The sequence below is a fragment of the Sciurus carolinensis genome, chromosome 5 (assembly GCF_902686445.1).
Source record: "Sciurus carolinensis chromosome 5, mSciCar1.2, whole genome shotgun sequence".
In the NCBI taxonomy this organism is placed as follows: domain Eukaryota; kingdom Metazoa; phylum Chordata; class Mammalia; order Rodentia; family Sciuridae; genus Sciurus; species Sciurus carolinensis.
In genome coordinates this window covers 148330223-148618360 of record NC_062217.1, presented here as the reverse complement: position 1 = coordinate 148618360, position 288138 = coordinate 148330223, and the positions used below count along the sequence as shown (strand labels likewise).

The 288138-nt window shown below is 40.1% G+C and overlaps 3 protein-coding genes, 1 non-coding gene and 5 pseudogenes across 7 annotated transcripts; 5 read left to right on the top strand and 4 right to left on the bottom strand.

Moving 5' to 3' along the window:
- Positions 1 to 1849: 1849 nt before the first annotated feature.
- LOC124986046 (small Cajal body-specific RNA 20) lies at positions 1850 to 1974 on the bottom strand. The gene has a single exon (XR_007108956.1). It is a non-coding gene; the product is annotated as a small Cajal body-specific RNA 20 (non-coding RNA).
- A 16858-nt stretch (positions 1975 to 18832) lies between these two features.
- LOC124984395 (ubiquitin-conjugating enzyme E2 G2-like) lies at positions 18833 to 19245 on the top strand (annotated as a pseudogene).
- An 8630-nt stretch (positions 19246 to 27875) lies between these two features.
- On the top strand, positions 27876 to 57049 carry Cpn1 (carboxypeptidase N subunit 1). Of its 3 annotated transcripts, XM_047553491.1 has the most exons (9): positions 27879 to 28359; positions 33279 to 33475; positions 39291 to 39446; positions 42247 to 42429; positions 43443 to 43554; positions 47746 to 47885; positions 50398 to 50497; positions 52886 to 53004; positions 56449 to 57049. In XM_047553491.1, the coding sequence occupies exons 1-9, from the start codon at positions 28137 to 28139 to the stop codon at positions 56596 to 56598; spliced, it is 1380 nt and encodes a 459-aa protein (XP_047409447.1). In that variant the 5' UTR covers positions 27879 to 28136; the 3' UTR covers positions 56599 to 57049. The 3 variants fall into 3 exon arrangements, with proteins under 3 accessions (XP_047409448.1, XP_047409449.1, XP_047409447.1); XM_047553492.1 differs by lacking the exon at positions 42247 to 42429 and having other exon boundaries at positions 27876 to 28359; XM_047553493.1 differs by lacking the exon at positions 56449 to 57049 and having other exon boundaries at positions 27876 to 28359; positions 52859 to 52955.
- Positions 57050 to 68902: 11853 nt separating this feature from the next.
- Positions 68903 to 163855, top strand: Dnmbp (dynamin binding protein). Its single transcript, XM_047553218.1, is given in 18 exon segments — positions 68903 to 68996; positions 96761 to 96914; positions 98655 to 98777; positions 106587 to 108062; positions 108065 to 108583; positions 141539 to 141732; positions 142494 to 142593; positions 148052 to 148199; positions 148995 to 149012; positions 150054 to 150253; positions 151694 to 151824; positions 152759 to 152863; positions 155309 to 155437; positions 156658 to 156990; positions 157387 to 157566; positions 159096 to 159294; positions 160998 to 161542; positions 162254 to 163855. Coding segments are annotated over 17 exon segments (4731 nt in total). The 5' UTR covers positions 68903 to 68996; positions 96761 to 96769; the 3' UTR covers positions 162440 to 163855.
- Positions 163856 to 176953: 13098 nt separating this feature from the next.
- Positions 176954 to 177992, bottom strand: LOC124985833 (glyceraldehyde-3-phosphate dehydrogenase-like; annotated as a pseudogene).
- Positions 177993 to 179220: 1228 nt separating this feature from the next.
- On the top strand, positions 179221 to 179539 carry LOC124984470 (protein FAM104A-like; annotated as a pseudogene).
- A 10519-nt stretch (positions 179540 to 190058) lies between these two features.
- Positions 190059 to 250794, bottom strand: Abcc2 (ATP binding cassette subfamily C member 2). Of its 2 annotated transcripts, XM_047554143.1 has the most exons (33): positions 250657 to 250794; positions 248509 to 248682; positions 240385 to 240510; positions 238969 to 239103; positions 238133 to 238240; positions 237490 to 237545; positions 235999 to 236233; positions 233650 to 233816; positions 232494 to 232671; positions 230819 to 231073; positions 229680 to 229745; positions 227760 to 227897; positions 227077 to 227223; positions 225442 to 225526; positions 224695 to 224761; positions 222404 to 222530; positions 220456 to 220632; positions 219389 to 219556; positions 216446 to 216626; positions 212800 to 212926; positions 212411 to 212546; positions 211597 to 211816; positions 211314 to 211468; positions 208900 to 209055; positions 207200 to 207399; positions 198961 to 199087; positions 197282 to 197383; positions 196735 to 196878; positions 195741 to 195899; positions 194064 to 194230; positions 191301 to 191495; positions 190481 to 190638; positions 190059 to 190365 (listed from the first exon to the last, which is right to left on the bottom strand). In XM_047554143.1, exons 1-32 carry the CDS (start codon positions 250687 to 250689, stop codon positions 190509 to 190511), a joined length of 4641 nt encoding a protein of 1546 aa, XP_047410099.1. In that variant the 5' UTR covers positions 250690 to 250794; the 3' UTR covers positions 190059 to 190365; positions 190481 to 190508. The 2 variants fall into 2 exon arrangements, with proteins under 2 accessions (XP_047410099.1, XP_047410098.1); XM_047554142.1 differs by having other exon boundaries at positions 190059 to 190638.
- A 1315-nt stretch (positions 250795 to 252109) lies between these two features.
- LOC124985788 (60S ribosomal protein L7-like 1) lies at positions 252110 to 252848 on the top strand (annotated as a pseudogene).
- A 30310-nt stretch (positions 252849 to 283158) lies between these two features.
- On the bottom strand, positions 283159 to 284309 carry LOC124985787 (etoposide-induced protein 2.4 homolog; annotated as a pseudogene).
- Positions 284310 to 288138: the final 3829 nt, after the last annotated feature.

Genomic DNA, 288138 nt, shown 5'->3' with positions numbered 1-288138 from the left:
AGTGGAAATGGAAGTGCCAGAAGAAGAGACTACGGAACAGGTATTAAGAGAGAGAAAAAGTAAGGTTGGTCATAGTCGGCCTCCTAAATTTTGTCACTCATCACTGATTTTCCAAAGATTGGAAAGAAACCTTTCAAGCAAAACCTTCCCAGATTTTAAACAGCCCACCGATTTAGTTAAGTAGTTTTAAAATTCCCCTTTCTCAACATGTTTACCAGTCTACTGTATTTATCCACCTACCCTCAACATCCAAATCAACATTAAAGCTCTAGCTTTTCACAGTATTTCAAAATCAATAATTTAGTAAACCTCAATGAAATGCCTGTAAATATATACTTACAGAAACTCAGCAAAAACCAATGGTTGCTGGTTCTGTACGAAGTACCGGAAGATATACAAGAATATATGAGATCCCTAAAGTACTTTGGTTCTTCTCCATGCACATCATTAGCTGTGTCCCCATCCCAGCTTACTGGTCCTATAGCCCTAAAACTCATTAGAACTGAGAAGAAAAAGTACATGCAGTGGAGATGTTTAGAAAATCAAAGGGATAAAGGGGGAAATAGGAACTCTTTGATCTCAAGCTTCAGCGAAGTAAACAAACCTCAAACCTATCCCAACTTTTATCTCCAAGTTCAAAACTCTCAGCAGCCTTTGCTCAGCATAGCACACCCACTTTACAAGCTTTGGTTTTAAAAAATAACCCGAGGAGCTGGGTTGTGGCTCCATGGTAGAGCACTTGCCTAGCACATGTGAGGCACTGGGTTTTGATCCTCACATAAAAACAAATTGTGGGGCTGGGGAGATAGCTCAGTTGGTAGAGTGCTTGTCTTATATGCCCAAGGCCCTGGGTTTGATCCCCAGCACCGCAAAAAAAAGAAACTTTTTTTTAAACCCACAGGTAGACCAGTTTTTTGTTTTGTTTTGTTTTTTTGTTTTTTAAAGTAACCTCAGTGGTTACTAACATCCAGGAGTTCAAATGGAACTGCTGGGAATCATTCCTCTTGTTCTTATGATTTCGGTCACTTGTCTGATTTTCCTTTTTCTGTGGATGAAAAGTTCCACAGGGAAGTCTCTCCCAACCCTGTCCAACTCCACTTCCCTGCATCTCTCTCCAAGGTGAGACGCTTTGACTTTGAATCTGGTAAGGGGATCATTTCTAGGCTCCACATCTCAGATCACTGGGGAGTTGGCTGTCTTACTGCAATCTTTTTTAGTCCTGTCACCACATAGGCACTTTGTGGTGTTTATTTCTGTATTATGAAGGTACAGATAATCCTCTCCCTTTCAGGACTGACTCACTTTAGAGCAGGTAGTTAGAGGTGTTGGCTTGACTTGAGATATTAATTAAATATGAAAATTCTGAGATCAGAACATGTTTTAATTTAAGGCTTTCAATCCCCTAAGAATATAACACCAAAAGTCAAGTTCATCAAATGTAAAAATGTAATAAATGTACTCTTATATTATTTTATACTAATTATATATGAGAGGCTTCATGATCCTCCTTTCAAATAATGACACACCCCACTCTGCCCTCCCCAATACCCTGTTCTAATGCGCCCAGCTCTGCTACCTTGGCTACAGTTACACCTTTGGAAATAATTCTTTGGGGAGAAGACTACCTCCATAAGTTCATTGTGTAAAAACATATTCTTCAGGATAAAGAAACACTACAGTAGAGTTCTCTGTCTTAGCAATAAATAATTTATTAGATTAACATTTAATGAGTCCATGCTTTATGACAAGATGTATTTTAGACTCTAGTTTTTCCTTTTGCCTATTTGTCTATTATTTTGCTAATACCACATTCTTTTCTTTCATGTTATTGTTATTTTCTTTTTACCGCAAATATCTGAGGTAGGAAAATAAGGCTGACAATCTTATGGCAGTCCCAACAATGATTCATCCTCAAGAGTTGATCTTAGCCCTGACTAAGGAGGAAAGGATGTCTCTTCCATAGCCCCATAGTAAAGAGAGCTCATACTCTCTTGTACCTTCGTAGTAATTGAAGTTGGATAGTATCAGTCCTCCAACTTTTTTTCTTTTTTTATGTTTTTTATTGGTGTATTATAAGTTATACATAATTGTTGTTACATGTTCACACATGCACACAATATATAATTTGACCAATATCACGCCCCAGCACTTCCCTAACCCCCAACTTTTTTTTTTTGCCTTCAACGTTGTATTGACTATTCTGTATTTTTTACCTGTTCATATAAACTTTAAGATTGGTTTGCCAATATTTACAAAATAACTTGCCAGCATCTTTATTAGGATTGCATTGAATCTACAGATAAATTGAGAAGAACTGACATCTTGACAATATTGAGTCTTCCTATCTCATGAACATGGAGTATCTTTCAATTTATTTATTTTTCTTTTATTTCTTTCATCAGAATTTTGTAGTTTTATTCAATATGAACCTTGTGCATATTTTGTTATATTTATACATAAGTACAACATTTTGGGTGGTGCTAATATAAATGCCATTCCTTTTAATTTCAAATTTACTTGTTCATTGTTGGTATATAGGAAAGTGTTTGACTTTTATGTATTAACCTTTAAACTCTCTATAATCACTTATTTCTAGAGGTATTTTTGTTGTTTTTTTTTCAAATTTTCTATATATACAAGAATATCTACAAGTAAAATGGTTTTATTTCTTCCGACCCAGTACATGTATTTTTTCCCTTTTCTTGTCTTATTACATTGACTAGGAATGCCAATATGACATTGGAAATGAGTAGTGAAAGGGCACATCCTTGTCTTTTTCCTGATCTTAGTGTGAAGTCTTCTAGTTTCTCAACATTGAGTAATGTTTAACTGGGGTATGATGGTACATGCCTATAATTCCAGTGACTCAGGAATTCGAAGCAGGAGGATCACAAGTTTGAGGTCAGCCTCAGCAATTTAGTGAGAACTTGTCTCAAAATAAAATAAAAATGGCTGTAGATGTAGCTCAGTGGTAAAGTGCCCCTAGATCAGTCCCCAGAGTAGGGAAAAAAGTGATGTTAGTTCTAGAATTTTTTTGTAGATGTTGTTGGAGAAGTTCTCTATTTCTATTTTGCTTGTTATTATGAATGGATGTTGTTTTTTCTCTGCATCTATTGTTATAATATTGTGATTTTTCTTTTTTAGCTTGTTGATGTTTCTTTTATTCAGTGTTTTATTTTTATCTTTGCTTTTCAGTTTTAGAGGTCTCCATTGATATCCCCTAACTCCGAGATTCTTTCCTTAACCATGTCTAGTAAACTAATGAGCCTATCAAAAGCATTCTTTATTTCTATGACAGTGTTTTTTGATCCCTAGGATTTTTTTTCACTCTTTCTTATAATTTCTCTCTACTTTCATTACTTGTATGTTCTTCCATGTTGTCTACTTTTTTCCAGTAGAGCCTTTAGAATAGTAATCATAGTTGTTTTAAATTCATGGTTTGATAATTTCATCATTCCTGCTATATCTGAATGTGGTTGTGGTGCTTCCTCTGTATCTTCAAACTATGTTTTTTATCCATTAGTATGCCTTGTAAATTTTTGTTAGAACCCACATATACTGGGTTAAAAGAACTCTGGTAAATAGGTATTAGTGGTATTGTAACAGGTTTCTACTTCATGCTTTGAATATAACCCTTGCTGCTCTGCTATGAGGCTTATTTTGTTTTTTATTTTTGTGGTGCTAGGATTCAACCCAGGGTCATTTAATCACTGAGCTATATCCCCAGCCCTTTTGTTTTGTTTTATATTTAGAGACAGGGTCTCACTGAATTTCTTAAGGTGTTGCTAAATTGCTGCGGCTGGCTTTGAACTCGTGATCATCCTGTCTCAGCCTCCCAAACTGCTGAGATTACAGGTATGCACCACTGTGCCTGGCTGTCTGAGGCTTATTTTTAAACTGCTGTCTTTTTCTTTCTCTTCTCCCTTTCCTTGTCCTTAACCACAGAGGAAGCAAGGTTAACCTTCCTCCAGATTAACTTTCCTTCAGGTTATCTGTCCTTTGACTCAGGGACCATGGCAGTAAAGGAATCCAGACTTCCAGGCTGGCACTAGCAGGTCAGAGAAATGGCTCTTTCTCTCAAGGCCACAAATTAATTATAACCCCTGGCAGGGCACAACTGGAAAGTAACCTTTGTAGCCCCTCTTTAAAAGCCTACTGTTGCCCCTGACAGAATCACAACCTCTGAGACAGGAGTCCGTGTGTTTTCCTTTGCTAGCAAAACAATAAAACTTCATTTTCTTTTTTCTCAAAATTAGGTGTGAGGGTGGAGGAGACAGGGGTTTTTCTGCAGTTCTGTGATTATACTTGTCTTTTAATGGTCTGTGCCCCTGGACTGTGAATTTCACAAGTGTTTCTCATTCAACCCCTTCCTCCTCAGATAGGACAGGAAGACTAGGTGGGGGTGAAATTGGTTATTTCCCCTCCCCCATGTGGAAGGCTAAAGCCAGCTGAAGTTGAGTATTTCCTTCCCCTGGTTGGTTAGGCTCTGATAAAACCCAGTAGATTAGGCTCTGCGCTTGAGGGCAGACCTTGTTCAGAAAAACAGAATGCTTTGTCGAATGCATCCAAAGTACAAGTCCTCCCCCTACCGGAAACCCAAAGGGATTTTTCTTCAGTATTCGCTGTGAGAAACCAGTAGAGCTCCTAGTGGTAAAACTCACCGAATTATGCCCCTCCAAGACCAGGCCCTTCCTGGAGTTTTTCACTTTTGGACTTATCCACACTGAGCCTCCAGCAATTTGGTAATTAGAATTTTAGGTTTTCCTAGCCTGCTGCTGGTTCCCCATAGAAGGCTTCTGCATTAGTTAGTTTTGTTGTTTGCAGCACCAGGAAGCAAGTCCAGAGTCTTGCACATGTTAGGTAAGTGCTTTACCACTGAACCACACCCCAAGCCCTTTATGTTTTTTGAGACAGGATCTCCCTAAATTGCTCAGGCTGGTCTCAGAATTGAGATTCTTCTGCCTCCTGAGTTGCTGGAATTACAAGCATGGGTCCTCATGCATGGCTCCTCTCCTCCAGTTGGTTGTGATTTTCTGTATTTGCCTGTCTGTATCTCTGTTTTTCTTGGGAAGCAGCACTTTGCCTTGGGGCCTCACTTCTCTGACAGATTTAAGAAAGTTGTTGCTTTTTCAGTTTTTTCAGTGTTTTGGTTTTTTTTTTTTTTTAAAGCATGCTAGTAGGACAGAGAGACAACTTCCAAGTTCCTCACATGACAGACCAAAAATTAGAAGTTTTAAATAGGATATCCAGGAAAAACTTCACCATAATGGCAATATTTGAGTAAAGATTTCAAGAAGATGACAGAGAAAGCCATAAAGTTAACCTGAGAGAAATGCATTCCATTCAGAGAGAGCAAGGTCCAAAACTGTGACAAAAGATGCCTGGTATACACAAAGAATAGCAAGGAGGTCAATGCAGATAAACTAAAGGGGAGAAAAGGGGCAGAAATAAGGCATAATATTAAGTACAGAGAAAGTATCTGATGTGAGTACTTTCTGGGATGTTGTAAGATTTCAGTTTCTTCTCTGAGATAGGAAATCAATGGAGAGTTTTTAATTAGAGTGACATAATAATGATTTATTTATGTTTTAACAACATGACTCTGGAGAATTTGTTAAAGGTAGCTTACATAGGTGCTCAGGATTATGGTTAGGGTTAGGGCACCAAGCAAATGGCATTTCTCTGATTTACAAGGTCTGAGGCCTTGGTAGACATTCAGTTTTTTTTGTTTTGTTTTGTTTTGTTTTGTTTTGTTTGTTTTTCCTAATTGAACAGCTGCTGGTGATTCAAATGGCTGAAGTTAGACCCCTGTGGTGTCTTCTTCACTTAAAAGTCTGGTTCCTGGGACTGGGATTGTGACTCAGTGGTACAGCACTTGCCTACTATGTGTGAGGCACTGGGTTGGATTCTCAGCACCATATATAAATAAGTGAATAAAAATAAAGATCTATCAACATCTAAAAAGTATTTTTTAAAAAAGTCTGGTTCCAGGTGGAGATGACCCAAAAGCAGAGCACGGACTAGAACCATCTCCCTCTTCAGGGCTACTCTGCCTGGCTCCCTCCAGAGTTACAGGACTGGAGCCACAGGAAGCCTGTATCACATGAACAGACTTGGAATACAGAAGGGAGCCATCAGGGAAACATTGAGAATGAGGCGGAAGCTGCAAAGCATTTTTAAACCAAACCTAAGAATGTGTAGCCAATATTCCACTTATTATTTGTCAGCAATTCTCAATAGCTAAAATAAATTAAAAGGGAGGTCTTCTCCCCTTGGTGACACTTCCCCCCTTGATGGGGAAGTGGTGATCACACTGCATAAGAGCAAGAGGATGGAACATATTATTGTCAGGTGGGAACGGAACCATCTGAGCTGTCTGGGAAAGACCAGCCAGTTCATTAGAAGGTGAGTCTCAGAAGCCAAGGAGCAAAAGTGTTATAAAGAGAGATTCCAGCTGGATCATGGACCATATCAAAGGTTGTGGATTGAGAGGCAAGCAGGTGATGTTGGGATCTTCAGCAAGAGCAATTCCATGGAGAAAGAAGGTGGAAGCTAGACTTAAGAGGGACAAAGAAAAAATGGGGATGGGGAGATATAGCTTAGTGGTAGAGTGCTTGTCTAGCATGCACAAGGTCCTGGGTTCAGTCCCCAGCATCACAAAAGAGGTGGGGGGGTGGTCCTGGGGTCATGTCTCAGTGGTAGAATGCTTGCCTAGCATGTGTGAGGCACTGGGTTTGATTTTCAGCACTGCATATAAGTTAATAAAAATAAAGTCTATTGACAACTAAAAAAATATTTTTATAAAAAGATCCTCAGGCTTTAAAAGAGGGGGGGACAGAGAATAAATGGGACAACTTATGTTCCTACACAAAATGAAGGGACAAATGACCTTTTCATGGAAACTGCTATTGTTTACATAAAATATTCTTGCCATTGTCAGAAAACACTGAATATTTGTGAAAAGTTTAGTATATACAATTTGAGGACTTCCAGTTTTAGTTTGAAGAAGTAAGACACTGGAAGAATAATGCTTTACTGGGCTAGGAATATAGCTCAGTTGGTAGAATGCTTGCCTTGCAAGCACAAGGTCCTCGGTTCAATCCCCAGCACTTCAAAAAAAGAATAATGCTTTACCACCCATACAAGAAAGGGGGAAAAAAAAAAAAAAAACTAAAACCATCCAATGATAAATTACCCCATAAGATAACTGGGGTTTCATGGCAAGCATGTAACTTTGAATCTAGAGAAAAAGACAACAGCCTACAGGGCAATAAAGTTTGGAACGTTTGCTCTCGTAGGACAAATATCACTCCAGCACCTTTAAAGGGTTAAACTTTAAATATAGACTTTAGATATGTAAAGATAAACTTTAGATATACCACAGTAAATGCCACCTTTATGTATATCTAAAAAGCATCAATTAAAAATAAATAAATGAGTGGAAGGAAGACCAGTGGAGGAGGGAAGAGGGAAGGGAAGGAGAAGGGGATCTGGGACTGAAATGTTGTAAATTAGACTCTATGCATGGGTGGTTATGTAAAAATGAACCCAACTGTTATGCATAATTATGATGCACCAATAAAAGCAGAGGTGGTGGGGAGGATGAGGGATGGGGTGCAGGGAGATTAGGACATTACCCCAACTCAGAAATAGAAGTACAGGGAGGTGGAGATAGCATTTGGAACAGGTTTCTTGCAAAGAGAAAGTGAAGCTATGCCTCTGGAGAGCAGAGCAGGCAGCAGTAGCTAGGGATCTACTGACCCAAAACAGTTGGGCTTCAGGGCTTTTGTTAGAACAACTAGTGGAAACTTGGACTGACGGGAATTGGTGCATCAGGTAGACACTACTTTTCAGGCTGGTGCATGAGCAACTGCTGCCCCCCTGTGGGAACACACCTGCCTGCATCGTGAGATCTTAGGGCATGTGCCTGCATAATGGATCATTTTGCTTTTTCCAGTCTATAGCCTACAGCAGAAGGTTATTGTATGGTGATCAACTGACCTTTGGAGTGGACTGTGGACAAATGTGCACCTGGAGAACAGTGTTCCTGTAACTACACAGGAGGGTGATGGACCATTTTGTGGAATGTGGAGGAGGAAGGTCAGTTGCCCATTCAGAATCATTTGATAGCTCCTCCCCTGCCCTTGTTCTCCTTTCTCCAATCCCTCCTAGCAGACCACCTACACTATCAGTGGGGTTTGGGGGAAGCAATCAGATCATGGGGGCTCTTGACCTCATCAGTGGGTTAATCCACTGATGGGTTCATAGATGATGGCATTGTTTGGGAAGTGGGTGGTGGAAATTTCAGCAAGTGGGGCCCAGTTGGAGGAAGTAGAGGGGTGCACTGGAAGGGTCATCTACAGGATTTGATGTTAGAATCACATTTGGGTCTGCCAATACTTGACTGTGTGACTTCAAACAACTTTTTTTTTTATTGATATCCATTTATTGGCATTTACTAAACTTATAAATGAAAACTTATTAAATATGAGCTAGAATTGGTTTTCTATACCTTTTATAAAGGACAGTATGGATGTTAGTTAACTTGAAGATCAGTTGAGCACACCTTATATTTTGACTTTGATCTTTCAAGATATTCATTCAGATATTCATTAAGTACTTACTGTATGCCAAGAATTAATCTAGATGATCAAACAAGTTATTTTATCTTGCAGACTTCATTCAATTTTCCCACCTTGAAAATTGACCAAACTCTCCAAGGGTCGGAAATGTTTAGCACTGATATTATTTTGAAGTGAAATTCAGAAATGAATGTGTAGTAGCCAGATAATTTCAAGCCTATTCTCAGAGCACAGACTTAAAAAGTCACTGCATTGCTTTTAAAAAAATGCTGTTTGTCATTCCTGCAAAACACAAGAAAGTGAATGAATCTGACAAAGAAGAAACTCCCACTAGAGTGAGAATTAAATATTTTCCCTCTATAGCTGCTTTGCTAGAAATCATGAGATAAGCCATTATCCTTGTCATGTAGTTCCTTTCTTCACCTATTGAGTTAGGAGGCTGAGGACATGCCTGTTGCATCCTTTGTTTCCTTTAACAAAACCTTTGTTATTTGCTGCAAAATAGTGAGTAGAAATTCAAGCAGGATCAGAGCAATGGGTTGCCCAGAACTACATCTTTGACCCTGAGAGCCTTTTCTGGGCAACTTTTGGTCACCCTTGCAAACATTTCCAGGGCATTTCCAGGTCTTCGAGAAATGTAACCCACTCATGATTTGTATCTCTGCAACCAAAGTTTATGAAGAGATTGGTCACATGATTGAATGCAAAGCCCCATATGAAGAACAAGATAAAGCTGCTTATACAGAGACTGTGTTGCATGAGATACAAAGATCATAACCCTCCTTCCTTCTGATTTGCCCCATGCTATGATCTGGGACATGAAATTCAGACCCTGGATCACCCCCAAGGTGAGCTGTATTTGAGAAGGCTGACAGGGATAGAAGGTTTGGTTGGTCCTGGGAGAGGTTTCTCAGTTCTGTTGCTGGAAGCAAGGCAGGCTGGAATCAGAGGAAAAAACAAGTTCAGAGTTATGAAAGTCTGAGTTTGAAATCTATCACTGGCATGCCATGCATCCTTAGGCTATTCTTTCACCTCTGTTGCCTTCCTAAAATGGGGGAGGCTGACGTAGAGCTTCCAAGACCCCTTCCTACTCTCCTAGCAAAGGTATTAAATGAATAGTGATTTCCATTAATAAGAACCTCATGGGAACAGATAATCTGATTTTTTATGCTGAATTAATAAAAGAATGGAGGAACTGGAAAAGTGATTGCAGTTCTAGGGTCATCATGCCGCATCTCATTGCCTTTAGTTCTTATTCTCTCCTCCTAGGACCCCACTGCTTAGCTTTGATCAAAGGGTTTACATGCACCCTAGGGATGTAGTCAGTCTTCTGTGGTGACTAAGGGTGTGGGCTTGACATTTAAATAGTTCCACAGCACAGAAGAGAAAGAAGAGGTGCCAAACCTGACCAGAACACTGCAAAAACAGTTACCAATCTTAATTACAAATATCAATGTAAAAATCTATTAACACATAAGTGTAGCATGATATTAAAAAATGCTATACCACTAATATGAGTATATAATCAGGAACATGGCACTAGTCAACACCAAAAAATATACCTTGAGAAAATTCACCTTTTAGATAGAATGGGGAGAGGGAACATTATAATCTCATTTCTACAGAAAATGCTTTCAATAACATTCAACAGTCTTGATTTTTTTAACCCTTAGCAAAATAGAAATAGATGAATACCTCCTTAGCCAGAGAAAAGATATTTCCCAAATCATGCTTATTGATGGAATAAATCATGCAAGAATTTCCATTAATATTAGGAATAAGATGAGCCTATCTTTTATTACCAGTGTTATTCAACTAGAATTAGAAAAAAGTAGCAAGGGATAGAAATCTTAAAAGATGAAGGTAAAATATGTATTTTGATACATGGAAAACACAAAAATTAACTGTAGTACCATTGCAAAGTAGAAGAAATATACACTAATTGGGTATAACTTATTATTTTTTAAAAAGCAATAACTATCCTATATGAAATGAAAACTAACTGTATATAGTGGTGCATGCTTGCAATCCCAGCTACTTGAAGGATGAAGTAGGAAGATCACAAGTTTGAGGCCAGTCTCAACTACTTATTAAGACCCTGTCTCAAAATAAAAAATAAAAAGGACTGGAGATGTAGCTCAGTGTAGTGTGCCCCTGGTTTTAATTCCTAATACCCCCTTTAAAAGATTTCTGCAATAAATATTCTTATTTTAGGGAAAATATGCAGAAAGGATAAATTTCTAGTTGTGAAATGCTCTTTAAGTTGTGTGTTTTGAATTTTAATAGATACTGCCACATTGCTATCTCTTTAGGTTATAGCAATTGATACTACTAGTAAGAATATAGTAGTTGCTTCCCTTCCCCTCTAGAAATAGTCTAACTCTTCATTTTAAATTCTGTGTAGGACAGAAACACTACTCATTAAAACTAAGTGGACATTTGCATCAATCTAATTCTCTGATATAAAGGGGCTGGGTCCTAAAAACTCCAAGGGTACAACTGATACTTTTATAGCCTTATGTACTTTATAAGCCATGGTTCAGCAGGACCAAGTCCAGGCCCACAGAGTCTTTATCAACTCTTTACCATCAGCAAAGAGCAGACACATTACTCTTTCTGTGGCTTTGGAAATCAGCTAAGGTTCCTGTCCTTTTTAAAAATAGAGTGTTATGGTTTGGTTGTGAGGTGTCCCCCCAAAACTTACATATGAGACAATGAAGGAAGGTTCAGAGGAGAAATGATTGGGTTGTAAGAGTCTTAACCCAATCAGTGAATTAATCCCTGATGGGATTAATTGAAGTGGTAGGGTGTGACTGGAGAAGATTGGAATTGGGGTGTGACTTTGGGGTATATATTTTGTGTCTGAAGAGTGGAGTCTCTTTCTCTCTCTTTCTCTCTCTCTCTCTCTCTCTCTCTCTCTCTCTCTCTCTCTCTCTCTCATGTTCTGCCTCACCTGGAGCCCCAAAGAATGGAGCCGGCCCTCTATGGACTAAGACCTCTGAAACTAATAGCCCGCAAATAACCTTTCCTGGCCTATGTGTGTTTTTCTGTTTCCATTTGGAGGCACTTACATTATTTCTGCTGCATTCACAAAATAAATCTTTGTCCACAATAGATTTTTTTTTGTATGTTTGACTTTATTTCAAAAAATATTTGACTTTGTCTCAAAACTCTCTCTCCTTGAGCTATCAGCAATCTACTACTGGTGCTATTTACAGGGGCAGGACCCTAGGTGGTAGAATGCCCCTGGGATTTATTCCCTGTACTGCGAAAATAAAAAATTTCCTTTGAACATTCCTCTTGATCCAAAACCCCTTCCTCCAGCATCAGTCTGGATCTCCCTCTTTTCTTTCTCTGATTCAAAATCCCTCTCCACCCAGTTTCCTATTGCCAAGTTGACTTCCCTCTCCTCCTTCCTTTCCCTTCCCTTTCCCCATCACCTTTTTCAGCCAGTTTCATTTCCTGCATTGGTATCTATCCTAGTTACCCATGAATAACATCACAATACAATAAAAGCCTAATGACAATGAAGTGTAAACAATAATCATCCAAATATGAGATGGGCAATGATTATAAAGTTATATTTATTTGTTTTGTATTACATATGATGTCAATATTCCTTGGTTCCAAGGAATATCCCAGGAGAAACTATATGAAATGCTCAAGAGTTTCTGAAGGCATTCTACCTCAAAGAAGCTCAGGGGTCTACAAAAATAGTATCTTCCACTCGTTAAGCCAGGCACTGTGCATTATCCTATTTGTATCTCCCCAACAGTGCTGTGAAATATGCAGAGGTGACAGAGGGAAGAGATTTGACCAAGTGTACCTAGACAGAAATAGCAAAACTCAGATTTAAATCCTAGTCTCTGACAGCAAAACCCAAGTTTTTAACCACCCTGTTCTCTAGCCCCTTGAGAGCATACTAGTACTTCTATATATAATCAAGAGGAATTTGGTCCTAAGTCACTGAATTATCTTCCCTATGCCAGTTCTAAGAATGTTCTCACTTAAAGGAGGGGACACTGGTCCTTTAAATCTTGAAGAGTTGAATGGCATTTAGAGACCTAAGTCAATCTTCATTGTGTTAGGTCTTTGTGGAAGCAATATATAACCTCCAACTCTTGCTTGGGTCCTGGTCTCCACTTCCTGTCAGAGACTGTCCCTGCTCCTGAACCCTTGGTTTTCTTGGATGTTCAGTCAAGTCTGTCTTACTTGGAAACTCAGGCCTGTGTGCCAATAGGGAGTGCCCCTGCTGCAACGGGTAACAACTCTTTAGGAAATTTCCAAAATGCACCTAGTACCTAACCTATAAACGCCCTACATCACACCCTAACCTGTCCCTCAACCACATATAGGCTTCTCAATAATTTTGGACCTCAGTCTTATACATTCTTATTATACTATATTTCTCTGAATTTAAGATGCAAACTGTTTTAAGACATTCTAGTTTCAGAGACATTAAGATATGAAATGGAGAGCACCTTACAATCAATGAAATATAGTTGCCCCCCTGTGTTTTGACCCATTTTGACCAGTTCAGTTAATAGGGCTAATCAAAGTCTGATGGGTGGTAGCCCCTTCATCCTAAATGACCAGACCATTTAGGGTCTTGCTCCTCTTTTCCAGTTAACCTCCTGCCTGATACCCTCATATCCTCATTGAAGTCATATCAGTAAACACATATCACATTAGTTTTTTAAACTCCAATTTCCTCCTGACAAGGGAACACTATTTACAAATTAGGCAACACTGGTACACAGAATGGATTCAGAGTCCATGCCATGCATGCTTCCCATTGGCTAGAGGGCAATCTGAGTCAACATGTCACTGAACCAATGATTGCCCTGTTGGAAGGAGGGTTAGTAGGGGCACATGGAAGAGTCTAATTTTCTGGAATTCCTCGTAGTCATTTCCTGCCCTGTTCTAAAATCAATGAAATGTAAATGCAAGGATAGTTTATTGTTTGTTATTGCTTTTCAACATGAATATCTGTTATATGCCAGGTATGAGTATCAGGCATATACCAGGGTAGGAACTGGGAATCCAGAAACAAAGAAAATATCACCCCTGTCTTTAAGGACTGACAAGGTATCAGGGGTGACTAAAGATGGGGTGGAGATGGTCAATGTTCTACCACATCTGTCTTCTCTGTCATAATAGAACCTGATTTTTAGCTGGACATATCGTTGTCTGGGACAAAGACTATATTGATCTGCTTTCCTTGACTGTAGTCATGGCCATATCAGTTCTAGCCTATTGCATGTAAGTGAAAGTGGTGAGTTAAACTATGGGAAGTTTGCTCTTTTTTAACAGTTTTGTTGAGATATAATTCACAAATCACAGAATTCACCCATTGAAAGTATGCAGTTCAATGGCTTTTAGTATATTCATGGAGTCATGCAACTATCACCACTATAGATTTTAGATAAATTTTATCATCCCCAAAAGAAAGTCTTTCCCCTTATCCATGACCTCCCCCCAATACCCCAGCCCAAGAGCCTTTACAGATTTGCTTGTGCTGAACATTTTATGCAAATAGAATTATAACTTAAGTGGTCTTTTGTGTCTGGCTTCCTTCACCTAGCATGTTTTCAAGAGTCATGTATCAATAGTTCATTTCTTTTTATTGTGGAATTATATTCTATTATATGGATATATTTTTTGTATTTATTCATTCTTTGGTTGATGGATATTTGGCTTCTTTTCCCTTTGTGGCTATTGTGAATAATGCTCCAAAAGAACACTAGTGTACAAGTTTTTGTGTGGACATGTTTCCATTTCTCTTGGGTATATAACTAGGGGTAAAATTGCTGGGTGGCATGATTATGATATGATTCTGCATTTAACAGTCTGTGAAATTTCCAGAAATGTTTTCCAAAACAGACATACCTACCAAAGGTGTGTGAGAGTAGGAATTTGCTTTTTAACAGTGTGCTTCTTCCTACTGGTGGAACATGAGCATGTGACAAGTCTGGAACTATCTTGGATAGTAAGGTAAAGTATGTTGGCAATAGCAAAGCAACAAGCTAGAATGAGCTGGGACACAGTAGACTGAATCTGCTTGCTTCCAAGCTTCACTTATGTGAAAAGGAAATAAAACTACAATTATTTGGAATTTTCAATTGCAGCTAAATATAATCCCAATGGATATTGGTTATTGGGGGCTATGTATCACCCCTGAAGAATCAGAGAACATAGAGAAAGCCATTTGGGAAGTAATAGAACAAGGAAAGATGACTAAAGGAAAAACCAGACTGAAAACCCATTTTATATATTTCCAAAATGTCTTTGTGATGTGGGATTAAGGAGGAGGGCTATAGCATCACCAGATTACAACCCAAAACACCTGAGTGAAGTGAATCATTTTGAGACACACTGTTGTCCTGAACTCTAATCTTTGGGGAAAGATGTAACAGCAGAGAGTCTAAAACATTTGATGGCTGGTGTTTGAGCTAATGATCCTGACCTTTTGGGGGATAACCCTTTCTCATGTTCCCTATCCCTCTTTACCATAGTTTTCAACATCATGATCTGGATAGAAATTCCCTATTGAAAAATGAGTAATAACTTAAAAGAGATGTATGTGGAGATTATTGACAGGGGGGGTTATATCAGAAGAGAAATTATTGCAGACAACAGAAGGATTCAGACAAATAATCCTCCTAAGTCTTGTCACAGACATGATTAACTTGGGGAAATATTATAAAGAAGAGATTGAGCAATGAGAGAGGAGATGGCAAGGCATCGAAGAGAAATGAGGTTGAGTTGGAAGAGCTCAGAAAGAAAAGAAAAAGAGAAAAATGAAACTATTGCAGAGAGCTTAGTCCAGGCTTAAAGCATTAGTGGGACACGGGTTTTATGCATACATACACATATATATGTGACTGTGACCAAAATACTTGACAAGAACAACTTAGAAGAGAGAAAGTTTATTTTGGATCACTGTAACAGAGGATCAGTCCATGGTGGTCTGATTTCATTGCTTTGGGCCCAAGTGAGGCAGAACATCGTGGCCTTAGTGGAGGAATACTGCTTCCTTCATGGCAGCCAGGATACAAAAAGAGGAAGAAGGGATCTTAAGGCAGATGTACCTTTCCAGGGCATGCCTCCAGTGACCCACCTCCTTCAGCCACACCCCACCTGCCTACAGTTACCACCCAGTCCATTCAGACTACAATGGACTGATGAGGTTACAGCTCTCACAATCCAATCAATTCACCTCTGAACATCTGTGCATTAACATAGAAGCTTTTGGGGGATACTTCATATCCAAGCCATAATGAGATATAAAATCTTTGATAATAATTGTATATATTTGTGGGTACATTGTAACATTTTGAAATATATACATTAAGTCAAGATAATATTCATCACCTCACCAACTCTCATTTTTTGTGATAAGAACATTTAACATATAGTGTTAGAAATTTTGAAGCATACAATATGTTATTATTAACTACAGGCACCATGCTTTGCAACAGATCATTACTATTCCTTGGGTCCAACTGAAACTTTGTGTCCTTTGATGTCACTTCTTTGTCCATTTGTCTACTCCAGCCCCCAATAACCACTATTCTACGCAACTCTTCTATGAGTTTGACTTAAATTTTTAGGTTCCACATGTGAGTAAAATCATATGCTAATTGTCTGTTCCTGGCTTAGCATAATGCTTTCCAGATTCATTCATGTAGTCACAAACATCAGGATTTCCTTCTTTTTAAAGGATGTATAGTATTCCACCATGTATACATACCACATTTTCTTTATCTGTTTGTCCACTGACAGACATTTAGGTTGTTTCCATATCTTCACTTTTGTAAATAATGCTGCAATGAACATGGATGTTCTTAGGCATACTGATTCCAACGACTTTTCTTAAGGACCTCCAAAGTTCTCTGAAAACCAGTAGAACAGAGAGAGATCCTGATAGACTTGATTTTTATGACAGACTGGGCCAATGGACATATTTGACTTACATTCTGTGAGGCTCTGTTCCTTCTCTACAAATTTTCTGTTTAGCATGTGATGGGAAATATGTGATGATGGGAATAACATGTGATGATGAGAAACAAATTAGTTTCTCTTCTGAAAGAACACAGAAGGAAAGGAAGGAATGAAGGAAAGTCAGTTTCTAAAAAATGATTATAAACCTTATATTATTTTAAAAGTAAAAGCTAAATAACTCTGAGAATCATGGAGAGAACTGAATGTAAATATTACAATACTGAAAATGTAAACATAAAGTGAACTGGACATGGTGGCACACACGTGTAATCCCAGCAACTCAGGAGGCTGAAGCAAGAGGATCGCAATATTGAGACCAGCCTCAGCAATTTAGCAGGACTGTGTCTGAAAATAAAATAATAAAAAGGGCTGGAAATGTAGCTCAGTGATAGAGTGACCCTGGGTTCAATCCTTAGAACTACAAAATAACAATGATAATGATGATAATAGTAACTAAAGACTAACAAATCCAGAGTCATTAGTTTGCAAATGTTTTAATTTCACTCCATTCCCAAGTGACCTCCTGTGACTCTTGGAATTAAATCTGAATTCCTTGCCAAGTGCACCTCTTTACTCTCTTCTCACATGGCTTCCTTCATCTCCAAACTCGTGCACTCGCCAGACTTCTAATCCCAAGGCAAATAAATTATTCATTCATCAAACATTTACTGAGCACCTATGCACTGGAGGCAGAGCAATGGGAAACACAGTCAGTAATCCTGGCCTTCATGCAATTGACCTTTTAGTAGGGGATGTAGGCACAAAATTAAAAATAAATACGTAGTACGATTTCAGATAATAAGTATGATAAAGAATCAAGTCAAAGGGTAGAGAATGATAAGGAGTAGCAACTGGGGTCAAGTTTTGATAAAGAGATCAAGACTAGCCTTTCTAAGGTGGTGACATTTGAACAGTGGGAAGGGAAAAGCTACAAAAAAAATTTAGAAGAGCATTACTAGCTGACAAAGTAGCGAATGTAAATGCCCTGTGGTGGAAATAAACTTGATACGTTCAAGCAATAGAAAGTCAATTGTGATTGTTTACTGGATCTTTATAGAGTCACTATGGGAATTTTTTATTTATGTTTTTAAAAACACTCTGGCTAGTGTCCAGAGAATAAATCAAAATAGAAGCAGGGAGGCTATGGTCATTATCTAAGCAAGAAATATATGGTGACCTGGCCTATGATGTCAGTGGTTGACCACCTTTAGATGAGAGAAGTTGTCAGGTATGAATATTTCTTCTTCTTTTTTTTTTTTTTTTTTTTTTTTTTGTGGTACTGGAAATTGGACACAGAGGTACTCTACCATGGAACTACATTCCCAGTCCTTTTTTATTTTTATTTTAAGACAGGCTCTCTCTAAGTTGCCAAGGCTGGCCTCAAATATGCGATGCTCCTACCTTAGTCTTCCAAGTTACTGGGATTACAGGTGAGCACACTGAGCCCCACAGATTCCGCATTTTGGTTTTTTGTTTTTTAATATTTTTAGTTGTAGATGGACACAATACCTTTATTTTATTTATTTGTATGTGGTGCTGAGGATCAAACCCAGTGCCTCCTGTGTGCTAGGCAAGTGTTCTACCACTGAGCACAACCACAGCCCATGTGATGTATTTTTAAGCACAGTTGGTATAACTTGCTGATGTAGGGAGTGAGATAGCAGGATTATGGTAGAATCCTAAATTTTGGCCTAAGCAAGTCAACCCATTGTGGTATATTTACCAATATTGGAAAGTAGAGGAAATGAAAATTTTCAGAGTAATCCCTATATGATTAACAATCATTGATTATCCCTGATGACAGTGTGAAGGTAATATTTTAATTTCTCTTTATACTTTTGTCTTAATTTTTACAACAAAGATATTTTATTTTTACGTAAGCAGGTAAAGTCATTTTTAAAATTATTTTTCAGATAGTTTGAAAAATAGTAGCCAGATGGGAGATAGTTTGCACAAGGCATTTGGGCTGTAGAAAGCGCTTGGACTTGGGAGTCAGGAAGCCAGTTTAATCTCCAGATTTTTCAAATAAAAATTATATGATCTGAGCAAATCGTTTGAATTTTAGAGTTCTTGCATATATAAATAGGATAAAATCTCTCAAGAAAGATTGGCATGCCCCGGCGTAGGGGCATGGGTGAGGCAGCTAGCGCAACTGCCGGGGACATGGCAGGGATGGCACTCAAGAGGCTGATGACCGAGTACAAGCAACTAACCCGGAATCCTCCAGAAGGAATTGTGGCAGGCCCATGAATGAAGAGAATTTTTTTCGAATGGGAGGCGTTGATCATGAGCCTGGAAGACACCGGTTTTGCGTTTGGTGGTTTTCCTGCCAACCTGTTTCCCACTTGACTACCCACTGAGTCCTCCCAAGATGAGGTTCACTTGCGAGATGTTCCATCCAACATCGACCGGACGGCAGAGTCTGCAGCTCCATCCTCCACGCGCCGGGTGAGGACCGATGGGCTGCGCGAGCAGGCAGCGCGGAGGGTGGAGCCCCGTGCAGAGGGTGGCGAAGATCCTGCTGCCGTCGTGGTGAGCTTGCTGCAGAGCCCAGCGATGAAACCGGAGCTAACGTGGATGCTTCCAGATGTGGCGGGACGAGTGGGAGCAGTTTTACAAGACTGCCAGGCATATCGTGCAGAAGTCTCTGAGGCTCTGAGGCTGTGCACTCGCGGACCGCAGGACAGCACGGCGCAGGTCCAGCGCTGCCCTCGGGACACTCAGTGACAGTGCTGCCACTGAACAGGCAAGCTTGCAGAACCACGGCACTTCTTGTTTCTTTACCTTTCCACCCCAAACAGGCTTCTCTTCTGGAGTCATGACCTGCGTGCATAAGGACAGCTTTGCGGTTTCCCAGTGTGCCTCTTCATGGGGTGTTCAGGAAGGGCGCCAGGTTGTCTCTACCTCCCAGCCACTGCGCAGTCCACGCTCCCTCCCGCAGCTGCCCGCACTGAGGCATGGGACACACTTTGAACCCCGCCTCCGGTTCCATGTGCCTTGTGAGGCGTTCATGACGTCTCATCCTGTGTTTTACAAGCAGAGGTTGTTCGTACAGCCTCTTCATTTGTTGTGCATTACAATCACACAAATACTTTGTAAACAGCCAGTGAGAAATGGGGACACAGAGCAGAAGATTATCGCTGGCTGTGAAGACCAGTGGCTTCCCTGGTTGCATTTTTAGGGGATTAGCGTTCTGCGGCCATTGCTTGTGCACTGCTAGAACAGACACAGGAAGGTCTTTGAAGTTTTAGTAACGTTTTCTCCTGAGTCCTGAAGTTTTTCTTTTCCAGGCTAAAAGCTGGGTTGCTCCAGGGCTTTGCATTTTACGCTGTGGTTGTGCCAGAACCATTCTTTGCCCTTGAGGTCAGCAGGGACTCTACCATTAGCTGGCCCAGAGTGCAGAGGTGTGCCTTTCCCAGGTGGAAGGAGCACTTTTTTGCAGATTGTGACTTTGATGCCGCCTCCGTGTCTCTGACAGCAGACAGAACTGAGCAGCGCAGTACCAGGAGGAGACGCCACAGCAATAACACATCTGTTGCATGGGGAAGTAGATGCCCAGCCTGTGACAAACAGGTTGCATTTCAACAGGAGTTTGTTTTTAAATGTAAGAGATGGCCTGTGTGACATGCAATAGATTTCACTTCACATTAGTCTCTTTCCTTTCCTTTGCAAATGTGTCCAGCGCACATTCATCTCTTACCAAAACCTCACATATCACGGTGTTTACGATTTCAGGTTCAGGGCTCTGTGTTAGGCTTCTGTGGAGGCCAGGTTTGTTCCTTCTCAGAAATATTTAATTGAATGATTAATTAATGATTAATCATCCCATGTTTGAAATTCTATAGGAAAACTTGTGTTTGGAAGGGTGGGGAGGTGTGTACTACATAGTGTTTGCAGGCATGAGGGAGACACAGCCTCAGAGTGGGAGGCGGTGGCCTCTGTGGAGACTGCTGGCCTGCTTCAAGACCACAGGGACACAGTCACCTGTGGGCATCCATGGGAAGTGGGAAGGAGCAGCAGTCTCCTTACAAAACATAGTATTTTTTTATTAATTTGTATTTCTCGAATGAAAAACAATCCCATGGTGTCCCTCTTCCGTGGTGGAATTTGACTACCCTGTTAAAAAATAAAGTTCTGTATTTCCTCCTCTTAAAAAAAAAAAAAAAAAAAAAAAAAAAAAAAAAAAAAGATTAGCACACTTTGTATCTGCAAGACTCTGCACTGACTCCAGGGACAGGAGCAGGGTAGGTGGCATTAGGCATGGGTGCAGTGGAAATGCAATTCTGGAGTTCAGAGAAATGAAAATAAACCAATTGGGAAGTGCCCAAGTTAATGGGATTTGTAGATGAGACCATCTAGTAGATAAAGGAAAAGAGAAAAATGTTAGGACAGATCCCTGGCTGACTCTAAACAGGGCAGGGTGATAAAGAGGAACCAACAAGCTCTTCCCTCTAAATATGCACTTCCTCCTACCCAAACTTCTCCACCTCTTTTATCCAATTACCATTCAGACGTCAGATCTCAGTACAAACATAACTTCATTTGTTTTTAAATTTATTGTTCATTGTTTTAGGATGAAGAGGTGAACAGTGGGATAAATTAATCCTGGCTTCATTAAGCTTATCTTCTACTGGAGAAGATAGTCAACCAACAAGTAAATAGGCAAGCAAAAAAGGTAATTACAGACCAGAAGTCAAACACTGATTAAAATAACCAGGATGATAAGACAGTAACCAGGGGAGGCCCTTATAGATGACTATGGAAGTTCTTCCTATATAGTTGACCATTATGCTAAGATCAGAAGTATGAGATGGGGTGGGAGAAGAAACTTCCAGGCAAGGAGAACTGGAAAGGACTCGAACTGCCTTAATGACAGGCTTTCTTTATTCTCCAGGCTCAGTCAGGTTCTCTTTGCTCTGCTCTCTCATAACACTTGACACCCAAAAACCCCTCAAAGAGTGATTGTTGATTTAAATAACCCCAGACTCTTGCTTCATTTACAGGTCCAGTCCACTAACACTTTTAAGCAGGGTTAAATCATATTGAGACTGTTCTGTACATAACTGCTGGATGATACAAAGAAATGTTAAAACTAAACTACCTGGATCTGGGGTTGGAGAGGTTGGCTGTCACTCTCTCCCTCTGCCTCCCTACCTGAGGACAAATATTCTTCTACCTTCTCCCAGCTCTTTCCACTTTCTGATGGGTTCCTACCCTCAGTCCTTACCTGTATCAATAAGATATTGGGCTAACTGTGCTAGCCTGGAATCCAGGCCTTCCTCTATTACTAACTAGTTACATGATTGAAAAATTCTTCCTCTAAATTGGAAATTACAGGACTCTCCCTCCTCAGGCTGTTTGAGGAATACATAAGGAAGTAGTTGGTAGAGGATCCAAGATGGTGGATTAGAGGGAGGCTGTGTTCCTTGTCACTCTGTAACTCAGGTTTCAAGCAAAGGGTGTCTGTTTCTTGGTGAAGCAGTTTTTGCTGCTTATTGATCCCCTGCTGTTTACCCCATTTGTCTACTGTGATCACCTGCAGTCAGCCAGCATATCAACACTTTTTTGAGTGCAGATTGCTCACTGTCAGGTGCCTACTGTCCGCCATTTGCCTGCCTTTTGCCTGTCCATTGCCTGCCTTTCACCTATCCATCACCCACTGCCCAAGGTTCACCTCCGGATTATCCAACAGCAGTCAACAAACTGACTGCAGACAACCAGTGGAGTGCCAGCTGCCTGCTGTTGCCTGGAAGTTCACTGTGACAGTACCTGCAGATTTGATTACATGTGGCTGCCACCATTTTGAGACAACAGCCAGGCTCCCATAGGACCCCTGGCCAGACTGACTGAGCCCGGTCTCCAGGATCCCTCAGCCAGACGTATCACTCCCTGCCTCTGGGGCCCTCACATCGAATGACTGCTCCCCGCCACCAGGAACCCCAGACCAACTGACTGCACCCTAACACCAGGACCCCCAGACTGAGTGATTGCACCCCACCTCCAGGATCCCGCAACCAGACTGACCACACCCCACCTCCAGGACCCCTGCCCAGCCAACTGCACCCCGCCTCCAGGACCTCCAGTTGATCACGCCCACACCCCGAGCTGCAGCTTCCCATTTGCCAACACATTTGGAAGCCAGAGCGGCCATCTTGGATAATCCTGGAAGCTGTATCTTCCATCTTTAGGTGGAGCAAATCCCATCCTGAGACGCCTGCTGGAGACTGGAAGCTCATTGTCAGGTACCTCTCATGCATCAGGCTACTGAAGACTTGGAGGTTTCATCACTATATGACTATTATACTGTAGATTTTCTTTTATTTCTCCTTATTGAAAAATTTTAAACTTTTATTTCCTTACCTTTCTCGCTCTCTTTTCCTTTTGTTTACCTGTTCCCTTGTTCTCCCTTTTTGCATGCTAACAACCAACTTCTTTTGATTACACTCTCACTCTTTCTATTATCTAGAACTTTTATATATTCTTTTCTTATCCCATTAACAGCTACATCCTACACCCCTCCACATTCTCTTTGTCCTCCATTAGAAACTGCAGATCTTATTGCAGATCTGTTATACTGAAGACAATAATTGAACTCATTCTGTTTATTATGACAATATTGTTCATGTCTTCATAAGGGCTATTTGGCCTAGGGTTGCATACTGTCTGAACTAGGCACTGCTAATATTGATCTCCCCCTTAAAGAAAGGATTTTGGAAACCTACAGGGTCACTATAAACCTACAGGGGGGGAAAACTGCAATACCCCAGATCTGCACTGCTAGAGGGGAGGATACATGAACAACATGAAAAAACAAGGGAAGAAAATGATCCAAATAAATCTAGATTCTATATTAATAGAATCCAGTGACAGTATGGTAGAAGAAATGTCAGAAAAGGACTTCAGATTTTACATGATTAAGATAATTCATGAAGCAAAGGATGAGTTAAGAGAGCACATGCAGGCAACGAATGATCATACCAATAAGCAGTTGAAAGAGCAACTGCAAAAGATCATTTCAACAAAGAGATAGAGATTCTCAAAAAAACCCCAAATGGAAATCCTTGAAATGAAGGAAACAATAAACCAAATTTAAAAACTCAATGGAAAGCATCACCAACAGATTAGACCACTTGGAAGACAGAACCTCAGACGATGAAGACAAAATATTTAATCTTGAAAATAAAGCTGCCCAAACAGAGAAGATGGTAAGAAATCATGATCAGAATCTCCAAGAATTATGGGACCTCATGAAAAAACCAAATTTAAGAATTATCAGGATTGAGGAAGGCACAGAGATACAAACCAAAGGAATGAACAACCTATTCAATGAAATAATATCAGAAAATTCCCCACACTTGAAGAATGAAATGGAAAATCAAATACAAGAGGCTTACAGAAGACCAAATGCACAAAATCACAACAGATCCACACCAAGGCACATTATAATGAAAATGCCTAACATTCAAAATAAAGATAGGAAGTAGTTGGTGCCCCGTAAGGCAGTATAGAATTGTGAAGCATTATTAATATTTGCCTAAGGAAGACTGGAGGCTTTATGGTCCAAACAGAGACAGCTTTGAGGACCCTGTGAACCCAGAAAGAAGGAAATGTCTAAAATTTGGGTGAGGAGAAGAAACGGAGAACTCTGAAGATGCCATTTGTTCTAGGCCCACACAACCATCTGCAGGACTGGTTTCCCAAGATTCGAGTCAAAATTTTGTGAAGATGTTAATTAAACTTTCTGCTCAGCCTCCCCGCAGGTTTCCAAGGTCTGTTCTAGGCTTAAGATATTTGGGAACGTATTAATTTCCTATTGCTATGGTAAAAAAAAAATGACAATAAATGTAGTGACTTAAAGCAACACCGATTTATTATCTTAGAGTTCTAGACATCAGAAACCTGAAATACGTCTCACTGAGTTACAACCAAGGCATGGGCCTTTCTGGAAGCCCTAGGGAAGCCTTGCCTTTCATAGTTTTTAGATGTTATTCACATTCCCTGGCCCCTTCCTCCATCTTCAAAACCACCAAATGGCTGGTTGCATTTTTCTCACATCTGATCACTCTGACACTGACTTCCTACTTCCTTCTTCCATTTGCAGAGAAAATCCAGGATAATCTCCTCATCTCAAAATCATATCCTTTGACACTCAAGCCCATGTTCCTTTTACTTCTAGTTGCTTTGAGAGGCTTCAGAGCACTCACTCTGGAACTCTCTGTGGAATCCAGGGAAGCCATCCCATCCTTGGCTTGATCTTCCCTGTTTACAACTGGTAGCACAAACAGGCAGGGAGGGTACCTCCTTCTCTTTGGAAATGGGAGTCATTGACTTAGCATGGGCAAGGTCTCTGTAAAGATCTGTAGGCACGGGTGCCAGAGAAGGGGGAGTTTTGCTTTCAGAGGAACCATTTGGGGTTATCTGGGGACCACCAAGCCAAGCCCTCAGTTGTGACAATAGATATTGTCCTAGATCAAGGACTTAAGTGAGAGACAGCATTAGTGATGCTCTTTCAACCTTCTGTCTTGATCCCTGCCTTTACCACATGGGGTGACAAGATCTTATCAGAAAATTATGGGATTTGTGGTTTTGTCAATTTCATACTTATCTTGGACCAACCCTTGTGGACTATCTGTGGCCACACTGGCCAGGTGATATAGTGTTCACCCAAAACACCGAGAGGGAATAGCTGCCTTTACTGACAGGTTATAAATGCATAGGATTTCCTTGGAAAAGTGGGATAAAGGCAGTAGCAAGACACAAGGGGAAAAGTCAATAATGGGTTCAGTCATCCATTCATTCATTCATTTGTTCAACAAAGGTTGAGACCTGTCCTAGGCTCCTACCTAGAAGCCAAAGATCAGTCTGCCGGGAAGGTACAGTGCCTCAATGGGGCTGTATTCTGTTCCAATACCCAACAATAAGCACAGTGACTACCCAACAGGCAAAGCCAAAGGCTTTTTGACTTCTTGTAACAGTAACTGCAGTGGGAGGAGAGGGAGACTCAAGAATTGGAGATGAGTTAAGATCCCTCGGGAAATTGCATGAAAGCAGGAGAGCAGGCAATGAGGGCGTGGTCAGAAGACAGCAGGTAGAGCAACAGGTCTGTACGTACAGATGACAAGGCACAATTGGACCTGGTGTGAAGGCCAGGCTGATGCATTTAGATTTTGTACTACAGTGCATGAAGATCAGAGGAAACTGAGGTGTAATTTACATACCACAAAATTCGCCTTTTTAAATTTTATGATTAAATGATTTTTAGTAACTTTACTAAGTTATGCAACCATCGCCATCACTCCAGTAAGACCCTTCCTGCTCATTTCCGGTTAATCCTCATTCCCATCCCCTACCTCAGGCAAACATTATTTTACTTTCACTTCCATAGGTTTACCTTTGCAGGATATTTAGACAGAATCATATGACAAGTGGCTTTTTGTGTTTTCTTTTACTTAGCGTAGTGTTTTTGGAGACCCTTCACATTGTAGAATGTTAGTATTGTATTCCTTTTTATTGATGAATAGTGTTCATGTGTACAATATAACAAATTTTCTTTTCTATTCACTAGTTTGTAGAGATGTGGGTAATTCCCACTTTGGGGCTATTGTGAAGAATGCTTCATTCAATGAATGCTGTTTGGAAGTCCTTACTCTCTTGAGCAGGCACCCAGGTATTGTTGGGCTGTATGGTAAATTTATATTTAATTCATTAGGGGATATACTTAATTATTTTATTTCCTTTTTAAAAATGGTTTTATTGAGACATGATTTGCATGCCATAAGTTCACTCATTGTAAGTGTAAAATTCATAGAATTTGAGTGTATTTTTAGAGTTGTACGGCCATCACCAACAATATAATCTGATTGCTCGAAAAAGAAATCTTGTGTCCACTTATAGTTTCTCCATATTCCCACTCCTGACCCTGGGCAACTTCTAATCTATGTTTATATATTTGCCTTTTCTCTCTGTGTTGACCTTTTGTAAACATTTCATATGAATTGGATCACGCAAAATGTGGTCATTTGTATGTGGCTTCTTTCACTGGGCATATGTTTGGGACTAATCCATTCTCCACTTCTTTATATATGTATATGTGTGTGTGTGTGTGCATGCGCACGTGTGTGTGTATTAGTTGCAGATAGACACAATACCTTTATTTTATTTATTTATTTTTATGCAGTGCTGAGTATCATACCTTGTTCCTCACCCATGCTAGACAAGTACTCTACCACTGAGCTACAACTCCAGCCCCTTCACTTTTTTTATTGCTAAATAATATTTCTTTGTATGAATATATTGTATTTTGTTTCTCCATTCAGCAATAAATTGATATTTGGGTTGTTTCCACTTTTAGTCTATTATTAATAATAATATGAATATTTGTGTACAAGTCTTCTGTTGATATATGTTGGCATTTTTCTTGGGTAGATAACTAAGTGTAAAATTGCTGGGCTATATAGTAAGTACATATTAACTCTTTTAAGAAACTCCCAGACTTTTCCCCAAAATGCCTGCACTATTTTACATTCCCAACAGCAATCCTTGAGGGTTCTACTGTCTCTCTGTTCTCACCAACTGCTATTATTGCTGTCACTTTGATTACAGCCATTCTAATAAAGGTGACATGATATCTCAAATGGTTTTAATTTGATTTGACTCAAATCAACTTTAATTAAAGTTGGGACTAATCCCAACTTTAAAGTTGGGACTAATTAAAGTTGATTCAATAAATATGTTGAACATATTTAAATATGCTTACTAGACATCTGTATATCTACTTTGGTTAAATATCTATTCAAATCTTTTGCCCAGTTTTTAATTGAGTTGTTTATAGTCCTTTCTTTGTGTTTTAAGTATTCTTTATGTATTATGGATATATTATCAGACATGTGATTGTTTGCTCCCAACTTGTGGCTTATATTTTCATCTTCTTAATAGTATCTGTTGAAAGACCTTTAAGAGAAAAAGGGACAAGAAAACTAATGAGAACAAATATTAAAAATAAAAAAAGGACAAGACAACTAATGAGAACAAAATTAAAAAATCAAAAAAAGATAAAGGACAAGATAGAACTGTGTTTCAGAAAGATAGTCTGGCAACTGTACGTGGGATGGAACAAAGAGGACAGAGAGCTCTTTTTATAAGTTATAACAAAGGGAACAGACCCAAGTCAAGTTTTTAAAATCCTCTGGGAGTCAAAGGGTTATAAGCAGATATTTATCAAAGCATGTTTACAGTCCAGTTAATCAGTAAACCAAAATCCGTGAGACTACCAATCTAGGGATGTGCAAAAACCTTTCAAGAGGTTTTCCAGGATTGAGAAAGGAAGAGAAATGAGCATGGAGAGCTGAGGGGCTATGCCAGAGCTACATAAATAATTTCCAGCACCGAATGGGACAATCCTGAACCTCCTTTCAAGTGCTGTCACACTGGTGTTTTGTGGTGGGAAGCCAGGTGGGGCTGGTTCTTGTTCCTTGGATTTTGACTGTTGAGGAGGCTGTTTGGAGAGGTGGGGGCACATTTCAGTGTCTCTCTTTGAAGAAACCCAGCAAGATGTCAGACCTGCTTTCAGCCTTCCTGCACCTCCTCCTTCTCTTCAAGTTGGTTGCCCCAGTGACTTTTCGTCACCACCGTTATGATGACCTTGTGCGGACACTGTACAAGGTTCATAACCAGTGCCCCTACATCACACGGATCTACAGCATCGGGCGCAGTGTGAAGGGGAGACACCTCTATGTGCTGGAATTCAGTGACTACCCTGGAATCCACGAGGCCCGTAAGTCTTGAGCAGTTCTGGGAGTGTGTTTGATGCGACTCTTCCCTTACAAATGCAGTCATTGGTATTGTTTCTAGGGTGGTCCGAGGAACCTCCACCTATGGAGTAACCTCTTTCTCAACCTGTGACAAGTCTGCCTACTTGACTCTTAAACTTCCCCTGCCTCTGGGAGTTGCAACCCCAATTCAGGCTCCAGCTGCTCTCTCATTCTTATGTTCTGTTTGCCAAAGACCTTAATGGTAAAAGGTGAATCTTCTTCCCTGCTGCCTTCCCATCCCCCTACCTTCCCTCCCATTCCCTCTCTTTTTCTCTTGTTATTATAGAATAATCTTTCATGATCCAGTGACTCAGGAGCACAGCAGAAATAATTAGCTCTTCTAGTCCTATCAGAGAATTTAGAAGGATTTAGGAGTCTCTTCCTGGAGTGGAAGTAGGATAGAATGTGGTATCCTAGAGATTAAGGGCTGGGGTATTAGATTTATTTATTTGATTCTTTTTTGCTAATCTGCTTCTATTGTCAAAGTAATCCACGTTTAGATTACAAATTAGAAATTATAAGTAATAATAATAAAGTTCATCCATAATCTCAACATACGCAGAAAACCACAGTTAACAAATTGATGCATATCCTTCCAGACTTTTTTCTATGCGTATTTAAATATATTTTTCATACACAAATAGTTTTTCATAAAAATGGAATCAGAATATAGCTGCTTTCCTCATGTTACAATCTGTTATAAATAGCACTTGTGCCTGTAAATATAGATGTTTGTCACCATTTTTGGCTGTGTAATATCCTATTACATGGTTGTCTTTAGCTGCTCAAGTGTTGATGGACATTTAAGTTATTCCTAATTTCTCACTGTTTTACTTCACTTTTCCTCTCCACTTCCACATCCTCAGCCAGTCTCTACCACAACTTGCCTAAATTATTGCATAAACTCCTCATGGGTCTCCAAACTCCTAACTGCTGCCACTCTCTGAACCTTCCTGAACCTTTTCTGAACCTTGTGTCATTTGGTACACAAATGAAAGAATAGTTTTCCTAGAAACTGATATAATTTTACTATTCTCCTGCAAAAACTCCATGGATTCTGACCATGAGAACATCAGAATATTACATAGGAGAGGCTCAAGGACCATCACATAGTTATGTGAGCTCAAGGGCCTTGCTTTGAAGTTGCACTTGCGTAGAGAGAACATGCTTTTACTCAGATCCCATGTTCACTGTGGAAGCTTCAGACTCTTAGTGGATGTGATGGGGTTAGCTCCCCAATACATGTCCCCTTCTTGGTGTCTCTGTACTTCCCAGCATTCAAGGCCTTCCTTGGAACTTGCTTATACAACCCTGCCCCTCACTGATCCTTCTTTTCTCTGAAGCCCTGTAACTTTAGTTATTGATCCATTTGTTCCTTTTACTCACTTATTTTACAAATATTTACCAATCACCTTCTATATGTAAGAACTTTTATGCGTTCTAGAAGTACAGCACAGAATAATACAAAGACTTTTCCCTCACAGGCCTAAAGTCTAGTGGAGTCTACTGTTATAAATGGGTAATACATATTATATCAGAAGGAAACTAATGCTATAGCAAAAAGCAAATCAAGAAGGAGAGATAGAATTGCATGAGGTAATATTGGGAGGAGCAGAGGAGGTTGTTGGTGATCAGGAAAGGCTTCCCCACTGAGGTGGTTTTGAACAGAGACCCAAAGGGTATGAGGGAACATGTCATGTTGATATTGGGTGGGAGTTGGGGAGGTGGAAAGATAACAGGCAGAGGGAAGGGCAGATGCAATGTCCCAGGAGCTAGGGCACGCTTGGCATGTGTGAGAGACAGTGAGCGGGCTTCCAATGGCTCCAGGGTGAACAATGATAGAACAGGAGGTGAAGTCAGAGACAGACAGTGGGGAGACCTCAGCAACAGAGGATCACATAGGGCTCTAGAGACCTTTGTAAATATTTTGCCTTTTACTTGGAGTAAAATGAGAAGACACTGGAGAGTTTTAAGCAGAAGAGTTGCAAGATCTAACTTAGATTGTTAAAAGTTCACTCAGAAGAGAAGTCAGCAAGTTGCAGTTCAAGAGCCAGCACCGGTTTTGGTGAATGAAGTTTTATTGGAATGGCCATGCCCATTTGTTTTTGTATTGTCTGTGGTTACTTCTGCTGGAAGAGTTGAATAGCTGTGACAGAGACAATATTGCCCACAAAGCCTAAAGGATTATATTATATTACAAAAATTACAGATTTTTTTTTTTTTTTTTTTTTTTTTTTTTTTTGCAAATCCCTGATTCAGGAGAAGAAACTTAAATAGGGTTGGGCAGATATAAGGAAACCGGATGGGAAACTCATAACAGTAATCAAGGCATGAGGGGGTGGGTGCTTGAACCAAAATGGTATCAGTGGTTGTTATGAGAAGTAGTTGTGTTTTGGTTATATTGAGGGCTGGGGCATGGCTCCGTGGTGAAGTGCTTGCCTGGCACGAATGAAGCCTTGGGTTTGATTCCCAGCACCACATAGGGAAAAAAAGAAGAAAAGAAAAAAATGATCATGTTCTCAGCCCTAGCCCAGTATGGAAGTGCATCCCTGTAGACTCAAGTGTCTAAGCAGGAGGATCACAAATTCAAGGCCAGCCTGGGCTATCTATCTAGTGAGACCCTGTCTCAAAATAAAAAATAAAAAGGACTAGGGTTGTAGCTCTGTGATAGGAAGTACTTGGTACCCTAGTACCATGAAGAAAAGAAATACGGACATAAAAAGAAAGAGAAAATAGAGAAAAAAGAATCTAATCTCAAACACCTACTAAGTGCATGCCACTGTACTGAGTTCCACAGGGAAGTGGTTCCCTGACTTTTGGATTTCATAGAAAAGTTAAAACATATTTTTCATGACTAAGAGAAATTAGAGGAGACTGAAATAGATTTTCCGAGTTTCATTTTATTGAACAAGATATGAAGAAAACTGTCCTCTACTATTACCAACCTTTCCTGAAAGAACACCAAAAAAGGTAAGAAAGACATAATCTAAGATTTAAAAAATACCCTAAGATTAAAGAATACTCATTATGGAAAATTCACTACATGATCCTATAGGTTACAAATGTCCCTTTGGAAAAGACTGCTCTAGGAATACTTAAACAACTAATAATGGATTGTGTTCTAAATAAAATTAAAAATTATATACATTACTAAGGCCAGGTCCAGTAAATGAATTAGAACATGTGCCAAAATAAGAAGTATGGCAAAAGGGAAGTCAGCAGACAGCTCACTCCCAGCAAGGAGAACCCAAGACGGCCTCGCAGAGTAAGAAATAGTTGAGCTCAGCCTGCAAAGATGATAAGGAGAATTTGGAAACAAGGAGATGAAGAGGTGCAGAATCAAAAAAGAAACAGAGGCATAAAAGTGTTGGGTGGAAAAGAAGACACTTGACTAGGAACTTTTCTCCTTCCTTTTAAAAGGGCACAAGAGCCAGTGCAGTGGCACAGGCTTGTAATCTTAGATTCAGGAGGCTGAGGCAGGAGTATTGCAAGTTCAAGGCCAGCCTCAGCAATTTAACCAGACCCTATCTCAGAGGAAGGAGGAAGAGGAGGAGAAAAGAAAGAAGGAATGATCTTAAAAACATTTTTAGGTTGGGTTTGTAACTCAGTGGCAGAGTGCTTGCCTAGCATGCACAAGATTTCCTCTTTCTCCTCCTCCTCCTCCTCTTCCTCCTCCTCCTCCTCCTCCTCCTCCTCCTCTTTGTCCTCCTCTTTTGGTACCAGGGATTGAACCCGTGGGCCCTTAACCACTGAACCACTTTCCCAGGCCTATTTATTGAGACAAGGTCTCACTAAATTGCTTAGGGCCTTGCTAGGTTGCTGAAGCTGGCTTTGAACTTGTCATCTTCCAGTCTCAGACTTCTGAGTTGCTGGGATTATAGGCCTGCACCACCACACCTGGCAAGAATATTTTTTAAATGTTTATATTAGTGCATTATAATTTTATATAATTTGGGGGTTCATTTTGACATATTCATAAATGCATATAACATAACTCGCTTCATTTCACTTCTCAGTATTATATCCTCCCTTCCCTGATCCCTTAACTCTACTCTATTGGTCTTCTTTCTGTTAATTTATTTTTCTAAATTTGTGTTTGCTTTTTTATGTATAACTACAATGCTCTAATTGGTGCATTTTAGTTATACATGAAAGTGGAATTCATTGTCACATATTCATATGTGCATATGGCATGATTTTGTTAATTTCACTCCACAAAATGATCTTCTTTAAGTGATTCTAGAGGTTCTCTCCAGAATCTCAATTCTTAGCCAAGCTGAATAGTTAGTTTGGCCAAACACTAAGGACTGAAATATAAACAGACTCCTTCCTACTCTATGTCTGAAGACATGCCTTCTCAGATATGAAAGAGAGATGTTAGTTTTCCCTAAGTGCAAGAAAAATCAAGTTTGGGGATGATTGGCAAATATTATACCATAACCTGGAGTACTTTCCCATATTTTGGGAAAACACCAACCTCAGCCTGAAAGATTAGTCTCTGCTTGAGAAGCAGCTTGCTACTGCAAATGGTACTGCAAATGCTTGCTGGGCTTTGACCTCTATTATCTCCATTAGTTGGGTGGCCTCAGACAAGATCCTCCACTTTGAGGCTAATCATGCCTCCTTCACGGATTTTCTGTGGAGATGAGCTACAACAAACATAACTGCATAGTGTACCATGGGAGTTCAAAAAACAGTAAGCATCATTATCCCGGCGTGAAGTTTTGGATCTTTTGCTATTACATTGGTTAGGAAGGGTCTCAGGGATTATTGGCAAAGACCCAATGAAAGCTTAAGGTTGCCTTTTAAGTATTAATGAAAAGGAAGCACTTCTAAACTTCCCCATCTCTTGTCCTCCCGCATGTGCATTTTCCACTTGTAGTGGAACCGGAAGTCAAGTATGTGGGGAACATGCACGGTGACGAGGTGCTCGGCCGGGAGCTGCTACTCCAGCTGTCTGAGTTCTTGTGCGAGGAATTCCGGAACCAGAACCAGCGCATCACGCGGCTCATCCAGGAAACGCGCATTCACATCCTGCCCTCCATGAACCCAGATGGCTACGAGGCGGCGGCCAACAGGGTAGGAAGCCCCAAGGAAATGCAGGGAGAGACTAAAGCCATCTTAGGAGAGAAAGTATAACCCAGAGCGTGGATGAGTGGGTTCTTTGTCTCCAAATTCAAAGATTGAAATCCATGAACACAAGGATGAGAGCAAAGTAACAGGATTTATTAGAGTAATGGAAATAGAAAGAAAGCGGAGCTCCCAAACAGGGAAGGGGCCCAAGAGAGGGATGCCAAGGGGCTATCTGCTGTCTAAGGGCTTTTTTTTTTTTTTAATTTAAATTTTTATTTTTACAGACTGCATTTGGATTCATTGTATACAAATGGGGTGCAACTTTTCATTTCTATGGTTGTACACAATGTAGATTCACACCATTCATGCAATCATACATATACATATGATAATACTGTCTGTCTCATTCTACTATCTTTCCTTCCCCCACACTCTCCCCCCCATTTTCCTCTACATTATCCAAAGTGCCTCCATTCTTCTCTTGCCCCCACCACCATGCCATCCACTTATCAGAGAAAATGCTTGGTGTTTGGTTTTTTGGGCTTGACCTATTTCACTTAGCATGACATTCTCCACCTCCATTCATTTACCAGCAAATGCCATAATTTTATTCTTCTTTATGGCTGAGTAATATTCCATTGTTGTCTGAGGGTTTTTAAAGGTTTATCTGATGACCCAGGTGATTGTTGGGGTGAGGGATGGACCAATCAAGCTCTTCAAGCTCCCAGCTTAATAAGCCAATCATAAGTATGTAAATTTAATTCCTTATTTACAAAATTCAGAGGTCAGATCCAGCCTTGTGGTTTGACATGTCTATTGGGGAGGGGAAGTTCTTCAAGCAAGGGTAGATCTGGTAGTGGGCAGTGACTAAGGGTAGGGGTAGCCAAGCAGGAGCCATTACAGTCAAAGCTGTCAGCAGCAGGGACAGGAAGTGTTAGCTAAGGGGGAGGTGTTGTGGTTGAAGCTGTCAGGGACAATGATGGGATGTTCTCCAGGCCCCATGTCTCCTTCTGGTATGGCAGGTCTCATTCCCTCTTTTCCCTTCTCTGAGGCCCTTCTCCTGTCTGCCCGTGGGAGGTCTACCTTCCTGCCTCATTCCCTCAAAAGGAAATGCCAACAGACAATTTGTCCCACTATAAATGCCATTCATAAAGGGTAACCGTGAGTGTTATGGCGCTCTCCTGAAATCGCAGCTTCTTGAGAGGCTGGGGCTGGAGGATCACAAATTCAAGGTTAGCCCCAACAACTTAGTGAAACCCTGTTTCAAAATTTTAAAAAATTAGAAGGCTGGAGATGTAGCTCAGTTGTAAAGCATTCCTGAGTTCAATCCCCAGACCAAAATAAATGACTGAGGGAAAAAAAATCAACAGAAAAATAAACAGAAATATAATTAAGACTTTGGTCCTGTCCAAATATAGCACATTAGGCAATAACTGTGGGCTCTCTGAGCTTCAGTTCCTTCTACACCTGTCCAACTGACCTCAAGGTTCATTGTGAGGATCAATGAGGCAATGTCCATGACAACACTTTGTAAACTGGAAAATACTATACAGCAGTAAAGAGATGTTGCAAAATACACCCCTTTCCCTGAACTTTTGGCTTCTAACTGTAAAAACCATTCACCCTCCCACCCCTCATGTCTATTTGAGGGGTTTTGTAGAACTGGGGGTTGAACCTAGGGGTGCCCTCCATCCCTTTTTAAAAATTTGACACAGGGTCTGCTGAGTTTCTGGGTCTAACCTTGAACTTTCAATCCTCCTGCCTCAGCCTCCTGAGTCACTGGAATTACAGGCTTGTGCCCCTGTGCTCTGCACATTTGTTTTGTGTGGAAGATCAAGGGAAGCAAGCTTTCCCCTAATTTGGGAGTTTGAGTAGTTAATTGTAGATTCTTCTTTTTTTATATTTCTATGGGTTTTGTTCCTTTACTAGTATAGTACTCAGCCTAGAAGATTTTTTTTAAATGTCTATAGGTTTTTTATATTTTTTTTTTCCTGACATAAAGTCAAAATGTCAGTGTGTCTTAATTTAAATCAATGGTTCTCCTTTGTGACTGTGTATCAGACTCACAATGAAGATTTGGGGGGAATGAGATTCCCAGGTCCCAACCCAGACCCACTGAATTAGAATTTTCAAGGGTGATACCAGGCATCTATCTGCCTTGCACAATGAATGTGTTTCTTTAAGAACTGTGTTTAGACATGATTTTCTTCTGGGAGTTGAAGAGCTTTAAATTAGCATATTTTAATTCTACCTGGGAATATGGTTAGGGATTGAGTGGAGGCAAACAGGGGAATGGAACCAAGCACAAAGTTGACTCTTGCAATCTCACAACTTCCTATGAAATGAAAATGAAAAAAAAAAAAACTTTATCCTACCTCTGGAAATCAGAGAGATGCCCACCAACATGCCTCAAGACTTAAGTTCCCAAAGAGCAGGAAAATTGGAAAGGGATGTGGAGGAGAACCCCAGTTTGGACACTTTTGATCATTAGCTTTCCTTGTATTGCGGTGGGGAAACTGGAGAACCAAATTGGTCTTTTGCAGCAGACAGGGTAGAAGGAAGTGGGAAAAACTCCAACCCCACCAAGTCCCAGAGCCCTCAGACCTGGGAAGCGAGATAGCTCTCTCTGGTCACCTCGTGTGTTCTTGTTCAGGGTGAGCAGATCTTAAACCTGAGCCCAAGAGAGGACCTAGTGGGTTCTCAGACTCTATTGCTACCTTCCATACCCAGAGGAAATCTGTTCTCATTGCTGTGCAGGGGAAACTTACCTGCACTAGACTACCAGACTGTAAAGTCACCTGTAGGAAGGAAAAGTGGTGGCCCCCAAAGGTAACCACCTGATCTAATCCCCAGACCTTATGAATATGTTATGCTGCTTGGCAAGGGAGAATTAAAGTTGCAGATGAAACTAAAGTTGTCAAGTCATTTGGCCTAAAATAGCCTGGATTTCTTGAGTGAGTCCTGAATAATCAATCACAAAGATTCTGTAAATGTGGAAGAGGGAGGCCAAAGGCCAGAATCAGAGATTTCAAGAAGTTATGCTGCTGGCTTTGAATATGGAAGAAGGAACCATAAACCCAAGAATGTGGACGGAAAATTCAGGAAACAAATTCCCCTAGAGCCCTCTGAAGGAACTCAACCCTGCTGACACCTTGCTTTTATTTCAGTTTTCTGACTTTCAAAACTGTTAGGGGAAGTCCTCCACCATGCCTGCCTGCCTGCCTGCTTGCTTGCTTGCTTGCTTGCTTTTTTTTCTTTTTCTTTTTCTTTATCTTATACATGAGGACCTGGTGATGGAGCCCAGGTCCTCATGTATACTAGGTAAGTGCTGTACCACCAAGGTCTCTTCTTGTCATCCTAACTAATGACCAGTCTGGGTGACAAATCAACTGATAAAGGCTTAATACTGACAATGAAGAACTACACTGATAAGAATGAGAAAGCAGTGAAAAAACCCTGTAGGCAAAAGTAAAATCATCATATCATAGAAGCGTGTAAAAAGCTGAAAAATCAGACAGATGTTTCCATTGGAACAGAATTGATACAGGAAACAAAAAATTTCCAAAACAAAGTTATGTGTTGAGTGGAGATCTAAGAATAAAATATAAACAGGATATCATACAAATATAAAAATAAAGATTTCTTAGAGAAAATTCAAGAGGTAGTACATCTGTGACTTACTTTTCAGCTGTTCATTATCTCTTCACCCCACTTCAGGAAAGAACCAATGGTGTGGGCTCTATCCTCTCAGTCCACACGGCTGCCATAGTACCTTTCACCAGTGCCACATAAACACTGGATAGAATTTCAGTTTCAACAGGCATCTTAACATATCTCTGTATTACCACTTTTATATTTAATTATTTGTATATATATCTGCTTCATGAATACTATGAATTCCTAGAAGATTAGTAAAATAATAGCTCATTTACTTCTATCCCCAAGGTCTGTCAGACCTTTGAATAAAGACTTAAGTAAATTTGGGTTGACTAAAGGGGTGACTGAATAAGTGAATGAATATAAGAGCATATAAAGATAAAATTGGAAGTATGAGCATAGAAAGAAAGTTGATAATGCTCAAAAGGAAAATAAGTAAGGATCCTACATTTTTTAAAAAGCAAGAGAGTGGATTTCCATGGTAAAACCACTTTGATAGACAGCTCATCAGTTTCTCAAAAAGTTAAATATCAACTGACCTTACATCAGCAGATACCAACAGGTCTACTCATAGGGACTCCTGCTCCGACCTAAGGGACAGAAAATACACATCCATACATAGACTTGTACATGAATATTCATAGCAGCATTATTCATGCCACCCAGAAAGTAGAAACAACCCAAATGTCCATGTACTGTATTGAATAGCATCACTGTTCTTAACTTTTCATTCACCTAATACCTGTAAAAGTGATCTTATTTGGAAATAGTCTTTGAAGATATAATCAAGTTCAGATGAGATCATATTGGATTAGGGTGAATTCTAAATCCAAAATGATTAATGTCCTTATAAGAAGGAATAAATGTCTAAGTAGAGACACAGACACACTGGGGAGAAGACCAGGTAAAGATAGAAGCAGAAATTAGAGCAGACTGTGGTGGTGCGTGCCTGTAATCCCAGTGGCAGGGGAGGCTGAAGCAGGAGGATCAGAAGTTCAAGGCCAACTTTAGCAACTTATTGAAGCCCAAAGCAACTTAGTGAGACCCTGTCTCTAAATAAAATATGAAAAGGGCTGAGGATGTGGCTTAGTGGTTAAGCACCCCTGGGTTCAGTCCCTGGTACCAAAAAAAAAAAAAAAAAAAAAAAAAAAAAAAAAAGAAGGAAAGAAAAGAAATTAGAGGGATGCATTCACAAACCAAGGATTATCTCCAACCTCAGGAAGCTACAAGAGACAAAGAAAATTCAGAAAGCTGAGCCTGCTGGCACCTGGATTTCAAACTTTGAGCCTCCAAAGTTGTGAGACAACAAATTTCTGTTATTATTATTATTATTTTCTGTTTTGTGGTAATTTGTTACAGAAGCCCTAGGAAACTAATACAGTCCCTCAGCTGGTGAATGGGTGAACAAAATGTGATAAAGCCATGTAACAGAGTTATTCAGCAGCAGCAACAACAAAAAGATGAATGTGTGCTCCAATATGAGTGAGCCTCTAAAAATATTGTGTGGAGTCGGGGGAAAAAAAATCACAGAACACACAATATATGATCCCATTTTTGTGACATGTCCAGAGAAAGTGAATCTGTGGAGATAGAAAGTGATGACCTTGGGTTAGTGGAAAAGTGAGGATTGACCATAATAAATAGGAATGATCAAAACTTTCTATGGCAGATTGAATTTTTAAAAGGAGATGAAACTGTTTAATAGTTGTGTCCAATTTGCTGTTTAATATACAAGAAATAAAGTAGCTGCATTTAATGAAAATAAATAAATAAATAAATAGGAATGATAGAAATGTTCTGAAATTAGTTTATGATGATGATTGTACAACTCTGTAAGCATATCAAATTTATTGACTTGTACACTAAAAACAAGTGAATTTTATGGTATGTAAATTATATCTCAATACAGTTATTTTTGAATAAACTAAAGCTCCCATGATTCTGAAATGCTTTCCTATCGTTAGAGCATCTCCTGGGACCTCTACCTCTAGCACATGTTCTACAGGGAAACTTGAACCACACCATTGGGACTTGGAGAGATTAAAGAAGAAAATGTTACATTATTTGTAGGTGAAGCTAATATCATGAAAGAGCTATACGGTGTTCTTAGAATATAGGATTCAGTCTGAAACCTTCATTTTTCATCTCTTCATTTTCTGTCTAGGGTCCAAAGATACCTGGGCATCTTGTTGGCAGGAATAATGCCAATGAAGTGGACCTGAACCGCAACTTCCCTGATCTCAATACCTATTTCTATTACAATGAGAAGCATGGAGGCCCCAACCATCACTTGCCCCTTCCAGATAACTGGGAAAGTCAGGTAAGAGATAAAATTTGCAGACAGAAGCAAGTAAGTCAGCATCTGGAGTTTCTTACAGAAGGATTGTTAAGCAATCTTTATACTAACAAGCAAGTATTAAGCATCACTTCAATGCCGTGTAAATTTGTCTAGAGGAATAATAACTGTGTCTAGTGCTTCTTTGTATTTGTTCTCTCCCCCAGTAGAGCCCTCCAGGGAGCATGAATATTTGATGTTAGTCGTGATGGGGGTAGAGGAGGGGAAAACAGTATCCAATAGTTTCAGGGTACTAACCATTTCACAAAGTCCTTTCATAGCCAGTGTTTCAGTTGGTCATCAGTGTGGTGAATTCATCAAGCAGCGTCATTCATCTCTGTTTTACAGATATTATACTTACAGATAAAATAATTCAGCTGGGCATGGTGGCAACTTGGCAGCCTGAGACAGGAGGATCACAAGTTTGAAGCCAGCCTGGCCAACTTAGTGAGACCTTGGCTCAAAATAAAATTAGAAAGAGCTGAGGGTGTAACTCAGTGATAGAGTGCTGCCGGGTTCAATCCTTGATACTGCTAATACTAAGAATAATGATTTAAATCCACACAGCTAGTAAATGATGGAATCAGGATGAAAACCCAGTCCTTCTGACTCTTAGCCCAACTTTCTTTCTACTGCACTAAACTGTTGACAGAGAACTCTAGTATTCTCTTAAGAAGCTTCTCCTACCTATGGTAAACTGTGTATTTGTCAGCAATTAGTTCTAGAAAGAGATTCAGGAAGTCTGGCCTTGTGGGTTTTCCTCTTCCCTTGCTGTGTGACCTTAACACTTTACCTTACTCTCCCTCATTTGCCTTCTCTCTCAATGGGAAATCCCAGTCCACACTCCCAGGCCTCACCCTGCAGGAGGCCTGTAATGTGACCTCCTGGTGATGTGAAGTTTCATCCTGCTAGTGGGCATGCTCCTACAAACAGTACTGTCGTCTTTGGAACATCATTGTCGTCCCTGGTTTGTACATTGTAGGGAATAGCTCTAAATGTTTTATTGGTGAATATCTAAACTTAGAAACTGGGCAGAGAAAAATAAAGCAGACACAGGCCTTTATTCTGGGAATTTCCTGGATGGAATATTCCTAGATATTTTTTCTCCTTGAATAGTAAGTAAAAGTCATGGTTGTTAGGTGTCTGATAGCGACTATCCATTTGGCACAAGTAAAAAGTCAAAGATAACTTTGTACTAGTCACAATATCTAGCCAAAAGAATGTTTTTATTTGTTAAACTTGTTTCTCTTAGTAAATAAAGATGATTGAGTCAGTAATAATTAGGGTCCCACTCAGTCCTCTCCCTAAATCTTAGAAGAAAAAAAGATAATGAGAAGTCTCTCTTGCTTCTGATGGCATAGCCTTGAGGAAGAGGGGCAGTGAGGAGCTGGCCTTGTTCTGATAGAGGCTTTGGACATGAAGAAAGGACTGCTTCAAAGGGTCTGAGCCTGGTCACAGACCAGAATTGGAACCCCTGGTACTGTAGCCATGCTTCCCTTAATGACATTTTGGTAAATGATGGGTGGCATGTACAGCAGCATCCCATAAGATTATACCCCCTGTGATGTTGTAGCCACTGTAGTTTGTGTAAGTACACTCCAGATGTTTGTACAATGACAAAGATATCCAACAACACATTTCTCAGAATGCATTCTGATTGTGTGAACTTAACACTATTCATTCAGTTCCCCTTGGGATGGAAAAAATGGGTCCTTCAGAGCTGACCCCTGGTCCAGGAGGAGTAATTAACACATTAGCATCCCATAATCTCTAAGCACCTCTATCCTGAGAGGAGGAAAATCATTGAGGACTGTAAGTCATTTATTTATACCACAAGTCTAAGTGGACTCAAGGCTTTTCTTAGAATACTGTCACTCACTAGCAATATAACACACCATGTAAAGGATGCAGTCACGCTACTTAGCCAAGACTTGTCCATAGGATAGTGTGTTTCATCCATGACATTTGGATACGACTATAGGAGAGTCTTCCATATGTCAACATTAAGCACATGTGTTGGGAGAAGGAGGAGCTTGAAAACCTATTACTGTGAACCAGTGTTTTCCAGATTTATTTTCTAGAACCCAAAATTCCTGTCTTGGAAACCACAGGACAATGAATAAATGGGAAACCCTTTTCTAGGGGTCAGACAGAGGCTGAGCCGGAGCTCTGAATTCTCCGATTATGCCATCCCTCTTCAAACAGACCTCTCTCTCTCTTTCTCTCTTTCTCCTTTCCTCCCTCCTTCCTTCTCTTTCTAGTTTATTTTCTCAGAGTAGTTTTAAGTTCATAGCAAATAGTACAGAGTCCCCACATACATCCTGTCCCCCTTTCCCTACCCCACCATCACCCACCAGAGTTTACATTGGTTAGTCACTGAACCTGCATGGACTCATCCCTCACACTCAAAGTCCATAGTGTACATTAGTGCTTACTTACTCTGGGTGTTATCAGTTCTGTGGTTTGGTTAATGTATGATGTTATGAATCTACCATTATAGCATCATGCAGCATTTTTCCACTGCCCCAAATGCTTTCTTTGTATCTGTTTAGTGTATTACAATTCCACATGAAACTTCCTTATGAAAAAGCCTTGCATATACTTAATTTTGAGAACTATCATTCCAGAGGTCAAAATTTCCCCAGCTACCTTCTCATATCAGGTGGGAATCACTTCTTTGTGTTATTCAGGCACACTCTCTCCCCAGGCCACTTCCTCACAACTACTTGCCTGGCCATATGGCGCCTCCAGTGGCACCTTCACTTAGCCTCTCATCTGCTTACAGGTGGAGCCTGAGACGGAGGCTGTGATCCGCTGGATGCGCTCCTTCAACTTTGTTCTTTCAGCCAATCTCCATGGAGGGGCAGTGGTGGCCAATTACCCATATGATAAGTCCCCTGGGCATCGGTTCCGAAATGCCCACAGCACTACCAATTCCCCTACACCTGATGACAAACTGTTCCGGAAGGTATGCAGAAGGGCATTGACCTGCCAGGGGAATCTGGGGCTCGATAGACCAGTATCAAGTCAGGAACCAGTCCATAAAAAATAACAGAAAATGCTGCCTGCTTGTGAGTCACTTACAGTCTGGCAAATTACATTTAGGTTTGAGTGATGAGCCATAAATTCATGAAAAAGTAATTTAAAAGAAGAGCTTTATAATATAATCACCAGATGTAAAAAATGCAGGTATAATGACAAACAAGAAATATGCCAAAAGATTGGTGGTAAGTTAGTGACATTAAACATGAATTTTAGGGGTTCTAATTCATAATTTTATGATAATATATCTATGTTAATGAAGACTGCACATGAAACAGGCTTAAGTAACAATTCAAGCATTAATATTTTCTAATTTACACATTAAAATTTACAAATATGTATCTTTTAATATTTTATAATCAAATGTATTGACTAAACGATAATATATTAACACATAATTATATATTGATGTATAATATAAATAATAATCAATAACAGTATAATCCCTCAATTAGTGAATTATAATAGCAAAAACACCAATTATTGCTTTTCTTCAATAATCTCTTTTTGTCCACTGTTATAATAAAAAAGATTATAAAGTCTGAATATATTTCTTTCCTTTCAAAATGTATCTCTCATCTGCCAATACATAGTACTTTTCCTGCTTTATTTGCTCCTTGATTTTGGCTAGAGAATGGGGTATAATTTGAAGGGACCTGCACCATCTAGTGCTACTCCTCCTTTTGCACATGAAGAAACTTGACCCCCAGATAGTGGAAAATCAGAATACGGATACCCCCTAGTCTGCTTCACACTCACACACACATACACACGCACTCACTCACACGCCCACCCTTATACACACTCGCATATACACCATCTCTGTATTCCTGATCATGTTTCCTTTCACTCAAGCATATAATCAGTTGTCCATACCTAATGGGACTTCATGACATCACATTGCCATATGAGGTCACTTCCTGCCTGCTTTTCCTCTAGCTGGCCAAGGTCTATTCCTACGCACACGGGTGGATGCACCAAGGTTGGAACTGTGGGGACTACTTCCCAGATGGCATCACCAATGGGGCTTCCTGGTATTCTCTCAGCAAAGGTAAGGAGAGTCCCGGACACTGCTTAAGCGGAAGTAGACTATTGCCCACTTCTGAAGGACTCGTTTTTTTAAGTAAACAATGGAGACACGGTGGATTTTTGCACTCCAGTAAACATCTGAAAAACGGAGAAATCTAAGTTTGGCATTCAGAGTCATCTTGTGAATCTTTAAAACTAAGGTAGGAACACCTGTGGCCCTGTAAAACTGGTGCTTTACACAATAGACTAGAGCACAGAAGGAAAATAATGGGGCCAAGTGACGAGGCGTGGCTCTGAGAGTAAACTGGGCTGAAATCCAGCTTGCCCACTTACCAGTCATGTTGCTTCAGACTAGGTGCTTAACCTCTCTGTGCTTTGGTTTACTGATCTGTAATTAAGAATAATAGGGTTGGGTATGTAGCTTAGTGGTAGAGTGCTTGTCTGGCACTGTGATGTCCTCGGTTCAATCCCTAGCACCACCTCCCCCAAAAAGAAGAATAATTGCCTCATAATTTTGATGCTTTAAATAAAATAACAGACATGAAATATTTGGAACTACCTGGCTTCTGAATGTTGCGTTTTTAAAAGTAGTACAGAGGAATACCTCACATGGCAACGGATGAGCAGAGAAGCTGATCTGGGAAGCACCAGTGGCCCTGGTCTCTGCTCTCCACCCTGAATGCCTGCCTCCCAAGAGCAGGAATTTGCCGTAGGCATTGACCATTGATTATGTAGCCTCAAAGAGAAGAAAGCTCTAGCAAGAGGCTTCTGTATTCTCTATTCCCTGGACCTTGCCCATGATTGAGGATCAACATGAACCTCTGCTTATGAATCTTCTGCAGATAGGCAGCCTATGCATAGGGAGCAGGCCAAAAGAGGAAGCTGGGTTCTTTCAGGAATCATCTTTTAGCATTTGTTTTTCCCCATCCTCTCTAGTCCAAGCTGGCCGCAGCACTGGTGAGGGTTGAGTTGGTGGTTGGGCCTGTGGGGATGGGGCAGAGAGAGGTTAAGGAGTGGGCATGTCCTGAGAAGTAGACTTGTGGTCACAAACTCACCTGAACACGAGGCAAGTAGATTGTGTTATATTAGAGAAGCAATAGATGTCACCCCCACAATTAAAAATATCAAAAAGTATACTTGTTCTTTGTTTTCTCTCTCCCCCTCTCCCTCCTCATGCTTTAAGAAAGCATGGCCCATGTCTCCTCTGAGAATCTTTGTCCTAAATTAAGCTGGTACATTACAAGATGACTAAACTAATCAAAATGGCTGTTTCAACAATGTGGTCTCTGGCCCTGCATCACTGGCATCGCTGGGGACTTGTGAGAAATATAAATTTTGGGGCCCCAACCCAGACCCACTGAATTCAGAAACCCTGGATGGAAGGCCTGGTAACCGGTATTTAGCTGGAAGGCCCAGCCTGCCAGGGGTTCTAATGCACAGAGCAAACCACAGGTTATAGATACTGTTCTCCAATTTCCCCCATTCTTTCTGTAATGACTGTTGCATTCATTAGTTTAAAGAGTGTGTGAAAGTTGATTAAATGGATAATTATTTCTCAATTTCTATTGTGGTAAAATACACATTATATGAAATCTACTATCTTTTCTGTTTTTAAGTGTACAGTCATGTTATTAAATACATTCATAAAGTTGTGCAACCAGCGACATCACTCACCTCCCGAATTCTTTATACGTGTCCTCCAGCCCCTGGTAGCCACCGTTTACTTTTCGTCTCTATGATTTTGAAAATTCTAAACACCAGATATAAGTGGAATCATACAGTATTTGTCTTTTTGCAGCTGGCTTATTTCATTTAGCATATTGAGCCTAAGGTTTATCTGTGTAGCAACATGTGTCAGAATGTCCTTCCTCTATAAGGTTGAATAATATCTCACTATATGTATACACCACATTTTGTTTGTACATTCATCCATCAGTGGACACTTGGGTTGCTTCTACTTTCTGGCTATTGTAATTAATGTTGCTATGAACATGAGTGTACAAATATCTCTTTGAGACCCTGCTTTCTTTGCTCTGGGGTATGTATCCAGAAGTGGAATTGCTGAGTCCTATAGTAATTCTGTTTTGTACTTTTTGAGGAACTACCATACTGTTTTCCATAGTAGTTCTACTATTTTAGGTTTTTACCAACAGTGCACACAAGTTCTAATTTCCTCACATCCTCGCCAAAACTTATTTTCTGTTTTTCTCTTTTTACAGTAGCCATCCTAAGGTACATGGTGGGATCTCATGGTAGTTTGAGTTGCATTTTCCTGCTGATTAGTGATAGTGATATTAAGCACCTTTTCATGTGCTTATTGGTCATTTGTTTATCTTTGAAGAAATGTCTATTCAAGTTTTTGCCCACTGTTTAATCATATTGCTTGTTTTTGTTGTTGTTGAGTTTTAGGAATTCTGTATACTTTCTGGACATTGAGTTCTTATCCAGATATATGACTTAGAAATATTTTCATCTCTCCCACAGGTTGCCATTTACTCTGTTGACATTATCTTTTGATGCACAAGTCCTCCATTTTCATGAATTCAAATTTGCTTATTGTTTCTTTTGTTACCTGTGCCTTCAGTGTCAGATCCTACAAGTCATCACCTATCCAGTGTCAAGAACCTTTTGAACTATGTTTTCTCCTAAGAGTTTTGTAGTTTGGGGATCGTACATTTACATTTTGGATCCATTTCAAATTAATTTTTAGATGGCATTAGATAAGGATTCAACTTCATGTATTTGTATGTGGATATCCAGTTCTCTCACACTTCCTAAAAACTGTCCTTTCCTCTGGAATGGTCTGGGCACCCTTGTCAAAAATCATCTGACCAGCCTGGCACAGTGGTGCATGCCTGTAACCCCAGCAGCTCAGGAGGCTAAGGCAGGAGGATTGAGAGTTCAAAAACTGCCTCAGCAAAAGTGAGGCACTAAGCAACTCAGTGAGACCCTGGCTCTACGTAAAATACAAAGTAGGGCTGGGGATGTGGCTCAGGAGTGGAGTGTCCCTGAATTCAATCCCAATACCCCCCCACAAAATCATTTGATCAATAAACAAACAAACAAAAAATAATTTGACCATATGCACAAGAATTTCTGGCCCTCTCTTTTATTCCATTGGTCATTTTGTCTTTATGTGAGTACCACATTATAGTGCTATAGATTTGTACTAAGTTTAAAATCAGGCAATGAGTCCTCTAGTTTTGTTCTTTTTCAAGGTGGTTGTAGTTGTTTGGGTTGTAGTTGTTGAGATTCCATATGAATTTTAGGATAGGCTTTTCTATTTCTGAAAAAAAAATAGGAATTGTATTGAATTTGTAGATCACTTTTTAGAGTATTTAGACATCTTTAAATGCATAATTTTTAACCCAAGTGAATTTGCTATAAGTGCCATCCTAATAATCAAAAACATACTAAAAATAATTTATTCCATTGAATAATTGAATGAAACAGATCAGAGAAGGCATTTGGTGAAGGAAAAAAATACAGCTACCTTCTGCTTTTTCATGAGTCAGTTTGTCTGGGAGAACTATTTTCAGATCACCATGTTCTCAGTTAGGGTGAGGGATGTGAAAACAAAATATTCTTCTCATTTTTAACCTCCCAGATCTGAAAAACATTGTAATTTAAAAAGAAAAATCTTCTCCCCAAAGCAGTACATGCACATGTTCTAATAATAAGGCACAGCTAATCATCAGGCTTTGGAAATGATAAGATAGACAAGAAGTGAAATTTAACCATAAAATGGAAAAAGTAGAGAGGAAGCAAATGGCAAAATGAGCATTAATGAAGAGAGGAAATGGAAAAGAGAGAAAGGTGTATAAATGGAAACATGGAGAGAGCTTTTTTTTTTTTTTTTGTACCAGGGATTGAACCTAAGGGACCTAAACCACTGAGCCGTATCCCCAGCCCTTTTTATTTTTTATTTTTAGACAGGGTCTCACTAATTTGCTTAGGGTCTCACTCAGTTGTTGAGGCTGGCCTTAAACTTCAGTCCTCCTGCCTCAGCCTCCTGCAATGCTGGGATTACAGTCTTGTACCACTGTGCCACCCAGGAGAAAGGTTTTATGGAGGAGAAAAATAAACAGAGATCGAGAGGTAGAAAAGAAGGTGGTGAGGATGGTGGTGGAGAAATTGTGATTAAAAAGAGATGAGGCGGGGCCTTGGGTGGGAACCTAGTTGTACAAATGTGCCACTGCCCTCTTTCCCCTAGGAATGCAAGACTTTAATTATCTCCATACCAACTGCTTTGAGATCACGCTGGAACTCAGTTGCAACAAGTTCCCTCGCCAAGAGGAATTACAGCGGGAGTGGCTGGGCAATCGGGAAGCCCTAATCCAGTTCTTGGAACAGGTGAGATTCATTGTTCACCTTTCATGGTTACCAAAAAAGAGAGAGAAAAGTGTTCCTCAGTTACAGGCTCTGTTTTTTGTGTCAGGCCAGGTCTGACTTTTGCTCTCACTCGGTGCAGATTTTGGTTGCTCCTCCCAGTGAGATTCATTCATTGAACATGGCAGAGCACAATGATCTGCCAGTCACTTAACTATGAGCTTGGAATTATGAATAAACGAATACACAAACAAATATCCCTGCCAATATAGAACCTCATTCTAATGAGGACAGACAGTAAGCAAAATAAGAAAGTAAATTTAGAACATGTTAAAGGAGAGATGCTATAAAGAGAGCCTTACAGGGAAGGTGACTTTTAAACAAAGATTTCAAGGAGTTGAGGGAGAGAATCATGCAGATATTCAGGGCAAAAAAAGAAAAGAAAGAAAGTTCCCTAAAATGGACACAAAAACAACCATAAAACCAAAAACAAGCATTTCAAAAAATGTTCAATGTCACTTATCATCGGGGAAATGCAGATCAATACCAAATGAGGTACCACCTCACACCCATGAGAACTTTATTTTTCTTTTGCAGTACTAGGGATTGAACCAGGTGCACTCTACCACAGGGCTACATCCCCAGTCCTTTTTATTTTTTATTTTGAGAAAGGGTCTTGTAAAATTGGCCAGGCTGGCCTCAAACTTGGGATCCTCCTGCCTCAGCCTCTTGAGTCACTGGGATTATAGGTCTGCACCATTGCACCTGGCTCTGCACACCAATTGGGATAGCACCTACCAGAAAAGAAAAATAAAAATGGCACATCTCTAATCCCAATGATGCTGGAGGCTGGGGTAAAAGGATTGCAAATTCAAGGACAGTTTTGGCAATTTAGAACTATCTTCTTTTTTCTTTTTAGATATACATGACAATAAAATGTATTTCAGTATATTATACATAGATGGTGAGAGACCCTGTTTTGATAAAAAATAAAAGGGGCTCAGGGTATAGGTGAGTGGTAGAGTTCTCCTGGGTTCAATCCCTAGTACCAGACATACACTTACAAAGTGTTAGGGGGGATGTGAAGAAAATGGAATCCCTGCATACTGTTGGTGGGAATGTAAAACGGTTACAGCTACTATGGAAGTTCATCACAAAATTATATATAGAGTTACCATAGGAGCCAGCAATACTGCTTTTGGGTGTATACACCAAAGCCTGGAAAGCAGGATCTCAAAGAGGAATTTGCATGCTGTTGATCATAGTAGCATTTTTCATAATAGTCAAAAAGTGGAAGCAACCCAAGAGTCCCTTGATGGATAAATGTACAAAGTGTGGTATATACATATAATGGAATATTATTCAGCCTTCAAAAGGAAGGAAGTTCTGATACATGCCTCATTGTGGATGAACCTTGAGGACATTATGCTAAGTTAAATAAGCTGTCACAAAAAGGCAAATATGCCAGGTGTGGTAGTGCACACCTGTAATCCCAGCAGCTCTGGAGGCTGAGGAAGGATCACAAATTCTTAGTAAGGCTCTGAGCAACTCAGCAAGACCCTGCTTCAAAATAAAAATTAAAAAGAACTGGGGATATAGCTCACTGGTACAGCACTGCTGGGTTCAGTCCCCAGTACCGTACCACCCCCTTCCAAAAAAGGGCAAATACTGTACGATTCCACTTACATCAGATATTTAGAGTAGTCAAAATCTGGAGATGGAAAATAGAATGGTGGTTGCCAGGGCTGGAGAAAGAGGAGAGAATGGCGAATTTTTATTTAATGAGGACAGTGTTTCAGTTTTACAAGATGAAAAGAGTTCTAAGGATGAGTGCTGGTTCTGACTATGTTTATTAACACTGAAATGCACACTTAAAATGGTTAAGATGGTACATTTTATGTTATGTATGTTTTATCACAATTTTTAAAAATTTTAGTTAAAAAAAAAATGCAAGTTCTGGCCAGGTGCAGTGGCGCACACCTATAATCCCAGCTGCTTGGGAGGCCGACGCAGGAGTATCCTAAGTTCAAAGCCAGCTTCAGCAACTCATCGGGGCCCTAAGCAATTCAGCGAGACCCTTGTCTCTAAGTAAAAATATTAAAAAGGGCTGGGGATGTGGCTCAGTGGTTACGTGCCCCTGGGTTCAATCCCTGGTACAAAAAAAAAAGAAAATGCAAGTTGAGGACAGCAGCGTGGCTGGACTCTCAGCGGGTTTCAGGTGTAAAGCGAGGGTGATCAGCAAGGAAAGCAGTTTGCCAACAGGGACTGCAGCTTTTCAGACCCTCCTAAACCATGACCTCTGCTCTGAGTGAGTTGGGTTTTGAGTAGAGCGTGACATGATTTGACTTAGGTTTTAACAGGGTTGCTGTGTTCTGTTGAGATAATTGGGGCGGAGGAGCAGCGAAGAGACCAAGTAAGCGGCTGTTACCCCCTTGGGCAGATGGAGTGTGAAGCAAACGAGAAAGGGCTTCCATGCTCTAAAAACCCTACCAGGGCTCCATGAGCTTAACTCCGTGCTCCCAACGTCTTCCTGCAGGTTCACCACGGCATCAAGGGCATGGTGCTTGATGAGAATCATCATAATCTCACAGGGGCTGTCATTTCTGTCAGTGGGATTAATCATGATGTCACTGCAGGTAGGCGGCCCCTACTTGGGGGTGGGAGGAGCTTCCACACATCATCAGGAGAACTGGGGTCCAATAATAAGCCAGGAACACTGGAGGTGAAGGGCCAAGAAGAAAGGGTATTGGAAATTGGGAAAGTAAATTAAGAGGCTGAACCAAGCAACCAAGATATTTAAATGGATTTTTGTTGTTGTTGTTTTTTTGCTTGTGAAACAAGTGATCCCTGAGAGGCAAGGACCAGGGGGAAAAATGAAAAGTAACTTCTGTCAGAGTTCAGGAGTCACTGCCGCATACAACTTGGTTAGGATATTTCTGGCCTGGAGGGTAGAATAGCTCACAAACTGGAGTGAAAATAGTATAGAAAAGAAAAGGACTATGAGTCTGTTTAGCTTTGTTCCTGACTCAGGCATTTCCATACATGTCCACTCAGACAAAAATTAGCAAGATTGGTTCTATGGGCTTGCTGCAGAGCAAGATTGGTGGTAGAGAGAGATCTTGGAGCTACCTGAGACCTCCTTAAAGGGTATAGAATGATCTCATGGAAGAACGGTATTGCAAACAGACCTAGCTCAGATTGGTTATGCACAATGGCAGGGTTTTCTTGTTTGTTTTTAATGAATAGCAGTAGTTACCAATGGTTAAGGGTAGGTAAGATTTGCCTACCTCCCCACAGCCTCAATACAGCAAGGCTCAGCCACATTTTACCACACAAACATTTATTTCCACGCAGGCATTTTTACAGTGCAAGCCATCTGTTTAAGCTGGATGAAATCTCAATATTCTTTAAGGTGATCCCAACACAGCTTCAATCAAACGTCTATTCAAGACAAAGGCAGTATTCTAAAAGCAGAATTCTATAGCCTCATGATCAGGCATCAGACTACTGGAATCCTTCAGCCCAGTGTCCAGGCCCAGGACCAGTTATGGATCCAACTTCAGGCATCCCGGAGCTTGAGATTGCTCCCAAGAGCACAGGCTTCAGGACTTTTTAGATTTTTATCCCATAATAATAAGCAAGGGAGAGGAATGTCCCTGAAACATTCCAGCCACTGATAGTGAACATCACTCATTTCACCAATAAGTGCTCACTTCCCAACACTCACTGTGCTAATAAATAACATTTCACTAGTGAAAGAGATCTGTTGCTAAAATTCATTTTGCTACTTAGCAAAGCACGTAGAGTCAATTACGGAAAAAGATAGTTGAATCCTTCTTCCTACCTGCATCTGGAATGAGGCCTTTCTGGTAAAACATTTGCTCTCCACTTCTAAGTGTAAGCCCCCAATTAAGAAAATGGCAGCCCTGGGGTATAACTTAAACTATCCAACATATGCATCAAAACACTCTGCCTTTGCTAAAGTATTTTAAAGTAAATTGCAGACATTTAATAGGTAATAGAAAAAAGACTTCTTTATTGCCTGTACCATTCTTTTATATATATATATTTTTTTCATTTTCAATGGATCTTTATTTATTATTTATTTATTTATATGTGGTTCTGAGAATTGAACCCAGTGCCTCACACATGCTAGGCAAGTGATCTACCACTGAGCTACAACCCCAGCCCGCCTGTACCATTCTTTATTGCATTTATTATTTCAATTAATCATTGCTGCACACTAAAATTTTTGCAAGCACCATCACAGTTGGCTATAATGCTGCATTCCTGCCACAGAGAAGCAGACTTATTTTGAAGGTGATGGAAGAAATATGATTCTCAAAATCAGAGCATTAGCAATCATTTATTAAGCCTTCCTACTTATACATAAAATTACATGCTCACAGTATCTCTTACCACTGATTGTCCAAGCCAGTGCTGCAGTGGCTATTAAGGCAGGTTTTACACAGCTCAACCATGTAGCTTTTCTAGGGCCTCTGATTCAGCATCTGCCTGAGTGTTCCCAATTTCACAAATCAGACATTTTTTTGGATAGCTCTGTTTATTACAATAGTTTCTGCTTTTATCTAGCAACTTAACTCTATAGTTCTCATTCCTATTTCTTTAGGTAGAGATCATTTTTTCACAGTGACTTTATAAGTTTTCAAATATTAAAACAGGTCTCAGTTTACTTAATCAGGCAAAATATTAAACATTTTAACCTATTCTTTCTTCTAGTGACCCTATAGTAGACATGAATTTGTATTAAAATACAAGGTCTAGAATGGAACACAATACTTTCAGTGTGAAGCACAATGGACTGAATTACAATTTTCCTAGGGGCTCCGTCTATTGAGGAGTATCCTTACAGTCAATTTAGTGCTTCACCAATTTCATCCTGCTGTTAAGAAAAACCAAGCTGTCTGTAGTCATCTGAAACCTCCAGATCACTCTTCATAACAAGGTTCCATTTGGGGCATGTTTTTAATCAGCAGACTGAGTCACATCCTTGTCACTGTTAGGTGAACAAGGTGATTACTTCCGACTGCTGCTCCCAGGTACCTATACTGTCACTGCCACAGCACCTGGATTTGACCCACTGACAGAAAATGTGATTGTGCATCCCGGGAAACCAACACTGGTGAGTTCTGCTGAGCTTTACAGAACACTATATATATCATTTATTCCATGTTTTAAACAACTGATTGCTTAGTTCTAATCTTGTCTGAGCATCCCTCTTTCACCATTAAAAAAGAAATTCACTGCTTTTGTATCCTAATTTTTCTTGTTCTCCTTTTGTTTCCTTCTCCACTTCCTTTTGGCTTTTTCTCACTCTTCTGTTGAACACAGCATCATCGTGAGAAGGACTGTATGATTTTAAATCCAGCGTATTTGCCCACCGACCTTGAATAAATTGCCTGATCTCTCTCATCCTCGGTTTCTTCCTAAGGCTAATGGTGCCACCTTCACAAGAGGTTCAAAAGAGAAAGTGCACAACCAGTGTTTAGTACAGTGGCTGACACATAAGAAGTGCTCAACATGTCAATCCTGGAGCTCTTCCACAGATTCCCTGGGCTTCCCAGTTGCATTCCTTGATCCCTAAGCAAGGAATACCACCGGGTGGTGCTCTGCCAGCGCTTGGGTGCCCGGTCAGCTCACACAGTCTTGGTTTCTGCTTGCCTCTGCCCAAAGCCTGCTGCTCTCTAAGTAGTCGACTCTAACATTCATCTCTCCACTGCTTTCCTTTATGAATAGGATGAAAGGCAAAGAACCTTTTTGATTTACAGTCTGGAAATTTTCACTTTAGGTCATATTAGATAAGGTTCCAGAGCTTAAAGGGAAGCAGAGGACATGGACATTAATCCTCAGATTTTTTCAAATGAGGAAAAAGGAGTCAATTCTATTTAATGAACATCTACAACCCTGTTTCCTACAGTTGGCATATCCCAGGGCCTCCTCACTCTGTCCTTTTCCTTCTCTACACAACTCTAGAACTTAGTAGTCCCTCCCTCTTCCTTTCCTTAACACACTGCAGTCAAGCATCTCAGCATTTTAAATGTAGTAATGTCCCCAAAGTCTCAGGTGTTGAAGGCTTGGTCCCCAATGCAACAATGTTCAGTGTTGGGTCTCTTGAGAATCGGTTGGATAATGAAGGCTCTGACCTCATCAATGGATTGATCCATAGATGGATTCATAGCTGATGGCATTGTTGGGAGGTGGCAGATGCTTCAGGAAGTGGGGAACCTGGTTGGAGGAAGTAGGTCATTGGGGACATGGCCTGGAAGGGTATGCCTTGTCCCCAACCTTCCTCCTCCTTCCCTGCTTATGAGTGGTGAGTAGCTTTCTCTGCCACATTCTTCCACCATGATCTTCGACCTCACTACAGGCCTAAAAGTAACATAGCCAGCCCACCACTGATTGAAATCTGAAACTGTGAGCCAAAATAAATCTTCCCTCCTTTAAGAAAAGTAGCACAAAGAGTTTTCTAGAATTATCTCACTGAACCTTCTCAATAACTCTATGAGGTAGACATAAGTGTCCCCATGTGTGGCTGAGGACACTGAAACTTAGACAAGAAACTTGAATAACATCACGCAGTGAGGAAGTGATGGGAGCCAGGACTGGAACCTATGGCAGGCTCTCCAGGCTGCCTCCTCATCCATTGTGTCAGAGCCTTTCAATCTGTGTTCATAACCTCTTGTTTTGACATATGGATTTTTACCAGCAGCCAAGATAGTAAGCCTGCCTAGATCCCGGTTGGTCAGAGTTGGCTGCCTGCATGCATAAGAAATAAGCAAATGACATAAAAAAGGAAAAATGAATTTTATGCAGTTTGATCAAACTGGGGACAGACAACTAGATTGTTCTCTGCTGGTCCTACAGAAACAGTTACATCTTATACCAACAAAAGCCAGGTGATAGACATATGCAGGTTTAGCTAGACAGTGCTAGTCACAGAAGATGTCAGCTTCAACTTCCTTGGTGCCTGGCCCAGTGCCTGGGTAGTTTTTATTCTCAGCATGAAGAAGCTGTTTCAGAATAACAATAAGGAATTACTTTTTAAGTCCTTTGAGAATTACTCTGAAATTTCTAGATAATCCTCCCTTTAGTCCCTCTACTCGCATCTCCTGCATGGTATTCATTACTTCTACTCACAGATGCAGGAAGAAAAGAGCAACTCTTACATTTCAACCTGTTAGCTGATCCCAATTTCCCAGCCAATGAATCCTCTTTCCCTGTATCCTTGTTATACACTAAAACCAAATGACCAGCAGGCAGCTGTATACATAGGTCTTGTGCTACAAGCAAGTTTATTCAATGCCGAATGCAAACAACCAAAAGACCTCTCAAGTAACATACTCTGTTTCAAAGTATTTCACCTCCTTTTTCACATATTATTTAAATAAATTAGCATTACTGGTTCTTAATTATGTCAAATATCAGAGGGGAAAAAAATCTGTCTTTTAGGTACAATTTTCAGATACAGTAACAACTAAGAATCAGATCTATTGATCACAGAAGAATCCATTTCCCTTTCCATCCTAAAGCAGACAGCCATCTGGCCGAAGAAAGAAAAAAAGAAAAAAGATTGTTTACAGAAGGGTTTCCATGTTACAATCAAGAAGCTTTAAAATACCTCCCAGGCTCCAGTACCCTCTTACTTTCCCCCACAACCTTCCACATGTGGCTCCTTTCGTTTTCCTCTGTCCTTTCCTCCTTTTGTTGTCTCTCTCCTCTTTCCCCTCTCCCAGATTTCTGTATTACTAAAGAGGAAATAGTAAATGACACATTGCAGTTGGCTCTGCCTCCCCTGCCCCCACCTCTTTGGAGAACTAGTAAAGAACTGGCTGTGGATTTCTGTGCAGGAAATAACCCCATGGAGAGGCCTCTCCATCGGTGGCCTGTTTTCCACTCCCAGCTGGCTCCAGCGGCTCAGCCTGTTCCAAGGGTGGGGCAGCCAGGATCGCCCCAGGGGAGCTGTCAAGACACTGTGCTGCTCCCTCTTCTTTCCCTGCCTGCAAGGGCTGTACAGCTCCTCCACACCCAGAGTATCCCACACTCCAAGGCATCTTTCCATCTGCATGCTGTGGCCAGAAGGGAAGTGTCACATAGCCCTCAAAAGGATGCATTCATGCCCATGGAAGTTTAGGGTCCAAAAACCCATGGGCAGTCTCCGTCACCTCTGCTGTCTCTGTTGCCAAACAGCAGGGCAGGGAATTTAGTTCCGAAGGTCTGAAACACACAGTGGCATGCCTGAGCAGGGCACCTGTGACTCATACAGTCAGCGTGAAGGAAACAGATATCAGGGACCAACAATTCTAGTTCTTGTCCTAAGCAACAATATTGGTGAAATGATGGTTTGGGGTGTAGATAAAATTTTTCTAATTCATATAAAATAAAAGTATGTTTAGTTCATCTAGACACACCTATGTGTCACCAGTGATTGGACACCAATTTGGGGGGACTATTAGCCAAGTCTGTAGGACACCACTACAGCGTAATTCTCCCAACTCTCCTTGGAACCTGGAACTGTGGTAAAGAAGAATCCAAACTGGCCTCCTAAGTTCTGCTTTTCCCCTTCCAGGTTAACTTCTACCTCAAGAGAAGCATCACTCAAGTAAACCCTGCAAAGAAGGCTCCGGGTGGAGGGCAAGGAAGCAGAGTGAAGGCCCAGCCTCGAATAACCAAAAAGAAAGATGGGGCCAGGAAGCAGCCGCACAGGGGCCCTGCCTGAAGCCCACTGAGCTTCCTTCCTGCTCTCAAATCCCATGAGGCATGCTTTCTATTTTTTTTTTTTATCTGAGACATATTTAAATATAAAGCATATCAGGAACAGTCCCGATGGTTTTCACGTGTTCTGGGAGAAAGCCTTCTCTAGGCCAACGTCAAAGGAATCCACACACAGTTGCAGTCCTACACACGCAGCCTGCGGTTTCAAGTTTCCCGTTCTGGGATTTGGCTTAGGCCCTGTCCCCCTGCATCCAAGGCTTCTGCCTGGTTGGCCCCTCAAGAGGGGGTTGTGATAAAGTGGGGCCTCCCCACATGCCTGGCCCTTTCTGCACGAGGCCAATTCCTTCTCCATTTCTCCACATGTTGTGACTCAGCCAGGGCACCACTGCCATGCTGTTTTGACCCTTCGACCATCAGAACCATGAGCCAAATAAACCTCTTTACTTTATGAGTTATCCAGCCTCACTGTTTTGTTCTAGCAACACAAAAATGGATAAGGTATAAAATCAGAATTAGTGGGGCCAAGAGAGGGCAGAGTTAAGGACACGAAAGAAGTTCCTCTAACTTTGAGTCTAGCATTTTCCTGACTCACACCCTTTTTATTTGATACCTAGAGTTTATTTTATTTTATATTTATTTATTTTGGGTACTATGTATTAGACCCAGGGACACTTTACCACTGAGCTACATCTCCAGTCCTTTGTATTTTTTTATTTTGAGATAGGATTGCACTAAGTAGCTGAAGGTCTCACTAAGATCCTAAGGCTGGCCTTGAACTTACAATCCTCCTGCTTCAGCCTTCCAAGTCTCTGGATTACAAGTATGTGTCACCATGCCTAGCTACAGCTTTATGATGATGATGATGATGATGATGATGATGATTGAACCCAGGGGTGCTTAACCATGGAGCTGCATCCCCAGCTCCTTTTTATTTTTTATTTTGAGAGAGGGTCTCGATGAGTTACTTAGGGTTTTGCTAAGTTGCTGAGGCTGGTTTTTGAACTTGAAATCCTCTTGCCTCAGTCTCCTGAGCTACAGCTTTATTTTAAAGAGAAAATCTTCCACACAGTACGCCAGCCTGGATAGGCGGTATGTACTATAGGGGTAGTTAAGGCCTTGGGTTTTGAACTCTGACAGACTTGGGTTTTAATCCTTACTCTGCTCCTTATTTGCTGTGTGACCTTGAGCAAATTAAATCTTCTCTGAGTCATAGTTATTTATCTGAGGGGAAAAAAAGAAATAATATCTACCTCACTTGGGGTTTGTGGGGATTAAAATTGATGATCTCATAAACCAGGAGGGAGAGGCAAGTCCTGCCCCACACCATCCTCAGAGGCTTGTCACGCGTCAGGCTGGACAACTGTAAGATGAATCCAATGACATCAAGGATCTAGGGGTACGAAGATGCATTTGGAAGTGGAACAGTTTCCTGAGAGATTGAATGAAGCCCTCTTATCTTTTTAAAATTTCATTAACCTCAAGTACTAGAAGACATTTATTTGTTCCTTACTCTTCTTGGCACTTTTCCTTCCAAATTAAAGATTTTATGATACAGTGATTCCCATCCCTCTTGAGAAGACAAAGGAACTCCCAGTTTTTAGACTGAATGACACTTCGTGCCATTTGGACCTTTGCTGGACCCCATGGAGGTTTCTGGTAGTAGGCCTCTGCTGGCGTAAGCTGTGGCCAACCTGTCTGTATCTCCATTTGCCCGGCACTGGGAATAATGCCTGGCATAAATAAACACATCAGACACATGTGCTGAATGGATGATCTTCAAGATCACTTTCATGTTTTTCTCCTTCTCTTTTGTTATTTTTCATCTTTTATCTAGTATAAATAGGTTCATTCTCATCTTTTTAAACTAGAAACCTTGGTAGACATAATTCTCACATGGCTCCTGAGGACCCTTGTCCTTGTATGATCCCTTTCCTTTGCATGTGGGTGAAATCCATAAATATGACAATACTCTCACAAGTATTATACATTATATGACCAAAGAACATTGCAGATGTAATCAAGGTTCCAAGTCAGTCAATTTTGAGTTAATCAAAAAGGGAGATCATCTTGGGTGGGCCTAATCTAATCAGATGAACCCTTTAAAAGCAGAACATTTTCTTTGGCTTTGGAAGGAGAAGGCAGACAGCTGGATTGTGAACTGTCATTGAAGAGGAACAGCCTAGGAGGAAGTCCTAGGAGAACTTCTAGGAGTTGAGTGAGGTCCCAACCAACAGCTAGTAAGAAAACTGGGACAAGGTCATACAGCCAAAGGAAGTGAATTCCACCAACAATCGAATAAACTTTAGCCAACTCCTTAACGGCAGCTTTGTGAGACCTGAGCAGAGGATCTAATGAACTGCCCTGATTCCAGACCAATAGCAATGGTGAGATAATAATACACTGGTGTGGTTCTGAACCTCTAAACAGGCTAATTTATTATGCTGTCATTGAAAACTATAAGCCCTCCCTATTTCCTATTTTTTCACAAATAAGGTAGAATATAAATGAATAAGACAAAAATGAGGAACCATTATCACACTGAGTGTATAGCGGCCAGACTCCTATCTTCAGTGAATATATATAAAACAAAACAGAAATAAACAAAACATACCCCATTTTAAAAATAAGAAGACAGGTGTGGTCAACTTAACCCAGTAGGCAACTTGGACGTTTTCTGTCCCTAAAAAGCACAGATGTCTGTCAGTCTTGGCATAGCAGCTGTATTTGCTGGTTCCCATTATTTGCACCAATTGCTTGTTAATGGGTGATAGAAATGCACCTTTGGCACCAACACAGATGCTAAAGTAAGAGAAAGTTATCAGTGTCCAGAGACTCTCCAGACAGGATCACAGACCTTCCAAAGCTCTCCTCCCTTCTCCAAAGGATCAAACTCAGGGAACAGTGTGCAATACCCCGGCCTCTTCTCTTCACTTCCAGGACACATGGAAAAGCAAGTGGAGAGGGAGCCCTCTGGAAGAACCACACAGTTTCACAATTTGAAATGGTTCTCTAAAACAGTAAGATCCCAATACTGTGGCGTCACGTTTATTTCTGTTAAATATCCAGGGTATGGATTCAGAGCATGATCTTATGTGACCCAATAAGTACACACTTGGATTTTGTCCCCCAGCATAGAGCTTCTAAAACCCTTGTAACTTCTTAAGTGACAGGGGTGCTAGGTGATCTAGGGGTGCTATACATTCATAACAAGTCCAGAGTTTCATCCACACCTGAGTTAGTATTCACAAATTGGTGGCTGGATCACCAAATATCCTCCCTATGGGGCTGGCTACCAAAGGAACCAATTGTGTGATCAGAGGGGCAGAGCTTACACACAGCCCTCCAGGAGGAGAGTGGGGCAGGGGCTTGAGTTCATCACCAATGGCCAGTGATTTAATCAATCCTATGTGAAGGATTTTTTCAACCCAAAAATTAAGGGTTGAAAGAGTTTCTGGGCTGATGAGCATGCCACCTGCTCTGGGTGGTGTGCACCCCACCTCCACAGGTTCCCTGTGCTGGGAACCCTAAGTACTTCCTCAACTGGCTGTTCCTTTGTATCCTTTATAACAAACTGATAATAGTAAGTAAAGCGCTTTCCTGAGTTCTGTGAGCTGTTCTAGCACATGATCAAACCAAGGAGGTAGATGAACCCTAACTTAGAGTTACTCTGAAGTGTGGAGGCCTGGACCTTTGACTGTCATCTAAGGCAAGGGCAATTTGTGGGACAGAGCCTTTTAACCTGTGGGGTTGACAATAACTCTGGGTAGTTAATGTCAGAATGAAATTAAATTATTGAATACCCATTTAGTCCAAAGGTTTGGAAAATTAATGGTGGGTGTGGGAAAATGCCACACATTTGGTATCAGAAATGTTCCTTGGGTAGAAAGGGATCAAGGTATAATACAGAGCAATTTATTTATTCTTCCAATAAAAAGTTGAGTCCCACTTATGGATCTGACCCTGTGTTAAGAGTGGGGAGATAGTGGGCCAGCCAGGGAGACATGATTTCTACTTTCTTGGAGTTGGAGAGATTCGGAGGGAGAGACCAAGAATTAGACAAGTTAATACACAAATTAGTATCTGAGAAGAGAAAGTGAGAAAGGAAATAAGAGGATTTTTTTTTTTTTTTTGGTACCAGGGATTGAATTCAGGGGTATTTAACCACTGAGTCACATCCCAGCCCATTTTATATTTTATTTTGAAACAGAGTCTTGCTAAGTTGCTTAGGGCCTCCCTAAATTGCTGAGTCTGGCTTTGAACTCATGATCCTCCTGTCTCAGCCTCCGAGTCGCTGGGATTACAGGCCTGCGCCACGGTGGAGGATTTTGATGTAGGATATTCAGGGAAGGCCTATCTGAAGAGGTGATACTGGACTGATATGAAAAGGACAAGAAGGAAGACTCAAAAAGGACAGGATGAAAGCTCCAGGCAGAAGTAGCAAGCCCAAGAACCCCGAGGCAGGGAAGAGTCTGGCTGGTTCCAATAGCTACATCTCTTGGCTCTAATTGTGCCTATGTGCATGTGTGTGTGCACGCATACACACACTTCGTTTCCTGATTTACCATCTCAACATGCTAAAAGTCTCACTCAGCATAGGTCCAACGGTGTAGCATCCAAACCACACTAAGTCTAGTCTTAAGTGAACCAGTAAGACTCACTTTTTCCATGGCAACAGAATACACCCCTAACCTGGACCAGTCATCTCAAAAACAAGGATCTAGAAAGTGGGCCTGCAAATCTGCCATCAGAACTGGAGAAGTCAAAGTTTTTGTGTCCAGAGAGACATCTTCTCCATGGTTTGTCTAGCGCACACATTCCTGTCACACACCCTGCTCCCGCCCCTTCATGCCCACCTCCTGCCTGGGCCATGGCTTCATTTCTACTTCAACACTAGCTTCATTCTGGCTATTAAACCATGAGTAAATGTTCCCCCTGGGCAGATGCCTAAGTAAACATCAGTTCCCTCCCTTCTCCTAAAACTAAAATTTCACCATTTAGAAAGGCCCCCCCCATCAGCTCTCCTCTCATTACTCCCCAGGGGCCCTCCACTCAGGGGTCTTCCGTTCTCCTATCTACATTGTCTTCATGTCATGACTCCCTGCACCCTTTCACCCTTGCCCCTGATTGGGCCTCAGGTGGGGTCACCTGAGGGGGCCTGCAGTCCTCAGGTGAAGTCTGCAGGGGTGTTGCTTGTCTCTGCTGCCTCCTATTGCACAGTCCTGGGGGAGGTGACAAGTAAAATCATTCCTTGGATCAATATTCACCCCACAGGCAGAGGGACAAAAGACCTCTTTGACTTCCTTTTAGGTTGTGCCCAGCAAGGTCTTTGGAATGGAGCCTTCATGCCGACCATCAGATCAAAGGAGTTAATTAGTTTCCATAAATCCTTTCTGGAATGAGATGAAGTATGAATAAGCCAAAGAAATGACTACAATTTTATTTTTTTTTTAATGTTTACACACATGTAGTTTATAGAAGACTTTTATTTCACAAACCAATACACTTTTTTTTTTTTTAATGGAGGGATAACGGATCTACTAACTGTCTATTTTGGGCCAGCTTTCAAATTTTCTGTTAAGGACAATTAGAAAAAAATTCAGTTGCTATCTACTATCACCATTGATTCATAAATAACTTGAATGCCAAAACTTAGGAAAGTTGCATCTTAACATTAAAAAAAAATCTCATAAATCAAAAATGTTTCTCATTTTTGCTAGGAACAGCAAAATGTTTCATTTTAGATTAACATTTGTGAGCCAGTAATTGTAAAATGAAACTTTTAGTGTCTTACATAACTAAAAATTTGTAAGTAGGGACTTCAGACACACAGTTTCCTTTATGTGGTCTAGCATATGTGTTCATTTCTGGATTTCATTATTTTTGACAGTAACTTCTTTCTCACACAATCTCTGCTCACGAGGGGACAAGATGACCAACAACATCTTCAAGTTTATATTCTACCAACCTAGTCACAAGCTATTGATCCTTGGGCTTGACTCTCAATGACATGAACTGGATTATGTGCCTGTCCCTAAAACTATCATAATGACTCTGATTGGTCAGCCTTGAGCCATATGCTACTCCTGGAAGGTGTAGAGGGATAGGGAAGAAAGTCAAAACACTGTTACCAAATAAAGAGGAATGGAAGGTAGGAGGGGGGAAATGACTATTTTGTTGAATTTAAGCACCATTTACATTTTATTGTGATTTGCCAGGTGTGGTGGCACACACCTGTAATCCCAGTGACTTGAGAGGCTCTGGCAGAATTGCAAGTTTGAGACCAGCCTCAGCAACTTACTGAGACCCTGTCTCAAAATAAAAAATAAAAAGAGGTTAGGGATACCCCTCAGTGATTACGTGCCCCTGGGTTCAATTCCCAGGACCAAAAAAAAAAAATTACTGTGATTTTTAATTCAAGCAAATTCCATCGTTCAACAAATAATGTAGTAGGGACACCTATGTGCCAGGCACTTGCTAGACAATAGATATAAAGATAATTCAGTAGACTTGCCTTCAACAAACTCATCATCCATGAGGAGAAAAGAAGCCAACCACTCTACCATAGAGATCAGCCTTGTCAGAGGCCAAAAAATCATAATCCACTTCATCACTCAGTTCCCTCCTTTGTTTGGTTTAGTACACAGTCTGAAGTCAGATGACTCATTTCTTTGAAATGTTGCACACTAATCTCAAACAGATTATTATCATATTGGGGTGGAGGACATGAAATAGGCCATAAGTTTGCAAGAGTCAGCAAGAGGGCCAGCTGCTTAAATAGGTAATGATTTCTGAGTCTGTGCCTGAGAAGAACAGAGTCACATCACCAGAAACGCAGTCCCTCATGCCCTCCCAAGAGTCTGCTTCCTCTCAATTGTAAGATACAATTGCTGGCACACTTTCAGGAAGGACAGTGATAGTCATAACATCATTAAGCCCCATGGATGCGCCAGAATAAAACATTGCTGAGGGAAGGCAATCACCGCCAATCCAGAATAAAGTTCCCAAACTAGCCGAGTGGAAGCCCACATTGCACAATGGAGACTTCGAGACTTAGCAGATGATGGTTTGAACCCTGGCTTTGCCTTTTACACATTCTGATATCTTGGGCAAACCAAGTACAGTGGTATATTACTGTATTCCCAGCTACTCCAGAGGCTGGTGCAGGAGGATCACAAGTTTAAGGCCAGCCTGGGCAACTTAGCAAGACCATTTCAAAATAAAATAAAATATGTTAAAAGACTGGAAATATAGCTCAGTGTTAGAGCACTTTCCTCACATGCATGAGGCCCTGAGTTCAATTCCTAGTACTGGAAAATGTAATAATAATCTGATATCTACCTGACAAATCAGGTAGTTTTCCAAATATGGGTACAGAATCAGGACAAATCTGTGTGATGCAGGGGATAATTTTAGGCGATGTACTATCCAAGCAATAACTCACTTAGTGCAAAAGTTATTCTCTTACTCATTTCTTTAGAATATTCAGAATACATCGAGGACAACGTTCTTATTTGGTCCTAATGTTCTAACATTGGCTAGTTTCATTTTTTTAACAAATGAAAGCCTGGGTTTCAGACTCAGAACTAGAGTCTAAAAACAACCTTGCTTCCATTGTATTTATTTTGATGTTTACCTACTATGAACTGTAACCTCTACTGGTTTTTTACTTGTGGGCGTGGTATGAAACTTTTCTTTAAAAACTAAAATAAAGTGATCAAATTTAAATAAACCTATTAAACAAAACAATAGAAAGGTGTTACACAACGTAGTCAAGAATTATTATGATGATTTTTTGAGAGTAAAAGATTGTAGAGAAGAGTAATAGAGAATTGATGAGTGTGTGAGAATAGGAAGGACTAGGTAAGCTATTTAACCTCATGGAGACTCAGATTTCTCATAAGCTAAGGATCAAAGTGACTACTTTGTTAGGTTGTTGTCATGATATATGCTAAGAAAAAACAACCAATGTTATTTAGAGAAGAAAAAGACAATTTTATTACTTTGTTTCATTAATGTGGACAACCAGGAAAAGAAATCGGATGGCTTATAAAAATGTTTCTTTTTAAAGTATTATTCTAACTGGGCAAGGAGGTGCATGCCTGTAATCCCAGTGATTGAGAGGCAGGAGGATTGAAAAATTCCAGGCCAACCTGGCTAGGCAACTGAGCCAGACCGGTCCAAAAATATAAGAATTTGTTATTGGTGAAAAGTATTTCAGCTTTCTCTATTCCTTCCATCCTTTCAGATCCTTAAATACCTTTATGTATCTTGACAGATATATAAAATGCATTAGTATTTTTCCAAAATATGACTCCAACCAGGAAATGTTTTTTGGACACAATACTCTTATTTTTACATGGTGCTGAGGATTGAACCTCCTACGTGTTAAGCAGGACATCCTGACAGATTGGATTTCGGTTCAGACATAAGATCTAAGGATGGCACACTCAAGTAGCTTTAATCAATGAGATTAATCAAAGTGCATAGAAATTAAGCCATTCTGTGATTTGGTTTATTAAGGCTTATGGGGGTGGGAGGATAAGTATATACATTTCAGTTTTAATATTATATATGCAGATATTGTCCTTTTTGATAACAAAGCAGGTCCACACACATTCATCTCTCTTGATCCTTTTCATTTCTGGTCCCTTCAATTGGAGCTATTTATCAAGCATCAATATGTTGACCTATAACATTCAGTCTCCTTACCATGTCCTGGAATCACCACCACCAGGCCTGGAATGATCCTCACTCGTTTGCTTTCTAATCTCATGTAATACCTGCCCACTTGCCACACTGACTTCTTTTCTGTTTCTGAAACTTATCAAGTTGCTTTCCATTTCAAGGTTTTGCACCTGCGGTTCCTCCTACCTATAAAGAGCCTCCTCAGCTTTTTACATGGCTGATTCTTTGACATCACTTATATCTCAAGAAAATGTTACATCCCCAGGAGGGACTTTCCCACCCGCTTTATAGTCGAAGAAGCTTCCCACATATTCTTTGCCCTGTATCAGCCTAGACCCTCCCTGATCCACAGAACACAGAAGGTGTATCCAGTGATTCTTTTCTCAGTCCTCTCAAGGACAGTTTGTAATTTGTACCATGCCTGTTGCAAAGGAGAGAAGTTAGTTCCTTACATGCAGTGGATGCCTAAGGCATTAGGGTTTAATTCTCTGCAATCTAATCTATCATATCATCTGATTTATTTCCTTCACAACACTCCCCACACCCATGATTATCTGTCGATTATTTGTTTATTTATCATCTGTCACATCTCTCTAGTATGTTCTCCATCAGAACAGGGAGCTTGTTGTGTGTGTAGGTGTTCAACCTCAGGGCTGCAAAAACCCCAGTGTATTGTTTACCATTCCCAAAGAAAGAACTTGGAAGATTCCACTGAGAGGGTTTGGACATTTTATTACTCACTCGTTCCTCCATGGTGGCAGGCTGGGACAATTAGGAGGGCTGCATCGCACCTACAGGCAAGAGAAATATATGGGATGGGTCACATGCCCACTACACAGGTGGATTTCTTCAGATGTTTTATAAGTATGTTATTTTATTTTACATCCAAGGTTGCTCTGCTTTGATCTTCACCTAAAGATTGGAGGCAAGTCAGGCATGGTGGTGCATGCCTGTAATCCCAGCAACTCAGTAGGCTGAGGCAGGAGGATTGCAAGTTTGAGACCAGCCTCAGTAATTTAGTCCTACCTCAAAAAAATTAGAAAAGGGTTGGGGATGGCTCAGTGGTTAAGTGCTGCTCCAGGGTTCAATCCCTGGTACTAAAAAAAAAAAAAAAAAAAAAAAATTGGAGACAAGGGAAATGACCCAGTTTCCTTTCTCTGTTTCCTTTGTTATCACATTCTTGAGAGTCCTTCTTATCTCACCACCAGGCACAAGACTTCCGAGGCACTGATTTGTGTTTAACCCAACTGTTGATGATTAGGCTGAATCCCAAACACATAGAACAACTCCTGTTACATCATTAAAATATAGTAAATCTTTGTTGATAAGTGGGAGAATATTATTTTACCTTTGATGTTTTAGAATCTTTGCAATGTCTAAAGTCAGCCATTCTTTTCTTTCTTTCTTTCTTTTTTTTTTTTCTTCTTTCTTTTTTTGGACTGAGAATTTAACCCAGGAGTGCTTTACCGCTGTTACTACTGAGCCACATCCCCAGCCCTTTTATTTTGAGACAATCTCTCACTAAGTTGCTTAGGGCCTTGATAAATTGCTGAGGCTGGCCTTCAACTTGTGATTCCCCCTGTCTCAGCCTCCTGAGCTGCTAGGAGTAGGTCAGTCATTCTTAAACTTCAATGGACACATTAAAGAACCCACTTTTGAGATTCAGTAACCAAATTATTTTGAAATTGATTCTTGTAGGTGAAAGAAAAAGTTTAGATTGGGTAAAGTATATGCGAAGACGTTCTGATGTTGTTTTATTTTCAAAATGAAATGCTTGATTTTTACTTCATCTTGATTTCATATGGCATATTTGGTTCAAAAAATCACTAGAAAGTACATCTTCAGAAAACAAAACTGTAGTTAACTGAATGTTTTTATTTTGGATAATGATATTTTAATAATGTTTTTTTTAAAAATAAAGGCAATAGATTTGCAGTTTTCTATTTCTTTCTTTCTTTCAGTAGTGGGGATTGGATGAAGGGGTGCTGTATCACCAAGTTACATCCCCAGTCCTTTTTATTTTTATTTTGAGTTGTTCAGTATGGCCTGGAACTTGTGATCCTCCTGACTTAGCTTCCTGAGTAGCTAGGATTACAGGCATGTACAACCCTGCCTGGTATTAATTACCTTCATGAAGGAGGGAAAGTCACAGTTTTACAGACAAATAAAGTATTTTTTTAAAATTTTAACAAAAATCACATTTTTTTACTACAAAATTTTCTCCCCACAGTACTCAAAAAGCAAAAGAGAAAAACACCATAGCAATTTCATGAATAATTAAACATAGAATTACCACATGAAACAGCAGTTCCACGCCTGGATGTATATACCCAAAAGCATTCAAAGTAGGGACTTCAATAGATAATGTACACGAGTTTTCATGATAGCATTATTCACAACAATCAAAAGGTAAAAACAACCCAAATGTCCATCAAAGGATGAATGTGTAAGTAAAATGTGGTATGTAGAACAATGGATATCATTCAGCCTTAAAAAGGAAGGAGATTCTGACACATGTCACAACATGGATGAACCTTGAGGACATTAAGCTAGGTGAAATAAGTCCGACAGGAAAGAACAAGTATTGTGTGATTCCATTTATATGAGGTACCCAGAATAGGGAAATTCATAGAGACAGAAAGTAGTAGCAGGGTGATTGTCAAGAGCTAGAGGATGGGGACATTTTCCTTTTGGGAAAATGGAAACTCTCCTCTTGGGAGAGGGATGGTGGTGATGGTTGCATAACGGTGTGAATGCATTGAACGCCACTGAACTACACACTTAAAAATGATTAAGATGATAAATTTTATCATGCATATTTCATCTTGATTTTTTTAAAAAGCAGAGGAAAGGGAAAAAACGTATCCAATGAAAAATTTGAAATAAAGGCTTATCTCTGCTCTGTGTGCGTGGTGATAGACCCGCTACATTCTTTAGAATCTCTTAGATCCCAGAAACTTACAACACATCAATCCAAAAATAGGACCAAGCAAAGTGACTTTGTGATCTTTTATGCACAAAGAAGGAATCTTTTAGGGGATTCCAGAGATATTTGGGGGGGTTCTCTCATTCCTGCATAGTTCTTGTATGTGGTTGATCCTTCCTCTTAAATTCTTAAAGCTGTGCTGAGAGACTTTCCTTGGTGGTGGTGGTGGGGGGGCGACAAAGAGGGAATGGAATGGACAGAAGTGAACACCAGCTAGTACTGTGTGACAAGGTAAAGAAAACTGCCTGAGGGGAGCAGAGGACAGCAAACAAACAGGAATGGAATTGGGCTTCTCTGAAGGGACTCTGTCTTTTCTCTAGTTGACCGGTTGGGTGAGGGGCGAGGGAACACCGAGGACTGAATGCCCAGCATGTAGCGGAGGACCAGCGTCCCCGTGTCTCAGTTTCCCAGGTAGAGGCGCTCGGAGCGCCGCCTCTCTAATGTCGCGGGGCAGCTGGGTCGGGCCAGCCGCCAGGGGGCGCGAGCGCGGGGCGGGTGCCGGGGAGGTGGGCGCGCGCGGAGCGGAGCGTGGCGACCCCGGGCCGAGCGGGCGCCGGCCGAGGCGGAAGCCCGGGCAGGAGGCGGGAGGCGGGAGGCGGGAGGCGGGGCGGCGCGCTGAGTCACACGGGATCGGTCCGCCCACCGCTGCCAGGGCCGGAGGTGACAGCGGGCCCGGGACGGGCGGCCGCAACTGCCACCGCGCCGAGGGACCTCCAGGCGGCGGACAGCAGGTCAGGGCTGGGCCGGGCCGGGGCCTGGCAGGGCCGGGCGAGGGGCCGGGGCCGCTGTCCGGGGCCGCGGGCAGAGGGGACCCCAGCTCTGCGGGACGCGCTGCGCGGCCGGGCCTGCGCCGCCCCTTCCCCGGGAGACGCTGCGCTCGGCGTCCGGAGCCCGCCAGGGCGGTGGGCGCAACGGGCCAGCTCGCGCTCCTGTAGCGCACCGCCAGGCCGCCGCGGGTCCCCGGGGCTGGAGAGGCAGTCAGAGGGCGCGGACGTGGACTTTTCAAGTGTTGTCAAGCCCGGGGCTCTTTGCATTGCACCGCCCTGCCACTCGGCACTGGGGCGGAATCGGAGAGCTGGAAAAAGAGTTCAGCGTTAGCCCAGCCCCTTGCTTTTACAAATGCGCAAAGCCACACTGCCAGTGGGTATAGGAGTCCGTGATTCTGTGTCAGGGAGAAAGGATAGATGGTTTCCCAAGCAAGATTAAGGCCTGTTTAACTGGAGATGCAGCTTTGGTTATAACATGGTGGAGTTTTGCAAGTACCCACGGACACTTGTAGGTACTGATGTCCGCCGAGCATCCATGTGTCGGAGGTGCTGTCACTTGAATAAAGGAAAATTGGAGTTACCAAACAGCCAGAGTCTGGTGCAAATTAGGAGCTGTGAAGAATGCTTGATGTACACAGTTAAATTTTAAATACAAAACCAAAGCCAAAACCAACTTTAACTACAATATCATTATCCTTTACTGTCTCAATTATACTGTAATGAAAGGCAAATATTTTTGGCACTCATGTTATTCTGTAATACTTCTAATTTGCCTTTCGGTCTGTTTTATAGTAATTCTTTTACAGTAATCTGAACATGTGTTGAAACACTTTCTTTTCATAATTAGCGATTCTGTGATGATGTGTGGCATGTTAATGGGGACTCTTAATATTTAGGGTTTGAGCATAGTTCAGTTCCATCATTGACATAACTGAGTTACAGTGGGTGAGTAGAACTGATTAATCTGTAGTATATTTTGCAAGCCTGCAGTACTGACAGCATACAGGTGTGATTCCTCAGTCAGTGCTGTATTGCTTTACTCTTACAGTCTGAGTAGATTCAATGTAATGAGGAACTTGGTTTATACATCAGCACCCATTGTTTCTCTAAAATGTTGAATTAAGGCATCTCTAAGCCTTCTCTCTGTCTTTAAAGTTCTCTGATTTTACATGCTAATTTGTAACACATGTCACTCATTGCAACAAAAAAAAGTTTTAAGAAAAAGAGTTTAAAAACTCTGCATGATGCATAGTGGATCTTCAAATTCATTATTATTCTATCAGTGTTGGGCTAAAGTAAGGGAAAAGTGATTTTCAGATTACCAATACTTCGGTGTTAAATTCACTTAATTTGGAGACTGATGGAGTGCTTGGCATATTGTGCAGAAGTGCTAAATCAGACCTGAGAATGAGTTCTATGCAGTGTAACAGATAACTTTTGCAATAAACTGAGAACATTCTGACTCAGAAAATGTGATAAGATGGCTCTTCTATAACATTCATATTGTGTTTTTTGACTGAGATGTAATAATCTCTGTAGACTCTGTTCAAATATGTGTGAGTTATTTGTCTTGCAGCCACAAAGCAGGGCCCATCTCCATCTTTTTTCTGTCTCCATTCTTCTCCAAGTGCCCCTCTTACCTGGAGAGACCCTCTTCACATTCCTAGTCCATCCACATGGCAATGCAGAGCCTCCTTAAAAAGCACTAATTGAACTTACATTATTTTTCTAAGAGAGCAAGATGAAACGTGGTTCTTGAATCACAAGACCTAAGGGTACGTGTTCATTCTTACAACATAGTGACACTCCATGAGGCTCTGCTTCTGAAAAAGGGTTAAGTGGACCAGGTTGATATATATATATATATATATTTTTTTTTTTTTTTCTAATCTACTCTATGCTTGAAGACTACCTTATAGGAAGCTTCCAGAGTCAGGCAACTTGTTGCTTCTGTCTCAGAAGGAAACACCTCCTGCACGGTACATAGTGAAGCTTCAGGTTCTTTTTTTTTTTTTTTTTTTAATACTGAAGATTTAACTCAGGGGCACTTTACCACTGAGCTACATCCTCAGCCTTCTTATTTTTTATTTTGAGACAGAGCCTTATTAAGTTACTTCGGGCCTCTCACTAAATTGCTGAGGCTTGCCTTGAACTTGTGATCTTCCTGCCTCAGCCTCTGAAATCACTGAGACTATGGGCGTGCACCACTGTACCCAGCCTCAAGTTCATCATTATTCTCAACCTTCCAAGTCAGTTTTATCTGTGTTGGGCTAAAATAAATGAAAAGCAGTACTTCAAACTACAGATAAACTTTAGTGTAAATTTGGGGGATTTTTTTCAATGATTCAATAATTAGAATGCAAATAGAGGTTTGTGTACACATTACTAGGTATAAGACTTGACTTCTTTTCTTTTTGTTGTTGGGGAGGGTTCTGGGGATTGAACTCAGGGGCACTCCACCACTGAGCCACACCCCCAGCCCTATTTTGTATTTTATTCAGAGTCAGGGTCTGGCAACTCGCTTTTTGCTGAGGCTGACTTTGAACTCAAAATCCTCCTGCCTCAGCCTCCCAATCCACTGGGATTACAGGTGTGTGCCACTGCACCTGTCTAGACTTGACTTATTTTCTAGATGTATTATTCTACCATTTTTGAAGTCAGTTAATGTACTACCTATAACATGCATTATAATAAGATATTGCCAATGAAATTCTCATGTGTGCTAGGTTTTCTGCTAAAACATCTTTAAAATTCATTCAGAATACTGAAAAATTTCACAACATTAATTCAATTAATATGAGATAGTTTATTACATTCTGCCTGGCAAAATGTCTGAATAAACTAATTTTCAAGGTTGGATAAAATAGTCTTGTTGGTCAGGAGTTAATTATGAGATAGTCTCTTGCCTGGAAAGGCAGAGAGGTCTGAAGTACCGGCCCTAAATCCAGATCACAGAGCAGCTCTATAATGAAAGAGCTGCTAAACACACCAAGGCATTAACTTTTGGTTAGGTACTTTATCCTTGATGCTAAAAAGAGTAGCAGTGGGAGGTAAAATAGACATAAAGTGTGTTGCTTCGCTTTCGGATTTGTTGGTTTTCTGACTGAAAGATGTGATAGCACAGTAAGGCAAATGGGGCGTGCAGGACTCTGAAGTCTGAGGGGTGCACGGGTTCTGACTCATTCGTTTATTCAACAACTATTCTTTGAGTACCTGTACGAGCTGGGCACTGTCATAAGTGCTGGGGATGCAACTATGAGCAAAACAGACACACCTCTGGTGGAATAGACATTTTAGTATGATGGAGACCAACAGTTAATAAATATGTGAATGGATAGGTCATTTGATCAGAGTGCTATGGAAAATTTCAAAGCATAAGTAAAGGAAGGGTGTGGGGGGTTATTTTATATAGAGTGGTCAGAGAAGCCCTATACTGAGATGACTTTTCCTTTATTTTTTTTAAATTTAATTTTTTTAAAAATTTTGGGGTCCTGGGGATTGAAAGGGAGGGTGGGGGGCAAGGCGGGGGTGGGTGGAGCTCTACCACTGAGCTACATCCCCAGCCCTTTTTATTTTTATTTTGAGGTGGCGACTTGCTAAGCTGCCGAAGCTGGCCTCAAACTTGCGATCCTTCTGCCTCTGCCTGCTGAGTAGCTGGAATTATAGGCCTGCACAACTGTGTCCTCCTCTGAGATGACTTTTGATCTGAGACCTAAAGGAACTGAGAATGTGAGCAGGAGGCAGAGGACAAGCAAGTTCCCGGGTCCGATGCAGTAGCATGTTTGGCACACTGGAGGGACAGCAAGGCAAGATCATTCGTGGTGGCCAGGCAGGGTGAATGTGGATGAGGAGAGAGTGACATCAGATGAGAGAGTGTGAGAGTGGGGAGGGGCATCGGTGTAGGCCATTTACAAGTTTTGACCTTGGGTCTGAGTGAAGGAGAAGCCTTTACAGGTGTTTGAACAGAGAATCTGATGGTGAAGTATGTTTGAAAGGGTTGAGGGCTGGAGGTGTAGCTCAGTGGTGGGAGCTATGTGACCATAAACCAGAATTATTCTCTGGGCCTTTGTTTCCTCATCCGTAGCATAATTGGGTCCCTCTAGCTAAAGATTTTTTTGTTTTTGTTTTGTTTTGTTTTGTTTTGTTTATAGTGTTGGGTTGAACCCAGGGCCTCCTGTGTGTCAGGAAAGTGCTCTACCACTGAGCCATGTCCCCAGCTCCCCCTAGTTCAAGATTTTGAGATTCCAACTTCTGTGGAATATTTCTACAGGGAGGCAAGAGGATTGTGTAGGGAGAGGTTCTAAAAGCAGATAGCTTCAAATGACCCCAAAACTTGACACCAGCCCATCTTGAACTGAATCACCACAAATCAAGTGGTATCAGATCTTTTTCAGTCCAGTTGTCAGGGCGTGAGACAAAAACACTGGTCTGTCAATATTCTCTGCTCATCCCTTTCATACTCTGCTGATCCCTGAATTTCCCTTCCTGCCTGAAAAAGGATGAAAAGCTGTTACTCATCAACAGAGTTGGCAACCAGAGTAGCTTTTGTTGTTAGGAAAATTGGGAGCTTTTGGGAAGGAAACAATTCTAATTTTGTGTTTATCATAGGTCATTTGAAATCTTCTTTTATAACACACAGAGTCTAAAAGATTTCTTGTTTTTAAATTCCTCTGCCCCATTCCCACTCATCTCATGCCTCCTAGGTGCTCATCCTAATGCATTTTCATAGGTATCTTTTTGTCTATAGGATCTTGCAAAGTGGAAGTGTTTGCTTTATATGTGTGTATTTTAATTTATAATGCTTTAGTGCATTTTGTTTCTTTTTCCCTAAGTACTATATTTAGGATTCATGCCCGTTGCTATGAATGCATCTGATTCTTTGCCTCTGAATGCTGCATCACACTCCCTGCTGTTGTGTACCTACCACAGTTGTTCTTACCTGTCCTCGGAGCAGTGGGTGGATACTTGGGTTGACCCTGCTCCCTAGCACCATGTATATTGCTGCAAAGAACATCTTCACACATGTCCTCTTATACAGCTGCATAATATTTCTGTGGGGCATATGTTCAGAAGATTACTGCTGAATTTTAGGTTTGCATAGACTGAATTTGACTAAATGGTGCCAGATTCATCTCTAAAATGGCTGCACCAGTCTTGGTCCCTTCCTCTAGAAGCATGCGAGGTTCTTATGTCCTCATGTCCCACCAACACTTGACTTTGTCTGACTCTCCATTTTTTCTAATCTCATAAGTACAAAGTGATATCTTGTCATTTTAGTTTTTCTTTGATTACTGACAATTTTGAACATCTCTTAACATCACAGCTGCTTCTGCATATTTCTTGTTCATATCTTTGCCATTTTGTATCCAAGCTGATACCTGTTTTGTTGTTGCCATTTATTTGCAAAAGTGATTTTATAATGTAGATGTTTACTCCTTGGCATGTTTAGACTTGGAGATATCTTCTCATTTGGGTGTTTGCCATCCCTTAATCAAGAAAATGTCCTTCTTTTTTCTTTTTCTTTTGTGTGGAGCTGGCAGTTGAACCCAGGGACTCACACATGCTAGACAAGTGCTCTGCCACTGAGCTATTTCTTTCCTTCCTTCCTTCCTCTCTCCCTCCCTTTCTTTCTTTTCCTTCTTTTTTAAAAACAAGGTCTGCTAATCTGTCCAGGCTGGTCTTGAATTTTCAATCCTTCCTGCCTCAGCCTCCAGAGTGGCTGGGATTACAGGCATATGCCACCACACCCAGTTTAAGGGGGAAAAATGTTAATTTTGGTGTAATCAACTGAATTCTTTGACTTATGATTTATGCTTTTGAAGTTTTAAGAAACCCTTCTCAATCTTATGCCTGTGATTTTACTGCGTCTAGAGCCCACATTGGCATAAAGTGTTAGATACTGATCCAGTTTTTCCCCCCTCCCATTGATTGAGCCAGTTGTTCCAACAGTATCTCAAAAAAAAAAAAAAAAAAAAAAAAAAAAAATCCATGCTTTCATTCACTGAATGTGGTACCCCTTTTCTCTCAAGTGATTTTCATGGATCCACTGCTCTGTTTTAGCCTCTGTTTGGTTCCATTAGTCTGTAGCTCTTGCTCCATTTTTTACTGCTCTAATTTTATTACAGTGACTTCATAGTTATGTTGTAATAACTGGCACTACAAGTCATTCATTTTAAAGTTTACTTAGCTCTTCCTGGACCAAATTTTATTTTTTCATATAAATTTATAGTGAGTTTATCAAGTTATTCAAAATTTATATTTTTAGGTAATTTTATTGGGATTCTATTAAATTTGTAAATTATTTGGGGGAAGCTTGACATTGTTTTTATGGTAACATATTCCATCCAAGAGCATGTAACATGCCTTTCCGTTTATTTGGCTTATTTTTTTTTTTTTTTTTTTTTTTTTTAGCATTTCTTAAAACTTGGAAATAATTTAAAACTAACAGAGAAGTTCTAAGAGTAGTACAAAGAAGTCCTGTGTATTCCTTACCCAGAATCACCAAATGTTAGGCTTTTGCCACATTTGCTTCATTACTTCCTCTCTACATTTCTATGCACATTTTTCCCATTGACCCCTTTGAGTTAGTTGTAGACATCACCAAATTTTCTCTTAATACTTTATCAGCTCATTTTTAAACCTGTTACTAACTTTAAAGTTTTCCCCCAGGAAAGTCTAACAGGGCATTCTTGGTTAAATTAATCTGAATACTTCATAGTTTTGTTACTGTTGTGAATCATGTTTCTTTTTAATTTTATTTTCAAGATGGTTGTTAGTAGTTTAAGAGATACAGTATTGATTCTTCTCAGCTGATCTTGTATCCTGCAGCTTGGCTTCACTGTCTTATTCAAATTGTCTGTTGATTGTTTCCCCCCTCCACCCCCAGGTGGTTAATTATAGCCTTTGGAAACTGGTAGTTTATTGCTTCTTCCCCATGCTTAAGCCTCTTAATTCTTTTTCTTTCCTTATAGCATTAACCAGGACTTGTAGGACAAAACAATTGCTAGGGGGCATCTTTATCATACTCTCAAATTTAAGAGAAGTCTAAACATTTTTGTTTGTTTGTTGGGGTTTTGTGTGTAACCTTTTTACCAAGTTAAGGTATTTCCCTCTATTCCTAGTTTACTTAGAGCTTACATCATAAATGATTATTAAGCCTTATTGAAAACTTTTTTGGAATTTGCTCTCCAGGAAACAAGATGGTACTAGTCAGGTTCTAAGCCAAAGTCCCAAGCCTACACTGAGGTGGTTTCAAACAGAAGATAAATAAGAGTCCTCAATATTTCTGCACCCTACATATATCAATTTATGATAAACATTCCAAGATTTCTAATATAAGCTTATTTCACGATCAGGTCAGCTTTTCCTCCTGCTGCAAAGAGTCAGAATTTAAATAGCTGGTGTGAAGAGCAGGGGGGTGATCCATGTGCAGCATCTTAACTGTAGTTGTCAGCACGAATATAAATATAAGATATGTGAAATTACAGTTTTGTTACTCTGGATCAGTCTCTGTTCAGGTGTAAATCTTACCTAAATATATCTCAAGAAATAGTGAGGTAGTTCAGCAGCAAGAGCCATAGCAAGGTCTTCAACGACGGTCACTGTGAGGGTGTTGGGCAACTGACTCCCATGGCGCATGCGTGCTCCCCCACCCTCTTTTTACCAGTTGTTTTTTCCTAATTATAAAAATTCTACATCTTCATTGTAGAAAGTTCACAAAACATAGAAAACAATTCTGTAATCCTGCCTTTTGGGACCAAACCCTGTAACAATCTTATTTCTCTCTGGTCTTTTTTTGGATGTGGGGGGAAGGGTACATTCATGGAGAAGGGGAGTGCGTTTAAAATCTCGCACTCTGCAATTTTGTATCACCCTTTTTTGGGAGTTAGGCTGTCAACTTTTGTTCATCTTGCTTTGATTGGTCTTTGGGGTGGGGGATGGTTAGAAAGACACGATTAGCTTATAACTAATCAGCTAGCTTGCAGATAACTTGCAACAGGCCTCGCCTGAGGAAGCGACTGTGCACAGACAGCCCAGCACCATTATCACAATATGGAGCAGGATAGTCCGAGTCCCTGCAAACCAAAGGCCAGCCTGGTGGGGCAGGCAGAGCGGGAGAGATTTGTTTGATGTCCCTTGTTTGATGATTTGTTTGCTTCCGCTCAGTCCCTTGGTTTCACCTTCTCTCTTTAGATCACACTTACTTCCATCTTTTGGAAAATAGTAATTGATCTTTCTTTTAAATATGAAATAAACCCCAACACAATCATTTTGTTTCCCTAATCATCTTTGCTGCTGTGATGTGTGGTGAGGACAAGTGGCCATAAGTTGACATTCCTGTCAGCAGGCAGGTTCAACCTCCATCCAGCTGCCCTCCCTCCTCCCGCGACCCTTTACCCTGCACTGTTTTATTTGGGTTTGTTTTGCCCTAACACTTGCCACTCTCTAAAATGCCTTCCCTGTCCCTCAAGGAGAAAGTTCCTCAAGGGCAAGAATCTGTTGTATTTGTGGTCATATCCCAGGCACCTCCAACAGTGGCTGGCTTGTAGCCCTCACCCATGAATCCATAAAATGCATTAGTCAGTCAGAAGGCAGCTTGGGATCCAGAACCCAGAAACTCAAGAGGGGCAAGGAAAGAAAGTTCTCTTGGCCTCCCTTCCATGGAGTCCCCATTTCCTCCTTGACCTCTTAAGCACACCAAGCACAGACTCCGCTACATGGGCAGCAGCCCTTGCTTGGGAGCCTGCACTTTCCGGACAGCAGAGAGTGAGGGTCTGTGTTGCTGAGTAGGGAGGGTCTGTGTTGCTGAGTTGTGGAGTAGGGCCCTCCAGAGAATAGTCAATGCTGACTGCTGACCTCCAGCCACGGGTTCTGGACCGAGCACACACTCGGCATTGTTTCCACATGGTGATTCTCTTAGGATAAATGAGCCTGCCCCATCAGCAGAAAAAGTTGCAATGGATGTGCCGAGTTGTGCTTCACTCCCCAACCTCACAGCCCACATCCTCCCCTTTCTAGCATTTTCTTTCCTCTCATTCCGAGCAATGTGGACACTTTTTTGCCTTTTCTCTCATTTCTGAACAATAAGTATTCTGGATCTGGTTTGGAGTTGTCAGGATGAATGGTATGGTTTATATACCTAGTCACTTGATCCTGAAGCAAGATCTCAAATTGTATTAGCACCATATATATGCCTTTTTTTTTTTTTTTTTTTTTTTTTTTGTACCAGGGATTAAACCCAGGGGTGCTTAACCACTGAGCCACATCCCCAGCTCCTTTTTTTTTATTATTATTTTTTATTTTGAGATAGGGTCTTGCTAAGATGCTTAGGGCCTAAGTTGCTGAGGCTGGCTCTGAGCTTGCAGTCCTCCTGCCTCAGCCTCTCTAGCTGCTGGGATTACAGGCATGTGCCACAATACCCTGCTAGAATGCTACGACTAATAATAATACACCCTAGTGCTGTCCTTGAGGACAGTGCCACAGACCCAATCTGTCCTGTGGAGGACATTGCTGGACTCAGGACTGGAATATGACTTTCGTTTCTTGCTCTCCTGCTTGAAAGTTATTGTTGTTATCCACCATCTCCCCCATTTCCCGGACCTCATATCTGCTCCAGATCTACTCATATGTACTGATTTACTTCTGTGTCCCCACTTTCCACTCTAATCAAATGGGTCTCTTTTTCTTTCTTTTAACAGTCATGATAAGAATAAACATACTATTATTTTCTCCATTTAAAAAAATTCTTTTTAGCTTTACATGACAGTAAAGTTTATTTTGACATATTGTACATACATGGAGTATAACTTATTCTAATTAGGATGCCATTCTTGTGGTTATACATGATGTGGAGTTTCAGTGGTGGTATATTCATAGATGAACATAGAAAAGTTATGGCCAACTTATTCTATTGTCTTTCCTAGAGAAAAATGTATTATTTATTCTGGTTATAAATGTCTCTTCTTTCCATTTTACTGGGTTTCATTAACAGTCTGAATTCAAGTGAAAGGAAAGAAGTATATAACAATAACGGCAGCTAGTATTTCAAGCCAGTTACCATACTAAATGCATTAATCCACTTAATCTGCAGGATGATTTTATGTGCAAGGTGCTGTTTGTAACCCTCATTTTACACATGGGGATGCTCAGGTACAGTTCAGTAAGAACCATGCCCTGAAGTTATACTGCTGTTCAGTGATAAGACTGCTGTTCAGACTCATGTCTGTTTACCTCCAGGGTCCCTGCTTTTACCCCACGGTGGGCCCAATGTGGACCAGTGCCTGAGGACTGTGAGTGACAGATGTGTGCAGCCTTGTAGTTACTGAGATTAGTCCTTTCTCACATGTGCTAGATTGGCTCACCAGCATATCAGTTGTGAATGGATGGGAGGATTTCATAATGAAGTATTTCAGATTCATAAAACTGAACATAGAATAATCCAACCAACATCCACACATCTACCACTCAAGATCTATAAAGCGTGTGGCCCATACTTGTAATCCCAGCAACTTGGGAAGCCAAGACAGGAGGATTGAAAGTTCAAGGTCAGCCTCAGCAACTTAGTGAGACTGTCTCAAAATAAAAAGTAAAAAGGGCTGGGGATGTAATTCAGAGGTAGAGCACCCCTGGGTTCAATCCCCAGTATTAGAAAAAAAATACTGTATAGTGAGTTGGTTTTCCTATTCCATCTCCTTTTACCATTTTATAGAGCTGTTTTGGTTCTGACATTAAAAAAAAAAAATGGACTGGACATGGTGGCACTCAACTGTAATCCCAACGACTCTGGAGACTAAGGCAGGAGGATCACAAGTTCAGAGCTAGCCTCAGCAACTTAGCGAGGTACTGAGCAACTCAGCAAGACCCTTTCTCTAAATGAAATATGATAAAGGGCTGGGGATGTGGCTCAGTGGTTAAGTACCCCTGGGTTCAATTATTGGTACCAAAAGATAAAAATAAAAAAGGGGATTATTTTTTATTTACATATGACAACACCATAATTGTTACCTAAAAATAGTAGTAGTTCTTTAATATAATCAATATTCTAATTAATGTTCAAAATTTCCTATTTGTCTCATTTTTTGAACAACTCATTTTTTAAAAATAAGATTCCAAGAAAGGTACATGTGTTGCATTTAGTTAACGTGTTTCTTAAGTAACTTTTAATTTATAAGTTCCCCTTCCTAAATTTAAATTTTTTGTGTACAATTTATTTGTCGAATGAACTGGTCATTTGTTCTACAGGTCTCCACGTTCTGGATTTTTTTAAAGGGCTTTTGTCATATCTTCATGTTATCTCTATAGTGAGTTAACTTTGTTCTTTACTTGATGGTCTCTACAGGAGGTTCCTAGTTATTGAGGTTTCCATAAATAGAAAGAACTCACTGGCCCATATAGTTTGATCTGGCCCCAAAGTCATTTCTGAGGAATCTTCCAAAACGTCCCAGGTGTCAGGGAATGACATTATCCACAGTAGACCTTCTCTATCTAAACATACTGTACCTTGGAAGGAATTTTATAACTCCCTCCTGGCTAGCTGTTTTGAGAGTTAGGGGAAAGAATTGCAGACAAGTGCTCTGGTTTTCTTCTTTTTAGACATTGCTTGTTGCTTTAAGGATTTCTGGGGCTCAGTGCCAGAACCTCCCTGGGATATTATTGTCTTACATTTAGATCTGCTTATCAGGAGCCTCTGAGAATCCCCAGAGGGTCAGGTAAGAGGAGAGGGAGTTTACACTGGAGCCAGACTCTGTGAGTGCCTGTTGTAGTCCTGGATTCCTGAGCAGCTGGTGGGACTGTGGATAACATTCGTACATGTATTTAAAAAAAAAAAAATTGTTTTCAGCCTCTGTTGTTTTTACTGTAGTATCTAGAAATTCAGTAATCACAATAACAAGGCCATTGTAGAGGTGAAGAAACCCAATTTTGTTTTTATTTATTTATTTATTTTGCGAATTTTTACCCTTGCCTACTGATCAGTTGTGGTTTTACAGGGGCAACGAATCAGTATTAAAGTAACAAGAAGGAAAATTGTTGAAGTTTGAAGCTGTGTTTGGATGTAGTTAGTAATTAAAAATTGTAAAAATAGAGTATCTTAATGTCAGAATTTTCATCTAGTTTTAAAGCCAAATAGTTAATAAAACAAGGCTAAAAATTTGATAGAAAGGAAAGACATTCAATGGATTTAGTATAACATTACTTTTACTTTTATTTTAAAGGCTAGTCTTTTAACCAAGAGGTTTGCTTTGATTAAAAATATTGATTAGCAGTTATATTCAGGTTGGGGACTGGGGTTATAACTCAGTGGCAGAGCACTTGCCTAGCATATGTGAGGCACTAGGTTCAATTCTCAGCCCCACATATAAATAAATGAATAAAATAAAGGCCAATCAACATCTAAACATATTTTAAAAATTCAGGAAGATAAAAAACAAAAAATAAAGCAAAATAAAATATATTTAATATTTTACTAGTTGATATTTAATATTTTACTAGTTAATATTTTACTAGGTTGAATTTTACTAGTTTGTTCATACTTTGTTCTTTTATTCCAGAGGTAAGATTCAAGCTTGGTCAATATTTTCTTCTAATGTGACTCAAAATGCATAAAAATTAAAATACAACTATTATTTTAAAAAATTGTTAATCAGAGGCAATTTGCTGGTTTACTGATAATTCTTCCTTGCAATGACCAGTGAATGATAAAAATGAGCGCTTCGTATTCACACCTGATCACGGGTAGCAACGATATATCCAAGAAATAGTGTATTAAAAAGCAGTCTGTGGTCATAACTATTGTAATAATGTTTATTATAATGCTGTATTGTGCTTTATGTTTAATGAGAATAGTTACTCTGCTGTGTTTCAGTTCTCTTTTTGAATGTGGTGTTTTTCCCACGGGCAAAGGAACAAGCAGGTGACACCGCCTTGAAGAGAACTTCAAGGTTTGGGGTGAGGCTAGAGTGTAGGGGGTATGCTAGGAGAAAGGTGCAGGAAATGAGGCCAAATCTGGGCCTCAGGACCAGATTATGATGAGTTTTGATCTGTAGAAGAGTTTTAGAACTTCCTGAAGGTGATGGGAGAGGAGCCTTGAAGAACTTCAGGCAGTAGAGAAATATGAAGTTTTGTTTTTTCAAAGATAATCCTCATTGCAGTGTGGAAGATAGGACTGAGGAAGGTAAGACGGGTAGGTAGCAAGTAGGAAGCTATTGCAGTCCCCCCCCAAGAAGAGATGGTGGGAGTCCCAGGTTGATGTGTTTAAAGGATTTAACAATAGTGCCAATGCTTTTCCTAGAAGCAGAGGATATGTTTTGGAAGAGTAAATGAATTAATTTCATATCCCTTCTCTATCCCTGGAAGGCATTTGGCAAAGGTTTTCTTGGACCCATATCCAGGGATCTCGCTTGTAAATTGCTGCCAAATCCTTGTGGGTCTGTTGTGAATACACAGCTCCTATTTAGAGCTTAGGGTAGAGGGGGAATGTCAATTGCTTGTCCTGGTGTCTAGTAACCACAAGGAGTCACATTACACCCCCTTCCTCTCAGGGAGACAGTAAAACTTTTGAGAAGTTAGCTCCACCCAGAACTTCCTGCCTCATCTGTATTATTTATGTTGCAGTCAGTCCGGATGATGATAACAGCCCTCCTCCTCCTCCTCCTCCTCTTCCTCTTTTTCTTCCTCCTCTTCCTCCTCCTCCTCCTCCCCTCCTCCTCCCCTCCTTCTCTTCCTCCTCCTCTTCCTCCTCTTCCATTATCATTACTGTTCTCACAGTATTTACTATTTGTCAGGAATTGTATGAAATGTTTTACCAACATTATCAAACTTAATCCTCATCACACCCTGTAATGTAGATTACTATTATTATCTTCAGTTTACAGAGGAGAAGACCAAGCTTTATAGAGGTTTCCAAGTAATTTGCCTAAGGTCACAGCTTGACAAATTGCAGAACTAGAAATTGAAACGCATTCTGACCTTAGAGTTTAAGCTCTTAACTGTTATGTATATAGTTATTACTTAATACAATTTGGTGGTGAATATGATTTGTTTTTAAATTTGCTCTTTTATGTAACCCCATTCGGTGAAAGTTCACTTGCTCAAACGCTGTATTACCTATCCTCCATTTCCATTTAACAGGTGAAAAGTACAAATATAGAATATTTACTAAAACATGAAGTACAGGAAAAACTTCAGGGGGTGGGGGGAAGATTAGGGAATCTATTCACATTTCTACTATAAAATATATAAATTTCTAATAATAATGTTCTATTATTAAACCCATTTTATAGATGAGGAAATTAAGACAGAGGGAAGTTAAATAACTCGCTCCAAATTTTGTAGCCCTAATAAGGGATGGAGCTAGGGTAAATCCAGGCAGTCTGGCTCTGAACTATTACATGTGTCTTGAACTGATCATATTTCTGCTTGAAAATGATCTGAAGACCTTGAAAACCTTGTGCTAAGAGAACAAAGCCAGTTCTACCATTATACTTGCCTAATCAGAAATCTTTAGGTGCTTCCAATTGCCTTTAAAAAAAAAAAACAGCCTTCCCAACCTGGAAGTGAGGCTTGTGAGGCCCCATATGACACTGTGGGAAGGAGTGTGGGGAAGACACTCATGGGGAATGTGAATATATTTAATGTGTGAGTTGATGTAGTTCAGTGTGTTCGGTGATGCATCCTTCAAGTATCCTGGAAGACTTGCTGTGTATCAGGCAGTGCTCAGGTCCTTGATGGACACCAGTGAATACAACAGACAAGAAGAACCCCCACCCTGTAGAGTACACAGGAGATGGGACTCGTTCTAGAGGCTGCATAGAGGAGGTCGCATTTGAGTTGAATCTAAAAATAATAGTTCACCCCCATGATAAGAGTTATACGTGTGTGTCCAACAAAATAGACAAGGAAGTGTGCTCTGCTCCTCGTCAGAGGCATTGCACAATCACACAGTAAAAGGTATGGATGTGTACTTCTGTTAAGACAGAGTGAAGATTTTTTTTTTTATTTTATTGTAAACAAATGGGGTACATGTTGTTTCTCTGTTTGTACATGGCGTAAAGGCATACCATTTGTGTAATCATAAATTTACATAGGGTAATGCTGTTTGATTCATTCTGTTATTTTTCCCCTTCCCCCCCACCCCTCCCACCCCTCTTTTCCCTCTATACAGTCCTTCCTTCCTCCATTCTTGCCCCCCTCCCTAACCCTAACTCTAACCCTAACACTAACCCCTCCCACCCCCCAAGAGTGAAGATTTTGAAATAGCAATTCAGTCTACCAGAGTATATATTATAAACACAAATAGCTGAGCAGAGTGTGAATGCAGAGGTGACTGGACATGGGCACAGGAATGGCTAAAATTTGTCAGGGCATGTCAGGGTACTGTTAGAGGAGTGGGGTTAAATTGTGAATTCCAGCACTGCAGTTATTCCTTGATCTTTATGATTTAGCTTTGTGTTGCTAGTATAAATTTTACTTCCCAACACTATCAAGTAAAGACATTTTAAAAATCGATTTAAATCATATTTTACCTACTCTATACTCCCCTTCACCTGACTATTGGCAAAATTAGTTTAGACATCTTTAGAGCCCTCTTCCTTCTCTGGACCCAGTGGTATCATAGACTCTCTTGATTCTATAGGGTGCTAGAAAGCTGGAGAAGGAACTCTGTCTTTATGCTGCCTCTAATCTTAGGGGAAAGCCTACCATTCAACATTTACAAACTTAAATTGCATAGTTAAAAAACAAACAAAAGGATGTTCCAATCTCTGAACCAGAAAAATTTAATATGAAACATTTGCAAATCAAAAATGCTATTGCATGCTGTGTTTAGAACAGAGTAACTGATCTGAGACCTAAATTCTCACTGTGAAGAGCTATAGCCTGGGGGGAAAAATGAGGTGACTGTATTCAGGTATTGAACCCTGCAGCACAGGTCTGTGATCCTAGAGAGAAAGGAAACACCAGGTGAGCCCCAAATTCACCTTGGTTCTCTGCCTGGAGACATTTTCTCATCTACAGCACTAGAAGGTGAAGCTCAAATGAGAGCAATGGTCTCTCAGAGCCAAGGAGACAGAGATCAGAGTTTGGGGCTGCAGATGTCTGGGATTTGTAGGACAGGGAATTGGTGATCAGGGAACAGCAAATGGGTCTAGGGGCAGAGACTTAACACCAGATTTTTCTTTCCTCAGGGACTGGACCAGGCATGCACAGGGCAGGACTCTGGAACCCAACAGAGAGTGACTGTGGGGTGGTACAAGTTGAACAGGGTATCTGAGGGTGCTCAAAAATGTTGGAATTCTAGTCTAGCCAGAGTAGAGAGACCTTGAGGAACGCTTTAGATATTCATTTGAGACCTCAGAAAGGGCAACTTCAGCAGTTCAAACAATACCCTCAAAGGCCATACCATTGAGACTAAGGACAAAATCAAAATAGACCAACCATTCATGACATAAAACCCAGCTTAAGAGGATCAAGGGGATCTCTCAGTAATTTAACTGCCTGTCAAACCAAAGTTCAACACTCATTAAAGGAAGACAAAATAATCCAGAATGCCTATAACATATTATCCACAATATTTAGCACACAATAAATATTACCAGAATACCAGGAAGTAAAAATATGGCAAATAAGCAAAAAATGTGATCTATCTGGGTGCAGGGGTGCATGACTATAATCCCAGTGACTAAGGAGTTTGAGGCAGGAGGATCACAGATCTGGGGCTAGCGTGGGCAATTTAGCAAATAAAAAGGAAAAAGGGCTAGGAATATAGCTCAGTGGTAGAGCACTTGCCTGGCATGATGGGGCCATGGGTTTGATTCCTAGCACCAGAAGAAGAAAAAGTAAATGTGATCCAGACTGTAGAGAAAAAGATACAGTGGACCATGTTATGAATCAAATGATGGTTTTAGCACACAAAGAATTTAAAGCAATTGTACATCTATCCTAGGTAACAAATGACTCCTAAACTCCTTAAACGTTTATTTAAAATAAATGTCTGTTATCTCAAAGTTTCTGTGGATTGGAAATTCAGGAGTAGCTCAGCTGGGTGATTCTGGCTCAGAGTGTCATGAGGTTGCAATGAAGTCGTCGGTCAGGGCTGCCTTCACCTGAAGACTTGAATGGCACTATTGCATATCCTTGATGTGGCTGTTGCCGGGAGGTCTTAGTTCCTTGCCACATGAGCCTCTCCTGAGGCTGAGCGCCCTTACAATCTAGTCCTGGAAATCACACACTGTCCTTACCACCACATTCCTAAAGATAGCTCGCTCAAGAGGAGGGGAATTAGACTCCTCCCTTTGATGGGAGGAGTTTTGAAAAATTATGGAGATACTTTAAAACCTCTGCAAGATATTTAAAAGCAACTTACCGCAATAGCAGAATGGGATGGGTATAGATGGAATCGTATTGCTGTGTGGTTCATATATTGTATTTGTTTGCTGTACTGGGGATTGAACCTGAAGGCTTCTACTGCTCAGCTGCATCTCCAGCCCTCCCCCCATGTTACTGCTCATAAGGTTACCTCCAGATTCACCGATTCCCATGTGGATATACTATTTTCTTTGGATCACATATTATCGCCTTCCCCTCCTGTCAGAGATTTCATTTATATGTTGACTTTTAGGTCTGAGTTCCCACATACCACAGGAGTGATAGACTGTTTTCTTTCTTGTATTGCAGTTGCAGATTCACTCTGTTGCTTGTACTCTGGGATTTCATAGAACTAGCCTAACCTCTGAGTGTTGTTCCAAACCCACACACAGTTTATTTTTCTTCTTCTCCATCAAATGTTACCCTCATACTACCAAACTTGTAGTTTTCTTATTGGGACTTTCTATTTTTCCTTTTCTCCTTCCCTAAATTTGGTTTGAAGCCTTTGTTCCTTGTTTTGTGGAGAGTGGCTTTTACCATACTATACCATCATGATATTGTTCATCCCGGGTGTGTTGTGTTCAGTTATTACTAATAACAGCTAAAGAACCAAAATTTAAAATCATAATTTTAATAAATAAAGGTGGATCAAGATTTTTTTCTAGAATAGTATTAACTTTATTCACTGTTGTTCCTGTGTGCCTTCTTGAATGGATTAGAAAGTGTGCCTCCTTTATGTCTGAGACAGGGGAGAAGGACTGAGTGTCCTGTTGGGACATTACATCTTCCACACTGTCGACATCTGAGGAATCTGCCGTTCACTGGGTGTGTTGTATCTTGGCATATTCTCTGGCTCACCTTGAATAGGAGCTACCAGAGATTCCATATACATACATCCCTTTCTAGTAGTGACTCTGGTTTCGGTAAAAGGCAAGTGATAGTTTTGTTGTTTGTAGAAAGCTGCAAGTTCCCATTTACCATGGTGCTTAGATGTTGGGACTCCTTAAGATGACCCAGAATCATCTCCCCCGCGAGTGGTCTTTTATATTTTTAACTCCAAGTGGATGGTTGGTTTTCTGTTTTTTGGGTTTTTTTTTTTTTTCCCTCCCTTAGAATCTTTAGTGTTCTTAATTCTTTTCTTAACTCCTGATTCTTTTTTTCAAAATATCAAGAATATTTTATACTTTGAAATAGACTGAAGGGTAGAGAAATTCCTTGTGTTTTTTTAAATCTTCTGTAGCAGAAAAGCTATCTTATACTTGAACAGATAAGGAAAAGAAGCACCGTGGGCCTGGCACGTCTCTGTAACATTTGTCCCCTCGACTTGGAATGCTGGGTTAATACATTTTCATAGCATCTCCTGGAAACTGTCTCAAAAACTGCCTGTTTTTACACGTTCCTGGTGCTCCTTGTTATCTGCAGTCACACCCTGAAATTTCACTTTATAGTTTCCCCTTAATCTGCACTTATGCAGTTGCTATCGTATGGATTATCTGCACAATTGTTACATATGCAATATAGTGGAGCAGTTAATTTTAATGTGTCACTAAGGTATTTAGCTCAGACATGTCCAACTTATTTAGTTATGAGTCAGTGGTTTTTAAATTTCCACCTATAGAAATACACATATGATTTAAAAAATGTCAGTCTGAGAGAATATGTAAGGAACTCCTAGGTTAACCCATTTGAAATGTTTTTAAATATGAATTCCCACCACTGTTGTAGGTCCTGGAATATTAATCATGAGACCTCCCTCTACCAGCACAATTTTGTCAGAAAGACAAAATTGATATAGGTGTATGTAAACAGTTTCTTTAAAAAAAGAAATGTAGGAAAATATACGTCAGCTTCTAGGGTGGAGTGGAGGCTTTAAGTTAGTTAAAACTACTGTGTTGGGGGTCAGTCTTGAAGCATCATAATTTAGATTCTGTCTTTGTCAAAACAAGCTTTATGCAAGTACTTGGGTGTTTTTAGATGAGGGCTGTTCTGTTCAAACCCTGAGAAGAACTAAAGGGTCCTTGACGATTGGCAGAAGCTCTAACTTTTCCCCAGTGTTGTGGTTGTTGCCTTCCGAGGTAGGACAATTTTAAGATAAGCCCAATGTTGGAATAGAAATTCTAAGTTGGTGTGTGATAGCAGATTCCTTTACTTTTCTATCTTATTTTCTTTAATTATCCCATCTGAGTCAGACCAGAGTTCTCTTTTCTCCAACATTCCACAATTAGTTGAACCAGAGCACTCTGGGGAGGGAGGGAGGACATGCTATTGAGGGACCCCACAGATGGCCCTGGCTGTCCAACTCAGCCCCAGAGGCCGCCATGGTCAGGATGGCTGTACTCCTCCTGTTCATGTGTTGCTAGTTCTCTGAGGAATCACCTGGTAGTGACTGCTGACCTTCTGTCCGAAGTGAACTCCGGTGACATAAACCAGCAGAGGAAGTGCTGTTTTCCTAGCTTCTTTCATTTCCTTCCTTCCTGAAGCAGTTTTAGACTTCATTTTCTAACACCTCTTACCTTTTCCAACAAAGAAAAGAAACTATACTTTTAGCCCTGTGTTGTTAAATATAAGAGAAACATGCAATTGCTTTTGAGATTCAATATTCCTTCTCACTGCTGAGACTCAAAATCTTTAAAATGGATTCTCAATTCCCCAAAGTTCATGTTTTCTAGAAAGTTCTGTTCCAAGAAAATTTTGAGATACTCATGAAAGCATATTCTTTTGAAGGACCCTATCTTGCAGAGCCCCTGCAAAGAGGAGCCTCCTTCCCAGCTCCTCCCAGGGAGTAGAGTCCAGCTGTACTGTGCTATCACCATCCCAGGGCAGGAGCAGACAAGGAGGAGATTCAGCAGTCTGCCTTTCAGTTAAGGAGACCCCTGCAGAAACTTTGTTCTGGAAGAATTTAGAAGGTGTTACTTTTTGAAAGAATATACCTGCTTAATATACTGCTAAATTTGGTTTTGTAGGGTTTTTTTTGTTTTTGTTTTTGTTTTTGATTGGTTGATTGGTTGGTGATGGTGGGACCCAGGCATTAATATTCTAAATGTTTTCAAAGCCTTCAAAATATGTATATCTAGCACCTCATTCTCTCTCTTTCCTGGATTTATAGTGGTAGTTTTAGGAAACTTATAGTTTTCTATACTCTCTCTCCATTCTTTTCATGCATGGTGCTCATAAAACCTAAGAATCCTTTTGGGTGTGTTTTACTCCAGGGTCCCACAAAAAGCAGAAACATATTCCAATTGGGTAATTTGAGGAGGTCCATCTTAAAACAGAATGGACAGGTTTAGGGAAAATACTAAAGGATTTTACTATGTACCAAGGTTAGCAGGAGAGTCACCCTACTCCTGCAGGGCCAGGGGACAGGATAGGTACCTGACTGGAGAGAGCTGTTTTAGATGGGACTTTCTGATGGTAGCCCAGGCCTTTGAAAGGGGACACAGCCAACTCACAGGACAGCAGGGAGGGAGCCAGGGAAACAAAATGCCCCAACCTCAGGGTGCCTCTGTCTTCAGTCCCTGGTACCACACATGGACCAAACCCAGCTGGAAGCCAGAAGCCGGGGAGGACTGGACACAGTGCTTGTGATCAGCCTCTCATACACAGAGCAGGGTAGAGGATGGAACTAGAAGGGCAAATTTCAGTACCCACAGTCTGGTCCAAGTTCAGACCTTTAGCCCAAAGTCCCCATAAGAAATTACTTATTAAGCCAATGGATATCGGTATCTATCAGGGTAAAAGTTCGTGATCTCAGGTGATTCTTAACAAACTGTCCAGACTTGTCGATAGATTGCTTATTTAAAATTGCTGAAGTCTCCCAGGCCTTCTTTCACTTTCTGTCATATTTTATGACCTACATTTAAAAACATTTTATTGTGGTAAATGTATAGAACATAAAATTTACCATTTTAAGTGTATAATTCTGTACTATTAAGTGCATTTACATTGATGTGTGACCATTATCACCATCCAACTCCAAAATATTTTCTTTTTCTTAATTGGAAAGTTATACCCAATTAACACCGATTCCCCCTCCCCCATCCCTCCTCCATTCCTCCCCCTCCTAAGTCCCTGACAACTGTCCTTGTACTTTCCTTCCTTCTGTCACTTCCTTCCTGTACAGGGGATTGCACCCAGGACTTTGCACATGCTAGGCAAATGCTCTACCACTGAGCTACATCCCCAGACCTTTTTATTTTTTATTTTGAGACAGGGTTGCCCAGGTTGGCCTTGAACTTGTGATCCTCCTGCCTCAGCCTTCTGAGTAACTGGACTTATAGGTGTGAACCATCCTACTTTCCATCTCTGAATTTGACAATTCAGGATACTTCATAGAAGTGGAATTATATACTATTTGCCCTTTTGTGTCTGCTTTATTTCACTTAGCATAACATCTTCAAGTTTTATCCATGTTGTAGCATGTGTCAGCCCTTTTCTCCTTTTTAAGACAGAATAATGTTCCATTGTGTGTGTATATACCATGTTTTGTTTATTCAATCATTTGCTGATGGATGATTGGGTTATATGATGTACGTTGTAAAACTTTATTTTATTTCTTACCATGTCTTCATTAATGCATTTATTCTCATGGGTTTACTTTTACAAGTCCAATGATGTCTCATAAATCTATAAGATGATATATGAGCAAGGGCTATAGGAGTTAAAATGTGAAAGATGGAGGGGGACATGAGCAGGAGAGGTGGCATCACAGTGAGGAATGAAGGTGTGGGAAGTATTTAAGTATGTGCAAAGAGAGGGACCTACCTACCATGGATAAAAGAAATAGTGTGTAAGCAAACAATGGAGTTCTGGGTATTGAATGGGAGCAGAGACCATTTAAATTAGATAGGATTGTACTGAGCATGGTGAATGGATGGAATGAGGTTGAAAAAAATTTAAAGCATGCATGACCTGAAAAAAAGTGTGGTATGTCCAGATAAGTCTAGAGAATGGGATTAAAAAAGATTTTTAGCTAGATTGTCTCTGTTTTTAATATTCTAGTATTTTTAATGCCCCTCCAAGAAGGAAATATGGTCCATAGCTTTCACTTAAGCTTATAATGACTACAGTGCTCTTGTATTTTGGAGTACAGAGGTTAGGATCCTCAGAACACATTTTGGGAAATGGTAGGGACTATGCTAATCTTCTTTGGGGCAGGGGCTACACCATGTCACACATAACATCTTAAATGTTCCTGGACACATCATGGGAGCAAAGCTGGAGTAAGAGGTAATGGGCAAAGGCATTAGTCCATAGAAAATGTTAAAACCTCCTTGGGGCACTAAAAAAAATCACAGCAGATCCAAGAGTCCTCGACCCCACCCCCTTGGATGAGTAGGACTGTCCTAAGCACAGTAGAGGAGAGTTAAATGCTATTGTCAGCCACCAAGATCAGAGAATATACATCTAAAGAATGTTGAGTTAAAGGCCCATCAAATGATTAGCCTGCCTAGTAGTGCCAAAGTAATATCCTTTGTGGGGATCTGATGGACTCCATTTGGCTTGACAAATATTTGTTGAATATGTCAATGAATTATAAAAAAAAAAAGGAAGACCTTGTAAACTTGTAAGCAACTGAGCAATATGTAAAAATCAACAATATAGGAGAGATAAATCAGGTTCATTGACATCCTAGTAGGGAGAAAAGAATTGTAACTTTGAGGAAAGAGGAAAGAGGTACTTAATAATTTTTTAAAAAACTAAACAATTATTGTGCTCTTAAGAAACATATGCCAGCTGGAGCTGTGGCTCAGTGGTAGAGCACTTGCCAAGCAGGTGTGAGGCACTGGGTTCAACTCCCAGGACCACATAAATAAATGAATTAAATAAAGGTCTATCAACACCTAAAACATTATTTTAAAAAAATATGTGTATGCCAAAGTTTAGTGGGACATGCCTATGGTTGATTTTGAAATTCATCAAAAATTGAATACTTTAAAAACATCAAAAAATAATGAGTCAATAAATGTATAAAGGGGTGGATGATATACGATAAGATTATGGCAATCAGATGTTACTGGTAGAATCTAGGTGGTGGGTATAAAGTTCTTTCAACCTTGCTGATTGAAAATTTTCATGATAAAATATTGGGGAAACAGAGGAAAATGGAGGAAAGACCAATGACATTTAAGAGGCAATCTTTGTAGTAGAAAGAACATGGGCCGAGCATTCAACAGACCTGAATTCTGTGAGCTTAAGAGGTTGTGAGTAAATTGTTCAATGGTGGTGGTGGAATCTGAGCCCAGGCACCCTGGCCCTGGAGCCTAGTTCTCTGTGTGGCTGTGTCTCCTGGCTTAGCGTCTGTGCATGGGAAATGCTCAAGTGGTAGCTGTCATTAGTGTACTGTCAGCTACTGAGACTAAAGGACAAGTTCAAGATCTTAATGGTTTAGCTGGCAGATTTAGATGACACCTCTGCCAGGGTCATACATAGGCAAGCTGGAAAGTGAAACTACTTGTGAGAAAGAAATGGTTTGTTTAATTTTAGATAAGTGGAACTAGAGAGTTTGATATGAATTCATATAGTTCATGTATTTTCCTAAGTTTCAGTGAAGCATTTGAGAATATTTTGTTTTTCTTCCCTCACAGAGTTTACATTCTAGAAGGGCTTGGAGAATTATCTTTCCAAGGATATTCATATTTCAAACAAAGCATCCCTCCAAAGGTAGAAATGTAGGCATTCATCAGCCAGGGATGAAGAAGGGGTTGTTTCCACAGCAGAATTTTCTGATGTCCCTGAAATCGTGCCATTTGGGCAGTAATTTCCTGTTTTCTCTTGAGTCCATCTATGTACTGTTTTCCTCTGCAGTTCTTTTTACTTCCATCTGGAGTTGGTGAAATAGCTTATAGAAGCCATTAATGACTGAGCTTCGAAATAGATGCTCCGACTTCTCAAAGAGCCCTGCATGAATAATAATGGTGTGTGCAGGACAGGGGAGAGCGAAATGAAATCCACCAAATTATACATAAAATAGGGGATGTCAAGCCCTGCATTTCTGGTATCACACGTGACTCACGTAACTCAGCAAGGCTGTAACTTCAGTGCCCTTCTAGGGTGTGTATTTCTCAGTGATTACGCACTCATTCCAACAGAGTAGGAGGTCAGTCAGTAAAAGTATTTGTGAACCAGATTCTTCTCTGCTTCTGAGTCATTTTCTGGTAGAGTGAAAAGGTTCTAGGGAGAGGCATTAACTCTTTCAGATCATAAGGACAAAAGTGTAAGAGGGTAGCTCTCTAATCTCTGGAATTTGTGCTAATTCTTTACTTGATGTTTTAGATAATAAGGTACATATTTGGTTAGACAGTAAGATGGAATTTGAGAAGAATGTACTATAAGAAGGAAAATAATATCCATTTGGTTCAACACTGAGGAGTTGTTTTATTAACATATAGATGGCTAAGAGATTTGCAAATATTATGATTGATTTTCTTAAAAAAATTTTTTAGACACCACCCTTCTGCAGAAATCTGACATCTAGCCACTTTAGTCCTCTGGAATATGGTCAGAAAATAAGAAAGGGCCTCATATCACATAAAAAATAACTATTGAAAATCTCTAGTACTGACTTTTACCATCACAGAAGAATGTCAGCTTGTCATTTAGACATTATGTGTGTGGGAACCTTGAGTAATTTTGATGGTATATGTGTGGTCCTCCCTTCCCAGCAGATTGTAAACAGCAATCTAGAAAGTGGGTGGAAGGGTTGATGGAGGGTATAAACTGAGAGCAGGGCTTAAATTGAGGTGGAGAGAGGGAGTTATACTGTACTGGGATTATTATCATGATACAATACAGTAATGTATGGCCTTAAAATGAACTTGCATCCATCATCAAAGAGTAAGTCATGTTCAGTTTCTTCCATGGAAAAGATCAGAGGGTATATAATATTTCTATTTTTATTTATTTTTATTTATTTATTTATTTATTTATTTTTGGTACCAGGGATTGAACTTAGGGGCACTCAACCACTGAACCACATCCCCAGACCTATTTTCTATTTTATTTAGAGACAAGGTCTTATTGAGTTGCTTAGGGTCTTCCGGGTGCCAAGCCTGGCTTTGAACTCATGATCCTTATGCCTCAGTCCCCAAGCCCAGCTATATTCGTCTTGATGATTATTTTGAAAGAGTTATTATCTCCATTTCTCAGGACAAGAAAATTGAAGCCCAGAGAGTTTTAGTGACATGTCCAGGGTGAAATGCCTAACAAATAATGGAACCGGAATTGGAATCTTGGTCTCTTTGACAGTAGAAGCCTATGCTTTGCACTCACATTGTGCTGTCTTCTCAGCATGTAATTATAATTTGATTTTTTTAACACTTAAAGTAAATCTGAGGATTGGGAGCATAGCTCAGCGGTAGAGAACTTGCCTAGCTGTACAAGACCCTGGGTTCTATTCCCAGCACCACACGCGCGCACGCACACACACACACACAAAATGGAAAGAAAATCAGTGGTAACAATGGAATATTACTCAGCCATAAAGAGAAATGAAATTATAACATTTGCCAGTAAATGGATGGAACTGGGAGACTATCATGCTAAGTGAAATAAGCTAATCCCCCAAACACAAAGACCAAATGTTCTCTCTGATATGCAGATGATAACTCATAACAGGAAGCGGGATGGGGGGAAGAACAGAAGTATTTTGGATTAGACAAAGAGGAATGAAGGGAAGGGAGAGGGAATGGGAACAGGGAAGACAGTAGAATCAATCAGACATTACTTTTTTACATTCATATATGCATACATGACCAATGTAATTCCATATCATGTACAACCAGAAGAATGGAAGATGTACTCCATTTATGTATAATATGTCAAAATACATTCTACTGTCATGTATAACTAAAAAGAACAAATAAAAAAAGAGAAAAAAATGTGTGGTAGGAAAGGACAGAGGATGTGGAAAATGTTACTAGCCACTTCTCCTTTTCACTATGAACCCAAATCATCTCATAGAAAAGAATAATCCCAGTAACACAAAAATAAACTACTTTTACTCAACAGTGCAAATTAAATATGTGATATTTTATCATGTTGCTTGGCTCATTAAAATCTTATAGATATCTCTGCATTTGGTATACTCAGTTCTTTTTTAATGCCTATTACTTTTTTCCATGTGAATGTTATATTATAGACTTAACAGGACTACAACCATCTTTTCTTTTTTTCTTTTGTCTCTAGGTACTTAGTGTTTTTTGATGTGATTGTAGTCGTATATGAGATGAAAGTTAGAATCCTCGTCTCCACCAACACCAGATGAGTACTTGAGGTGAATAAAGAGAAATAGGCCTGGGAACTGGGCGACAGGGATAGAGCTGCTCCTGTAGAAGACCTAGGGAGGATGTGGCTCCAGTCACAGCTGGTTACTCACAGGTGGACACAGTACGTGGGTTGTGTCCTGTCTTCCCAGTGCTTAGGCACACCCTGGACACCCCCAGCCACATGCATCTTGGGAACAGACTCGTCATCTGCTCTTGGCAAGAAAGCAGTGCAAGGACTGTCCCCTGTTGGCCCATAGGCTCCTCTGACCCTGAAACACATGTAAAGTGTACTTGATGTTGTCCCATCTGCACAGCCCTTTCTCTTTCTTTCTGTGGATTTTTTTGCTTTTCGGTGTCTCTTAGATCTCAGCCTACGGAGGCGTGGCCCTGCTGCTCTCGGTCGGGTCGCACTGTGTATTTTTGCAGACGCAGTCTCAGTCGGTAGGAGCAGATGCCCTCAGTGTGAGCCCTGGCCCTGCTGCAGTGAGCTCTGTGATCTTGGACAAATTAGGCTTTCTAACCTTGCTGACCTCAGAATCCTGACTTTAAGATGATTATGGGGAATAAATGAAATGCCCTATCTAAAATTCCTAATTTTAAAATATTATATTTTAAAAGCACCGCACTGTGTTAATTTCCTTGCTGACTTCTTCAGGCACTCTGAAAAGCCCACATTTGCCAACTTGGATCTTTTCTGTCACTGAGACGTATAGGTTGCCCTTTTTAAATGTTTTCCCATTCCAGATTTACTTTGAGAATCAAGTGAAAATATGTGAGGAAATTATTTTCAAAGAATTGAATGAAGCCAGCCACAGTGGCACACACCTGTAATCCCAGCTGCTTGGGAGGCTGAGAGGAGAGAGTCGCAAATTCATGACCAGCCTGGGCAACTTAGACCCTGTCTCAAAATAAAAATTAAAAAACAAAAAACAAAAGGAAAGAATAAAAAAGTACTTTCGACTTTTTAAAAATATAAACTACAAACTTGTTTGCATAACTTTGACTTCATTTTAAGTATGTTTATATGTTAAGCTTTATCTTTCTAAAGAAATACATTTATATTATGTCTTAAATATTGATGCCCCGTTTGTTTTGACTTCCCAGTTGTGAGCCATGGAGACAGGCTCGGTGGTCCGAGCCATCTTTGACTTCTGCCCCAGTGTATCAGAAGAACTGCCGCTCTTTGTGGGAGATGTCATTGAGGTGCTGGCAGTGGTGGATGAATTTTGGCTTCTAGGAAAGAAGGAGGATGTTACAGGTAAGAGGCTCATAATTCCTCCTGGGCACAGTGGACCATAGCCACTTCCTTCTTTCCACATTAAAGATAGAGGTTAAATGGGAAGCCCAAGCCACTAACTTCAGGATCCTGTCTCTTTTCCTCTTTACTCCTAACCAGGTCTGACCTCTGAGAAGCGAGCTTATGATCTTTCCATCTCTTCTTATTGATTCCTTCAGGAGTTGAAGGCTTAGATGCCAGCAGCCCCAGCCTGGTTTTTCACCCCTGTTTTTACCCTTCCTACCCAGCTCTTTATCCTTTTATTCAGCACTATTATTTCTCTCCTCAAAATACCCATTATTGCTTTCTTCAGAACCTTTACTATTTTTCATTGCTTTTCACAACCAGATTGCCTCTGATCAGTGGAACATAAGGTGCTCTCTGCCTTGTTTTTTCTGACTGTCTTCTCTTAACAATTCTTACTCTATTTTTCATTCTTTTCTAGGGAACCTGATTCATCCTGTTTACTCCTTCCTAGATTTGCAGTTGGACTCAATTGATTAAAGCCCCCATCTGCCCTGGCTGCTACCTTCCTTCCACATTCCATGCTTCTGGTTACCTTTTGTGATATAAAAAACAACCTCAACATGGATTTCTTTCATTAACTGTCTTAGGAAAAGGTGGATATTTTCCCCACACAGCATGTACCTGTATTAATCCAATCCTTGACTTGCATGTATTTATGTTAGGTTGAAGTATGTAATACAGTCCTGAAAGCAGATACTGTGGAGATAAATAGATTACCTCCTAGTAAAAGTTGACATCTCTTCAGAGACAAAACTGCTGGTTTGGAGTTAGCAAGGCAAAGAAAATTGCTTGTTCAGAGGACTTGGGGTGAGAGTGAATATGAAGGTACCAAGGGAAATTTAGCAAGGCATGAAGCATGAGTGGTCAAGGGGATTGGGAGACTGGAGAGAGGAGCAGGAGCTGATCATGAGACCAGAGTATGCCAGGTAAGGAGTTAAGTGGGAAACTGGAAAAGCGCTTTAAGCATGGTCAGATTTGTCTTTTTGGAAGCTCCCTACTGCAGTTTGGAGAATAATAAAAAGGGGCAAAACTAAAGTCTGGGAGGCAAGTTGAGGTTATTGCAGTCACCGGAGTAGGAGGCAATGATGACTTGGGCTAAGGTAGTGGGTCTGAAGATAAGTGAACAGATTCTACAGACTTTAGAAAGTAAAACCAAACAGATTTTCTTTTCTTTTCCAACTAGCAGATCCTGTCCTTCTACAACTACCTGTTAAAACCCTACCCATCTTCTGACCAATGTTATCTTTTTCCTTAGAATTTTCATGTTCTTCCTGACCCATTATCTGCCTTCTCAAGCTTCCTTAGCAATTTGCATACCTAGATTGTGACATGGGATTTTAGGATTGAGTTACTATTTGTGTCTAAACCAGATTTTTTCCAGATCTTTGAAGACCAAGACTGCCTGGCTCACGTTTTCTTCTGCAATGTACTTTGCTGGAATGGCACCAGTAAATGCTTATTGAATTGTATTCTCTGTCTTCTGCACGCCTCAGATTTTGTGGACTGTATTTTTCTACAAAAGATTCTTCAATTATTAGTACTCTGAGCTTTCATTTAAGGGTCTATTAAGGGACTCAAAAAAACAAAAAGGTTTTTGTCCTTGTACACAAATAGAAAAAGAAATTCTAATACTAAAAGAAAAAACAATATTTAATATTGAGTTTCACTAGTCAGTATGTTTGCTTTTATTTTCAGGACAATTCCCCAGCAGTTTTGTGGAAATTGTGACCATCCCCAGTCTGAAGGAGGGAGAGAGGCTGTTTGTCTGCATCTGTGAATTTACATCCCAAGAATTCAACAGCCTTCCCCTCCATCGAGGTAAGCTGGTCATCAGAGGGCAGACTGTCTGAACATGAGGGTGGTGGAGTCTGCCCATTCTGATAACTGGGTCTTTGGATTTTTATAAGTGGCCAACATCTGGGGAGTCCTCAGAAACACCAAGGTAGCATGGGCAGTAATAATAATATGTAATATCTTTGTAGCATTTTATAATTTTTGCACAAATGCACTCTCATCTGATCCTCAGCACAGAGTGAAGTGAAGTGGATATTATTGTAACTGTACTTTATAAAGTGAAGTTCTAAGGCTTTAACTTCAGGTGAAAAGTTGGCCTCAAGAAGTAGACTCATATCACCTTATTCTCAGTATTATCTTTTCACCACCACCCCTCCCCCATGCTGTAGCGACACTTTATCTTTTTTCTGTAAAAACTGATATGGCTTTGCTAACAACATCACTATTTGTTAATGCATAATAGTAATACTTAAGAGACAAATGCAAACAGCCCCATTTTACTACTCTACCAGTAGATAATGTTACAAAAATTCTCACCAGAACCGGTTTACAGGGAAACAATTTAAAATGGATAGTCTTAGCCATGTCTCAAAGATATTGCATGTATTTTTTACTTCTTGTGCTCTGATAGACATGAACTTTAAAGGTTGACTGTAAACCATTTCAACAGGGATACTTAGTCAGATCTGCACTTATCTACATAAACACAGAAACCAGAATGTTCCACAGATTGAGATTTACGATCCGTCTGATTTTGTGATGACTCAGTCATCAAAATGGCAGAACTTCACCAGGCACAGTGGAGCACACCTGCAATTCCAGCCACTTGGGAGGTTGAGGTAGGAGGATTGTCAATTCAAGGACAGCCTCAGCAATTTAGCAAGGCCCTGTATTAAGATAAAAATGAAAAAGGGTTGGGGACCTAACTCAGTGGTAGAGTGCTCTTGGGTTCAATCTCCAGTACTGAAAAACAAACAAAAACACAAGATAGAACTTCATAGGTATATTACTAATATTGTTACTTGTTCTTTTGAGTATCGCTCTAAAGGGATAAGCTTAATTTCTTAAACTGCATGCCCCCCACACCTCCCATCCACACCCTACAGTGGAAAACCTAACAAACTTCTCTAAACCCCAGTCAGTGAGAAGGAAGGAAACTTGGAATTTTGATACTCAGGATTGGTTGAACCAAGGACCTTGAATAAGCTAGACAAGTGTTCTACCACTAAAGCTACGTTCCTAATCTTTTTTAATTGAGTTTTTGTTTTATTTTGAGACAGGGTCTTGCTAAATTGCTCAATCTGGCCTAGAACTTGTGATCCTTCTGCCTCAGCATCCTGAGTTTCTGGGATTAGAGGCACGTATCACCAAGGAGTTTCTTGCACTTCACTCTGCTTCTGTTCTGTATACTTCCTTACTAAACAATGTTGGGAACGTAGACAGAAATGATCCAGAGATTATAGCAGGGACTTTGTCCTTACTGACAGCTCTCCCAGTGACAGTCTGGAGTCCACATCAGACCAGCCATAGGTCTAGAGAGGAGAAAGGGTGAGAGCGCCCTGGCTTCTATCACAGCTGCACCCAGGATGTAGATAGCAGGAATATTTCCTTTCTTACCCTGGTTCCTGGTGTACACAGTGGGTGGAAGAATGTTGGGTGGGAGAATGTACTGGGTGAAAATATGCAATATGTCTACAACATTATGAGGAATTTGAGGGATATCATTTCTGGAATTAGCTTATTTGCTTTATAATAACATTTTATTATGTCAAGTCTTAGGTACTAAAACAAGAGAGGGATTTTCTGCTGAAACTATTATGGAAAGATGAGCTGGCTTTGAAGTTAAAGTCCACCTCAGGAAGGCTGGGGTCGTGGCTCCGTGGTAGAGTGCTTACTTAGCATGTGTGAGGCATTGGGTTTGATTCTCAGCACCACATATAAATAAATGAATAAAATAAAGGTCTACCGACATCTAAAAAAATATTAAAAAAAAAATCTGCCTCAGGAATCCTAGGGCCATCTGAGAGGTTCTTAGAAGACCCTTGTGCTGACTTTCAACCTGAGTCACCTGTACCAAGATTGACTCAAGGTCAGGCAGGGTTCTAGAATTTATAGATCTTATTTTAACTACCTGTTGACTAGTTAAGCCTAATAAGCTTAAAGATGTAAAGGGAGTCCAAAGGAAGGGGATCAGGGCAGGGAACAGAGAGAGAGGAATATGAATGAACTAATCATCAGTGGTTTTATCTCCTTTTTTCTGTGATATCTGCTGCCACAGCTCCTCCCTCCATGCCCTTCGCCTCTCTTTTAGCTGCATGTGTTCTCCAGCCTGAAAATACATACGTTCATGGGTAGGGAAGTTAGGTATACCTACTTCATTTCTTTTTTTTTTCTGGGACATTTAACTTGAAACACTGAAATAATTTTAGTTCTTCTCGTTTTCTAATATATGACAGGTCACATCAACAGCTGTTAATTTTGCTATTTGGATGTAAAATCACTACAAAATGAAAGCATTGTTTTTTAACCACAAATAGTTTATCAGATTCAGGTCTAGGTCTCCTGATTTTGAAATCTAGTGTTTAGAATGACTGTACTATTCTGTAGACTGAATTTTTCCCCCATTAGATCAGTGTTTCAGCTTATGAGTAGTAGACACTGCCTTATCCCTACCCTCTGGTATTGTTAATGCCCACTCCTCTGGTTCTGTCTCTGTCCTTGTTCACAAAGCTTTGGTGATAAATTTATCAGAAGGAGATTGGAAACCTTAAGAGTATGTGGAATAATATTTGAGATCTGTTGTGTTTCATGGAATCTGTGGATCTTACTTTAACTTCCTGTTCACCATGCTGCCTTTTTAGTTAATTGTTATTTACCTTTAAGGAGTATCACCAGTAGTGCTGGGGATGTAGCCCAGTTGGTAGAGTGCTTGCCTCACATGCACAAAACCCTGGGTTCAATCCCCAGCACCACAAAAAGAAGAAGAAGAAGAAGAAGAAGAAGGAGGAGGAGGGGAGAAGAAAGGAAGAGGAGGAGGAAGAGGGGGAGGGGGGAGGGGGGAGGGGGGAGGGGGGAGGGGGAGGAGGAAGAGGAGGAGGATTAATAAGAAAAAAATTATACACACATATGTAATTTATATATGTATGTGTATATCAGTATATCAGTAGCAGATAATATAGCTTAGGGAATAAGAATTCTGACTGCCTTACTTTGAACCCAAGTCTTCCATTTAATAGCTATAACTTTGGGCTAGTTACTTAAGTCTCTGAGCCTCAGTTTCCTTTTCTAAAAGATGGGGATAATAATATCCACCCAGGGATAATCGTGAGGATTAAATGAGGTTATACATGTGAAGCATGTGGCAAAACGTAAGCACTCAATAAATGTTGGCTATTTTTATGAATCTTAACCTGTTTTTTTGAGGTTACCTGACATGCTCTGGGGCCGAGTTTCCTTAATCATTCTGTGAAGTTTTGTGTGCATGTAGGTTTTCCCAGGGAGAGTCTACCTGGAATTGGAATCACCAGTGGTTCTTCCAGCAGGTGTCACTCTTCCTCCTTTTCCTGAAGCTACCTAATTGTTTCCACTGTTCTTGCATTTTGAGTTATATTTAAACTCAGGGACAAGACTATCTTTTAGAAGAAGGGTCAATACAGAAGGCCAGGGTCACTGACTGTGCTAAAAAATAAATAGAGGGGGAAACAAAAAACCAACAAGGAAGTGTGACAAGGAAAGGACAGAGACCAAGGAGAGAAAAAAAAAGTTAATGTGTGTCATGGGGAGTGACAGATATAACTAATGTTTGCCTCACATGACAGAATACTTATGCGTCACCTATAGTCTCATGTTTCTAGACCCCCTCTCCACCACACAAAAAAAAAGCCCATTAAAAAAAAAATTGACCAGGAGGTCAATTCTCAAGTTCAAGGTCAGCCTGGACAACTTAGTGAGACCTGTCTCAAAATAAGAAATAAAAAGGGCTGGGGGTCACTTACCTAGCATGCCTGAGACCTGGGGTTCAATCCCTAATACTGCAAAATAAAGAGTATTTATCTGTCAAAACACATGTGTCATAAATTGTTATTATTAAAGTTCTGATATGACTCACATGGAAACCAAATAAAATATGTGGTCCGTCTACATGAAGCACACAGTTCTCTGGGCATCTACAGTCACAGAGTCAGTGAGTCACCTAGTTCTTCACAGCACGACTGCTTATATCAGATTCTGAGACTTGTACTTGTTCTGTCATTTTACTCCTTATTCATTTCCTGTTTAAAAAACAAAACAAAACAAAACAGAAAATAACCAATTTTCCTGGGTTTGGTTGTGCTTGTACAAAGACTCAGGCTGACCCCAAGGGTCTGCACATTTCCTATTTTTCTCTTCTCAAATCCATCACACCATTCTAAGAGTTTCTCATTTTGGTGTTTTGAGAAATCTTTTTTTTTTTTTTTTTTTTTGCGGTACTGGGGCTCGAACTCAGGGCCTTGTTCTCCCCAGCCCGAGAAATCCTGAAATGACCACTAGGAAGCCTTCATTTCTAAGAAATCACCTCGGGTCTCAGGGGAAGAGCTTGCATGACTCATGAAAATGAGAGACTCATGCAGAACACTTAGGGAAAGGCAGGACTGGAAAGAAGGGCATTAAACTAAATGAAAGTGTCTTCCAGGGTCTTAATTATAATTTTTTTTTTTGAAAATTCACCTTTATTAAGTAGAAATAACCGATAGAATAATAGTCTGCCAGGTGATAAAGCCTACCAAAACAATCATTCCACTGAAAATAGGAAAACCAACTCTCTCATACAAGTTCATAGAGGTTTGGCCTAACAAAGAAAATACTGTAATTCTACAGCTTTAAGAAAGCCAGTTCAGTTCAAAGCCAGCAGAATGGGACTTAGGGCAGCTTTTATTTTCCTATTCACCAAGAGGCCCATTGTGTCTGAGAGGCACATCACCAGTGAGTTCCCTTTGTGACCCTGATGGCAGGCCTTAGGGCCAATAGGGGAAAAAAAAACATTGTTAATTCTCAGGCTCCAAACCTCTCACCATGGATGCAGAATCATAAATGTAAGAAGTATAGAAATACAGGACCAAGATATTCCTATTTTTCAGGAACACCTAGTCAAAATAATATAATATCAGGAAAATATATTGGGTACCTTGCACTAAGTCTAAAACTTACTTTAGGTGCTGTATAGTATGTGAAAGTACAAGTGCCAGAATTAGTGATAAGAGCAATAATTTCTTTCGTAGGCTACAGGTGGCCAAAATGAATACAGGCTTCTAAGGTTTTTTAGAGAAGCATGTTAGGGTTTGAGATGGAGAGAATATAGCATGCATAAAGGTTTGGTGTTCATAATGGCATGGTTTTATATAGGGAGCAATGAATGTCCACTTGTGGAATAGGATTTCATCTCATAGGTGAGATCCCAGAGGATGGTTGGGGAAGGGAAGAGGTTAGGACTGGATAATCATGAACACAAGGTTGCTTTGGGGTGAAAAGAGAAGAGATTTTTGGTTGCTTAGCAGGTAAACCTCTTCAGAGTATATCCAGTGAAAACTTATTTTTTTATTTATTTGGGGTATAACAATAGGATTTTTGCTAGGTGCTATAGTGCACACCTAGAATCCTGGCCACTCAGGGGGCTGAGGCAAGAGGATCAAAAATTCAAGGCCAATCTCAGCAACTTAGTGAGAACCAGTCTCAAAATAAAATAAAAAAGGTTGGGGATGTAATTCCAGAGTTAGACGGGTGAGACCCTAGATTTATTTCCCAGTACTGGGGGAAAAATAAAGTTTATTAGAGCGGAAGTTGTTGGGCAGTATGTTCTTCATGTCGTATAGTAAAAGTTTGGGTAAAGGAGGGATATGATAAAATTGGTACCCTGGACCTCTAATGAAGAACTCATTCCTGAAGACATCTTTCTTAACTGTTTCATTTATGATAATGAATAACTCTTAGTATGAGAAGTTAGATCCATGGTGAACCCTATCCAAAAAGCTATATTGGACCCAGAGACTTAGACTATAATATTATTTATAGCAGCATTTATCACGCTTTTGGGTCATACAATTTCAACACACTCATAAAAGATTTTGAACTGGGCACAGTGGAGCATGCTTGTAATCCCAGTGGCTCAGAAGGCTGAGGCAGGAGGATCAAGAGTTCAAAGACAACCTCAGCAACTTAGTGAGACCCTAAGCAACTGGGCAAGACCCTGTCTCTAAATACAATATAAAAAAAGACTGGGAATGAGGCTCAGTGGTTAAGTGCCCCTGGGTTCAATCCCTGGTACCAAAAAAAATAAATAAATAAAAAAGATACTGAGACCTCAAAGAACTCTTACTAATGAAGGTTATATGTATTGAAATTTATATTAGATATTAAAACTGGGAATTCAAGTATTTATCAATTCACTAAAATCCCATTATATATTAGCATAAATAGCATTTAAAAAAAATAACAAACTTTCCAATCAAATTTAGCGAGGAATGACATTGGTTTACATTTTTGTAAATCTTTTTAATGTTTGACTTAATAGAATAAAGCTGGATTTTCATACTTGCATCTGTATTCAAACTATTGCAATATGTTGTTTAATAGTGTACCAAAATGCAACAAATGGTAGTTTTTAAGAGTTAATTGCAGTGTGGAATCTGTAATAATATCAGTGAACTTTTCATACAACAACACTAAGATCCGTTAGTCTGTCTTGGTTTTAATGAATCTTTTAGACATGAATGATTTTATAATATCATGCATTGGTCATGTGGAAAATATTGATTCAATGAGTTATTCAGTTTTTCCAAATGTGGACCATTTTATTATATAATATCAACAATTACATGTGTTAATATTTCTAGTGATCCCATCAGAAAAACCTTTAACTATGGGAAAGCTGTCAAGTTCATGGTCATAGATACAAGTTTTCCAAAATTCTTATTTTAGCTTGGAAGTTGGAATTTTACCATGGGCAACAAATATTGTTGCTTATTTTCCTTGAGGTTACAGACTTATTTCTTTCCTTTTAGAGAAAATGTCTGCCAGCTATCCAGGCCTGAGTAAACTGTCTGCTAGTCATTCTTTCGCGTAAAACAGCATTGGGTGAAAAACAGCAGTTGGTTCAAGCGTGTAACTCGGCCACTTGACTGCTTTTCCTCAAGAGAGACAGCAAAAGCACTGTGTGTGTAATTCCCATGTTGTCACATATAATGTCACAAAGAAAGCGTTCTCAAGGGTTGAAATTTAATGCAACAAATATTTGTATTACATCATCAAGGATTTTCTAGATTGCAACTGGATTTGCTTTTGTGCTATTGAGCACTTGGTGGTGAAGAATATGGTGACTCCACAGTGACCCTTCTGTGTGCTTTGTTGCCACTGCCTTTGTTTATACGTTGCCAGCAGTTTTACCCCCAGTCATTGCAAATGTCACCACAGTAGAAAATATGGATTAAATGTTATGAAATAATATGTATGATTACATGAATGGTGGGAATCTACATTGTGTACAACCATAGAAATGAAAAGTCGTACCCCATTTGTGTGCAATGAATCAAAATGCAGTCTGTAAAAATAAAAATTCTTTAAAAATGTTATGAAATAGTTTTGACCTCACAGATCCTCTGAAAGGATCTTAGGGATCACATTGAAAACCCTAAGTTTATAAAAATGTTTCAATTCATTAAATCATCACAAGTGTTGATGTTCTTAAAACTCTAGGTATGTATTTCCTTGATTCGGTCGACGTTTAAAGTGATACCCTGTATATTAGTTACAGTAATGTTTGGCTGGGATGCTGTCTGAGGTCATTCTTTCTCTCTTCAGGTGACCTGGTAATTCTCGATGGCACTCCCATTGGAGGCTGGTTGCAGGGCCGAAGCTGCTGGGGTGCCCGGGGCTTCTTCCCATCTTCATGTGTCCGTGAGCTCTGCCTCTCCTCTCAAAGTCGGCAGTGGCACTCACAGAGTGCACAGCTTCAGATTCCTGAATATTCCATGGGACAAGCACGTGCCCTGATGGGGCTTTCTGCCCAGCTGGATGAGGAGCTGGACTTCAGGGAAGGAGATGTGATTACCATTATTGGAGTTCCTGAACCAGGCTGGTTCGAAGGGGAGTTAGAGGGTCGAAGAGGCATTTTTCCAGAAGGTTTCGTAGAGCTTTTGGGACCCCTGAGGACTGTGGATGAGTTGGTAAGTTCTGGAAATGGAGAAGACTGCATTGCTAATGGTGAAGTAGATATCCCTCTTGGAGAAGAAGAAAGAGAACCAGATGAGGAGGACGAACCATCAGGGACCTATGGAATTGCCCTTTACAGATTCCAAGCCCTGGAGCCGAATGAGTTGGATTTTGAGGTAGGGGATAAAATTCGAATCCTGGCAACCTTGGAAGATGGCTGGCTAGAAGGATGGCTGAAGGGCAGGACAGGCATCTTTCCTCACAGATTTGTAAAGTTATGTCCTAACACCAGGGTGGAAGAAACCATGGCCCCACCCCAGGAAGACAGCCTCACCAAGACCCCAGAAATCTCTTTGGATGGTTTGGAGAACTCCTTAGTAATGGAGGAACCAAGACATGAATCTCATGAGTATGAAGCAGAGAAGCCCAACTATGTGCTTTCTGAACCCTCCACTTCTCCCCTAGAACATCTGACTCCTGAGTATGATGTAAATAAGAACTCTGATCCAGGTAAAGCCTTCTCAGGAGGGCCCCCCAGAAGCCCAGGTGCAGAGCCTGTAGAGCCTGTTGCAAAAGACTCCTCTGTGACTGATTCTTTAGAAGTGGTCAATGGCATTTCCTCCCAACCTCAGGTACCTTTTCATCCCCAATTGCAGAAAAACCAGTATTATAATATAGCAGGAGGGAGCCACCAAAGTGCAGAACAGTTCTCTGGCCACTTTCCTCTTGAAGCCAGGACTAGAGACTACTCTAGCCTACCTCCCAAAGGAACGTATGCCCAGCGGAGGTTCCTTCAGAAGCCAGAGCCCCCACTTCACAGGGGCTCTTCCCTTGCAGCGTCAAGGGTAGCCAAACCCAGCCAATTGAGCCTTCAGCTCCAGGGTATGGCACGGTGTGCTAAAAAGCACCTCGCCTCCAAAGAAAGCTCTTCCAGCTTCTGCTCTTCATCAGAGAGATCACAGAGGAAGCCTGGTCCAAAAGGTCAGGGACCTGCTGTGGAAGTAACAGAACTTCCACAGGGAGATGGCAGCATTGACCTGGATTCTAAGTTGACACAACAACTGTTAGAGTTTGAGAGGAGCCTGTCAGGGCCTGGCACAGAGCCGGACAAAATTTCACGCCATTTTCAATCATGGACTTTAATTCCGAAAAGGATATTGTCCGAGGTTCCTCAAAGTTAATTCCCCCGCAGATGCTACCTGAGAGAAGAAAAGCTCTAAGGCCACCACCACCCCGACCCTGCACTCCAGCATCCACTTCTCCGGTTGACCATAGCCCAAAATCTGCACCGCCCTTGGCCGTGCGGCCCTCTCGCCCAGCTCCCTTGCCTCCCTATGCACAGCATAGGATGAATGCAGCCTCGCCCAAGCCCCTCTCCTGTCACCATCCTAGCTGGGAGACCCCAGAGAAGGAGGACCCTGAGCATATGGAAAAGAGTCTGGACCAGACATCCCTGTGCCCCTTAGTACTAGTGAGGATTCAGGAAATGGAACAGGACTTGGACATGTACACCAGGGCTCAGGAAGAGCTAAACTTAATGCTGGACGAGAAGCAGGATGACTCCCTAAGAGCGGAGACCCTTGAGAATCTCGAGTTCTATGAGAATAACATTGAAAGTTTGAATCTGGAACTCCAGCAACTGAAAGGTGAGTGATGAGGAAAATAATGTGTACTTGTTTTTTGGCACCTGCCAGTCCCAGTAACAGCCTGCCTGCATGTCTCAGGGGTTGTTGCCATCTTTGATGGCAGGATGATTTGCATTTTCATTACCCAGTTTCTTATTCCATCACTACAATTAGATTACTCTCTCTTGCTATATTCTATGACCAGTGTCCTCTGACTTCATTTGTTACTTAAGGAAGTGCAAGACTTAGAGACATTTGTGTACCCCATTGACATGTGTACCTCCTCTGCTGCTAAGATGTCCCTGGGGTAGTGCAGATGAGAAGTCCCTAAATAAAACGTTCTTGATCAGGCTCTCCAAGGACTGAAGGCTTCCAGACCGACTCTTGAGAAAATTGCAGTTTGTATCTCTGTGGTCCAAGGACTTGTTTTCAGTAATAATAATTGCTAACATTCCTTAACTTACTAGTAAGGATTTAGTACAATTTGCTTATATAAAGAGTCTTCATGGATTCTTTAGAGGTGTGAGGAGAATTCATAAGGCTATTTTATAGAGGAAGAAACTAGGCCTCACAGAGATTAATTTGGCTAGGGAGCTAGGATGTAAGGTCATATTTTTTACTACTACAGTTTACTGTTTCCACCTTGCATATTCAAAAATTCATATTCTGAAACCTCCAGTCTCTGGAGACTTCACATTCACTGGATTCATAGAAAAAATAATTTATGGAATAGGAAGAGTAAGAGAGGGAGCCACCAGCAACTGGCCTCTGTCCCTAGGAGATTGTGACTGCCAGTCACTCTTAACCTGTGTACAAGACCTCTGAACCTACATGTCATCAGGAAAAAAAATGATAAAAAGTAATCTGGGGATCTAGGAATTGCAAGATACTAATAAGAAGTAAAAATGGAAGAATGGAGGTACAGCAAGCCCACTTTAAATTGGCAGATTGAGGACACAGACCTATCTCTTCTTCTACCTTAGATCTCTAAAAGAGAATGAGAAATGTATAATTAAAAATTTTCAACAATAAAGAGTATTATTGGAACCAGGTCTGGTGCTTCATGCCTGTAATCCCAGCTATAAATAGGAAGCTGAAGCAGGAGGATCTAAACTTAAGGCCATCCTGAGCAACTTAGTGAGACCCTATCTCCAAAAAAGATTGAGAGGTTTGGGGATGCATCTCCATGGTAGAGGGCCCCTGGTTCAATCCCCAGCACTGTGGAGGAAAGGGATTGGGGGAGGTATTATTGGAAGGCCAGAAATCAAGTAGTTTTCTAAAATATGGAAAGCAGATGGTATTGAAGAAAAGAAGAAAACCTCTATCCAATATGCTCAGGAGAGAGCACAGTTATAAGGCAACCCCACACTCAGAGATGTGGCAGTAGGAGTCTTGGGACAATAAGGGAACAGCTGAGCCTCAGCATCACCTGTGGCAACATTTGTCCTTGAGCAGTAGGTAGGTGTGCAGACATGTCCTCAAGGTGTTCATAGGGCTGGGACTGTAGCTCAGTGGTAGAGGGCTTGCTTAGCATGCGTGAGGCACTGGGTTTGATCCTCAGCACCACATAAAAATAAATGAATAAAGGTATCTTGTCCATTTACAACTGAAAAAAAATTTTTTTAAAAAGAAGGTGTTCATGTAACATGCATACCTGAGCTCTTGGAGGAATGCCAGGTACCTTGATGACTTCAGATTACCCAAAAAGTGGTTCTAAGGGAATCTGGGTCAGGGATTGCATCCCCAAAGTCATAGCAAGTTCTAGGGTCTTCTCTTGTTGACCATACTTACAAGAGTCAAGATACATTTGTAAACTATTATGTTGCTTATGCAGGTGAGAGAACAAAAGGCCCTCAAATTCCAGGTAGCAGGGACTTCACACAAACCACGCTCTTTAGAATGAATAACATTCCACTGAACTATTTTGTCTCCTGTGCTTAAGAACACAGTGCCATGTGTTTAAAGGGATTCGTGGATTAAGGGACTGTTGTACTAAGTGATGACATTGCTGTTCTTGCTTATTCACCTGACCTTATTTTTCAGGACTAGTTTAGTAATACAACCAGTATTGTGACTATGTATTTTTTAAATTACTGAAAGCTTAACACTGGGAAAGCCAGTAGGTAGTTGGAGTCTCAGCCGTGAAGAATTTAAAAAATTCAGATCCACCAAATATTGCACTGGGGATGTTAACATACTGAAATTACTTATTCCTTGCAATCATAGGCAATGCCTCTTAAGGTCCCCTTTTTTCGTGTGTTCATAAATGTTTTATCCAACAAGATAAATAGTCCCGCAAAAGGAGGAAATTCATCAGTTGGAGTACCAGGCCTTACTTCTGTAATCCAGTCCTGCATAACCTCTGACCTTGAAATTTAAAGAATTTTCAATAGTCTGATTCTGGTCAATATTATATTTAGTTGTTGGATGCCTACTGAGAAAACAGGTAAAACCTATTGGTGTATCACTTCTCACACACCTGGTGTGGTATTCCACACATAGTAGGGGCTCACTAAATGCTTGATGTTATGGTTTGGATCTGAAATGTTCCCCAGAAGCTCATAGATCATGGACCTGGTACCTGATGCAGCAAAGTCTGGAGGTGGGGCTTTTGGAAAGTGATTGGCTTCCTAGAGCTCTGACCTCATCAGTGGATTAACCCATTGATGGCTGAATGGACTACTGGGAGGTGGTGGAAACTGTAGACAGGCTGGTCATGGTTGGAGGAAGTAGGTCCCTGAGGGTGTACAATTGGGGACTGTATCTTATCCATGGCCCTTTCCCAACCTCCCCTGCTTCCTGGCTGCCATGAGCTGAACAGTTTTCCTCCATCACACACTTCACCATGATGTTCTGCCTCACTCAGGTCCAAAGCAGCAATGGAGTTGGCTAACTCTGGCCCAAAACCTCTGAAACCATGAGTCAAAATAAACCTTTTATCCTCCAGGTTGTTTTGCGTCAGGTGTTTTGGTCATAGAGATGAAAAGCTGACGAACACACTTGATGAACTAAATGAGATTGAACTGTCATGGCCTTTTCTACTTCCACTTCTTTCAGAGATCTCCTGCCTCTGTTGTTGTTTTGACTCCTGAGGAGCTGAGGAGGGTCAGTGCAGAGATGCCAGTTCCCTGACCAGACACAGTTAATGTAGCAAAATAGTCCTGGGCTGTACAGAACCACAGTGAGGCTCTCTATTGTGACCAGTTGTTCCTTCTTGAGGCCCAGGAATTATGAAGCCAGAAAGGTTCATTTTCTAGAAGCTCTATTTGTTTTTCATATCTGATATGTTACAGGTCATAGTCTCCTATTTCTTTTTTCTTTTTTTGCAGTGCTGGGGATTGAACCCAGGGCCTTGTACTTGGGAGGCAAGCACTCTACCAACTGAGCTATCTCCCCAGCCCTCCTATTTCTTTAAGTGTCTTTCAACTCTTTTTTTTTTTTCTTTCCATAGTTGTTTGGTAGTTGGTGTATGATCCCAAAATACTATATCTTAGTGGACTCTTTCGGGTGGCACATAGTTCTCATTCATGTGGTCTTATCTATCTGGCTATCTTTCATTGTGTGTTGGACATTGAACTTGGGAAATTTTAAGACCTGAGATGAAGGCACTTGATTTCAGAGATGATTTTCACTTGCTTCTGTCAGTTGTTTTTGGTTAACTACTGTTTTCAAATTCCTGAAAGTAGTAATCTTTGGGATTCAGAAACAAGAAATTAAAATTCTTGGTAATTCCTAAATTACAACTTATTTTGTATTTAAAAAAAATCTTTATTTATATTTTCTTAAATAAGAATGGTAGTGACCATAACAATCAACAGTGAATAATTTTACTGTGCTAGGATTGCACTAAAATTTTTAGAGGTTTTTATACATACATGAAATAAATGCATGACTTATTGTTATTGTGAACCAAACTATTGTGACAGGATTATGTTATATCGGCATGTTAAAATACTCCACACCTGATAATAGGCTTTTTAAAAAGACTTGATATTTTAATAGCAGTTTTAGGTTCATAGCAAATTTGAGAGGAAGTTATAGATATACTTCACATTTCATTTCCCCCATACACATGTATAACTTCCCCCATTATCAACATTTGTGAAACGTGCTACTTTTTATCTTAAAATAATTTTAGACTTACAGGAAAGTTTCAAAAATAATAGAGTTCCTATGTACCTTTCACTAACTTCCCCTAACTTTACCATCTTCCTATAGATAACTATAGAATATTTACCCAAATCAGAAAATTAATATGATAGTAGACATTTGATAGTATAAAATGTTAAAGGAACATTAATACAAAATGTCCAAAATCATTTAAAAGATTACACAGTATATATATGTATTGAATCACCACATCATACCCTTTTTTAAATTTTGAGACAGGGTCTTGTTAGGTTGCTGAGACGACCTTGAACTTGTGATCCTCCTGCCTCAGCCTCCCAAATTCTTGGGATTACAGGTGTGCACTACTGAACCTGGCTAATACCTCATTAATATGTATAATTCTTATGTTCTTATGTGTCAGTTAAAAATCAAATTTTAAGTCAAAGAATTTAAGTTCAACATTTAAAAAACTTCCTGATTTAGAAACTCAGCAAAGAACCATGCATTATAAACATGAGATTATTACAAGGGTAATTTTCTATCATTTTAAAATTAAAATCTCCTTTTTCACACTTTATTTTAGGAGAATTAATTTATTATTATACATCCTACTACTCAAGCTATTACAACCTATAACCAAAAACAATGAATGGTGAATTTTAAAAAATGGCATATACTTGGAAGATTTTGTCCATAAAACATTCTATTGTGATTATCAAACAAATATGCAGTTATGGAGCAAGTGTGACGTTCAGGACTGCAGCCCAGTGCATGGGATTGCAAGCTGCCTACTGAGAAAATGGGACAGGTTTTAATAATGTGTAGTACATTTTATCATGAAATTTTTCAACCTAAGTTAGGTCATTTATTTAATAGTAGCTTAAATTTACTCATTTGCAAGTGTGGACAATAGTCCCTCCTTTCTCATAATCATTTTGTAATCTTCGTTAGCATGTGTGACCAATACTGGGTGAATGATTTTCAAGGATGGATCAGGAGTTGGGTGTGGTCATATACGTCTATAAACCCAGTGACTCAGGAGGCTGAAGCAAGAGGATCCCAAGTTCAAGGTCAGCCTCAGCAACTTAGTGAGACCCTGTTGCAAAATTTTTAAGAATTTTAAAAAGGACTGGGATGTAGCTCAGTGGTAAAGCACCCTTGGTTTAATTCCCAGCATCATTTAAAAAGGAAAAAAAAATCAAGAAATGATAGAATTATTTTTTGAAAACACATTTCCCAGGTTTGCAATAATACCTATTATTTTGTACTAAGGGATTCTCTAACTGCCTACTGATTAAAAAACTTGCTTTTTGTTCAAAGTGGCTATAAATTCTATGTTGAAAATTGTAAGAATAAAAGTGACTGAACTCAGAAAATATTTAAAATTTAAAAATATTATCACAAATATTTAGTATTTTTAAATGACTGTTAAAATAGAATTTTAAATACACAAAATATTAGTTTCCCTGTCTGATAGTATTGATCTTTGTTTTGTGACTTATTTCAGACAGAAAAAGGTTTTCATTTTACACTGATGTTCCTTGGGTTGCTGAGTGGTAGGAAGGCTTCTCCAGGTAGGGCCATTATGGTACATTTTGCTTCATTTAAGATTACTTTCTGTTTGAGCAATGAAAATATTTTGTCTGCCTGTCTGCCTTTTCCTTTGTCCTTGAAATTTGTAACTTTTCCTAATTCACATTTAGTTTCTGTTTTTGTATAGGACTATTTCACAACAATATTCAGATCTTTGCTTCTTCTGTTAAAACATTTACGGAGAGCACTGAGGGATGAAGCTCAGTGGTAAGCACTTGCTTTGTATGTCCACTGCTTGAATTCCATTCCCAACATCACACACACACACAAAAAAAAAATTTACAGAGAAGATTGGGAGTATATCTCAGTGGTAGAATGTGTGCTTAGCATGTGCAGGTACCCATAGTCAGTCTCCAGCACCCCCAAAGAAATTTGCAGAGAGATAACCCATAACAAATATTAAACTCTAGAAAACACTGGGCAAGCATTTTTGGTTAGTATTCTGGTGATAGAACATTCATCTAGAACTGCCAGTTTAAGGACTTTGTTTCCAAAACTTGATTTCTTGTACCATCACTTACAAGATTTTTAAAGGTCATACTATGCAAATAAGCTTCTTGACACTTTATTTGCAGGAATGACTCACTGTGAGCAGCACACAGGGCCATGAGTACACATGCTCATAAATACACATGTAACATGGCAACAGTTGCAAGCAAAACTACCTGATTAGATCCTGCCTACCTCTCACCATCCTACACACTTTCCTCCTGGTGCAGGAAGTGTCAACACCAATCCTTTATTCTCTGTGTTAGTATTTTCTGCTCTTGCCTTCAACTTGACATTGATGCATTCCTTCAAACCCACAGTGTCTCTGCATTTATTCTTAGACTTTATTCCCACAGAAAATTTTTAGGACTTAGAAAAGACAGAACTTTCCTGAGAAATGCAGAGAAAGAATTTCCACATGGAACTATTAATTATTCTCAGCCCAGATCCAACTTAAACCAATTCCAAGACTCAACGTGTCTTGTACCTTTGATGACTAAGGGATCGGGACCTCAGCTGTAATTTCACAAAAGGGTTAGTGCAATTTCAATTCATCCTCCGGAGTCCTCTATAATCTGAGCTTATCGTGGAGAAGGTCTCCCTTTGAACTCCTCACTTTGCAAAGGCTCTGGGCTTTGAGTTCTGACTCCTTTCCCTCAAAGGGCCATTGACATGAAAGTTCAGGTTTTTAGGTACCCTCGCATGACAGTTTTTGTGGTTATTTACCTCTCTGCATTCTAGTTTTCCCTTTAGTTTTAGCCTGCACTTCTTTACTTTTAGCCTCCACTTCTTTACTTTCTTGTCAGCATGATAGTTTTAAGGGTTTTTAAAAATATTTCCTCTAATTTTTTTAGCTTTTTTCTATGAGAGGGTTGGTCCAAATATTTAGACTTCAGTTATTGAAAATTAAAAAGCCAGCGTTTGAATCTGATTGAGAATTAGGAGTTTTACATTTGGAATTATAATGCAGACTGGGGGTAGAAATGAGATGGTATTTATAGTTGTCATGTGTTGGGGAATGAAAATGCCATTCAGTGTGGGCTGCAGTGTGGGTTCCAGCTCAATAGTTCGTCTATCCAAGAAATACTCATTTGGTTTTACTGTCCTGCTGAGGGCAGGGTATAGAGCAGTGAGCATGATGGATATACACTCTGCCCTCAGGGAGCTTCCAGTCAAGTGAGCTGCTAATCAACAAGTCCATTGACTTTCCTGGCAGTTCCAACATTACAGGTTAATCCCTCAGACATTTAGGTTTCCCATGGGTTGGGGATATGGCTCAATTGGTAGAGTTCCTGCCTTGCAAGCACAAGGCCCTGGGTTCAATCCCCAGCACTGCAAAAAAAAAAAAAAGATTTAACATTTAGGTTTTCCAGCAAATGTTACTTTTAGAAGCAGTGGTCAGAACCACCTAGTGTCTCCCTGAGAAATCTCATTTAACATATCATAGTCCTTTTCTATCTCTGGGTGAGGTTCACATAAATTTGACAAACCATCATGACGTGCATTCACTTCTTTATTTAGCAAACATTTCTTGAGCACATACTATGAGCCAAATGCTGGCTACACATTGATTAGTAAAAACAACATAGTCATAGTATCGTTCATATTTGTGTCTTTGAAACTCTAGTAATCATACTGATGTGAACCTCTGTAGTTAATTGTGCCATCTGTCTTACTACTTTTGAATCATGGCTATAGAGTTACTTTCAGTGTGACTCAGTGCCAGGACCTCATTGTTTCTCGATCAGTACAGTGTTTAGTAAACTGTAGAGTGAATCACTTTCTCCCACACTGGGAACTTGGCTCCTGAACTTCTCTCTTCCAAGCCTTTAAGGTAATGCCAAGAGGTAGGTTGAACAGAGATTCCCAGTTATTTTTAATGATATCTTGCAAATCAAATCAGAATATGTTTTTAAGGAAGAATATTTTCAGCAAGATATTGGATGGGATCGATGGCTCACTAAAAAGAGTCAATAGATTACCAAGTTGGAGAATTATTGATAGGGAATAACAATATCTTTACAGAAACCTGATATATATATAACATTCTAGGTAGATTTTTTAAAAATTGAAATTGTAATTTTTTAATATATAGAAGCAATTTGTCATTTTGAAGACTCCTTGGAATGCCTCAGAATTCTTTCCCAAACTAGTAAAAGATAATAGAATTAAGCAGCCAAATCAATTTGGGGTCTTTCAAGATAATAACGATTTACATAAAGGAAGCAATAATATTTTTTCTAGTTTTCAAGTACCCTTGACTTGTGCATCTGGTTCAGGGCGTTGGCTTAGTGCAAATGAGCTCAGTTACTTCTAATGGATTTTATTCCTCATATAAAACAACCACAATTGTCAAAATCCATTAATAGTCCTTGTTAATTCAGGACAATAGCCCGTTTTTCCTTTTAGATTTAATGTATGTCAAGAAATGTAGCTTAGAATGGTTAACCGACTTGTAATTGACCCTTGAGTCACTATTTTTAGCAGTTCATAATATGGCTTTGTGAGCAGTTCCTCACCCTGAGTTTCAGGCATGGGGCAGAGAGCTGGAATCATCCAGGCACTCTACATGTCAGCTCAGATTTCACTGAGGCTTTGAAGTACACAGTAAAAGAACTTCAGCAAACTTGAGACCGTCAGTCACAAACATTTATTATTATGAAGAAAACAAATCTATTATGGAGAAAAGAAATCAGAGAAGACCTCCTGAAAAGTGACATTGAAGTGAGAAGGCAGGTGAGAGGGTCAGGAGCCAGCCAAGCTGTTTTGGGCAATGAAGGAGAATTTTTCCAGGAAGATAGGACAGTGAGTATGAGAGTGTGCTTAGTGTTTGAGGAATAGCACAGGGGCCATTTTGGCTAGAACAGTAGCACAGGCATAATCATTCACCACTCTTAGTAAGAGAAGCCATCAGAATGTTTTGAGCAGCGGTAGTATGATCTCACAACTGAACAGAGGCATACTGGCTGCAGTATTGAGAGAAGACACCCAGGGCAGAGGCAGAGAGACCAATCAGGAAGCCAGTGCAGGAGCTTGGACTAAAATGGTAGCAACACGGATGGGAGATGCCCAGTGTGAGGTGCACTTTGAGCTAGAGCTGATGGGACTTTCTAGTGGATTAGACGTGAGGTATAAAAGAAAGAGAAAAGCCAAGCATAACCCTGAGGTCGAGCACCTGGAGGGATAGTCATTGCCATCAATCAACATGATGAAGGCTGCAGAGGAGCTGGTTGAGGGGGAGGGTCCTAGGAGAGAGTCAGGAGCTCAGTTTTGGTTGAGTTGAGTTGCCCATAAGACATCCAGGTTGAAGTATTATCAGGCAGTGTGATATAGCAACCAGAGTTCAGATGACAGGAATGGAGATAGGACTTTGGTAATTGAGAACATGGAGACATTATTTAAAGTGATGTCACTGAATGAGATTACTACAAAAAGAGTATAGATGGATAAAAAGAGAAGAAGTCTAGGAAATGAGCCTAGGAACTGAAAGAGGGAGTGGTAACAGTGATTATGATTATCTGAGCTCTTAATACTTGTAAAGCAGTGTGCAATAGTGCTTTTATACACTTTAGTCCCAAACTATCCATATTTGACAGAGGAGAAAACTGAGGTTTGCCTGTAGTCTCAGTGATAAGTGGTAGGACTCAGATTCCAATCTGGGTCTGTTTCTGTGTAAGTACAGTTTTTACTATATCACACTGCAGGTGCTCAAGGGATCCCAACAAACTCTTGCCAACTTTCAAAATAACTTATGCTATCATAACATATTTTCATACTCCCTTCTGTTGAAAACTGCTTGCTGGATTCAATATACCCATGGATATAAAAGCATTTATTTTTGTGTTGATTTTCATTTATAGTATTTAATCCCACCTTGCAGATATACTCCTTTTTTGACACTTAACCACTGGGCCACCCACAGCCCTTTTTCATATTTTATTTAGAGACAGGGTCTTGCTGAATTGCTTAGGGCCTCGCTAAGTGGCTAAGTCTGGCTTTGAACTCATGACCTTCCTGCCTCAGCCTCCCAAGCCACTGGGGCTATAGGGATGCTCAGCCTGCTAGCTTATCCTGAAGTTACTCAGTTTTTCCAAAATGTCCCCCCATTCAGGCCAGTGATACCCACGAGCTGCTCAGGTTCTGTAGTTGAACCTTCCCTTCACTTGTAGCCCCTAAGTTCATCTTAAGCTTAATACTTCCTAAACTCTTCTTACAGTCCTGTTCCGTGTAGAGCATTCACCCTTCAGAGTACATCAGATTTCCCCCAAACACCTCCTGTTTTTCTATATTTCAGCCCTTTTTTGTCCTTGTGCAGTGCTCCCAGATTCTTTTTCTCTGTTTCCATCCTCTCTTCTTCAGGCAGTTGTCCCTTTTCACTATCACTTAGACTGAAACTTCCTCTATTGGGGCACTTGCCTTTTGATGTCAGGTACCTTTCTTTCTCCTCCCTCCTTTCCAGATCCTGTCTCCAGCAGCCAGGGGCTGTGGTAATGTTGTCATTCTAGGAGCAACATTAGCCATGAGGTAGGATCAACCCCCCGCTACTGCCCCCATTACCCCAAAAGGCTGAGCAGCTGCTACACTGAACATGAGTAGAAGCCGCATTCCTAGCCACGTCCACATGTCCATATTTCTTGAATTCCTATTGTGTGCTAGGTAATGTGGGCTATAGGAGAATGTGATCCAGAACTCAGTCCTGGAGCATTCCAATGTTTAGGAGTGTGGAAGATCAGGGAGATGAGCCAGCAAGGAGAAGGAGCAGCCAGTCAAGTAGAAGGAAAGCAAGTGAAGAGAGCAAGTGACCCCATCACAGCTGCTGAGAGGCCAAGTAAGGCATAGCCTAGGAATGATCATTGAGTTTGGAGACCTTGTCAGTTTCACTAAATGGGACAAGAGCCCTATTGGAATGGATTCAAAAGAGAATGAGTGGTAAGGAAGTAAAGGCATTGAGTATTCTACTTGCTCAAAATTCTTTCAGAGTTTTGCTTAAAAAGAAAGCAAAGAAATGGGGTGGCAACCAGAGGGGACGTTAGATTAAGGGACTAGTGGAAGTTGCTTATAAGATGGAAACCATTGCCCGGAGGTCCTAGGTTCTAGGGACTGACCCACAAGAGTGGGCATGTTCAAGAGGCATGAGAGAGGGGCCTACCTCTTAGAGCAGGATGTGTGAGCACCAGCAGGGGTGGGGTACAGAGAGATGGCCTGGGAGCAGAACAGAGCCAGTTCCTCCAGATCAGATGGAAGGAGGAGGTGGCACCTGTGGGAACATGGCAGATTTGATGGTGAAAAGATGAAGAGATTAAGTGCTCCCCCTCAGAGTGAGTGGCCAAGTTGGGGTTCAAGCCCAGGGCTATCAGAATCTGTGCTCTTATCCTGTGTCCAGCGACACTGCCTTCTACCTAGCATCTGGCATGTACAAAACAAATGCTCCAAGCATCGATTCATTAAACATTAAGTACCTACTGTGTACCCCAGCTGCAGAGCTGTGCTGGAAGATAAATTAGACATAGTCCTTGCCCTCCAGGACTCTTCCGTCCACCAAAAGGAGATGAGCAAGTACAATGAAATAAACAGCATTGGTAAAATGAGAAGTATCTGCAGGTGCCCTGGAGAACAGCAGGAAATACAGGACTGAGAGCATCAGTGGGCAGTCTTGGGGAGTGAGGAGCCTGGACGGACAGCATTGGCTATTACAGAGCCTTTACAAAGTTCAGGAATTACCTGTCCTCAGTAGTTCTTTGATGTTATTTTCAATCTCCTCCATTTCTTTCCTTACTCTTTTTCTGCCTCTCCATCTTCTCTCTCTCTCTTTTCAAATCCTGCTACCCATCTTCACTTGTAGACCCTGTGGCAGGACCTACCCACTCTGGGAGTCACCACACAGTCACTGGCTGATAACTCGCCCTCTAGTAGCAAATAGCAAACACCCTGGGCGGAATACTGCTGTGGGACTGTTGAAAAGAGCCTTTCCCTTTGTGTAAAGGGAATGGGAAAGCAGGGAGAGGTCACTGTCCCCAGGGTTGCATTTCACCAGCAATCCTGGACCAGGAAAGGAAAAATTTATTCTCCCCTTCCTGCAGCCACATGTCTTTGTATACAGATTTATTACTCAAAAGTAGCAACCCATTCATAGGGTTGTTTGGGTTTTCTGTTTGTTGTCATTTGTTTGGTACTAGAAATTGAACCCAGGGGTGCTTTACCACTGAACTATATCCCCAGGCCTTTTTGTTTTTTTATTTTGAGACAGGATTTCACTAAGTTACTGAGGCTGGCTTTGAACTCCTTCTGCCTTAGCCTCCGGAGTCTCTGGGATTGCAAGTGTGTGCTACTGTACCCAGCTCAGGTTTTTATTAGTCCTAGGTTATAGTAATGTGAAGGTAAAGCTGAGGTAGTCTATATCTTTCTAAAAACTCTAAGGCCCTAAAGGTAATAGGACTTAGAAAAGAAGCAGTAGAGGGAGCCCCATGTATAGCCAGCTATTCACTCCGCTTACCCAACAATTTCTTTTAGCTTCACACCACCTTTTCTGGATCATTTGTCAGTAGTGTTCTTTTTGTGTATAATTTAGTTCTCTCTTTTAATCGCTTTTCTTGACCAATTTATTTAGTGTATTTTTCTTATCATGTTAGTTTTATCAAAGATACTAAGTTGTTAAAGAGAACTTTATTGTCCATAACAGTTAAGGAAAGACTAGCCTTTATTTTTAATTGGACTGGAAATAGAAATCTCATGGAACTATATCTTTAAGGTAGCAGAGATACCATTATCTTCCTCATTTCACACATAAGAAAATGGAAAACCAGAAAAAATAAGCATAGTTCAAACTGATAATTAGCAGAAATTGAACTTCTAGAAGCTGGGTGACCTCTTTCCTTATCTCATAGGGTTGTTGTGGGTTATTCTGTTGCTCTGTTGTATCTCAAGGGTAAAGGTGTCTTTCCAAATAATGTTGCCCTCCCATTGGCTTAGTAAACTAGATCACAGTCTTTATTGGGTTCAGGTGATAAGTTGTAGATTACTAAGCCAGTCAGTACTGGACAGGGTTCCTGTGTAGGTCTGTGTGCTCTTGTGTTGGGTGGTGAGGACTCCCCCTGGGTGGGGGTGGTCAGAGCAGGGCAAGACAAGAGAGAAAGGTAGTGTGGGTGGGGAAGTATCCTTGCTCCATAATGATCCTCTGCTGCATTAGACCAGGGAGGGTTTGCTTGTGGGTTCACTTGGTTTGAGGGAGAGTAAGAGGTTCCTACATCTCAAGGTAGTCCTCTTTGTCAAGTGTCATGAAGTCAAACAGATCTAGGTTCAAATCATGGCCACACCATGTACCTGTTAATGTGGTCTTGAACAGGTTATTCAAACTCCCAGATTATCTTTTTGCCTGTGGTAAAATAAGGGTAATTACATGCCCACCTTGCAGAGTAGTGAAGGTCAAAAAGAAAACATCCGCTTCCTAGCACCAGCCATAGCGCGTCGTGCAAGCTGGAACCTCAGGAGCTGCAGTACTATAGCTGCTGCTGCCACTGCTAGTTTGGGGGGCACAAGGGAACAGATGTGGACGAAAGACTCAGGAACACATTGGAAGTTCTGACATTCTAGAGATTGTCACTGTCAGTAGAGAGCAGAAGGTGCACATGAGGACATCAGGTATTGGGAGAAAAGAAAAAAAGAAGTTGCAAGGAATAGAGATCCATGGATTATTAAAGCTAGAGGGATCAGAGAAGTGACTGCGGCCACTGCCTCATCTTAGGGATAGGTCAGTTGAGTCCTAGAGAGACTTCAAAGTTTGAAAGTAGAAGAGCAGACATCTAGTTATGGATAAATAGGGATTAGATGAAGGTTCAAGGAATCATTTCTGGACATTCAGTGAACTACCACACAGATAAAAAAGCAATCTAATTCAGCCTGTCTCTTGGGGTGCGAGTCCCCTATAAAAAAACCTTCAAAGATCCTTCATTATCCCTTAAATAAAACAAATGGCATTCAGGTCCCTTTGGATCTGGCCCTTCAGCTTATTTCTGTATTTTTTCCACATGTTCTGTCCTTTAAACCGTATTCCCCATTTCTTCTTCTTGTGTAGAAAGTCGATGGGAATCCTGCTTATCCCCGAGGGAACTGTTCAGATGCCACCACCTCCAGGAGAGCTCCCCTTGCCACACTAGGGACTGTGCTTTGTTGCCATTGCAGCTCGTGCTTGTCACATACCACATACCCCATGTGATCTCACTGAACAGTGTGTGGCCTCTGCTGTTGTACGGGGCAGGAGCTAACTTCATCTTTTCTCTTCCACAACCCCTCATGTATAATAGGTATCTGTTTAATGTTTGTTGAACTTAAACAGGCATTTTTAATACCAGCATTTGCGATTTCTAGCCTTGTTCTCCAGTTCCTAAATGTTCAGTATAAATTGGACAGTATAAATGAGAATTAGGAACTCAAGTTTTGATGCTTCTCTGATGTGACAAGGATCTAGAAAAATGTGAAAGCATTTATCTCTCTTCTGGACAAGGATATTTTATAACATAGAATTACCCACACACCAGAGAAGAGTGAAAAAAAAAAAAAAAAAGAAGTAACTTTTTCTCCTTCAGTGGAATGACTCAGGCAGTAGGAGCCTGAAAAGGCTTGTGATTTGAGTGATGGTATCTCATAATTGGAATCCTATTGATACAGAACTCTCAAAGAAGGGAGTGTTCTTCCTCTAAGTAAAGGGAAGAGAAAGGAAGGGAGTCCCCAAAAGATTCAGAGGTCACAGTTTGGAAAGCTGGACTCAGAGGGCAGAGAATAGGGGTGCAGTTTGGGCTGTACATGCAAGCATTTGTTTGTACCCCTGGTGGCTTACTAAAGGATTAAAGAGGCAGATAGACTGATAAATGACCCTAGCTGGGGCTTTGATAGACTGATAAATGACCCTAGCTGGGGCTTTCAAAAAGGGTTCTTTCTCTTTCACGCTGCTTTTTCTGCAAAACCTTTAGGGCAGCAGAATGCTCCTACCTTCAGCACCCGAAGCAGGCGAGCCAGTCTGACCGGCTTGAGGGAAACACCAACAGATCTGCCAACTCCAATCACACGAACTCTAGTTACTAATTATCTCCTGGCCTCTAAGGGGAAAAATATAGTAGCTCACTGATTGGATCCTGAAGTTGAAATGACTCCACATCTCTCTGAGCTCCAACCAGAGCAACAGGAAGAGTGTCTCAGGTGCTTTGGGAGACATTTTAAGCAGGACAGATCCAGCCTGAGGCTAGGCTGCACCTGTCGGTGTTTCAGCCCAGCCAGGGCCCATGGCGAAGAGAAGTAAAACCCATGCTTGTGTTGAACATGAGTGAGACTCATGCGATTAAAAAAGAAAGAGAAGTGGAGAAGAAAGGGCCCCGGGGCTCCAGCTGGGAGTATGAAGACTGCAGGAGTCTCCGGAAGAGGAACCTGGCCGTGCTGGATGAACTCTACGCAGAAAATGGCTTGGACTCCACATACCTGTCCAAGGGGAGGAATCGACCCTACAGAAAAAGGGATTGTGGATACTGGGATTTTGAGCAGAGTGAACCAAACTATATGGATTATGGGGAAGCAAGTGAAATTGCAGAGGACTGTGTGCTCCAAGGAGGCTGTGATGATGGTTATAGGAATCCAGAAAATGTGAATTATGAGAATGTAAGGTCTGGCATGAAGGATAATTGGCTTTCAGGAAGCCCACATGTGACCCGGAAAGCTGGAGGATATGAGAAGACAAATGGCTACATTAATTGTAAGGATCTGAATTATAATCCTGAGAACTTGAAAAGAACTGAACAGTGGACCAATTACAGGAATTTGGATGATTCTTTGGGGAATTTATATCAACCTCAAAACTGGTATATGGGCCTCAGAAATTTTAACTATAGTCTTGAGAATTGTAAAGATACTAACCTGTACCATGGAAATTTCAACAATTTGTATCATGTTCCTATTAATGGTCAATTTATGAAGTTACCAGATTCAAATGGTATCAATGGAGATAAAAAATTTGTTAAATACCATGAAGAAGACAGGAATGTTTATCAAAATGATAAAATCTATCCCAACGCAAAGGCTCATACCATGGATCAGGGTAATTCTGATACAGAAAATAAAAGCTATGATACTGTTTTTGCAAACTGTGAGCCTAAATTTTTTAATTACAGAGGAACAGATTCTCTCCATCAAGTAGAAAATTTTAAGTGTGATGGCATCGACAGACCAGGAAACATGGCACTTAGGGACAGAGGGATCATTCCAAATGGTCTGCAGAATCAGTATCTTAGGGGAGAACAAGGAGAAAATCATTTGGGGAGTCCTCAGAGCCCTTCATTAGAGAAGGACACCTGGTACTCAGAGGAAGAGAGAACATTAACTGGCCCAGAGACTTGGAGGAGGAATAGTTGCTTCCGCCGTACTGTACCCAGCACCCTGAGGCACTCGGAGTTTGTGCAGAACAGGAAGAAATCCCAAGGTAGGAACCCAGCTGTCCTTCTGATAGGATAAAGGATAAGGCATGAAAATAGATGACAAGGGTTCTTGTATCAGGTTCAAGGAGCTCTGGTGCACTTAAGGAACCTGCCCCCAAAGTTCTTAGCTAGTGTATCTTGCATAAAACAACCTTTGAGATGTGATTCCTTTGGAAGGTATTTTATAGAGTAAAGGTATGGGTAGTGCCATAAACGTGTGACATGGCTTTGAAAACCAGACACCCATCTCATGGGAACTTTCTTGTACTTTTATTGGTTTTGTCAGCTGTCTCTAATCTCCAACCTCTTTCCATTCATACCCTAATATTTTTGTTTGTCTTGTGGCGAGAGAGGACAGCAAGTTCATTGACAGGGCACCAAGCTGAAATTTATTGTCCTTTCATGCTGCTTTCTCTCAATCCCTACACTTCTTTAGACATTAGTGGAAAATAAAGACTTGAATTCTGTATAGACTGCTCATTCCTTGGCAGTCTAAAATGTTGATGAACACTAAAACTCTGGTGGAATTCCGATCATTTCCATTTTTCATGGTGCTTTGTACCTATTAGGTATTCAAATAATTTCATCTCTCTGAGTCTTTGCTAAGTTATGTGTAAAATGGGAATATTAGGAGTCTTTGATCATGTACAGATTTCTTTTTGTCATTGTGTTTTCTCCAGTTTTTGAAAAGAACTTCTATTTTCACTCTGCTGTTTTGTAACTTTTGGACTCCCTCCTGAACTTTTTTTTCATATTGTATATTCTGCTCATGCCAAGCAGCCTATCTAGCTCTGACCAGTTTAGGAGAATCCCAGTCATGACTAGAGGATAGGGGTTAGTTAGAGCAGGAGAAGGTGAATGATCTGGAAGGTCCATCTCACACCCTCCTCCCAAGTAGAAACTTTCTCATCTAAGTCTCCTTCAGAAGAGGTTGACTGGTTAGATTTGTACAGGGGGCTATCAGAGACCAAAAAGATAAGCCCCAGTATGATCCTGTAACTGCCAGTGGTTTATCTGGTAATCCTCCAACATGGACTTAATTTAACTCCAGTTTCCACAGCACCATTCTGGACAAAACAGGCTATCTACCTGTACTTACAAAGATAAAAATGAAACCAAACCGACTTTATTTGAGAGGTTGAGGTATTGAGCAGACTTTTTTTTTTTTCCCTAAGTACATTTTCTCCCTGAAATGATAGGGATTAGGTGACATCTAAATTCCTTCCAACTTAAAAAAAAAAAAGTCTGATTCTGTGATTTCCTGTGTTGGTATTTGCAGGGTTCCCCTCCCCTCCCCCCACATCTGTTCCTGCAGTGGACTTTGCTTCCTCTCTTCAGTTCCTTATTGTATTTAGCCTGTAACTGTAATCAAGTGTTTCTATTCTGTTTGGCTTAACAGAGTCAAGCCCTTCTCGCTGGAGTGTTGTAATGTGCCCTCTGATCTCTGAAACCAACTCAGTTCTACCTTTCATCATTTATATCTTTATAACTCTCTTTCTTTGTATTTGAGAACTTAACTTTTGAAAGTATTGTTCATATTTAGCTCAGTTGACATCCCTTTTATGCCCCCTGATATGCTCTCTGACCAGTAAAATAAAATCTCATATTTACTAGAAATGTTTCTGCTTTCTAGGGTTCTGCTATGGCGGGTCATGGTCCTTACTAAATGTTACAGAAAGGAAACAAGCATTGGAGTGTTCTGCCTTGAGTTCACATGTGTCCCTATTTACCAACAGTGTAACTTTGAGCAAATCACTTAACTTCTCTGAACTTCAAATTCCTGCTGATAAAATGAAGATAATACCTGTCTCACAGTAAGAGAAGAGAAATATAGCACTTCCATGTCTGGAACACAGGAGGTACTCAAAACTACCGTTTCTTTGTGTTTCATCCACCTTCCTGCCTTCCCCTTTACAAGTGGCCCCACCTGACTGTCCCCTGTTCCCTGAGATTCAGATAGCTGCTGCTCCCCATTGGACATCTGCTCTTGAACCTGTAAATACCTCAACCTTAAGATTCAAATGGAACATTCCATCTCTTCCTCCCTTTCTTCTCTCCCATTTTTCCCTACTATACTCCAAATCCGTTGGAGAAACAAACTGCTTAGTGACTTCTCCTCAGCCTGTCTCCCAGGCCAGAAACCAAGTCTTTCCACTGGATTTTTTCCTTGCCTGCCTTTTCAGTTCATTCTCCAGAGGCCTCTGATTTGTTAGGGCAGGCCTGTTATGGTTCTGCCTTTAGGCCTAGGTTGTGGACCCTAGTCCTAGGAGGTGGTCCAAAGTCCTAAGGTGGGTTTTTCTAAGATGTTAGTGGAAAACTGGAAATGTTGATCAAACCTCTGAACTTGGGGGGTCTTAAATATTAGACCTGTCTTCCCAGCAGCCGTTGGTTGCTGAGTATCTGCAGGACTCCTCAGCTCTAGTGGTCAGTACGTTCTGCTGGGTTCCTTGGAGTAGTTCAATTCAAGGATTCATGGGGAATTTGTACATAGATTTTGGAGCTCTCCTCTGTGGCTTCTTCTTTTCCAGGATTCCCCCTTAATATCTCACCCCTTCAGAGCCCCAGACTTGAATCTCTGATTCCTCGACCCAGTAAGATTGCTGCTTTTGGCTCTCTTCTTTATTTTTGCTTTATTCCCCCCCATGCTAAAAGACTAGGGATTATCCTAGGGACAAAATTGAATAAATATAGATCTTGCCTAGTTTGCTCTTCTTCCGTTTGGTCACGTCCTCTCCAGTTTCTGTCTGCTTTTGGTTGCTTTCTAATGTCTGCATACAGTTATTATTATTTTGCTATCTTGTCCAGAGTTGTGAATAGTCATCAGTAGGAAGATTAGAACAGTGTAAGCTGCTCTGTTATCATCAGACCAAGAGTTGTCTGTCTTCAAGGTTTTACACTTGCTACTAACGTAAATAGTTATCATGGGAGGGGGATCTAGTGTTTCAAATTCCATGTTCTCTGTGTTGAATTTAAGTGATATTAAGATATCTGAACGAAAAAAACTCTTAGAGAAAATATGAAACTACAGTCCAGGTGAGGGTTGAGACTAAAGGTTCAACCTTTAGCATCAGAAAGGTCAGAAGTTTGCACCATAGAATCCTGTCATATTATTACTAGAAGGAATCTTATATATTGACAAGTTAAGTGTTTTGTTTTTGTTTTGTTACCAGGGATTGAACGTAACCATTGAGCTACATCCCTACCCCTTTTTATGTTTTATTTTGAGACAGGGCCTCACTAAGTTGCTGAGAACGGCTTTAAACTTGTGATCCTTTTGCCTCAGCCTCCTGAGCCACTGGGATTATAGGCATGTGCTACCACACTCAGCCAAGCTCAGTGTTTTTATAAATAATGGATAACCACCCATGTTTGGATGTTGAAGTGTTTTTAGTGGATTGCAACTATCATTTCTAAAAAATAAAATATAAGTGAATGTAAGAATATTTTATGATATATCTCATGTAGTAAAAGTAAGCAGCAAATAGTTTTGTGTATATGAATGTGTATGCATACATGTACATAGCATTTTGTAAATGTATACACACATATACTATACTAGGTCACAAAGTGAAGTGTGGATCACAGTAAAAAGTGTTCGAGAAACATTTAAATGCAACCTACTTGCTTTATAAATGACTAGAGTTCTCATGAGAAACAGAAATGTATATCCAAGGAAACTTAGCCAAGTGTTGGGTTAGGAAGAAATCTGAGTCCTTCAATGCCCAGACCGGTGCTTTTGCTGTGTCACCACAGTCAAAGCCAGAAGCATAGCAATAGATTCCTTCTGCATAAATGAACTTAGAAGAGCAGAAAGCACTGCAGAGGGTTACAAGCACATGTCACACAGCAGAGAGGCAAGACAGGATGTGACCTGAGGATAGACCTGCCTTTGGTAGTTGGAGCACAAAGCATGTCACACGGAATTTGCAGGGGAGGGAGTGGTGATAAGGAAATTACAGAAATTCCTTAAAAGTTTGGACAGTAATTACAGTGGAGTGACAGATTCCAAGAAAATCTGTTTTGTTTTTCTCCCAAGATAAGAAAAAACTGCATAATTTGAAGGTACTTTGATAACTCAGAGTTTTTAGGACTCTGATAGTCAAGATTTTTTTTTTCATTGTAAATATGTGAGCATGATATCTCTGTAGCAAGAGTTGGTATTCAAGTTTATTTACCAACATATAAATCCCACATCTCCTTTGAATGAGTTGAACTGGAGTTTATTAGCTAGCATCTGTACTTGGCACTGTACCAAGCACTGGGGGTATGGTATCCAGGGAAGGCTACCTGCACCCCCACCCCCCGCAAGAGGAGTTTGCAGATCAACTGAAGAGACAAAATATAAAACTGTGAGCAATTAAATAAAGTACAGAAGTACAGACAGTAAATACATGAACCATCAGAAGGGAGAAAGATCAGCTTTTACTTCAGCTATTGGAAAAGACTTCTGATGTTCGAACTTGACTAAAACTTGAAGGAGAAATTGGGTTGAGATAGAGAGAAGCAAGGAGGACATTCCTAGTTGAAGAAACTTTATGGACAAAGATACAGAGAGTTGCGGTGACAAAGCTGTGTTTGGAAGGTGGTGAGAAACACCCTGGGGAGAACAAGACTCCTGACATCTTAGAAGCCAAGTGGCAGTGTGGACCAGGGCCCTAGGAGGAAGTCAGAGCTGACCTGTGCAAGCCAGGTCATTCTCAATGACGTCACCCCTGAGACTGTGAGCAGATGACTTTCTGAGTAGAGCCGTGCCGGGGAAGGAGCAGTGCCTAGGAACTGAGCCCTGAGTGCCCACAGTCATGGGCCAGGAGGAGGAGGGAGGCCACCTGGGGAAAAAGCACTTGAGAGGTCAGGAGAAAATCAGAATTAAAGAGAAAATGGCCAACATTTTCAAATGCCGTGGGGACTCAAGGATAATGCCATGGGATTTGTTGAGGAGGTTTCTGGTTGACTGAGAAGATAATTTAACTAGAGGAATACGAATGCAGAGTTAATTGCCAAAAATTTAGAAGGGATCCTGGGAAGTGAGGTCATCCAGGGAGGGCACATAAGGCACTCTTGCAAGACTCTTGGCAAAAGTATGAAAGATGTGATTACAGCTGAAGGGGGCAGAGCTGAAGAGTCCCCATGTGCTTACCTTCTAAAATCAGGATGCCAATATTTGAAGATGAATGGGTGGATAGGAGTCAAAGGGGTGAGGAGTAAATGTGTGGAGGCAAGAAGAAATAAATGTAGGGTGATTTTTCTTCAAGAGATGGGAGGTAATTGACACTATAGAGACAATGATGTACTCTGGAGACAAGAAGACTCCAGTCTGGCTGTCTCCCTTCCAATGCAAAGGCCTTACTTCCTGGAATCATGAGTTATATTCTGAAGAAATTGGAGTGTTTTCTTCCCAAGCTATTGCCTAAATTATTTGTACATCATGTTCCATTAAGGGGGAATTTTGGTGTACAGAGCTCCCAGGTCTCTGAAAAGGAAGAGGCATGAAGGGAAGGCAAGGAATTGAAGATAAGGAGGTGCAGTTCTAGGTGTGGTCTCTCATCTGCACCAAGGTGTTGCGGGAGCAGGAGGAAGAGGAGGAGGGTGAGTCAAGGCATGTCCCTGATGCCAGAGTGTTCAATTTGATATTTCCTCTGAAACCAGAAAGTACCCAAGGCCATGTGTAAACATCAGGCTGTCAGACCTCTTGGGCGTGGCAGTGATGGTAGTCGTGTCTGGTAGAATGAAGATGCGTTTGTGTGCCTGGTCCTACAGCAGAGGTGGTTCCACCGAATCGGGAAACTCCTTTCCTCTGGTTGTAAACTGAGAGGAGGCAAGTTGACAAAATATATTGCATTTCACCGAATCTATAGCATCATCAATTGAAAGACTGCATAATTTTAATTCATTCTTTTACCATTAAAAAGAAGATGGATAATTAAACTATGACATGCTGTGAATTTCAGAGGTGTTAAAATGTGAGGGGAAATGTCCTTTTAGCATCTCCTGAAGTACAAAAATGCCACTGATTACTGCCAACCTATACCAATACTTGGTCCCCCCAAAATGTGGAATTCCTCTGGTTCTTTACTGAGTGCTTTGTGGATAGGGATTCATCCAGGTCCACCTTAGACAAAGGCTGACATCTGAGTTAGACCAGTACAGTCCTAAATCCTAACAAGGTGTGGCAGCATAGTAGTTAAGGCAGACAAAAGGTAAGGTATTTAATGATTTTAAAAAGTCTTTGTGTAGTGTTTTCCATCACAATCATAGCAGAGCAACGCTTGAAGCACTGTGATTGCTGCCATTTATTCAATGCAATTCCTGTGGTAAGTACTATAACTATTAGGCACACATTAGGTATGCTGAATGGTCCTGTGGGATCTAAACTCCATGAAGGCAGGAAGTGAAGGTGGTGTTTCCAGAATCCAATAGAGTATGTAGCATATAATAGGTGCCCAATAAATGTGTGTTATCAATTGAAATTTTTAATTTTAGGGCCCAAAAAATTCATATCAGAAGACAATTAGCAGGGATTATTTTGTTTTTAACTTGAGAAGTGAAGTTTAGAGTACTCCAAGGGTGAGAGAAGCCTTCATGGAGAAGCTGGAACTTGAGTTTTAAAGAGGTGAGCAGAAAGGACGGAAAAGACAGAGGCAAGCTGGGCTTTCAGGGTCAAGAGCTCATGAGGAAACACATCATGAAACCATGTTGTTATAGGTTTCATAATAGCGGCAGTGCCAGCTCTCTTGGCTCACTGACAGGAAGTGACTAACTGTCTGGGTGAGTCCTCAGAGGCCCCACAAGTGATGCTCCTGTGGAACTAATTAGAGGCCAGTGTGCTTGTACCAAATTGAGGGGCTTAAGTGAAGTGAAAGAGTTGGAAATCATGTAAATTCCAGAGCCGGAAGGGACCAAGGAGGTCCAACCCCTTTGTCACACATATGTGGAAACAGCCCAGAGAGGTGGACAGGGCTTGTCCAAGTCACACAGGTAGGAGGGGAGGCAGGGTGAGCACCCAGGTGGCTTGTCCACACTCCAGTGCTGTATTCATTACACCTTCTCATGCCCCACAAGCAGCTCCACATCCCTCCCCAGAAACCCAAGACAAGGGAAATAGGGGCCTTTCCCCACAACCCACGGTTTATCAGATTTACCATCAAAGTATTGATCTCCCTAGGAAATATCCTTATTTTGAGAGACTATCTAGTTTAACCCCAGGAATTGCTGCTCCTGAAGCCCAGACAGATGAAATGACTTGTCCAGGACTCAAAGAAGCTTTGGAAGGCTTTCTGCTTTCTCTCCCCTTGCCACATCTGCCAGCATTTTGCTGGGTAGCTCTCTGGTAAATAAGTATACACTTGTATAGTTAAAGCTTTAAGCAGGATTGTTATTCAACTCATTGCTGGAAGGTGGGCAAGTTATAAAAGAGAGTTAAACTGTTAGGAAAGCAAGAGGAAGGAATGAAAGTAAACCACCTAATATAAATTGGAGAAAGTCTGATTTTACAGAGGACAGAAAAATGACTAGAGGGTCATGTAGATGAGCACATTTGGAAACCTCACTGTAGTGTTATTGTTATGAAAGGAAATATGCAGGAAATGGCCCTGCTCCTCTGCAGAGGAGGTATAACCCAGAATAGGTGTTGACATTTAATGGAAAGCATGGGCTTGGGGTGCTGTTTTTGAATGTGTTGTCTTATATATCTCTGCAGTTGTGTGCAAGTCATTTCTTTCCTCTGTGCCCAATTTCCCCATCCGTTTATGAGTACAATAAAACTTTCCCTGGAGTGACTTGGTAAATAGAACATCAGGTTGTGAGCGTGTGCAGGTGTGTGTGTAGATTGAGGGTCGCTTTATGGAAAATTTTGTTGACTGACATATACTCAGAATTTGCTTATTGAACAGTGATAACTTCTTTATATAATCAGTTGCTTTACAGAAACAACCTTTGCCCTGTTGACAATTTTATATATGCTACCTAAAGATGAAAAACAGTAATCTCAGTTTTAAGCCTACCAATGGCATACCTCCTGAGGATTTATGTGTATTTAGCAAATGCTCAAAAATGGTGTGTCAGTTGCTTCTAGTATCATAAAGCTCACTGCCATGGCAGCCTACAAAGTTGTTGCAGATTAAACAGCAGATCTGGTTAGTTCATTGGCTTAGATAAGGGACCTGGAGAAGAAAAGGGGGAGGGGAAGCTTTGAGCTAGGTCTAGAGGAATCCCTCCCAGCAGGGATTTTCATGGCGGCTGCTTGCCAGAATAGGCAAGAGTTACTGCAGAAATGCTGCCCGCCAGGAAGGCTTTCAGTTGCTGCTGAGGTTTGGGACTGGTGTTCTAAAAGATCCACTGAGAATGCTCTAGAAGACAGTGACCATTGACCACAGCACTCAGTTTTACATAGAGCAGGACAAACTGCTTCCAAATGGAAGTGGAGTAAGTGCTAACAGAAAGGAATGGGAACGGGGGTGGGGGCTGGCCCCAGTGGTGTGGGGATGCGGAAAACCAGGATTTGTGATTCCTCAAGGGTCTGGGAGAAGATGAGCAGATTTACAGACTGCTGCCTCTAAGGGTTTGCTACAACGATTGCCTCTAGATCGATTGCTAAACATTCAATTGTATTGCTGTGGCTTTGTTTTTGCAAGTTATTTCACCAGTGTCTTATTACCGATTTTGTCAGTTTAAAGGGATTAGGTCAGGAGAGAAAACTCAGATTATTAAAAAGTGAAGAGTTTGAAATGGATGAACAGGGAAATTGAAAACTGACTGTTAATACAAGAATATTCTCATAGCAAGTATTCTTTTTCCTACTTAGTTATTCTTTGTCATATCACATGTTATCCATAGAAATACTAGAAAAGAGAATAAGTGAAAAGGGAAAAATCAGAATTTCCATACTTGCAACACTTTTCCTTTTCAAATATGTACATTTAAAATGTTACCCACCCTTTTAAAGCTGGATGCAGTGGCGCACATCTGTAATCCCAGTGGCTCAAGAGGCAGGATGGAAAGCAATTTAGTGAGAACTTGTCTCAAATAAGAAGGGCTGGGGATGTTGCTTAGTAGTAAAACGCCTCTTGATTCGATTTGCAGGACCACACACACACACACACACACACACACAAACACAATCTGCTTTTTAGCAAAACCGATTTTTTCATAAATTGTTTTATATCCTGATTTTTAGTATTTATTAGATATTCCAAATTAATATAAATCTATAACTTAATGGGTATAATTGTTTTCTACTATATGAATATGCCATTACTTATTTTACCCAGGGTCCTTTTGAGGAAATTTTGTTTTTTTCTGTTCAGGTGATTTTTAAATTTTTTAAAACATTGGTGAACAACCCTTTAGGTACATATTTTGGGCACTCGTTTAATTATTTACATAGAATAAATTCCTAAAAGTGAAGCCTTGGGTTAAAAGATTTTGGGGGCTGGAAATCTTATCAGTGGTAGAGTGCTGGTCTAGAGTGTGTGAGGCCCTGGGTTCATCTCAGTACTGATGCAGGGTGGGAGTGTGTGGCTTGTTAAGTAGAGAAAGTATTAGTTTTTAAGCTGCTGACTCATTCCTCTTTATTCTTCTTTTCATTTTGAATTAAAGGACATGATAAAATAGGCTTTTTACTTGCTTCATTTCACATCATTTTTGCTATAAATTATCTGGAACTCTATTGGATATTTACTGTGTAAATATCTACTACTACATTTGACTATCTGAAGGGTTTATAATTTACATTTTACTCAATAGGTTTAATAGATACAGATATATGAATATGCTCAAATGCACCATTGTGCAGTTTTATGGACTGTGGCTCTACAGATTAGGTTGAGTTGTGTTTTAGAATCCACCCCTACTCCAATCACTAACTACCAGATGGCTACCAAAACCCAGAAATTGGGTGCCTGGGAAAAGCACTGGGATAAGACAGCTACTGACCAAGAGCAGAGACTGGGCTGGGTGGCTCACAACTCTTCCACTTACTGGGCCAGCTTCTTGATTACTCTTCCTATCTCATCGGCAAAATGGGGACAATGGTAGGATCATTATGAAGGGTAAAAATACCTAATATTTGTAAAGTGCCTAGAATAGTTCTTGTGACACACAGTCCTATAAATATTTCTTTAAATACATTTTAAAACTAAAATGTATTAGTGGTGCAGGGAAGCAGCCTCCTGCAGCCCACCATCGAGAGAGCCAACATTACACGGTGGTGGTGTGATTTTAGCAGTAGTGAGAAGGGCGCTTTACCAAAATTGTCTTCTCTCAGGTTGCTTAAATGTTCACCAGTAGTGATGTATTATAGCAGAATGGGTTTATAAAACTATCTTGTTCTATTGTTATATTAAAAGTACCGATTGGGGGCTGCGATGTGTGGAGTACATGACAGTCATGCATGAAGTCCTGAGGTCTATCCCCAACACTGAAAATACAAACAAAATACGGACTGAGCTCAAGTCCCCTCTGAACTCAGCTTCTACCCCAAATCCCAGAGCCTTCCCTGAGGCAAACTCTGTGATGAAATTGGCGGGCTCTTCTTCCTGACCTTTCTCTATGCACTTACATATTTTACCTATATATAGAAATGTGATTGGAAGTTTGCAAATTTTCTTCTTTTCCCCTCTTTTTCATTTCCTTTCTTTCTTTCTCTTCATTTTCTTACAAAAATGGCAAGCTGTGCAGCTCTTCTACCCCTGTTCCTTTAAAGCGTAAACGTTCACTAGGTGTGAGGGGGCGCCCAGTTCCCATGAATTACTCCTGGGTTCTGGCTGCCCCGGGAGGGACCGCCTGACTGAGATCAGCTCATTCCTACGGCTTGAGGGTTAGGGACCTACTATAGAAGATCTGGGGTCTGGCAAAACCCCGGCAAAGTGAGGGCGCCGCCTGGCCAGGGAAAGGGACTGCAGAGAGGCCTGAGCAGACTAGTGCGCCGCTTCTCGGCGTTCTTTCCCGAAGGCGTGGAGTGGCCTTGTCATTCTTCCCTGAAAAGGGCATCGTCTTAGCAAGGAGTAGGAAAATTAAGAGATAATAATCTTGGCTTAAAACTCGGGAGGTGAAATTATGAGGGTTTTAGGACTGGGAAAGGAAAACCACCAGAAAGGAGGGCCTTGCGCGCGCAGGGTGAGGCCGGCTCTGTGACAGCTCAGTCCAGTAGCGCGGAGTCCAGCTCCATCCTTTAGTGCTGGCCCCGCCGAGATAGCCCGGGTGCCTCCGGCGATTCACATGGAAATGAGGGAAGCCCGGGGGACGTGCCCACCCTATTCAAATGGCCCTCGGGGCTTGAGGAGCATTCCAGAGCTCAGGGAAGGTTCTGCTCGGCCTGCAGACGCCAGGACCCATCGTTGGCGCGCAGCGGGCTCTGGGCGCCGCAGGTACCTGCAGGGGCTGTGGGAGCCGGTGCTAAGGGAGGGGGATCCGAGCCCCCTCCAGGCGTTCTGGGACCTCTTCCCTCGCCCCACGAAGACAACCAAAGTCCCCGGGCGAGGGAAGAGCTTGCAGGGCTTTGCTCTTTAACTACTTTGAAGTGTGTGTTAGAGTCGTGGGAAGCTGCGGGTTAGCGCACTCCCTTCCTGAGACCTGTGGGAATTGAACCTGGGGATGGTGTACTAACCTGAGAAGGAATGGCCCTGGGGCGGGAGCAACCACCAAGAAGTTGTTTTTTTTTTTTTTTTTTTTTTTTTTTTTTTACCCAGCGAAAATAAAACAGTGCAACATCTAGGGCCATCCCAGCAAGAAAGTGAGAGCTGGTCCGCCCATTTTATTCAAGGGCTGATACCAAGTCTCTTTCCTCCATGTGCTTGCAAATCCCCAGATATTATTCTCAGAGGAAAAAATTTTAGTCTATGCACGTGGCATTTTTCTACTCTGGATTTTATCTTAATATGGCGCACACAGCAAATTCTGGCCCATCTTGAGTAAAGGACTACCTTTTGTTGAGTTTCTACCTTTTTTAATTCCCTCAGTGACTCTGCAAAGCCGGTATTATTCTCCTCATCTTACAGATGAGGAAATTGAGACCCAGAGGTGAACATTTCCAGGGATCCCCAGCTAAGAAGTGGGAAGTCCAAGATTCAGAGCCTGTTCCCACTGCAGCAGACTGAGGGCAAAGGCCATTTCCCCCTCACTTGGTTGTCCCAGAAACTAAATATCTATTTGATTTATTAATTCATGTATGCATGCATGTGTGCTGGGGATGGAACCCAGGGCCTCACATATGCTAGGCAAGTGCCGAACTACTGAGCTACATCCTCAGCTCCCTATAATCTTAGGTCAAACTTTTTCATTAGCATATTATGTGGAATAAAGGGAAAACAGCTTACATGTGGAGTCATTTCAAGCCAGATAACTTTATTTGACTTCGTGTTTGATGATTTTCTGAGTGTTAATAGGTTTATGGAGCCTGAAGATCACTGGTCTCTTTGGAAACACCTGGGGTTTTGTTAAAGATTGCAAATTTGTGGTGGTTCCCACCCAGATTTGCTGAATGAGATTCTTAAGGGTGATACCTAGGAAACTGCAATTTAGCAAAAACATCTCAGAGGGATTTTTAATCACACTGAAGTGTTTTGGGTTTTGTTTTTTAAAGGTTGTTCAAAAGGTTTTAAATCCTATCTGGAAAAAAATTGCTGAGAGTCTAAAAGATTTGTTATTTATTTTTCTCACTTTTAGTGTAAAAAAATATTGAACCCCCTGGATATACTCTGCCTACTCCTGACTGATGATTAAGTACTCGCTTGGTACTTTGTGCTTTCAACTATAATTAATAGAACTTTGAATCCTGGGAGAGAATATTGTCCCAGGAATTACTAAGATTTGAAGTAAATTGGCCCCTGACCTTTTCTAGTGGGGATCCCAGCCTAGGGATGCAAAATGGCATGTGATTAAGTACATAGGATTTGGATTTAAATATATTTCAGACGTAATTCCAGAACTGCCATTTACTGACTGCATAACCTCAGTTGGGTTGGTCAGCTTCTCAAAGCCTAGGGTTTTAAATCTATTAAGTAGGAATAATAATAATACCTGCTTTAAAGTTTTGGTGTGCACATGAAATGAATTCAGGAGTATAGTCTATAAATTACTTTACATGTGGTAGGAGTTCAGTAAATGTTCTCCCTTTCCAAAGCCTTCTAGTCTTGTATTAAAAATGAATTGCTTTTCTAAACTTGTCATATTTGGAACCAAGAACTTCTTTGAAGTTGCAAAGAAACTGTAAAACAAGTCCACTAAGAACTAATTTTATGGGGTTGGGGTTGTAATTCACCGAAAACAGCACTTGCCTCATAAATGCAACATGAGAAAAAATATATTGTATCTATATCACAAGTAATTTAGAAGTATAATTTAGCATTGTGATGAAATGAGTTATACTTGAAATTTTGCCATTCATTCTACCAAAAACCAAAAGAAAGAGATTTCGTCAAGAAAGATATTTTCCCAGCATGTCTGTTTAAACTTTGCTTTGAATATCAAGTTTACAGAAAATGGCAATAATATAAAGAATCTCCTTTATATCTTTTACTTAAAATCACCAGTATTTGCCATGGTTTTGTTTTAATTCTTTGTCTCTCCCTAACTTTTTTCCTTCCCAGTTACTCAAGAATACATTGCATGTGGTATGCTTTTAGTATGAGGCTTCCATGCACATTTTATTCCTAGGTCCATTTGGTGTGTATTTTGTATGAACATGGATATCTCTTGTATGACCCAATAGATTTGCCACTTCAGAAAATTTTCAACTGATGTAGTCATAATTATTAGCATATGATTCATTTTTTTTGTTTCTTTGCTTTCTTCTACTGGGGATTGAATCCAGAGATGCTGTACCACTGAGCGTCATCCCCAGCCTTTTTAATTTCATTTTGATACAGGGTCTTGCTTAGTTGCCAGACTGCCCTCCCACTTTGCAATCCCCCTGTCTCAGCCTCCCATCTCACTGGGATTATAGTCGTGCAACATCATTGTTCTAATAGTGTCCTTTGTAGCAACTTTTTTCTTCAAATCAGGATACAAGATAGAATCAGGATGAATTTAACTGTCATTTCCTTAGTCTTGTTTTGTGGGAACTGTTCCTAAGGGGTATTTTCTTGTATTTGTCTTTAATGACTTTGCATTTTGGAGAACACAGATCTTCAATTTGAGTTTGTTGTTTCCTCAAGATTTGTGTCAACTCATGCATTTGTGACTGGTATAATGCACAAGGAATATTGCATTGTTCCCAGACATGACATGGAAGCACATGTGTGTTTGTCCCTTGTTGGTAATACTAATTTTGATTACTAGGTCATAGTGTTTTCCATTTCTCTATATTTTTTCCCATTTTTAGAATTAATATGTAATTTGTAGTAATTCAAAACTGTGCACATATTCTGATCATCATTCAACATCACCAGTAGCACCAGAATCATCTATTAGTAATTTTTGTACCTGAACCAAATTTTATTCTGATGGTTGCAAAATGATGATTTTTCTACCTCCATCCTTTCTTTTGCTATTTGTGAATTGATATTCTACCATAAGTAGGGGAAAAAATTTCTCCCCTATTTATTTATGTATTTAACAGTGTGAAATTATGGATTTTTATTATTATTTATTTATTTATTTTATTTTTGGTATCAGGGGAACTTGAACACTGAGCCACATCCCCAGCCCTTTTTCATATTTTATCTAGCGACAGTGTCTTACTGAGTTGCTGAGGCTGGCTTTGAACTTGTGATCCTCCTGCCTCAGCCTCCCATGCTGCTGTAATTACAGGCGTGTGCCACCACACCCTGCTATGGATTTTTATTTTATTCAGTGGATTATAATCTGTTGCTGTACTTACTTAGGTTCATATTCAGATTGTGCCAGGTGGGTCAGTGGGAGCCCCTTCCATCTCGTCTTCCTTGCTTTCTGCCACAGGATGTTTCAGGCTCCTGTAGCGTTACCTGCCCCAGCCCTGAAATTAGCCATTTCTCCAAAGAACCCTGCTTCCTTTTAGTGGAGAAGGGATTTTAGAAATCAGAATCTGGCTGCATTCTTTTTTAAACATTGGAATTCCTAAATCCTTAGAGAAGGGGCAGTAGGAAAGGTTTCTCGAGAATAAAATCTGTGAAAGACACTATAGCTTCCCACAGTGGTTGGACTTGTGTTTTTGCATCTCACAATCATACTCAGACTTAATACTCTGTTTACTTGTCAAATTTGCAATTGTTTAAGTGGGTCTTAAGGAATTTGAAGGAAACTAAGTGGAAATTGTTTCCCTGTTGAATTTTTTTCTCAGGTGCTTATTTTATTATTTGTTGTGCATTTTAAATTAACAAATGCTGTGCATAAATAACTCTCATCCTGTACATCTAAGGAACAGGTAATTGTAAGAGCTAATAACGAGGTACATATTTGTTTGCATTTTTAGAATCATGCAGTCTAGTTCTGCAAAAGTTCTTATAATTGAAAATACCATTAAAGAACTTCATGTTTATAGCATTTTGTTTCTGTCTTCCAGGACATATCAAGAAACCAAACCTGCTGTGAGTCTTGATTAATCTTTGGACCAGGAGACTCTAAGCTGGTTTTCCCCCCTTCAACTTTTTGCTAATGTTGATTCACCATCACAGTAACTGAAAAATGACAGACTCAGCAATCACCCAGATCTCAGATGGAGGAGTCCTAATTCTTATCTTCCCGTTGGCAAGTTGCCATTATATGTTCCCTATAATATTCTTTTTAATGTGCAGTATGGATGTTTTTATTTTCCAACTTGGTATTTATGCTGCTGAGGTCAGGGAACAGGTCTTATAGCTGATTAAGTGAAAAACAGTTTTCTTTCTTTCTTCCTTTTTTTTTTTTTTTTGTACTAGGGATTAAATCCAGGGATGCTTAACCATTAAGCCACATCCCCAGCCCTGTTTCATTTTGAGACAGGTTCTCACTAAGTTGCTTAAGGCCTGTCTAAAGTTGCTGAGGCTGACCTCAAACTTGCAAATCTCCTGTCTCAGCCTCCTGAACTGCTGGAATTACAGGTGTGCTCCATTGTGCCTGACTGAAAACGTCTGCATCCCTTTCCACTCTCTTTCACAAAGAACTTGTAAATACTGATTTGTCCTCCTGAGTTAGCTGGCTCCTTTTTAGGGCAGTCTTGAAACAGTATTGCACAGACAGAATTCTCTGCAGGCATGGCTTGCTAAGCTCTCCATCCATTTGTATTTAGAACTGACACATTCAATCAGATTTCCTGAGGACTGGCTAATAACAGAGACCCTTAGCTCTCAAGGAACGCTGCTTCTCAGCTCAAGCTGTTGAAGAAGAGTCTGGCTCTCATACCCAGAGTTTCTAACCAGTTCTTTTTTCCTTCTAGAAATGACGCTCCTCTCCTCTCAGTCTTCTTCCCTGGTGGCTCCTTCTGGATCTGTGTCCACTGAAAACCCAGAGCAGAGGATGCTGGAGAAGAGAGCCAAGGTGGTGGAAGAACTTCTTCAGACAGAAAGAGACTATATTCGGGACCTGGAAATGTGCATTGAGCGGATTATGATTCCCCTGCAGCAGGCACAGGTGGGAACTAAGGGAGACAGCTAACCTGGCTTTGAATGTGGTCCTCCATACCTGAAGCATTAGGATGTGGGCGTTCTCACCACAGATTTATTGGGTTTGAAATAAAATCTGTGGTGGCTGTTGCACTACAATTATAGACTAAGTTGGTTTCCATAGACATTTTACTAAGGTGATGGTAGGGTAGAAACAAAAGAGTAGTTTGTATTAGTGAACTTTCCATTGCTATGACACAATACCTGAGATAATCAACTTATAAGGAGAAAGGACTTATTCTGGGTCAATTTTAGAGGTTTTAGTCCACAATTGGCTGGCTCCATTACTTTGGGGCTTGTGGTGAGGCAGAACATCATGGTGGGGAGAGTATGGTAGAACAGAGCTTCTCACCTCAGGGCAGCCAGGAAGCAGAGAGAGGAAGAGAAGGGACCAGGGTCCCAGGGTCCCTGGGTCCCCTTCAGGGGCGTGTCCCCAGTGACCTGCCTTCCTCCCTCTTAAAGATCCCACCATATCCTGATAGTGCCTCCGGCTGGCAATCAGTCCTTTCAACACAGGTGCCTCTGGGGGACACTCCAGAGCCAAACTGTAGCATAGTGGATCAGGGATAAAGGTTGGATGTCTCTATTCTAGGAACATTTTGGTAAAAGCAAATAAAGAAAATGACCTAGGGTATTTTCTGTGTAATCCTTGAAGAGACGTTCCTGATATTGGTGATGTGCCATTAATTTCATTCTCATGCATCTTTATATTTTGTTTCCCTTTCTCAGGTACCAAACATCGATTTTGAGGGGCTTTTTGGAAATATGCCAATGGTGATTAAGGTCTCAAAGCAATTATTAGCTGCCCTGGAAATCAGCGATGCTGTAGGTATGAGCTCCTGCCATTGTTTCAGCGGTGGGTAGGGTGGGAAGGGGCTCTCCTGGTGCTGAGCCTTATGCTAGGAATATGACATGTTAATTACTTGGTTCAGAGGTTACTGGAGCCCCACCTCTCCTTTTATCTCAGCTTGCTTTGAGGTAGTGAAGTTTGTCAGTGATAGAAGTTTTAGATGTCTTAGAGTGCAGTGTCGTTCAGACTGATGGTTGTGACCCAGCCATGTGCCTGAACTGATCACTGGAATGGGGGATGGGGTCATGGTGTTGGCTTAAACCAGGCAGCATTCACCTGACTTACGTGGAAGAAAAGTGGATATGGAACAAAATGAGGGCTCTGTCCTCCCCAAGGAAGAGGAAAGGGACCGAGGGAGGTGAAGGACACTGCAACCTTGTTAATGTTTCTTGAGTGTTTATCACCACCCCACATCTGGAGGTTTATCAAGCTGGATCTCAGTTCTCTACAACTGAGGTCGAGGTAGTCTTAAATCTTATTTTACAGGTGAGGAAACTGAAGGAAATTTGCCTGTGTACACATGGCTAGTAGCTGATGGGCTGACATTCAGCTCAGGTCTTTGTCATCCAAGCTCACACCACTAACCTCTGTATCAGTCATAGAATACAACTGTACGTCTGTCACTTTAGAGAAGAGAAACTGCAGCCTGGGCCCTTGAGGAAGGAGAAGCCGACATTGAGTTCACTAGAAAGAAGCCCTGGTGACCCAACTTTAATACAATAACAAAGCATAAAGGACCAATTTATAAGATTTTATAAATCTCTATTATTCATTTATTTGAATTATAAAAGTGATGAGAGGGATTAGTGATTAATCAAGTAATTACTCATTTTTCTTCCAGTTTGTTCCGTTACTTGTTGTCATGTTCAACTTTCTCTAGTGGTTCTAGTTAACCAGATTCCCCAGCGACTTTTCCCCTCTAGCTGCCTTCACATCAAAGATGACTCACGGGACTTTACAGTTCATAGCAAACTGTTTGTTCTTGTATAAAATGGACAGGGGGAGGCTGAGGGCCTGGGCCAGACAGTCAGGGTCAGAGGACCGCCTGGCCAAGAGGCTCTCCATCCAGACCTGAGCGTGGGCATGCTTCCTGCTTCTTCTACCTGTCTGCAGGCCAGGTCAGTTGGCAGGTGTTTCTTTCACAAAGGGAGGTTGAGCTGTTGTTGTCAGGGTGAGCTGGGGTGTAGGTTTGTGAGTTGCAGCTGAGCTGAGGTGGTCTTGCCTCCTGGAAAGCCCCAGGTCTGGCTGCATCACACTGGTGGGTGACACTTAGTATTTTTCCTTCTTCATTTCTTGTCCTAAGTCAAACAAGGCTCCGGTGGCAGGCTTAGATGTGTTGAGCACAGAGGGAAAAGTGGTGGAGAGTCGTAGAAACTGAATAACTCAGAAGCCAGGCCCAGGCGGTGCTGCCTTACAGAGGGGCTGCCGGCAGGTCACAGGGGAGGCGCTTTCGGTACAGGTGAACACTGCAGTGTGGCTTCAGACTGCCACCCCAAAGACCAGCCATTTCCTTTAGTGGATAATGGTAAAGGACAGAATTTGAGCATCTGATAAGTGCAGGGTCTGAGGACAAGAAAAGCAAATTAAAGCTTTGTGAAACCATTAGCAGAGGGCAGATTAACATGGATTATATAAACAATTAAAAAAAATATGTAGTTCTAGATGAACACAATACCTTTATTTTATGTATTTATTTTTCTGTGGTGCTGGGGATCAAACCAAGTGCCTCACACATGCTAAGCAAGCACTCTGCCACTGAGCTACAACCGCAGCTTCTATATCAGCAATTTTTTAAAAACTTAAGTATATTTTACTTTATTTCTAAGTGTCATTTATGTTAACATGTATGAAACATTCCTTTTTTTATTTAGGATTTTGTTTTTATTTGTTTAAATTAAACATTCTTAATGACCCGAACAAATGTATTTCGTATGATAGGATAAAAATAGAAAACCATAGTTAATTATCTGCAGTATTTTAAAATATATAGAGAAAACACTAGAAGTAACTATTGTAAAATAACAAAAGGTGGAAGGACCCATAGAGGAGAGGGAACACTGAGCTGTAAGGAGACCTGAGTGTCAGAGCCTGAGTGGGTGAGGTGTCCGGGCAGGAGTGGAGCTCATGCAGGCTGAGGAGGACGTCTCTGCATTAAAGATGGCTCAGCACAAGGTGTCCCAGGTTAAGCAACGTAAGGAGGGCATCCATCCAACTGTGACCCAACTCAGGATTTCAGAGCCTAAGCAGGACGAGGAGAGCACTGCAGCAGAAGGCCCCTTGTGGGTGGGTTGCATCCCAAAGGAAATGAGGAGGGCATCCACTCAGAAGGCAGCCCGTGAGCGGAAGTGGAAGCCCCGTATTCCCCGTACCTAGCACCTAGCAGGCACTAAGGTATGGACGTGGCTTGTCCCCCAAGGTTCATATGTTGTGAGTTTGGTCCTCAGGGTGGTGATGTTGGGAGGTGAGATCTTTAAGAAGTGAGGCCTGAAGCTAATCTGAAAGGTTTAAAAGGTTCAGTACACAGTCAGCCAACTCCACTGCGCTGGGCCCAAGTTGAGGCAGAACATCATGGCAAAAGGACCTGACAGAAGAAAGCTGTCACCTTATAGCAGTCATGAAGCAGAGAGAGAGAATGATATAGTTTTAGTTTAATTTTATTTTAATACATTTACACAGCACAAAATTAGAAAGGTACAAAAACCATTTAATGAAAAGTCTCCTCTCTGTTCCCAGCCATTCTGCTCTTCTCAACCAGAAGCCACCAGTTGCTACTGTCCTTCAGTCTCTTCCCAGAGACAGTTTATCGGATACCAGCAATTACACATCTTCTCTACCCTGGTTCCTCAGTGCCATTTTTTCAGCTTCATGAATGGCTGCACACAATTCAAACTGTTCTCTCCACAGTGTATTTCCCAGGAGTTTATGTGACCCAGGCTGGGATTTTAAGTTATTTTAAACATGTTCCACAGGAGAAAAAAAATAAATACATGTTTTACAAAATGGCACAGGATACATGTTGTTTTACTATATCTGATGTTTTCTGATGTGTTCTTTTTTAAATTTTTAAATTTTTAGTTGTAGATGGACACAATACCTTTATTTTATTTATTTTTGTGGGGCTGAGGATCAAACCCAGTACCCTCATACGCGAGGCAAGTGCCCTACCATTGAGCCCCAGCCCCAGCCCTGCCGATGTGTTCTTTTCCATTTTATTTCCTCAAAAAAAAAAAAAAAAAAAAAAATGCTGATATTGACCCGTTAAGTAGATTTCATGACTCATATTTTGATTATGCCCCACAGTTTGAATAACACTAGAGATAGTTTCAGTGATGTACAGTGAACTGAGGCTGTGAATCATGATCAGTCTCCAGATAGTGAAAGTTCTCAGAAAGTAGTTGGAAATGGGATAGAAAGGCGGAATGAAGAGGAAAAGGCAGGGAAATACGGGATGGTAGAATGAGGACATTGGGGGCTTAGGAATTCCAGAGTAGCCCTGAAGATCAAAAAGGAGGCAGCCTCACTCCTGCTGCTGGGTCTGTTGAGTGCAGGAGATGGAAGTGAGGCGGCAGGTGGTGAGGTTTGTGGGAAGCAGAATCAGACTAGGTTGAGCCATGTAATGCAGAGGCCTGGCTTCTAGAAACTGCCAGGAACTGTGGTGCTGCTAGGAGTGGTTCCCTGTCTCCTTCTGGAATTTTCCCCCTAAGAGGATGACTCCCCTAACTCCACCCTATTCTGTCCATCACAGAAAAAGCTCCTCCCAGTCCTTGCCCCCTTTACCTGTCTGTCTATAAATAAAAGAGAGTTGGGCGACTGGTGGTTGTAAAGAGACCAGAGTTGGTATGTGGCCCAGACCCGTCACACCCCCTCTCATAAAGAATATTGGCTCTTGTGTGTTTATTGTATAGATAAGTTTTTTGGGGTAACAGATAGAAAAACAGCCAACATCCTCCTCCGGCAGTCAACCCTTTCCTCCTCCATGCAGGATGGGGCAGAGAGGACCCCCACAGAAGTTTGTGGATAACAGTCAAATTTCTCTTATAAAAAGGAACTATAAATAAGGGAATGAATTTAACTTGAGCTGATCTCCAGAAAAGGGAGTTCTGTGGGACACAACATGAGAACAGAGGTGACATTATAGAGAATGGGTTGGGGTCCCCTGAGGGACAGTTATGCCCAGAGCCGCAGAGTTAGTCATGGAAGAAGCGGGAAGTGGATCCTATTTGAAGGAGAACAAGGATGAGGTGTTTTCTTGTGGAACACTTCAAGCTGAAGATAGAAGGGCCAAGTATATTGACTGAAGGAACAAAAGGCAAGAGGAAGAATAATTTTAACAAGGCAGGGAAACAGCACACTCAGGAAACAGCTATAAAAGAAACTGTTCTGTAGAACTTTGCTTAGGAACCAGCACTATGTGCCTAACAGGCTGTGGACCTGGGGCCTGTGAGTAGGTTTCACAGAGTATATAAATTTGGTTAGAAAAAATGATTACATCTTTATCTTTACAAATTTTAAGCTGAAATTTAACATTTTTAAAGTGTGAATGTAGGAACAACCATAAAGTATTAGTAGTACTGTGACTGTTACCAAATGAGGTCACTTGTCCATATCACATTAGATTGTTGCAGTTATCTTGAAACTTTAGTCACACTTAACCAGAAGCAATGTCTCCTGGTTTCTTATGTCACTGAAAGTATGGTGATTATCATGCTCATTGCTGTATTTTGTTGATTAATGCTGTGTAAAGAAGTACATGTGTTGTATATCATAGATTAGTGCTTTTTAACATTACAATATAATAAATCACATTTATCCTCCTATGTTTTTAATTTATGCACAACTAAAAAGTTAAAAACCACGGCTGTAGAAGGATTTTGTTGTCCTTTGCAGATTTTCCTGGAGATTAGAGAGGGAGGGGTTTTTAAGGGGTTCTGATCACATGCCCACATGTAGGATGCTTGTAAATGCCTTACTATGCTTAAACGGAAAGGGCTGGAGGCTCTGTTTCAGGGAACAACTGTGTGTGTGTTCTAAAAAATAAATACCTAGATGATGTGGTTCTCTAAATTTTGCTTGGACTGAGTGCAGTAGTGCACGTCTATGCTCCTAGCTACGTGGGAGGCTGAGGCAGGAGGATCATAAGTACAAGGCCAGGCAGGGCAACTTAGTGAGACCCTGTCTCAAAATAAAATAGAAAGGACTGAGGATATAGCTCAGTGGTAAAGCACCTCTGGGTTTAATCTCTAATTCTGTAAAATATTAATTAACTCTGCTTTAAATGATTCCAACTTTAAGCTATTACATGGAAATTTATAAATTTGGTGGATAGCCTCATCATGTCTTATAACAGAATTTAGCTGATGTTAGAGTTTGGTGCTATACTTTATGATACTGAGAAGAAAATTACTGACATTGTTGTATGCTTGTGTGCTCTCCCAAGGACCTGTGTTTCTCGATCACCGTGATGAACTTGAGGGAACCTACAGGGTCTACTGTCAGAATCATGATGAGGCCATTTCACTGCTGGAAATCTATGAGAAGGATGAGAAGATCCAGAAACATCTTCAGAGCTCCTTGGCAGATCTCAAGTAGGATTTGGCCACTTTGCTTCTATCATTGTTCCTTAGTTTTGCCTTATAGCAATCAGCTTGTATTTGCTTGTATTTGTATTTGTCTGTCTTGTTTTAAACATGATTTATTAAATGACCTGCTTGTCCTTTTCCTATTATATTCATGGAAATCTTAAGAGGTTTCCTGCTTGTATTTTTGTCCATTTAAATCACTTGTATCTGTACCAAGTATTAAGTCAACATTTTTGCATAAGAAGCAGCCAAGAATTAGAGCACTTACCTAGCATACATTAAGGCCCAGGGTTCTACCCCCAGTATTGAACAAAGAAAAAGAAGAAGGAACAGCAGCACTCGAGAAGATAGTGTGGTCTAAATAAACAAGAACATATATGAACCAGGCATGGTGGCATAACCCTGTCATCCCAGCAACAAGGAGGCTAAGGCAGGAGGATTGCAAATTCAAGGCCAGCCTCAGCAACTTAGTGGTTTAGTGCACCTGGGTTCAATGCCTAGTACAAAAAAAAAAAAAAAAAAAAAAAAACATATATGAGAAGACCAAGTGTACATTCTTAGGTAAGAGTCTCCTGGTCTTAGGCAAGTTATGAAGATCTAATATACGTATAAGTAGATCAAAGTGAAGTTAGGGGCTTACTAACTTTAGTAGACTAGATATACCTCCATAGTCATTCCTCATTTTCTTTATCCCATGATTTTTGCCCAGTTAGTAGGTACATTCTGAGAAGAATGAAAAAAATCAATGTCATCTCTCTTAATATGCTCTTTCTCTCTTTCTTCATGCCCACTGCCCTGTAGGAGCCTGTACAGTGAATGGTAAGTGCCTTGCTACTTGATATATGAACTTATTCTGTCTTTTCTTAATTTTTTAAAATTTTTATTTTTTTATTCTTACATATACATGACAGTAGAGTGTATTTTGACATATATTCCTACCTCCCATTTTTGTGGTTGTACATGATGTGGAGTTACGCTGGTCCTGAATTCATATGTGAACATAGGAAAGTTCTGTCCAATTCATTCTATTGTCTTTCCTATTCTCATCCTTCTCCCTTCCCTTCATTCCCCTTTGTCTAATCCAATGAACTTCTACTTTTCCCTCCTCCCCTTGTTGTGTGTTAGCATCTGCATATCAGAGAGAACATTTGGCCTTGGTTTTTTGGGATTGACTTATTTCACTTAATATGATAGTTTCCGGTTCTACTCATTTACTGGCAAATGCCATAACTTCATTCTTTATGGCTGAGTAATATTCCATTGTATATGTATACAGTATTTTCTTTATCCATTCATTGGATGAAGAGTCACTGGTGTTGGTTCCCATAACTTAGCTGTTGTGAATTGAGCTGCTGTAAACACTGATTTGGCTATGCTGATTTTATGACTTTATTTTCTTAATAGACAGAAACATAGACGTAGACTTACCTGGCCATATTTTTTCCATAGCACTTTATGTATTTGTTGGTTTATTGCCTATCTAATCCCAACATAGCAGGGACTTTTTAGGTCTCTGTTAAATTCCCAGTACTTGGTATTTATGCCCAGTAAATAATCATAATGACCTTTTAGTTAACAATAGACCACCATGTGTACAGCAGTGGACCCATCGGATCATATTGCCTGGGCCACAGTCTGAGTCTGTGTAAGTGCTCTCTGTGATGTCTGCACAACAACGAAATCCCCGCCAGCACATTTCTCAGGTCCTGGGCCAGTCGTTGAGCAATGTATAACTATATTTGTTGAATGAAGGAAACTGGAAAGTGGAGTAAAGGAACAGAACCGTATTTAGGAATAACAGAATCCTGAGAGAGTGTACTGCGGACAACTGACTGGCGTTCTTTTTGCCTTCTCTTACAGGGGCTGCACCAATTATATTAACCTGGGCTCCTTCCTCATCAAACCAGTACAGAGAGTGATGCGCTACCCGCTGCTGCTCATGGAGCTGCTGAATTCCACCCCAGAATCCCACCCAGATAAAGTGCCTTTAACCAACGCGGTCCTTGCTGTCAAAGAAATCAACGTTAACATTAATGAATATAAACGTAGAAAGGATCTGGGTAAGCACAGCTTCAGTGCTGAAACGGAGGTGTGCCCCGTGAAAGTGCCTTCCTTCTTGAAAGAATTACTTCAGGGTCGGACAAGACAGGTGACAGGTGTAATAGGGTTGTGGTAAAGAAGTGGTAGTAGAATTTGGGACAAATGTGATATTGGGGCGGGGGGAAGGAGTAGTAGTAAATAATAAAAGCCCCACAGTGGGCCATTGGAAATAAAGCACCAGTGACAAAGCAATAGGCAGAGTCTTAACCCCAGACGAGGCAGACTGGAGCAGGCCTGCCCAGAGGCCTCTGCACACACACGCCTTCCCTCTCTGCTCATTTGGGGCAGTTCTTTTCCATCCCTGCTCAGGTGCACACCTAATCAGAGGTCTTACTGCCTCCTGTAAACTTGGGACTTTTTATCTTCTTTTAGAAAACCCCAGTCTGCCTACCTCCCTGGGTCCCCTCATTCCAGCCCCTCCCTCCCCCCCAGGTGACCAGACACCCCTCCTCCTAGATAGCATGGAATGAACTGGACCTTCTACTTCTCTTCCGTCGACTGAGGCCCTAGTGTGAACACTCATGCAGTGAGGCCACTGGGGGATTGACTTGCTTTCATAACCTTGGACAATCCATAACGTAGTGTTATACCTTTGTCTGTTCGTCCACCACTCTCCACACTTTATCTAAAGTTATCTAAAACCATCCTGTCTTCTACCTCACTCACCCACCCACACTCGTATGTGATGCTGACTGGCTTTGAGAGCTCCCTGCCATGGAGCCCTTTCTCGTGGTTCTGTCGCCTGATGTGACGTGGTCTTCATTTTCTACAACAACGTGTCCTTTCTGCTCCCATTCAGTCTTCCCCCTGAAATCCTTCTATTGCTGTCTCCGGGCATTTCTGCAGATTGTGCCTGATATATGACGACGTTAATCAAACAACTAATGTACAGCACTTAACCCTGTGAAAGCACTGGATATAAAGATCTCATTTGTATATGAGGCTTGTTTTAGGAGTCTTAAAGGGCTCAAAATTACTATCACTTTCTGCATTTTATTGAAGAGGAAAATGAGGCTTAAGAAAGTAAAACAGCCTACTCAAGGCCATCCTTGACTAAGTGGCAGAGCCAGGCGTCAGACTCAGGGCTTTTCTGACTCCAGCCTTTGGTTCTTCCCTCACGCCTTGGCCCCTTTCCTCGTCTCCAGCTCTTCTCCCAGCTGCCTACAGCCTCTCTCTGCTGTTCTTCAGCTATTGAATCTGTTCATAAATGATTATTTGGATTAATATTTTGTCTACTCAGTTATAAGCTCATTGATGACAAACACTAGCGCCAGTTTGAGTTGTTGTTTTCTTTTTTTATCAGTTTTGGGGAAAAGGTACATATGTTCAGTTTGTCAGGCTCATTTAATTCAGGCTCAGGAAAGTGCTTTTTTGACTGACCATCTTGACTTGCCCCTTAGTGCTCAAGTACCGGAAGGGTGATGAAGATAGCCTCATGGAGAAAATTTCCAAGCTGAACATCCACTCCATTATCAAGAAATCCAACCGAGTCAGCAGTCACCTGAAGCACCTCACCGGCTTTGCTCCCCAGGTGAGATCCCTGCCCCCGAAGGCACAGTGCATCTGACAACTTTTCAGGGCTCCAGGGAACAGTCGATGGGCACAGTCAATGGGCACACTTCCCTCCTTGGTGCCTCCTCTGGTTTTGCTAGAGGAAATAGCTGCTGATAAATTGAATCCAAGCCCTCAACCCTCCATTTGTTCCTTGGTGAGCTGCTTATAATATATACAAAGGCAAATTAGGAGGCCAGATCAGCTAGCATATAATAATTATTGTGATTTCAATGCCTCTAGGGAGCCTGTAATCTGTTTGGGGAGACAAAACTAAAATCATAGACATATTAAGCTACAAAGGATTTAAGAGATTACTAGTTGAGTACCTTATGTTACAAATAAGGATACAAAAGGTAGGAGATTGAGTGACTTGAACAGCAGTTCAGCAACAGTGCAGAGAGCAGATCTGACGTCTCCAGGCTGCAGTCTGCTGTATCACGTCATTCAGGATGACAGTTAGTGGAAAATACAGGCCAGGAAACATTCAGTCACTAAGTTTTACACTTTGTTCCCCAATTGCTATGATACTTAGAAAAACATTTCAACAAGAGTTGGCCCAAAAGTTCATCTGAGCTTTAGTGGGAGTGGAGCAGGTTTGACCTAGGGAGAGGACAGGGTCTACCAGGGAGAGAACCCACAGGGAAAGGCCCTGGGTCAGCAGGTGTAGTAGGGCCGGAGGATGGGGAAGAGGGCAGCCTAACCAGAGCAGAGGACTTACATCAGAGCAGAGGGAAGGCAGGCTGGAGGGAAGAGGCCCAAGTGCATTTTGGAGGTCTTTCAAGCCACACAGAGGTGTTTAAATTCAATCCAGTATGTGATTCAGGAGAACATTAAAGGCTTAAAATTTAAACGAAAGATGTTCTTAAGAGAGAGGGTCCAATTTGCTAACAGCACTTGTTTATTTTGAACAGATAAAAGATGAAGTATTTGAAGAAACAGAAAAGAATTTCCGAATGCAAGAAAGATTGATTAAATCTTTTATCCGAGACCTTTCCCTCTACCTCCAACATATCCGGGTAATGTCAGCATTGCTCTCGTTAGAAAATTCTGTCCACTTTCCTGTTCATCTAGCATATGGGTCAATAAGTAATATGGACTCAACCATTTTGACATGAAGTGCTTTTTATTGGAATGCCTGTAAGTTACTTAAAAGTTATACAGTGTTTAGAAGATTAGCACTGTTAATTTTATTAACTTCCATTGGTGCATTATAATTATAAAATAGTAGGATTTATTTTGATATACTCATATATGCACATAACATATTTGTTCAGTTTTATTGCCTGATACCTCCCCTTTCCTTCTTCTCCCTCCTCACTGGTCCCTATCCTCCTTTTTTCATGAAATTTCCCTCTTTAGCCCATTTTCCTCTCTAGCTTCCACTTATGAGAGAAAACCTACGGTTCCTGACTTTCTGAGTATGGCTTGTTTCACTTCATGTGGTATTCTCCAGTTCTATCCATTTTCCTGTAGATGACATGATTTCATTCTTTATGGCTGTATAAAAAGGCGTTGTGTATATATACCACATTTTCTTTATCTGTTCATCTGTTGATGGGCACCTAGACCAGACCCATAACTTGGCTATTGTGGATCATGCTGCTGGAAACATGTCTTCTTAGATTGGTGCCACGTAGAAAGGCCTTTCCTATACCAAGATCAAAAACCATCTCCCATGCTTTAGTGCTTCATTGTGCCATTATTTTAAGTTTAATTCATTGCTGTAGCTGGAATTTATTTTAGTTACAAAGTCTGAGGTGGGCATCCAGCTTTGTCTTCAAGATATCTTTCATCTTTTATTGAGTGCACCCACTGATTTGAAATGCCCTCTACATTCCTTTTATATAACTCCTTTCAGGTTGTTAAAAAATGTAATTTGGTCTAAAGTAAGGCTTATAAAACTTTCCAGGAACACATTAACTTAAAGTGAGATTTGAAAGAACAGTATTAGGGCAGCTAACTACCAAGTATGTTCCCTTGTCTTACAGCTTCTTAGAACTGTCCCCTAATTTTGATGAGTCTGTGGTGGTTGTTTTTTCCCCAGGTTTTCTGAATGTGTAGCAAATGCAAGCCTGAGCCCCCGGCATGGACGGCTCTTTCCATAGCAATGGCAATAGTATTTTGAGGTGGGACATATGGAACATTCAGTGGATGGCACAATTTGGTTTTGACCACTAGGGTAGAAATTGAGAGAGAACATGTGGAACAATTTTGTCACTAACATAAAATTAAAAAGCCCTGCCAAATAATAAAATTTGGTAGATTGGCTGATAGGGAGTCAGGAAGAAAATGAACTAAGATTCATTGACCATATAATTTAGTATCTATATTGGCATATGGACTGATACTTGGGGACTCTAATACTTCTCTAAAAGAAAATAAAAGGACATCATGTTTCACATTAGTTCTGTTTTGGAAAGGAATTAGGAAGATCCCCCTGCTCATCCTTTAGACAAAGCACTGGTTTTATTTATATGTAGAGATATAGGACTTAAAACAAAAGATCTAAAAAATATTATAAAATATCAAACCAACATATAAGTCCTTGATAGGCTTTGCTACTGACAGCTTTATTTTGTTTACCCCTGAAATGCCCTAATAGAGTTTTTAATATTTTTAGATTTTGAGTTAATATCAATTTAATAGGCATCCCTAAATGTAATAAAGAAGGCAAAGCTGGGCACGGTGGCACATACTTGTAATCTTATCAGCTTAGGAAGCCGAGGCAGGAGTATTTGAGGTTCAAAGCTAGCCTCAGCAACTTAGTGAGGCCCTGTCTCAAAATGAGAGGCCTGGGGAGGTGGCTTAGTGGTTAAGTATCCCTATGTTCAGTCCCCAGTACAAAAAAAAAAAAAAAAAAAGAAAAGAAAAAAAAAATCAGAAGGGAAAGCCCAACACGGTGGCAGGCAGTCAAAGAAAACCAGCCCTGGACTCAAACTATCATGACCAACCAGAAGGTGGAGGGAGATAGAGACAGTTAGCAAGCATTAATATTTTTTGCAGAGACAGGAAGAAGCAGAGCAGGGAGAAAGTCATCAGGGGAGTCAAAATCAGAGTGGGGGAAGTAGGACAGAGATTGTCAAGAGTGGAGGTCATGTCGGTCATCCCTGAGAAGGTGACAGCATGAGCCAAGACTGCAGGAGGGGAGGTGATTGATCGTCATCAGTTCCGTAGGAATCATCTTGGTTCTAATTTTGATTTACTTTTTTGGTGAATTAATAAACCCTCTCACCTCGGGGGCATAGAAAAATGCTAAAGAGAGGATTAAAAACCTTAGTCTTGGCTTCTCTCTGTGCCCCATAAATCACAGTTATAAAAGTTTGCTTGTTTCAAAGTTGAAATTTTTTACTAGAAAAGAGAGTTTGCACGATGGAACCCTTTGTTTCAGACCACTGTACGGAATGAGTGCCGAAGGCTAGAAAGTGTTGTGTGTTCTTACTTGTGTCTCTAACTGGCTCCAGGAATCAGCCTGTGTGAAAGTGGTGGCTGCTGTGAGCATGTGGGATCTGTGCATGGAGAGGGGACACCGTGACCTGGAGCAGTTTGAGAAGGTGCATCGCTACATCAGTGACCAGCTCTTTACAAATTTTGTAAGTGACTCCATTCAGTCCATTTCTCATAGCTGGGTCATCTCAGATGGCAGTTAATTCTGCCCTTTAGTTAAGTTCATATCAAGGTTTATATTCAGAATAGGACTGAGTTGTGAGGGACAGGTGGGGCCTGTATGTATTCAATGGATTTTGTGTGTGTGTGTGTGTGTGTGATGGAATTAGTCTCAGAGAGCAAACTAGGAAAGGAAAATTAGGAAATTTAATCTGGCATCACTGTAATTCTGATAATTCTGATAGAAAGATAATTATTTCTGAATATTCCTTTTCAAGTTGAGATATTACCAAATAGATCTTCATAAAGTATAAGCTACTTTCTTAAAAAAGAACCAAATTGCTTGGGAATTTCTGAACAGATGTATATAGGCTTAATTGCAAATAGAATTGGGTGGGGTGTGAGTTTCTTGGAGTTCTCTGTATGGCTGAAGGAAAATAGGGGGCACACTTAGGAATTTGCAGGTGTTCTAACAGAAAATTACTTCAATGAAACGCTACTAAGTACCTTGTTATGGTCTATCATCTGTTCAGTACCCTACCCTCAATGTCTGTCCTTTTAGAAAGAAAAAATCTTTTGAAAAGTAAAAACAGGTATTTCCAAGTAGTGTCATGACTAGAAACAGTATTATAGATATGTGAAAGTTACTCTGCCCCTTAAAAAATAAAAAATCAAGCTATATCAACAGGCTATATGGATAACACATAATAAGTATTACCTTGTAGACTATCAGGTCTCCTTTCTTTTTAAAAATTTTTTTTAGTTATAGATAGACACAATACCTTTTTTTAAAATTGTTTAGTTGTTAAGTCTTTATTTTATTGATATGTGGTGCTGAGAATTGAACCTAATGCCTCACATATGCTAGGCAAGCGGTCTACCACTGAGCCACCTCCCCAGCCTATCACATCTCATTTCTAAGGCTCACGTATGCACGTGCACTTCAGCATGCATCAACTGAGTAGCTAAAGTGGGATCAGCATCCTTTGCAAATACCTTGATGTTTGAGAATTGTTGGAGACATATATGCTGAGATTTTGTGGAATCTGTTAGTGGGGCCCAGCTGTGGGTTTGCGTGGGGTCAGCTGTGTGCACTGTGGTCAAAGCAGTAGTACAGACACTACAAAATCAGCCTCATGAGTGTTTTGGAGACTTGTAAAGACAGGATTCTGACCAACTGAGCAAGGTGCCTTTCTCATCCCTACAGAAGGAGAGGACCGAGCGACTTGTCATCTCTCCCTTGAATCAGCTACTGAGCATGTTCACAGGGCCCCACAAGTTGGTACAGAAGCGCTTTGACAAGCTTCTGGACTTCTACAACTGCACAGAACGGGCAGAGAAGTTAAAGGACAAGAAGACTCTGGAGGAGCTCCAGTCTGCCCGGAACAACTATGAGGCCCTGAATGCACAGTTGCTGGATGAGCTGCCCAAGTTCCAGCAGTACGCGCAGGGCCTCTTCACCAACTGCATCCACGGCTACGCGGAAGCCCACTGCGACTTTGTGCAGCAGGCGCTGGAACAGTTGCAGCCGCTTCTTTCGGTGAGTCCCTTACCCTCTGTGGAAAAGTCATCTCTGAAGTTCTGGGGCTTTTCTGAGAGTGCACAGTGGGGGTTTTTCAAAAGGTTATCCGAACTAGAAAGATTAAGTGTGTCGTTCAGTTGAGCCCTTCAGAATCTTGATCTCTTGATGGTGCCGTGAAACCTGGGGCTTTTTTAAACTTTCTCCATCTTGAGCAATCCCCAGAAGTGCTGCCACCCTGGCCCCTAGGCGGCGCTGCAGAGCACCTCGTCTCCCGCATTGGCTGCCGGTGGTAGCTCACACCTGGCAAACTGCAGCTGAACTCTAGCTTCTAGGTGGTTCTAGAGACTGTCGGTCCCAGGGTATTTTCACCCACATTCTCTTGTTTCCTGTCTCATCTCTTTCCATTGACTGCAGTTACTCAAAGTTGCCGGCAGAGAGGGAAACCTGATTGCTATCTTCCATGAGGAGCACAGCAGGGTTCTGCAGCAACTCCAGGTCTTCACCTTCTTCCCCGAGTCTCTCCCAGCTACCAAGAAACCGTTTGAGAGGAAAACGACAGACCGCCAGTCTGCTCGGAAGCCCCTCCTGGGCATGGTAAGTGTGAACTGAGAGGTAGCACACCCTGGGGGTTAAGAGTGTGAACTCCAAATGGGCAGGGTGGCATGCGCCTGTGATCCTAGCTACTCAGGAGACCGAGGCAGGTGGATCAATAGTTCAAGGCCAGCCTGGGGAACTTAGTGAGACCTTGTCTCAAAATAAAATTTTAAAAAGCCTGGGGTAGCTAAGTGGTAGAGACTTGTCTAGCACATGTGAGGCCCTATATTCAATCCCTGGTGTGGGGATTGGGAAGGAAGGAGTGTCAACTCCAGAGCTGGACCACCTGGGTTCACATCCCAGCATGGATGCTTGCCCGCTGTCTTTGAGCGTGTGGCTTCCCTTCTGGGCCTTAGTCCCTCATCTCTAGACATAGATGATAACTAATACCTACATCATAGGGTTCTCACAAAGCTAAAATGAGTTAATATATGGAAAACTCTTAAGAAAATGCCTAGCATGCCAGGCCAGGGGTGCACGCCTATAATCCCAGCAGCTTGGAAGACTGAGTAGGAGGATTGCAAGTTCTAAGCCAGCCTCAGCAATTTAGCAAGGCTAAGCAACTCTGTGAGACCCTGTCTCTAAATATAATATAAAAAAGTGCTGGGGATGTGGCTTAATGGTTAAGCACCCCTGGGTTTAATCCCCAGTACCAAAAAAGAAAGAAAAGAAAAGTTTACATAGTAAGCATTATGCAAGTATCATATCATCCTCATCCTCATCATTGTTGATGGACCTGGCTCTTGTCTCTGAAGATGATCAGTTTAAATGTTATTGGGTGTCATCTGTCACAGCCTAATGCATTCATTTACTATTTCCTGAGTATCAGCACTGTGCCTCCTGGTACCTGATAGCAGCCACCTGTAGTTTTCTCATACTTGATATGAAGGTCAGGCTTGGATCTTACTGAAGTATTAATACTAATACATTGATTTAAGGGTATATTCTGCCAGGCCTGCCAATTTTTGATCATGTGTTAGAAAAGGCATTATAGTCAATCACCAACTGCTTTTTTAACTCGGTTCTTTTGTATTTTAAACATTAGGGTAAGGTGCACCAGGTTATATGGGCTCATAATCTAAAAATATGCTGCTATGCCTTTGCTAATGATATTTTTGCTCATTATAATCCCATAGATGTTTACATTACCTTAAAAGGTAAAACCAAATTTATTATTACCCTTAGTTTTTCTTTTTATGACTGTTAACTTGTTTTTATAGATGGTGAAGTCAAGTTAGGGAAATTCTCAATTATTTATGTGCATCTAGCAAATTATGAGAAGACCTAGTGATGTTACTTAGGTATTTCGATATTTTCATAGCTACAAAGGTACCAAAACATTGCTAAGAGGCCGTGAGTTTTGCCTAACCACACCGGCTCGCTCAGTTATGGAAACATCCGATGGGGTGGTGAGTGGCTGATGGTCAGTGCCTCCCTTCTGGGACTCTACAAGATGAGATTAAATATGGCTGCCAGGGTAATGGCCAGGCAGGGCTTCTTGTTATGGTGTCTCGTGTGTTGCCTTTCAGCCAAGTTACATGCTACAGTCAGAAGAACTCCGAGCCTCCCTGCTGGCAAGGTATCCCCCCGAGAAACTCTTCCAGGCAGAACGGAACTTCAATGCTGCTCAGGACTTGGATGTCTCACTTTTGGAAGGTGACCTGGTGGGTGTGATCAAAAAGAAAGACCCCATGGGCAGTCAGAACCGCTGGCTGATTGACAATGGAGGTAAGAATTTTAGATATCAGATGAAAGTAACTAAAGTAGGAAAAAACTAAAACTAAAACTAAAAGCCCTCTTCATCTCTGGAGAATGTTAATGCCCAGATCATTGCCAAAACACAACCTGTTTTGGTTCTGCTTTGACAAATTCCAGAAGAGATTCCCTAACTTATCTTGCAAGATCTTGCCATGCTTTATGTTGGCCAGACAGTGGAAACTGCCCGACGGAGCCCTGTTCCAAGCCACACAAGAAGCTGCCTTCTCCACTTGTTTGCCTTGTGCGTGAATTGAAAACCTGTGACTTTTGTTTACTTTTTGAATTTTCTCCCTATGAACAGTTGTACTTCATAACTAGGGAATGACTTTAAAAGCAACTCAGTTTTTGGAAGGGGGGAACTTTCAGAATTCAAAGAAAATTTCAAAGAATAATACTAATCTATAATCCTTTTTCCTTGATTCCAAAATCCAAAAAGCTTTGAAAACCAAAGGTATTTTTAGTGCCTTTTTGCCAAATCCTGAACAAAGCGATGTGAGACTATTTTTAATCCTAACTTAACATTTTTGCTGTCAAGGGTTTGATCATGGTGTGCCCTCTTGGTCACCATCTCAGGCAGTTGTTAAAGTAAGCTTATGTGATTGATACCTGTGCTGTGTGTACTTGAACGTGCATGAACACCTTCCTACTGAACAATGCTCACAGTATTCCACAAGGTTTAGTTGTTTTTTCGTTTTTTTTTTTTTTGTTTTGTTTTGTTTTGTTTTGTTTTTGGTAGTATTGGGGATTGAACTCAGGGGTGCTCTACTATTGAGCTATATCCCCAACTTTTTTTAGTTCTTTTTCTTTTGAGGCAATATTTTGTTAAGTTGCTGAGGCTGGCCTCAAACTTGCAATGAGGTCTTGTATGAGGGGCTCCTCAACACATGGATGACTTCAGATCCCTCTTTGCCACACGTGCTGTAGTTGAACATATACTTTGCTGAGTCTTCTCCTTGGCCATGGTCTGGATGTTCTACTAAATTTTCTTCATATGCCTATTCTCAAACGTGGTAATTTTTTTTGTTTTTGTTTTTTGGTATCAGGGATTGAACCCAGGGGTGCTTAACCACTGAGCCACATCTCCAGCCTTTTTTTTTATTTTTTTTTTTATTTAGATACAGGGTCTCACTGAGTTGCTTAGGCCTCACTAAGTTGCTGAGGCAGGCTTTGAACTCACATTCCTCCTGCCTCAGCCTCCTGAGCCACTGGGATTACAGGCATGCATCACTGCTCCTAGCAGTTTTTAATTACTATCCTCTCAGTTGTCCACAGGCCTGCTATTACTCATCTGTTATGAGGTTGTAACAAGAGTGAATTGACAGGTAGCCATAACTTTTCATTCTATTCATGCCCATTGGATTCTGGGATTGAATATTCTGGTCTGTTTTGTCAGTAGGCATCTTATTTTTGTTGCTCACCATTGTCCTAGCCCTTTTTTAATTTTATAAAAAATTTTTTAGTCATCAGTGGGCCTTTATTTAATTTATTTATTTACATGTGGTGCTGAGAACTGAACCCAGTGCCTCACACAGGCTAGGCAAGCACTCTGCCACTGATTCACAACCCCAGCCAACCTAGCTAAATAAGCCATAGTTTCTTACTATTGATTCCCTGCTTCCTGCCTTCCTCTGCCTTCTGCTACAAGCTCTTGACATTGGTGTTTCCTTCTGCAGTCACCAAAGGCTTTGTGTACAGCTCCTTCTTGAGGCCATACAATGCGCGACGCTCAGATGCCTCTGTAGGCAGCCACTCCTCCACCGAGTCAGAGCACAGTGGCTCCTCCCCCAGATTCCCACGGCAGAACAGCAACAGCACCTTAACCTTCAACCCCAGCAGCATGGCTGTGTCCTTTACATCTGGGCCTTGCCTGAAGCAGCCTCAAGATGCATCTTTGTTGAAGGATTGTGACCAAGGAATTCTCAGTGCATCCTTGAACCCGAGCAGTCCAGAGAGTGGTCTTTCCAGGTGCCCTTCAGACCCAGACCCCACCTGCCAGCCTGGGCCAGGGGACTCTGCTGACGTCGCCAGAGATATAAGCCAACCCATTGCCACCATGAGGAGCTGCTACCGAAGCTCCAGGCATCCAGAAGTGGTTGGTTACTCTGTACCAGGGCGCAATGGGCAAGGTAAAGACCTTGTAAAAGGATGTACGCGGGCAGCCAAGGCTCCGGAAGATAGAAATGAAGAACCAGAGAGCAGTGAGGCAGAAGGCAACCAGGTGAGTGCCCCCTGGCCTGCCACAGTGGGAGTGGGTGCAGGAGAGGAAGAGGCAGAAGCTTGCCTGGACCTGGGGGTGATCTGATGAGCCCACAGATAAATCCTACCCAGCACGCAGGAGCCTCCCTGCCTTGCCAGTGAGCCCCTTCTATTACTCAGGCTCTCCCTGGACCCCTTTTGCTATCACTGGGCAGCTAAAAAATATTCTGTTGAAACCTTTTTTCACTTTTCCAGCTCTTCTAGTTCTTCTAGCTCACTAGCTGTTCTTAGGTTGTATAAAGTCTGCTATTTAACCCATTTAAAAAAATTTTTTTTCAAATAAGTATTTTATTTCTAGAATTTAGAAATGAAATTCTGGCAGTACTTGAGTTTTTTCCTACTTTTGTAATGGCCTGCCCCTGTGAATTTGAGTATAGCCTTTATATCTTGCACCTTTTAAACCCGCCTGGTGTGAAGCCCTTTCCAGATTCACAACTGGGAAATCTTCTGGTTAACCTCTGTGATTTTATTTCAATCTGCCCTGTTCATTATAGGATCCTCCAGCCATGTATAACTATCTAAACTTAAATTAATTAAAATTAAGATTAAAAATTCAGTTCTGTCTCACTGGTCACATTTCAAGTGCTCAGTAACCAGGTGCCATTACAGATCCCCCAATCCCCCATGTTCTGTGGACAGCATTGCCCTAACTCACTCTTTCTCCCTCACACAGGTCTATTTTGCTGTTTATACCTTCAAGGCTCGAAACCCAAATGAGTTGAGTGTCTCAGCTAATCAGAGACTCAAGATCCTTGAGTTTAAAGATGTTACAGGCAATACAGAGTGGTGGTTAGCTGAAGTCAATGGAAAGAAAGGCTACGTCCCATCCAACTATATCCGCAAAGCCGAGTACACCTGAGCCAGGTGTGCCTTCCACTCAACCCTGCTGCCTTCGCTTTCAGTCTGCTGAAAGGTTCTGGTGGGCCGCCAAGAGGAACCTGTTCCTGAGACCCAGGCCCTGCCACATTGCTTAACCATGACAAGTCTTGGGGCGCAAGACAAGTCTTGTTCTCCTGGATTGGGTTGTAAACCTTGATGCTCGCTAGAATTTCTAGAATTTGAAATGGCCCCTGGGGCTTGCCAGTGATTCAGTGACCACAAGAAGAGAGGCAAGTGTTGGGGTCGGCCTTTGGAAATGAGAAATTTCCAATCAGAAGACCAGTGTTCTATGTCTGCAGGAAGCTGTGCTGGCATTGGTTGTACCCTACTAAGTCTGGGGTGGCCCCATGCTCCACGATCAACTGACCAGAAACTGACTTGGATGAAGTAGAGAGAGCCAGGCTGGGGGAGCCCTTTCAGGTTGTGCTGCTGCTTGTGGCGAGGAGTTTGTAAGGATTGCACAGAGACTAGTGTTTCAAAGCTTCTGAGACACCTCCAGTATCTAGCACATTTTCTTTGTCTCTCGTCGTACACAAACACCCCTAATTTCCAAAGCTCCTAAAAATACTCAATCTTTTTTATTCTACTGTGTTCCCAGATTGGCTATACAAAGTTCAACTGCTCTCTTCTACCAAGAAGTGTTTAGGGTCTTTATTTTCCTCCAACCCTTCGTCTGAAAGGTCCCCCCATGCTAGATGCATCTGTGTGTGAAGTCTCATGGCCACTGCTCCCTGTGCTGAGTAACTGATAGAATTTCCTAGAATAATAGGATCAGAGCTCCAGGCATCATTGAAAGTATTGGTTCTATATTAATCTCAAACCAGTCAAGCCTGGTGGAAGACTAGGTGCCTTTCTCCTTCAAAGCACACTACCACCATTTGGTTACAGCTGCAGAAGCAGAAGACAACCCTTGGGACTTATTTGAGTTAGGATACACAGTCCCAGAAGTAGCTTATCCTCGACTTTCTGTTTCACCACTAACCTCCATGCTTCAGAGACAATATTCAAAGCCAAACAGATTCCAAAGTGCCTGTCAAGACCTCCCACCAGTCACAGGAAGACTCTTGCTAATCCCTTACCCTAAGAATCTGTCCCTAAAAATCTTGTTTTAGCAGGGCTTCTGTACTTGAGCTGTCCCCTAGATATGAAGCCTCACTTGGAATGGGAAACTGAATTTTGTCTTTTAAGAAAAGGAATTAAAAACAGCCTCTCAGCCCTGCTCCCCCAGCCACACATTGGCCTTAAAATCCCAGTGAATCAGGAGACCCCTTGGGCTCCTTGGCCACAGCATCTGCTGGTGTCAGGCAGTAATGCAAGGTCTCCTGTGAAAAGTGTTTATATTTGGAGATGTTTATATTTAAGTAGTTATTTTCTAAATAAAAGCATTTCTAATGGCCATGTTTTCTGGATGTCTCTCTGTATAAGTTGCACATTTTTCTCAAGTTTATCTGGTCAAATATTTCAACAATTTCTGTTGCTGCAGGTAATTCCCTTTAGCCATCCTGTACTGTCAGCTCCTAGCAGGACAGGAGAGCCGAAATCTCCAGCTGAAATCCTAAGGGATAAAATGTTCCTAATATTTCAGGGGTGGGTACATTAGATACACTAAAGACAAGTTAACAAGGTCACACAGTAACAGTTCCGACAAGGTTAGGGGCAGAGAAGGGTAGCAGGAATAGTGGTAGCAGAGGGATCAAGGACAGGATGAGTGACCAAGCAATTGCCTCACTTTTCTTCCCTCAACTGGGGATTGAACCCAGGACCTCTTGTGTGCTAGGCAAACACTCCACCACTGAGCTACATCCCCAGCCCTTTTTATTTTTTTGAGACACTAAGTTGCCCAGGCTGAACTTGAACTTGTGATCTTTCTGCCTCAGCCTCCTGACTGGGATTTCAGGGGTGTGCCACTGTGCTTGGCAATGACATTAAGCTATAGAAAATGTGGTTGTATAGGCAGACAAGGAAAGACAAGGAAAGAAATGTATAGGTCATCTAGACCATTCCTTCATTTTACAATCTAGGGAAAGTGGCTGAGGTCATTCTGAATTGCCCAAGTCACACATCGAGATTTTGACAGGTTATGAGTTTAAATGCAGGTCACAGGCTCTCTCAGTCTTGCCACTTAATAGCTGCATGACTTTCGCAATTGGCCTAACCCATGATTCAGTTACCTCATCTAGGGTAGAGGTAGTAATACTGTCCACCTCAAAGGACTGTGGTAAGGAATGAATGAGTCAATGCATGCAGAATGCTAGGACAGGACATCAGCAAGATGATGGATAGGATTTTCCAGCACTCATCCCCCAGGGAAATGTCAGTTTCAACAATTCTCCATCCACGAGATGATGTTTTAAGAGCTAAGGAAACCAGATTAGATGTCACAGCATCTGGGCTGAAGAGAGTAGGAAGGGCAGTTGTTATGTTACCTACACCACCCCTCAGCTTCAGGCAGCAAGGCATGAGGAGAGATGCCCTCTGGTGGGGGAAAGAGGGAAGTTAGCACCAGGCATTGCCTCCAGACTCCAACCCAGTAAAGCCCAGCTCCAGGCAGACCTAGCCATCCCAGACTGCAGGCTGATATCTGCAGGTTGATCCTCCAGGTCTATTTGAAGTGTACATGATTGATAGAAAAACATCCGGAAGACACCAAACACTCCTGTTTGCTCAAGACCTCGTGCCTGACCATCTTTGTTAGAGGAATAGTAATGGCTTCCATATTTGTTCTGATCCTGTTGGCCAGAAGCTCTGAGATATGCAGTTCCCAGGTCTCCAGCTTGGGGACAGTGTAGAAGACAGCAGGAAGGTAACAAGTACCCACATATGATCCAGCCAGAAAATGGAAAGAAGTTATGTGTGCAGAGGGCTTAAACATGGCCACATGCTTAGGATGATGCGTTCAGTTGAGTCAGTCCCTCTACTTATGTTCTACACTCAAAGCTATGAGGAAGAGAAATCCAGAAATATAGTCCTGCATGAAGAATGCTTCACCTAAGAGCTGGTTATTACTAGCTGGTTGTCACTCCCACGATATCCTCCCCACCTAAAGTATCCACCCTCACACCCTTCAGCTCTACTGATCTGGCAGAAGACCAGTAATGCAAAAGGATCATATCAGATGTAGGAAAGCAAGAGATCAAGGTCTTTAGGAGCAACTCTGTTCTTGAATTTTGTCTAATCACAACCTCTCTGGACATAAAAACAAAACAAACAAAAAAAAACCCTTTTTGCTTAAAGCACAAAACTTCCTTCAAGGTAGTGAAGAGTTGTAGAGACCATTACTAAAAATTTCTTGGGTCTGCGGAAGGAGAGGGTAACCCTACCTACATGTCTCAAAGCAAAACTTCCTATAAAAATTATTTTCCTGGGTCTGGTGGTGCACACCTGTAATCCCAGCTACTTGGGAGTCTGGGGCAGGAGGATGGCAAGTTTGAGGCCAACCTAGGCAACTTAGACCCTGTCTCAAAATACAAAAGTTTAAAAGGGGCTGGGGATGCAGCTCAGTGCTACAGCACTTGCCAAGCATGTGCAAGGAGGCCCTGGCTTCAACCCCCAGTACTACCCCAACAACAACGAAAATCTTCAAACATCTCTTGACCCAAAACTTCACCTTCTCCAGCATCAGTCTGAATTATCCTCTTCTATTCTCCAATTCAAAATCCCTCTCCATTCAGTTCTCTATTGCCAAGCTGATTCTTTCCAGTTCCTCCCCAGTCCCCCCCTCCATCTTTTCTCCCACTCACTTTTTAGGTCACTTTCTTGTGTTGACATCTGCCCCAGTTATCCACTAATACCATCACAACAAAGCAAAGGCCTAATGCTCAAACTGCGCAACGAAGACCCTCCAGGACTGGGATTGTGGCTCAGTGGTGGAGCGCTTGCCTCACATGTGTGAGGTACTGCGTTCAATCCTCAGTACCATATAAAAACAAATAAATAAAAGGTATTGTGTCCATCTACACCTAAAAGAAGACCCTCCAAATGTGAGATGGAAGTGATGGAAGTGATGGAAGTTTTTATTTTTTTTTATTCTATATGATGCCAGTATTCCTTGATCCCAGGTAATATCCCATGGCACACAATATCACAACCTGGAGGGATTCTGAAAACCTTCTACATCAGGAGCTCAGAGGTCAAAACAACATCTTCCACTCATTAAACCAGGCACTATGAATTATTATTGTATTTCATTCCTCCCAACAATGCTGTAAGATAGGTAGAAATGACAAAATTGATGTTCAGAGGATAAGAAATGTGAACATATTTACCCAGATAGAAATCCCAAACCCAACTTTAAACCCCCTACAAAAACAGTTTGAACAACTCTCCACACATGAAAATATCTTCATAAGAACTGAGGAAACCAGGTTAGAGTTAGGGTTAGGGAGCGGGGCAAGAATGGAGGAAGGAAGGACTGTATAGAGGGAAAAGAGAGGTGGGAGGGGTGGGGGGGGGAAGAGAAAAAATAACAGAATGAATCGAACAACATTACCCTATGTAAATTTATGATTACACAAATGGTATGCCTTTACGCCATGTACAAACAGAGAAACAACACGTATCCCATTTGTTTACAATAAAAAAAAAAAAAAGAACTGAGGAAACCAAGTGAGATTTTACAGCATCTGCATACAACTCAGAAATAAGAAAAAGACAATGAAGAAGATAGAAAGTTCAGTTTACATTGCCCATATCACCCCTTTCCCCAACCCCCAGCACACAGCATGGAACGAGATACCCTCATCTTGGGGAAAAGAATGGGAAGTGAGAACCAGACTTTGCTTCCAACCCTAGCATTAGCATCACTAGACCCAGTGGAGCCCAGGTCTGCTCCTGTGGACTCAGGATAGCTCCACAGACCCAGGCTCCAGACATGCCCTAGCACCAACCCCTTGGATTCAGGCACCAGACCTGCCTTAGCACCTGGTCAGCCCCCATAGACTCAAGACCGACCCTAGCACCAGGTCATTTCCTATGGATTCAGGCTTCAGGCCAGCCCCATGAATACAGGCTCCAGCCCTCTCTTGGAGACCCATGCTCCAAGCCTACTGTCATGAATACAACCAACAAATCCACCCAGTGGATCCTGGCTCCAGGCCCCAACCCTCAGATCCAGGTTCCAGGACTGGCTGACTGCTGACACAGAGATCACGCTAGACTGTGTGAGAATTCCAAGCAGCAAGCCTGCCCATATGCAATACCAGACAGCCTGCCCAGAAGCTCTGGAAGGGCTGACTAGTGAAGGGCTTTCCCAGATAAAGCCAGTCTGCAAAGACTGGGATACATTTCTACTTCAAATGTGTAGACACCAACACATGGCTACAAAGATCAAAAACAATCAGGGAAGCATGTCCTCAAAGGAAAAAAAGCACCAGTAACCAACCCTAAAGAAATTGGGATGTATGAACAGCCTGACATAATACAAAATAATTGTCTTAAAGAAGCTCAGTGAACTTCAGAAAAATTATAATTTTTTTTCAGGAAAATAATAAATGACTAAAGATTAATTTAACAGATTGAAAATTTATACACATATGTAAATATTTAAAAAACCAAATGAAAGAGGGGATTCATGATGGCTAAATTGAGACTCCCAACACTCCCTTTCCAACACCCACGTCCTTCTCCACAAAGAAGAGCCAAAAAATAGGTGTATAGCTGCATTTTAAGGCAAGTAACCATGGGAGAACACCAAAAGTCAGGAAGAAAGATATCAGAACCTTGTAAGATTCAGAGACCTGGGATAACAGCATACTAAGAAAAACAAAATACCTTGGTATTTGCCATCTTGGTTTCACAACAAAGGGAGAGGAGAGTCTCCCTTTGCAGGGTAAGTGTGAAAGAGAATCTGGCAAACTCTTATCAGTGTGGATTCTGGTAACCTTAGCTACTGGAGATTTTCAAAATCCTCACAGTCCTGCAGCCCATTTAGATAAATAACCTGAAATCTGTACAGTAACTCTGCTTTGAAAAAGAATCTCATCTCCCAGCAAGTGAGCTACCAGGGTGTTTGTACCCAGGAGATATCTTAAACAAGTGAACTATTGGGCCATTCCACTGCACTGGCTTTGGGGTAGTTGCCTCATTAGCCCAATTTGGTCCAGCAGAGTATGATCTAAGTCCAGTGGGTGGCCTCCATTATAGGGAACACGTGTTGCAACACAGAGTAATATGGAGGGTGTCCCCCTTGAGCACCAGTAGATCAGAGAGCTTGCCCTCTGAGACCTAGGGTGTGGCCAGCAGCATGTGGACTCATACTAGTGCCAAGACTCAAGGCAGACGCTCATATGGTTCCCTCCACTTCTTCCCCCTGCACTAGTGCTCAAGGACCTATTTCTGACAGGGTGAGGAGGGAATGCCATAATCACTGCTAGTTTGCCTGCCCACGGGATTGTGCTGGAGGGGGCCTTAAGCAACTCCATGGTTCTAGCTATTGCCCAACCCCAGGCACACAGAGCCAAAGGGGATCCAGAGAAGAACTTTGCCTGGCCCTGGCCAAGGTCCTGCTCCCAGGCAATCACTCATTGATATGGCAGAGAGGAACATGACACTTCCTACTGCCACCCCACTTACAGGGTTCCCACTAACAGTCACCCCAAACCTTGTCTGACCATGTACTGCTTTCAGAACTGGGTGTCAAGACCACAGAACGGGCACTGTGATTCCTACCACCACTTCCCTCTGTGCAAAGTCTGAGCCCACACCACTGACTGGTCAAAGAACAAGTGCTTCGGACCCCTTATCACTGTTGGGGCCATGAGTGCCAGAGGACCTTGCTAGTGGCACAGCTAGTATCAAAAGTACCTACAGAAACCACCTTGCCTCATAGGGACCACCACTCCCATTGGTGAAGTAGCCCACAGAACCCCATACCCACCTGAACTGTTAGATTGTCCCAACTTTTCACAGCCTACAGAGGCAGTGGGTCTCTCCAAATCTGCCAAAAGTCAGACGAACTTCAAAAGTCAATGATCACAGCCAAAGAAGCTACAGGGAGACTCCACTAAGAAGCCCAGTTGAAATGGAAATCAACATTGCATAAGAAATCAACACCCCATGATACATCTTCAAGAGAAAGTCACTAAGAAGACCTCCCATAAAAATGGCAGAGATATCTGATCCACCAGATGTATAAATCTCAATAGAAGCACAAGAAATATGAAAAAATGAGGTAGTGTGAACTTCCAAAAGAACATAATACCAAAGTTATTGAAATGAATGAGAATTTAAAAGAATGATTATAAACAAACTTAATGACATCCACAAGAATATAGATAAACAGTTAAATGAAATTATGAAGATAATGCAGGAAAAAAATGATAAACTCAGCAAAAAGAGATTTTTGAAAGAGTCCAAACAGAAATCTTAGAAGTGGAAGGCCTCAATAAGTTAAATAAAAATATTGAAAGCCTCAACAACAGACTACAACAGACTATATCAAGCAGAAGTAAAAACATCTGAACTTGAAGATAGATCTTTTGAAATATCCCAGACCAAAAAAATTTTTTAAAAAATTTTTAAAAAGAAAGAAGAATGAAGAGAGCATTCAAGATCTTTGACACCATTTGAAAAAAATTTTCATATTCCTGGAATACCTTAAGGAGAGGAGAAAAAAAGTTAAGGGCATAGAAAACCAATTTAATGAAATAATAGCAGAAAAGTTTCCTGATCTTGGGGAAAAAATGAACAACTGTGTGCAAGAAGCTTATAGGATCCAAAATAGATGTTCAGAAAATATCTTCACCACAGCATATTATAGTTAAACTGTCAAAAGTAAAAGACAAAGAAAGAATTCTAAAATTCACAAGTGAAAAGCAGCAAGTCACATTTAAAAGTATTGCCTATAGACAAAGAGCAGATTTTTCAGCAGAAACCCTACAGGCCAGGAGGGAATAGAATGACGTATTCAAAGTCCTGAAAGGAAATAACTGCCAACCAAGATTTCTATGCCCAGCAAGGTTATTATTCAGAAATGAAGAAGAAATAAAGACCCTCCAAGAAGAGCAAAAGCAGAGAATTAATTGCTACCAGACCAGCCTTACAAAAGATGCTTAAGGGAATCCTACATCCAGAAGAGAAAGATAACTACCACCATGAAAGCATGTGAAAAAATATGTTCCACTAAAAGAGTAGATAAACAAAAGAGAAAAAGAATCAAACATTATCTATACAATAAACCATCAAATCACAAAGATGAACAACAGTAGAACAAAGTATTCAAAACAACTAGAAGAAAAATCAATGAACCTTGAATGTAAATAGGCAAATTCTCCAATTAAGAGATATATGCCAACTAAATGAATTTAAAAAAAAGAACCAACAACACATTACCTACAAGTCACTCACCTCAGAAGTAAAAATGCACAAGCTGAAAGTGAAACAATAGAAATTATATTCCAAGTAAATGGAATCTAAAGCAAGTAGGAGTGGCTATTCTTATATCTAACAGAAATGGATTTCAAGACAAAAACTGTAAGAAGAAACAAAGAAAATCACTATAAAATGGTCTAGGAATTGATTCAGCAAGAAGATATAATGCCTGTAAATCTGTATGACCCTAATACTGGAGCACCCAATTTTATAAAACCAAACACTATTAGACCTAAAGGGAAGAAAGGCTTCAGAACAATAATGGAGGGGGATTTGAACACTCCACTTTCTTCAATGGACAGATCATTCAGACAAAAAAAAAAAAAAATCAAGAAGCAGAATCAAATTATTTTAAAGATCAAATGGATTTAACTGACATGTACAGAATATTCCATCCAGCAACTACAGAATACACATTCTTTTCATCAGCATGTAAAACTTTCTCTAGAATAGATGACATATTAGGTCACAGTTTAAAAAACTGAAATCATATCCTATATCTTTCCCAATCACATTGGAATAAAACCAGAAGTCAACAATAAAAGAAATATTTAAATTATCCAAGTGTTGGGAATTATTCAAATTAACCAAACAACACACTTTTGAATAAACACTGACTCAAAGAAGTCAGAGGGGAATTTAAAAATTTCTTGAAACAAATGATAATGGAAGTACATTCCAAAACTTGTGGAATGCAGCAAAATCAGAACTAAGAGGGAAGTTTGTCACAATGATTGCTTACATAAAAAATAGAAGATTTAGAAAGTTCTTTACACTGATGAAAATGATGCAGATTAGAAATATGAAAACATGCTAAATATAAAACTTACTGGTAAAAGTACCCTGTCCATTTCATGGTGCAGATCCTTTGGTGCAATCATGATCTCTATACACTTTTATTTAGTAAGAAGATGAAAGGATAAAGCCACTATAAAGAATAATAGCTACAATAATTTGTTCAGGGATATAAAATATTAAAAGACATAAATTGTGACATCAAAAACAAAATGGGGGTGCAGAGTAAAAATATCAAGGTATTTAAAATGTGATCAATGTCATTATTTTTAATTTGTTCTTTTTAGATATACATAACAATAGAGTATATTTTGACATATTATACATACATGGAGAATAATTTATTCTAATTAGGATCCCATTTTTGTGATTGTACATAATGTAGAGTTTCACTGGTGGTATATTCATATATGAACATAGGAAAGTTGTCTTTTAAGTCACTATCATCTTAAAACAGTCTGTTATATTTTACATAAGCCTCATGGTGACCACACAGCAAAAACTTATAGTAGATACACAAAGATCAAAGTAAAGAATCAAAGTACACCATTAGAAAAAAATCACAAGGATGACAGAGATAAAAACAAAGGATCCACAAAAGAACCAGAAAATAATCAACAAAATGGAAGTAGCAAGTCCTTCCCTAGCAATTATTAATTTTAATAGATTAAATTCTCTTATCAAAAGAGTGGGAGTGAGGACCCCGCCCAACCACCACACTGAGGTTGGTTGCCATCACAGAGCGGGCGGGTGAGTCAGCCCACCTGCATCATGGAGCAAGCCAGTGGACGAGCCCCAGTCTATAGTCTAGTACCCCTTTGACTGACCATCAGTCAACAAGTGGAGGCACCTCTGCCCACTGACAGGGAATATACCCCACCTAAAGGCCACCACCCCTAGAGGGGCAGCTTCCTTGTGGAGCACCGCATTATCAACTTCCTGCAAGACTTCAGGCTACTGAAGGCTAGGAGGTGAGTTATTGGAAATCTACAGGGACAATAGTAGTCAATAGAGGAAATCTGCAATATCTCAGAGTTTCACTACTAGAAGGATATATACCTGAGCAATAGGAGAAAACAAGGGAAGAAAATGTTTTAAACAAACTTAGATGCTACAGCAATAAAATCCAATGACATCATGGCAGAAGAAATGTCAGAAAGGGAGTTCAGAATGTGCATAATTAAAATGATCAGAGAAGCAAACAATGAGATGAAAGAGCAAATGCAGGCTTTGAATGATCGCACCACTCAACAGTTAAAAGAGCAAATGCGGGAAGCAAAAGATCATTTCAATAAAGAGAGATACTGAAAAAAAAAAACCAGAAATCCTTGAAATGAAGGAAACAATAAACCAAATAAAGAACTCCATAGAAAGCATAACCAATAGGATAGAACACCTGGAAGACAGAACCTCAGACATTGAAGACAAAATATTTAACCATGAAAACAAAGTTGACCAAACAGAGAAGATGGTAAGAAATCATGAACAGAATCTACAAGAATTATGTGATATCATGAAAAAGCCAAATTTAAGAATTATTGGGATTGAGGAAGGCACAGAGAAACAAACCAAAGGAATGAACAATCTATTCGATGAAATAATATCAGAAAATTTCCAACATCTGAAGAATGAAATGGAAAATCAAATACAAGAGGCTTATAGGACTTCAAACATACAAAATTACAATAGACCCACACCAAGGCTTATTATAATGAAAATACCTAACATACAAAATAAAGGCAGAATTTTAAAGGCTGCGAGAGAAAAAAATCAAATTACATTCAGGGGGAAACCAATACGGATATCAGAGATTTTTCAACCCAGACCCTAAAAGCTAGAAGGGCCTGGAACAACATTTTTCAAGCTCTGAAAGAAAACAGATGCCAACCAAGAATCTTATACCCAGCAAAACTTACCTTCAGATTTGATGATGAAATAAAATTCTTCCATGATAAACAAAAGCTAAAAGAATTTACAAAAAAAAAAAAGCCAGCACTACAGAACATTCTCAGCAAAATATTTCATGAGGAAGAGATGAAAAACAATGATGTAAATCAGCAAAGGGAGGAACTACCCTAAAGGAACAACCAAATAAAGGAGAAACCAAGTTGTGTCAAAAAACCAAAAATGAGCCAAATGACTGGGAATACAAATAATATCTCAATAATAACCCTGTTGGTAGAGTGTCTGCCTCGCATGCACAAGGCCCTGGGTTCAATCCCCAGTACCACAAAAAATAATAATAATAAAAATAACCCTGAATGTTGGTGATCTGAACTCATCAATCAAAAGACATAGACTAGCAGATTAGATTAAAAAGAAAGATCCAACAATATGCTGCCTGCAAGAGACTCACCTCATAGAAAGAGATACCCACAGACTCAAGGTGAAAGGTTGGGAAAAAACATACCATGCACATGGACACAGCAAAAAAGCCGGAGCATCCATCCTCATTAGATAATGTGGACTTCAAGCCAAAGGTAGTCAGAAGGGATAAAGAAGGACATTTCATACTGCTTAAGGGAAGCATAAATCAGCAAGACATAAATATCTATGCCCCAAACAGTGGTACATCCAACAAATCCTTCTCAATTCCAGAAATCAAATAGACCACAACACAATAATACTAGGTGATTTTAATACACCTCTCTCACCACTGGACAGATTCTCCAAACAAAAATTGAACAAAGAAACCATAGATCTCAATAACACAATCAATAATTTAGACTTAATGGACATATATAGAATATACCATCCAACCAAGAGTGAATACACTTTCTTCTCAGCAGTGCATGGATCCTTCTCTAAAATAGACCATATTTTTATGCCACAAAGCTAATGTTAGCAAATACAAGAAGATAGAGATACTACCTTGTATTCTATCAGATCATAATGGATTGATATTGAAATAAATGACAGAGTAAAAAACAAACTACTCCAACACCTGGAGATTAAACAATATGCTATTATATGATGAATGGATAACATAAGACATCAGGAGGGAAATTTAAAAATTCTTAGAGGTAAACTAGAACAAAGATACATCATATCAAAATCTCTGGGACACTATGAAAGCAGTTCTCAGAGGAAAATTTATTTCATGGAGCACATTCAATAAAAGAAGAAAAAATCAACAAATAAATGACCTAACTCTACAGCTCAAAGCCCTAGAAAAAGAACAGAACAACACCAAAAGTAGTAGAAGACAGGAAATAGTTAAAATCAGAGCTGAAATCAATGAAATTGAAATAAAAGAAACAACTGAAAAAATTGACAAAATAAATAGTTGGTTCTTTGAAAAAATAAACAAAATTGATAAACCCTTACCCACACTAAGAGAAGAAGAGAGAAGACTCAAATTACTAAAATTCTGAATGAACAAGGAAATACCATGCAGACATGATTGAAATACAAAACATAATTAGAAGCTATTTTAAAAATCTCTCCTCCAACAAAAGAGAAAATCTCAAAGACATCAACAGGTTTCTAGAGACATATGAGTTACCTAAACTGAACCAGGAGGACACACACAATTTAAATAGATCAATTTCAAGTAATGAAATAGAAGAAGTCATCAAAAGTCTACCAACAAAGAAAAGTCCAGGTCCAGATGGGTTCTCAGCCGAGTTCTACAAAACCTTTAAAGAAGAGCTCATTCCAATACTCCTCAATGTATTCCATGAAATAGAAGAGGAGGGAATCCTCCCAAACTCATTCTATGAAACCAATATCACCCTGATACCTAAACCAGACAAAGACACATTGAGGAAAGAAAATTTCAGTCCAATAGCTTTAATAAACATAGATGTAAAAATTCTCAACAAAATTTTAGCAAATCACATACAAAAATATATTAAAAAGATAGTGCACCACAATCAAGTGGGTTTTATCCCAGGGAGGCAATAAATGTATTTCACCATATCATATGTAAATCAATAAATGTAATTCACCATATCAACAGACTAAAGTCAAGAATCACATGATTATTTCGATAGATGCAGAAAAAGCATTCGATAAAATACAGCATCCCTTCATGCTCAAAACACTAGAAAAAATGGGGATAGTGGGAACATTCCTTAACATTGTAAAGGCCATCTATGCTAAGCCCATGGCTAATATCATTCTAACTGGTGAAAAACTGAAAGCATTCCCCCTAAAAACTGGAACAAGGCAGGGATACCCTCTTTCACCACTTCTATTCAATATTGTCCTTGAAACTCTAGCCAGAGCAATTAGACAGACCAAAGAAATTAAAGGGATACAAGTAGGAAAAGAAGAACTCAAAGTATCCCTATTTGCTGATGATATGATTATATACTTAGAGGAACCAGGAAATTCCACCAGAAAACTTTTAGATCTCATAAGCGAATTCAGTAAAGTAGCAGAATATAAGATCAATGCACATAAATCTAATGCATTTTTATACATAAGTGATGAATCTTCAGAAAGAGAAATTAGGAAAACTACCCCATTCACAATAGCATCGAAAAAAATAAAATACTTGGGAATCAATCTCACAAAAGAGGTGAAAGACCTCTACAATGAGAACTACAGAACACTAAAGAAAGAAATTAAAGAAAACCTTAGAAGATGGAAAGATCTCCCATGTTCTTGGATAGGAAGAATTAATATTGTCAAAATGGCTATACTACCAAAAGTGCTATACAGATTCAATGCAATTCCAATTAAAATCCCAATGATGTACCTTACAGAAATAGAGCAAGCAATTATGAAATTCATCTGGAAGAATAAAAAACCCAGAATAGCTAAAGCAATCCTTGGCAGAAAGAGTGAAGCAGGGGGTATCGCAATACCAGATCTTCAACTCTACTACAAAGCAATAGTAACAAAAACGGCATGGTACCAAAATAGAAAGGTGGATCAATGGTACAGAATAGAAGACATGGACACAAACCCAAATAAATACAATTTTCTCATACTAGACAAAGGGGCCAAAAATATGCAATGGAGAAAAGATAGCCTCTTCAACAAATGGTGCTAGGAGAATTGGAAATCCATATGCAACAGAATGAAACTAAACCCATATCTCTCACCATGCACGAAACTAAACTCAAAATGGATTAAGGACCTTGGAATCAGACCAGAGACCCTTCATCATTTTTTTTTTGGGGGGGGGTACAGTGAACTTTATTGATGGTATGTGACAGTAGGGCTCCCTAAGCCCCTCCCCTTCTTCAGGGGGTCTGGGATGGAAATTGGGAGGAGGGGAGATTCTCAGTGTGTTGAGAGACTGAGTTAGGGGCAGGGACTCCCCAGTTGAGGGCCTCTCTCTTCCTCTGTGTTCTTGCTGGGGCAGATGGTCCAGGGGCTCTTACTCCTTAGAGGCCATATGGACCATAAGGTCCACCACCCTGTTGCTATAACCAAATTCATTGTCATACCAATAAATGAGCTTGACAAAGTGATCATTGAGGACAATACCATCCCCTGCATTGAAGGTGGAGGAGTGGGTATCACTGTTAAAGTCGCAGGTGACAACCTGGTCCTCCGTGTCGCCCAGGATGCCCTTGAGGGGGCCCTCTGATGCCTGCTTCACCACCTTCTTGATGTGATCGTATTTGGCAGCTTTCTCCAGGCAACAAGTCAGATCCACAACTGACACATTGGGGGTGGGCACACGGAAAGCCATGCCAGTGAGCTTCCCATTCAGTTCAGGGATGACCTTGCCTACAGCCTTGGCAGCTCCAGTGGATGCAGGGATGATATTCTGGGCAGCCCCACGGCCATCACACCACAGTTTCCCAGAGGAGCCATCCACAGTCTTCTGAGGAGCAGTGATGGCATGACTGTGGTCATGAGTCCTTCCACAATGCCAAAGTTGTCATGGATGACCTTGGCCAGGGGAGCTGAGCAGTTGGTAGTACAGGAGGCACTGCTGACGATCTTGAGAGAATTGCCATACTTCTCATGGTTCACGCCTATCACAAACATGGGGGCATCAGCAGAAGGGACAGAGATGATGACCCTTTTGGCACTACCCTTCAAATGAGCCTCGGCTTTCTCCATGGTAGTGAAGACACCAGTGGATTCCACAACATACTCAGCACCAGCATCACCCCATTTGATGTTGGCGGGTTCTCGTTCCTGGAAGATGAAGATGGACTTTCCATTGATGACAAGCTTCCCATTCTCAGCCTTGACTGTGCCATGGAATTTACCATGGGTAGAATCATACTGGAACATGTAAACCACGTAGTTGAGGTCAATGAAGGGTCATTGATGGCAACAATATCCACTTAGCCAGAGTTGAAAGCAGCCCTGGTGCCCAGGCGCCCAATACGGCCAAATCCATTCACTACGACCTTCACCATCGTGTCTCAGGGACGCGGCTGGCACTGCATGAGTTGAGAAGAAGCGACTGTCTGTCAAATGGGAGGAGCAGAGAGCTGAGACCCTTCATCTTATAGAAGAAAAAGTAGGTCCAAATCTTCAACATGTCGGCCTAGGATCAGACTTCCTTAACAGGACTCCCATAGCACAAGAAATAAAAGCAAGAATCAATAACTGGGATAGATTCAAACTAAAAAGCTTTCTCTCAGCAAAGGAAACTATCAGCAATGTGAAGAGAGAGCCTACAGAATGGGAGAAAATCTTTGCCACTCATACTTCAGATAGAGCGCTAATTTCTAGAATATATAAAGAACTCAAAAAACTCTACACCAAGAATACAAATAACTCAATCAACAAATGGGCTAAGGATATGAACAGACACTTCACAGAAGAAGATCTACAAGCAATCACAGATATATGAAAAAATGTTCAACATCTCTAGTAATAAGAGAAATGCAAATCAAAACTACCCTAAGATTCCATCTCACCCCAATTAGAATGGTGATTATGAAGAATACAAGAAACAATAGGTGTTGGCGAGGATGTGGGAGAAAAGGTTCACTCATACATTGCTGGTGGGGCTGCAAATTAGTGCAGCCATTCTGGAAAGCAGTATGGAGATTCCTTAGAAAACTTGGAATGGAACCATATTTGACCCAGCTATCCCACTCCTCGGCCTATACCCAAAGGACTTAAAATCAGCATACTACAGAGATGCAGCCACATCAATGTTCATAGCTGTTCAATTCACAATAGCCAGATTGTGGAACCAACCTAGATGCCCTTCAATTGATGAATGGATAAAGAAACTGTGGTATATATATATATATATATATATATACAATGGAATATTACTCAGTCATAAAGAATAATATAATTATGGCATTTGCAGGCAAATGGATGAAACTGGAGAATATCATGCTAAGTGAGATAAGCCAATCTCAAAAAACCAAGGGACGAATGATCTCGCTGATAAGCGGATGATGACACATAATGGGGGGTGGGAGGGGAGGCAAGAATGGAGGAAGGAGGGACTGTATAGAGGGAAAAGAGGTGGGAGGGGTGGGGGGAGAAAGGAAAAAAATAACAATGAGTCAAAACTATTACCCTAGGTAAATGTATGATTACACAAATGGTATGCCTCTACTTCATGTACAAACAGAGAAACAAGATGTATCCTATTTGTTTATAATAAAAATTTAAAAAAATAGAATAAAGAGCGGGAGCAAGCATCTCCACCAAAGGAAAAGAAGAAGGAATGGCAATGAAGAAGATAACCATCTTCCCCCGCAGACCAAAAGGAGTAGTGGAAACCTGTCTTTCAGGATCCCTGGGACACAGTCTTCCAGCAGTGACAGCAGTGGCAACAGTAGCAGCAGCATCACAGCCCTGATGGGGCCGGTGAGCCCGAGGGTGACGTCAGCCAGGTCACACCCGCATCCAGCCCCAACCCCCTCAGCCCATGCCGAGCAGTCTGCACTGGGCCAAGGCCTTACTTCCACATCAGCCAGACCCTGAAGGAGGCCCACTTTCACAGCCTGCAGCCCCAGGACGGCCTCCGACGTGATGCGTGGGCAGTTTCTTGCCTTCTGTGAAGGGACAGGGTTGTGCAGATTTGATATTTCAACTTACAATTTGTTTTAAAAAATTGAACACAAAAAAATGCCTGTTGGCTTTTCAGTCTATATTTGAAATAGCAGGTTAACAGGCAATTGTTCACTTGTGGGTTTGATGCACTATTGCAATTTCAAAGGGACTTTGAAGCCATTTTTTTTAAAAATAGGATTCTTTTAAGGGAGGGTATCAAATCCATGTCAAGGCAGTGGTGTGGGGACATCTCATCTGTGTGTGTTGCATCCAGTGGGTCCAATTCAGACTGATTTCCAAATCTCTCAATTATAAGTTCTACTTTATGTAAAGGGTCTTTTAAAAATGTGGGATCTTCAATTTTTTAATTCAATGAACTAGTAAAAAGTTAAAAAAAAAAAAGAGTGACCGAATGTATTTTTTAAAAAGAGAAAAAAAACAAGACCCAACTCTATATCACCTGTAAAAGATTGACTTCACCTTTAAGGACAAAGATGGGCTGAAAACAAAGGGATAGAAAAAGACATTCTATACAAATGGAAAGCAAAGAGGAAGGGTAGTTGTACTTATACCAGATCTAGTGTTTAAAAAGAGACAAAGACTGTAAAAAGAGACAAAAAGTTGATTGTAATGGTTAATTTGAATTGCCGACTTGATTGGATTAAGAGATGCCGATGATTAAGAGGCTTCTGGGTGTGACCATGAGGGCCTGTCTAGGAATGACTGCAATGTGGAATAGTGAACTGAAGTGGAGCCCCTCCCTAAGCATGGGCTGCACTGTCCAATAGGATGGAATAAAAGCTGGAAGAACAAGGAAGCAGAGGCAGATGCAGATGCACGCTCAGCTCTTCCTGAAGGGGTTCTTGATCAATACTTCAATTGTCTGAGGATATTGGACTCTTGCTTCTTCACTCTTCCAAAGTGAACTCTGTCAATGATTCTCCAGGTAGTTTCCAGAAGCCTTGGTCTCATACTAGAGTAGCACTGTTGATCTTTCTAGTTCTGGGGCTTCTGTGTCTTGGACTGTGCAGCTGTTGGTTCTTCCAACTTTCCAGCTGCAGACAGCCATTGTGGACTATCCAGCTTTTGGTCATGTAAGCCAATCTAATAAATCCCCTTTTTATAATCATACTTTCTGTTGATTCTGGTCCTCTAGAGAACACTGACAAATACAGTCATTGTATAATGAAAGGGGTCAACTATCAAGAGGACATAACAATTGTTAATGTATATACACCCCACATCAGAGAACCTAAATACATAAATATTCATAGATATGAAAGGAGATACAGACTGTAATATGATACCAATAGTGAACTTCAACAACCCATTTTCAACCAAGGACTGATGATTAGAAAAAAATTTTTTTAAAAAGAAGCATCGTACTTAAACTGTGTTTTAAGACCAATGGACATATTCAACAGAAGCAGAATACACAGTTTTCTCCCTTCCTTTTAAAAATTTTATTCACTTGATGGTTCTGGGAATTGAACCCAGGGTCTTGACCATTCTAGGTAAGTGCTCTACCACTAAGCTACACCCCTAGCCAAAGAAGAACCCTCCAAAGATTTTTTAACTAAATTTTGATGTGCAGATTTATTGATTTTTATGTGCTCTATCACTGAGTTATATCCCCAGCCCTGTTCAAGTATACATGGAACTATCTCCCCCTGTTATGGCTTAGATGTGAGGTGTTCCCCCAAAACTCACATGTGAGACAATGCAAGAAAGTTTAGAGGTGAAGCAATTGGGTTACGAGAGCCTAAACCTAATCAGTGCATTAATCCAATGATAGAGATTAACTGGGTGGTAACTGTAGGCAGGTAGGATATGGCTGGAGGAGATGGGTCCCTGGAGGCGTGCCTTTGGGTTTTACATTTGCTGGGCTGAGTTAATCTCTCTCTGCTTTCTGGTGCCATGTTCTCAGCTGCTTTCCTCTCCACATACCTCTGCCTTGATGTTCTTCCACCTATGGCCTGAGATTTCTGAAACTGTGAACCCCAAACATTTCCTCCTTATAAACAAAAACAAAAACAGAAAATTGAGATCCTCAAGTGACTTATGGGTACAAGGAAGTTTGAGAAGCAACTGTCTAGGCAGTTTTTAAAATGGAACTTTATAGTGTCAGAGAAGTGGGAGTTACAAAAACTGAAGAAGGACAGGGTATCACATGTTTCAGACATAGAAGGAAATGTCATTGAAGGGCACCTCTGCTGTTAGTCAGCTTTTCCTCACTGTTACCAAAGTGCCTGACTAGAACGACTTGCAGGAGGAAAAGTTTATTTTGAACTCAGAGTGTCAGAGTTTCAGTCCTTGGCCAGCTGAGTCTATTGTGCTGGGTCCACAGTGAGGCAGAACATTATGGTGGAAGGGCATGGCAGAGGAGTGCTGCTAACCTCATGGTGGCCAGAAAGCAGGGAGTGGAGAGAAAGGGGCTGCAGGGAAGGGGAACCCTTCCAGGGTACACCACAATGACTCACCTCCTCCAGCCACACCCCACCTGCCTACAGTTGCACCAGTCTACTCAAACTAGGATGGACCAATTAGGTTACAACTCTCATAATCTAATCTGAATATTCCTCTGAATATTCCTGCACTAACACAGGAGCTTTGGGGGGACACCTCATATCCAGACCATAATAGCCTCCACATCCAGTTTGCTAGCTTGCTTCCTCCCAGGAGAGGTTTTCCTTTCTGTCTGGAAGCAGTTCTTCATTTAAACTTCCATCCTTGAGTTCTAGAACAGGAATTGGTGGTGGGACTCTATCCATCTATAAGATGTAGATTTCTGGCTTCCCTTCCTCTCAAGATTACTGTGAGAATTAAATGAGATGATGTTTGCAAATTTGTGGGCAATGTGAACTCTAGAGATACCTGGTTTCCATAAGGGTTGAATACTGTGTCGCTCTGTTTTAATTGATTTTGAAGCTTGGATTCTGTTTACATGGGTTTTACTTCAGGGCCAGGAACTCAAACAGGCCCCGGAAGAACACAGTTGTGCTCCGAATTGTTTTGCAGAACCTTATGCCTGAGGACCAAGAAACCTCAAGATTTAAAAAATCTTATTCAAAATCCTCCCTCTAGTCACCACACAACTCTCCCACATATTAACACAACATGTTGAAGTTTTTATTGTTTTTCATTTGCAGGGTATGGCTGAACACTCAGTGCCAGAGAGTAGGGATCTGCAATCTGTATTTCACTCTGCCCACTGGAAGATTTCTGCAATTGTTAGTAAAGACCACTATTAGTGTTTTGCATACATCAGCTTTTACAAACTATGTAGGGTATCCATGCATTAACCCCATCTAAGCGATGGTTCTCAAGGAAAGAAGATGTAGTGCTTTCCCAGAGATGAATTTTGGCATGGTGGTGGGAGGGTGGGAGCATTCTGTTTAGAGAAGCAGCAATGCGTTCATTCAAGAAATGGGAACAGGCAGACTCAGGGGACTCTGCAGCACAACCAGTGGAGGTGAGTCCTGCTGAGTCTGCAGGACCATGTCACAAAGCAACGGTTGTGCACTGTCATGCCCAAGTCACTCTAGGACACCCATGAGGAGTCAGACTCCAAGCATTTCCCTCAGCAGTCACCCCTCAGGACCAGGAAGGCTGTGAGTGCCTCTTAATCGGCCATTGTTAAAATTAATACAACTTGCTTTGAGAAAAGCCTTCACTACAGTCTTTCGGCTAAGAACAAGAAAAGGCTACCTCCAAATATGATCAAACTGAATTAGATCTTTACAACTTGACAGAAGTGTGTGTGTTGGGAGGTGATTTAGCTTGACCTGACTGCTGTCATGTTGACACATCACCATGGCTGCCCAGGAGTAACCCTGGTCAACATTCCCTGCACAGGTTCTCAGCATGCTATGCATAAACAAAACCATTACTGGAACTTTCAGACTGAACCCTGGCACCAGGAACGTACCGAACTCTTTCATACGTGCTTGAGATAAAACAGGTGTAATCCACTTTGGATGATGTCAATTTTTTTTTTTTTAATGCAGTGCTGAGAATTAAACCCAAGGCCCCATGTGTTCTAGGCAGGCTCTCTACCACTGAGCTACACCAGGCCCTTGAAGTCACTTTTGTCCTGAGACATAGGTATATATGTCTTATAGATATATAGAGATATGTATATCCCCCTACTTTTGACCCAAATTTTGGGAATCCACTCGGTCTTGCTGCTACCCAGGATGATGTTTCTGTCAGTAAGTCTCCTAGTAGACTGCAACCCCAAGTCTGTCTGCCTCTTTTCTTCAGTCTCACAGCTCCTAGGGTGGTTCTCATATGCTGGGACCAGTTGTTCTGCAACAGGCTGTCAGGCATGAGCACTGAACCAAATTATATTTTATTTTTATTTTTGGCAGTACTGGGGATTGAACCCAGAGCCTGTGCTAGGCCAGCGCTCTATCACTGAACTGCATTCCCAGCTCCTTTTAAATTTTGAAACAGGGTCTTGCTAATTTGCCCAGGCTGACCTGGAACTTGCAATTTTTCTACCTCAACTTCCTGAGTAACTACAATTATAGGCATGCACCCCCACACCCAGCAAAACCAAATTTTATCTGGGATTAAAAGGCAGAATGACCTTCTACAAAGTCAACTACAGTAGAATTCAATGAAGATCAACGAATTGTCATTAAACTCACTTCAGTTGAAGAATATTGGCAATTCTGTCCGAGCTATTGGGTTTACCATTATTAATTTTCTCTTGCCATTATTATCGATTGCCACAAGTTTAGTGGCTTAAAACACAAATGTATTATCTTATACTTCTGGAGATCAGAAGTTAAAAATCGATCTCAATGGGCTAATGCCAAAGTGTTGTCAGGGCTGATTCCGTGTAGAGGTTCCAGGGGGAATCTGTTTGCTTACCTCCTCTGACTTCTAGAGGCTGCCTGCATTTCTTGGCTTGTAGGCTCCATTTTCAAAGTCAGCAGCATAGTATCTTCAAATGTCTCTCTACTTTTGTTATCATATCACTTTCTCCTAACTTTGACCATCCTGACCCTCTTTTTGTTTTCTATTCTCTTTGGTATAATGCTAGAAAATCAAACCCAGGGCCTTGCATGGTAGGCAAGCACCCTATTGCTAAGCTATAACCCTGCATCCCACCCCCATCCTCTTTTATAAAGACCCAGTGATTACACTAGACCTGCCTGGATAACCCAGGATACTCACACACCTCCAGATTTTTAACCTAATCACAATCCTTTTTGTAATGGGAGGTAACATATCTGCAGGTTCTGAGGATTAGAACATGGACATCTTTGAGGACCATTAGTCCATTATAGGTATGGAGCCACATAATCTGTTAATTATGGCAATTAATCTGTTTGAAAATGGAAATGCATCCCATTCCAGACTGCACTGGTGACTCCAGAGAAGGGTCAGCAAACCTTTCCCATAAAGGCCAGATAGCACACATCTGTTGTGACTCAACTCTGCATAGTAACATAAAAGAGGGCATAAGTAATAGAGACACAAAGGAACATGGCTGTTTCCAATAAAAATTTATTTACAAAAAGAGGTGGCAGGCTAAATTTTACTCCTATCTAGGCCCAGCTGAAACAAAAGAATTCTGTTTAATCATTAACATTGGAGTCAAGTATGCAGGGAATTTAGATACTTTGAAGAAGGAAAAAGAAAATTAGCCAACATGAACATTGTTTACAGATTGCAATTAATAAATATGCCAACTAGGCAAGTATTTGGGGGACCAGGCCCTAACAAACTGGACCACAATTTCCTTGTATAAGAGCACTAAAAAAGGAGCCAGACAGGTAAGAATGTTAGTACCAGGAACCAGGAGAGACACGCATGCTAATAGTACACCCAGTGGACAACTCAGCAATCTCTTACTGGATTAGTCAACCAAGTTGTTTCCCAGAGAAGAATGAGGGACTATAGGCTTGAGCAGCAAGTAAATGTCCCAAAAATGGCTACTCCAACAGAGCCTGTCAATCACAATGGAAGCCAAGGAATGGAACAGATGACTCTGAGGTCAATGACAGTGTCTATCAGGCATAAAACCCAGATAGATATCATGGTGAAGACAAAGAGAACTGATTGAGTTTCCTCAAATTTGTGATCCTCCTGCTTCAACCTCCTGAGTAGCAGGGATTACAGGTGTGCACGACCATGTCTGGTTTAACTACTTTTTTACTGTAAGAATTAATTTCTATGACCTAACCAATTCTTTAAGTATGAAGTAAAAAGGAAGTCTGTGAAAATGGGGTGCTTTTATAGTGATTTTTTTGGGGGGTAGGGTACCAGGGATTGAATTCAGGGGCACTTGACCACTAAACCACAACCCCAGCCATGTTTTGTATTTTATTTAGAGACAGGCTCTTATTGAGTTGCTTAGCCCTTGCTTTTGCTGACACTGGCTTTGAACTCGTGATCCTCTTGCCTCAGCCTTCTAAGCCGCTGGGATTACAGGTGTGCATCATCATGTCCATCTTTTACAGTGAGTTTTTTATGCATTTTAATAATCTTTTCCTTATGGCATTTTCCAACAATGTGAAACCTTAAAAAATCCAGTTTAGTATCTCACCTATATAGAAGACTAAACTCATGCTTATAGAATATAGCTTTTGCTAACTAAATCTAAACTGTAGCCGCTTAGAGATTTAAATATCAATGTTTATAGAATATTGTTTGCTAATTTTCAAATAAATTTCATTTTTTAATTTTTTTCTTTTTTTTAGTTCTAGACGGACACAATACCTTTATTTATTTTTATGTGATGCTGAGGAGTGAACTCAGGGCCTCACACATGCCAGGCAAGTGCTCTGCCACTGAGCCACAACCCCAGCCCTCAAACAAATTTCTGATCAGGACATATGTGTGATTAAATGTATTCTCATTCTATTGCCTAAATGGAATAAATTTCTTCAAATGATGTTTCAAAATGAGCCTACAAAAAATTTAGGTCTGATTGGAACATTCTTCCTGTTTGTGTCAGTTTCTCAATGTAGAATTATTTTTCTTTGACTCCGTGGCCTCTGGGGGGGGCTGCTCAGCTGGTGTGGGTGTCTCCAAGGGACACAATGATGTGGGTTCTTCTGTGAAAGTTGGAAAAACTGAAAACCGAGCCCGACGCGGTGGCGCACACCTGTAATCCCAGCAGCTCTGGAGGCTGAGGCAGGAGGATCCTGAGTTCAAAGCCAGCCCCAGCAAACACAAGGTGCTAAGCAACTCAGTGAAACCCTGTCTCTAATTAAAATATAAACTAGGGCTGAGGATCTGGCTCAGTGGTTGAGAGCCCCTGAGTTCAATCCCCAATAACCCCCGAGAACAAAAAAAAAAAAAAAAACCAACCTCAGCAACTCAGCAAGGGCCTAAGTAACTCAGCGAGACCCTGTCTCAAAATATTAAAAAGGGCTGGGAATGAGGCTCAGTGGCTAAGTGCCCTTGGGTTTGGTCCCCAGTACCAAACCAAACAAAACTGAAAACTAAAGTCAATGTTGTTGCTTGTATGAACGGCTGTGACAGAAACATAGCTGGAAGGATGCTGATGGAAACAGAGCAGGCAAGGAAGAAACAAGCCCCTGCCTCAAGCAACCTTGCATCCAGTCTCTCTCCAGCACCTCCTGTCTTTGGAACCTAATAGGAATAGGTGACAAAGCAGAAATAGGATTTGCAAGTGTTGGCCCCAGCATCATAAAGCAGATCCTGGAAGGCTAGGTTTGAAGGTGAGAGGCAACAACGTAATAAGAAACACAGGCCTAAAAACACTACCATTCCAGGTACCCAGAAGAATCTGGAAGGATGTGGAAAGAGGTCAAAAGATCAGTGAAGATATGGCAGCATGTTGGAGGGATGTATGGTTCTAGGTAGTTATCTAAAATTGTGCCTGAAATTGATTAAGTGAGATAAAACTTGTGAGAGGAATATTAACTTAGACCACAATAGAATGGGATGTTTATTTAAATAAAAATATATTTTATTTATATTAAATGACTCTTTAAAAAGTTTTGAACAGTGCCAGAAATCTAGTAAGTGCTGAATAGTAATGGTTGTTCATCTTTGAAGTTCTCTGGTGATAAACATACAAAGATCAGCCTGGGCCTTTTGTTTGGGCACACACTGCGAAGGTCTCAGGCTGTCCTCTTCGAGTTCCTCTTTCATCCTCGGTACTTCATCACTGTTGTCTTCTGTTTCTTTTGTGGTTAGCTCTCAGCTCCCAGCTCTCAGCTCTGCCATGTTTTTCAACAGTCCTATTGTTTCTCTCCAGTTTTTCTCTATCTAGAAACATCTTTGAAGAAGCAAATTGGAAAGTCTATGTGTGTAGAAGAAGAAAGCCCTGGAGGAAACACTTTTTTTTTTTTTTTTTTTTTTTTAATTCTAATGAGCAGAGAGAATAGATGGTGAAAACAATGGTTAGTTACCTGGTAGTGAAAAAGAAATAAGAGAAAGAAAGACAAGGGAGATGATGATGATGATGATGATGATGATGATGATGATGATGATGATATTGTTGGATTAAAGGAGCAACAGACTGGAAAAAAACAGGAAAAAAGGAACCAAGCTCTCTAGCTGAGATAAAGGACACATCCCAGCTCTGACAGTTATAGAGGTACAATACTGTATTGTATTAATGCTAAAATGCCATTTCCCTCCCACAAATAGGATGCATCTTATAAACAAGGAATACCTGTGTTTAACTGACAGTATTCTTTCTTAGTGGTACACAAAATAATGGGTATTTTACAATTGATGGAGTCTTAGATTAATATATACTAATCTGAAGAGCTACCTTTCATACAGGTAAGCAGGTGTTTAAAAAACTGCCTTTGAAAAATAGTTAACAACTGTGGAATATTTATAATATACTAGATCTACTTTGCAGAATTAGGGAAGGGATTCTCCTTGAATAATCTCCTCAGTGAAGATTTTGATGTTTTTACGTTGATCACCATCCATACGGATTCAAAATCTAATTTACAGGGCTATGTGTATGAGGATAAATTTACCATCCCTTTAGAGGGGAAAAGGAGAGCTATTACTTTATATATATAATATATATATTTATATATAAAACAACAGATGCAATCTTTAACCATCTGGGTAAAGCAGATATGTGGTTACTCTAGCTATATACCCTTTTTTAAGGAAGTTTAATACTCTGAGCACATCACCAAGGAACAGTGAAATGCTAGATAAATCAAAATCTTTGTAATTACATCACTAAAATGGAAGCAAGGAATACAACAAATCTCAAAAAAAATGACACAAAACGCCCTGGAAGGAAAGGGTGGGCAAAACCTAGCTGTCTTCCCAAACCCTCATTTTGCTGGTAATACAGAATGCCAAAGTAAGGGAGAAAACCAGTGCCAAGAAGGAGACCAGAACAGGCCCCCTCTGATAAACCTGAGTCTTGAAAGGGCTACATCTGCAACGTACAGGTAAATAAGGAGCAATTCCCACCACGCAGAATGCAGAGGAGTCCACAACCACCCGCACCTATCTCCAAAGTGTCACTGTGTCCCCGGAGGACTCTTGCTTGAGATTTGCAAATCACAAGCTGGTTTTTGTACAGGGTTGTGGTTTGAAGTTACACTAACTGCAGTTTCAAACCTATTATGTGGAAAATTTAGTCCAAAGAGGTTCTGGGTGATGCTCCAGACGGTTGACAGAAGATTTTACAATTCCTCTTAGGAAGAACTCAGGTTCAACTCGGGCCTCAGAGAATGTCCCCAGATCAAGTTCTAAGTGGAGTGAGACACTTATAGTAAAAAATCAAAAGACATACAAGGGAATAAAATACCATGGTTAAAAACTAACAGTAAAAGCCAGGCACAGTGGTGCATGCCTATAATCCCAGCAGCTTGGGAGACTGCGGGAGGAAGATTGTAAATTCAAAGTCAGTTTCAGCAACTTAGTGAGATCCTCTCTCAAAATAAAAAATAAAAAGGGCTGGAGATGTGGCTCAGTGATTAAGCACCCCTTGGTTCAACAAAACAAAACAAAACTCTAATAGAAACAATAGATGACAAATAATACAGATATTGGAATTATTAGGCACAGCATTTAAAAAAAAACTATATAGGAAGAAATTCAATGTCCCAGAAACATGTGAAAAGATCTCTAACCTCAAGAGTAACAAGGAAAATGCAAATTAAATCCTCAATGAAATACTAATTCATGCTTGTCAGATTGACAAAAAAAGTTTTAAATTGACACTCCCAGCTTGGCAATACCTAGTATGTGCATGAAAACATGTGCACAGCTTCCATTTCTGGAGTTTACCCTAGAGAAACTCTGATGCATGTGTCCCAGATGTGGACCAGAATGTTCAGAGCCGTATTATTCATAAGATAAAGGAAATAAGTGGGAAATAACTCCAATGCTCCCTAATATTAAGATGATAAATTAATACTAAAATGAATAAATGCTGTGCTACAAAAGAAGTGTAAATAAATGAACCTATTTGCATTGACATGAATGAATTTCAAATACAGTATTGAAAAAAGAAGTCATATGAGAATACATGAAATATAAGTCCATTTATGTAAGATAAAAATGGTAAACATTGCTTAAAGATATATGCAAAGTTGATAAAATGAAAGGTAAGGAAATAATTATCATGAAGTTCAGGCCAGTGGTTGTGTCTGGGAGGGATGGGAGCAAGGAGTTACCACGGAAGCGGGGCAATTGAGGGGTCTCAGTTACCTGGTAATTCATTTTCTTCACCAGGGAGCAGTTACATGGGTGTTCACTTATCATTCTTTAGTATGTACATTTTTACTTGGGATTCTGAGACAGGAGGATCACTTGAGCCTGAGAGTTCAGACCAGCCTGGGCAGAATAATGAGACCCATTTAACAATAACAAAAAAGTATATTTTATACACAGTTTGCATATGACATATTTCACACACAAAAAATAAAAGTAAATAAGGAATTCTCCTTACAGTCCTTCTCTAACCCTGGAACCTGTTGCTAGAATGCTGTGCTATTCACATTCTCAATACCAGCTTCCTTAGCCATGGAATAAAAGGGGCCGTGGTTTTCCAGCAGTTCTTCGGGGCTGCCGTACTCTACAATCCTCCCATCGTCTAGGACCATTATCCTGAAACAAAGAGGGAAGAAATAAAAGCCTTAGAAAGTAGCATCTCAGAATAACCAGGACTAAGTATAGCTAGGCAAGGCTCCAAAGCAGTGGACATGAATGAACCACAGCTATGTGCATCAACATGCATGAAGTCCACGTGTGATACTGAGTCACAGAGGCATATGTGCACATGAATCCCTTTATAGCAGGTCTTTTTTTTTTTTTTTTTCCCCAAAGAAGATGTTGTTTAAGGATGATTGATTTTAAAAAGGGAGTCTTCCCCTGGGTCAAAAAAGGAAGCCTTTCCTCCCCAGCTTCTAAGACTACTGACCATCGACAGTAAGATGCCAGAGGAAGAAGAAGCAGGCACTTGCAGTGGTTTTACAGAGCAGCATCTGAGGCCCAGGAGAGTTGGGAAGGTCTATGATCAACATGTGCCATTCATAGGTTGGGTCTCCACCTCCCCATACTCAGTTAATAATTATAATTTCCTATTTTACTTTCAAGATGGTTCTCTTAACCCAGTTAGCTTTTAGAACTCGATGTGTAATTTTGGCCAAAATTTCTTGAAATCTCTGGGCCTCAGTTTCATCAGTAAAATGATGGTGGTCAACCCTTCTGCTGTAAGGTTTTCATGACTGACACGGTCACCGCTGACCAAGGGTTAACCCCTCACTCACTTGTTGCTGTCTATGATGGTGTGTAGCCGGTGGGCAATGGTGATGACCGTGCACTGGAAGAACTCATTTCGGATGGTCGTCTGAATGAGCTGATCTGTCTCTAGATCCACTGCAGCTGTAGCTTCATCTAGGATCAGAATCTTGGATTTCTGAAGCAGAGCCCTGCCCAGGCACACCAGCTGCCTCTGCCCCACGCTGCAACCAATAGAAGAAACCATGAATTAGCCCCTGAGCACCAAGGAAAAACCTGAGACAGGTTTTTCAGGTTCATATTCCAGATTAGACTTTTCAACACTCCCACCCCCAATTTCCCAATCCATCATGGTTGTCAGCAACAGTTTTCAAAAGTTCCCAATTAGAAGTACCACAGGAGCTTAATTAAAAAAAAAAAATCATGCTTCTGGGCGTCACGCCACCCAGTCAGAATGGGGAGGGGCCTAGGTACACGTGAGTTTAATAAGCACCCCAGGCAATTTTCATGTTATACAAGTTTGGGAAACACCGGCCCCAAACAGTGCCTTGCATTTGACTACAGTGATGGCAATGACCATTCCAAAACAACAGGAATGCTACCAAGTTTACTTCAGCAGTGTTTGATCTGACACCATTAATATAGGATGGTCCTGCACTGGAATGCCCCAGTGGCATTTCTTTGTGGCCTTAGCAAATCCATTCATTATTTTAATGTGTAATTCTAGTCTCAAGGCTAATTATTTGTTCAAGGCCTTCTGCCTTGATTAGAAACAAAGCAATCTAATGAACACGCTGTCTTGGTGTGAGGTGCAATGTATGTGGAATTCGAATATGCTTGTAAAATGCAAATAACTGTAATTTGCTAAAAGCCTGTAATGAAGGCCGGACCTCTTACTTACATAAAGAAGCTTTGGGAAATGATGTGAAGGAAATATTCAGGAATTTGCTAATTGTTCTTTCCTGCTGTGGCCATTAGGGAACATATTAAACAGGGGGTGGCTAGACTAAAGTTCTGTAATTTTCTGTTAGAAAATTTCTGCAGGAGATGAGAAGTCGCTCAAGATGAACTTCCAGTATTTGTCTGTAATGGAAGATCAGAGACACTACAAAACTATTTACTGAGCTTGTACCAAACTCCTGCCCGATTCAATTGGACTTTATAGTAACTGGGTTGAGGTACCACTTTGACTTTCAGTTGCTCTCTCTACACTGATATATCCAGGATTCATCAGAAATATTTGTTTTAATCCCCCAAACAGGACTGAAATCGAGACACTGGTAATACCACTTGAATGTCTCCTAGCATGAACAAGAAAAGAGTGGTGTGATTTTTATTCTTATAAGCCACAAGTGTTGCTATCACATCCTGCCTTAATGTCCTGCGTGTCCCTTCTGCAATACTGATAGCAGTGGCATTTATTCCAGAGGTCTGTCTCCTCCATCACATTGTACATGCTAGGAAGTCAGGGGTTGTGTGTGTGTCATTCGCCTCTGTATCTCCAGTGCCTGGCACATAGTAGGTGCTTATAACATATTTGCAGACTGAATGTCTGAATCGTCTTACATCAACCTAAAGATCTACTCAAAGTCCGTCCTGCTAGTCCTGAAGGAAAATAAAATTGATGAATTGATGGTGCTTACTACCAAGTCTTACAAGTGTCCTCTGTATAAAAGCACCCGTGTCCCAGGTTGCACTGATCTGGGGTTCAGCCCAAGCCCAGGGAATTGGATTTGTTAAACTTCCTGGGTGATTCTTGCAGCCCAGTTGAGAGCCAATGCTCTAGGCAGGGCTTCACAAGCTGCAACATGCACACAAAATCTTGTTAATGTGCAGATTTGGATTAGTAGGTCCAGTAGATCTACAACTGTAACAAGCTCCCAATGAATCCAGAGGGGCCAGCCCACTGAGCTGTTGAGCCCTCCCTTCCTTCCTGAGCTTCAACTACTAATGGCCTATTCCCTGCCTTCCACTACCAAGGCACCTGGGGCAAGAACTGTCCCAGAAGCATCAGGCTGGACTTCTGTGTGTGAAGGGGAAAACAGATTATTACAGAGAAAATGCCAGGTTCACTTATTAATGGACAAGTAAGCATATATTGCTTGCCAGAAGTAAAATGGCAACATGTATAAAAATACTCGGAAATGATAAAAAGAACTGGGAAGCACAGAGTCTTTGTGTTGACTGAAAGCATTTCAATAGTGCATAAAGACTTTGCAGACACTACACCCCCATCATCCCTCTAGAACATACCCTTTAGATCAGCAGTTCTCAACCTGGAATGCCCTGAGCAGCCTGTGAGGATACTTTAATTCTCCCCATGTCCAATCTATACTTCACACTAATTAAACCAGACTCTAGGGTGGGATCAGGTATTTTAATTCTGCTTGCTGTGCACAGTTAAGTTTAAAAATCTCTGCTTTCTATGCTTCTCCACAATAGTGGCCTCTGTAAGCTCACACTGTATAATGTCACGTGAGGGGCCTTTTTTTTTTTTTTTTTTAACGGTGCTAGGGATTGAACCCAGGGCATTGTGCTTGGGAGGCAAGCACTCTGCCAACTAAGCTATATCCCCAGCCCGAGGGGACATTTTAAAACCCAGGTTTTCACAGGTTTTGAAGCGCTTTCACATCTACTTTATGTGATCTTCAGAACAGGTTCATCTTATGTGTTAGAAATGAGACCTGTACAGTGAAATCTCTACAATATCAGACATCACCTAACACAGGGAACAAGAGGAGGGTTCCCTCCCATCTCACTGCCTGTGTGGGAGGTAGGTTATGAGATATTACCTCAGGTTGTCACCACCTTCTGTCACTTCATGAGACAACCCAAGTGGCAGGCCAGCCACAAAGGATTTGAGGTGAGCCAACTCCAGGGCCTTCCAAATCTCCTCATCTGAGTATTTGTTAAAAGGGTCCAGATTCATCCTCAGGCTTCCAGAGAACAGGACAGGATCCTGCAAGTCAAGGGGTGAAGGAACAGTTAAGGTTAATATCAGAAGAGGACCCACGTGTTCTTTGTGACTGGGAGAAGGCACATCCACCTGACCTGAGATGGGCTCCTTAGGCAGAAAGCTGGCTCATGGTTCAATTTGTTTGTTTGTTTTTGGTACCAGAATTGAATCAGGGGCACTTAACCACTGAGCCACATCCCCAGTCCCTCCTCCTGCTTTTTTGGTATTTTATTTAGACACAGGGTCCCCCTGAGTTGCTTGCTAAATTGCTGAGGCTGGCCTTGAACTCACAATCCTCCTGCTTGGTCTCTGGAGCTGCAGGGATTATAGGTGTGCACCATTGTGCCCAGGCATCTGAATAGCTCAGGTTACAAGAATATGCCACCACGCCTAGCATGTTCAAGCTTCTGCAAGTTCTCTGAAGGCCTGGAACAGGTTGCCAACCAGGCAACTAAGCACAGGATGAAGAAAGATCTTTGGTGTCTTGCTATTTTGTTTCTTTCTGAGATTCAATGATGGGTTTCCAAACTTGTTATAGCACCTCTTCAGACAAGAGAAATAACCCTCTCCCAAATGAAAACTTGTGATTTAGAGGTAGAGGGATTAGAGGAGGGTACAGGAATGGATAGTTAAAACCTCTGAGAATTTATTATGGGGCCAGGTACAGTGGCCAGACATCACCTAACACAGGGAACAAGAGGAGGGTCCCCTCCCCTCTCCTGTAGTCCTAACAACTCAAGAGGCCAAGGCAGGAGGATCGTGAGTTCAAAGCCAGCCTCAGCAAAAGAAAGGTGCTAAGCAACTCAGTGAGACCCTGTCTCTAAATAAAATACAAACTAGGGCTGGAGATGTGGCTCAGTGGTCGAGTTCAATCCCTGATACCCAGTTGGGGGAAAAAAATAATTTATTATGCTTTGAGAGTGCCAGAGAATAGACTCTATCAAACTAAGCAAACCCCAGACAAATCAAATTTGCCCCCCGAGAAATGTGGCTAGAGTAAGCAGAGGAGGAAGGTTCTCAGGAGGAACCACATACCACCCCAGAGAGGAGAGGCCTCCATGGAGATCCTTATTTGGTAGGTTCATAGAACAAGCCAATGGGAATCTTTCTTGCTGACACACTAAGTGTTTTGCTTGTTGGCAAAAACTGCAGCAAATTCCCTCCTCTGTTCTTTAACCATATCAAATGAGGAGTATAAAGCTTAATAGCTTCAAGCTTCAGTGGCAAAACTGCTAATGCTGATTGCCAAGGTCTTGCAAACCTTGATGGGCTATAGAAATGCTAAATAATCATCTGCTCTCTTTGACTTCTGTTGTGTTGCTGCCACCTACTGGTCAGATACTAGCAGTTACAAATGCGTATTACACAAAAATAGAAGATTTTAAGTTCTGGAAACTAGCTGGGGTATTCTGAGTAGAGTGTAGGAATGATACTGCTAACTGAACAGATATCAACATGCTTCCTGAGAACAAGCTGCCCCACTGTGTGTGCCAAAGTAAGTTCTAGAGCTCACCTGGGGGATGATGGTCAGTTTTCCTCTAAGGTCGTGGAGCCCAATGGAAGCAATATCTATTCCATCAATGGTTATCTGGCCACCTGCAGACTCTAAGATTCTGAAGAGGCAGTTTGTGAGGGATGACTTCCCAGCTCCTGTTCTGCCCACTACACCAACCTGTGAAAATAGTTCCTTTGCATGTTAGTTCAACATATAATTCATAGAGAAAAAATTAGCTTGAACTAAAAAATTATTTAGCTTCAATCACAGGTAATAAGAGGCAGTGGTTGGCTACTTTATCTCTTGATATATTAAATTATTATTTTTTTTGTTTTGCTGGGAGAAAATGTGCCCAGGTATCAGAAAAAGACAGACTTCCCATCCTACCTCATAAATTACTGCTTGCTGAGAACTACAGTGACAATTGGAAATGGACATGCCCTTTCAGCAGCTGTTGTTGTTACAATTATTATTGGAAATTAGAGCTTCTTTATAAAAAAAAAAGCTTTGCTTAGAAGCGGGGAGAAGGTAAGGATGGTCCTGCCAGTCAGCTGAGAACCAGACCCTGATTTGGAACTCAGCATTCTTAATCATATTTTTTTGCTCCTACATTAGACCCCAAGTCCTTGGAGAACAAGAGTACCAAAGGAGGGTGTCCAACTTTGCAGACCAGGAGGAGAAGTAGGCCATTCTCTAGAGACAGCCCTCCACACTAATGTTCCCAAAAATTCCTTCCTCAAACCTGATGCTCCCTTGTGTCCTTCCTGATGTCCTTGCTACCAGCTGTGACTTTACAGGAAGTGAGTCCTGGTCAGCTGGAGGGATGAGGAGGTCTCTTGCTGATAGGGATCATGCTCTCTGATGGTGATGCCATATCCAAATGTGTCTCCAGGACCGGGAACCTCTCCCTCCAACCAAATGAGGAAGGACTGGAGTCCAGCTGTTCGCCATTCTGCATCCCACTGTCCTCTGATCACAAGGCTTCACATCCAGCCTTCCTCACTCCACTTACCTTCTCGGTGCTCTTGATGTCACAGTTGATCCCTTTCAGTACCAGATCCAGCTCCGGTCGGTATCGTACTTGGTAGTTGCTAAACTGGATCTCACCTCTGCTGGGCCAATCTGCTGGAGGCCTCTTATCAGTCACCCAGGGTGCCTGGCAAGGGGACAGGATGAGAAGTGTTTTATACAGAGGCAGCTCAGCTGAACAGTCCTCGTGGTACTCAAGTCACAAAACGAGACCGGTAGCAGTGTCCCAGCTACCTGGATGAACTTGTTCTCCCAGAAGGTTTCTACCATATTCAATGAAAGAAACCCTATCACAGAGGGTTGATCTCTGGATCTCCAGAAAGCAGCCACCATTTAACTTGGTGCCTTACAAGACCCGGCTTCCCCCAAACCACTTCCTATTCTAAGTTTGAAGTAATTAGGTAGAGTTGAGTCAAGGAAACTTTTTAAAAAACATTATAAACCCATGTGAGACATGGAGAAATGATGGAGATGCACTCTCAAAGGAGTTGTGTGGGCCTGGTCTCCGGGTTCCTCTAATTCCACCTTACCTCACTTTCCACATTGATGTACTCATTTATTCGCTCTACAGCCACAATGTTGGTCTCTATTTCTGATGTCATCCTCACTAGCCAGTTCAGGGTTTGTGTGATCTACAGAAAAACCAAAAGACTAAAAATCATCCTGACTCAGAAGCCAACTCCATCAGTCAACCAAGGGCTTACTTTATGCTCAGCACTGGGGTGGGCTCTATGAGGAAGTGAGGAAAAGTCATTCCTGGTGTCCTGGAGAGTGGGGGTAAAATCAGCGGGTCGAATGGCTGGAGAACACCTAAGCTTTCCACTGTGGGGCTCCCATGAAGGGCAGTGTGAGCTCTCAATGGTTGGGGGCTAATGCTGGGATCGAAGTGGGATCAGAGCTCAGGTCTTCTGCCTGTCGGCCTCCTGCTCTTTACGGAAGGAAGGGGTTGCAGGTGGAGTTCTACAAATGGAGAAGAGCATGAGAAAAGCTGCCTGCTCCCTCTGTTCTTCTTCACCCTTGACCAAAAGGTGGGACATCCACATGGATTCTCGAGAGGCCAGGGGTTACTCAGATGTGAGCTTCTTTCAGAGAAAAAATTGGGAGTTTGCACATATGCATAGGGAGTTTTTGTGAAGTGAATGATGATTTGAGAAAGGGAGCCACAGAGGATAGGATCATGAGGACAAAGCGTGACAATTTCGTGTAGGTTGAACTACTATTGCTGCTCTTTTTTTTTTTTTTCGGTTTGGTTCAATCTAATAGTTCCCTGACTCTTTGCCTTGTTTGTCTTGGGGAACAAAGGGGTAAAGTCACAAGCAACCAACTGTCTCAGGTGGATAACAGAGTCTCTTTGGATGCCCTGGCAAGATCACTGTGGGCCTTATTAACTTCTAACGAAGATAGCACTATATAAAACACACTTATTGCTATGCCAGCCTCTAACATGTTAATTCAAAGGGATATCATGAAAGATGATCAAATGATTCATTTATTAAACAGTTACTGAGGGGCCAGCTACTGTTTTAGATGCTAGGAAACAATGTCTGGTATTTACCCCCAGTCATGTGAGATACATATATGGCTTATTAGACCCTCTTTATTGCTATTAGAAGAATATAATAGAATATGTAAGTATATTAAATTTATAGAATATGCAAGTTTATTTTTATATCACAGAATTATTTGTCCAAAGGACTTTCTGATTATTGCTATATTTGAGAGAAGAAATTTAATTATCTGTTTTGAACTGAATCAACTAAAGAGGCAAAAAGGAGAATATTAAATGAAACATATGAATTTGACTTCTTAAGCCCTAAGGGCAACAACATTTATGTCCTTTTTTTTTTTTTTTTTCCTGTGATACTGGGGTTTGAAATAAGGAATGCTCTACCACTAAGCTACAGTTCCATATTTTGAGATATGGTCTCATTAAGTTGCTGAGGATGGCCTTGACCTTGTGATCCTCCTTCCTCAGCCTCCCAAGTAACTGAGGTTACAGGTGTGTGCCACCACAGCCAGCTTTATTTTTTCCTTTTCTCCAGATGACAGTGTCTTCTTGGCTAGGGTAGGGAGCATATCAATGGGTAAGAAAGAGATGGAGTCAGGTCTTGGGCCTCAGTTTCTCCTAGTTTCAACTGTACAATATGCTCTAGATTTAGTTTAGGAATAAGTGCATGAATACGGCCAAATACCCAGCCTTCAAACTCACATTGAGGGCATTGGACAGAACAAAGCCCACAGTGTCCCCGCTCAGGGTGTCTTTATAAATAACCAGCAGCAAGGCTGAAGAGAAGATAATCAGGTTCCCAGTCAGCTCCAGGCGAATTGCAAGCCACCTGCAGGGCAACAGAACCATAGAGTCATCACTGATCTCTACTTCCTTATCTTAACCAGGAACCCTGGGATTCACAGAACATTCTCAGAGGGTGGAATTTGATAGGGCTGTGCTCTGAGAAGGTGCCACAATTTGATCTAGGAATATTTGAATATATTCCTAAAAGTCCTTAAATCATTTTTTAAAAGATAATAAATGGCATTTTAAAGGTCTGAGAAGAGTTTACCATGGGATCCTATAGTACAATGTCTCCCAATGTTGCCAAATAATAAGAAGGGCAATCGTTAAAAATATAACATTGTAGATTCATGTGAAAAATTCCTGGGCCCTTTCCTAGGAGATTTTGATTTGGGAGTCTATGATGTGGTTTAAGAATCTGCATTTTAAGTGAATGCTATAAATGATTTCTTTTGATCAGGCCAAGGAAGCAATGCCATAGTGAATCCAGATGTATGGTTTAAAAGCAAGCACCACAGAAAGGTCAATGTACCCTGTCTGACTTCAGTATTTTAAAAAGACTGAGAAGCTGGGTGTGGAGGGCAGTTAAGAGTGAATTGACAGGTTTTCAAGATGGCGGACTAGAGGGCGGCTGCATTTCATGTTGCTCCAGGACTCAGGATTCAAAAGAGGAGATAGTGAGAGACTTGGGACCAACTCAAAGCCACCGGGTGAGTCTCTCCTGTTGGGGAGGTGTCCCGGATGGGGCGGTAGCCCCGGAACGCAGGGAACTTTGTGAAGTGGAGTTGCTCGGCGAGACGGCCCTCCCCCCACTGGAGCGGTAAACACGGACCACTGGGATCATCGTAGAGGAGGCGGCTCAGCACAGCGCTTGGACTCGGAGCAACCACTGGGGCTCCGGGCGGCTGCCTGAGGAGGAGCTGCGTGGCAAGCTGTTTGGACTCAGAGCGACCACTTCTGAACACGGGGGGCTGCCCGGAGGAAGAGGAGGAACGTGGCGGGTCGCTTGGTCTAGGAGTGACTGCATCAGAGCTCTGGGTGGCTGCTCAGAGGAGGAGGTGAGTGGTGAGTTGATTGGACTCAAAGCGACCACTCCTGAACACCAGTGGCCTGGCCGGAGGAGGAGCACAGTGGGTCGCTTGGTCTCGGAGCGACCGCTCCTGAACACCCCGGGGGGCTACCCCGAGGAGGAGGAGGAGGAGGAACAGGGTGGGTCACTTGGACTCAGAGTGACTGCCTAGGGCTACGGGCGGTTGGCGGGAGGAGGAGACGCGAAGTGAGTTGCTTGGACTCCTAGTGACTGCATTGGAACACCGGGCAGTTGTCTGGAGGAAGAGGTGTGTGGCGGGTCTCTGGGACTTGGAGCTATTGTACGGGGCTCCAGGAGGCGGCTCAGAGGAGGGGCCGCATAGCCAGGCGATTAGGTGCAGAGCAGGGTCCCAGGAGCTAGGCGGCTTCTTGCTGGAAGAGCCGCACAGAGACACGCCTAGGGGCGGAGCGAAGGTTCCAGGACTGCGGGCAGATTCTCTGAGGAGAGGCAGCCTAAGGAGACTCGTCTGCGAAGGGTGAGGCTCCCAGGCCCAGGAGGTAGGTCCGGGCCACTGGGAACATTGCAGAGGAAGACAGCCCAGCCCAGGCAGTAGTTGTAGATTGAGGGGAACCTCTAGGAGGGCAACTGACCAGCGAGACCTCCCCACAGGGTGAGTCTTCCCTGCCAGGTGAGGTTTTCCCACAAGGACGGTAAAACCAGAGACATAGGCACAAACAGGCCTTGCCTCAGCCCGCAGCCTAGTTCCCCTTTGGATGACCATTGGTCAACAAGTGGAGGCGCCTCTGCCCACTATCAGGGAATATACCCCACCTGAGGGTCACCACCCCTAGAGAGGCAGCTTCCTTGTGGAGCTCTGCATTATCAACTTCCTCCAAGACTTCAGGCTACTGAAGGATAAGAGGGGATATACTAGCAATCTTCAGGGACATTATAAGTCAATAGAGGAAATCTGCAATATCTTAATGATCCACTGATTCCTGAACAATATGAGAAAACAAGGGAAGAAAATGCCCCAAACAAATCTAGATGTTACATCAATAAAATCCAACGACAGCATGGCAGAAGAAATGACAGAAAGGGAGTTCAGAATGTACATAATTAAAATGATCAGAGAAGCAAACGATGAGAGGCAAGAGCAAATGCAGGCATTGAATGATGAGATGAAAGAGCAAATGCAGGCATTGAATGATAGCACCAATCGACAGTTAAAAGAGCAAATACAGGAAGCAAAAGATCATTTCAATAAAGAGTTAGAGATATTGAAAAAAAAAAACAGAAATCCTTGAAATGAAGGAAACAATAAACCAAATAAAGAACTCCATAGAAAGCATAACCAATAGGATAGAACACCTGGAAGACAGAACCTCAGATATTGAAGACAAAATATTTAACCTTGAAAACAAAGTTGAACAAACAGAGAAGATGGTAAGAAATCATGAACAGAATCTGCAAGAACTATGGGATATCATGAAAAGGCCAAATTTGAGAATTATTGGGATTGAGGAAGGCTTAGAGAAACAAACCAAAGGAATGAACAATCTATTCAATGAAATAATATCAGAAAATTTCCCAAATCTGAAGAATGAAATGGAAAATCAAGTTCAAGAGGCTTATAGGACTCCAAATACACAAAATTACAACAGACCCACACCAAGGCACATTATAATGAAAATACCTAACATACAAAATAAAGACAGAATTTTAAAGGCTGTGAGAGAAAAGAACCAAATTACATTCAGGGGGAAACCAATATGGATATCAGCAGATTTTTCAATCCAGACCCTAAAAGCTAGAAGGGCCTGGAACAACATTTTTCAAGCTCTGAAAGAAAACAGATGCCAACCAAGAATCTTATACCCAGCAAAACTTACCTTCAAATTTGACGATGAAATAAAATCATTCCATGATAAACAAAAGCTAAAAGAATTTACAAAAAGAAAGCCAGTATTACAGAACATTCTCAGCAAAATATTCCATGAGGAAGAGATAAAAAACAAAGAAGCAAATCAGCAAAGGGAGGAATTATCCTAAAGGAACTGTCAAATAAAGGAGGAACCAAGTTGTGTCAAAAAATAAATAAATAAATAAAATTTAAAAAATGAACCAAATGACCGGGAATACAAATCATATCTCAATAATAACCCTGAATGTTAATGGCCTGAATTCATCAATCAAAAGACATAGACTGGCAGATTGGATTAAAAAGAAAGATTCAACAATATGTTGCCTGCAAGAGACTCACCTCATAGAAAGAGATACCCATAGACTAAAGGTGAAAGGATGGGGAAAAACATACCAGGCACATGGACTCAGCAAAAAAGCTGGAGTATCCATCCTCATTTCAGATAATGTGGACTTCAAGTCAAAGTTAGTCAGAAGGGATAAAGAAGGACATTTCATACTGCTTAACGGAAGCATAAATCAGCAAGATATAACAATCATAAACATCTATGCCCCAAACAGTGGCTCATCCATGTATGTCAAATAAATCCTTCTCAATTTTAGAAACCAAATAGACCATAACACAATAACACTAGGTGATTTTAACACGCCTCTCTCACCACTGGACAGATCTTCCAAACAAAAATTGAGCAAAGAAACCATAGATCTCAATAACACAATCAATAATTTACTTAACAGACATTTATAGAATATACCATCCAACCAAGAGCGAATACACTTTCTTCTCAGCAGCACATGGATCCTTCTCTAAAATAGACCATATATTATGCCACAAAACTAATGTTAGCAAATACAAGAAGATAGAGACACTACCTTGTATTCTATCAGATTATACTGGATTGAAGTTAGAAATAAATGAAAGAGTAAAAAACAGAAACTACTCCAATACCTGGAGATTAAACAATATGCTATTATATGATGAATGGATAACAGAAGATATTAGGAAGGAAATTAAAAAATTCTTAGAGGTAAATGAGAACAAAGAAACATCATATCAAAATCTCTGGGACACTATGAAAGCAGTACTTAGAGGAAAATTTATTTCATGGAGCACATTTAATAAAAGAAGTAAAACTCACCAAATAAACGACCTAACACTACAGTTCAAAGCCCTAGAAAAAGAAGAACAGACCAACACGAAAAGTAGTAGAAGACAGGAAATAGTTAAACTCAGAGCTGAAATCAACGAAATTGAAACAAAAGAAACAATACAAAAAATTGACAAAATAAATAGTTGGTTCTTCGAAAAAATAAACAAAATTGATAAACCTTTAGCTACACTAACAAGAGAAGATGAGAGAAAACCCAAATCACTAAAATTCGGAATGAACAAGGAAATATCGCAACAGACACGATTGAAATACAAAACATAATTAGAAGCTGTTTTGAAAATCTATACTCCAACAAAATAGAAAATTTCGAAGACATCAACAGGTTTCTAGAGACATATGAATTACCTAAACTGAACAAGGAAGACATGCACAATTTAAATAGACCAATTTCAAGTAATGAAATAGAAGAAGTCATCAAAAGCCTACCAACAAAGAAAAGTCCAGGACCAGATGGGTTCTCAGCCAAGTTCTACAAAACCTTTAAAGAAGAGCTCATCCCAATACTTCTCAAAGTATTCCATAAAATAGAAGAGGAGGGAACCCTCCCAAACTCATTCTATGAAGCCAATATTACCCTGATACCTAAACCAGACAGAGACACATCGAAGAAAGAAAATTTCAGACCAATATCCTTAATGAACATCGATGCAAAAATTCTAAACAAAATTTTAGCAAATCGCTAAAACATATTAAAAAGATAGTACACCATGATCAAGTGGGTTTCATCCCAGGGATGCAAGGTTGGTTCAACATCCGGAAATCAATAAATGTAATTCACCATATCAATAGACTTAAAGTCAAGAATCACATGATTATTTCAATAGATGCAGAAAAAGCATTCGATAAAATACAGCATCCCTTCATGCTCAAAACACTAGAAAAAATAGGGATAGTGGGAACGTTCCTTAACATTGTAAAGGCCATCTATGCTAAGCCCATGGCTAATATCATTCTAAATGGTGAAAAACTGAAAGCATTCCCTCTAAAAACTGGAACAAGGCAGGGATGCCCTCTTTCACCACTTCTATTCAATATCGTCCTTGAAACTCTAGCCAGAGCAATTAGACAAACCAAAGAAATTAAAGGGATACGAATAGGAAAAGAAGAACTCAAACTATCCCTATTTGCTGATGATATGATTATATACTTAGAGGAACCAGGAAATTCCACCAGAAAACTTTTAGATCTCATAAGTGAATTCAGTAAAGTAGCGGGATATAAGATCAATGCACATAAATCGAAGGCATTTCTATACATAAGTGATGAATCTTCAGAAAGAGAAATTAGGAAAACTACCCCATTCACAATAGCATCGAAAAAAATAAAATACTTGGGAATCAATCTCACAAAAGAGGTGAAAGACCTCTACAATGAGAACTACAGAACACTAAAGAAAGAAATTAAAGAAAACCTTAGAAGATGGAAAGATCTCCCATGTTCTTGGATAGGAAGAATTAATATTGTCAAAATGGCCATACTACCTAAAGTGCTATACAGATTCAATGCAATTCCAATTAAAATCCAAATGATGTACCTTACAGAAATAGAGCAAGCAATTATGAAATTCATCTGGAAGAATAAAAAACCCAGAATAGCTAAAGCAATCCTTGGCAGAAAGTGAAGCAGGGGGTATCGCAATACCAGATCTTCAACTATACTACAAAGCAATAGTAACAAAAATGGCATGGTATTGGTACCAAAATAGAAAGGTGGATCAATGGAACAGAATAGAGGACACGGACACAAACCCAAATAAATACAATTTTCTCATACTAGACAAAGGGGCCAAAAATATGCAATGGAGAAAAGATAGCCTCTTCAACAAATGGTGCTGGGAAAATTGGAAATCCATATGCAACAGAATGAAACTAAACCCATATCTCTCACCATGCACGAAACTAAACTCAAAATGGATTAAGGACCTCGGAATCAGACCAGAGACCTTGCATCTTATAGAAGAAAAAGTAGGTCCAGAGCTTCAACATGTCGGCTTGGGACCAGAGTTCCTCAACAGGACTCCCATAGCACAAGAAATAAAAGCAAGAATCAATAACTGGGATAGATTCAAACTAAAAAGCTTTCTCTCAGCAAAGGAAACTATCAGCAATGCAAAGAGAGAGCCTACAGAGTGGGAGAAAATCTTTGCCAATCATACTTCAGATAGAGCACTAATCTCCAGAATCTATAAAGAACTCAAAAAACTCTACACCAAGAATGCAAATAATCCAATCGACAAAAGGGCTAAGGAAATGAATAGACACTTCACAGAAGAAAATCTACAAGCAAACAACAAACATATGGAAAAATGTTCAACATCTCTAGTAATAAGAGAAATGCAAATCAAAACCACCCCAAGATTCCATCTCACCCCAATTAGAATGGCGATTAACAAGAATACAAGCAACAACAGGTGTTGGCGAGGATGTGGGGAGAAAGGTACACTCATACATTGCTGGTGGGACTGCAAATTAGTGCAGCCACTCTGGAAAGCAGAGTGGAGCCTCCTTAGAAAACTTGGAATGGAACCACCATTTGACCCAGCTATCCCACTCCTTGGCCTATACCCAAAGGACTTAAAATCAGCATACTACAGAGATACAGCCACATCAATGTTCATAGCTGCTCAGTTCACAATAGCCAGATTGTGGAACCAACCTAGATGTCCTTCAATTGATGAATGGATAAAGAAACTGTGGTATATATATACAATGGAATATTACTCAGCCATAAAGAATGATAAAATTATAGCATTTGCAGGCAAATGGATGGAATTGGAGAATATCATGCTAAGTGAGATAAGCCAATCTCAAAAAACCAAAGGACGAATGCTATCGCTAATAAGTGGATGATGACACATAATGGGGGGTGGGAGGGGTTAGTGTTAGGGTTAGAGTTAGGGTTGGCGAGGGGGGCAAGAATGGAGGAAGGAAGGACTGTATAGAGGGAAAAGAGGGGTGAGAGCGGTGGGGGAGAAGGGAAAAAATAACAGAATGAATCAAACAACATTATCCTATGTAAATTTATGATTACACAAATGGTATGCCTTTACGCCATGTACAAACAGAGAAACAACATGTATCCCATTTGTTTACAATAAAAAAAAGTGTGAATTGACAACAGGGAGATATAGGGGGACTTGTAGAGAACTATAGATACACATATATAGGCATGATTTATAAAACTTGACTTCCTCAAACAAAATGCAAGTTTGCACTAATAATTCTAGCATGTATACAAATAAATATGGTACATCTTTCACAATGGGGGTCCAATAAGATTTACTTATATTCCTTTTCCTTTTTGGAAAGCCTGTGAGAAATCAAATATCTTTATGATCAAATTCCTGACCTCCCAATGTTCCAAATATACTGACCATCATTTACCTGCTTTAACACCTCAAGGCACTTTAGAATCTACTCAAGAATTGTTCCTTCCTGACAAGACTGTTCTCCTTCAAGGACATACCCTTGCTTACCAGGGTCTGATGATGCTCACCACACTCAGGGATTTGCCTGACAGGATGTGTTTTCTGTTGTCAATAGATTTACCTAAAAATTCTCAACTCTCTTCTTTCCAACCCCAATTCTTTCACCACTGTAAAAAGAATATCATGCCTATGGAGAATATCTACTCTCAAGGAAGCAAATAGAGAATGTTCAGTTTATCCAGCTCTTGTATGTGGGCTACCAAAGGCTCACAAACATCATTTGACTTCCACCACAACTCTATAAGACAAGTTGTGTCCTTGCCATTGTGAAAGTAAAGGGACTTAGATTTTCCTTAGCAAGGTCAAGCAATTTACTTAGCATGGTAAATGGCAGAACTGGCCTAGGGACCCAGTCTCTGGTTCTAAAGCTCATGTTTTTTTTGTTTGTTTGTTTGTTTATTTGTTTTTAACGTAGCATGACAGGTGTGTGTGACCAAAATGAGTTTTACACACGGGTCATGCTTGTCTATCCTTGCATGGCTAATGACTAACATGCAGGGCTCCGAAGCACACATTTGGATAAATAACCCAAGGAAGCCTCACCTGTTGGATACAATCCAGGAAAAGACACATTTTTGGTTGATGTCGATCCCCACCTCATTTTGTTTTTTAAATCGCTTCTGGTGCTCAAATGCACGGATAACAGGCAAACCTAAGACGGTTTCACTGAAATGAGAATAGATGGGGGACCTGGTGACAGAGTCCAGACGTCTCAGTTGGCGGGAGGTAGCCACATAAAATACCTGAACACAAAAAGTGAAGAGTCAACCACATGATCCTGTCACACATCCCCTACATCTTCCCTTCTGGACATGACCCAACATTCTTCCCTGGGGAGACCAGTTCACATCTGAACAGGATGGGAACCTGCATCTCTGGCTAGAAGAATAAGGAAAGAGGCCCAAGGAAGACAGTAGTAGAAAGACTGCAGTTGGTGGGAAACAGAGGAAGATACCAGTGAGGAGACTACACCTTAGCCTAAGGGGGTTGACTTGCGAAACAACATGAGAAGAGATGAGCACCTTGTCCATATCCTCCCCTGACATCTGCATATGTTATCCAAATGAAAGTTTCTATACTGGTTACAGAAATGGTCTTCAAAAGGATTTTGTAAAGGAGGTTTGGACCCAAGGTGTTTAAAGTGGGAATGGACAGGAAATGGCCAGAGAAAGGAATACTAAGGTTTGGGCAAAATTGAAGAGCAGATTCAGTTGAGTAAGCAAAATCATGCCTCAATGTGTGTGAAGGTAAAATAGTTTTGGAAATATGCAGAATGTTGAGGATGTAAGAATGAACTGGTTACAATAGGATGCAGAAAGAATCTCCATGGTTTGAAGGGCAAGGAATGATGGAATGGGTTAGTAGTGCTACTGGATTTGTTGAAACCTAGGAAGAACTGGGTATTTGATAGTTAGAAGGCAAAATGTTATATCTGGAAGTTTCCTCAAATAATCCTGCCTTTTATTTGTTTATTTGTTATGGGCAGTCAGGAGACTATTATGGAGATACTGGTGTACCTGTGGAACTCTTAGACACAAAGGGGTGCCATCTTACTACAGAACACAAGGTCATATACCTCCAGACTATAGGGTCTTCAGAATGGTTTGCCCTAGGTTAAGAATCCATCACAAAGGCAGCTGGTGGGACAAAAGTTCTCCTCACAGCTTCCCTCTCCTCATTAGTTTCTATTATGGGCATAAAACCCCTTCCAGTTTTTCTGTGAAGCTTGGCTCCTAAGTTATCTGTTCCCTCAAAAAATATGTTGAAATTGAGTCTAAATCATCCAGAGATACCCCAGTGAAACTAGAAGCGTCCTGAAATGAAGAGATCTAGCTCCTACTGACAGACATCTCCAAGTAAAGATGCCTACCCAAAATCAAAAGAGGAAGCAGCCATGGCACAGTTCTTCTAGAAATTCCTAACCATCATGGAGTTCTTATGGAGCTGCAAGAATTTGTCCAGAGAGCTAATCTCAAAGTGGTCTTGAATATAAACATAAATTCATTCCACTTAAGGTACTAGGGGTGGGTAGTTAGGTTGTGAAGTGCTATGAATCATAATGTATCAGTTGATGCTGACAACTGAGCTTCAGACAGCAGCCATTGGGATCCTGAGTAGAGAGATACATGACTAAATGGCAAAGATGCTGGAGAGAAGTGACTAGCCACAAACAAAACAGGATTCTCAGAAAAGATTCTGGGCTTTTATGAGAGAAAGGCAGACCTACCCATTTCCAAATGTACCTGAATAGACACATAAATAATGCCAAGAGGAATGACGATGATGGTGAAGACAGGGGTAGCCATGCAGATCATGATGATGGTGCTGAGTATCGACAGGAAGCACAAAATCCAGCTGCGAAAGGTCTGAGGGAGAGTGTCATCCATGGTGGAAATATCCTAAGAATACATTTAGGACAGCTGGTGAACCAATGAATTTCTTGAACACTTTATATGTTCTTTGTTCCAGAGAAGAATCTGTTTCAATTCTGGGTTTCCGGAGACTCCTTCATTTAATCTTTATAAGATATTCATTTGCAATAGATTACTCATCATTCATCAAATTTATTAAGCTATTCATGATTATAATAATAATAATAATAATATTATTATTATAATATTATAATCCTTCTCTAATAACCAAACCAATTCAGCTGTTCTAACCTTATACAGGTCATGATTCTATTGAGTACCTAGAACAGAGCTGGCATTCAGTAAACATCTGTTGAGAAACTCCAGTTAACAAACCCTGTCACCCACCCTTGACTGAAGTACTATTCTACACTGGAAAGGTGTTTCCTCTGCCAAGCATAGAGCCTCAAGGGGAAAGGGATTGAATGTGATCCCTGACTAGCCAGTGTTTCAGCTAAGGAACCTAGAGGGGCCTTATGCCACACTGCTTTCAAACCTTGCAAAATAAATTTTAAAATGATAAAATTAGTGGATGGATGGATGATTTGGAACATACCTAGGAAGCCTGACTTACATCTTAGGTTGCCCTTGCCCACCTTCCTTAGAGGATTATATTGATTCTGTGAGTACTAAGGTGAGTCTAAATTATCTCTGGAGTTTCCCAAATTGGGTCAGGATAATAAGTCTTCTAGGAGAGCTTTGAATTGGGAATAACTCCTGAGTCTAATCTACCTTGCCCAAAGTCATATCAGAATGCAAATATGTAGCTATGTCTAGAGTTGGCAAAAAATAAGAAATCTTCACCAGCTATCAGTTCTATGCAGATCACTTTTGATCCTTACGTAGCCCAGATTCCCCGTCTTTCTTTTCTCCACTCTTTCTCCTCTTAAGTATTCAACCACTGATCCTAGAAAACCCTAGCTCAAAATACCCCTTTATAGGCTTGAGTTACCTCCCCTACAAAACTTACTATATGATTAAGATGGTTTCCTTTTTCATGCAAAAGCAATCCGCAAAGGATAACCTAACTCACTCACACGTTCTCTTTTCCAGAACCTTGGTATGGGGAAGACTATGCAATCTGTGCAAAATCCTATGAGAAATGTTCCCATCCAAAAGTGTTTGCTTGCTTAGGTTCCATTTAGAGAAGAGAGCCCATGTGAGTGGTCTCCAATGACATTTCTACCCCAGAGGAAGGTGACAAATGGGGACCAATTACCTGCCCACTTCTGAAGGGGTTGCTGGGTCTCCAGAACCTGGTTGTAAGGTATGATCTACCCTTCCTGTGTCTGCTCAATGCCCAGCAAAAAAAGGGGTTCATAGCTTCTCAGACATTTTATAAAATAAACTCTCAAGTAGAGAAATAAAAAATTGTGCTGATGATACTTGAATATCATTCAGAATGGCCTAGATTCTGCCTCTATTCCTGAAACTTTCACTCAGATGCATTTAAAAAGTCAGTGAATTAGGTCTGGATCATGGTTCATAGTCATCTATGATCTTAACATTTATTGAGTGCCTAGTGCAGCACTTGACTCCATAAAAGACATTCAGTAAATATTGTTGGATAAATGAAAGAATGCCAATGGTTCCAGAATCTGCAATAGATGGAAACAAAAGTTTGAGAGCCTCCTTAAGACAGAGATAGCTCTAGTCCAACATTCAGACCTCACTCCCTGGTTCTTAAATCATCAAAGATGAAAGTTTCAGGAATGGAAGCAGATATGAAGCAAAGGATGATCCTCCTGTCACTTTTATTCACTGCCACAGGCAATGACAGTGCTGTTACTTATGCTTTTCACTCTGCAGAATAATTCTTCTTACTGTGCTTCTACTCCCCTCAACAACCCTCGCCAGCTCCCTGGTTCACTTCTATGATTGAACTCAAGTCTCACCTTTTCTGACATTTCCCACTCAGTCATCCAGGTTGAGCTACTACCTCATTTCTCCATCATTCCTTTGTACTCCCAGAACACCTGTACACACGGTTGTTACTGGTTTCACCATATTCTATCACAATCCTTTATGTTATTGACTGTCTCCCTCTTTAGATGTGAGCTATGGAAGGGCCAGAGCTGTATCCCTGTATCCCTAGGTCTTTGGGACCTCAGGGATATGCTCAAGAAATATTTGCAGGCTGAGAGGACAAAATAACTGCCTAGGGGCATACAAGAATTCCTTCTTATTAGAAATAGAAAGATCCTCAGTATATAAACACATCATTGTATAGCCCTTGAGATACTTACACCAGCAAACCTGTTCACAATCCGGCCTATGGGTGTTGTGTCAAAAAAACTCATGGGTGCTCGAAGGATATTGTTCAACAATTGCTCGTGCAAGATTTTTGATGCGTGTATGCAACCATACACACTCAAGAAAGCTCCTACAAATATACATATACCTAGGAATGGAACCAAATTTTGTTAGCACCATACATGGGAATCCCTAAAGATTTATTCCCAGGACATAACGGAAAATGTTTTCCTGAATACAAGTAAAGTACAGGGCTGTGGTACCTCTCAGACATACCTTGTGCAAATCCCAGAGCTGCATAGATCCCAATTCTCATGTCCCTCTGAGAGGTTGGATAGTTAGTGCCATTGAGGGTTTGAGAGTCACTAGTCCAAGCACTGAGCCAGAGGTTGGATCCAATAGCAGCTACAGAATTCAGTACGTAGCTAAAGATGATGCAGAATATTGAACACCATCCTATTGCTTGTAAGTACTTCAAGTAATTGGAGAACTTCACCTGCAAAGCCCCCACCAATATTAGTAGATGCCCTAATGGTTTTTGGTTTGTTTATTTGTTTGTTTGTTTTTCATGAGGAATTATCTAGAACAACAGTCACAAGGAGGAGTGGATTCTCTTGGGGAAATTTGGTAGTCTGCAGTCATCGTCTCTGTACTGGGCCAGGATAATAGACCAATGTGAACTACCATGCAGGGCAAATAGCCATCTCATTATTAATGAACATCTAGAGGCAATTAAGAGGAGCAGGTATAATTTGGAATTTAAGTCTCATTAATTTGAATTGTGTGCTCTGGGTCTGATATGTTAGTTTCCTGGCTTCTAGAACTGCATCTGAAAGCAGTTTTGTTGTTCTCTACATATCAGAATGGGAATCAAACATCATGAAGGATCAGGTGAGGATATTTACAAGGAATATGTTATCTTCATAGAAAGTCTACAGCCTATGTTGTTTTAACAATGCATCTGAAGAATTACAAAAGAACAGAATATATTTTCCTGTAGATAAGTAATCGAGTTTAAACTGGTTTTTAAAATTTTCAGATTCCAAGCCCTATGTCACCTCCCATGTTACTTTTTTGGTGTGGTGTTCACCTTTCCAGTTTCCATGAATTCCTTCTTAATTAGCTTTTGCCCTTGTACTACTCCTTCCTTCCCCTTCAGGGCATTCACATTCCGAGTTTTCAAGGAGTTTTTCAGAGATTTTAGGTGCTGGCCACTGGACCTAGAGCTGAGAGACAGAGTGGGAGAGACTCCTCTGAGCATGTAGATACTTCCTCAGGGTCTTCATGCAAACTGATGTCACAGTCACTCTGCTGGCATGGAAGCAGATGGCTGTGGGAAATAAACACAAGTCTACCTCTTTATACAAGGAAACAAAGGTGTGCCCATGGCATCCCTCTTCTCAGGAAAAGTCCACAGAGAAAAAGAGATCAAGTGGAAGCATGAAATGATGAAGGCTACCAGCTGAATAAATGGTGTACCTGCGGCTCAGCGTTCGACGAAGGCTGTTCTCTCTCTTCATGGTTAAGGAGGCTGCTTCCTCAGGGAGTTCCTCCAGACCAGCCATCAGCCCAATGTCATCCTCTTCTTCTTCACTACCATCATTGACTAGAGAGACACATTAGAGGTTAGGGAAATGGCACAGTGTTCACAGTCCTATGAATAAGGAGAGAGAAGCCTTCTCTGATCTTGGAATCAACACAGGATCCCAGATGTACAAACAGGCTACAATAGGAGAAGAAAACCCCCAGAGACAAAAATTCCTTTGGATCAGGAAAGAAGTTTTAAGAATTGTTGTAGACAGACAGAAGAGTCACCATTCCCAGAATTGCCTAAAGAGATAATTATAAATTGGAAATGCTAATATTGAAGGTCAAAGAATTTTAAAAACTTTTATTAATTGAAAAGATTTTTAAAAGCATACCCTGAAAAAATAAAATGAAATGTAAAATACAACATGGAAATCAGTGGAAATAGTAGAATAAGGATCTCTGGAAATCTGTTTCTCCATAAAAGCAATGAAAATACTATTTAAAAATTGTCAAAGTCAACTTTTTCAGAACTCTGAAATTAACAAAAGAGTTGTAACAATAAAGGATCATTTTTTTTTTAAATGACTGGGTCTTGGTGAGAACTGTCCACCTTACAGTGGTTTAACTTGTCCTATTTCCATTCTTCTCTCCTTAACTGCTTTATCCTAGAAAGCCAACAGCCATAATATTATGGTAGCTGCAAAATCTAGCAGCCCAGCAAGGCACTCAACGAAATAGGGTAGGTTCAGAACTCTCCCTCCCCTCAAAAAAATTCAGAGGTGAATTACCATTACCTCACTTGTCTAGAATTCCCCAAAAACCTCCATTCACAAGACTTGTCTTTATTTGACCTTAGAGCTAATTCAAACAATCAACAGCAACTGTTTAACATCACAGCTGCCTGAGGTGACGGGAACAGTTGAGGCAAATAAGAAGCTGATCAAAAACTTAAATGGAAAATTTGGGGAATGAGATGTCCATAGAGGACTTTGATATCTCTGCTATATTCCTGGCAATCTAGGATGCCACACACCTGTAGAGCTAGGCATATGCTCAGAATAGACTGCAGAGGGCCCTAGCCTCTCACTTCAGACTGATCTTGTTGCTCGGAACAAGCAGGAAGCAAAGATTAACAGGGCATGGTGGTACATGCCTGTAATCCCAGTAACTCAGGAGGCAGAGACAGGAGGATTCCAAGTTTGAGGCCAGCCTCAGCAACTTAGCAAGCCCCTATCTTAGTGGTAGAGACCCTCTGGGTTCAATTCCTAGTACCACAAAAAATAATAATGAAATTATCAGTCCCATTAGCTGTTAGATGACCCTCACTTCACTGAGGAAGCAAAGGCTAAGGCAGAGATGTAAATGTTGCATTGCTGAAGCCATGCCCCAATATACACAGCCTCTCAGCAAAGGCCATGAGACTTACTGGTGCCAGGCATTTAAGGAAATCTTTGTCTAACCACCAGATGATCACTATGCCAAGTAGAGATTTCAGTGGCCACATATGACAAAGAACACAGATTTAACAAAATTAGTCCAGAAAACTAAACAAATAATCGGAGAAACAACAACAAACACCACTACAATGAAGATTGCCAGTCAACTACTAGAAACTAGGGGAGAGGCTTCAAACAGGTCCTCCCCTAGCATACAAAGAAGACAAATTGGGGCTGGTCTGTGGCTCAGTGGTAGAGCACTTGCCTAGCATGGGTGATGCACTGGGTTCGATTCTCAGCACCACATATAAATAAATGAATAAAATAAAGGTCAATCAACATCTAAAATATTTTTTAAAAAAGAAGATGAAATAAATTCCGCCAACACCTTGATCATGCCCATCTGCCTCTAGAAGTATGAACATAATTTCTTTCTCTCTTTTCTCTCTCTCTCTCTCTGTACTGGGGATTGAATCCAGGGGCACTTAACCACTGAACACATCCCCAGAGCAATCATCCATTTTGTTTAAGTCATCCAGTCTGTCATACTTTGTTACAGTGGCTAATTAGGTAGCTAAAACACAGAACCAAAATTAATATAACTCAACTGGCCACCAAGTCCAAGTCTCAGAATCAGAACAATAACATGTTAGGCTTGGGGCTTATATCACTGCTCAGAAACAGTCTCACAGGGTTTACTGGAATGAGGTCTTGATGGGTTGTCTTGTAAATTGTACTTTGTATATTAAAGAGGGTATTCTTCTAGAGGGGGGGCATCCTACCCATGGGGGTTTATAAAAGAATCCAGGAACTCAGATCCAGGCAAATCAGAAAAAATATTTAGAATTACCATCAGAAAAATGCCCAGGTTGTGGTGATGTGGTTGACTAAGCAATGATTCAGGGGTTTCTGGCTTAGACCCTGCCCTTGGCTTGGGAGCTTCACTCTCCACTCCAGGCAGGATCTCGTGGTTTTCTCCAAGCCAGTTCCTGGAGCGTGGAGAGACTGATGTGAAGTTTGACTCCTTCCTTTCTGTTGCTTCCTGATAACTTTGCCCCCACTCTCCTGGTCTGGCTCCTGAACCCTGTCACCCACACCATCTTGTTGTTTGTTCCCGTCTTGTCCCACCAAGTTTACAAGATTTGTGATTATGACTTTTTTTCAGATTTTTGTGCTCCCCAGGGTGATTTAAAAGCACCACACATTGGGCTGGGGTTGTGGCTCAATGGGAGATCACTCACCTAGCACAGGTGAGGCACTGGGTTTGCTCCCCAGTACCACATAAAAATAAATAAATAAAATAAAGGTATTATCTACAACTAAAAAAAATTTTTTAAATAAATAAATAAAATCACCACATATTGATCAGACCTCACAGTCAAAATACGCTCATATTTGTAGGCTATGTAGCTATTTCCTCATTCAAGTGATTTCTGGAACGCCCCTCCAGATCTTGCTTTCTCAACCCTGACGTGCTGGTAACCACTACCTGAGTCTGTAACTAGCACTATGCACAGTACTACTGCTGGCAGGTCTTCAGGAAGCATCCCAGTAAACAGGGCTCCATGACTGACAGGAGCTAATCAGTGAACCCAATGGCAGTGATATTAGGGTCTGTTCCTATGGTACGCTATGATTCTAGATAACTGACAGTATTTTTTATGGTCCATACACCCAGTGTTATTTGGTCTATTAATCAAGGTCCCTTTGTTAAAGCTTACCAAGAGTTTAACAGCAGACTATTTACCACCAACTTATGAAGTTGTCCAGGAACTGATTTTAAAGAATTTGAGGTAGTTGGAGTGGTGTTTGTCACTTGAATCAAGAGAAGCATGGCATCCCTAAAAGAGAGACCCTTGTGCCATGGGTGTTCTTTTCACAAGGGTTACTCACCCAAAACTTCAGTTGTAGGTTTTAAAGAGTGTTCTTTGATTGCATGTCAGAGATAGATTAACAGGATGAGCCACCCATTTGACGCAGGCACAGAATTTCAATGTCTGTTTCTTTACCCAAAACACTGAAGAACACAGTTTGCATCTCTGAGTAATTCACTTCCAAATGCAGTCCATTGTATACTAAACAATTTGGGAAGTGGATATTGGTTTACCATTCCCACCCGGGGCCCCAAGTTCCATCCTGTTCCAATCCTCCTTACGTACCTGTGACCTCCCCTTCAGGACCTGGACGTTTTACAAAAGTCTTCAGATTCTTAGCAAACACTCCTTTCTTGGCCAGCAAGTCATTATAGGATCCTTTCTCCAAGATGGTGCCATTTCCCACAACCACAATCTGATCCACTTGGGGAAGAAAGTGAATGCTATGTGTAACCAAGAGTCGAGTCTGTAAAAATAACATTAAGTTGTACTGACTACCCTATGTCTATCATCTTCCTGGATTACTCTTAAAAGGAAAAACAGACATGTCAATTCACACTGGGGCTTTGCATCAAAATGTGGTCCTGCCTTCTTGGTTTATTTTGCCTCTTTCCTTCCCAGCATCCCATCTTTTTTTTTGCAGGGGTTGGGGGGGTACCAGAGATTGAACTCAGGGGTGCTCGACCACTGAGCCACAACCCCAGTCCTATTTTGTATTTTATTTAGAGACAGGGTCTTACTGAGTTACTTAGTGCCTCGCCGTTGCTGAGGCTGGCTTTGAACTCCGGATCCTCCTGCCTCAGCCTCCCGAGTCACAGTGATTACAGGCATGTGCCATTGTGCCCAGCTAGCATCTCATCTTAAAACCTGAACCTATATGTGAAATGAGACTCCTATCGTTGTGGATGTACTCATACACATTTTCCTATAGTGACAATGAGGTTTTCCCTACACGCATTTTCCTCCACATCCCTAGATAGCAAAAGATTAAGCTTAGGAAAGTCACTTAAGATCAATGACTATCATAACTGATGCATATAAGACTAATTAACTGGCTAACTAATTACCCCTTTTCACCTATTATCCTTTCACTTACCAACTAACTAGCTGCACTACAAAGAACTGTCCAGATTCTTTCAGAAAGTTAGAGACATTGTGGGATAAGAAATTATTTTTGATCCAGACCTTCCCTGGTGTTAGAAACTCAGCATTCTGTGTATTCCTGTCTATTGACTACTGAGACAGGAACTTCACTCAGAGAAAGAAAGACACGAAGAGTAACAAGGCTGAATTAGTGACTCTGGAGATGCCCTGGGTTTCTGGAGAGATAACCTAACCCCACTACCTTTGTTCTCTACTTTGTAGCCCAATCAAGACCAGATTCTTCTTATCTGCAATATCCAGGAGATGCTCATCCCTTAAGTCTAAGCTCAAAGACAATTCTTGGGTGCTTTTCTGATTCCTCTGACAAGATTTGGGTATTCCTCCAATGTTCCCACTGTAGTCTGTATAGACCACGATTAAAACAACTCTTGTTTTGTAACATTAATGTTTGTTTTTCTTCATGTCTCCCCATTGGATTGTAAGTTACATGAGAACAATGACCAGATCTTTCCATCTATACATGCAAACAAATCTGGCATGAGGTGGGCATTCAGTTCATGAATGAATGAAATCAAGAAATCTTTAAGGAAAGAATCCAGGATGGAGAAAAGGAGAGACAGTGAGTTCCTGCTGACCCATACATCCTACAGAGAGGCAAAGGGCCTCAGGGGAACAGCAGTCCAGGTTCATCAACTCTGCCATCCTGTGTCGAGTAGCATTCAAGAAATTGTGAAGGGAATAGGCCAAACATAGTGATACTCTCCTTGCCCAACAACAATGGAAAAGCTCTCAACAGCAGAGGGGCTGTGTCAGCTCTCCTCCAACTCAGTTCACAGCATCAGGATACACACGCCAATTTTCCCATAGTAAGGAATGCTTGGTCTCCACCCACAACCAGTTCTAGTGACCTTCACCAGTCACTTCATCTGTACTATATGACAAGAACATTGTGAAACTCAAATGAGACCATGCAGTTAAAATGCTCAGCACAGGCCAGGGACATAGGGAATACTCAATAAGCATTAGGTCTTGTTTCTACATTCAGGTTTAGTCATCTTTTCCAGAAACAGTCTTCTCACATCCTGCAAAAGTTCCAGGGAAAATGCCTTTTTAAAACCTGCAGGATGACCTGTGCCCCACTGCTGGCAAGTAAATTGTTGAGTCATCTGGGTTTTTTCCTGTCACTGACCAGTTCTCTGACACCAGTTGGGTGTCCAACAATTCAATTAAATTTTGACACTAACTATCTGGAATTAGCACAGAATCCCAGTTTAAAGATTCAGTTCCACAAAATTGCCCCCCCACTTCAGATGTTGATACCAAGTCTCATAATTCTGACCAAATGGCTATGAATTGGAGGTTCCCATAACCCCCTCTATAATTTTCTAAAAAAGGTTCACAGATCTCAGAACACACTACTTAAACATTTGTCAGCATGTAAAGGATACACCTCAGGAACAATCAATGGAAAAGATACACAGGGAAAGCTATGGAGGAGGGATGTGGAGCTTTCCATGATCTCTCTATCCATCCCACCCTCCAATACCTTGATATGTTCACCAATTTGGAAGTTCTCCCAATCTCACTGTTCATGGATTTTTATTACCCAATCTCCATGCCCCACCCCACCTGGAGGTCAGTGGGTAGGGCTGAAAGTTCCAACCAAATCACTTGTTCACGCAGGTAACCATACTTGAGGATATGGAGGGGCTCTACCGTAAGTCATCTCATGAGTATAACCTCAGGTGTGATCAAAAGGGGCTCATTATGGATAACAAAAGACACACCTAGCACTCTTAAAATTCCAAGGGTTTTAGGAGTTTTGTGCTAGGAACTAGGAACAAAGACCAAATATATGTCTTATCATGACCACAGGTCCATAGTACTTATAGCCAATCATCCTAAGAGGCTCAGGGCCAGAGCCAGTTCCAGCATAAGCCATGATCTCACCATGGAAACCTTCTTGAGGTAGTCTATAAGGAGACTAGTCTTACACTCTTTCCTCAGGAGCCCAGGGAGCATGTAAATAAGAAAATCTGCTTCAGGACAGTAACTGTCCTGGGAGATGCGTGTGATTCCCATTCCTTTGTCCTTATGTCTTCATCATCTTGAATAATTTCTCACCTTGCCATTCAACAGGCCATTGGGGCCCAAGACCTTGTTGAAAATGTGTTTTCCTACATGCGCATCCACAGCTGACAGGGGGTCATCTAGAATATAGATGTCTGCATTTTGATAGGTAGCTCTGGCCAGGCTGACTCTCTGCTTCTGACCACCACTGAGATTTATACCCTGAAGAAAACAAAAAAGAATAAAATAATTTCTGAAGGAGAAAATAATTACTATTAAGTATTATTCCCTAGTCCCAACTTCACAGAGTTTAATAAGGAGGGGCAAAAGTAAAAAATTTGCCTCAAGAAAGTATTAAGAGCATAAAATTCTTACATTTCTTTATACAAATAAATAATTTTGATTCAAATAATTTTCAGTCCAATAGTTAAAGGCATGCACAATTTACATTTTCTATCAGATAATTTACTTATTTAACATTTTGTAGCTTTCCTACTCCATGAGAATCTAGAGGTATACCAGAGTAGAGGTTTTCTCTATTTTGTTCCTGGATGTAATCCCAGCACTTAAAATAATGCCTTTTGCATATTTGCTTAGTAAATGTATGCTGAATTAATAAGCAGAATCACACGAGAGTTGTCACTAATCTTCTAGCATTTCCAGATCCTTGCATCCCCAAAGGTTCATTTTTAGTAATGGAACAATGAATGAAAACATTCCAAATATGAAGAACCAGAAATTTTTAAATAAATTAATGCTATGTCTATAAAGTTATTTAAAAATATAACTTCATCATTTAAAATAAATTTTTATAAAAAATCATCTAATAACACGAGGTATTTAATAATATAGGTAAACCTTGGGTCAGTCTCTCAATCCTTTGCCTCATCAACTTTTATTTAGGTTGTGGAATTCCAACATTTGCTTCTAGGTATAAAGTTTAAAAATTCTGAGTTAATACACAAATCTCTGCGGCCAGGTAATACAAACACATTTTCTGATGTTTGTTCCACATGACTACCAATACTAGTCAGCTATGTTACTCATGTACTTTGCCATCACCCTTATTTTTTTTTCTTGAATATTTCTTCACCCTTCAAGGTCCCTTGTTGTCCAAGTACCTTCTCTCCAATCTCAGCCATGTCTCCTCCAGGCAATATTTCCAAGTCTGGGAGGAGAGCACAGGCCTCCAGAACTTGCTGGTACTTCTTCTCATTGAACTCTGACCCAAAAAGGATGTTGTCCTTTATGGTGCCATTCTGAATCCAGGACTGCTGAGGGACATAGGCTATGGTACCCTAGATAGGAAAGGATCAGACAGTGTGATAGTTGTACCTCCAGAAATGCAAGGTTGAAGGATGAGATGGGCAGAAGTGGGAGAGCAAATAGAACTTAGACTTCAAGAACTATGTGTCAGACTGCTTGAGCATCTGGTGTTTATGAATGTGCTTGTATTTATTACACTGACCAGGGAGAAAGACTCAATTCATCATTAAGCCTCCTTTTTCTAGACTATCATTTTCTTGTCACAATCCTGAAAATCAGAAGATGAATGCACATGCTGCTTCTAGAACAGTGTTTTAGTTCAACTCAATGAGTATACTGGACCTACTTTCAGGGAGTACCATAGATGACATTTTACGAAGCAAAAACTGAAAGGTTAGAATTAAGACACCAGGCGGTGCACTAAGCAGGTAATATCCAAAAAGAGATAAAGACCAACAGAAGCCTTGTTTTAAAAAAAAAAAACTTAGTCCCCCCAAACCAAAGGCCAAATGTTCTCTCTGTTATGTGGATGCTAACCCACAACAAGGGAGGGTTGGGAGGGAAAGAATAGAAGTTCATTGGATTAGACAAAGGGGAATGAAGGGCAGGGAGGGGGGATAGGAAAGACAGTAGAATGAATTAGACATAACTTTCCTATCCTTGTATATGAATACATGACCAGAGTAATTCCACATCATGTACAACCATAAGAATAGGATCCTAATTAGAATAAGTTATACTTCATGGATGTACCATATGCCAAAATAAACTCTATTGTCATGCATATTTAAAAAGATCAAATAGATTTTTAAAACACTGTTATGAGTTAGCAATAAAAAGCTTTCCATAGGAATTGGGGGATAAAGTTAAATCTGTACAGTCATCTCTGGTATAGTGCATTTTTAAAACTGCAACTTAGCTCACGAGAGATTGGTAAATCAAGAAACCATGTCAGCATATCGTGGAAGAAGAGATATTTCTTAAAATTTTCCAAGTGGGTCAATATAAAGCAACCAAGGGCAAGTTTTCTCATAATTGAAAAGAAAGCTTTAGGTCTGGAGATGTAGCTCAGTGGTTGAGTATTGCCCAGCACACACAAGGCCCTGAGTTCCATCCCTGGCATCACACAAAAATTAATTAATTAAAAAAGATTTAGCAATATACAAAGATCTTAAGGGGAAAAACCCCTGAAGTTCTATAGACCTGACTCTGGTACAAGTTACTGACTGGCTTAATAATTCAGAAACACCTCTAATTTCCTCTAAATTTAGCTCCCTGAGGAAGTTGAGAGTACCAATGAAAATGCCATGAAAACATTTTCCTGTGTTAAAAAAATCATGACAAGAAGGAGTCAACACCCTATGACAGGTTTGAATTAGGAACAAGTGTACTCAAAATCTAGTTCTCAAAGGAAGAGGTGAGACGCCCAAGGTGAATTGTAATGTTGGGTTGATGTTGAGTACAGATGCCAGTGCTGATTTTACAGACCCCTGCTCTTTTGCTCTTGCTATTGCTTCTGTTGATACTGTAGCAGACATGCTGACACTCTGAAGAAAGACATCTCTAATGAATAGTGTACACTCTTCCTATGCATATGAGAATCACCTGGGGAGCTCATTAAAAATGCAAACTCTGAGAACCAGAGTCTGATTATATAAGCTTGGAATGGGGAAGAGAGTCTATTGTTCACAAATCTACCAGATGGGTCCAAGGCCTCACCTACTAGTGTATTCTCCCCAGTGAGGAAACTGAAAGGCCCATATTTGAAAGTCAGAAGTCTTCTCCATTGGCATTCCCTCTCACCTTGATGGTGATGTGCCCATGGACATTCTCCATTTCTCCCAGCATGGCTGACATCAAGGAAGATTTCCCAGAGCCCACAGTGCCCACCACAGCTACCAACTGGCCTTCCATAATGTCCAGGTTCACACTGAAAGAAGCAAAATGATTTTGAAAGAGATGAGGGCTTGGTAGCCAAGAGTAGTTCAAACTCTGACTCTCCATCAAGTCTGGTATTATTGTGGGAATCACATTTGAAGTGGCAAACAGCACTCAAAGAGTGGGAGAAACCAAACTTTATGTTATGCTGGTGGGCCCAGAGGAGATTAGCACTTCAAATTCTGAGTGCCTCTTACCAGTTTTTCACAACATTTATAGGCTATCTAGTGTGATAAATTTTCTAGTCTAAAACGATACATAGTTGTGCATGTGGGAAGTATGTTCATAAAAGCAGAGCTCCTTAAGGGAGACTGGCTCCTCTTACAAGATCTTTGGTAAATCTCTAGCCTTGGGCCTTCACAGGGGCGTTTACACTTAAAAGGAAAGTAGTTAGACCCTAGGGCCTTTACAATCCAAAAGGAAGAAGTGAATGGTGCTAATTAGGTTCCCTGAAAACCAGTAGGCAGAATGGGTAGGGGAACTCTCTCCCTTTCCTAGTCACTAATTTTTACAGACAGCATCCTTAGTTTACTTTATATCCAGACCTGGGTCAGTTACCCACTACAGTATTAGATTTCCCCCTGAAGATTAGAAAATTAAGCTTGGACATACAAGACCTCACAGTGCTTCTTTAATGAGTTTTTTTTTTTTTTTTTTTTTAAGCTCTAAAAGGCTAAAGAATGAGTCCTGATTTATCCACTTCATCTATAAGTTATGCTAAATGTGCATTTCCAATGGAAATATTCTCCTAGAACCAACGCAGTACCATAGAATAAGTTCCAGATGTGAGTCTAGAGACCTGGCTTGGTTCAGGTCCTAATTCTACCACTGTGGGGTTAAATGATTTTAGAAGGTTACTTGTTCTAGACTAATGACTTCTGTTTCTAAACTAACAGGGTTAGACTAAATCAATGTTTTTCAAATTAGGTTATCAATAACAAACTAAATGTTACTTATTTTTACTCCAATCTTTTTCAAATTTGTGTATTCAATGAATAGCCCTAGCCGAAAGCAGATTCCTTGATCCTTCTGGGGAAGATCTGACTTCTCTGGCTGGGATGGAGCCTTCATTGGGCTATAATCCTGTAACCTGGTTTGCCAGCCTTATTAGTTGAGTTCCTAGAACATTTGGAACATTAGAATTTGGCTTGCAGTCTTTCTTTGAACCTGCCACTGAGTTGAACTTCTTCCAGACTTACAGCAGTAAAATGGGAACTACGTCTACTTTCCCCTCTGTAAAGGGAAGTTTTTGGGTTGGGAGGGTTCAGAGCAGGGGCTCCTGCCCTGACCCATCCTGTGGCTAGCTCCAGAGTCCATGTTCAGGACTACAGGAATAGGAGAGAAGGGCGGGAGGTCATAAGAAGAGAGATGATGAAGCATGCTTAGTTGTGAAGAAAGACATGGCCAGCTCTGTTTCCAATGTGCTCATTGGATTAGTTGGTGTGCCTAAGAGATGCTCTTTGTGTAGCACTATGGCAAGAGGCTTAGGGTAAGCACACCCACATGACAGAAGAGGTGGCCTACAGGGTAGAGTGTAGGAATGGGTTATTTTGATGTGAAACTCTAGACAAGGAATTGAATTTTATAGAGGTAGCTTCCATTGTGTGGTCTGTGGGGAAAAGTCAGATTCTAATGTTCCTATTTTTTTTTATTTAAAATAATGTTATTGTATTTTTAGACCTTTATTTATTTTTATGTGGTACTGTGGATCAAACCCAGTGCCTCATACATGTGAGGCAAGCACTCTACCACTGAGCTACAACCACTTCAAGCCCCTGATTATTATTCTTAAATGAATGAATGATCTTAAAGTTCAGGTTCTTGTGTGTAACTCTACCATTCCCAGAGACCAGGGTTACTTGCCAACCCGGCACTATCTCCATCAGTTATCTGGGAAACAAACATTGTCATGGGTTTTAAGCTGGAGAGTCAGACCATTATACAATAGGAAAGCTGGATGGCAAATAAAATCACAGGATAAAGGTTCAGAATCTTTGCTCTCAGCTTATCTCTCAGAGGCTTAGCCTACACTAGTATTTAACTGAACACATACACATGGTTTGCTTCCCCATGTATTCTATTACAGGGAATTTTCTGAAAACAGGACAGTCAAGAAGAATTCTAAGGAATAACAGCATAGTAAGAGGGCAACTCACTCTTGGATTGTGGTTTCTGCATCCGGGTCCCATGTAAAGGAGGCCTCCGAAAACTGCACAGCTTTGTCTATTGAAGAAAAGGCCCCCTCTTTTAGTTACATGTAAGTCCCCATATATCTACCTTCCCTTACCTAGCCCTCATGTGACTCTGCTTCCTTTATCAACTCCTAAGGTCACCTCTGTTAGATGCTGCTAGCAGGAGGCAAATGAAAGCTTCCAGGATGAGACTAGAAGTGGCCTGCATATTTGAAGTCCTTTTTTATTCAGAAGTCCTAAACCTGGTGGCCCAGATTCCTGAGTACATCCCCAGGCCCTCGGTTGACTAGTCCCCTTGTATGAGTTCCACCTCCTTAAACAAACCCTCCCACCCTGGATTCCAGACCCACCGCTCACCCTGGCCATGGATGCCCTCCAGTTCAGAACCTGTGTGTTCCTTCACTCCAGGCTACCTTCCCAGTTCCACACATTTGGCTCCACTCTGACCTCTGCTTCCTGGATCCTTTTCAGGATTCCTTGCTTGTTTGTTTTGTTTTCATAACAGCTGGCCTAGTTTTGCTTAGCAACATAGCTAAACAATCCACTCTGGGTGAAAACATAATTTAAGCTAACATAGTATGCTTATTATACAAGCATACGATCAGGACTAAACTCCCTTTAATTAGTTTGCTGCTAATAAGCCTTATGCATGTCAAAATTCTGGCACCAGCACTATGAATAATTTGGGGAAACAACTTCCAAATTGTTTACCAAAATTGTGGTCATGTCGAATGGCAGATGTGTCCAAGTCATCCCCTCCCAAGTACTTCTCTAACCGTTCTACAGAAACGCTGGCCTGGAAAGGACACAAAGGGTCTCAAGAATAAAAAATTTCAATAACTAACAAATAGGGAAAGGAACTTTGTCATCAGCCTGTGATTTGCCTTGTGCCACATCTAGAACCTCTGACCCTTATCACAGATCCAGTCACATTTCAGCCCTGGAAGCCATCCCACCCTGGACAGAATTAAATTCAGCCCTTCAGGAAACTCAAGGAGTTCAACTCTACTCCTATCTCTGCCCAATCTTTGGCCCTGTTTCCAGAAACTGTCTCATGCCTTCTTCTAAGATAAAGCCCTAATTTTCTACCTACATCTGGTAACAGGGTCCCTCTCTTGCTCTTATTTAATTGAGTCTATTCTTTGATGATAGCTCCAGTATCCTAACTGGGTTACCACTGGGACCCTTTAAAAAGGAATTGATCAAAGCTTAAACTGAAGTTGGCAGAACACTCAGTGGTCCCTGGAACATGAAAACTGGGGAGGTTTTCAAGGAGTTTCTACAAGGATGTTTTTCATCATCCTTCCTATCTTCCGACAAGGTTGTCATGAAATGGTTTCTCACGGCCACCTGACCTGATGAAGTATTAGGCTTTTTGCCTATACCTTCCTTAGGGACAAACTGCAGGTGATAAAAAGTGCTTAGCTATTGCATGGATCACCTCCTCAGAAACAAGAGTGCCCCACTATCTATGCTGTGTTATCATCCAAACCCTTTTTCTTCAGCGTTACACTGTGGGACAAGGAATGCAGGGAGCTGACACCTTTGCTGATCTTGCTTTTGCTATCTATGTAATAAACTTTACCTGAGCATATTATTTCTTTACTGGCCAGATGGGTCAGCCTTTCTTCATTCCCTCCAGGACAAGGAGGCCTTCTCCTAAACACCAGTCCTTCCTATAGCCAGAGCTGCCTGAAGCAGGTCACCACAATTCTCCTACTTCCCATCATTCTGGCCCATCACCTGCCCCGTCCACTGACTCTTCTGTTACTCACCAGGACTGGAGCTAATTGTAAGATGAGTATCATCAGTCTGCCACCTGCCTTGTGAACCAACCCTGAGGTCTGATCCTTGGCTCATCTCAGAGCTCAGTTTTCAGAACCCAGACACTCTGGCCCATCCAAGGCCTCCTAAACTCCAAACTCATTTTCTGACATGGCTCTAAATTTACCACTATGTGGGTTCATACAAAAGAGAGGGTCTTTTCTTTCCCTTTGCACTATTTGTCTAATGTATCAACACCTCAAAAACCTTAGAAAAATATGTAGGAAATGGGTTGTGGAAAAGGGCTTAGAAATATTCCCAACAACAAGGCTAATCATAATAGTCTTCACAAGGTTCCCTGTGAGTTTAAAAAGGTTAGCTTGGTAATCCTAATTTTAGAGTTACATATATTGAGGCTCAGAGAGTTTGCAATTTAAGACCAAACATTTGCCTCCAGAGATCAAACAGATCTAATGGAAAGTTCACCAGCAGAAGCTGGACATGGGACATAATAGGTCAGTTATTCTGGACTCTAGGGCTTTTACCCAGAGATAAGCAGTTAGCAGTGAAGTTCCTATGTACCTGGAGCACAGAGGAGATCATCATGGGAAGCATGCTCAGGGGAAAGCGCAGGATGTTGAAGAGAGTGATGGAGGTGAAGGCCTTTTCTGCATCCAAAATATTGTTGCTATCCACCAGAACATAAACAGCAAATGTGATCACAGACACCTGGGAAGAGTAAGGTCATAAGCAATCTATTCCTAAAAGGATCCAAGCAGCCTTGTGCTGTTTCAGGAACATAGTATGTAAACAGTGGAGGAACCTGAAGGATTATCTCAGCTTGCTGTTACTGATAAGAAAACAGCCAAAGAGAGAAAGAAATATTTTGCCCAAGGTTACAAAGTCAATTAACGAATTGCTAGGACCAGAGTGCAGATCTTCTTCATATCAATATTCCTCTTACCATAAACTCATATTACCTCTCCCAAGAAGACAAGGAACTGTTCTATACACATGCATTCATGCTAAACATCCTGAAAGCTTGTTCTTGGTTACCAGAACAGCAAACAGTACACAACGGTGGAACTAGAACTGGGGCCTAATGTAGGGATGATGACATGGGGGTTTCATGAGCAGTGATAAATTCCCTGAGTTTCTGGATCAGGCCTACAGACACTGGGTATCTATCAAGAATAGATGTTCCTGTTCAGGAAGCTGACCCAAATCCAAAACCTACCAAGTCCACTGACTCCTCTGCTACTCACCAGGACTGGAGCTAATTGTAAGATGAGTATAATCAGAGTCTGCAGCTGACCAAAGAGCCTCAGGTTCTTGAGCTCTTTCTTCCGGATGTTGTGGACTTGGTCTTTGAATGAAGGTTCCCAGGCAAAATATTTCAGGATCTAATAGGTTAGAAAAGAGCACAACCCACACTGTTGTCCTGAAAGGGCACCAGGTGTGTCTGATCTACCTACATTTAAGGATATGCTCCCTTGTTTCCAACTCCCTTATTTGGGAGTTAGATATCCAGATTATAAAGAATGATTACAGAGAGATAGTTTGCATTTGTTGACAACCTGCTACATACAAAGAATTTTACATATATTATCTCATTGAATCTTTATAACAACCTGTCTCAGTTTGCCTGGGACAAAGGAGTGGCCAAGACAGGGTCTATTTGTGCTAGAACCTAGAAAGTCACTCACTCAGTCCACTTTTGTAGAATCATTGTTTCCATTTAAATCATAAGGAAACAAGCTGAGAGAAGTGAAGTGACTTGCCTGAGGCCACCAAGCTAGCAATTGTAAAGATTCAAAACCAAGTCTTAATTTTGCCCCATTAGTAGAAAGACATATCAGAGTTCTGAGTAGAGAAATATCAGGGAGTTAAAAGAAGCCTCCTGTTTCATTTTTCAAAATTTTAGGGTAATATTAAAATCCATGAGTCCAAACAATTTTCTAAAAACTTACAGTCACCTTTAAAGAACAAAATGTATTATTTTGAAAGCTGAGAAACAAGCATTTATCTTGCCTATCCTGTATAAACTTTATTTTAGGGAACCAGCTAGTCAATAAAAGACAATTCTTTATAGGAATTCAGGTAATCAATTCCAAAGGAATAACAGAATTAAAATATCACTGTCTCACAAAAAATTTCACCATTTTGCAATTCTTAATGAAAAAATAGGTCTAAGCAACCATGATAAAATTTGTACATCCACATTTTTGTTAACCTTGATTGCATATTAGAATTCCTTAGGAAGCTTTTCAAAAATATAGATACTTAGGTCTCAACCCTCAAGAGAGTTCAATTTAAATGATCTGAAGTGAGTCTCAAATTTCACAGGTGATATTAATGCGCTGCCAGGGTCACAAAGCACAGTTCCCAGGGAAAGAAGAAACCACTCGGATAATACCTGAGCTCACTGAGTGGCCCTCACTCTTGCTATTTTGAAGCACACAGAACCACTTGAAAGTAATACCCTACCCCAAGAAAATCTAATTAAATCTGACTACCAATTTATAAGGAATACAGGAAACAAGGCAACCTGTTTCCTTTAATATGATAGAGGGCTGTTACAAATTAAGGTCACTATCAACAAAATGCCATATGTGGATATTTCTTTAACAAACAGCTAAAGAAGAGGAGTATGAGGCAATGGGGAAATTGGCATTGAAGGATGATCGTTATTTTTTTTTAGGTGCAATATGGTATATTATGGTTATGTTAAAAAAAGGAAATTCTTTTGGAGACACATAAAATGTACTTAAGAATGAAATGACAAGACATCTGAGATTTGCTTTAAAATAATCTCTCAGGTGTGACATGGAGATGGGCATCCAGATGAAACTAGTCAGATCAGGCTGACAATTACTGGGGCTGGGTCCACGCAGCTTCATTATATCATTCTGTATGTTTAAAATTTTTTGTAATAAAATGAAAAAACAAATCAAAATAAATGTAAATAAAAAAGGGTAAATAAAAAGATATCAAGGTTTAAAAGAGGAACTGGGAGGGATTATAGGAGATGAAACAGAACATTCAGGGGTAGACAAATCAGGAATCATGAGACATACAGTAGAGGCCAAGGAGCAGGACCACACAATCTCTACTGGAATTTACTAGGGCAAAGAAATTCAGTCTCGTCATTGCAACCAGAGGTCTACCAACATCTGGCTTCTTACCTTGATTCCACTGAGAATCTCATTCATGGTTTTCAAACGTCTGTCTTTATGTTTCATATTATTGAACTGCCAGGAAAAGGCAAAATAAACAAAACATGCTTCCATGAGAAAGGTTTGCAGCAGGTACTAATCCTCAGAGATAGTGGTGACTGTCACTTAGAGCTTGAGGTGCTCAGTGATGGCATTCATCTCTCTCCAACTCTCCCCGCTGCCCACTCTGGTTCATCTGTCCCTATCTTCCTTCTGATCCTGAAACGCGTGCATCTTGTTTCTGCCCCACAGCCTTCACCTGACTAGTGACATCTTATATCATTCTTCCCTTCCCCTTCCCAAGGCTTGCCCCTCATGGTCAGACTTGTGTCATTCAAGCTTGGTTTAAATGTCTCCTCCTCACAGAGGACTGACTCTCTCAACATCTAATTGAAAACAACTACCCACTCACTCACTATATTTCACCCTTAGTTCTCTGTATACTACTTATCAAGATCTGGCATTTTTCTTCTTTGTGTAGTTCTTGTCTCCCCACCCACAAGCAGAATATAAGATCCAAAAGAGCAGGAACCTTGTCTAATTTGCTGCTGTTTCAGAAAAGTGAGATGTGCTACAAATATTTTTAAAACAATTATTTGTAATGGAAAAAATGCAAAACATGTGAAGGAATAAGTTGTGAACACCATCAAGTCAACCCACCCAACCTGTGATTTCTGGCAGAACTAAGAGACTGTCTGCGTGAAGCCCTTCCACTTGGTTGTAGCAGGGTCATTGCCAGGACTTAAGAGTCGAGATGGTTCACATGACTACTCTGAGTGGTTGGTTTGTATCACTATAATAGAGAAACAGCATCAAAAATCACAGTTCTGAGGGCAGCCCAGCAGAGCAGGGTAGAAGAGTTATGTGCCAGGTCTCCTGGGAAGCCTTTCCCTCTTCAGTCAGGCTCTTCCCTCTAACATGAATGAAGACCACATAAGCCCTGAGTGATCAGAAGATGAAAAAGGAAAACAAAGAAACTCAGGTATATTTGGGATGATGGAAAGTTTTAAACCAACTTTGCTTTGTCCTAACTCCTTAAAGAATGAGAGCAACTAAAAATGTTTAGACTTTAAAGAAAGCATGTATCCCCAGGATGACTGTTTCTTCACCTGAATACTCCTATTCTTGGTGACCAATATTCCATTAACTGGGATGAGGAGAACCATCACCCCAACACCTGCTAAAACTGAGGGTCCCAACTCTCTCCATAGGAAGTAGATGGATAAGACAATCTGTAGAACAGTTGACCACAGCAGGTGCAGGAAGCTGGTCACATCCATGAGCTTCTGAGCATCCACAGACATCAGGTTCACTGTTTCTCCAATGGGGTACTGCTTTCTGGCCAAGTTGGATAGGGTCAGTGCCTAAAGATAAATTTAAATCAGGATTGAGATTCATGAGCAAGGCCCAGAAAACTGGGGAGGAGAAGTGGAAACACAGGAAGTGAGAACACAATGGAAGGATGTGGATGCAACTTCAAGGGACTGTGACTTCTTGCTTCCAAATATTCCTCACACTATTCTCTCATTCTTGACTACTCTTTCCTCTTTTTTCCACCTTTCTCCAACCCCACTTATCCACACACTTCTTTGCCCTGAAAACTCCCATTAATCCTTTGGTGTCAGTTTAGATGCAACTTCTGAGAAGGCTCCCCTGACTCCAAAGTTTAGGATAGATACCTCTTCTGGATACTCCTAAAACATTCTGTTTATCTTTTTTCATTACCTTCATTACAATGAACTGTAATCATTTTGGTTTTCTATTTCTGTACCAGAGGTAAACTCTGTGAGGACAAGGGCTACATCTATCCATTTCACTGCTATATTATGTGACAGATGGTAGGGAATCAAATACTAAAGAATGGGAGGAAAGAAGGGATAGAAGGATGAAGGGAAGAAATCAGCATGTATTGATTCTGGCCAGAGACTTAGTGGCAAAGTTAATTGCAACCACACTCTTATACTGGGATTTGCAAGCATTCCCAAGAAGGACAGATATTTTAGAATGGAGAGGAAAAATGCAGAGTTCACATTTCTGAAGCAAAATGTCTTGACAATTGTTAGGAATTTGTAGGTAATCTCTAGATGCCTGAATCTTATTTGTGGGCTTCTTGCTCTCATGTTAGAGAGATCAGAATGCTAATTCCCACAGGTTTGTCACAACAATGCCTTATACAAATGCACCAGAGCAATGAAACTGGCTTATACTATGCTCACAAAGGCACCATCTGGTGTGGCCTGCATCTCCCCATTAGAATGAACTGCCTTTTAATTCCCACAAAAACAGTATATGGACTATGACTGACCCTAGATGCCCACCTTTGTCCTACTCCTAGAAGCTCTACTGCCATCTAATCCAACAACACATTCTTTAAAACATGCTGGGATTCTTGATCATATAGTAGAAAGAGAGAGATTTCCTAAAATATTAGGCTACCAAGGTTCTAGAGGAATCATGACTAGCTTCTTTTCTGACTTTACATTTTCTATTAAGGCATTTTAACCTTCTCAAGAGAGGCAGGAAGAGAGAACAAGTATCTAAGCCCTGCAGGCTGAAAGGCAGATCCTGGGAAGCTTGTCAGCTCCCTAGGATGACCATGTCCATGTCTAGAAACACACTTTTCATGTTTAATTTCCAAAGAAACATTTAAAGAAGTCTGTATGGCTGATCAAAACTAAGTGCTGAGATCAGTTATCATTTCCATCAAGTTTCCTTAATCTTGGAATAAATGCTTATGCTTGTTAAGGGAATTGTCTTTTGTGATGTCTGACATAGTCTTCTTACCTTCTTATACACAGAAGCCATGATGGTTGTCCGTACACTCATTCCCATTACGAAGCACAGTTGAAAATAAGACTGAAGGCAGAGAGATTGGACTAGAGCCACAACAAATAAGAGGATCGCATAGAGATATCCAGTCCACGCATACACGTTAGGGTCACTTACAAAGGAAATCAGCAATCTGCCAGAGCAAAACCAAGTAAATGATGCCCATTAAGTCTCCAAAGGCTCCTCTCTCTCTAAATAACAAAAATGACCAGAATTGCCCAATGCCTTTGGAAGACCTAATTTCCACAGTCTTGTCAATGATCTTGCTTTTATTTGGAGATGGCTAGTAAGAGCTTATGATTGATAACCCATAGCATGAGAATGGATAATTACTGAAATGATCCATGCAGCTGCCCCTGCAGTGCTTTGGTCCCACTCCTGGGTAAAAGTTAGCTTGTCGGACAAGTTGATTCATTTCTAGAAAATGCAACCCTAAAAATTAGGACAAGTATCCAGAATGAATTAAGGGCTTCCCTTATTGTGGTTCATTCAAGATCATGGCAGACAGCAAAGTTTATCATATTATTCTGAACCTCTTAGGAAAGGCTCTGGCTATAGGGAGAGAGAAGTTAGTTGCCTCCCTGGGTATGCTGTCCACCTTTGGGTGTGGCTCAGATCATAGCAGTTCTGTTGAACAAAAAAGAGGACTAACCTGTATCTGGCCTCCTATGAGGTAGTTAGGAATGTGAAAAAGAGACACCAAGTATATATCATCTTAAATCTTGAAAAATTCTTTGTGCTCTACAAGAACACAAAGCTGTGAGGAGAAATAAAAACTATGAACATTTTTTAAAATGGGAATTTAGCCAGGTATAGTGGTGCAGGCCTGTTATCCTAGCAACTCAGGAAGCTGAGGCAGGAAGATTGCAAGTTCCAGGTGACCTTAGGCAATTAGCGAGATCCTGCCTCAAAATAAAAGATAAAAAGGGCTGGGGATGTCACTCAGGAGTAAAGCGCCCCTGAGTTCACTCCTAATTCTGCCAAAAATAAATGAATGAATGAATGAATGAAATGGGAGTACTATAAAAGCTCTTGCCTGTCTACCCAAGAGGCAAAAAAGGAGGGTGGCAGAGGTGGCCCTGAAAGGACAATACAAGACCTGGGGACTCACTTCAGCAGCTGAGGATTCATAAACACCAAGATATCATACACTATCTTCAGAATGAATGATTTCAGGAGAATGACCCAGAAAGTCTTGAAGAGGGCTTTAATCAGCCATGACTTGGGAAAGTCTTCTGTGGGCCCAGATTTCTTCTTTTTTTTCTTTTTGGCTTCTTCCTGGGTACAAAACCAAACAACAGAATCCACAGAGTTGCACAGTACAAGATTTTGTCCCTGCCCTGAACAACTCCAGAGTTCTAGCAGAGCCTTTGTGTTGTCTTCTTTGTATAGATCTTAATCTACTCTTCATCACCTGACTGGCCACCCTCCTGTTCCTCTCTCCCACTGCTAACTAATATTGTCATCTATTTTGGATTAGGAAAGCAAGCAACTGTAAAACAAAGAACAGAGGGCCTGAGGAGCAATCCTGAGAGGGAAGGACAGGGACCCAATAGTATAGTTTTTAAATTCTTAGATGTCTTTGTTTTTCTTGCTTATGGTTGTTGGGAGACGTTATGGATAGAACTGTATGCACCCCCCCCCAACAAAAGATATGTTGAAATCCTAAACTTTAGCACCTGAGAGTGTGCTCTTATTTGGAAATGGAATCCTTGCAGGTGTAATCAAGTTAAGATGAGGTCATTAGGGTAAGCTACAATCCAATATGACTGATGTCCTCATAAAAAGAGACAGACACAGGGAGAATGTGGCCATGTGATACCAGAGGTGGAAAATAGAATGGTGCATCTATAAGCCAAGGAATGACCAGGATTTCTGGCAAAAACCAGAAGGTGGGAGAGGCAAGAAGGCTCTCTACTACAAGTCTCAGAGAGAGAATGATTCTGCTGATACCCTGATTTCAGACTTCAGGCCTCCTCACCTGTGAGAGAAAAAAACCTTCTGTGTGTGTGTGTGTGGAGGGCATCCAGCACGCTGAGCAGGTGCTCTGCCACTGAGCTACGCCCTCAGCCTATGCTGTTTTAATGCCTCCAGTTTGTGGTACTTTGTTATGGCAGCCCTAGGAAACTAACACCTGGGGCATAAATAACTCATTTACCAGCCTCTTTTTCTAATGTTCTGACCCCATGTCCCAAATTCCAGCTTCTCAGCCTCTTTCCAGGATTTCTACCAGAAACACACACACACACACAGACACACACACACACACACACACACACACACACAGACACACACAGACACACACACACACACACACACAATTTTTAATTACTGAGGTCCCATCTGATCAGCGTCTCTTGCCCAGTCATCTGCCAGGCTCCTTTCAGTTTCCATTTCTATCCCACAAAAGTCCATACTCCAGGCAGCAACTCAAGGAAGCTTTTAAATATGTAAGTCTCATCACATTATTCCTCTGCTCAAAACCTTCCTCTGGCTTCTCTTAGACCTCAAATAAAATCTAGACCCTTTCTTCTGGCCTCAAAGATCTATGCAGCTTAGTCCTTGTGCATTTCCTTGAGCTTATCTCAACATGCTCAGTCTCTCAAAGCTCCAGGGATTTCCTTTCAGTTCTCTGAACAAGATGGACATGTTCTCCTCTTGGTCTTACCCTCCTGCTCCCTCTGGCTAGACTACAATGTCCTCTGATTGTCCCTCATCATTTGGGTCTATATTCAAATGTCACCTCTTCTCGGAAGTCTTTCCTATTACCCTATCTAGCATCTCTTCTTTTCTTTTTTTTCTCCTTCCTTCCTTCCTTCCTTCCTTCCTTCCTTCCTTCCTTCCTCCCTCCCTCCCTCCCTCTCTTCCTTTCTTTAAGTCTCCCAAGTAGCTGGGACTACAGGCATAAGTCACCATGCCCAGCTCATTTATTTTCTTAATAGCATTTATGACTTTCAACATATGTTATTGTTTATTTTCCAGCTCTCTAAAGATAGGTACTCTGTCAGGCTTGTTCCTTGTACCCAGTGTCCAGACAAGCAGCTGTGCTCTGTAAGTATTTTTGAGTGAATGAATTGAGAACTTTGTTATGACAGCCCTAGGAAACTAATACCTGGGGCAATAATGATCCATTCACCAACCTCTTTTTCCAATGTTTTGGCCTTATGCCCCACAATTCCATCTTCTTATTAGCTTCTAATGCTTAATCTCATCAAGATACAAATTCTAGTAAGGCTAAGATATTATTTAGGGAAAAAAATTAGTGGATATTTTCACACATACTCAAAAAGAGAGAGAATAGTACATTGCACCTCCATGTATCTGTCACTAATACTACCAATAATATAAAATACACTTTAAAGTACAAAGTACTATAAAAACATAAGAACTTAACCACCATGACACTGTTTCTTGCCTGAGACATAAAGTACACTCACACAGACACTTATGGGAAAATTACCAAGACAAGAACATCTTGGCTTTGACTCTGGTTCTTGTTCAAGCCATGCAGTGTAGCTCCAGAGTTCTGCTGGGATTTCTTCTGCTGCCGTTTCTGGAATGCCCGCCTGGCTTTCTGCAGCCCTTTTGCCATGAATATTTCAAACCTGTTCTCCATTGTCTTGGCTTTAAATCCTTCATCAATATCCCAGACATCTTCAAGTGTCAAAGGTTGTTTGTAACCTTTTAGAACCATGCTGGAACAAGAGAGACCCACAGGCTGAGACCCCATAGACTGCGTCACAGGTTGTCTCTCTACTGCTTCTATTGAAGCCCACCTCCCAGGTCTGGGATATAAGGGTAGAAGGATGGAACTTCTCTACTGCTCCACTCTCCCCACCTCTTGGCCCTTGGAAGTTGACTCAGGAGTAGGGAGAACAGAAAAGGGAGTGTATAGGGCCAACAGAATGTGTTCAAAGACAGCAAGACGAGGGGAAGAGGATTGACCCTACTTTGTTAAGAGCCAAAACCCATCACCTTCCCCTGCTCCTGGCTCCTTCTTCTTTTAATACTGGCTACCTCTCTGCACTCAGTCATCTTTAGGAGCCTCCGTAATGCCCTTATGAAGTAGAGCTGGCCTCATGGTTGCCTCCACACTATCTCTCTAGCTCTCGGCTTCCCAAACTGAGGTTTGAGAACATGGTAGAAAATAAATTACAACTTCATTTGTAATAGCTTCTAACTGAAATCCAGCTTTTCCTCCTAATACAAGTATAATATGGGTGCTTTGTCACCAGGAGACATCAAAAATATTTTCGTGATTAATTTGTATTCTTCACTACTTTAACATTAAGGTCAATATTAGACTCACCACTAGATCTTGTTATTTAATGTGTTGATTTAAAAGTACATGTATTCCTGTATCACAAATTTGCTTTCAAAATATTTTGATAACTATACTTTGATATAGTTTATTTCTTCTGGATTCATGGGTTTCACCAGTCTGGCAAAGGGGTCCATGGAATCACAAAGGCCAGGGGTACTTGTTCCAGATCCTCTGACAGCCAAGCCAGCTATTTCATCCCTTATCCTTCAAACCTCTGCCATGCTGCCTGCTCCTAATTGCCCCTTTCCTGTCCTGCTGCTTTTTCCTTTGTTTCCTCTGGAACTTCCAGGCTACTAAGAGTAGTTCCCTCCCATCCTCTCTTCAGCAATTTAATCTGCCTAATGAAAGGGCTGAACCAAACTGACCTATAAATCTTAATTTTTTTTTTTTTTTGGTTTGGCGCTGAGGGTGGAACCTAGGACCTCATGCATGCTAGGCAAGTGTTCTATTACTGAGCCACATCCCCAGCCCATATGACCTATAAATTTTAACACTGACTTTTAGTAGAAAAGAAATGGAGGCCACAGGAGGCATTATTATTTTTTTTTTTTAAATTAAGCTTTCCTTCACTTTCAGAGAAGTGAGGGGGTAGGAATACAGAAAACCCATACTCCAGGCATTTCCTACCTGTCATACCAACTAAAGGTAATGCTACTCAGAAATGAAGCCGTGGATGATGGATTCTGAAAGATAGAAAAATATTTAAAAGTAAATCAATTGAAAAAAGGAACTTATGGGACTCCAAAATTAGAACCTGATTTTTCTAGATATGATGTTCTAGAAGCTAGATATGATGCTGAAGTCAGTTGGTCAACATGTTACTTGGAAACCGTAAGATAACTACTAATGGAATGGTAATCAGATTTTCTGTCATACATGTATGAATTAATAGCCTATGCTGAAGTTTGATGGGTGAATATAAAAGTCAGTATTTCAATATGTTTCTTATGTATGACATATTCTGTCCTACAAGTTGAGCATCCATTATCCAAAATGCTTGGGATCAGAAGTATTTCAAATTTTGAAGATTTTCAGGTTGTGTGATATGGCATAGACTTTCTGAATTTTTCAGATTGGGAACATTTCTGATTTCAGATTTTCAGACTAGGGATACTCAACTGGTATCTTATTCTGGGCTCATGGGACCTCCATGACACCTAGGTATCTTAAAGTTATATTTCTTTTTGACAATTATATTTTTTTAAAGTTATATTTCTTAAGATATCATCCAATTAAGTAAGATATGAAATGGGAATATTTGGAGTCTCACATTTGATGAGTCACTTTTTTCTGAAAATGCTGAAAGGATGAGGATCAAGATCTGGAATCCATATGAGATGAAGAACAGGCAGGAATAGGCCAGATTGGAATTATTGTCCTGTGGGCATTAAAGAAAGAAGAAAAAAAAAAACAAGAAAGAAAGAAAATGAGTCTTTTCTCTGCATTAAGACTAACTAACCAGAGATACAGCCACATCAATGTTCATAGCTGCTCAGTTCACAATAGCCAGATTGTGGAACCAACCTAGATGTCCTTCAAACGATGAATGGATAAAGAAAATGTGATATATATATATATATATATATATATATATATATATATATATACAATGGAATATTACTCAGCCATAAAGAATGATAAAATTATGGCATTTGCAGGCAAATGGATGAAACTGGAGAATATCATGCTAAGTGAGATAAGCCAATCTCAAAAAACCAAAGGAAGAATGATATCGCTAATAAGTGGATGATGATACATAATTGGGGGTGGGAGGCGTTAGTGTTGGGGTTGGAGTTGGGTTTAGGGAGGGGGGCAGGAATGGAGGAAGGAAGGACTGTATAGAGGGAGGGGAGGGGTGGGAGGGGTGGGGGAGAAGGGAAAAAATGGCAGAATGAATCAAACAACATTACCCTATGTAAATTTATGATTACACAAGTGGTATGCCTTTACGCCATGTACAGGCAGAGAAACAACATGTATCCCATTTGTTTACAATAAAAAAAAAAAGACTAACTAACCCATAAATATCAAAGCTATGGTTAAAGCCTATTATCAGATCCCAGAATACAATTCTGTCTTGGAGTCAAACTTTCTTAATGTTCTTACCTGTAGGAGTGCCCGGATCAGAGTCTGAAATTGGAAAGTGCCACAGAGTATTGAGAGAATCCAGAATAGGGACAGGAACCAAGAGTTCTTCTGTATACACCATTGCCTGCTGTCTTGGATCAGCAAAACCAGGAGCTAGAGAGATTCACATGAAGTTCTGAAGAATAGTGTCATTAACCAAGGGCAGGAGGGGAGAAGGATGTCAGAAAACATGGGAAGAAAGGGGATTGATGAAACTAGTCTGGCCAGGCAGACTGCACACAAATGCCAAATTGTTTCCTCACTGATTCACCACACTTGGGTGAGAAGTTAGCTGGGAAAACAGAAGGTCATTATCTGCATTTTAGTGGAGCAATTTTGGGAGGTATGGTAACCTTTTTAAGAGCAAAAGAAATTAATATCAGGCAGCAGTCAAGTCAAGGAGGCAGATTCTGATAAATAGGTACAAGTTGTCTGTATCTTGGTTTTCAAATATTGAATTGAACAATTAATTTTTAAAATCTCAAATCTTTGCCTTGTATTATCATTTCACTTAGATATATTGGTTCCATAGACCTGGTGATATGCTAGTAAATTGGTATTTTGAGGAAAAAAGCACCAAGATTTGTAGCATTTGCTGATTTTTATGTGTAAATATTCTCACTATGGTAGATTCCAAACTCCAACATGATTTCACTAAAAGCAGGTTTGAGAGGAGAAACACATAACCAGCTCAGTACACGTGAGTTTCAGTACACCACTGTCTGGAACCTTCTTTGCTTGTTCTGTAACAGTGATAGTCAACAAAATGCCTGGAGAGGACTGGCAGATCATATGACTGAGTGAAAGCCAGGCAAGAGAAGCAGGAGGCTGTGCTGAGCACACCGTCTAAAGGAGGCAACTGCTTCTCAGACTCAGCTGATCACTGCCCTGTGGGAATGTAGATCCATGGTTGTCAGATATTTTGATTTTTCAAGAAGTTTTGCAAATACAAATAATGATGCGGCATCATCCTCTTTTTAAAAGGAAAGCAACTAATCCAATTGTTTTTAAACATTGTACAAGCTCCCTAAAGACATACCTGCAGGAGAGATCAGTTTCTAATGTCAAATTTATACAAAAGCTCTAGACTCAGTGATTAGTCACCAATCGATTTAAAATAATATTTACAACATTTAAAAGTTCATTTACATCAAGAAACTTAGACATCATCTGTGATACTTAGATGGCAAGATATGAAGTCATAAGGTTGTGTTCAAAAGAAGAGGAAGAGTTAAAGTTTGCTTCACCCTACTACAACCAATCTGTGCTTCACTGTGAGTCCTAGAAAAAGATAGATAAAATTGGACTTAATTTCATCCCCAAAGAGTACACTTCAGCTAGATGTCTATGGGTAGAGAGAAGATTACACAGTGTGGAAGTGGCAATGGGCCTTACCCATGTGCACAGGTAGAGGATTGGATTGGTATATTTAACAGGAGGGATTGTGGCTTCTCCAGAGTCTTCTGTGAGCACAAGGGCCAACTGTATGGCTGCTAAAATAAGAAGAAACACAACAAGCACCTGAGAAGGGAAAAAGATCACTGTTAGGAGCATGTCATTCTTCTTCTTTTAATATTTCTTCTTTTTTGTTGGTGCATTATAATTATACCTAATAACAGGATTCACTGTTACCCATTCATACATGTATATCACATAATTCTGCAAACTTAGTTCCCCAGTACCTGTCCTTTCATTCCCCTCCTCCCTTCCCCAGCCCCCTTCCTCTAATCGCCTAGTCTCCCTTCTATTTTCATGAGACACCTCCACCCAGCCCGTTCCCCCTTTTTTCTAACTTCTACATATGAGAGAAAACATAAGACCCTTGATTTTTCTGAGTCTGAATTATTTTGCTCAACATAAGAGCATGAAATTCTTCATGAGACTCAGTACTGAATGATCTCCAGTAATGGATGGAGAAAAAATGGTGATACAGAGAACACAATGAATATTTCTGAGGTGAATGAATTCATATAGTTTAAGTAATGAAATAGAGTTTAAAGCCATAAAAATGTTTTTGAGGAAAGCTGAGGGTGATGGCTTTAAAATATGTCCACAAAATTTTTAATACTCCTCTCTTCACAACGTAGAGTTCAGTTCTCCTTCCCTTTTGTGTGGGCTGGACTCAGCGACTATTTCTAATGAACAGAAAATGGTGGAAGTGACAATGTATGGATTTTAAGACTCAGGCATAAAAAACAACTGGCTTCTTTCTCCTTGTTCTCTCTCAGATCCCCAGCTCTGGGGAAAGCTACCAGCCCCATCACGAGGACATTCAAATTGCTCTAGGGAGAGGTCTGCGTGGTAAGGAAGTGAGACCTCCTGCCAGCAGCCATGTGAGCAAGTCCTCTTAGAACCTGTTCTCCAGTCCAGTCAAGCCTTTAGATAACTGTGGTCCTACCCAGAACCCATGAGAGACCCTGAAGTAGAAACCATGCAAACAGCTCCCAAATTCTTAATCAACAGAAACTGCGAAGAAATGTTTAGTTTTTCAATCTGCTAAATTTTGAGTAATTTGTTACACAGTAATAGAAAGCTAATGTACATGGTTTAAAAGAGGAATCTCCTATCCCAACTGGGGTGATACTCTTCCCTTTCCTTGGTCATTAGTCCCACATAATCTTTGAATCTTTATTATTATTAATAAGTTATTCAATTAGTTATTTATTAGTTATTAGTTATTAATAAGTTATTTATTATTATTAATGTTATTGCAAACAATTGTGACTATTTGACCCCAGGATGAAATCAAGTTAAAAAATAATTTGTCCTCAGAGGTCATAAGACATGAAGCACATTGTACTGTGCTAGGGATCTATCCCCCACCCCCACCCCCACACTGGCCAACCCCACCAGAAGGGAAAATTACTGCCTCTGCTTAGGAAGTTTTAGTCCCCAGATGAGGATTATCCACTATCATCTCCCCTTCTCTCAACCTTTCTACTACTATCCATCTATCCCTGCTTATTCTTATAAGTCTCAATCATCCAGAATGACTCAGGCAGAGATATTGGGCCCTTTCTAATATAAAACAGTCAAGAAAGGAGAATTTTTTTTTATGGGGGGCAGGTACTGAGGATTGAACTCAGGGGCACTCAAACACTGAGCCACATCCCCAGCGCTATTTTGGATTTTATTTAGAGACAGGGTCTTTCTGGGTTGCTTAGCACTTTGCTTTTGCTGAGGCTGGCTTTGAACCTGTGATCCTCCTGACTCAGCCCCGAGCCACTGGGATTACAGGCATGTACCACCATGCCCAGCAAGGAAGGAGATTAATATACCCTTAACTAAAAGGACCAGCCTTTTTATTTACCAAGTAGGGTCAAAGACATGTTAATAACTGGATTGTCTCTTACTCAAGTATAATATACTGCATTACACTTTCTTCATATGAAACTATGAGATTGGGGGGGAACCACAACTATTTAGAGGTGGAAATTATGTGTAGCTTTAGGTAAATTAGGAGGTAAAATAGAACAAGCTAGGACAAAAGCACCCACCCTTAAGGACAACGAGGTAGAGAGAATACAACCAGCAGATCCTACCCAGCCTGGGAAAGAAGGAAGCCTTGCCACAAGTCTACATATGTTCAACTTGAAAGAATTGCTTAGAAACACATTAAGTAATTCATATCAAAACGGATCTATTTACTTTATAGAAGAACTTCTACAAAGCAACAACAACAACAAAATCCCAACAACTCATTTCAAAAAATGGCATGGAATATAAAAGGATTAAAAAACACAAATAACTTTTAAAGATATGAAAATATGCCTCACCTCACTAAGAGCACAGTTTGAAATTATAAGGACATACCATTTTTATCTAACCAATTAACTAACATAAAAAATGCTGGGGATTTAGCTAAGTGATAGAGCATGTGTGTGTTTGGCATGCCTGGGGCCCTGGGTTCCATTTCTGGTAATGCGCGCGCGCACACACACACACACACACACACACTAAATTTGTAAATAAAAATTGATAAGATTGAAGAAAAACCTTCATGAAGGACAACTTTTACTATTTATAAAAATTTCAAGTTCCTATATCCTTAATTCACTAATTTCAATTCTAGGAATTTGTCCTATGAACAAACAAACATGTATAAGGTACTGCTTATGATGACACTTGACTAGCATGTGTGAGGTCCATCAACAACTTATAAAAAATATTTTTAAAAAGATAGTAATTCTACTTCTAAGAATCTATTCTGAGAAGATAATCTGAATTGCAGGCAAATGTTTATGTGCAAGAATGTTAATTGGAGCATACTCTTAGTAGTAAAGAATTTTTAAAATCTGAAATAACACAAGCTGTGATGGAGGGGTTTGTTGGGAGGAGTTAATGTTGCAAGAGTTGTTAAAATAATCTGAGTGAGGTGGCACACTCCTGTAAACACAGCAACTTCGGAGGCTGAGGCAGAAGGATCATAAGTTTGAGGCCAACCTGGGCAATGCAGTGAGACCCTGTTAAAAATAAAATAAAAAGGACTGGAGAAGTAGCTCAGTGGTTAAAGCATCCCTGGATTCAATCCCCAATACCACAAAATAAATAAATAAATACATAAAAGAGAGTTATTAAAATAAAATGTGATATACTACCTTCATGTGATGAACTATTATGAAGTTATCAAATTATGCTTTGGAAAAACATTAATAATACAGAGAAATGCTTTTTATATCATCTTAAATTTAAAAGTAGACTGCACAATTGCGTAGACAATGAGTTCAACTGTATTTTTTTACATACACATAGGAAAAAATGAGAATTTCCAGTTCAAAATGCCATATTTAGTACATTTATTTATCTCCCACCCCTCCTCTTCTACTAGCAAAGACAGCCAAGATGATTAAAGAATAATCAATTCTGGGATAAAACAAACAGAAGTTATTATGTGAATAGAAAAGAATTTAGTATTATTTTAAAATTAATGTTCTAAGATTTAATTTTTTCCCCTAATATTTGAGAAGACACTGCATCCAGAAAGAAGTGTCTTTTAAAAAAAAGTGTATTCAGAAGTTAATAATTCTGTTTTTTTCCTTTGGTATTGGGAATTGATCCCAGGGATGCTTTACCATTGAACTACATCCCTAGCCCTTTTTATTTTCAATTTTGTGACAGGGTCTCAGTAAATTACTTAGGGTCTCCCTAAATTGCTGAGGTTGACCTTGAACTTGTGATCCTCCTGTCAGTCTCCTGAGTTGCTAGGATTACAGCTGTGCACACTGCACCAGTATAGTTAACAATTCTTGTTTATTCATAATTGCTAAAATAAAGGTTCTTTAGGATAACTGGAAGAAAACATTGGGGAAATCTCCCAGAACATAGGGGAAAAGAGAAAAAGTTGGTGGGGAGATACAATTCAGAGAATTCAACAGCTAGCTTTAGAGAGACAGGATTTCAAAAGGAGAGAAAATGAAAGGAGTAATATATGACTATTTCTCAGAGATAAGACATGACAGGCTCTCCCCTAGGGTTCCCCTATAATTCAAGAGGCTATGAGAGGAGCATTATGAGTTCAAGCCCAGACTGGGCAACATCCCTCCAGAAAAAAAGGAAGGAAGGAAGGAGGAAAGAAAAGAAAAAAGAAGAGAAGAAAAAAGAAAAGAAAGACATGTCGTCAGGTTTCATTTTTAATGACTCACTGAATGGGAAAAAAACCCATCAAGATAAGACTCATAAAGACATAAAGACTAAAGTGCATAAAGCTTCTAGCAAGGATAACAGGAATGAGAATTCTAACGCAGTAGCACAGGATGCTGGGGAACAATGTAGTAATATGGTCCTAGTGAAAACAAAAAAAAAATTTAATCTGGCATCTAGAAAGTAAGGATTCAGGTACTTAATTTACTGTCACTCTTTCTGAAAATCAATATTGTCCTATAAAATGGAACCAAGAAATTTGAGGACACTAATTCTCTCATGTTACACAAAAGAGGCATTGAGAGGTAGAATTTAAAACTGATGAGAGTATTTTTAAGTATAAAAGTAACAAAGAGAAGAACTGAATAAAATTCAAAATGAAAAGACTGAAAAGGAAAAAAATAAAAAGAGGAAGATAGGAAAAGGAAGCCAAATTTCTTGTCTTTATCTTTTGGAGAGGGCAGAAATGAATCTTTTTTATCTTGAGAGATCAAATAAACACACGAGTTGCAGATATGGAGGTAATCATTAAAAATAATTAAAATGGTCTCTAGAGACTGAGACTGGGAAGTCAGGGATGGGGGTGAGGAAGAGACTTTGCTAGTGTTTGTTTGTTAAGAGAATGAAAGGAAACACACCTTCACACCTTAATAGGAGTTTATCAGATTGATACAATTACCAATGGATTTAATTTTCTTCCTATTTCTAAACTTTCTATAACAACCACCCATTATTTTTGTCACCAGAAACCTATGCACAATTTTATTGATTAGGAGCAAGGAAATATTATGGTTGTTTAATGATTTACCAAGTTCTTAATACTCTTTGTCCTTGATCTCTGATTTATTAGAGGAGCTTCAAAAAAAGAGATTGCTAAACTCAACTTTTCATGTTTTTCCTTTCAGCACTGGTGATTGAATCCAAGGCCTCACCCATGCTAGACAAGTGCTCTACCACTGAGCTACATGCCCAACCCTTTTCAATTTTGAGACAGGGACAAACTAAGTTGCCCAGGCTGGCATCAAACTTGTGATCCTCCTGCCCTAAGGCACCCTAAGGATGTACACCTACTCCCAAGTAGATGGCATTATCAGGTGCACTACTGTACCTGGCTTCTAAACTCATTTTTCTAAGGGGATAGATTCTATTGGTATTTAGAAAAAAGGGAGTATTTTTTGCCATATTTGATCTTTTTCCATCTCTGTAGGGTCCTCCTTTTCCTAGAGTTTTATGAATGACAAATCACACTGATTGAATCTTTTACTCATTTCAGAGGGTGTCTACCTTCACCACTTCCTTAACAGACAAATGTGTAACTTTGGTTTCAATATTTTCAGGGACTATATCCCCAGCTGTCCATTCTATTATCAATTATTTTTATTGGAAAAAGGTTTGGACTATTTAGTCAAAATCTACTTCCCTGAAACAACCTCCTCTCACTTATCTTGGTCCTGCTTTCTGAAACTTTTCAGAACAAGTTAGACAATCTTCTTTGTAATACTTCTGCAAATACATGAAGATGAGTCTCAGGTCTCACTGGCTCAACACCAAGTTCATTTTGCTACACAGCTCACTCTTGACCTCACCACCTCCACAGAAGCCATCATTCATTTTTACATTCAATTACCTATTGTGTTCTGGGTCCTTCACAAAGGATGTACCTTTAAGCAAACCAACTGGGAGAATCACTTACAGGTTGGTCAAGCAAGATGACTAAGCCTAGTTGAGATAAATACCACATTAATGATCAAACAACTATAATACCAATTCAGGAGAGTCAGAGAGGAAAAAACAGCCCAAAGGCAAGTAGGAGAAGAAGCTGAGAAGAACAAAAAAAAAAAAGAAGAACAACAACAACAAAACAAGTTGAGGACTGAGTCTCGAGGAAGGTTCTCATAGAAGACTTTACTTTATGAAGAACTATACTTCAAATTATTTCAGAGGCAAAACCAATCATTTTGAAATTTTTAAGAATAAACTAATCTATGCTTGTCACCCTCACAGTAGAGGATAAAAGTTCAAATATTAATTATATATGGATCTCCTGAGACTGTGAGTTAAGGTGGGTGATTATTAACTACAAAGAAAAAAGGTTAAAATATTGTCTTTTATTTTATTTGTAGAGATCTGTGCTTATAAGTGAAACTATGTAGTATATAAAATGGAATAATATTCAGCCATAAAAGGAAATAAATTATTGACACATGCTACAGTAGAAAGGGTGAACTTTGATGACATTGTGCTGAGTGAATGAATGAAGCCAATCATAAGAGATCATTCATATGAAATGTTTAGAACAGGAAAACTCTAGAGATACAAAGTAGATTAGCAGTTGCTTAAGGCTAAGTGGGAGGAGGAGATAAGGGCTAATGGATTTCTTTTTGAAGGACTGAAAATGTTCTAAAATTGACTGTGGTGATACTTGTGTATATCTGGGAACATACTAAAAAAACAGAATTATATTTAAATTTGATAGTTGTATGGTATGTGAATTACATCTCAATAAGGTGTTCTTTAAAAATCAACTGATACATTTTATTAGGGTGAGATACTGGTTTACTCATTGCCCAGCCTCTTCGTGAAAGCTCCAGAAAAACCATAGAAAACCCCTTACTTGACTGACTGTAATAAACTCTGACTCATTTCCAAGGGTGCCAAGGCATGTTTTTCAATGTTCAGAATATTTAGAGTTTAACACAATCCTGACTCAACTCCTGCTCCCAGGGTGCATTTAATACCAACATTCAACAAATATTGAATTCAACCTGAATGTTCAATATATTCTAGGTCCTGTGCTGGGCACTTGGGCCAACAAGGGAGACAGTGACCCCACACCAAGCTCTCATAGACAGTTCTTTCCCTATCCAGAGTCTACAAAACCCAGTACCAGCCCTACCCCAGGTTTAATATGAATCCCACCTTCTTTAGTCAAGCCCTTTTCTCCCTTTTAGGTTCTGGGTTACTGGAGGTAATAGGTAAGTATGCTCACAGAACAACAGAATCTAATTTGCCCTTCTAAAAGACTGCTTAAAGATTAAGACTGATAGAAAGAAAAAAACTAATGAAAGAAAGCAGATGGTAGATTTTATGAAGTAACTTCACAACTTTGATTGAAGACCTTAGGTTTGCAAGATTCCTTCCTGACTTAGTCCAGGGCTGCTGGCTGAGAGCTCCTTTCCTTGTTCCTCCTTGTCTCTCTTGCATAGCTCCTGTTCTTTTCATTATTCCCCTACTCAGACTTGTTACCAGGCACACTAACCCTTCCTCTCTCCACTGTGAATGATCATCCTGCCTCATGGAATACTCTGGGAAAATGGAAGCCCAATTTCAAATACAAGTTTTGGGAATGAGTGATGGTTGGATTGCTGCATGGTACAGAAGATATATCCTATAGCTCATTCTCATCTCAATGGTAGGTGAAACTGAATTACAGTCTCCTGATTTCTTAGACTAGCTTAAAGATAGATGATCTAAGGGCTGGGGAGATAGCTCAGTTGGTAGAGTGTTTGCCTCGCAAGCACAAGGCCCTGGGTTCAATCCTTGGCACCATGCAAAAAAAAAAAAAAAAAAAAAGATAGATGATCTAGTGTTTACTTCTCAAAGAACAAAAGGATAATAACAATTTGACTGTTCTGCTACTTGTCATTTGTTTTTAGGGAGCCTACACCCATAAGAATTGAGTCACTAATTTTATGCAAAAATCAAAACTACTTTGACTAAGAAATATGACAAGGGGCTAGTGAGACATAGGTTACCCCCAGAGGATGGCTTTACCTGAGAGCAGCACCTGGGAGATCTGATTGAAGACAGGGAAGACAATAAGAAAATGTCTCTATTCTGCACCAAGGAATTAGAGTCAAAAATAGTGGGTTACTGTACCTGCTTGGCGAGGTAGAATTTGGTTATAGGAGATCTCTTATTCCTAGATTTATATACGTGGAGAAGTTGCCAAGGGGCCAGGAGCCAAAGGAAGCCCAGGGGAATCCACACCAGAACAGTTTGCTCAAAACATAGTGGCAGGTCTGCCTCTGGTGTTTTCAGGAAGGAGGAATTCTGGGAGATCAAAAGGGAAGATTATTGGATACATGTACTTTTGAAGACAAGCCCATCCCCCAAAATACCTGCTTCCAAACAATCTTAATTCAACCCCATATTCATATCCAGTCTTACCCTTTAACTATCTTGTATTTCCCTATTTATCCCCATTGACACAAATTCACCACTTTATGACACTGAGTGAGTTTTCTGGTCAATCCAAACTCTAAAAACCTATCTTCTCGTGAATTTCTATATTAGTTATTTTAAGTAAAACTCAACATGACATTTGCCAAATTGTAGGAAGAAGGACTGTTCCTCAATCCAAAGGGGAGAATAGTTCCCTGGGTATAAAAATGTGTCCTTATTTAGTTTCTAGCCCTGGTGGAACTCACTGACAAATAAACGGTTAAACATGCTGGCATCAGACAGGCAGAATGCTTAGTCATACTGACATTTGACCTACCACAACCCAGAAGGCTAACATCAAAACCAAGCATTCCTGGCCAATTTCAGCATAGAAAGGACAATGGCACTGTTGGACAGAAACCTGCTTTCCCAGCAAGTTTTGTACCGATCTCTGCATTCTGTGATAAAGTATCTTGTGGGGCGGTGGAATGAAACAGACTTCATTACCCTATGTACATGTATGATTACGCAACAAATGGTTTAAATATACATCATGCACAACCATAGAAATGAAAAGATGTACCACATTTGTGTACAATGAAGCAAAATGCAGTCTGTAAAAATAAACAAATAATTTTTTTTAAAAAGTATCTTGTGGGATGGGGGTGTAGAACACCAGGTCTTATATCCAAGTCTCTTCCTCTAAATACTTTTTACCTTTTCTTCATACAACTACTGGTAGACTCTTCAAAGAAAAGATTGAAGTGCCTTGATAAGATCATTTGTCAGGTAATTCTTAGAATCTTAAGAGATGGCCTGTCAAGGTAGTAGGACCTTCCAGTGGTATCCATGTCCTGGCCTTGAAGGCCTTGGGCCCCAGGTTTTTCCTACCATAGGAAGAACTGCTGCCGTGCTTTACTATCTCATTCCTGTTCCTCTGATATCTATGTAAAGTTATCAACTTTAAAATTCAGAAGACTCGCTTAAGATATTTGAACTATATCATTCACCCCAGTTGATTCTGACTGCGGGTGTTTGCAGACGACACTTCAAAAATAAAAATCACTAAGTCCAAGGTCCTTTCTCATTTTCTCTTACACTAAGCCATTATTCTGAATAATGCTGATTATTCTGTTTGGAAACTCTGTTGTCTGTGGCTCCATAATGTAACTATTCTTGTTCATTCTCTAAATACCTGACCTCTCCTTGAATGGTATTTCTTTCTTCCCATCTCTAAAAACAAGACAGTCCAATTCTAATGGTTCATACATTATCTCAGTTCTTATAATGCCCAAATTGGCATCCCTGGTCTCAGCTTCTAGTCCATACTCTTAGTTGCTGTTCCTCTAGAACATATGTTTTTAATACATATATATTTTTTAGTGGACACAATACCTTTATTTTATTATTATGTGGTGCTGAGGATTGAATCCAGGGCCTCATGTGTGCTAGGCAGGCACTCTACCACTGAGCCACAACCCCAACCCCTAAAACATATTATTATCATTTCAACATTAACATATCTCAGCCAGACGCGACTGTGCCCCTTCCCATACTCCTTCTACCCCACAAAGTATACAACAATTCCCATTCCTGATGCTGAGGAAATTGGAAGTTATTTCTCTATTTCTCTGTAGAAAAATTAATTTTGCAGTTAGCTTTTCCAAGAAAAGAGTCTGGGATATAATAAGCATATGTTAAAGAATAAATTACATTACCTTTCCTAAATGGTATATCCTCTGGAGATATACCAGATCTAACTTCTAATTTTCCTGGGTTTTTTTTTTTTTGGTAGCCACTCTCACATAATGTATCACTTGTTTTGAGTTTGAGAAAGTAAACAGGATAAATGTAATTTCTTACCCAAAATGTAGAGTTGCAGAAATTTTCCAACATGATCCCTGGAGTACTTCTGGAGTGAAAACTTCTCCCTCACCTTGTTACTTCTTTGTTCTTTCCTCAGAGAGGGTGGATGAGAAGTGGCAATGTGTTATTTCCCATTCTGATGTCCCAATCTTCGAATTAAAGGCAGGTTTTCTGACCTTTCATCCCAACAATTTAATAGTTAACCCTGCCTGGTGGATGCTTACCTCATCCCACTAGACAGACATGTGACCGAAGATTTTCAGGGACAGATAGACTCACCAGTTCTCAAAGTTCCCAGAGCCTCTGTATCCTGGCCATACACAAAAGGAACCACTGAAAGATTCCAGCAGAGCTAGCCAGCAAATCAGGAGCAAATCATTCTCCTGAGGACACATGTCCTACAAAGGGTAGCATTGGTTAGAGGGACATACCTCCCTAAAAGTGTAGCTTTATTTGTTTGAAGGTCTTAGAGTTCATAGACATGTAAAATGTGCACACCTTTGTATTTTTTATGAAGCACATAGAACCTAAAACATGGTTAAAAATAGTTTAAACTTTTAAAAATCGGATTACAAAATAGCATGCCCAGTATGAAAAAAATAGGTAGGTAATTTATGTGTTTATCAAAAAAAATTTCACCTTAACTGGTTGGATTGTAGGTAATTTTTTATTTTCTTTTTTGCTTGCCTGTATTTTCTGGGATTTGTTTTTCAAAATTTTCAGGTATCATTTGTGTAACAATATTTTAGGCAATTTTGTGGTAAAAATATATAACATAAAATGTTAACCATTTATAGGTATGTAGTTCATCAGTGTTAAATGTATTCATATTGTAATTCAGCCAATCCCCAAAAGTTTTCACCTTGCAAAACTGACTCTCTACTCATTAAATAACTCCCTGTTTTTCCTTCTCTCCAGTAAAACACATGTTATTCTAATAAAAGTTATCCTAAATTAATAGCAGCCATACATGCCTACCAACATATTAATGTATCAGTACCATAATTTGGAGGATCATGCGAAACCATTTTGGTTATCAACACAAATGCAAATATAGTCCTGAATTTGTGTAATGGAACTCATTTACAAGGTCTTATTTATTCATTTATTTATTTATTTTACAATCAAATTCACTTCTAACTGCAGATTCAAGGTATATAGCTGAGCATTGCTATATTTCTTGAGACATAAATAAAAACACAAAATAATCTGTTAGGATGTAAAAAAATATTCTCTTTGCTATAGAAGGCACAAGGCACTTAGTGACACAAGGAGAGAAAAATCTGGAGCAGTAAATTCATTTTTTTCTTTTTCTAGAACACTGATGAATTAGAAACACTATTCTGTAATACACAGCAATTGGTGCTGTCATGACATAAGCCACTATCAGGTCTTATTTAATTGATCAAGAATATACTAGTTTTGAAACAGTAATCCCAGCTCTGGGAAGATGGTAGGGAAGAGCAAAGAAAAAAGATCCCTCTGGGTTCCAAAAAATCTCCTGAAAAAGAGGAAGGTTTTTCAGGTCCACAAAGCTACCCAGGCAAAGCAAGCACTTTTGGCAAAGAAGGACAGAAAAGGAAAAGAGTTCAGACTTAAACGACTACAATCATTCTTACATGATTCCTGACGGAAGAAATGTGACCAAGCCACATCAGATGATTAGAAGTAAATCCTCATGTTTTGGAGATGCCTGATAAACAGATCCTTGACCTTTGTTGCATGCACCTAAGGGATTAGTGGGGTGAGTTTACTGGTGCAGAGGACCATTACAAGACTTCGTCTGAAGAAAATATTTAGTGGTGTCTTTGTTAAAGTCACCAGCAAAGCCTTAAAATGCTATAGATAGTAGAACTGTATGTGACTTGGGGATTTCCAAATCTGAAGTCTGTCTGGGAACTTATCTTGAAATGTGGACAAGCAAAGGTCAAGAATAAGACCATCCACCAGAGAGACAACACAGTGATTGAGGAGTACCTGGGGAGTTTTGATGTAATTTGTCTGGAAGATCTCATTCATGAAATTGCCTTCCCCAGCAAGTATTTCTGGGAGATCGCTAGGTTCTTGTGCCCTTTCCACTTCTCTGTGGACCATCATGCTACCAAAAATAGAGTGGGCTTCCTGGAGGAGATGGGCCTACCTGGCATTGGGGTGAACACATCAAAAGGCTCATCCACCAACTGAACTAAACCCAGATTATCTGAAAGCAGTGTGTTGGAAGCATGTGTTTTTGTTTGATGGAATTGTTATCAAGTATCTTCAGAGAAGATTATTTTCTGCCTTAAGAAACTGGAAGGAAAGGATTGGGGAAGAGACCACAGTTATGATCATAGCAGGCACCTATTGTCACAGCCCAGTTCCAAGGAAAATTCCATTGTTTTCTATCTTGACCACCTCTGCCTCTGAAACCAACACATGCCATGGAGAAAGGAGTCCTGCTTTGTCAGGGGTTTAATGTTGGTGAATGAATAACCCAAGCATGTATATAAGGCTCCCTAAGACTTGTAGCAGTTGACCAAGTCCAGGAGCATACTTGAATCTAGAGGTCCGAGAGCCTTGTTTTGAAAAGACTTGAAATACTTAGGAAGAAAAGCACAAAAACAAAGTGCTCTTTTGTCTCTGTTGTGAGTTCATGTTCCACCTTTTGAACAACAGCTTTATGAACTCTCAAATTAAAAAAAAAAAAGAATATACTAATTTTGGTAATATTATCATTCAAATGACCCTCTTCCACAACCCCTGAAATCCTATAAGGAACTCAAGGGTACTAGAGAACAGGAAGAAACCTTTCACTCAAGAACTTATTCAAGTACAGTGCTTTTTTTGATGGCTTTTCTATATTAAAGACTGGGAGTATGGCCCAGTGGTAGAATACTTGCTTGGCACAGGTGAAGCCCTGGGTTCAATCCCCAGCATGGGAAAAAAAAAAAAAAAAAAAGCATTAAATACGATAACTTCTGTTTGGAAAACACTAGAGTCTAGATAGACAAAATGTAACTAATTATTAAAAAGTGGTCTAGATGGTCTGGGGTTGTGGCTCAGTGGTAGAGCGCTTGCCTATCACTTGTGAGGCACTGGGTTCAATCCTAAGCCCCACATAAAAATTAAAAAATAGAAAAAAAGGTTTTGTGTCCATCTATGACTAAAAAATGTTTTTTTTGAAAAAAGAAGTGGTGTAGAAGGACAGACCTTGAATAATTTTCAAAAATACTAGGAAATAGAAGAATAACTATCTGCCAACCCCAACAAATCATACTTTGAAAAAAGATTACCCTAATCATGGTGATATATTCAAAACCGTAGGAGAAGATTAGAATGGGAACATTGATAGAAGCAAGACCTGTTAATTCTCAGTTTTTTTATCTCATGTTGAGATGAGAATAATACCAAACTCAATAAGAGAAATCCAACTTTGGGTTCCCGTAGAGTGAATATGTTGGTAAATTCATTACTTTGTTCTGTGGCAGATATAGACTACATCCACACAAATTAACAAGGGAGTAATGTATACCTTAATGTATACATACATGTTTTAATGTATGCTTTCATGTCGAATCTAAGGGTAACCAGCACATGTTTTGGTCACCTTAAATTCATAAATGATAAAAACTTTTCTTACTAGTACCAGTGCATATATTTTCAATTATTAACATCTGAATGATGACATTTGGGGATTTTGTGGGGAGGAGTACCAGGGATTAAACCCAGAGGTATTTAACTGCTGAGCCACATCCCCACTCCTTTTGGTTTTTTTGGTTTGTTTTTTTTTTTTTTTTTTTTTTTTTGAGATAGGGTTTTGCTAAGTTGCTTTGGGCCTGGATAAATTGCTGAGGCTGGTCTTGAGCTTACGATCCTCCTGCCTCACCCTCCCAAGTTGCTGGAATTACAGGCATGCGCCACCATAGTCTGTTAAGTGGTGACATTTTATTGGAACTTTCATTGCTATTTTCATATGAGATAACATTCTCATGAGATATCTTATGATATATCCCATAAGATCATTTTCAATTTTAAACTTTCTTCAATGAGCATATGTCATCATATTGCATAGTTCTTATAAGGAGATAATCATAAGATAGACCTTCACATTTTTCTATGCCTATAACAGTGTGTAAGTGAATTAGGCCTTGGGTTGAGATAGTGGTCAAATATAGTCATATGTCTGACTATATATGGAGTCGGATATAGTCATAATGTCTATATAGTGCCAAATGGAAGGGAAGTCATTACTAGGCATTGTAAATATGATATGATAACAAAACATCAGGGATCAAGGAGAGGGATGACTCAAGTATACAGGGTCATGAGTCACTGCAAACTGTCTTTGGCCTAATATTCTGTACTATCATTTATATTGCTGTAAGAACCAAACATTTTAAGCTAAGTGATATAATGAAAAAGTTGTACACATTATCACTAATGAAGTATCCTAGTTAAAAAATAGAAACTAAAAGGGGTCAAACTCTAGATCTAACTCCCAGTTTATAAGAAATACAGGAATGTACTAAATGACCCAATGGAAATGTATTCAGCAAAATCCACATGGGATCCTATGATATAAATGATTCCACTTTTTTTCCCCCTCTTTTTCTTTTCTGTGGCACTAGAGATTAAACCCAGGGCCTTGTGTGTACACTAGGCAAACACTCTATTACTGAGCTACATCCCCAGCCCTCCATTTCTTAACAAAAAAACTTAAAGAAGAAAATGAATGAAACAGATAGATTTAAAGAGAATCAAGAGACATATAAGCCATATGTGGACTATATGGACCTTGGAACTGATTTTAAAACCAACTATATACAGCAAAGGAAACGAATAAAATCAAAGACAACCTACAAAATGGGATAAAATATTTGTAAACTCTATAAGGTCTAAAATATACAAGGAGTTTATACAGCTAAACAGCAAAAAAAAAAAAAGCCAATTAAAAATGTACAAAGGACTTAAAAAATGCTTCTCTGAAAAAGACATAAAAATGGCCAATAGGTATACAAAAGAATGCTCAAAGTCACAAGTCATTAAGAAAATGTAAATCAAAACCACAATGAAATATCACCTATTAGGATTGTTATTATTAAAAATGCAAAAGAGGGCTGGGGTTGTGGCTCAGTGGTAGAGCGCTTGCCTAGCATGTGTGAAGCACTGGGTTCAATTCTCAGCACCCCATATAAATAAATGAATAAAATAAGGCTCTATCAACATCTAAAACTATATACATACTTTTTAAAAAATGCAAAAGATAGGATTGAAGATGTAGTTCAGTGGTAGAGCTTGTGGTAGCATGCATGAGGCCCTAGGTTTAATCTTTAGCACTAAAGCAAGCAAACAAACAAATATAAAAACATAACAAGCGTTAGCAAGAGAAAAGGAAACTCTCGTATGCTGCTGATAGAAATGTCAATTGGTGCAGCCATTATGGAAAACTATAGAATTTCCTTTAAAAATTAAAAATAGAACTACCATATGACCCAATAACCTCACTGGAGGTGGTAGCTGTGGTGAAATAAGATTGGCCATATGTTGATAATTGTTGAATCTGAGTGACACATAGGAGCTCATAAAATTCTTCTCATCATTTTTTATGTATTAAATATTTCCAGAGTATAAATTTTTAAGCTTTGTAAAATATTAGATATAAGTCACATCATTTGGTTTTCCTCCAACAAAATATAACACAGAAATGAGCTATCCTACAAGTGAGAACCCAACTGGGAGTCAGGAAGATGGTTTTGTTGAGGATTGAACAATGGTTATTATACCTTAAAACAGCACCAATGCCTTGCTGGAAGGGTGGTATTTTAACTGAGAATTCCAAGAAATACCTAAGATAGTGATATAGTATGGTCATGAAACTTTTGCACTTCTTTACAATAAGAGGAGGAGTCTACTTCCATACCGTTTGAATATGAAATTTTCTTTGATCAGTAAGATATGGGGTAAGTTATGAAGCCCCAAACTGCAGAATTCTTGTAGAGTTTACTTCAGTCTCTTGGAATGCTTCCACTATGATGACTTAACTATAAAAAGATGAGACATTACAGACTTATCTGTCCTTGAGTACACACCCACCATTGGAATGAAGTAATCCGGGCTTTGGGGATGGTACCAATCAGAAAAGAATATCTCCCAAATTAACAAGTGAATTATAACTCCAACAGAGAACACATAGAATGTAGCCTTTGAATCACCTCTTTAAAAGTCCCCTATTATTGCTAATGGACAGAATTACAGCCTCTGGGACAAGAGTCCCCTGTGTTTCTCCTTTGCTAGCAAAGCAATAAACTTCTTTTTCCTTTCAAAAAAAAAGGCTGAGACATCATGTGGAAGATAGGTCACATGGAGAAAGATTAGGTAAGACATCCCAACTCTTCCAGCTGAGGCCCTAGCTTGTGAGTAAAGCCATCTAGGATCATTTGCTCCTCAGCTGACTCCCAGCTGAATGCAGATACATTGGTAAGCCCAGGCAAAAGCAGCAGGAAAAAAAAAAAAAAAAAAAAAAAAAAACAACCAACACACAGAATTATGAAAAATAGTAAATTGTTGCTGTTTTAAGACATGAGCTGTTAGGCTCCTTTTTAATGCAGCAATAGGTAACTGAAACAGAGGAGGAGGGGGTACTTTTATGCTGGGTTGAAATTCTGCATGAATGAATGAAAGCAAAAAACAGTGGAAATCAGATTATTACTGTTAATGGAGACCCCTATGTATCCATGGACCAATGAACTTAAAAAACTAAGGTTTTACTGGGTAGAAGGAACCAGAAGTTCAGCATTTTGCTCATTCTACTTCAATCAGGTGGAGGACTAATTTTATAAAATATAGAAGTATTTTAAAGGCACACTAAGGGAGTCCTCCATTTGGGATCTGGAAAGTTCAAGTACAGACTACAGAAGTTCCTTGGTATCCCTTTAAAGTAATCTTTCTTAGGAAAAGACTGGATATAGTGATAAAGGGTTAATAAAATCCCACTGGAGTAGATGTAAGTTTAATATGAGAAGAAAGGATGAATGAAGTTGGCTTATTCAAACTCCAAACTTTGGCTTGAATATAAAAGAATCACAAGATACTGCTGCTCTCCTCATACCAGAAGGAAAATGCTGGAAAGATGACCTAATTACAGATTCTCAAAAATCTATCAGTGAAGACAGAAAGAAACCTAAATGAACCAAAGTGGAGGTTGTCAAAAGATGGCCAATGGACTAAATCCACCTGATCCATTTTTGTTTGACCCTGAAGCTAAGAATGGTTTACAAAATGTAAGAAGTATAAAATGAAATTTAAAAATTCAGTGAGAACAGATGCTCAATTTTACCTCTTAGCCTGAAAAACCCCAAATCCTCCCTATGTGATCCTTTATAAGAAGAGTGTGCCAACCCCTGAATTAAACTACAATGGCAGGACAGAAGAGAGCCACAACCTTTCATCTCTGAAACAGGTAGGAGAAGGGGAAATCCACCATTTTTGAAAAAATGGTTTTGAGAAACCAGGCTTACTTCTGACAAATTTCAAGGTCATGTATGAGATAACAGATTAGAATCTAGGGGAACTCCAGAAACAGCCTGACTGCACTACCCTGAACTCTTTTTCCACTGGCATTTGCCAACTGCTAAGAATAGTATCACCAAAAGGGAATGAAGGAGTCAGGAAAGCTGAGAGAAGCCACAGGAAATTTATGCTTTTGCCTACAGAAGACTAAGCAGGTCAAAAGAACTGAGAGAAACTTCATTATTAGTCCACCTTTGCAGAGAGAGTAAGGCAGACCCAACTATCCTTGAAAAGGCCAAGGGAGGCAGCAGGGCTGAGTATTTCTCAGAACACAGAATGGGAAGGGCTGACAGTGGGGCTTTAAATAGGGAGAGATCTCCCACAGTTTGGAAAGCAGCTCATTTGACTGTGAAACAAAGGCAGATCTCTGCAATCTCCTCAGTGCTCTAATTTTAGACTTGAGGAATAAGAAAGATTTTTCTGAGCAGCTATGTTAGGAGGAAATTAATACAGTGGACTATTATCGTGATTGGAAGTTATAATTATCTACCTTTCTATCATCTATCTAGCTCTTTGAGATGGTATATTGCTATGTTACCTATGCTTGCCTGGAACTCATAGACTCAAGAGATTCTCCTCCTAAACTGGGATTACAGGTGTTATTAGTATGCTGGGTTTATAATCTTGTTTTTTTGTTTAATTTTTCCCCCAGTGCTAGGAATTGCAATCAGGGCCTTGGGCGTGCTAGGCAAGCACTCTACCATTGAGCCACATCCCCAGTCCTCATGTTTTTTTTAAAGCAGTATTAAAAATACATATATATACATATATAGTACTATATATATAGTACTTAAAATATCTAAGTAATAAAAAGAACAAAAGGGTAGAAGATATAAACATTCATCAAGACAAACTGCTTAAGTATAGAATTTGTACTGACAGGGTTTATATAGATAGATACATACATGCATGTACATACATACAAATATGTTTAGAATTAAATGAAAAAAATCAAGTGAACTGATCTACATGTAAGGAGTTTGGAAATCACTACTCTGTCCCAATAATAAAAATATGAAGGAAAAAAAAAAAAAACTAGAAAAAAATCTAGAAAAAAAAACTAGAAAAAAACTCTCTTTAGAGCTGTAGAGATGTGAGGACATGGGGAAAACCACTTACTTCGAATTAGGGAGACAGAGAGAAATACCAAAAATCACAAATTACCTGAGCAAAAAGAGAAACCAGTGCTGAGGCAGAAAAACCTGAACTATAATTGATCAATTACTGAAGAAGGCTAAGTGTAGAAGAATTTGAGAGAAATCTCCAGAGTGATCCAGTCAGGTTTTACCTCCAGGAACTCAAAGACGTTCTTACAGTGACTACTGGAGAAAGATCTCATCTAGCTTCCTTGCTTCTGGCAGGAAGAAGATGAAGAAAGAAACTTTGAAATATACCAGAACATTAAAAAACAAACAAACAAACAAAAAAAAAAAAAAAAAAAAAAAAAAAAAAAAAAACTAAGCCTACCCCCAGGAGAAACTTGCTGGGGTTTTATCTAACTAAAGTGGAAGAAGAAAAATACTCAACTCTTGCCCCCTCTAACCATCCTGTTCCACCTAAGAGGGTGGATGGGGGTGGGCACAGAAAAACACAGGCTCACTGAAAGTCTGAGATCTAATCATGGAACACACACACACACGCACACACACACACACCTTACCACTACATTACCAAAGACTGATTTTCAGCAATACCTTTTACCCAGTATATCATGTCTAGCAATCAAGGAAAAAATACAAGGTACACTAAAAGGTCAAAAATAAGTAAATAAATAAACAGAACAAAACAAAACCAAAAAAAAAAAATGCTTTGAAGAGACTCATATATAGCAGGGATGTTAGAATTATTAGACCAGGAATCTGAAGCAACTATGATTAATATACTAAGAAATCTACTAGATAAAGTAGATAGCATGCAACAACAGATGGGCATTGAAGTAAAGACGGAAATTCCGAGAAAGAACCAAAAAAGAAACCATAAGGATAAAACATCAAAACAAAAATAAAGAATGCCTTTGATAAGTTTTTCAGTAAACTTCACTCTGCTGAGGAAAGAATCTGTGAACATGAACACATTTCAATAGAAACTGCCAAAACTGAAAAGAAAAACAAGATTGAAAAAAAGAGAGAACAGAAAATTCAAGGAATGTGGGACAATTTCAAAAGGTGTAAAAATGCATAATGGAAACAAAAGAACAAAAGAACGAAGAGAAAAAGGAACAGAAGAAATATTTGAAACCATAATGACTGAGAATTTCCTCATATGTCAGATACAAATCCACGAAGCTCAGAGGATACCAAGCAGGATAGATGCCCCAAATGAAACAAAACAAACAAAAAACTCTCCAAAACTACAACTAGGAATATCATATTTAAATTGAAGAATTTCAAAGATGAAGGGAAAATCCTGAAAGAAGCAAAAGAAAACAAAAACAAAGAAAACAAAAAAGCCTCTTACCTATAGAGAATCAAAGAGAAGAATTATATCCAACTTTCCATCAGAGATCATTCAGGCAAGAAGAGAGTGAAATGTTTAAAGCCTTGAGAGTAAAATACCACAACTTAGAATTCCATACCCCACAAAATTATCCCTCCAAATTAAAAGAGAAATAGAGACCTTTTCTGATAAACATTGAGAAATTTGTTGCCAGTAGACCTTGTCTCCTTTAGAGACAAGGAAAATGATATAGATCAGAAACTCAGATCTACATAAACAAAGGAAGAACATTGGAGAAGAAACATAATGGTAAAATTTTTTAAATATTTGCTTTCTTCTTAATGTAAAAAATGGCAGTTTGTTCAAAATAACAATAGAAAAATTTATTAGCATATACTACAGTATATGTAAATATACTACAGTATTCCAAAACTGAGGCAAGAGGGTCACAAGATCAAGGCCAGCCTCAGCAAATTAAGGATACTGTCTCAAAATGAAAAATGAGAAGGACTGGAGATGTAGTTCTGTGATAGAGCATACCTGGGCCCAATCCCCAATACTGCAAAAAATATATATAAGTAAATAAATAAAACCACAAAGGAAGATAAAGAATGGAAAAAGAAAATAGGAACAAAGAATGAAGGCAACAAATAGGAAACAGTAGCAAACATGGTAGGTATTAACCCAACTATATTAATAATCAATAGTCTAAACACAGCTGACAGAGGAATATTATTCAAAGAAATGAGTTATCAAATCATGAAAAAATACATAGGAAACTTAAATGTATATTGCTAAATTAAACAAGTCAATTTGAAAAGATCACATACTATAGAATTTTTACGGAGTAAAACTATGCTTTCTGATACTATTATGGTGGATATACCTCATAATAAATTTGTCCAAACCCACAGATTATAACAAACCAAGAATGAACTGAAAGGTAAACTATGGGCTTTAGGTGACAATATTATGTCAACGTCAATTGAAACAAGTGGAACATCTTGGTGAGGGATGTTGAAACTGATGAAGGGCAGGCTATGCATGTGTTGGGCAGGGGGTTTATGGGAAATTCTTGTGCCTTCAGCTCAATTATGCCATGAACTCAAGTTGCTCTAAGAGTTAAAATCTGTTTTTAACAAGTCAATGGCAGAATAGTATGGGTAGCTCCTTGATTAAAAAAAATTATTTATTTACATTTATAGAATCAAACACTATAAATGTTCATACAAGTGAACTGTTAATAGTGGTTATCTTTGGGGTGTGAGAGAGCAGGAACTTCTGAGACTTCCACTTTTTATATTATGTATTGGAAAGCTGGTAATAAACATCCAACTCCTGTGGCCAAAAATAGGTTCTAAAAGAACTTAACAAAAGTTGCTGCAACACCATTATCTGCAGTCCTTTTGAATCATGGAGAACAATAAAAGTATCAAAAGATTTAATTGAGCAAATGCCTTAATATTTTAATCAAAATATTTTAAAATATGTTTAATATTTATAATAGGAAGATGCTGAAAAATCACAGATAAGTTTGACATTACCTACTAGAAAGATCTGGAAAGATTGATTAGATACAGAATGGTTTTTGATTTTTAAAAGATGATCACTAAGAATCAGAATGAATACCTTTAGAACAAAGCATAGAATCAAATTTAATTTTTTTTTCTTATGTGATCATTAAATAGGCAACAAGGCATCTGACAAGATATATCATGATTCCTACGTACTTCGAGAAATTTGAAAGTCAAAATTTTGTGATACATAGCTAAAGCTATACTTGAGGAAAATTTATAGCTTTAAATTATTTACCAGAAATTTCCATAACATCTATCACAGTTGTACCAAAATTTTTAAGTTATAGGTCATTTTATTTTAAAAAGTGTAATCAGTTTTTAACAATAAAATATATTGCAAAAAAAAGAAAGAAAGAAACTTGAACTGGATGAGAGCTTATTTACAAAGATCTTTAGCTGGTTTAACAACAATTACATATTCATAGAAACTAACAGGATGACATAACCTGAGGGAGGTCTACTGGCATTCTTAGAGGGTCTAAAGTAGCTCCATTATCTGCAACATTCTGATCAATGACTAGAGGCATTAAGAGAATTTATATTTAATGGATAGCTATTATATATGAACATCTTTATAGGTTTCTTAAGTAACAAATACATTTTTACATTAGGCACTCTAAAGATTTTTATCTCACTTAACTCTTTCAACAATTTTATGTGATAGGCATTTTTATTTTGGTTTACCAGTGAGGCAACTGAGGTTCAGAAAAGTTAAGAAAATGATCCTACAACTCATAATTTGCAAAGAATAATACTCCATGTTCATATGTCAGAAACACCAACAGATATCCTCCTGCTCCCTAGCGAAGTAGAAGGCACAGGAGAAAAGCTATCGACTCTGGGGAGAAGGTTCAATCAGATCTGTAAGATTTTATGATTTAATGAAAACAAAATTTATGAAAAAGACAAAAATAGTAAAATAGTGTGACAATTCCTTTTACCTAAGGACACACCATAGGATTTCTTTAAATCACAAGCTCTCCTAGTGCCATGAAGATATGATCTTAATACAACATTAAACACACAAATTTTTAGGAACACTCCTATCAGATAAGGCTTTATATATACTGGGGATTGAACTCAGGGGTGCTTTAGCACTGACCTATATCCCCAACCCTTTTTATTTATTTATTTATTTTTAAATTTTAAGACAGGGTATCACTAAGTTGTTCAGGGCCTCATTAAGTTGCTGAGGACTTGAACTTGCAATCTTCCTTCCTCAACCTCCTGAGTCACTGGGATTACAGACGTGTGTCTCTACACCCAGCTACCATTCATATTTAAAGGTTGTACTATCAAAGACTGCAAGACATACATAAAAGAGTCAGAAAACTGGTCTTATGTAAAATACTTTGTCTCAAATCTCCTAAAGTCTCCAAAAAATCTCTTCCTAATGGGTCAGTGTGTGTATACTGTAAATACAGTCATGCACCACATGAGGTTGCTTCAGTCAAGGATGGTGTATACCATGATGTGGTCCCCCACGATTCTGCTGTCTACTGATATAGCTGTCTTGGTTTGTGTAAGTGTACTCTGTAATGTTTGCACAACAACATTTCCTAGGGACTCATTTCTCAGACACATCCCTGTTTGTTAATAGTGCATGTCTGTAATTGATTACATAGAGAGAATTAAGTAGAAGAAAATGCATAATCAGAATGACTCCAAGAAAAATATGCTGCATCATCTCTACTTAGTAAGCAAATTTTGATTAGTAACTTATTAATTAAAACACTTTTTAAAAGCCATAGAAATTTAACATTTAAGATAACCAAAGGGTTATAAACTTCAGGTTAATGATTAGATGGAGATTTAAGGAAGGTTTTCTTTCTTGTGCAATATCTTAAGATACCCAGATTTATGTGACAACAATAAAAAGATTGTTTATTTCTTCCTTCACATTTTTAAGTTGGGCCTGAAAATTGATGCCTTATAGAAAAATTTAAAATGATAATTATGAAAGAATAAAATAATTACTCCCAAAATCCTCCACCAAAGATACTCTGAATGTTTTTGAATTTCTAAAACAAAACAAAAAAAGCTTTTTAGAATATCCAGAGACCAAAAAGGATGTGCAGATAATTAAATTAACACTAGTTTTGTATTTTCTTTTGTTGTAAAATTATTCCCCTTTCAATGTTAAAACTTGAATTCTTCTGGAGGAATAAATTGAAAAGAACATATTTAAGTAAAAAATGAATTCATTGAATTAGACTTAAAGCCTGCCTGAAAAGTTAACTACTGCAAGTTTATGTTGTTTGTTAAAAAGAATATGTACTTTAAAAAAATAACATAGGTTATTTGAGGATGTAGTTCAGTGGTAGAGCATTTGGGAGGCCCTGGGTTCAATCCCCAGTACTGCAAAAATAAATAATGAAAATTATTAATGGTACAGAATCATATTCCTAATAGATTCAAAGCCTTTAACTTTCAACTAACTAGTGAGAATGAGATATACTTTTTTTTTTTTTTGGACAGCAGAATATCAACATAGAAAATAGTAAGTTAGTTCTTTATTTTGCATCATCCCATAAAATATATTCTTTATAGTCCAAAAAACAACAGAAGAAAACAGACTAGCTTAAAGGAATATGCACTGAAGGGAGAAACACTGAATTCAGGAAAAAAAAAAAAAAAAGAAGAAGAAGAAAGGAGGGTGATCTCAGAACACAGAGAAATATATATAATTTTTCTTAATTTTCAAAAGGGAATTTTATAAATACAACAAAAATTAACATGATGCCGCCAAATAGAAAACATATCTGACATAAATATTATGGGGCAATATATAAGTAGCAAATTATCACATGGAAAAACATGTGCCTTTAGTAGCAATTAAGTACAAGTAAATTATTTAAAAGTTCTACAAGAAAAAAAATTTTTTTTTGAGATATGATCTGGCTCAGTAGCCCTGGAACTCCAGGACTCAAGAAATCTCCTGCCTTGTGAGTTGCTGGGACTATAGGCATGTGTCATGCCCACTATTATTAATAGTGATTGCTTTCAGGAGAACTAGAGAACTGAAGAAAATAAGCTTTCATGTAAGATCAAATAGCATCACAAAAATAACCTTGTCAAAACAGTTTGTTGCTAATCAAGAGTTGTCTATTTACCTTGTGGTAAAAAAAGCAAGGCTAGGGTAGGAAGATCAAAAGTTCAAAGCCAGTCTCAGTAATTTAGCGAGGCCGTAAGTAACTTAGTGAGACCCTGTCTCAAAATAAAAAATAAAAAGGGCTGGGGATGTGGCTCAGTGGTTAAGTGCCTCTGGGTTCAATCCATGATAACAAAAACAGAAATCTTTAATTTCAATCTTAAATTTTTTTACTATGAGGGTTGCTTCCAAAGAGTAGTATATGAATCTGGGCTAAATAAGTAAAATGTGCTATTTTCATAATCATGATTTTTTTACTTCAGAGATAATTATATCATTTATTTAAGAGTCCACTCTGTTCCCCTTTGGTCTACAAAAGAAGGGAAGGGCCATTACTTCAGTATCTTGTGAGTGGACCCAAGAGAATGACTTGAAAGATAGTCAATAGGATGACTTATTTATACGTGCCCTATCTTCACAGAAATAATAATTTACTTCTGAATAATTTCAAGGTATAAAGTACACTCTCTAGAAAACTGACTGCACTCAGTGACTTCAGCGAGCAATCAGGAGATTTAGAGGCCTTTGAACTCAGTTGAACCAAGAGACTTACTAGTTAAGATTGTTTTCCTAAAGATAAGGTATCTATGAAATCAGTGGACTGTCATACTATACAGAGCTTTGGAATTTCTTAATGCTAATAAGATAGGTTGTCAAAGCAACTGCTAGAACAGAAACAGACTCATCCTGTAACTATATTAAGATTCCAACTATATTAAGAACCAAAGTGAGGGCTGGGGAGATAGCTCAGCTGGTAGAGTGCTTGCCTCGCAAGCACAAGGCCCTGAGTTTGATCCCCAGTACTGCCAAAAAAAAAAAAAAAAAAAAAAAAAAAAAAAGAATCAAAGTGACTTGAATGAAAATATTTGTTGATTTAAATCACCAAAACTCAGAGATGGAACAGTTCTCAGAACTAACTTATTCCAGTGACTCTACTCCATATTCCTCTCTCATTCTTTTGAATGTGTCCTCTTTGGGTAAGATGGCTAAAGTAGTTTCAGAACCATATCCACACACCATAACACACAGTAAAAGACGGGGAGGGTCATTTTCAGAAGGTGTTCCAGAAGTAGAAGCCATCAGCAACCCTCTTCTGATATCTCAATGGCACAAGTTCCTGAGTCAATTCCTTATCAGGAGGATGAAGTTACCCTTAATTAGGTCCATCCCTGAAGCTGTGGCTGAGGATAATCTAAAGTACATAGGCTATATGAAAGAATGATTTCTACAACAAAATCAGAATTGGGAAAAGAAGAAGGGAGAGATGAAGATGAATAAGAAATCCACTATGTGTCCTTTAGGAATAAATAAATTAATTAATTCTCTTCTAGTCCAGACTCAGGGTAATATAGGAAACAGTCTCAACTATTTACTGTCATGTTATAAAGGAATTTAAAGAGACTTACATAAACTATAAGAGGATAAAACATGAGTGATGCAAAAAAGGACAGAGAAAAAGATGAAGCAAGTGACAATGTAATATACAAAATTCATTCAACATGATCCTGTCCACATGTGGATTGCAAATTTGACTCTAACTTTCTGTCCATGAAAAGGAGAAAACTTAATGAGTAACTATATCATTCAGGCCTCTTTTTGTTGCAAACTGGCATAAATCTACAAAAATCAAAAAAAGGAAATATATTGGCTTATTTAATAGAAAAGTATATGAATAGTCCTAGTTCAAGGAACAGATGGGTCCAGAGACTCCAACGAAGTCCTCAGGACATTTGCCTCTGTTGATTTCATTCTCAAATAGGCTCTTCCAGCTTGAAGGTAAAGATATCCACAAAAGCTCTAATCTTACATAGTCCTATAGCCAGTAATTCTATGGACAGTGGGGGATTGGGGGGAGCTGACAGCTCCAGAAAAAATCTTTGATAGGATTCCGAATGACCTTGTTTATGTTGAGTTTCCTTCCCCAGACTAACGGGTATGAACAAAGAAATGAGGCATCCTGTCTGAATAGCTTAGTCATGTGCCCTCTCTGTGGGCAAGAGAAGTAAATATGTATTATTGACAATACCTCCAGGAAAGCAACATTATTCAGGAACAGCTTCAGAAAGAATTAGGAAGACAAAAGAGAAAAAAATCTTTATAATGACACAATTCCATATATATAAAATTAAACCAATTATTTAGAAGTCCAGTTACTCCTCAGACTAATACCCAAGTAAAAGCAAATGTCTCCTCAGGAATTCAATAACACATATAGACAGCTGTTTTCTAATACATTTCCAATATATACTAGTGGCATAATGCCAATGTGACTTTTTTTAAAAAAAAGTCTGAGGAGGATCCAAGATGGCGGACTAGAGGGTGACTACATCTCCAGTCACTCCAGAACCCAGGAGGCAAGAAGGGGAGGCATTGAGAGACTCGGACTAAAATAGAGCCACGGGTGAGTCTCGCCCACCGGGTAAAGCTCGGCCTGGGTGGCAGGCCCGGATAGAGGTGGCTTATTGGAGGAGGGCAGGGCAGCTAGAGTCTTCCACAGGCAGCCCTGCGCACTCCGGCGGTGGGCCCCTCCCACACGGCCAGCTTCTCCAGCTTCTCCGAGCAGGAGTAGGAGCAGGCCCCCCAGTGAGAGCCTTTCTGATCAGAACCAGCTCCAAGTCCCAGAGCCAGTGCGGCGTGCTCCGGCCCGCAAGTGACTTCAAGGACCAGGACAGGGCAGCCAGGGACTTCCCCAAGCAGCCCGGCCCCCCACGGCGGGAGGTGCCTTTCAAGGCTAGCTTCTCGGAGCAGACCGCCCAGTGAGAGCCTTTCTACACAGAGCCAGCCACAAGTCCCCAAGCCAACGGAGAGCTTCAATCCGCAAGCATCCTCTGGGATCAGGGCAGGGCAGCCAGAGATTTCTCCAGGTGGCCCTACCACTTCCTGCCGCAGGCTCTTTCCACGGGGTGATCCAAGATGGCGGACTAGAGGGTGACTGCATCTCCAGTCGCTCCAGAACCCAGGACTCAAGAAGGGGACATTGAGAGACTTGGACTAAAATAGAGTCACGGGGTGAGTCTCCCCCACTGGGTGAAGCTCGGCCTGGGTGGCAGGCACAGATAGGGGTGGCTTATCAGAGCAGGGAAGGGCAGTTAGAGTCTTCCCCAGGTAGCCCTGCTCACTCCGGTGGTGGGCTCCTCCCACAGGGTCAGCTTCTTGGAGCAGGCCCCCCAGTGAGAGCCTTTCCACACAGAGCCAGCTCCAAGCCCTGGAACCAATAGGGGGCTAGGGGCAGCTTTCTTCGGAAGCACTGCATTATCAAGTTCCTCCAAGACTTCAGGCTACTGAAGGCTGGGAGGTGATACACTGGAAATCTAACGGGACACTATAAATCAATAGAGGAAATCTGCAATATCTCAGGGTCCCACTGACATCTGACCAATATGAGAAAACAAGGGAAGAAAATGTCCCAAACAAACCTAGATACTATATCAATAAAACCCAATGACAGCACAGCAGAAGAAATGTCAGAAAGGGAGTTCAGAATGTACATAATTAAAACAATCAGGGAAGCAAATGAGGAGATGAAAGAGCAAATGCAGGCATTAAATGATCGCACCAATCAACAGTTAAAAGACCAAATACGGGAAGCAAGAGATCATTTCAATAAAGAGTTAGAGATACTGAAAAAAAAAAACAAACAGAAATCCTTGAAATGAAGGAAACAATAAACCAAGTTAAAAACTCCATAGAAAGCATAACCAATAGGATAGAACACCTGGAAGACAGAACCTCAGACATTGAATATAAAATATTTAATCTTGAAAACAAAGTTGGCCAAACAGAGAAGATGGTAAGAAATCATGAACAGAATCTACAAGAATTATGGGAGTTAGTTTTAGGGTTAGAGTTAGGGTTAGGGAGGGGGGCAAGAATGGAGGAAGGAAGGACTGTATAGAGGGAAAAGAGGGGTGGGAGGGGTGGGGGGAAGGGAAAAAATAACAGAATGAATCAAACAACATTACCCTATGTAAATTTATGATTAGACAAACGGTATGCCTTTATGCTATGTACAAACAGAGAAACAACATGTATCCCATTTGTTTTTTTTTTTTTTTTTTTTTTTTTTTGTTCTGTATCAAAATGTTTATTTAATGTGGTAAGGCACAAAATTTACATAAGAGAAGTTAAATTGAATTGAAAATTATGTGTGATATATTTGTATCATACTGTCAGATAATAATATTTAAAACTTTTGCAGATAATTACCACATCCACTATTCACCACAGTGTAGAGCTGCCATGGTTATTTAGTCAATGCGAATTCATTACAACCATTTCATAAGGAAGCAAAAATATTTCCTATTGAAATACTTTCTGTGAGATCACTTTCTGTCCCTTTTTAATAAAGTGTATATACTCATAATTTTAGGATGCATTAGGAATGAAAAGAAACTAAGAAAAAAATGTTCTGGGCCAAAAATATATAAACCACTGAGAAATTTAGCTTTGAACAATGCTATGATTTTGCATTGACTTTATTTTTTTTTTTTAATTTATTTATTTTTTTTTTACGTTTACATAGGGTAATGATGTTTATTATATTTTTCCCCTCCCCCCCTCCCCTCTCACCCCTCCCACCCCTCCCACCCCTCCCACCCCTCTTTTCCCTCTACACAGTCCTTCTTTCCTTCATTCTTACCGCTCTCCTTAGCCTAACTCTAAACCTAACCCTAAACCTAATGCTAGCCCGTCCCACCCCCCATTATATGTCCTCATCCGCTTATCAGCGAGATCATTCGTCCTTTAGTTTTTTGAGATTGGCTTATCTCACTTAGCATGATATTCTCCAATTTCGACCATTTGCCTACAAATGCCATAATTTTATCATTCTTCATTGCGGAGTAATATTCCATTGTATAAATATGCCACAGTTTCTTTATCCATTCATCAACTGAAGGGCATCTAGGTTGGTTCCACAATCTGGCTATGGTGTATTGAGCAGCAATGAACATTGATGTGGCTGTATCTCTGTAGTATGCTGATTTTAAGTCCTTTGGGTATAGGCCAAGGAGTGGGATAGCTGGGTCAAATGGTGTTTCCATTCCAAGCTTTCTGAGGAATCTCCACACTGCTTTCCAGAGTGGCTGCACTAATTTGCAACCCCACCAGCAATGTATGAGTGTTCCTTTTTCACCACATCCTCGCCAACACCTATTGTTGCTTGTATTCTTGATAATCGCCATTCTAATTGGGGTGAGATGAAATCTTAGGGTAGTTTTGATTTGTATTTCCCTTATTACTAGGGATGTTGAACATTTTTTCATATGTCTGGTGATTACTTGTACATCTTCTTCTGTGAAGTGTCTGTTCATTTCCTTAGCCCATTTGTCGATTGGATTATTTGTATTCTTCGTGTAGAGTTTTTTGAGTTCTTTATAGATTCTGGAAATTAGCGCTCTATCTGAGGTATGGTTGGCAAAGATATTCTCCCACTCTGTAGGCTCTCTCTTCACATTTCTGATAGTTTCCTTTGCTGAGAGAAAGCTTTTTAGTTTGAATCTATCCCAGTTGTTTATTCTTGCTTTTATTTCTTGTGCTATGGGAGTCCTGTTAAGGAAATCTGATCCTGAGCCAAGAAGTTGAAGATTTGGACCTACTTTTTCTTCTATAAGATGCAGGGTCTCTGGTCTGATTCCGAGGTCCTTGATCCATTTTGAGTTGAGTTTTGTGTAGGGTGAGAGATAGGGGTTTAATTTCATTCTATTGCATATAGTTTTCCAGTTTTCCCAGCACCATTTGTTGAAGAGGCTATCTTTTCTCCATTGCATATTGTTGGAACCTTTGTCTAGTATGAGAAAATTGTATTTATTTGGGTTTGTGTCCATGTCCTCTGTTCTGTACCATTGATCTACCTGTCTATTTTGGTACCAATACCATGCCGTTTTTGTTACTATTGCTTTGTAGTAGAGTTGAAGATCTGGTATTGCAATACCCCCTGCTTCGCTCTTGCTACTGAGGATTGCTTTAGCTATTCTAGGTTTTTTATTCTTCCAGATGAATTTCATAATTGCTTGCTCTATTTCTGCAAGGTACATCATTGGGATTTTAATTAGAATTGCATTGAATCTGTATAGCACTTTAGGTAGTATAGCCATTTTGACGATATTAATTCTGCCTATCCAGGAACATGGGAGATCTTTCCATCTTCTAAGGTTTTCTTGAATTTCTTTCTTTAGTGTTCTGTAGTTCTCATTGTAGAGGTCTTTCACCTCTTTTGTGAGATTGATTCCCAAGTATTTTATTTTTTTCGATGCTATTGTGAATGGGTAGTTTTCCTAATTTCTCTTTCTGAAGATTCATCACTTATGTATAAAAATGCATTGGATTTATGAGCATTGATCTTGTAACCTGCTACTTTACTGAATTCACTTATGAGTTCTAAAAGTTTTCTGGTGGAATTTCCAGGTTCCTCTAAATATATAATCACGTCATCAGCGAACAGGGATAGTTTGAGTTCTTCTTTTCCTATTCGTATCCCTTTAATTTCTTTGGTTTGTCTGATTGCTCTGGCTAGAGTCTCAAGGACGATGTTGAATAGAAGCGGTGAAAGAGGGCATCCCTGCCTTGTTCCAGTTTTTAGGGGGAACGCTTTCAGTTTTTCACCATTTAGAATGATATTAGCCATGGGCTTAGCGTAGATGGCCTTTATAATGTTTAGGAATGTTCCCACTACCCCAATTTTTTCTAGTGTTTTGAGCATGAAGGGATGCTGTATTTTATCAAATGCTTTTTCTGCATCTATTGAAATAATCATGTGATTCTTAACTTCAAGTCTGTTGATATGGTGAATGACATTTATTGATTTCCGAATGTTGAACCAACCTTGCATCCCTGGGATAAAACCCACTTGATCGTGGTGCACTATCTTTTTAATATATATTTGTATGCGATTTGCTAAAATTTTGTTGAGAATTTTTGCATCGATGTTCATTAAGGATATTGGTCTGAAATTTTCTTTCCTCGATGTGTCTCTGTCTGGTTTAGGTATCAGGGTGATATTGGCTTCATAGAACGAGTTTGGGAGGGTTCCCTCCTCTTCTATTTCATGGAATAGTTTGAGGAGTATTGGAATGAGCTCTTCTTTAAAGGTTTTGTAGAACTCGGCTGAGAACCCATCTGGTCCTGGACTTTTCTTTGTTGGTAGGCTTTTGATGACCTCTTCTATTTCATTGCTTGAAATTGGTTTATTTAAGTTGTGTATGTCCTCCTCGTTCAGTTTAGGTAGTTCATATGTCTCTAGAAATTTGTTGATGTCTTCGAGGTTTTCTGTTTTGTTGGAGTATAGATTTTCAAAATAGCTTCTAATTATGTTTTGTATTTCACTCGTGTCTGTTGTGATGTTTCCTTGTTCATTCCGAATTTTAGTAATTTGAGTTTTCTCCCTCTTTCTCTTTGTTAGTGTGGCTAAGGGTTTATCAATTTTATTTATTTTTTCAAAGAACCAACTATTTATTTTATTAATTTTTCCGATTGTTTCTTTTGTTTCAATTTCGTTGATTTCGGCTCTGATTTTAACTATTTCCTGTCTTCTACTACTTTTGGTATTGGTCTGCTCTTCTTTTTCTAGTGCTTTGAGCTGTAGTGTTAACTCGTTTATTTGTTGATTTCTACTTCTTTTTTTGAATGCACCCCATGAAATAAATCTTCCTCTAAGTACTGCTTTCATAGTGTCCCAGAGATTTTGATATGATGTGTCTTTGTTCTCGTTTACTTCTAAGAATTTTTTTATTTCCCTCCTGATGTCTTCTGTTATCCATTCATCATATAATAGTGTATTATTTAGTCTCCAGGTATTGGAGAAGTTTCTGTTTTTTATTCTGTCATTTATTTCTAATTTCAATCCATTATGATCTGATAGAGTACAAGGTAGTATCTCTATCTTCTTGTATTTACTAACAGTAGCTCTGTGGCATAAAATATGGTCTATTTTAGAGAAGGATCCATGTGCTGCTGAGAAGAAAGTGTATTCATTCTTTGTTGGATGGTATATTCTATATATGTCCGTTAAGTCTAAATTGCTGATTGTGTTGTTGAGATCTATAGTTTCTTTATTCAATTTTTGTTTGGACGATCTATCCAGTGGTGAGAGAGGTGTGTTAAAATCGCCTAGTATTATTGTGTTGTAGTCTATTTGATTTCTGGAATTGAGAAGGATTTGTTTGACGTACGTGGATGAGCCAATGTTCGGGGCATAGATATTTATGATTGTTATGTCTTGCTGATTTATGCTTCCCTTAAGCAGCATGTAATGTCCTTCTTTATCCCTTCTGACTAGTTTTGACTTGAAGTCCACATTATCTGAGATGAGGATGGATACTCCAGCTTTTTTGCTGTGTCCGTGTGCATGGTATGTTTTTCCCCATCCTTTCACCTTTAGTCTATGGGTGTCTCTTTCTATGAGATGAGTCTCTTGCAGGCAGCATATTGTTGGATTTTTCTTTTTAATCCAATCTGCCAGTCTGTGTCTTTTGATTGATGAATTCAGGCCATTAACATTCAGGGTTATTATTGTGAAATGATTTGTATTCCCAGTCAATTGACTCATATTTGTTTTTGACATGATTTGGTTTCTCCTTTATTTGGCTATTCCTTTAGGCTAGCGCCTCCTGTTGCTGATTTGCATCGTTGTTTTTCATCTCTTCCTCATGGAATCCCATTTGTTTACAATAAAAAAAATAAAAAGAAAAAGAAAAATAAATAAAAAAAAGAATTATGGGATATCATGAAAAGGCCAAATTTAAGAATTATTGGGATTGAGGAAGGCCTAGAGAAACAAACCAAAGGAATGAACAATCTATTCAATGAAATAATATCAGAAAATTTCCCAAATCTGAAGAACGAAATGGAAAACCAAGTACAAGAGGCTTATAGGACTCCAAATATACAAAATTACAACAGACCCACACCAAGGCACATTATTATGAAAATACCTAACATACAAAATAAAGACAGAATTTTAAAGGCCGCGAGAGAAAAGGATCAAATTACATTCAGAGGGAAACCAATAAGAATATCAGCAGATTTTTCAATCGAGACCCTAAAAGCTACAAGGGCCTGGAACAACATTTACCAAGCCCTGAAAGAAAACGGATGCCAACCAAGAATCTTATACCCAGCAAAACTTACTTTCAGATTTGACAACAAAATAAGATCCTTCCATGATAAACAAAAGCTAAAGGAATTTACAAAAAGAAAGCCAGCATTACAGAACATTCTCAGCAAAATATTCCATGAGGAAGATATGAAAAACAACGATGCAAATCAGCAACGGGAGGAACTAGCCTAAAGGAATAGCCAAATAAAGGAGAAACCAAATCATGTCAAAAAACAAAATGAGTCAAATGACTGGGAATACAAATCATATCACAATAATAACCCTGAATGTTAATGGCCTGAACTCATCAATCAAAAGACATACACTGGCAGATTGGATTAAAAAGAAAGATCCAACAATATGCTGCCTGCAAGAGACTCATCTCATAGAAAGAGATATCCATAGACTAAAGGTGAAAGGATGGGAAAAAACATACCATGCACACGGACACAGCAAAAAAGCTGGAGTATCCATCCTCATTTCAGATAATGTGGACTTCAAGTCAAAACTAGTCAGAAGGGATAAAGAAGGTATTACATGCTGCTTAAGGGAAGCATAAATCAGCAAGACATAACAATCATAAATATCTATGCCCCAAACATTGGCTCATCCACGTACATCAAACAAATCCTTCTCAATTCCAGAAATCAAATAGACCACAACACAATAATACTAGGCGATTTTAACACACCTCTCTCACCACTGGATAGATCATCCAAACAAAAATTGAATAAAGAAACCATAGATCTCAATAACACAATCAACAATTTAGATTTAACCGACATATATAGAATATACCATCCAACAAAGAACGAATACACTTTCTTCTCAGCAGCCCATGGATCCTTCTCTAAAATAGACCATATTTTATGCCACAAAGCTACTGTTAGCAAATACAAGAAGATAGAGATACTACCTTGTACTCTATCAGATCATAATAGATTGAAATTAGAAATAAATGACAGAATAAAAAACAGAAACTTCTCCAATACCTGGAGATTAAATAATTCACTATTATACGATGAATGGATAACAGAAGACATCAGGAGGGAAATAAAAAATTCTTAGAAGTAAACGAGAACAAAGACACATCATATCAAAATCTCTGGGACACTATGAAAGCAGTACTTAGAGGAAGATTTATTTCATGGGGTGCATTCAACAAAAGAAGTAGAAATCAACAAATAAACGAGTTAACACTACAGCTCAAAGTCCTAGAAAAAGAAGAGCAGACCAACACCAAAAGTAGTAGAAGACAGGAAATAGTTAAAATCAGAGCCAAAATCAATGAAATTGAAACAAAAGAAACAATCAGAAAAATTAACAAAATAAATAGTTGGTTCTTTGAAAAAATAAACAAAATTGATAAACCCTTAGCCACACTAACAAAGAGAAAGAGGGAGAAAACTCAAATTACTAAAATTCGGAATGAACCAGGAAATATCACAACAGACACAAGTGAAATACAAAACATTATTAGAAACTATTTTGAAAATCTATACTCCAACAAAACAGAAAACCTTGAAGACATCAACAAGTTTCTAGAGACATATGAATTACCTAAACTGAACGAGGAGGACATACACAACTTAAATAAATCAATTTCAAGCAATGAAATAGAAGAGGTCATCAAAAGTCTACCAACAAAGAAAAGTCCGGGACCAGATGGGTTCTCAGCCGAGTTCTACAAAACCTTTAAAGAAGAGCTCATTCCAATACTCCTCAAAGTATTCCATAAAATAGAAGAGGAGGGAACCCTCCCAAACTCATTCTATGAAGCCAATATCACCCTGATACCTAAACCAGACAGAGACACATCGAGGAAAGAAAATTTCAGACCAATATCCTTAATGAACATCGACGCAAAAATTCTCAACAAAATTTTAGCAAATCGCATACAAAAATATATTAAAAAGATAGTGCACCACGATCACGTGGGTTTCATCCCAGGGATGCAAGGATGGTTCAACATCCGGAAATCAATAAATGTCATTCACCATATCAACAGACTTGAAGTTAAGAATCACATGATTATTTCAATAGATGCAGAAAAAGCATTCGATAAAATACAGCATCCCTTCATGCTCAAAACACTAGAAAAAATTGGGGTAGTGGGAACATTCCTTAACATTATAAAGGCCATCTACGCTAAGCCCATGGCCAATATCATTCTAAACGGTGAAAAACTGAAAGCATTCCCCCTAAAAACTGGAACAAGGCAGGGATGCCCTCTTTCACCACTTCTATTCAACATCCTCCTTGAGACTCTAGCCAGAGCAATTAGACAAATCAAAGAAATTAAAGGGATACGAATTGGAAAAGAAGAACTCAAACTATCCCTGTTCGCTGATGACATGATTATATATTTAGAGGAACCTGGAAATTCCACCAGAAAACTTTTAGAACTCATAAGTGAGTTCAGTAAAGTAGCAGGTTACAAGATCAATGCTCATAAATCCAATGCATTTGGATGAATCTTCAGAAAGAAATTAGGAAAACTACCCCATTCACAATAGCATCGAAAAAATAAAATACTTGGGAATCAATCTCACAAAAGAGGTGAAAGACGTCCACAATGAGAACTACAGAACACTAAAGAAAGATATTAAAGAAAACCTTAGAAGATGGAAAGATCTCCCATGTTCTTGGATAGGAAGAATTAATATTGTCAAAATGGCCATACTACCTAAAGTGCTATACAGATTCAATGCAATTCCAATTAAAATCCCAATGATGTACCTTGCAGAAATAGAGCAAGCAATTATGAAATTCATCTGTTAGAATAAAAAACCCAAAATAGCTAAAGCAATCCTCAGTAGAAAGAGCGAAGCAGGGGGTATCGCAATACCAGATCTTCAACTCTACTACAAAGCAATAGTAACAAAAACGGCATGGTATTGGTACCAAAATAGACAGGTAGATCAATGGTACAGAATAGAGGACATGGACACAAACCCAAATAAATACAATTTTCTCATACTAGACAAAGGATCCAAAAATATGCAATGGAGAAAAGATAGCCTCTTCAACAAATGGTGCTGGGAAAACTGGAAATCCATATGCAACAGAATGAAAATAAACCCCTATCTCTCACCCTACACAAAACTCAACTCAAAATGGATCAAGGACCTCGAAATCAGACCAGAGACCCTGCATCTTATAGAAGAAAAAGTAAGTCCAAACCTTCAACTTGTTGGCTTAGGATCAGACTTCCTTAACAGGACTCCCATAGCAGAAAAAATAAAAGCAAGAATCAATAACTGGGATAGATTCAAACTAAAAAACTTTCTCTCAGCAAAGGAAACTCTCAGTAATGTGAAGAGAGATCCTACAGAGTGGGAGAATATCTTTCCCACTCATACTTCAGAGAGAGCACTAATTTCCAGAATCTATAAAGAACTCAAAAAAACTCTACACCAAGAATACAAATAATCCAATCAACAAATGGGCTAAGGAAATGAACAGACACTTCACAGAAGAAGATGTACAAGCAATCAACAGATATATGAAACAATGTTCAACATCTCTAGTAATGAGAGAAATGCAAATCAAAACCACCCTAAGATTTCATCTCACCCCAATTAGAATGGTGATTATCAAGAACACAAGCAACAATAGGTGTTGGCGAGAATGTGGGAAAAAAGGAACACTCATACACTGCTGGTGGGGCTGCAAATTAGTGCAGCCACTCTGGAAAGCAGTATGGAGATTCCTCAGAAAGCTTGGAATGGAACCACCATTTGACCCAGCTATCCCACTCCTTGGCCTATACCCAAAGGACTTAAAATCAGCATACTACAGAGATACAGCCACATCAATGTTCATTGCTGCTCAATTCACCATAGCCAGATTGTGGAACCAACCTAGATGCCCTTCAGTTGATGAATGGATAAAGAAACTGTGGCATATATATACAATGGAATATTACTCCACAATGAAGAATGATAAAATTATGGCATTTGCAGGCAAATGGATGAAATTGGAGAATATCATGCTAAGTGAGATAAGCCAATCTCAAAAAACTAAAGGACGAATGATCTCGCTGATAAGCGAATGAGGACATATAATGGGGGGTGGGAGGGGTTAGCGTTAGGGTTAGGGTTAGGTTTAGGGTTAGGGATAAGGAGGGTGGTAAGAATGAAGGAAAAAAGGACTGTATAGAGGGAAAAGAGGGGTGGGAGGGGTAGGGGGGAAGGGAAAAAAATAATGAATCAAACATCATTGCCCTATGTAAATTTATGATTACACAAATGGTATGCCTTGACTTCATGTACAAACAGAGAAATAACATGTATCCCATTTGTATACAATTAAAAAAAAAAGTCTGTGAGGGACCAGAGCAATGGTATAAATGTACAAAGCAAATATACAACTGTTCATGATTTTATCCAAGGTTAAGATTTGACATCTGCATGAGAATGGGTGGAATGGATATTCTTTTGATATTTTAGTCAAAACTCTCAGTCAAGCATGGTTGTTACATACCTCTAATCCAAGCAATTTGGGAGGCTGAGGCAGGAGGATCACAAATTCAAGGCTGGACTCAGTAACTTAGCAAGACTATCTCAAAAAATAAAAAGGATTGGGGATATGGTTCAGTGGCAAAGTTCTCCTGGGCTTAATCCTCAGTACCCCTCCAACAAACAAACAAAAACCCCAGAGCTTCTTGGTTGCAGGGAAGAAAAATCTATTCAAATGAGTATAGCCATGAATGAGAGAATAATTTTAAAAATTATTATGCTTCCACTCGTGTCAGCCTTTTCCTTTTGTTGTCTTGTCACATCTCAGGGAAATGATATAGTTTTTGGTCTCTTTCAGGGATAAAAAGTTCCAGACCAATCTAATAAAAGTTTCTTTCTCACATGTTTTAAACAGCTTAAGATACAAATTATATGCAATACCATCACTTATAGTATACAAGTCAATGGTTTTTAGCATAGTCACAGAATTGCACAAACATCACCACCATCAATTTGGGAAATATTTTTATTACCTATCAAAAAATCTCATACCCAATTTACAGCTCCCCTTTCTTGGTTCAGAAACCAGCTATTACTGGGGAACAAAGTGCCATTCCTTTTATCATTTTTCATTATCATTCAATTCCTCCTCCCCTAACTCTAGGATTGGGGAAGGGAGGTGAGGACCAGGGAAAAGAATGTAAAGTAGTTTTACTGAGCTGACAGGGTGACCTGTCTTCCAGTTTCTTAGGATGTAGGAGTTTCTTTTTTTTCCCCTCCTCTTCCTCCTCCTCCTCCTTTTCCTCCTCCTCCTCCTCCTCCTCCTCCTCCTCCTCTTTCTTCTTCATTTAAACCAGGGATTGAACCCAGGAGCACTTAATCACTGAGCCACATCCCCCTCACTTTCTTTTTTTTTTTTTTATTGTGAACAAATGGGATACATGTTCTTTCTCTGTTTGGACATGGAGTAAAGGCATACCATTTGTGTAATCATACGTTTACATAAGGTGATGTTGGTTGATTCATTCTGTTATTTTTTCCCCTTCCCCCCACCCCTCCCATCCCTCTTTTCCCTCTATACAGTCCTTCCTTCCCCCATTCTTGCCCCCCTCCCTAACCCTCACTCTAACCCTAAAACTAACCCCTCCCACGCCCCATTATTTATCATCATCCACTTATCAGCGAGATCATTCTTCCTTTGGTTTTTTGAGATTGGCTTATCTCACTTAGCATGATATTCTCCAATTTCGTCCATTTGCTTGCAAATGCCATAAATTTATCATTCTTTATGGCTGAGTAATATTCCATTGTATATATATGCCACAGTTTCTTTATCCATTCATCAACTGAAGGGCATCTAGGTTGGTTCCACAATCTGGCTATGGTGAATTGAGCAGCAATGAACATTGATGTGGCTGTATCTCTGTAGTATGCTGATTCACTTTCTTTTTTTAAAGAATTTTCTATTTTGAGACAGGACCTCACTATGTTGCAGAGACTGGCTTTGAACTTGTGATCCTCCTGCCTCAACCTCCCAAGCTTTTGGGGTGTAGGAATTTCAATGCTAAACTTGGAAAAGTTCTAGGCAAACTGGGCGCACGTTGCCATCCTATGGGCTGGTGTATAATTTACCTCTTCCTGCTTGATCAAGGGCTAACCACCAAATGCTTTGTTTAGCTGCTTTTCATGTGTCCGGCTGCTTTCCAGATGTCAATCCTGAAGGACAAGATTGGAGGAGAGGATTGGAGGATATGCTCTTCCACTAGTAGTAATGTTAAGTTTGATTACTGGGTTAAGGTGACAACAAGCACATAATCAAATATAATGCCACCGTTTCTACTTCTTTTATTAATGAATAATTTATAAAGTGATATTTTTGTGCCATGTGGCTGTTTAACTCCCAATCAACATTTTACCTAAGAATTTTAGCATTGATGATCTTTAACTTATTTATTTCATTAGGTGTTGCAAAATGATTATTCTCTAAAAGAATGCTGTGGACATTTAGGTACCAAGTTTTTGTGTGGACATACAGTTACAGCTCTCTGGGGTATATACTTAAAGAGTGGAATTACCAAGTGATACAACAACTCTGTTTAGCATTTTGAGGAATTCTCAGGTTGCACCATTTTACATTCCTAGTATATGAAGGTTTTAGTTGCTCCGTATCTTTTCCAACACAGTCTTTCGGACTATAGTCATTCTAGTGGGTAAAAAGTGGTATCTCATTGTGGTTTTGTTTTGTATTTCCCTAATGATTAGTGATATTGAACATCATTTCATGAGTTTCTTGGTCATTTATATGTCTGGAGAAAAGTCCATTCAAATCCTTGCCCATTTTATAATTTTTTTTTCTCACGGTTGAGTTTTAAGCATTTGTTTATTTGGGGGTACTGAGGATTGAACCCAGTGCCTTGAGCATGTTAGGCAAATGCTCTTCCACTGAGCTACATCCCCAGTCTATGTAAATGTTCTTTACATATTCTAGATACAAGACCCCTGTCAGATGTATGATTGAAAAGATTTTCTACCATTTTGCAGGATGTTCTTTCATTTTATTGTTATCCTCTGAAGCATAAGTTTTTTAATTTTGATAAAGTTCAATTTATCCTTTTTTTTTTTTGGTGGTGGTGCTGGGGATTGCAACCAAGGGCCTTGTGCATGCTAGGCAACCACTTTACCAACTGAGTTATATCCCCAGCCCCTCCATTTCTTTCTTTTTGTGTCATATCTAAGAAGACTTTGCCTAACTTAAGGTCACAACAATTTATTTCTAGCTGTTTTCTTCTAAAATGTTGGTTAAAACTCTTATATTTAGCTTTGATTCCTTTTTGAATATGATGTAAGGTCCAACTTCAATCTTTTGCATGGGGATATCCAGTTGTCCCAACATCATTTGTTAAAAAAGTATTTAAAAACAAGTAAATTATTTCTCTAGCGAAATGGAACCCTTATAAAAAATCAATTGACTATAATGTATTTTATTTCTGGACTCTCAATTTCATTCAACTTTATGCAATATTTTTATACCTTTTTACTAGTACCACATCATCTTAATTATAATGGTTTTATAGTAAGTTTTGAAATCAGGAAGTGTGAGTTCTAATTTTGTTCTTTTAAGATTGTTTGACTATCCCAGGTTCTTTGTATTTTCAGATGAATTTGTCAATTTGTGCAAAAAAAAAGGGAACTGGGATTACAATAGGGATTATGTTCAATCTGTAGATCAGTTGGAGACTTGTAATCTTGAGAATATTATTTTCCAATCTATGAATATGGGATGTCTTTAAGATTTTTCAAAAATGCTTTGCATTCTCAATATACAGTCTTCCACTTGGGTGGTTAAATTTATTCCTAACTTTTTTGGGGGGGCGGGGGTGGGAAGGACCAGCTCACATTTAATTGCGACAGTTTAAAATTGTACAAGTATTTTGATGTCTATTCTCCTTGCCCATATTTAGTCTCTTAAAATGACAGGTAAACATCACCAATCATAGGTTTAATAAGTTACCCCTTTAGTTCCTATTTGCAGCACCCAATATTCCTTTGAAATACCAGACAAACCTCTCTTGTCAGTGACCAACAGTAAATTTCCACCCTCTAGAGTTGAAAAGTGCAGGTTCTCTGAGCATTCTGTGTTATAGTGGCACTTGTCCAGAACTGGTACCTCTTCGTAGCTGGGGAGTTTTAAATGAACCAATGAAAAGGCTTTTTCCCCTTCAAGGGGAAGACAGAAAATTACTCCTCAAAGCCCAGCTAATCTGACTGTGATGTCTTTCATTCTGTCCCATCTCTTCAGGTTCTTTTTTTTCCCTTTCTTTTTCATTTACTTTTTTGCAGCAGAATAAGAGAGACCAAAACCTAACCTGAGTTACACGAAACAAGACAGAGATGGCTATAAAGGGACTAAAAAAGGAGCAACTGAGATACTCCTTCACCTCCCACATCCAATGTATGTGCTTGACAGAAGAACAACAAAAATAAATCCACAAAATACAAGGCTAGAATTACAAAATCTCTTCATCCAAGAGTGCTGGAAGGCAGGAAGGAGAGGTGGGAAGGTACATGGCACAGGGAGAAAAAGCATTCGAATCAGTCCAGGCACAGGGCTGGCAAATGCTAGAAAACAGCTGCAGAAAAAAACTGAGGTTCTTTTAAGACACAGGGTGGTATTAAAAATCCACATACTGGGGTCAGGAAAATTCTGCCTTATGTGCACCAGAGACAAAAATTCTAATTCCTCAAAGAGAAGGGAATACACAGAGCATCCTTGGCAGAGGAGGACAGAGAAAAAGAGCTGCCACAGCCTCCTTCCAATCCACCCATCCCCTCTGGATGGCAGACAACCTGGTGGCCTGCCACAGCCTCCAGTTTGGCAGGAGATGGAAGTGGTAAAGGGAACTTCTTTGCAGAGGTTGAGCTGCTTAGGGTGTACTTCAGGTAGACTGTCTTGTGGAAGAGTCTGGTGCTTAAGAAGACCAACAAGGCAAACATGTGCAACTGGAAAAGGTATGCTTTCCCAGGGGTCTTTCCTTCATTAGCACTGATAAAAATAAAGGAAAGAGGATAGAGAAGAGACAGCTGCTGATAATATATGAAGACTGCATTGCTGTGAGGAAAGTTAAGGGGAAACCAAATTTAAAGTAGTAAGGTCAATTCCTTTCTATGTTTGACAACAGCTGGTGCATTTCAATTCCTTTATTGAACAAACAATATTCAAAGCAGTACAGTGAGTAGAGAAGGGACATATAAAACAAACTGACCAGCTGACCAACAAGATGGGTGGGAAAGAGACTGACAAATATAAGGAAAAGAGCCTACAGCAAAAGGTTGAAGAGCATGTCAGCAATTATCTTGTTGACACTAGGGAATGGATGAGGTTTCCTCCCTGATACCTCTTATGCAAGGCCAGCAATATCTTGAAACCAAATGGCATTCACAACTTTGCTAAGCACAGACAGGGCAAGCACCCAGAGAGCACTGAAAATTGATGTGAGGAAGAAGTCCAGCTACGACCAAACACCTCCATATAGTGAAGGATCATCAATAATTCAGGCTGAAGCACAGGAATAAACACATGATACAACAAGAGGAGACTGAACCACAATACTCCAGCACAGTACTGGAAAATTCTACTAACAATAGGTGGCTCACTCGCTTGCTTCTTCTCTGTACTCTGGGCTCTCCTCTGCACCAAGACACTACTTGCCCTTCTTCAATGTTGCTCCTTTCTCTTCTGCTGGATTCGAGCATCTAACTTTGAGATGGCATAAATACCCACCATGGAGTCTTTGATTCCCCTGCCAAGGTCCTGGAGAAAGATTTTGACACTGTCAGCCATCTCCATCCATAGTGTCAACTACACAGAAGAGCAAGAAGCATCCCCAAATCTCTCATCCTGAAGGACCCTTCCAACAATCCCCAAATGAGCACCAAGATGAAACTGGAGTTTTGAGATGAGACTACATTCCATGTTTTGCAATTTTCTTCTTGGTTCTTGTCTTGCAAATTTGAAGAACAAAATCCATGGATGATCATGGAAGGGAAGAGCAAATGGAGTAGGATTTATTTGAGAAGAGACAGAACTCCTACCATGTGGAGGGGGCCAGATAGCAGATAAATCCCTAATTCTTTTAGATTGCTATTATAAATTGAATTCTCTTATTGCATTTTATGCTTGCTCATTGCTAGTGTACAGCAAAAAACTGTTTTGTATATTGATCTTATATCCTGCAAACTTGCTGAATTGTATATTAGTTTTAGTGTGTACGATGTGTGTATTCCTTAGAATTTTATGTCATTTGCAAAAAAATCATGTTATTTGCAAATAGCATTTACTTTTTCCTCTCCAATCTGGATAATTTTTCTTTTCCTTGCCCAACAGCCCTGCACGGACAATATCAACTGGAAGTGATGAGAATAGACATTTTGTTTTGTTCCTGAAGGAGTATTTAGGGAGAGAATATTAAGTACAGTATTAGGTATAGAGTTTGTTGTTTTTTGTAGATGCTCTTTATCAGGTTGAAGAAGTTTCCTTTTATTCCAAATTTTTTGAGCATTTTTACCATGAAAAGGTGTTGAATTTGGTCAAATGCTTTTTCTGCAATTAAGGTAGTCATGAAATTTTTGTCCTTCAGTCTGTTAGTACAGCTTATTACATTGCTTGATTTGGGGATGTTAAGCCAGACTTGTATTACAAACAGGCAATTACAACATCTGCTACTTAATTCCTAAAGAAAGCACAAATCTTCCTTAAAACATCTTTACTATTCTGAGTTATCATACCACCTAATCTCTTTCCCAAAAGTCCCAAAGAAATTTTAATTTTTTTAAATAATAACTAACCCCCAGTAAATCTAATGTCTCACCAAAACTGGAGTTCAGCAAGGTCTCATTCTAATAAATTTCCCTATGGTAGAGAAAAATGATTTGCAGCATACTTTAATCAGCATTCAATGAATTGAATGGGGGATTATTGGATTGGGGAATCTCAGATGCCAAGAGTCAAATCAGAAATTGTTTTGTTATCAAATAAACCATTAACAGATTTTTTTTACATACAAAGTTTTTATTCCTTATTTCTTTTTTTAAAATTTAATTTATTTTTATTGTAAACAAATGGGATACATGTTATTTCTGTTTGTACATGGAGTAACAGCATACCATTTGCGTAATCACACATTTACATAGGGTAATGATGTTTGATTCATTCTGTTATTTTTTCCTTCCCCCCACCCCTCCCACCCCTCTTTTCCCTCTATACAGTCCCTCCTTCCTTCATTCTTGCCCCCCCTCCCACCCCCCATTATGTGTCATCATCCACTTATCAGTGAGATCATTCGCCTTTTGGATTTTTGAGATTGGCTTATCTCACTTAGCATGATATTCTCCAATTTCATCCATTTGCCTGCAAATGCCATAATTTTATCATTCTTCATTGTGGAGTAATATTCCATTGTATATATATGCCACAGTTTCTTTATCCATTCATCAACTGAAGGGCATCTAGGTTGGTTCCACAGTCTGGCTATTGTGAATTGAGCAGCTATGAACATTGATGTGGCTATATCTCTGTAGTATGCTGATTTTAAGTCCTTTGGGTGTAGGCCAAGGAGTGGGATAGCTGGGTCAAATGGTGGGTCCATTCCAAGTTTTCTAAGGAATCTCCATACTGCTTTCCAGAGTGGCTGCATTAATTCGCAGCCCCACCAGCAATGTATGAGTGTACCTTTTTCCCCACATCCTCTCCAACACCTATTGTTGCTTGTATTCTCGATAATCACCATTCTAATTGGGGTGAGATGGAATCTCAGTGTAGTTTTGATTTGCATTTCTCTTATTACTAAAGATGGTGAACATTGTTTCATATGTTTGTTGATTGCATGTAGATCTTCTTCTGTGAAGTGTCTGTTCATATCCTTAGCCCATTTGTTGATTGGATTATTTGTATTCTGCGTGTAGAGTTTTTGAGTTCTTTATAGATTCTGGAAATTAGTGCTCTCTCTGAAGTATGAGTGGGAAAGATTTTCTCCCACTCTGTAGGCTCTCTCTTCGCATTGCTGATAGTTTCCTTTGCTGAGAGAAAGCTATTTAGTTTGAATCTATCCCAGTTATTGATTCTTGCTTTTATTTCTTGTGCCATGGGAGTTCTGGTAAGGAAGTCTGATCCTAAGCCAACAAGTTGAAGATTTGGACCTACTTTTTCTTTTATAAGATACAGGGTCTCTGGTCTGATTTCGAGGTCCTTGATCCATTGTAAGTTGATTTTTGTGCAGGGTGAGAGATAGGGGTTTAATTTCATTCTGTTGCATATGGATTTCCAGTTTTCCCAGCACCATTTATTGAAGAGGCTATCTTTTCTCCATTGCATATTTTTGGCCCCTTTGTCTAGTATGAGAAATTTGTATTTATTTGGGTTTGTGTCCATGTCCTCTATTCTGTACCATTGATCTACCTGTCTATTGTGGTACCAATACCATGCCATTTTTGTTACTATTGCTTTGTAGTATGGTTGAAGTTCTGGTATTGCAATACCCCCTGTCTCACTCTTCCTGCTAAGGATTGCTTTAGCTATTCTGGGTTTCTTATTCTTCCAGATGAATTTCATGATTGCTTGCTCTATTTCTGTAAGGTACATCATTGGGATTTTAATTGGAATTGCATTGAATCTGTATAGCACTTTAGGTAGTATGGCCATTTTGACAATATTAATTCTGCCTATCCAAGAACATGGGAGATCTTTCCATCTTCTAAGGTCTTCCTCAATTTCTTTCTTCAATGTTTTGTAGTTTTCATTGTAGAGGTCTTTTACCTCTTTGGTTAGATCAATTCCCAAGTATTTTATATTTTTTTTTAGGCTATTGCAAATGGAGTTGTTTTCCTCATTTCCCTTTCAGATGTTTCATCACTTGCATATAAAAATGCCTTAGATTTATGTGTGTTGATTTTATAGCCTGCTATTTTGCTGAATTCATTGATAAGGTCTAGAAGTTTTCTGGAGGAGTTTTTTGGATCCTCTAAATATAGAATCATGTCATCAGCAAATAGTGACAGCTTAAGTTCCTCTTTTCCTTTTCATATCCCTTCAATTTCTTTAGTCTGTCTAATTGCTCTGGCTAGAGTTTCAAGGACAATGTTGAATAGAAGTGGTGAAAGAGGACATCCCTGTCTTGTTCCCATTTTTAAAGGGAATGGTTTCAGTTTTTATCCATTAAGAATGATGTTGGTCATGGGTTTAGCATAGCCTTTACAATATTCAGGTATGTTCCTACTATCCTTATTTTTTCTAGTGTTTTGAGCATGAAGGGGTATTGTATTTTGTCGAACACTTTTTCTGCATCAATTGAAATAACCATATGGTTCTTATCCTTAAGTCTATTGACACGATGGATTACGTTTATTGATTTACAGATGTTAAACCATCCTTGCATTCCTGGGATGAACCCCACTTGATTGTGGTGCATGATTCTCTTAACATGTTTTTGGATATGGTTTGCCAATATTTTGTTAAGGATCTTTGCATCTATATTCATCAAGGATATTGGCCTAAAATTTTCTTTCCTTGATGTGTCTTTTCCTGGTTTGGGTATGAGGGTGATATTAGCTTCATAGAATGAGTTTGGTAGGGTATCCTCCTTTTCTATTTCCTGGAATACTTTGAGAAGTATTGGAATGAGTTCTTCTTTGAAGGTCTTGTAGAACTCGGCTGAGAAT

Bases quoted from the DNA above. Each gene is read 5' to 3' on its own strand.
- Cpn1 (XM_047553491.1), top strand. From the start codon at position 28,137: ATGTCAGACCTGCTTTCAGCCTTCCTGCACCTCCTCCTTCTCTTCAAG. The intron at 42,430-43,442 runs GTATGCAGAAGG...CTTTTCCTCTAG, and splicing joins ATGACAAACTGTTCCGGAAG to CTGGCCAAGGTCTATTCCTA. The intron at 47,886-50,397 runs GTGAGATTCATT...GTCTTCCTGCAG, and splicing joins TAATCCAGTTCTTGGAACAG to GTTCACCACGGCATCAAGGG.
- Abcc2 (XM_047554142.1), bottom strand. From the start codon at position 250,689: ATGTTGGAAAATTTCTGCAACTCTACATTTTGG. The intron at 219,557-220,455 runs GTACTTGGACAA...TGTTTTCTTCAG, and splicing joins TGGCTGAGATTGGAGAGAAG to GGTATAAATCTCAGTGGTGG. The intron at 190,639-191,300 runs GTGAGTGAGGGG...TCTTTGTTTCAG, and splicing joins ACCATCATAGACAGCAACAA to GATAATGGTCCTAGACGATG.